Source organism: Cimex lectularius, unplaced genomic scaffold, assembly GCF_000648675.2.
Source record: "Cimex lectularius strain Harlan isolate CLEC.00 unplaced genomic scaffold, Clec_2.1 scaffold172, whole genome shotgun sequence".
In the NCBI taxonomy this organism is placed as follows: Eukaryota; Metazoa; Arthropoda; class Insecta; order Hemiptera; family Cimicidae; genus Cimex; species Cimex lectularius.
Window position 1 is genome coordinate 693546 of NW_019392796.1, and position 265505 is coordinate 959050.

Here is a 265505-nt window from a genome sequence, read left to right on the forward strand (position 1 = left end):
GCCAAGCTTTCAACCTTTATTACAGTCATCTTTAGGGCTACGCTACATTATCATAAATAAATTTGATTACATTATAATATTTTTAAACCTCTAACAAAACTTTAAAAACAATCGTTGATAATGATTAAAATTTATTTAGAAAATTAAAAAGCTTGATTAATCGTTTTTAAAAATATCATTATAAATTATTGTATTGTAGCTTTATATATATTATTCTAATCAAATTTATTTATGACAATGTAACGTAGCCCTAAACACCATTGAAATAAAGGTTGCAACTTGGCATAGCAGTTACAATACTCACTTCTTTTTGACCGCATCCCTGATCATAAACAAATTGCAATGTTTATTAATATTTTATTTACGTAATTTATAGTTGTTCATGCACACATACCTGTAGAGCAAAATCGATTTTTATAGTCTTTATCTTTGTATACTAAATAAACGTTCACTTGGAGCTTTTCTCACTTCTCACTTCTGATGGTTTGGTGGTTAGGCCACACTGCCACGTGCCGGTATTTCGTTTTTCTACCATTTTTTGTCTATATTTGGCCTTTCACAGGGCTAAGAAAAATGTTATAAATTCCAACCGAGTTAATCATTAGTCAATAAATAAAGAGTGTGTGTACAAGAGAGTGAGTCTTCGTTGTGAGACTACCTCTTTGGTTGAGCAAACGTATACTTATTATTTTGTTGGTTTCATATTTCAGTTCAATAAGAATCCAGCGTCTTTAGATTTTATCCAATATTTGTTTTTCAAATATGTATTATGCATAATGGGAATTGGTAGGATTGAATAAAAACTCTAAGAACATTTAGATACATTTATTTTGTTAGATTTTTTGTACCAATAACATACAATAACAATATACTTACCCCCCCGACTTATACCATCTTGGAGTAGTATTGTATGGCTTTGGTGTTTTTACATATTTTTCACTTTTTTCTTAAATAATTTCTGTTGGAAGTAAGTTTTCACATTAAAATGAACGATATTAAAATATATTGACCATCAGTTTTCCTTTTAGGGCTCACATTATAAGTTAAGATTTCAGTTTATAATAAATAACAACCATTTTAAAATGTTAACAACATACAGGGAAAAACAAATAGTATACTCTAGCCAGACTACAGATCCTAAAATTTTTCTTGTTGTTATTTCTATTTTCTAAAAAAGCAAACAAAAAATAAACAAAAAAAAGAAAAATTGTAAATTAAAGTTATACAATACTACATAAAAAATGATTCAATAATTTGGGGTTTTTACCGAATTTATCATTTAAGATAAAAAATAAGAATAAATTAAATAAATTACAATAAGAATCTAGCGTAGTGAGATTAACAATACAATTATAAATAGTTTAAAACATGCTACTATTAAATTTCTCATTTGATGATTGTTTAAAATATCCATGATTTCTTGTAAAACTGATTTAGGCAAAAACAAATATTTTAAAAATAGTTGAATTTGTGTACAGAGTTGTTGTATTGAAATCCTTTGCATTTCCTAATGTTAGTTTCAATGTTTGCATTCGGTATTAGTTTTTTTAAAGTTTTTTTTTAAATTTCATTAAATGAACTGAACAGAATATAAAGATAGTTTAGTTAGTAAGTCACTTATCAATAATAATTTTGATCTACATGCAATATAATAAATACCATGCAGTTTTGAACACTGTTCAATATAATATACATTTCTAATTTCTAATTATCAGTAAACTAATAGCTATCACCAGGCTATTTAATCACATTATAGAAAAATATTTTTTAATGAACTTTCTTCAGTTATGACTTGTCAAATCATTCAGACTATTTGTGGAAGGATTTTTCCTCTCGGCTCCCGGGGCTGCACTCCCTCTGAATGGGCTTCTTTGTCTTTTGTTCAGCTCTGAAATAAATAAAATAAAACTGAATATGAACCAAACAACCAAAAATAAACAGGGCTCACCTGCTATGCAGAGCATCAATTTACGCCGTGCTCCCAAAGCACTAACTCCTATTTCCTTTAAGTCCAGATCTGTAAGCGTCTTAAATGTCATCAGGTCTATTTCTTGAGATTCAAACAATCCTGGAAAAAATTAAGTTTTTCAATAAAACTTAAACTTTTATCTAGACCGGACTTACTTATGTACTGTTCCAGTCCAATATTCACAAGGAGGGTTGAGAGGTCAGACATCGGCAAGCTTGTTATTGTAGATAGTGTGTTCTTAGTAATGGAGTCATATATATTGCTCGATGCAAGAGGATTACATTCAGTTGAAACGCTACTTGTAAAAGTGTCACTCTGTGTTGGGGAAAACTCTCCAGACCCACTCATCCATTTATCTTTGTCAAACTTAATAAGAGTTGAATATTTTAAAAAATTATAAAAGGTGAACTGACAATTTACATCACAAAAATATTAGATATACCAATTATAAAACTAACCTAAGCCTCCAAATTTAAATTTTTTAACTAGGTTAAAAGATAATTTTAAATATGTTTTTTTACTTTTTATTATTATCCAATAATTCCAAATTCAGAATTTAAACACATTTTGAGGGAGATACAGGAATAAGTAAGTACCTTAACTGTTTTTTCTTTGTTTGTTTTCAGTTCAAGTAAAGATGAGGTTGGTGAAGAATGACTGAAACCATAGCCAGACCAAGTTGATGTTGGAACTCTGAAGTTAGTCGCATTTGGTGATTTACGCATTGCTGTAGCAATTAGAGTAAGTAATTAAATATGTACATCCATCACTTTCTTTTTTAAATTACCTTGCATAGCTTGAATTTTAAATTTTTGAAAGTCGCTGTGAGTGAGCATTGGACGTTTAAAGCCAGGGGGGATTTTCGATTGGTCTGGTTCTTCACAGGAGGTGGCCAATTCTAAAGAAACAAAATGAGAGTCAAATATATCATTTTAAAGCAGGAGCAACATGAATTACCTGGTTTCGGTTTTTCTGGCACTGGATAAGGTATGGGGGATGTCGTTCTTGAACTCGAAAGGCTACTCGCATTACTGCTCATAGACGAATAGACTAAAAACAAACTTTTAAAATGTGATATCTTAAACATTGCATGTTGTTTAATACCTGGGAATTCTGGAAGAGACAATGTACTGTAAGAATAGTGGTTAAGGTCCGAATGGTATGGGAGAGGTGATAAAGATGGAGGCAATGTTAAATGTTGGGCTAGCATATAATGTGGGATGTGGGACCATAATGGCTCAGAGCGTCCAATCATTGGGCTTAGCAAGACTGGGGTTGTTAAATTTTGGTACGTCGGATGTGCTGGATCATTGCAGTTCCCTATATAAGTCAAATATAAAATCAATATATCAAATCTGAATTTTAATAATTTCATTAAATTTTTATACATACAAATAGGCTTATAAATTGGACTCGAATTGGGAATAAAATAGCTCTGCGGTATTTCCACTTGAACTGAAGGTTCATTTGATCCAATTAGTCTTTTGTGGGCTTCATAAATGTCACCTGAAGCGATAAAAACCAGTTTTAAAGATCTTAAGCAGCTATGATTAACGCAACTATAGATTATCACCAAATAAAACATTGTTATTATAATTTTATCATAAGCAAAGATTAATATGAGTTTTCATAAGCTCGTAAAAGAAAACATTTAGATCATTTTGATCCTGAAATTAATGAATGTTAATTGATGATTCTGTTAACATTGTACTGTAAACAATTTATACCGATTCCATATTATTTTTAACCTAAGTGATTGATGAGTATTGCAGCCAATAAAAAACTTTGAGGCTCAAAAATGTAATGAGGTCAAATGTTTCAGCAATGAGACCACTACCTGGATCAACCCCTGAGTTTTATATAATCACAGGCATTAACCATAAATATGTTTCATTATAATCCTAAGAGATTGTAAAAAATACTGTTTAAAGTTAACTTACTGAGTTTTAAACATTAACTTAATGAGAATCCATTAAATAGAGAAGCAATTAGGTTGAAAGGTTAACTGAAATGATTTACAAATAAAAATATAACCTAAAGTATTCAGCATTGCATGTATTGTGTTGTAACCTAAAATACTAAAACATATGTATTTGTAGATTAAAACTATAGTAAATGGGAACTAATTAAGGTTAAGGTAGATTGATTTATTTCTTTGTAACCTGTTGTATTTTAAATTAATATGAGGTTACAGTGTAATGTAAATTGACTCCTAAATGAGGTTAACATAAACTGTAAAGTGTATCTGTCTGAGGTTAGCAGTGGTTGGGTTGATTTGTAACCTAATGAAAAAATGATTTTTTAATGAATCCTTTAATGATGGTCCACATCAGCTTACATATTAGCTCTCAATTTTAACTGAAGACACACTTTGTATTGAGTTTAGAGTACTCCAAGTTGCACTGAATAAATTTTAGAATAGTAGCTGCATTTCACAGGCTGACTGCTGATTGATTATATTGATCATGTGCACGCTGTCCTTGATATATCAATCATTTCTACACACATTATCATGATAGAAAAAATTTGTAAAGTCTTGTGAGAACATCCTCATAAGTATATAATGAAATTGTAAATTATGCTAGCCTTTCATTATAAAAAGTACAAGTATGAAGCATAATCCACTTTAGAATTAAAATAATAATAAGTGGGAAGTTTATGGGCCAACAAACAGCTGAGGTCATCGCCGGCCCTCTACGTGTTTTCCATCTTTTTTTTTTTTTTTTTTTTTTTTTTTAAGAATTAAATTAAGTTAATTACGTCAGTTAAGGTTTTTTAAAATTTTATTTATTTATTTTTGATATTTTTTTAAACCTCTTTTTTTACATATAAATATATCTGTAAATAAACTTATTATTCGCCTTTCACACTGCAACTAATAAACCATTAAAAGTGGATGGGAACCTGAATGAGGTTAATAAAAATTGAAATGATTCATGGCCCTTATAATATGTACATACATATATAAAACAGATTGTAATACTTAAAATTTTAATTGGTCTAAGATAGATAAGTGTAAACTTGGTTTTTCTTGATTTTTCCTAAAAATCTGGAAATGTGTTTAATATAATAACTTACATTATAATTTAAAGTAAAATTAATCAGTTGATTAAATTTATAAAATCAATGAAAGGCTAAAATTTTAAACTTTTGTCTTATTATTTTTTGAAGTTTAAACTATAAAGGAATAAGAACCTAAATTAGGTTAGCAATTGCAAAAGAACCTGAATTAAGTCTTCATCAACATAAATTAGGTTAGCAATGATAAATGAATTCCCATTAAAACTACAAGGGTAAACTGTAAAGTGATTGGAAACTGTACTTGAAAGGCTGAACTGAAGTACAAAAGAATATAGAACCTAAAGTATACAGAATTGTAACCTAAAAGGCTTAAAAAAATTAAGGTACAGCCAAACTATAAAGCTAATGTAACTTAAATGAGGTTAACCATGTTTCAAATTATTTCATGTTTGTAATAATGTTTTTATTATGGTTAAGTATTACACTTAAGTAAAATAAAATAATATTAAATAATAATGTTTTTTTAAATGTATTATTGCGCATATAAAGTAATTACAATAATAAAAAGTGGTAAGTACAAACATGTGAGGAGTATTCATCCATTCAGCCTCCTAAAGAACAAAGATAAAAGCAAAGAAACATCGCATGGCTATTGGCAATTCAGTGACGGGGATTGTAGTAGTACTGAACTGATGGACCAATGCATTAGAAAGTGCGAAAAGAGATTGATGGATTTTTTTTAGAATTAGCTGTTCCTATGACTAGAACTATGGGAATATTAAATACTCAAAGTAGGTCAAGAGGTCAAGGTTTGATTTAAAAAAAAGAGGATTAACACCTTTTCTTGAGACTTGAATGGAATCTTTGATGTGTTTGGAGTTGGAATGGTTGATTAACCCCTAAAGTTTGATATCAACTTTTAGTAGTTTAGTGAAACCTTTGAACAACTGTCAAGCAGTAGTGATAATACTTTGTAACTCTTTTTAGTTCATTACATTTTAGTCTTGTGTGCAGATTCCAAGTAAGTTGTTTGTCTAGGTAAAGTCCCAAGATTTCTTTCAAGTAAATAATTGGTAGTGCAGTTGGTCTAAGTGTGAAGTTAGTCTAAGTTAGTCTGAAGTTTTAAATTTTAACTTTGTTATATTTATTTTAATTTTTCACTTTTTGGATCATCCATCGAGGCACTACAAATGGTTTTGAAAGTTTTTGGATACTTTATCATCAGGAAAAGTAGAAAGGCTCCTATTCTGGGGGGTTAGAAATGTCAACAGTATATATCAAGTAAACAAGTCCTTGAATTTTCTCTTGTGGGATGCCAGATTGGATATTGCTGAGCTCTATCTAACTCTCGAGTAAATCTTAGTATTATTTAAATGATCGAATGACTTACCAATGTTCCTTTCGATCCCCTTGATAATAAATGTTATTATATTCTGCTTTACTTTATGCCTGGTGGTTATAAGGACATTCTGTTTGTTCATAATGTCACTTATTCTTGTTGTCTCGACTGCAGGTGAGGTCTCAGGAACATCAAACATAAATAAAACAGGAAGAGAGCCCTTGAATGTTGAAACAATTAAATCACAATTGGAATTTGAGAATTAAATTTAAAATATGAAATTGAATTTGTATAAGCAATTCAAACAAATGTGATGCAATAAAAAACTAATTAATTTAATGTCACAAAAATATATAAAATTTTGCTATCTTTAATAAATCAAACCATATTCTTGATATTAAGAACCTTCAGTTCTTTTATATATGTATTTTTTGAAATACATTGCAATTTATAACTGAAATAAAATCAAATTTTTAAATTTTCAATCAATTATGGGTCACTATGAGAAGCAAACAAGTCGCAATACCTTCATGGACACATAATTTCTGTTGCACATTAGTGTAACATTGTGTAATAACCCCATGTTTCCTTTGATTTTACTTCATCTGGTGACAGCATTCATCTACTTTTTTCCCTATAACTTCCTTGTGAGGATGTATGCATTCTCGATGGTTAGCAAAAGATCCATGTCAGGATGCTTCAGTTTATATTTTTCAACTATTTCTCTAGTTTTTAAGCTTTATTGGAATTTCTCCTTGCCCGGATGCATGCTGCTTCATATATTATTGTTTGTATCGTTTAATTACTCTCAGTAGTATTAATCTCTGTGCACAATTATTAACGTTTGCAAAATATATCTTGAAGCACATCGGAATGAGTTTTATAGATAGTATTTAAGCTTTTGCTTGGTAATCCCCAGTATTTTCTAACAGCCCTAGATAAAATGATTGCTAATTGATTAGCTTTTGGAACATGTGTGTGCTTTCCATTTTAAACATTTGTCAAAGATTATTCCAAGGTGTTTTAACTGAACCATTTTCAGGCTAATACATTCCTAATCCTATTCTCTTTTAGCCTACATCTTCTGGAGATGCATATGGTCTTACATGTTTCTAGATTGATATGTTAATCTGCAAAGCCTTTTTTTTCAATTGTAATATTGCTGTTAGCTGAAGTACAGATATTAGAGTTATCCTTTTTCTGGAACCATCAGCATGTTTTCAGCAAACGTGAAGGCTTGCATCTTCTCTGCATGGTCTATTTGAATGATGTGCCATACATCATTAAATTCCAGAACCCTGGACCTACACAGGAGCACCGATGACTTGTTCTTGGGTCACACTTAGTTATTAGTGTTTATTGTTAAATGAGTTTTTCTAAATAAGTTTTTCAACTCGTTCAATCAATCATTTGCATTTTTAAAAAAATTTCCATCTAAGAGTTTTTCATCAAAATTGAGGTAATTTTTAAAATCCATGCTAAATTGTATAAAGAAAAGTCATCTACTGAACAATTTTGGTCCAATATCTGATTGCCATTTCCCTCAGACAACCCTATAAAACTGAATCAATGGAATATCTTTGAAGAATTTCATATATGCACTATGTGCAACAAAATTTACTAGTGAATTTCACAAAAACTTAGTTGTTCAATAAAATTTCAAATCCTTGGTAGCATGGTTGGAATATTCTTTTTTCAAGAAGTATGGTAGAACAAACCTCCAAAATTGCGATTATCGTGGGAAAATTGAGGTTTTAAGCGAATGGGGGATATTTAATTTGTATTTCTGCCAGAAACTGAATACTACAGATTAAAATGTACAAAAAATTGACTTTATCGGGAAACGAGTAGATTTTTCTGTCTTTTGACTGTCATTCCTACTACAACAAAAGTTTCGGCGAGAATTTTTAACTTTTGATTTGGCAGTTAAATTACTTTTATTAGATGTAAATTGTCGCTGCAATGCTTCTGTGATAGAAAGAAATGAAGGAACTTGAGAACTTTCTGCAGTGGTTAGCTGTATTATTTATTTTATTATAAATAATAAAATATTTATTAGTAAAATTTATGAAAACAAGCCAATTCTTTTTTTAATTTTCATCTTTAGTATTTAGTTTTATTTTTTATTATTTTTTTTTTAAATCTCGGAAATTTTTTCACTAAGAGTGAATTTTTTAAATTCTTCTAAGATCTTCCAATGTTTAAAATTTATAGGTTTGTGCCAGCGAAATGGCCATCACTTGGATTGAAAGGGTTCAGTAGATGGTTGACTCATTCATTAAACAATTTAACGTAGATTTTTACAAGCGACATTAATTTTGATGAAAAATGCATAGATAACGGGAAAATATATTTTTTTTTGTGACAAGTCTATTTTTCCGGAAAAATCGTATCTTTTAGGTAGAAACCCCATTTTCGCGGCATTCAAGTCCATTTACAGACTGCGATCGCCCAATTTTTTTAAAAATATTTTATTTATTTAAATGACCTTATGACTCACATATTAGCCGGTGATGTTTCACCATATATGATATGAATGGAAGGGTAGCATAAAAAAAGGCCAGGGACCATATTTTAGGAAATAAAGAAAATAATCGAACCCCGTTTAAAAATTAAAAATGAATAAAATAAATTCAACATAAAAATTAAAAAACTGTAATTGTGGGCAGTTTTTTTAAAAGGTAACGATATATGGCTACAAACATTTTTGAAAATATTTTAATTTTTAGCCCACAATTTAACAGTTTAAAAAATTATTACAATTTTATTTTATTTTTAAATTTTGTTACATCAAAAAATTAACTTTACTATCTCAAAATACCTTGCTTAAATTTTTTACATAATAAATTTAAATGATTTTGTGGTTTAAATCGATTACTCAAAAGTGCCTGCGAGTTCAAACGAATTTTTTTATTTCATTTTATAGGCAGATCTTTACCAATCCTTACAAGATCTGTCCCGTATAAAAAGAATTTTCCATTATTTATGAGAGGCCAAGAGTTGTGCAGCTCCACTCTGAGCGACAAGAATTAAGGTGTATGTTGTTCAATATAATAAACGACTCAGAACATTTCACATAGAGTTTCATTTAAATCGTGTTTGTAATTTTCGAGAAAAAGGGTAACCTGCATAGCTTTTCCTTTGGGTATAAGCGAGCTATTGGGTTTGGGTCCCCTCATTGATTTCAGTTTAAATCGATCACTGAAAATTACCATCGAGTTCAACGAGCTTTTCATCCCATTTTGTAGGTGACAACTACGTTGAAAAAGCTCAACCAGATGACCAGATCTGTCTCGCATATAACGTTTTTTGAGAATCATTGTCAAATTTAGTTTATAACTCTAATTAGACGAAGCTGCAATATGTTTTTAATAAAAACGTTTGATACGGGATAGGTCTGGTTGAGATTTTTTACGTAATTAGTACAGGAAGTTACCTACAAAATGGGTTAAAAAGCTCGGTGGAACTCGATGGTACTTCTGAGTAATCGATTTAAACTACAATCAATAATGGGGATATCCTAAAGCTCGCTTGTACTAGAGGAAAAGCTATGTTGTTACCAATTTTCTCGAAAACTACGTTTTACGATTTAAATGAAACCTTTTGTAAAATGTTCAGAGTCGTTTATTAAACGACGTATACTTGACTTGACTTAATTCTCGTCGTTCACAGTGGAGCATAGGGCGAATACAAAGTTCTTCCATCCCTTTCTGTCAGCTGCAAACGTTTGGCCTATCTATACAACTTCCTGACTGTCCTATGTTCCTTTCCCAGTGATCGTATACTCATTTGCTTAGTCCAATCTTGTGATGCTCTTGCGTGTTCTCTCTCTCTCTCTCTCTCTCTCTCTCTCTCTCTCTCTCTCTTTCTCTTTCTCTTTCTCTTTCTCTTTCTCTCTTTCTCTTTCCTCGACGGCGCATCCCATTTTCTCAGTTTATATTCTACCCACTTTGATTTTCTTTTGCATACTTCAGCATGTGGCTGCTAGCTTAAGCTTTCTTTTGCGGAGCTCTACATTGCTCATTTGTTTTTGGCAACCATATTCCGGCAATCCGCCGTAGGCAGCAGTTCACAAAAATTTGGAAAGCACTCATCCTGGTTTCTGGTGATAGGACGGACATGACATTCTTGTGTTGTTCCGAAGTTTGGTTCGTCTGTAGATGGTTTTTTTTTTTTTTTTTGCATTGACCTTTTGTCTTCAGCCATGTTTGTTATTATTATTATTATGTTTTAATTTGTTCGTTATAAATTATTTATAAGCTGCAACGAGTTCGTTTGACAAAATCGACCAGAGCCCGATAAACATCGAAGTCTTCTGTACATATTAAGAATTTATAATTATAAGGTTTTGCTATTTCGCACTGGTCTATCTCACCGAACATAGTCTTCCTTTCTTCATCATATTTTTTGCAATGCCACACTATATGTTCCGCATTATCTATTAGGTTGCATACGGTACACAGATCACTGTCTTTCTTTCCTATCATGTGTAAGTATGCATTACAGATGCAGTGGTTTGACCGTAGTCTGCCTATTGTAACAATGGCTTGCCTTTCAAACGTTTCTTTGGTGAACGAAGGAACGCATCCGACTTTCGGAAAGATGGATTTATACCATTGTCCAGTGCTTGATGATCTATATCTATTCTGTCACTGTGCAATCGGTCTACTTTTGATAACATTGATGGCATCGTAATGGGATATTTTCAACACTTTTTCTATCTCTGATTTTCTGGTAGCTGACTTGGCCAAATCGTCGGCTTTCTCATTTCCTTTCAATGAACAGTGGCCTCTTATCCATAAGAATAAAATTTGCTTTCCTTTATACCGGAGATCATTTATTTTATTTATAATTTTAACGGTCAATGTTTTGGTTGATTGAAGATGGTTTGTTTCTCCATATCTGATATTATTGTATGAATATCCTTCCGCACTACCTCCAAATTTTAACAACACGCTTCCTAGGTAGGTAAAGGAATCAACTGCTTCAAATATTTCAAACATTCATGTCTTCCAGCGTTAGCCGGGCAGCACAAAGAAAAGCCGAACTGATACGACATATACATCAGATAAATGTACGACAGATACTCTAAACTAAAAAATATAAACGATAATAATAAGCGGTTGTAAACCAAAACCGAAAAATTCTTTTCATTACAACTGTTGATACAGGACATATCAGGTTGAGAGTTTTTAAAGGTAGTTCATCCAAGATGTCACCTACAAAATATGATGCTCGGTGGAACTCGGTGATACTTTTGAGTATCGACAAAAATAGCATCTTTAAGGGAACAAACAACGCGCGTATCCATATGGGGAAATTGCTAACATTAATTATATCTGAAATTGTGCACGATAATTGTTTGTATTCAACCGTAACTTGGCCTAATAGATCCATTTTTAAATAATCAAATCTGTTAGAGTAATTATTTATTAATTATTTCACTCCACGTAAATGGTTAGACGGAGCATAAATAATCAACTTTCATCAAACTCAAAGTCATATTGTCAATTGCCATAATCGGGAATCCCAGCTTCCAACAGAATTTTATGTTTTTGTGTATCATTACCGATCCTTTAAAAACACATTTTTAAATAAAATATTATTAATTATAAACGTACAATGAGTTGTTGACGTGCCAGATAAACATCGTTTATAGATCCTGTTATTGTTACGTTACTCTTTTTCAAAGACGGTATATTTGGATCGATAGGGTCGATGAAAGTTATCTGAGTCTTTGTGTTCATCATGATGGCCTTGAGATTTTCGTTGTTTTTACCCAAAACCACGCTATGGTGGTGTGGTGATATTTCCAACATCACTTGAACAGTCACGTGGTCCTTAAAACAGAAACAGAGACTATAGAGGCAGCGTATTTTACATAAAACTGCAAATGAGAAGAAATGACTTACGGCAAGGGACTTGCACATGTGAGCAATGAGCAACTTCGTCGCTTCCTTAACTCTTGAAACTTCCCACTCACAGCCTTTGACGACAACGAGAGTGGAGTAGAGCTTTTGCCTTGTCCTGTACATCACCTGAACATTGTACGTGTCCTGAATGTCTTTGATATAAGGAGATACTTGGTCCGGACTCAGCATCGGGGCTTCAAGTATGGGAAGTTCGAAGCAGAAAATTAGCGGTGTGAGTTCCTAGAGGTAATCACGCTTAATGCAAAGTTCGACAAATAGGACTTTAAGACTTACTCGGACTTTCGCTCTTGCTTTTTCCACACCAGCGACATCTCCAGCTATTGAAACTTGGTTGCTTTTCTCAACAGGGTTGCTCCTGTTTGAGTCCGGGAAATGGATGTGACATGCCGTCTCTTCCATCACTCTCTTGATTGTCAAACCACCTTTTCCTATAATGTGCGAGTGCTCGGTGTAACTTACGTCTATTTTCATGTTGACTCTGTTCCCCTGGAAAAACATTTCAATTTTTTTGTTCTTAGGTTTCTGTTGTAAATTTAGAAATACCTTGGGTCCTAGAGTCGCCAAGACCCTGTCGTGTGCTAATTTAACGTCGTCAGTTCTGCCCAATATTCTGATGTGTGGGTCTAGAAGATTTTAAAAATCTATAGCAACAGTAATGAAACAACAGTAGATGACATACCTTTCTTCGATTTAGCGTTTAACTTAAGCCTGGAAGGCCATGCAATGTGTGTTCTTGTTTCGCGCATAATCTAAAATATGAAATGTCTGTAAAAAATTGTTCATTCCAGACTTGGTTTGATTAGGAATTCACCAACTTACACTGAGGAACAAGTCAGAAGCCGCATTTTTGTCACCACCTAAATAAAAATATGAAATATAATACGTAAAAAAATTGCTGGATTATATTGTTGCTGCAACAAAAATGGAGATTGTTGATATGACTGATCAGTCTTACATTGCGTTAAGTTATAAAACCATACTTAAAAAAATCAATTTCATTAATATAATAAATAATATTTGACCAGCAATTATGGCATAATGTAAAATAATTGTTTAACAACAGCAATCTCTGAATTATTTCTCAAAGGAGTTCTTATCTTGTGAGTTCGATTGTTATTAAAGTATTAGCGATTAAGTATACTAAATTTGACTGAAACCTGAACAAGCGAGACTAGGGCAAACATCTGGCCTAATGCTCAAGAAAAACAAGATACTCAAAAATCATGCAGTAAACAAAGATTGAAAAATCTATGTATCACAGGGGCAATGACTACAACCTTCATCAGCTTAGAAACACTATTAAACCTACCTCTTCTTCTATAGGAAGCAATGTACGAGGAGAAGCTCAGTCTCCAAAAACAAATAAGTTGATTCTTAGCCATTGGTATTGATTATATGATCCCGAAAAAAATGTGCGACATCCTTTAAAGTTTTAACAGGTCATTAAGGATAAGAAGAAATCAGGAGATCAAATACAATTATGTAATATACAGATGGCACCACTGAAAGGACCAGGTCACGTTTATTATCTGCTAGCTCAAAATATAAACACTTAAACTCATCAAAACTCAAGAGCATTTGCTCTTTCAAGCTGAAATACAAGCATACAATGCAATGAATTCAAATGCTCGCTGAACAATGAAAATCTTAAAAGAGGTTATACTGACAAAATCTTTATACCATCAGAAAGACAAGCAGGCCTAAAAGCATTAAAACGCAAAAAGGTCTCATCCAAAATAGCCAGTGAGTTCATCAGAAATCTTCAAAACCTGGGAAAATAACAACCTGACAATATGTTGGGTGCCAGGGCACAAAGGAATCCACAAGTAGGCAAACTAGCCAGAGAAAGATCTGCAGGATTATATATTGGCCCAGGATTTATAACTGGGATAGCAAGACCAAATGCAGACTCGTAGGTCTTACGGTGCACGAAAACAAAAGAACAAGTGGACGAACTCCAGAGGTGCCAGGCATTGTAAAATAATGATTTAAGAACCCCTACCAAAATTGATAAACATAAAGCTACAGTTAGACAGGATAAAACTTACCGGCCACTAGCATCTGAGAAAACACGTGCATTGCCATTAATGATAAGTCCATTTGTAAATTATGCAATGAGTAGGAAGAAGCACTGACTATTTGATGATCTCGTTCAAGTTGTCCAGCAATTTTTGGGGCTTTAACTTGAGATTGATTTTATTTATTTAATACACTCCAAAAACCCGGACACTGGACGTATTTTGTTGTTTATTTCAAACTATATATACTTTAATCGTTATATTAATCACAACATAGTTATGTTAATGTAAGCCAAATGAAACAGATCAGAAATTTATGAATTCTATTAAAAAAATCTAATTATGATGGTTTGAATTCACCAAAACACCGGAAATCATTTACTTCGTAGATTAAAATTTAACTAGCAATTTTTTAAAATCCAGTTTTGCTCATAAAGCGTTATTGTGAACAAAACCAAGCAATGAATAGATAGTTAAATTCATTCCATTACTAAACGATTTTGTGTTCCACAGTGTCGTGGAAAATTAAAATTTTTTTATTAAAACTCATGAGGTTGCAATTAAACTAATATAATGATAAAAATTCATATAGTTAAAAATAAACAACAAAATATGAGTGTCCGGTTTTTTTTGCCTTTGAGTATGTTTTATAAAATTATGTACTGTATACAGGGAAATTTTAACTTCTGTTCCCCGTCTCAATTTTTTTGTTGGAGCGTTTTGGGGAAATTTATGCTTTAATTTTTTTGGTGACACGAACAATTAAAACGGTAAATAAATAAATTGGTTCTTGGTTGAAGAAGTTAGAGAAGATTTCGTTTTTCCAAAAAACAATGATCGGGAATAAGTTCTTGCAAGTTACTTGAGAACGGTTGCTCGACATTAAAAATCGTTTACACCGTTGAATTTACCTTCCAAAAATCTTTCAAAAAATTTCCATGGATGAGTGCTTCGCAATTTGAAATAGCACACATTTTTTGCCCATGTGAAACTAGACAAAAATAAAAGTTTACGTGCCTCGGGGATTTTCCCCAAAACACCCCAATAAAAGAATAATAGAAACAGAAGGCAAACTCACCCTGTTGGTAACTAATATTTTTTAAAGTTATGCCGGTTTCCTGGAGAAAAATATATCATAAACGAGTTTATGGCCAATTTTTTCCTGTTTCAAAATTAAATAGACTCTACCGACTTAAAAATCATTAAGAATAGAGGTTGACATCGATGTATGTCATATTTATATGATAAGAGATCAGATAATCTCGAGGATGGTAGAAACTCAGGGGCTTTACAAGAAACTTTGTCGAAAAGTGCTTTTTGTTACTAAACACCCCTGTCCTCTACAGTCAAAAAATAACACCGGATTCATAATTGTAAGACCAAAACGAAAACTACGTAACAACCTTTGTTTTAACGATTTTTGATTTATTGCTGAAAGATTATATAATAATAATATTTTAATTTTTTCTTTTCACTTTTTCTTATGTAAGATAGTTCCTCGAACTATACTTAAAAACTTGAAGTACAAAGGGAAAACACGAGGAATCTGTAAAAACAAATATGTGGTGATTAGTGACCATTAATCGATAATTATTCAGAAATCGTGAGAGGCGGTCTGGTGTGATGTAGGTTTCATAAAAACATTTTCTTTATCGTGCCAATGTTTCGATCTTTATTGAGATCATTTTCAGGGCTCAAAGTGTTTGTTTTATGTGTAGATGTGTCATTATTGAGTGTCGTTTTGAGTTTATTTAAATTGAGTGGGCACTCTCAACACGACACGCAAGAATGGCTCAATTACGCAGAAAACAAACACTTTGAGCCCTGAAGATGATCTCAATAAAGATCGAAACGTTGGCACGATAAAGAAAATGTTTTTCTGAAATCTACGTCACACCAGACCGCAACTCACGATTTCTGAGTAATTATTGTAAAAACAAAATTTACGAATAATGAAGGAACTATGAGTATGTATTTTCAAATTGGAACTCATCCCCATTCGATTTACTTGCAATTTTTCAAATGCTAACCAGCGGACAGTAGTTTGTGAATCCTTGTTCTACAGCCTGGGTCTGACTGAACTTTGACCAGATGAACAGAAAGACTTTAGTATTACATTGTGAATCGGCTTATATTTTATAAGAAATTAAGTGTTTTAAATGGTTTTTTAAAGTTATGAAATAAAAAGGAGAAAGAAAAAAAAATTCGAATTTGTTTTGAATTAATCATCTATACCCACGTTTTCATCGCGATGTAGCAAGATAGGCTAGAATAATATACCGCAAAATAATATATAGAATAGTAAACCGCAAAATAATATTTAAATGTTTAATAGTAATAACAACAATAATAATAGAAGCTCTAGGGATCTGTAATTATTATCAGAATTGAATGAAAAATTTGAAAAAATATTATTTGAGTGGGTATGAAACGGCCGATTTGTGTCCAGCTAGATTCGCCATTTTTATCCTCCGCGAGGCTAGATTTATCTAGCCTTATTAGACATCCTGAATCTAGCAACAAATTTCCTGATCGATGGAGCTTTCAAGATCAATAATAAAGAAATGATTCGATCGGGATTTGAAGTTAGTTTAGATTTGTTTCCTCATTGGAGGAGCACGAATTGAAACTCTTACCAAATAGGAGATTTTCCAAGAGTTTCCTGTCCACTCTGAACCTGTCCTGGGCGAGTAGGTCGACGGAAGATATCCCCAGATTGGTCATTATTTCCTGTAAGTCTTCCCGGCTGCCGATCGAGCTTTCCCGGCCTGCCGTGCAGTCGGAATTCGTCTCGGACATGGCCTCGCCCCGAATGCTCATAGTTTTGGCTTCGGTCGAAACTGGAGAAATACAGACGAAAGACAATACCCAAAGTCCAACCCCCTTTACCTTAAGACTTCCCCGGCGAAAGGCGTTTCGTCGTCGTGCTTTTCGTACGGACCCCTCGGGCGATCCAAAGTGTTTACCCGTTCGAGAGATAATGCGGGATAATCCCATTTTTGCCATTCTCCGATGTTCAGATTGGCCAGTTTAAAAATGAAAAAAAAAACAAACACAACAAACAACAAATATCGAATCCTTGGAGATTTAATTTTTGAACATCGAACCAGGAGGTTTGATTTAGTCAGTTTTAATAATTTTATATGACCTACACAATTATGGAATTTTCACTTACCCCTACAAAATGAACTAACAATTTAAAACTAAATTAAATTTTAAATTTCACTTGCACAAAACTGTATTTCCTATCATTCAATTTTGTTCTTTCCCCGTTATTTTTATATGATGAGAAAATTCGTCTGCGTTTATCTTTATTTAAAGAATTTGACTTTACGCCTGATGTTTGCTACAAAATGATAATATTGAAGGCTGGTAGTAATTACAACAAATATAATATCTTTATTTGTACAAAAATAAAATTTATTGTAAAAAATTAAATACAGCTTTGATATCTTGAAATTGGTCGTTGGTAAAGGATTTGCATTTTTCTCCTCTGCCTCTTATAACCATCAGATAATTTTATACTGTATCAGTTCTATGCGAATTCACAATTTATTATTAACAAATAATATTCATGGGTTTTTATTTGTAGGATATATAAACAATAATAATGATTAAAAGGATCGTAAGAGAAGCTTTCCCGTATCAAGAGCACGGTCAATAGGGTGGCCCCCTCGGAGGATCTGAATCAAAGATCTTACTCACTCCGACTAATAATAGTCCATACTAGAAATGTGTGGTGGTTAGTGACTGTTAGTCTATGATTATTCGGAAATCGTCAGATGCGGTCTGGTGTGACGTAGGTTTCAGAAAAACATTTTCTTTATCGTGCCAACGTTCCGATCTTTATTGAGATCATCTTCAGGGCACTCTCAACACGACACGCAAGAATGGCACAATTACACAGAAAACAAACACTTTGAGCCCTGAAGATGATTTCAATAAAGACCGAAATGTTGGCACGATAAAGAAAATGTTCACCAGATTGCATCTCACGATTTCCGTATAATCAGCCCATACTAGGTTGACACTTATTTTTTTTGCCAAAGTCCGCGTAAGAGTCCGGCATATAGAAAAGGAGTTCTCGATGTGTCCCAGTTAAGGCTTGGCTCCGTATAGAGATCGGGTAGGAATACCATCTGATTTGTGAATTGTGCTTGAACACAGAAGCGATTATTTGGATCCTCTGTTCCAATTTTTGAAGAAAACAGGACTGTCTTATTATATCCTGGTACTAGTAGATAGATATCTCGGTTTATGTTACCTTTTGTATTTATTAGAGTGAATGTGCAGTGGGAGAGGGTCGATGGTGGAAATTGAGTATGCCATTGCCCTCAATTAAATTAATTATACAGTCTGTGTAAAGGTTGATGGAGGAATATCAAGTACTTCAACTATCATATTGATTTCAGGGTACGTAAAGGTTTAAAAACTGCTGAAGCCTACAATGACTTAGATGTTGACAACCCCTTAACTTCGGCGGCGGTAATAAGTTAATAATAATTAAATATTTTTGTACTTTCTCTATATTTGTTTGTTTAAACACACCCAAACGTACGTGCCATAACTCACTAACTGATCTTGACCTATTTGCATAGTGCAAAATTATCAATGATATACATTTAATGTTAGTTCATTTAGCGAATTCTCTTACTTCGCGTAACTGTAACTTTCAATAGAATTTAAATAATTAAATAAATTAAATAATCTGTTATTTATTTCATACTGCCACAAAAAAGGGCAAGATTCATCCTAGGACATGAGGCTGGAAAGAAGACTTTCAGCCAAGAAAGTTTCACCTCAAATTATTAGAGATTATCGGTCGCAATTAGTATAACCTTTATTTTTTTTTCTTCATGATGAAATACAAAGAGAATTATAGAATGTTGGCGTCCGGGTCATCACGCAACACGAACATTAATAATCAATGTTTCTAAATAATCATTAATTAACAACTCACTAAATACTACACATTTAGCATAAGATGGACTAGTTTATACTTGCGCTGGTTTTGTTTCCCAGTCTTTTGCGGTTTAGGCGTCTGACTGAGGATGATATGTAGGAGAGGATTGGGTGGATGGTCATGAGGCGTTTTAGCCTGTTTTAAGCAATAGCTAAGAAATCAGCTAGCGTTGGTCTAGGTTGGCATGCAATGTGTTACCAAGGGGCTCGTGAGGTCAGTCAAGACTCGCGATTTTGCACTTGACTTTCGATTTCCTCGAAGAAGTCGAAATCTCATATCCACATGGCCAAATCGGTATAATAATTATCAAGTAGATTTGGCGTTTTATGAACAGAGGCAGTTTAGACTTACATTCAAAAGTGCAACTTTCTATTTCGGCACGTTTTGTCAGGCCATTATGTTTGTCCCAAGCCAGTTTTGCAACTAAGTTCATTCCAAAATACTTGGCTGTACCTTGTTGTAGCATTTCGAGATTTAGGGATGTTGGTTGGATACTAGGCATACGAACTAAAGGTTCATGTTTTCGGTATTATAAGCAAAAGTAAATTTATTTTATATTTATTCTGTAAATAAAACATTTTTACACTGATGGACAAATTTAACGCATCACTCAATGTATTTAGTTTAAAATTAAATGCATTACCTTTCTACATTAGTTCCAGGTAATTAGAGCTATCCTAGTCAAAATAAACAGTAAATAATGCTTTGTTTACTTCCTTTATTTACTTTTGTACTGATTAATCCCATTTGCACAAAAAATAGCATTATGCCCTTCCATTCTTCTACGCCTAAAGATAGCTTTCAGTTAATATTTTTCGTTGATTTCATTTGATATTATTCTTATTCGTAAACCTTTTTCAACGGCTTCAGTCAGGCATTTGAGTATGATGTCATGGTCATAACATTATTAGAGGTAGGATACAGCCTGCTCGAAGTCGCCAGGAGACTGAGTGTAAAACCGTCTACAATAGGAAGGGTTCTTCGGCGCTTCAGAGAAACAGGGCTTCACACTAGAAGGCCAGGACGAGGTCGACCTAAGGACAAGATAGACGATAGATTCATCCGTCATCAGGCTCTACGAAACCGCAGCATTATGGGAAATGAGATAAAAAATCCGATAAGACAAGTCCGAAATGTTTCGATTTCCTCCAGGACTGTAATTTTTGGTTCAATGAAAATAACCTCTTTTTACCACAGATCAAACCATGGCCATGCTTCAATTCGCACGGGAACATGTGAATTGTACAGTGGAAGATTGAGGTCTTTACAGATGAGGTGAGAATTGGCCTCAAATTTTCAGATGGGCGTAATTTGATATAGAGACGTCCAAAGGAAAGTACGCCCCATGCTGTATGTTTCCCCAGCTGTCATACCATGGTGGGTCATTGACGTTCTGGGATGGCATTTCCTTGGACACCCGCACCGAATTGTATTTTGTGCGAGGAAGATCTCTAACTTCCCAGGTACTTACAAGATAGAATCGAAGAACATGTAGTACCATTTGACCCCACATCGGTGAGAGATTCTTGCAAGATAATGCAGGCCCCATAGAGCACGTATTTTGGATGACTACCTGAATGAGTTGAAATTGAGTGCTTGCTCCGAAATGGAGCTCGAAGTCCAGATTTGAACCCATTCGAACACATTTGGGACCAACTTAAGCGACGAGAACGAAGACTAAACCCAGGTCCTAACTCGCTAAAAGAATTGGAAATGGCTGTTCCTGGTCGTAAAAGTAAGACTTTAAAAAAAGTTTATTAACCAATTTTTGGAAAGATTTCCTCGGAACTTTACCAGAAATCTTTTCTAAGGAAAGGAATGCCAAGACATTTAGAGGCTAGTATACTGGTAGACCGGGTCTCGCAATAGAGATTGTATCTAGACCAATTAGGTCGATTTTAGATGGTCTCGAGACCATTCTGAGGCAAATTTCGCGGAACATTGGTCTCCCGTCGGAAATGGGAGTCCTGAACACGTTAGCCAAGGTTCGCAATTTTGCATAGTAAGGATGCTTTATTTTACCGTAGATCAGTTCAGTTAGTACACAACCAAACTATACACAATTCACGTGCTCTATAGTTTTGTGCACTTTTTCGGCAGGCAAAAATCTTTCCAGGAGATGAGCAGCAATGGAAGAACTCACTAACAAACATGATGCATCTGTGGGTGATCTCGGAAAAAAAATTAGAAATCTCTTTTAATCGGGAGAACAATAAAGTTTTGATTAAAAAAAAAAGCTGGCAATTTTAAATCCATACAAGTGGAAATCCCACTTGTTGCCATTATCTCACGGCCATGTTGTCACAGGAAATGTTGCACCAATACTAACTCGAGACTGATGCTTGGTTTAGTATACTAGCCTTAACAGACATAATTCTTGGCCAGAGGTGAAGTCGGTATTAAAGGAGACAACATTTTTTTTCTTTACTCAATTTTTTTTCTTTTTTTAAAATTAGGTAATAAACTTTTTTTAAATGTCTTACTTTTACAACCAAACCTATTATGAATAAACCTAATACATTAAAATTTAAAGGCGGTGCGTTAATTTTTTTATTTATTAACCGTGTCCAGGAGAGATTTGGTTTAAGAATAAATGGGTCCCTGCCGAAGGAAGGTTATCCAAATCGTCTCGGCATGAAACGTCACAGGTTTTTCAACTTAAGGTTACCTGGCGTCTCGCGACCGCGCCAACACCGTTGCAACCTCCCTGTTTTCCGACACCGAGGGCGAGACGCCGTCGCGACAGCCGCCCGACAAAATGAGCAGCACGCTCAAGGAGCTGAAAGAGCGGTCGCAACGGAGGAAGCTGCTCCTCGCCCAGACCGTAAGCTGGCATTAAATATAATCAAGTTAAATCGTGAAGTTTTAATTTTCTATGAGCTTTTACAAATACCTAGCGATTTGCAGCCCTGATACAAAGGAGCTTCACCAGGAGCCAATTGTATTATCAAGCTTTGTTTTAAAACTGGAAGATGTTTATGTTATTCCATAAAATTTTATACGAAGGGAGAATAATCTTTTGAAACATCTGCTACAACATATTTGATTTGTACTGATCATATTTTGCCTTCATTATCTCGTTTTCTGCCTTATCGTAAACACTTTGTTTGACTATGCTGTTGTCAATATTCAACAGTAGTCATTCCTCACATAGTTGAAATGGTACATGTTGTTTTTGTTAAAAGTAGTAGACAGTAGTAAGAAAAAATCCACAGTGAAGCACTTTATAAATATGCACAAATATCTCAATGATTTGACTATTTGAAAGGTTGGTATTAAATGTGCTTTTTAGAAAGAAAAAAATATGGCTTGCCTTGTGGGTGATCGCATTGTCTGACTCATATGCCTAGCGGTTCTGGGTTTGAATCCCAGCATATCCCACGACTTTTTAATTTAAAAAAAATGTATCGTAAACCGATTTTACCCCTCAACCACAACAACTAATGGGTAATTAAACATTGTATGACAAGAATCACTTTACTTTTTACTTTACATTGGTATTTAGAAAGTGAAGAGATAGATGTGGTGAATGAGTACTTGTATTCATTAATGAACTGGGGAATCTGACAGCTGGCACTCACAATGAATATGTTACGGATGCAGTGGACACAGCAAGGATGGGACTAAATTCTATTGGAGGCCTCATATAGCGATATTGAGTACTCGACTAAGCTAAAAATATTTAACATAGTCAGCAGGTCTGTTTTATGCTATGGCACTCAGGTTTGGGGAGGAGAGATGTTTGGACAGGTAGAGGGGCTTCTACAGTTTTTCATCAGGAGGCCCCAGTACACCCCACAGCCTTCCTTTATGCAGAGACAGGTCTCCTGCTGATTTTCTCTACACTATAAAACCACTTCAATTACATAATCAGAATTTTATCCCTACCCGAGAATAAACTCCTGAAGTTTCTTGCCAGTTTGCAGATAGTAGATAAAGAAAAGGAAATAAAAAGGCATATCATGCAGTTTAACTTGGATTGTCCTTAGACCAGAACAACATCGGCAAATGGAGCTGTACCTTAGATGATGTATCCCCAGCACTGTGGAGGGGTGGTTTGAGGCTAGCAAGACGGTCCATTTGTGACAATAAAAACAGAAAAGATTGCAAATCTGTGGCCAATTCATATATCATCCTACTCTATAGAGAGCTTCTATTCAAATCCCTAAATTATTTAATAGATCTTTCTTTACCCTTTGATAATATGCAGTGGATAATTAAGTGTCGAGGGGATCTGTTTTAATTATTTAACTTAAATTAAACACTTCAAACAGCTTGATATTAACTGTATATTTTGTATAGAGTCTATTTGTTCCATTTCTTGACCACTTGCCCAGCACTGCCTCCTGTAAGGAAACAATATTTTGGTAGAGCAGCTTTGTCACAGCCTGGTGTAGTTAGGTTTTGTTAGAATATATTCATGGCAAGGATTGGTTTGTGTGGGTCAATTGCTGTAAGGAGACTTATTCTTTTAGAACCAGAATCTGAGGCACTTGGTGAGGGTGGAAGCTGTTACTCTGCAGATTCCCCTGAGTAGATATAAAGCTTATCCTCTACTTAGGTATTTTGTATGCGTTGTAAAGAACCATTGGCAGGGACGGCTGAGTTGAATCTTAACGTAGTAATGTATCTGTTCTTACTGGCCTTACCTTTGTTTCAATAATATCACTGACTTTTGTTTTTTTGTCCTAACATCCCTTAATTTATTGTATTCTATTGTAAATATTTATTATTTGTTAATCCATATATGTATTTAGTAGTCACACTTGATTGTATTAATTATTTCAATTAATTATACTTTTTAGCTTACGTTTTGGTTGAGATGAAAAAGCTAGTGACTGTTCCTTAGTGTCTGAGTGGATCAAAGTCACAATAGCTCAAGCGGTTAGAGCAGCAACATATTGAGCTGAAGGTCGTGGGCTCGAATCCCATTCATGACACTAGCTTTTTCATCTCGACCAAGGCCTTAGATAAAAAGTATAATTAATTTAACGTTTTTACTATTGTCTCTTTTACTATATAATGTACTTTATTATTATTTACTCCCAACCAATACCTTACATAAAGATTAATTAATTATTATTTAATTTTATTTTTATTATTCCCATTTACTTCATTTTGTTTTATTTTATTGATTAAGTTATGTGCATTATAAGTAATCTTAAATAAGTGTTGTATATATTATCATTCAGTTATGTTTTATTATCACATTATAGAAATTTTTGAAGAAAGTGAATATTCATTTTGTAGATACTAATTATAAATACTTGGAAGAGAGATTCAATTATTTAAGTTTATGTGCTAGACTCCCTCAGATGGTTTTAAACTATGAGGAATGTCTTTCTTGTTTTGTAATACATATTTCCGATTTGTAAACTTTTTATATATATTAAAGAATAAAGACATGTGGTCGTAGAACTTTATGTGGATTGCCCTGTGAGACTGATTCTTTCATTTTGAAATTTGGACTCAAAAAAACTTCTGAACAAAAAGTCCATAATGCTTTGATTTGGGATTTGGATTTTTAAATGCTCAAAGCCACATATGTACGTACTTACATAAAAACCGCCGAGGTGAGCCAATTCACCAATTCCAGCTTTTGCTATTTACTGTAAATTGCTAGCAGACTTGAGAATCATCCTCCCCGGGTGTTAGCAGTCTGGGGCAGACCTCAGTCTTATCTGTCCAGCCACCGAGGTCGGGCTTTAGGTGCTATCAACAGCTAGGTCAATTCAGCACCCAACGCATGCAGTTTCTAGACCCAAACCCATTCACAATCTCACTCATTCTTAAATACATTCTCTCCTATTTACATGCAATTTATTCAATTAGGTTGGTGGAGTGAGTACTCCATATTACTGATATTCCTCCATCACCCTTTACACTCGTTGTACAACTACTCTAATTGAGGGCCGATGGAGTACTCAATATTCTGCCTTTTACTTATACTTCTTTGTTTTTATGCCACAATTTAATTAAAGTGGTGGTTATTGTTGACTAAGTATAATTATGTAGCTTGTGTCCAGTTCCTTAAATTACAGTTAAAATAAGTACATTAACATATCCATTAAAAAAAACCTCTATCTATGAGACTGTCCATGGCAAGGGCTGTGGAATTGGAATAGGGTGTTGGTGGACCATCAGGTTGACCTAAGAAGGCTTAGGTGGCTACAAAAGCCAAGTGGCTCTGGGTAAGTCAAAGGTATGTGGTTGGCAGCAGATAAGCATTTCCCTCCCAAAGACCCTCATATTAATCATTAAAATATTTTTTAACCAGTTTGTACTTTTCAGAATATTCTAATATCACTATAGATTTAACGAAGCAATTTCTTTTATTTGATTTTTTAAGTTCGGGGTTTCAAACGCTGCCGAGTTAAGGCAGGCTCTCGGGACGTCTGTGGAAGAACCGCCAAAGAAGAAAGTCAAAGCAGCGCCTACGCCAATTGACCAAGCTAAGGAGAAGGAAGAAGAGAGCGATGGTGTTGTTTACAAAGACTCTTCAACCTTCCTCAAAGTAATATTGCATTTTCAATTAATGCATTGCTTTGATGCTGATCAATACGATTTTAGGGAACACAATCGTCAAACCCTCATAATGACTATTGCCAACACTTCGTCGACACTGGGCAACGCCCTCAAAACTTCATCAGGGATGTCGGCCTCGCTGATAGGTTCGAGGAATATCCCAAGCTAAGGGAATTAATAAAATTAAAGGTAATATCATTAATGATTAAACTGGCATAGATTGGTCTGAGTGGTTTTTTAGGATGATCTCATCGCTCAAACTGCAACGCCTCCAATGTTTTTAAAATGCGACCTTGAAACGTTTAGCATGAAAGACTTGAATGTGAAATTTGACGTGATACTCGTAGAACCTCCTTTGGAAGAATACCAGAGGACGATGGGCGTCACAAATACAAAACTCTGGAGCTGGGAACAGGTAATATAGTATGGTCGTCTTTGATCAACTTGGTCTGCCTTTCCTTGCTGGTTTCGATCTGTAAGATGCATTTCAGCATGTTGCCATTTTTGGCAAACCCAGCACGAAACATCTTTCATATAAACCATCAAGGATAGGAAGTCCTTATGAAACTATATTGGTAGATTTCAAATAAATATGTCACAGAATAAGGACTGTTTTTTGTTTTATTTTAAGGTTATGGAATTGGATATAGGAGAAGTAGCGGCATCTAGGTCATTTGTTTTTCTTTGGTGTGGTTCATCAGAAGGTTTAGACATGGGCAGGGCCTGTCTCCGAAAGTGGGGTTTCCGACGATGTGAGGATATCTCATGGATTCGGACAAACATCAACAACCCAGGTCATAGTAAAAACCTGGAGCCCAAGGCTATCTTCCAAAGAACCAAGGTAACACCATTAATTAATTGTTTACATCAATCGTTACGATTTTACTTGTAGGAACACTGCTTGATGGGTATTAAAGGGACTGTGCGACGTTCAACAGATGGTGACTACATCCATGCAAATGTTGATATCGATTTGATCATAAGTGAAGAACCTGAGTATGGCTCTTTAGAAAAGCCTGTAGAAATCTTTCATATCATCGAACACTTCTGTCTCGGCAGGAGGAGGTAAATTTTATCAATGTTTGTACCACTTATTAGGTTTATTGTTTCTTTGTTTGTTTATTAAATTACAGGCTGCACATTTTTGGAAGAGACAGCACTATCCGACCGGGTTGGCTCACATTAGGCCCAGATTTGACGAACAGCAATTTCAACTGGGAGGTTTACTCGAGCTACTTTACCCTTTCAACACTCACGACGGGCTGTACCGAGAGGATCGAAGCCCTTAGGCCTAAGTCCCCACCTCCGAAGCTCGGAAAACAGAGAGCCAATTATCCAAGAACGAGGCCAAGGCAAAGATAGCGATCATCGAGGAAATACCTGTCAGTACAAATTTATTGAATTGAACTACTGTATATTAACGGTGTATATAATATTTTCAAATGTATTTAAAAAATGTAAAGTCATTGTCATGAGTTTTTCTTTGTTTTTAAATAAAGATTTTAATAAATATTTCTCTAATTCTCTACTTTCTACACACTACCTCATTTGGAATCTCAAATTCTTAAAAAAAATAATAATAATAAAAAAAACTGTTAATGGCACCATTGTTCTCAAATTATGAAATTTTAAACAATAATCATTTTGATCTGTTATCTTCTTCACTGCTAGGTCTGGTGATATGTAGAAGCGTGTTGGACTGATCAAAACCGCAATATAGCCAGACAAAATGATCATAAATGACCAAATTACAAAGTTCATCACCCCAGACCTCATGAAAAAATCTTACAAAAATAATGTCTCATGACACAAAACGTAGTTCAAATGCCCTGAAAGTAATAGGAAAAATTAACAATTTATTCTCCATTAGTCTTTTCAGGACTTGTGACAAAATATCTCATACTGGCTTGGTTGCTCCCTAGGGCCTAGTTAACTCGTTCTCATGCTTTTGGCCTTTAAGGATCCCTAGCTAAAAATTCATAGTATCTATTGGGCCGAGGTGTAATCACTCACCTTTCATTTCCCTTCATTATCAATGAACCACTTTTCTCAATCTTCTATTTAGTAAATTCACTAATTTTCGTGGTCCGCTTGACCAATTAATAACATTCAATTAATTAAGGTTTTAAGTTGAGATAAAAAAGTCAGTGTCACAAGCGGGATTCGAACCTACGACCTTCGGCTTGATACGCCGCTACTGTACCACTTGAGCTATCGTGACTTCGATCCACTCGGACATCAACTTTCCATCTCAACCTCATCTTTTGAATTTTCCATTTTTCAAATGTGTAATCTATTTGATTCTCGGCGACAAATGAAATGGCCACGGAGAGCTTGAAAGATATTAATTGGCCAAGTGGACCATGAAAATTAGTGAATTTAATAAGTTAAAATGAAGTATATCTTCACTAAAGGTCTCAAGTGGCCATTTCATTTGTGTGTGTCTGAGTGGATCGAAGTCACGATAACTCAAGTGGTAGTCGCGGTGTATCTAGCCGAAGGTCGTGGGTTCGAATCCCACTTGTGACACTGACTTTTTTATCTCAACTAAAATCTATTTAGTGTTCATCTGACCTTTCTGTCAACTTTTGTGACATTACTTTTTCTGGAAAACCATTTGTCCATATCCACATCTCATTAGGGATGCCCTACTGTCTTATACCCCTCGCCCCTTTCCTTCTTCCAAACCCTCAACCCTATTGTTTCTGATTTTTCTTGTCTGCCTGGTGTTCTGAGTTTTAGTTTTGCATTGTTTACATTCACAGGACTTTTAGGAATAACTGTTTTTTTTCTCCTTTTACTTTTGTTGAAAGATAAAATATCAGTAATTCACTATTTTTCGTGGTCCGCTTGGCCAATTAATAACATTCAATTAATTAAGGTTTTAAGTTGAGATAAAAAAGTTAGTGTCTCAAGCAGGATTCGAACTCACGACCTTACGAATACGCCGCCGCTGCTCTAACCACTTGACAGTCACGATAGCGCAAATGGTTAAAACTAAAGTATTGAGGCGAAGGTTGTGGATTCAAATCCCGCTCATGACACTTTTTCATTTCAACCAAGACCTTAGATAAAAAGAATAATTAATTGAAATAATTAATATGGTCAATTCTGACTGCTAAAGATGTATGGATTAATGTAGGATAATGTAAAAGGATTTTAAAAAAGATATTAAAAAAAGAGCAAAAACTGTTTTGAGATCAAATAAAAATGTCATACAATTTATAATTACAATATAAAAAAATAACAAGATTTTTAATTTTATTAAATTATACCACCTAATCTTGGCAAGTGGAAAATTAGCATTTGTACGATTAACATTAGGATTGTACATCAATTAAATTATTAATTTTTTTATTAATACATAAATTTCCATGTTTTTCTGCTTTTTTTTTCATTTTCACGTCTCTTAAAAAAACATTACATCCGTTGTTCGCCTTAGGACATTTTGAACAGAGTTAACTCTTAGATATCAATTTCAACAAAGTACAGCAAAGCAAAATGGATCTTCCATTGCACTTAATACTTACTTAAAAAATATAGAAATTTTAAAAGTACTAATATTATAATCTTTTTTGTTGTTTTAACATGCTAAACTTATAAATACAGTTATAGTAAAAATTAAACTGGTTTTTGTACTAAGGATTGCAAACATTAACCTACCTTAAATTTAAAACACAATTATTATAGTTTACTTGTAAAAAGGTAGTTCAGAAGTAGCTCTGAAAGGAAAATCCTTTTAATCACAGATCTAAAAAGAAAAAAGTATTAACCCTACAGTAGAACCTCTGCACGATTTTTTTCTTATAATTTATTTTATAATAAAATTCATTTCATTTTACAATAAATAAGGTTAAATCTATAAATAGAAAAATACTAGACAATTTTAAAATTCAAATTTTTGTTTTAAATACATAGAGACATCTCACAGGAGGCAGCGAACAAAGTATTTAACTTTTTATTACTTAAAACCTATGATTTCCGAAACCTTAGTGCTTTTGTAAGTTTTGAGAAGTGAAGTGCACGTTAAAACCATGTGTAACTTATACGTCCTGGATTTTTTTCTTCTCCGCTGAGTCGGCTGCATGGCTCGGTCGCGTACAAAAGCAAGGTTCTACTGCTTTTTTTTTTTTTTTTCAATTTAAACAGCACTGCCATTGAACACCGTCTTCCTTACAAGTCACAGGTATGTTGATTCTCCTGAAACAACGATTCATCAATTTGGACTTTCACTTTCAGAAAATTTTACTTGTTAATCGTATGCTGTAAATTTCTAAATTATTAGTGTTTGTTAGGTGGGACGCAAGTTCAAAGTATTAAACTTGTCTAAAAAAACGACATGCGTGTGTGTGTGTGTGTGTTATAAAGTACACAAAAACTGTTAACTACAAAAAATAAAAAATAAAACAAGCTCATAGTAAACATACTTATTGAACAAAAACACGAAGATTGTATTTATGAAATCTGAAAATAAGTTTAAACTAAATTGAAATAGTATTTTGGTGAATAAATTTTGGTTCATGCTAATAGTTATTGATATTTGTTCTTGCTCAGAAGTCTTTTGCTTTTACAAAAAAANAAAAAAATAAATACATTATAGAATACATTATTAAAATAAAGCTGCAGTTTTTTGAAGTGAACTACAATAGCTTTCAGATGGCAGGCTGGTGTGCCTTCCTTGTTGTCTATTTAATAATTTTAGGGTTGTTACAATAAAAAAATCAACATTTTTCAACCTTCCTTGATAGTTTGATTACTGTGCATTTCAGGCCAATCCAACTACTCTTCAATGCTCCTGGAAATTTATAAGAAACATTAAAGGTATGTTTATTTTATTTATTTTATTATTATTTTTTTTTTTAGAGAGAGAGAGAGAAAAGAAGAGTATCATAATTCCCACGACACTTGAAGAGGAGAACTCGATTAGCCCAGAAATGCATAGGTAGTAATAATATTAATGAGGAAGGCTGAAAACGTTTGGAGATTTATTTATTATAACAACCCTGAAATTCAGAAATCATCAACCGAGAAAGGAATTGTTAATTTTATTTTATTTGTAAATGATAACCACAGTTCCAACAGAAACAAGAAAATAAAAAAACAAAAATTGAATGTATCATTGTCTTGAGCGCAGAAAACTGATGTTTTATTAACAAAAAAGTTACATAACAAAATCCATAAACTTACAAAATTTTTACCGATAAATTGTTCACTTCCATTTCCACAAATAATTCACAATTTAATTAATGCATGGTTCATGCACGACCACAGACTAAAATAAGATGCATAATTAATTATAAATTTTAAATATTAATCTAAATTAATTTACGAATATTGAATGCCCATTAAAAGAGCAGGTTTAACAGTTAAAAATGAACCATTATAAAAAAAATGTACCCACAGAAAAATCTGAAACATGCCTGAAATAAAAGCGTTGCAGGCAAACCAGATGAACAAAGACCCATTATAAAAATAATTCAATTTTCATTATGATAAATTTGGATACTCTGTTTTTCTTTTGAAAATTATGGCATGACCTTTTCTTGCTAATATTTTTGATAATAAAAGACATTTAACAATGACATTCGCTCCAATAGTTTTTCTGTTGTCATCCTGAAAAACGAGACGTAAGGCAAGTGGCTGCCATTTCCGTCCGGTTGGTCTGCAAAGGACATTGAAAGTAATACGGAAATTTGGGTACAGGGTTGAAATTCAAACTACACATGGAAAACAAGGTATCTGTACTGCATTAGTCACAATGAAGTTACAATTATGAAAATTTATCTTGTTACAATCAAATGTTTTAAAACTTTTAAATAGGATCAGTTTATTTTTTATTTATTAACCATTTCTTTAAATGTAAACCTGGCATAAATTTGTTTTTAGAAACAGTTTCAGACCATCATATATTTAAAAAAAAGGTAATAGAAAAAAAGTTTATATAGATTTTGCTTTCTTTTCTTATAAATTTCGTAGTGACAAAAATAAACTACACATATTAAAGTTATTTGTATTTTAATTAATTATATATATAATATATGTACATGTACAAATTTCATACATATATAGGGTGCATTGCAAGTAGATGACAATACTCAAGGCGGTGAAACTAGATCAAAAATGTAGTTAAATGCTGCCGACCACAAATTTCTATCTCAACGGCGTCCGAGACATATGCTGTTTTAAAGCCCCCCTGAGTAACATTTTTTAAAAATAAAATCCCCATTTTCTCTACTTTTGCACTTTTTTTTCTAGTTTTCACCACATTTTTGGTACTTTTCCAAGGCTAACGCACTTAAAATATTGGTTCATTCAAAATTATCCAGGAATGTGGAGAGGGGGGAATCTGGACCTGTGTGGGTGCGTTGGCCGAGATTTGACGCCGCTGGATTTTCTTGTGTGGGATAGGCTTAAGCCGGAAGAGTATGCATGGAAGACAGAAACCATCTGATTGCAAGAATTTGGGAATCATGTGAAGAGATGAGAGCCAACAATAAAGAGATTCAAAGGGCTATATGAACGGTGCTGACCAGATGTCGACAGTTGGTTTTGCAAGGCCAGTTCCTGCAACTTTTATATATAAATATATTTTTAAAAAAATCTAATTTCAACTTTATTGTAATTTGTTTTGTTCTTGAACTGTTATTACGGTGAGTAAGATACTTCTCAACACTGAAAGTGCATTAGCCATAGAAAATTTAATGCTGTTAGCAAAAATGCGGTCAAACTTGAATTTTTTTTTTGTAAAAGTAGAGAAAACTGGGCTTTGAATAAGCGTGGTTTTCTTGAGGGAAAAAACTTAAAACGGCATACGTCTCGAATGCGTTCAGATAGAAATGCATGTGGTTGGCGGGATTTAACTACATTTTTGGCACCTACTTGCAATACAGGGTGTACCCTGTATATATAATTTTTTTTTATATAAAACAGTTATAACTACGGACTATAATACAAAATACCACATCTGTAATATTATAATCTAGTTTGTACACGTGACCACCCATTCAGCCCAAAGTATTAACATTACAAATACACACTTTCTTTTCAAATCTCACTCCAAAATTTGAGCTTTCCATCCCTTTTTTTCATATTGCTAGCTTTGTTTTCAATTATAAACTGCAAACTGGCGATCATAAGCGATAATTGACTTGTTGCTATATTAAGTCTAAGACCTAAAAACAAATAAAATGAAGAAAGAAGGGTATAGGTGTGAGAATTGTAAAAATATTTGCAAAAAAAAAATCAATCATAATTAAAGAGAAAAAAGAATCCCTAATTGAAATTTTAAAAAATACTATTTATTATTTCTTTCAGTTTCTTTGAACACAACACTGACGAAATAATGAAAATATATACATATTTATATTAAAAATCTTTTTTCTTTTAGTATAAATAATAGACATCAGTTTGGCTTTTCCAAAATGGACATGTACAAAAGAAGAAGAAAAAAATACAATGTTAGTAAAATACAAAGAGATCAAAAATTTCATAAAAACAATTGTAGTATACACATCAACAATTTGAATTCTTTCAATTCAATTAGTTCATTTCACATATTTTTACTTTCGTAGAGAGTTGAGGAGAAAAAGTTTTGCTGAAAGCCTAAAGTGATTTATTATTATTGATTTAAGCATTGCTGTCAGGTCTACGAGGTGGTATGAACTTCAGTTCGATCGTCACCGACCTTCCTGGTCTGCCTGCTATTGCTGGATGTCAGTCAGATGTGTTTCAACAATTTACTATCTTCACGTCGTTGGTCTGTTATTTTAACAATAAATTCACAGACAAACTGCTGAATATGGTGTATAAACTAAAATGGCAAAACATGCTAGGTAGACAAAAACAGTGATAACAAGCAGACAAGGAAAAATAAAGACGATAAATTTATCAAAGGTCAATATTCATAGATAAACGATTTTTTTTTATTGTTTACTAAACAATATACAACTGAATTTTTATGTGCATACCACCATTAAAATTAGAGGAATTTTTTAAATTAATCGCTTGTTGCATATTATGTCATTGAACTTAAGTGTCAAAACAATAGGTCCAAGCTAAACTTTTTTTCTTTTCAAATTATATTCGTTAAAAAAGAAGAAAATTGCCAAAACAAAACAGTTTCTTTCCTTCACTCATCTATTGTTAATAATTAGATCACAAATTTTTAAAAAGTTACAGTCTAGAAGCTTAAATGTAGCACTTTTCTTTCTTTTTTTAAAAGAGAAACTATACTGGACAATATAAATAATAAATTATAACAGGGGACATCACAGGTGTGAAACATCGATTGGCAAGTAGTGAAAATGTGTAGCAGAACAGTTAAATAATTCACAAAAACAGTCCTAATTTTCATATTTAAACAACTTGTACGATGATTGCTTAAACCAAAGGTGAAATTCACAAAAGTTTAAATTACCCAACTGTATGCGATACAAAATGTGAAAGAACTATATTCTTTTTAAATTAACAGAGAAAAAAATTTCACACACCACTGACAAAAATTTTTTGCAAAATTTCTCACTTGGCTGGTTTTGCTTTTTCAAAGCCTTTTGGTTACCACATAAAACAAAAAGGAAAATATTAAGCATTTAAAAAAAACTTTTTTTAAATATATAAATTGGAAAATTAAAAGGAAATGCTTTAAAGGGTTAGAACTACATCTAAGGAGCTCCAAATTAAATAATAATATTCCTTTTTGTTTTTTTAAAAAATTTCGCACTACCATCATTTGCTCTCTTGTACACTAAATCACAAATTCTACAAGATAGAAAATAAGAATATCGATTAAGTCACTAAAGAATCATCTATGAACATAACTTATTACAAGAAGACAAAAAATTAGTAATAAATTGAGGAGTCATCGTAAATGACTGTTATTATATAAACTAACAAAACAAATTTTGTTTACAGCTACTCAAATGTGTACACTGGTAAAAATCACATTTAATTTATTATATACACTTACTAAGTTACATTATTTGTTGTTTAGAGAAGTGAACTATAAATTTTTAAATAAATATAAACAAATAAGCGGATAAATAGTAAAAGTTTTATGCAAAAAAAGATGTGATCACCAATTTTTGTCATTTTTTCTCCAACTAATATGAATATGCTAAGAAGATTGTGCCATGTTAATTTTTTTTTTTAATTTTAAATAGACGACAAAATATTTGAAGTAATTAAATTCAAAAGGTTTTGAACAATTTATATAAACAACAAATTTGTGTGCAACCAGTGTATAAAAAAATATACAAAGAAAAAGAAATCATGCACTTTATCAGGTACTAGAAGTTCTAAATATTCAGACATTTAGAGCAATATTTTTGTGGCTTAAGTAAAAAAAATTGTGATTCTTCCAAACTACACTTTTTATAAACTATTAAACATTAATCATGAAGCTTTTTGTAAATGATGGTCTTACTCACAGATTTGTTGTTTACAAGGATCCAGATTTGGAGCATTAAACGCTCATCAGGTTGAACGAATTACAAATACATCTGTCGACATGAATTGTCAAATTTGCATCCAATTAATGACGAGTGGCATGTTTGTAACTCCTCCCTAAATGATGAGCATTTAATGCTCAAAATCCAGATCGTTGTAAAGAACAAATCTGCGAGTAGAACCACAATTTACAAAAAGTGAATCTACATATACTCACCCCACCTTCATGCTTCATCATTTCTATTAATCATGAAGTGGAAATTTAGTCCTCTTAGTTGTAAATTCTTATTGAAATAGAGTCAGGAGGAAATGGTTTATTGGTCATTTGGAGGATGTTTGTTTATTTCTTATTTTTCATTTAGAGTCACCCATTCCCATTTTTATCACTTTCACACCACAATCCTCGATCAATAATGGACAACATGGCTTAACGAAGAAACAAATTAATAATATAGTACATATTTTCATCAAATCGCATAGCAGCTCTTCTTTGTCTCCAAGCCCGGTCAACCTGAAACCCCAACAACGAAACTTTCATTTCTCTCCAATTATTTATTTCAAAATCACACTTAATGGTTTTATATTAGTCGCTTTTGACAATTGTTAACAGATAAGCTGATTCATTTTTGTTATATGTATTTTTATGTACGTACAAAATGTACAAAGACATTTAAAACAGGGGGGAAAACATGAAAAGCCATGCAATGGAGATCATCCGGACTTATTGATCAACGACCACCAATGTATAAAAATTTTGATGTAACTTAAAAAGCCTTCTACATTAAAGTGAGAATTAAATATTATCTACAGTTAAAACAGAAATCTACACAATTAAAGAAAAAAGCAGGGATTTAAAAATTAAAATAAAACTTTTAAACCTACTGCTGCAAATATTTGTCTATTTAACACATTGACTACGGCGTATGCTTAGTCATTTCGGTTGGCCACAGCGGAACTCAAGTTATCACATAAAATGGCTCTCTGGTACTTAAAAATAATATGATAAAAATAAATGATTTTTTTAAAATTATTTTTATCTAAATGATATAAATTATGTGGCACAACATTTGTGTCTCCCGCAACACTAAGTAATTGAAGTAGGAAACACAAAGAACATTTGTTCAATTTTGGTGTATAGTTGAACTGAAGTTGTTTCAACTTTCTAGAATAATGTATGGTGATGATTAGTGACCGTTAGTCGATGATTATTCAGAAATCATGAGATGTGGTCTGGTGTGATGTAGGTTTTCAAAAAACACTTTCTTTATCGTGCCAACGTTTCGATCTTTATTGAGATCATCTTTAGAAAATGAAGAAAATGTTTTTCTAAAATCTACGTCAAAAGCCGGACCCCGCATCTCACGATTTCTGAATAATCATTTTCTAGAATAATTTTTCCTTTATTTTATGCAATCATACAAAATATGTAAATAATTAAAACATGCAAGCACACATAAAGAAAAGCAAATCGTGTCGTTTTCATGGAATAAGTAAAAAATTCACTTCCAGTTGAAAAAAATTTTTAATGACTGAAGTCAGTGACACTTTTGCCCTTTATGAGGCAGCTCTAGGAATTTCGAATGGAATTGTGTAGTGAGTTAAGTTGAATGTGAGTTTAAAAAGTAAAAATGGGAGCCCGCAGACTGTGTCAACCGCAACAACGACAAATGGCATGACACATGTCGCCATTTCGGTTCTTCCGCAGTCAACGTATTAAAAACAATTTTACAATTTCTAATGAATTTGTCAAACCTGGGACAAGCTGAATGTGAAAAACTATTAAATCATATCTAAGTACAGGTTACTTATTATAAAATAAGTACTGCAGGGTGGTAAACACGTAATTTGATCATTACAGATAGATCATCCTGATCTGCCTATCCTCGTGGGTTGGTCTGTCAGACGCCTTTCAACATTTTGCCAACTTCAATGTGCTGTGTCATTTGACAGATATACTGAATATGCCGAAAGTTGTCTAACAGATCAATTTGGTATGAATCAAAGTAAAAATAAAACTATAAATATAAAATGGGGAAATTTGATATTTGTCATCATAATCATGAGCAGCTGAACTACTAACAGATATTTTATTTATCAAAAATGGTTCAAATCCTACAATTTTATATGATGTTCACATTCTTATAATTTTGATTTGATACATTAAAAAAGAACATTTTGCACTTAATTGTTCCAATTTGGCTACTTTTAATTATTTTTGATTTCAATATTAAAAATCACACCTCAACTTTAAACGATATTCACATTGTTTATGGTAAATGCATAAACAAATTTAAATAAAACCACACCACCAAATATTTGTACTATGTGATTTAGTTCAATTTTTTCTACTTGATGTTAACGTCAAATCTTCTTTAATTCAAGTGCCATATTTGTAAAAAAAAATTGTGACATTTTTGTTATTCTTAGGGGGCTCTAGTACCAGAATAAAGTATTTTCTCTCTCTAAATAATTTTTAATTGGGGACTAAAAAGTTCAAGATCAAATACATTAAACGTTAACGAAAAAGTTCTAATAAAATCAGAAAATCATAGACTGTGCTAATGAGTTTTCTCTTTGGAGACATCATTTAGTCTAATTTAATTCAAATATTACATTTATAAGATTTATTAAAGCCATTAAGCGAAGACGTTGTTGTTTAATTCAATACCAAATAACAGAAACAATAAAACGTAAAATAGTTGAAATCCAGTTTTATACAACAATAATTTTTTAATATTACTAACTAAAAAGATGTTAGCAAAAATTGTCTGAGCATTAAAACTAAAATATTATTAATCAACTAAACAAATAACTACAGAGCAAGTTAAATAAACAATAAAATTCTTTGGAGATGAAATAGAAAGCAATTGATAAAGACAATTTACAATTTTTTTAAAAAAGATTTTTATCCTAGATAATGTAAGAGGTAAAGGTTTATTTTAATAATAATATTAGATAAAAAAAATGGTTTTTAAGTGTTCACAAGCTTAAAATGAAATTAAGCAAAAAAAATTATGTATATATACAAAAACATGCTTAAAACAACTTGTGTTATCTTGGTATGACAATACAAAAAAACACACAAAATAAAAGGCAGTGCGAAGGACAAAGGCGCAGGGGTAATACGATTGTTTTTCCTAAATGGAAATCTTACCAAAACATCACCACGGTCGAATCAGGAAGGAAAGAGCCGCTCTGTTAGCAGAGTCTCCGAATCGGTTAAAAGGCTGTACCTCCCCACCTCACCTTCAACTAAACATTACCACTACTAATTTACACACACTGCCAAAAGCTAGCTAACTATGACTTAAATCAAAACTAAATCAATAATTAAATATGAAAGGATATGATAACAATGATAACAAATGGGCTGAGCCAGGGCAAGCACATTTCTTAACAATTTGGTGAATAACTTAATTTTCACGTTTAGATTTCCTTGTAGATTAAATTTTGCAAGTTATTTGGGATTTAAAAAAAATATATTTCTTGAAAAATAAATTAATTGTTTGCACTTAGTATAAACTAGGCGTTAACTTATTGTTTACAATTTACTATATGTATTGTACATAATATACTGCAATGTATCTTATTGTTTTAACTGCTGTTATTTTTCAACTACGAATAAGCTAAGTATAAAATGAAATATTTTATTTAAACATTCTGTTTATTATTAAGATATACAATGGTATATTTTTCTTTGCTGTTTGCTCAAACATGCATACACATGAGGGCACACAATGCTTTTTTACATTAAATTTAAAATAATGGTCTGCATGCTCTTTATGCCAAAATATATAAATACTGTTACAAGTAAAAAAAAGGTAATTTAAAATTAAATGATCACAGAAAACATGTCAAGTATGTATAAAACATATTTTTCCTAGCAGATGTCTTAAAACTGAAACGGGTTGTCTTTTTGTTACATCAAATGTATTCAATAAGAGTACTAGATTGTACTTATTGTTTTATTTATGCAATATTTATTAAATAAATATCATGAAAGAAGAAAAAGTGGAATTGTAAAGCCACTGGAATTGTCAAAGGTCAAACAAGACCGCATGGTTTTCTCAAGATGTGGTTTCACGTCGGCAATATTTAATTATTTCAAGTTTATGAAATTAAAAAAAAAAAAAAAAAAAAAAAAAAAAAAAAAAAAAAAAAAAAAAAAAAAAAAACCAAGTGCCACGAAATTGTTGAAATTTTTGTTTTAATTATTTTTTTATACACTAAAACTTCATTATAATGCTCTTCCAGCCAGGATAAGATTAAATGGCTAAAAATGGAAAATATTTATTTCAAAATGTAGTATGTAGTGCGAAAATATATAGACAAATGTGTAATAAAAAATACATATCAAGAAATGCACACAAAGAATTTTTTAAATTGAAGTACAAACAAATTAAATATGCATGTACATAATTCATTCACCTGAATAAATAAAGACCATGCAAGGTTGACACGTGGACACTTTTATCATTATTTATCTTGCATGAAAAAAAAAAAAAAAAAAAAAAATTGCTCAATATGCCCCTTGTAGTTGAAGAGTGCCATTACTAGGTTCCATATAGAGAGCGTGTAGGAAATAAACATATAAAAATCGTGCTTGAACATGGCAGCAAGTATTTAGGTCCTCCTAGGTGTGTTGAGAGTGAATGTATTTATTTCCATGAATGTATAGTGTGAGAAGGCCAATGGCGGAATATTGAGTACCCCATCAACCCTCAATTAAACTAGTTATATAAGTAAGTGTAAAGGGTAATGGAGAAATATCTAGAACTCCAGTACCCTAGATCAGATTAGATTATATAGCACCCGGCCTCTTTACGACCAGCAAATTGCGATCCGAGTTAGTCTAGTTTTTATCTAGAGCTCCTTGTTAAGCGTAAGGCTTTTGAACAGACCCCAAAGCTTTTTCAGGGGTTCCTATATGTATTCTTCAACCCTGGCTTTTCCTCTACCAGGATTAGGAATCTCAGCCTACATAGTTCTTAGCACAGTGTTCAATAGCCACAGTTTCCACTTGAAAGACGGTAGAATAACGTCCAAGGCTTATATGAATTCTAGTCCTTGGTTTATTTCCATAAATGCCAGCTCCTGACCCGTATTCGTTTTGAAGTCGCTTGTAAACCAGATACCGTCTGCATAAACTGGTTAACAAATCAACAATATTAATTTAAAAAATCCCTTCTCCCCGTCAGCTCTACAAGGTATTTTGATTATAAACTGTTTGTCAAAACTGAATTTAGGAGTCATGGCATCAACACGCATCTTCAGGGTTCTAGCTAGCTGCGTCCCTACAAGTTTTAGCTGCCCCGGACTGCCAACAATGAGGCAGTCCTCTGTTCCTGTCAGGTCAGTCGTCATGTCCTGCCAGTAATTTATTATAAATTGTAAAAGCTGGAATTGCTGGTGGACTGCGAGAAGTGATAGGCTCAACTGTTTACAAGCATGCGCATATTTGAGCATATAAAAATCAGAAATCAGTATGTACATAATTAAAATTACTTGCCCCGGCTTATAATTTTTTTTCTTTTTAACAGCATTTTCTAATTGGTTGATATCTCGACAGTTCCGAATTGCACACGAAAAATGTGGGAATCGTCTTCCATGCTTCCACGGCATTGATTATTTTCAGCTGTTATTATAGATGATTCTGTTTTATTTTTTCTTAATTTCCCCTCTCTTTTGATGCTGTTTTATGCTCATTGAGCTTGGGTTCAAGGCTTAAAAGTTCGATTAATGCACAAGTTATTGAATTTGTCGAAACATTTTTTAAGATTAAGAGAAGATTCATTGAAATTATTTTCGCAAATGTCATTAGAAAAATGGGTTTAAAGCCTTTCGTCAGAATAAATTAGAGAATAATAAATGAGAAATTGGAGCACATATTGAATAAACTTTCTAAATTCTATATTTGAATATATTTGAAAAGTACTGTAAAATGGTATGTGTTACAGCACAATAATTATTGTTATAACTGCTGTTAAAAAAATTACAATTTTAAGACATTAATTTTAACCAAATACAATTAAATCAAAACCAGTAAAATGGGTACCATAAAATTTAAACAAATCATTTAAGTGTGTATGTAATTAAAAAAAAGATATATTGTAACAGTAGTGGTTACAACAAACTTGATAAAACAAAAGACTCCCTATGAGGAAAAACTAACACAATAACATGTCTATGGATTTTCACCATATTTTCCATGAAACAAGCATATTAAGTTTATAATAAACTTGTAACAATGTGATCAACTCAATTCAAAATAAATGCTGAAACAGGCAAAAATGAAAAATCACAGTAACCGTCACATTCTGCAATTCCACGGTTATGGCTGAAAGCGCCAAAATAATGGACTTAATAGGCATTAAAGCAAAGTAACTATATTATGATCACGTGCAAAGCTCCATATGAAAGAGAGAATTTTAATGATTGAATGATTTGTTACAATGGGAGGCTACATGGGGGTCACCGATTTCAATGAAACATTTTTTTTCCGGTGAACAAGGTCGAAAAACGACATTTTTCAAGCGTTCCATCCCAAGGGAAAAACGTATTTCATGTGCAAAAGCCCAAAAATTGCACTTACAAAACTGCTCACAGTTTCTCAATCAATTTGAATGAAATTTTAAGGAATGTTAGTACATCAAAAAATATTAGACACGTGCATTGGTGATTGGTGAAATTTAGCCCCAAAAAGCTTGTAATAAAATGTGAAATAGTGTGATGTATTGTCTCTGCAAAAGGCTAAAAGTTCATTTCAAAATTTGTTAATTAATAAAAAGGATTACAAATTTAGATTTCTTACTTCATTGCTACTTTAGGCTTTTTTATTATTTATTTATTTTATTTTTTTTACGATAGTTCACAACAGCAGAGGGCATATATCAACCTCGGGGTACCGGCGATTTAAAAAAAAAGCACATTTTTTAATTTGTCGGGTTGGAATGCAGGGTTGCTGGATTGGAACCAGGAACATTACCTACAGTGCTAAGCACTGTGTCAATGCCTATACTGTTGCGGCTACCTACGCTCCAAAAATTAATACCGCTTTAGATTTCTTTCTTACTCGCATTCTTGTATCACCTTCATACTCACTAGATGGAAATTAAGAACAATTTCAAATTACAAATGTACTTCATACTGAGGGGGTGGTCTTATGCACTGCCAAACTTTGGAAATGCATATTTTCTCAGCCTTTTAAGTCACAGGTCTGTGCGTTTTTATAAAGTTTTATGCTGAACAAGATGGATTTTTTAAATGTTTTCCTAACTTCAGTCATTCATCTGTTAACTCAAAATTTCAGGAACATTTTTTTTTTTAACAAAAACTTCAAATAGAGCTGTGTGGCCAGGAAATCATCCTGGAGCAGCACCCTATAGCAATCCATAGGAAATTTTTTTAACAAGCTTTTAATTGGTCACCTGATTTCTCAGCTGTTTTCAAGTTATTCATGATTTTTGGGAAAAAATCATGTTTTTTTTTTAAGTGTTCATGGAAAAAATCAATCATCCTCTCTCCTGATAAGGCGGAGAAAATATGCATTTACAAAGCGTGCAAAAACCAAATGGTCGGTTTTTTTGATGGGCAGTGTAATTTGTTAATGTATTTACACTGCAGTAATGAAGAAATCTAAATATTCTTAGAATAAACCGAAGTAAACCACAATACTTAACATTTTATTATGGGCTTCCTGGGGCTAATTTTGCCAAACCCTAATACACATATGTAATTTTTTTTGATGTACTAACAGATCCCTTAAAATTTCATTAAAATTGATTGAGAAAGCTGCGATCAGTGCTAGCTTTGAGAACATAATAATTTTTAAAATTTTTTTTGGCTCCTGGTGTCCATTGTACAGAGCCCTTAGAAACATGTCTAATATTTTTCGACCTAGTAACACTAAAAAAAGTTTCATTGAAATCAGTGTCCAACATAGCCTCTTCTCCTTGTTAAATATTATACTTAATAATTTTCATTATTTTTAAAATGATATACTTAGAAATAGTGAAATTTGCCAATTTTTTGTTTTGTTAAACAGTGTTTTGTTTAGGTTAAAAAATAATAAAAGTTGAAAAATTTACAAGTGTACAACTGAAATAGAGTGAGTCAAAAAATAAAAATAAATTATATATATATTTAAACATCTTCTTTCTTGACATGTGGTAGTTTCTTCTTTGATGATCGATGTTCTCAAGTTGTTATAATTCAGGTCAAAAATTCACACAATTTATTATGAATTGCCTTGAGGTGATATTGAACAAGAACGTTTCCGTTTCTAGGGGAAAGAGGGGGGGAAAGCGAATCCCCGAAATGAGGTGTTCAAATGATGTAATCGTCTTTGAAATGTCATTTTATACATGCAGGACAATGAACATGCAAATTTGTACCTTCGGTATGTCCGTATTCAACTGATAAAAACACAGACCCGTCTCCAAAAGGTTTTTAAATATACTTATCAAAAATTTTACAATGAAACATGCTTTTAACGCCAATGAAACAGGATCCTACCTGATTCCCATCCATCCTCATCCGTCGATGACTCCGTTGACGCCTCGGAAGATTCAGAAGGTGTGCTCTTTACCACTTTAGGGACATCTCTTTTCCACAACGAGCTGTCCCTATTACCTTGACCAATCTTGGACATGACCACTACAACCTAAAAATTTAAGAGAAATGTAAAAAAAAAAAGCTCAGGAATTTTATCCACTTGGTCAACTTACTCTGAAGTCTGCAGGATATAATTTATTAGCTTTGTCCTTATGAGCATCGTCCAGGTCCCACTTATCTATCCTAAGTGCCACCAGTTTAGATTCCGTCTCTAAGTCTAATAGAGAGCTTGCCCTGAAATATAAAAATTGTTTAATTTTGATTTGTGATTGTCAGGTTTAATGTCAGCTTGATTGTTATTAGTGAAATACACACCTTGTGTTGTGATGCTGATGAGAATTTGTTGTCGGCCCCTCACAGCTTAGAGATCTTTCAGGCAACATTTCCAACTGATGGTTCTGATGATGGTTCGTGTTACCGTTCTCGCCTTCACAACTTACTCTTGAACCGCATTTACTATCGACTTCGTCCCGTACAAAAAATGTATTAAACCAAAAATGAAACATTTTCTCCTTAAAGATAAAAAAAAAATTATAATTTTAAATTTTTTTGTTTCCGATTCAAACACTAGATTCAATTCACTCACTTTTCTCATTTTCTGTTTACTAAAGAATTCTATTTTAATGTCACCTTTCACATAACGATACTGTTCAAGGGGAATACATATACTTGAGCAGCCTTTTTTAACTTCATAGGGAACCGATACAAACACTTTGTCTGTACCTTGTGAGATCACAAATTGGAGACCTTGAAAAAAATGTTAATTTAAAGAATCGAACTAGAAATTGAAAAATACAATTCATTACTTACTTCCTTGAGTCCCATTAAAAAGAGTAGGTACTGGTTCCAACCTTATCTCTCTTATAATGACATCGACCGCTGAGTAGTTTAAACCTTCTTGGACAAGAGTGGCATAGTAATTTACGTACCTTCTTTGAGACGGAATTGTTACACCCTGTAAATAATAGAGAGTAAATTACTACAAATACTGATGTTTTTCTTTGTTATTTATTAATAATAATGTTAATAATAATAGTAATAATAATAATAATAATATAATAATAATAATAATGCTTTATTAGTACAAAAATGTTTACAAAACAAAACATATGCCTTAACATAAAATAATGGCATGGATAAAAACCGTCTGCCGGAGGTTGAAGCCACAACCATAAAAAAATATATATATATAAATAAAAATAAGATAATAATACAATGATACTAAATTAAAAAGGAAAAGGATCATAATTGAATTCTCAAATTAGATCATGACGATACGACCAAGCTTGTTATGCGAATCTGATCAGCTGCAGACTGTTCCTGCCATTAAGGAATTCAATTATCTGGGCTCTGCTGAGCCTGCTGTGACATGTATGGGGATATCTAAATTCCGAGAGGATGGGACATACACCCAAGAAATGGATCATATCCTCCTTTTCTCTGAGGTTACAAAGAGCACAGAACACTCTCTTTCTTACCACGTAGTGTAGTTAAGATAAAGCAACTCGCCTCTTAATTTAAAAAACCAGCTCAGCTCCGTTGGGAGAAAGATCTGTATTTCCTGAATTAAGGGACAGCAGGGTAGGGGGTACTGCAGACCTTTTTATAAAAGAAAACGGTTGGACTGTCGAGCCGACCGCACACACACTTCCCGGTAACATTCATCCATCCTTTGACTGGGCACACCATTTATCCAGATCCTGGAAGTTGGAGTCAAAAGGGCATGAGTACTTTTCCGCCAAATTAACCCAGTGCTTGAACCAGAATGTTTTTTTCTTCATAACCTCTAAGGCTAGAGAACAAGAAAGGCGGTGAGTAGGCAGATTCAAAGTCTTGATGCAGTATCTAACATGGAGACAGATGGTGAAAACAAGAACCAGAGAGGTCCAATGGAAACCATGTAATTTGGTGTTATGAGGGGGAGCCCAAACAACTTCTTAATAAAGAAACGTTGAAATTTTTCCACCAACTCCTGTCGTTGAAATCCCCAACACTGGGCACACAATTGAGCGGCAGACCGCTTTGAATAAGCTATCTTTGTAGCTTTAAAAAAAGGAATCTCGGAGGAAAGTTATCTGATTAATTTTCTTTCAAGAAAGGTCATATTTATGGGCCTAAGAAGAAAAATTGTATATATTCCATTTGTAACATAGATTAAATAGATTCCTGAAGATGAAATATCTTTATCGAGTTTAAAAAATAGACTAATTGTAAGATCGATTTTTAATTAATTTTAAAAAAATATATATTTGTTTAATTGTTTAATAGCGATTCAAAAGATCTTTGTAAACCCAAGAAGGAATTTAATTAAAGGTATATCAAAAGGGGACTATGGTATATATAAATAGGTAAAATGAAATAATTGAAGTTCAGCCCGAAAATAACCCAAGAAGAACTCAATACGAAGACGCAACTTTGGGCTTGAGTATGCCGTAGTCTCCAGCTAACAGTTTTGGCCAATTTTCTCGGAATTGATATTTCTTGGGTAAATAAATAAGGGAAAGCACTTGCATAACTTAATATTAAAATTAATAAATTTCAAATTGAAAAAAAGAGAAGTAACTTGAAAGAGGTGTTTCGTAAGAAAATGGAATGGAAAGAGTGAGGAAGCAAGTTTTTTTTTCACTGATAGGGATTATTGCTACTAGTGGATTAAGCATATGAAACTATTTACAAAAACTAAAATTTACAGGCGTAAACATATGTACAATTTATTTTTTAAGATTCATAGAAATTTATCAAATATTATGAATTATGTACTTATGTATTTTTCTTGATTTAAAAAAAATACAGTACAGTATTATTTATATATTAAAAAAACCACGAGGAGGAAAACTGGGAATTTTTTTTAGAATTAGGAAAATAGATTTTACCCGTTTAAATCTTGAACTTTTTAGGTAGAATTAGTTTTTATGTAGAATCTTCCTATGCACCTCTGACACATAGCAAAGGAATTTCCAAGTTTAAACAAAGAAATTATTCATTGTACTCTGCACATTTTATAATCTGACACCAACTACAAATAGATTCTTATATACATCAAGGAGAAAGAAGATTATTGTGAAAAAGACAAAGAAGAAATAATTTTATCAGTGTTATGCTGGCTGGACACTTCCAAATGTCCAACTTTGTTCAAACAATTGTCAAATCTAGGAGGATGAAGTTTGAAATTATATTTTGTAAGATCACTCTGCACTTATTGAATGGAATGAATATTTGGGTTTAAATGATGTCCAAAAAAATTAGATCAGACTAAAGTTCACATATTTTTAACTAATTTTGTCTTGAAATTTTGTTAATTAATTCTAGTTTTAAAAACTAACTTTAAACCGTAAATATATTCTCACCTTCCTATCGGTAGTGCGCATCTGCCCGTAAAAATTGAGGGCTTCATTAGCGGTCAGGAATTGCCTTGCGTGTATCATGTAACAGCAGACCATGACCCCGGTCCGGCCCTTGCCCGCTTTGCAGTGCACCGCTGCAACATTGTACGAGTCTTCCGACAGCCACTTGTCTACATCGTCGCAGAAAGGCTTTATCGCCTCGATATTGGGAGGATTGTGGTCATCGAATGGGTAATTGGCAACCCGCTGCTGGAACTTGCTCACATCGTAGGACCGCTCAGAACACCTAAAAAAAATCCCGTTTCATTCCTCAACTCCACCCATTTCAACAGACTACTCACAGATTGTAGATTTTGTAGTGGTCCTTGTGTTTTGCTTCTAGGAACTTAACAACATCATCAATATGATTCCTATACACCCCTTCCAGCCTATCTGCTGGAAATCCCATAGCAATAAGATTGTTTCGTATATCTGGAAAATAAATTCACATTTATAATTTAGGAAATGCAAGATGGAGGCAAGACAGATTAATCCAACTGCCATTTTCATATTCATTGATCAACAATTTAATGTCGTGCATTGAATTGAAATTAATTAAGGTCATATCACTGTGCTGGTTCATGGTTAATACAAAGCCATTTTCACCTCTTAACTCTTTAAGCAAAACATTAAAAGTTTTTATACTTTTTACATGAAAAATTAAAGTGTATCAGTTTTGAATGATTTCAATTTTTTTTTTTTTAATCTGTGAGGAAAGTTTATCCATAACTTAAGAATGAATAATTATTTTTCTCAGATCATTGTTTAACCAACTGATGAGTAAACCTAGACCTTTGTTTTCTTAACATACACCTTTCTGAATTGTAATAAAATATATATAATAAAATTCTCAAATCTAAACTTTAAAAATTAATGAAATCAGAGAAAAAGCAGTTGATCAAATTTTTGTCAATTTGTCTGCCAAACTCAACTGTCGAACTCACATGTCAGGTCCAGATTGAATCCGTCCTTTGTGTATCGTTTCCTTCTTTTGCTCACCAGCCCCTTGATCGGATTCGTCACTTTCATGTTTGTTATTGTACTGGCCATTGCAGTCTTGAATCCCACCAGATGAGCAAACCCGAATATATTCCTCGCTCCTTTCCCACATGGAGTACAACTTTCTTTATCACCAGAGACTGGTGGGTTATCCCCTGAAACAGGCAGAAAAAAAATTACGAACAATTTTTTTTCCCTTCCCGAAATATAAAACCTTTTAAAATTATTTTATACATTTCCATTGGACTGAACAAAACGATAGTTTTTACAAGAATAAAAGCATTACAAATGGAGAGGCTCAGAGACAAATGTTGATGCAATAAGTCACACTTGTGATGATGCAATATTGAGAATCACAATATTACATGTAAAACATGTTAAACTAAGTCCAATATTCCCCCGAATAAAAATTATTTTAAAAAAATGAAAATTTAGGTTTTCAACATTTTTTTATGGATATATCTATTTTATAATGACCAAATTTACCAGGTTCTCATTTTTACATCCTAAATTTGCTAACTACTTATTAAAATTTTCAAAGCACATTTTAAAAAAATGCAATCAAGTTGTAATTTTACAAAAAAACAATCCAGCTGCAAGCAGTATGTGCCACATTTTTTCCTTGCTCATTTCATTTTGGGAAAGCTAAAACTAACTTTCAATTAACAATTTTCACTTTGATCAAGTCTTTCCATGTAAATTTTAAATTTGTTAAAATTCTGCTGGTTAAAATTTTTACTTAGACTCAAAACTAACTTCAATCAAAAATTTTCACCATTGTAAATGTTTCTTTTGAATAAATAATTTCATAAAGGCGTATTAAATTTCTAACAGAGGAACAAGCTTTAATTCTAGTTTTATTAGTACAAATATCAGTCTATAGTGACATTTCTAGCATGTAGAGTTGAACTATGGGAAATAATACTTTTCCTATGAATATTTTCTTTATATTCCTGTCATACGTCTATGTCCAACTCATTGGGTGTTATGGATGAGGGCTTAACCCACTTTACGGTACTTTTTACTTAATTAACCGATTAAAATTCCATGAGCTATGCAGAGATTCCAATCCAGAACAGTTAGCATATGCGAGATGCCTTAACCACTCAGCCACCGTAGTCCCTGTTGTGTATATACATGTATATGAATTACGTATAAAACTTCATTGTAACAATTAAACTATTGAAAAGTTCACGTTGCCCCCCTTTTTTTTGTAAATATGCAATTCAGGCGCTATGTGAATCAAACAAAAGAAGTTGAATGCACTTGAGATTTTATTAATCACACCTTTGATTCCTCTTAATTATCCCAATACAGATAAAGAGTTATCACAGCTTTGGAGCTGGCTATTCTTACATTTGTTAATTTAGTGACCAAAAATCAACTGATAATTGCCTTGCAAACTTTCCACCAGCCGTAAACTTATGTATATGCCTCTGCCTTAAATAAATAAAAATAAATAAAATATAATAATATTTGACAAGACACTCTCTTAGTAATATTTATACTACACAAATATTGCTCTCATATTGATTATTATTATAGCAAACTAAGAGCAATTAAATTATTTAACAGTGATTTTTTTGCCAATTGTGCTATATTTATCGCAGATTAAATGGAATTACTTTGACTATAAAATGGGGAAATCAAATTTTATAAATTTGAAGTGATGAAACGAACCAGCAAAAATTAAAATTCTACGACTGTTCAAAATGGTTTATCTAACAAATGTGGAATGTGACTCAGCGCTTTACATCTCTTTAAATTCAGAACTTGAGATAAATTTATCATGAGCTCTATAGCTTTTGGACAAAAAAAATATTCTCTCTTTTGTAGGGAACATTAAAAATACAAAATTGCTAAAAAAAATTTTTTTACTTAATTTATTTCCAAGAAATGTATAATCAACAACAATGGAGCAAGAGAAAAAACAAAATAAAGTAAATTAATAATTTTGCAGCAAATAGTATGACATTTCCATTTCCAGGCTAAAATTACATTAATTAAACTAAATTTAGTTGATTATTGATTAATTTGACAAATGGATCAAATTATGATAATTTCTAAAAAAATATTGCATTTATTTAAAATGGACTATGCCTAAATTTGCATTACTTCTGTCTTTAATTACTTAATCAAACATACCTTTTTTAATAATCAAATAATCGGCTTTGTTCATCGTAACATTTTGGACCAAATGGCCAAAACGATTATTTTGCACCATTTTGGTTATGGTCGGGTGATTGTTAAATAATCATTCAAAAGCACAGTAAGAGAAGCGCTCAAACCTTATGAAAACATAAATATTTGTCCAACCTTTCATGCTATAAAAGTGGACTTTCACTATTTAATATGATTGTAAGTAAACAAAAATTATTATGGTTCATTGAAGATATGGCATCTGGTAAATATTTTGACAACAACTGACTGTTTGAAAACTTATGCTTATTTAGATTTCAATTCATTTTCACTCAATCTCAAATCTAATTGTTCTAAAATTGAATTATAACCTACATAAAAAAAGTTCTGTGTTTTTTTCAATTGAGGGAAATCTCGTAAGGCTCTGTCATTGCAAAAATACAATCTTAAAAAATGGGCAAAGCCAAATGCAAATCTGCTGACTCTGCAAGGAAGCATAGACACCAGGCCATGTCTTACACGACTGTGAAGCCATAGCGCAATACGGCCTTTAGAAATTAGCTAAATAGCTAGAAAAGTGGTCAAATTCCTAAATGAACAAAACATTTCCACACATTTTACATTAAGTTTAAACAATTTTATCATTAAATTTAAAAAATCTGAACATTAATTGATTATTCCTTTGTTATATTAGAATTGTTTGAATAATACAAGATGACATTGAGTAAATGTTAATACTGCAACAGTCAAGAGACTTTTATAGAATGAGATCGGCTATTTTTAACCGAGTAACTTGGAAAATATTGACAACAAAAACATAACATTCCTGGTTTAATTTAATCAGTTTTTCTTCTTCTAAATATACTAGTATCAAAATTTGACTACTCTGGTACAACAGGCCTGTACGAATTAGTTACAATTTTATTTACAGTAGATTCCCCCCCCTCAAATGCAGTGCTGTAATGCCAGCGCCAAACCATGACCCGCGCCTTCGCCTGCTGCCCTGGCATATTATACACAGGCCAAAAGCAGCCGCTCGGTAAGGTCAACCATGATCTAACAAACTGGTAATCACCTGTCGCAAATCTGTACGCACATGTTTACTCGCTAAACTGAGGAGTGCTAATAAACTATGTTTGCCAAATGGGGAGTTTATCACCTTTCAGGAATGTCGATCAGAATACAGACTATTCAAACATTACATCAGGAAACATTTACAGAATCAAAATATTTTAAAAAAATCAAATCAAATCTTAGTAGAAATAGTTAAAACGAAGTGAGTATAATTGTTTTAATTATTAAATTAATTCTTTAGTTTTTTCATACTTTTAACATCTACTGTTTCTTTCATGTCTTTCCATACTTGACAATTAATTAATCCTGTGCAATTTTTAAAATGTAGGAATAACATTTAAAAAAATCTAAATTGCATAACTGGTTAATTTATGTGCAGGATGTACTGAATTTGAAATACCGTGATTAACAATAAAAAAACTGATCATATGAATAATACATGTCGTGGAAAATTATTTACAAATTCCAAGGAAATGTTGAACATTAAAACTATGAAGCATCATATTTTATAAGCTAATCTATTAAATGGAAGGATGTAGCAAAATTCAAAAGGGGAAAAGTTACATTAGTTTTATATCAAGTTAACTTTGATGAATGCAATCCACGATTGCACACATTATTATTTATTTAACGTTTATTTGTAGTTTCAGAAGTCAAATTTAAAATCAAGATGTTTCTGTTAAAGGCTTGACTGTCCGACAGAAACCACAAGATTGTTACTTGTTTCACCATTCTGATTCTTCTTCTCTTGGAACTCATAATAAACTTTATGTAGAAATTAAAAGAAAATTAATTAAATGAAAGTTAAGGTCAGACCATGCTTAAAAATATGACAGATTAGTTGACAAAATGCAGAGAAAAGTCTTTTCCATTGAAGTTCAACACAAGGAAATCGTTAAATCGTATACTGGCAACAAAATGAATGTGTCTGAACCAAAATCCAATTTATATTTTATCACAACAGCCTTATATACATCCAGAACCACTGGTGGTAATAATTATGAAAATTGTAAACTTATTTAATGAATGTTTACACTTTGGCAAACTTATTTATTTTTACTCAAAGTCAAAAACAAAAGAGAAAACTGCAAAGATTTTTTTTTTTTTAAAGCAGTCTGCTACAGATTCTTTTATCAGGTGATCATTGAGCAAGATTGTGCACCAGCCCTATCTACAATAATAATAATAGTTTTAAATATCGTAATTTCCTTAATGAACTACTTAATTTTCTAGCATGTGAATATTGGAGCTAATACTGTTGTTGATCAAAAATGTTTTATTTATTTCTAAAACTATTTCTTCAAATATGAAATTAAAATATGCCTTAATGAAATTATGAAGCAATTTGTAGCCATACACAATTTTTTCCAGATAACGTAAAGCTTAACTACCCATTGGATGTAGTGAACAAATGGTCATAACACTTTACAATATTTTTGTTATATTATTTTAAATTAAAATTGTTTAGGCTATGCTGGAATTTGAACCTAGGACCACTAGGTAATTACAAATTGGATCTCTTAACCACTCAATCCCCGGGTCCCCAAGTTTCACTAAGACTATTACATACGTATTATATTTCAAAATAGAATGTTGCAAAAAAAAAAAAAAAAAAAAAAAAGTTAAAAAATGACAACTAATCCTAATTCCAAGTGACCCAAATAAAGAACCCATTTTATTACTACCTATTTGTATAGGCTTTGACTGAACAAATAATCCATCTAATTCTAACTCTAACTAAACATCAAACTAATATAAAACGAAGACAAATTAAATTAAAATTGCAAAATCAGAAATCCTTGTCAATTTTTGGAATGTTAGCTATGCTGTCTAAAATTTCTGTGAATAGAACTATCTTTCAAAAAAGTGAATTGCCATATTCATCCCACCTCAAATCATTTCTGTCCTAATTATGTTGTAATAATGTACACTGATGATGATGATAATAAGGGCATACTGGGAGGCAGAGCAGCATTCCACATGAAATGCAGACGTATTGTACATTTCTTAGTTCCTTAGTTCAAGTGGCTCGATTCTTTTACGAAATAGTAGGTCATTGACTGTTATTGCTGCAATTTCTCGGGTCTGTTTCGTACCCTAGGCTAGGACTTGATTGAGCGGTTGCTTCACATTTGAACAAAATAGGGTGGCAGATTCTTCCTCATTCATAACCTACAAATGGGGGTCATTATTAAGTATACCCATATGTTGTGTGAGTGTGCTCAGCTCAGATGCCAGTGACTGGTAGCCAGATAGCCCTATCCATCCGTTGAATTTTCTGTCTAACTGTAACAAGATGTTTGCCAGTTTTTGTGGTCTTTTGGTGTATAGAAGAGACAAGTTTTTTTTTTTTTTAAATTTGGGCTTTCATTGATTGGTCTTAATTTTGCCTGAGATGAAGAAAATGTAAAAAGTATACTGTTTTCTGCCTTCGAAGGACAAAACTCCGCAAATAAATAAAAAATTTATCAAAGAGGATCACTTCATGTAATGGGAAAACTGTAAACCCTTCTGAAAGATCGGAGCATCAACAATGAAACCAAAAGGAAACGTAATAGAGTAAAAGTTGATATAAACGAATAAAACCAATAGATTGAGAGTGTTCCTTTTTTGTCAATATTATAGCCTTCAAAATAACACGCTTCCAGCGTAAACATTAACATTTAAAGTCAGCCACTAACACAGTTAACACACATAAATTTCAAATTGTTGAGTTTCCATTTATACCAAACTATTGTGATAAATAGAAACTGAAGATAAACCCTTCAAAGCGTGAAGCAAAAATCTTTACCCTGCAACTGTGATGCAACCCACCAGCCTTACAAATTGAAGGAAAACACTGTGGAATCCTCATGACAGCTCTGTGAAATACCTAGCAGTTCATCTGGACAGAAGGCTATCTTAGAAGTACCACATAAATATACCAAATAAAAAGGTGACCAAAGGATATTCTTATCTGGGTATGCTGAATTCTATTATAAACCTCTGAGATAAGGCCCAAACTCGCTATGCCAATTTATAAATCTATCATAAGGCCCCTGGTTCTTTATAGGTGTGAAATTTTAAGTATTACAAAATAAAATAATATGAATGAAGGAGGAAAAAGGAAATACGTCTGAAGTCACACTACAAGACCTTATAAACAATATCTTACAATTAATTAAGGTTTTTAGTTGAGATAAAAAAGTTAATGGCACAAGCAGGATTCGAACCTAGATAGATACGCCGCTGCTCTACCACTTGAGCTATCGTGACCTTGATCCACTCGGACACCACCTTCCCATCTCAACCACACCTTTTGAATTTTCCCTCCATTTTTATCTCAACTAAAAACCTTAATTAATTGTAAGATATTACTTGGTCAAGCAGACCACGAAACTAGTGAACTTGTAAATAATGTAAAAACAACTGTGTTAATAATTTATTTTAAATTATAATGATAATTAATTATTTATTAAGTTACAATTTCTCCTATAGTGAATTCTGTGATAAAACCAAGAGGTCAATCTGACGTCTCTGATACTAATGAAAACTCTCTATGTAGTTGGGTTAGTGATTTTATTTTTAAAAAAAAGTAATTTCCCCTAGTCAAATTGATATTAGAATAAAATAAATTGTAAAAAGTACCAAAGGGCCCCATTTCCATGACCGACCATTGAAGTATTGAAAAATCTTTAGCTTTAAAAGCAACAACTGATAACATTTGTTATACATAGCACAATTCAAAACATTTTGGGGAGATTATAAACATGCCATGGCACCAATTATACCCAACGTGCAATTTTAAGAACAATTATTCTGAAATTAAGGTCAGCAAAACTGATTAAACTACTTACACTGCCACTTTAACTGTATTAATTTATTTGTGTTTCAAACCGGCAGAAATTTACCAAATAGGGTCTTGCATCAAAATGGTATCAAATGGAAAAAATGTTTTATTAGCAACAGAATATTTTAAAGACTTTTTCCAATGAAAATGGCCTTCAATTTGTAACATAAATTGAATAAAGTTATATTAAAGCAATATTAGTTCAGAAACACTTTTTACTATAACAAAGGGGCTATTTTTTCCCTTAGATATAGTAGTAGCATTTAAAAGATTAAAATTCCAAGACAAAAAGTTCTCCTGGGATAAGGATTTAACTTATTCAATTTAAATATTGACTGATTTGTTATGCTTTCCAAATAGCACTGTTTACCTTTCTTTGTCAAAAAATTTATAACAATGTTGTCCTACACTTTTCTAGGTTCTACCTACTTTTCTAGGTTCAAGTATGCTGAGGAAAAGTGGATAATTATGAAAGCCAATATTCTTACTAATTAATTAAGGTTTTAGTTGAGATAAAAAAAGTCAGTGTCACTAGCGGGATTCGAACTTATCTCAACCAAAACCTTAAATAATTGAAAAGAATTTATTTGGTCAAGCGGAACACGAAACCTAATAAAATTCTTACTAATAAATTACTAATAATTCTCTCAGGGCAATATTAAGAGCAATCATGTATAAATTTAACTTGCCCGAGATAATAAGTAACATACTAAATTTTTTTTAAATGACATTGGCAAAAAAATAATAAATGAGACTTGTCAAAATGAATTTAAATAGTGTTTTCTACCTTCGACTAGCCGGAAGTACTCAAAGAAGAGAAATGTTCTCACAGGGTAAAATACAGGGACTTGTTTTGTACACAGAATTTAATTATGGAAATTATAAAAGTACATCTGTGTAACAAGAAGTATTTAAAAAAAAGGTAAATACTGGGATTTGTTTTATATAAAGAATTCATTTATAAAAATTATAAAAGTATACCTGTGTATCTAGAAGAATTAAAATGAGAGAAAACCTTATGTAATGTTCTCTCTCAGGGGAAATTACCTTTCAAAGGCAAATACTGGTTAATTTGTAGCATTTATGGATGTTATAAACATGTTGCAAAATTTATACTTGTTTTTTTAGTTCAAACTCAACGGAAACTATGAAATTAATTTCAATAAGTTAAAATATACTGTTTTCTATGTTTGGCTAGCTGGAAGTATCCACAAGTGGGAGATCTAAGAGTATGTTCACTCAGCGTAAATTACCTTTCAAATGTAAATACTTGTTAATTTGTCACATTTATGTAAATTATAAACATGTTACCAAGCTGAAAAACTAATTATTCTGAAGCAAATATCAACAAAGAGGTTAAATTATACATTAATAGTTAAAATTAAACAGCATCTTGAGGTTTTTAAGTCCAAACCCGCAAGATACTTTATCAAAATGAAAATATACTGTTTTCTTAGTTCAACAACTAGCAAAAAATTCCAGATTGAATCATTTGCGTATTGATCTATCAGGATAATTACCTTTCAAATAAATTCGTTAAACACTGGTTAATTCATAACATTTGTGGAAATTATGTATGTACTTTTTTAATCCATACTGGCGAAACAAATGAGACCTTGTCAAAAATTAATTAAAAGGAATAAATTGGGGAAAATATCATAGGGTAGTATTCAAAAGAGAGAATTGTCCTCTCAGGGTAAATTACCTTTTGAAGGAAAATACTGGTTAATTTGTGTCATTTATGGAAATTATAAACATGTTTATAGCTTCCAAGCTGAAAAACTAATTATGCTGAAGTAAATGTCAGTGAAATTGCTAAATTATACATTAAACTATGTATATTAATTTTTCAGACCAACACACAAGATACTTTATCAAAATGAAAATTTACTGTCCTCTATGATCAACTAGCAAAAGAGGTAATCATGAGAGCATGTTTTCTCAGGCTAATTTACCTTTAAAGTTACAAGTAAGGTATTGGTATTTATTTTATGAAGAGATCCGTTATGCTAAAATTAATGTCAAAAAATTGGCAATGAACTATTAAACAGCATGTATTGTATTTTTTTCCCAGCATGTAGTTTTTTAGTCCAAACTTGAACGATACTAAAAAGCAAAAAAATGTTTGTTAAGTTTGACTATATGGAAGTGTTAAGGGTTCATAAGAGTTAAGTTCTCTCAGAGTAAATCACCTTTCCAAGGTAAATCGCTGATTAATTTATAACATGTGTAAAAATCATTAACATGTATCCATCTGTGTTGAAAAAGTGCAATTATTCTGAATTGATTGTTAATACAATGGTTAAACTATACATAAATCCTGTGTGTAATGTTCTCTCGGAGTGAATTACTGGCTTTTGTTTTATGAAGATAATATATAACATTTTTGGAAATTATAAAAATTTTATGTTAACAAGTTAAATCCATTAGGCAGACATTAATGTCATGATACATTAAACAACATATATTGTTTTGTTAGTAATGTTTTTTAGCCCAAACTCAACGGACACTACAAAAATAAATTTCAACATAGGTTAGATTAAAATATGGTTTTTTATGTTTGCCCAGTTGGAAAGTATTCAAAAGAGAGAGAGAGAGAGAGAGATCATAAGAGTAATGTTCTCCCATTATGTAATGACTAATGTGTCAGATTCGCTGAAATCATGTTTCAAGTCAATTTAGCATTAATGCTACTGATATAGTTTTCATTATTTGTCAAACTATATGTATATAACTAAGCCAATAAAGTTAATTTAATTTCATAATTAACTTCAGAGTTAATTATGATTTAATTTTAAAAAATGTAACCAGTTGAAGAAAAAAAAAACTACTATTGCGCTTATACATTAAACGGTACATAGTGTTTTTCTAAACAAATCTCGCAAGACACTTTATCAAAATGAAAATATACTGTTTTCTATGTTTGACTAGCTGGAAGTAGTCCAAAGAGGGAATTCTGAGAATAATGATCTCTCAGGGTAATTTACCTTTCAAAGTGAAATACTGATTAATTTTAAACATTTGTGGGTAATTTTGAACATGTTATCGTGTCAAAAGTCTACAACAAAATTATACACAATTTAATGTCAAAGATATGGTTAAGTAATACATTAAACAGCCTATAGTGGTTTTTTTACGTCCAAACTTGCAAGACATTTTATCACATGAAAATGAAGATGTAAGTATGCAAAAAGGGGAATCCTAAGAGTTATGTTTTCTCAGTGTAAATTATCTTTCAAAGTTAATACATAAAAAAATAATCATTATACATACACAGCATGTATTAGTTGTCTTTTTAGGAACGTTTCTTTAGACCAAATGCACTAAACACTATAAAATGAATTTCAATATGTTAAACAGAGAAAAATCTACTGCTTTTTATGTTCAACAAACTTATTAAAAAGAGGGAATTTTTGAAAGTTTTTCTCTCAGTTTAAATTAATTTTTCAAGTTAATGCCAATAAAATAAGTTAATTACACATTCAACAGCATGTATTGTTTGTTCTTTAGTCCAAACTTACTACACACTGTAACAATTAAAATAAGTAAGTAATAAAGATAAATACAGAAAAATCTATTGTTTTCTGTGTTCAACCGGCTGGAAGTAATCACCAAGAGGAATGTCCTCTCAGAGTAATTTGTCTTTTACATGTGAAATACTCGTTAATTTTAAACTATTCTGGAAATTATGACAATATTATTAAGTTGAAAAACTACAATAAAATTATGCTCAATTTAATGTCAATGAAATGGTAAAATAATACATAAAACACTCAGTGGTTTTCAAAACCAAACTCACACGACAGTTTTATAAAAAATGAAAATATTGTGCTTGACTAGATGGAAGTAGTCAAACGATGCAACCATGAGAGTAATGATCTCTCAGGGTAATTTGCCTTTTGGAGGTGAAATACTCATTAATTTTAAACAATTTTGGAAATTATGACCATGTTATTAAGTTGAAAAACTACAATAAAATTATGCTCAACTTAATGTCAATGAAATGGTTATACACTAAACAGTCTACAGTGTTTTCGTCGTTTTAAAGTCCAAACTTTAAAGACACTTTATCACACGAAAACTACTGTTTGTTAAGTTTGACAATATGGAAGTAGACAAAAATGATAATCCTGAGAGTGATATTCTCTCATTATAAATTAACTTTTATAGTTAATCACTATAAAAATGCATTTCAATAGGTTAAATAGGGAAAATCTACTGCTTTCAGTGTTCAACTAGCTGGAAATATTCAAAATATTCCTCTCAGGGTAAATTACCCTTTGGAGATAAAAGACTCGTTAATTTAAAACACTTGTGGAAATATTAAGTTGAGAAACTACAATAAAATTATGCTCAATTTAATGTCAACGGAATGGTAAAATAATACATAAAACACCCAGTGGCTTCCAAAACCAAACTCACGAGAGTTTTATCAAAATGAAAATATTGTGTTTGACTAGATGGAAATAGTCAAACGACACAATCATGAGAGTAATGATCTCTCAGGGTGATTTGCCTTTTGGAGGTGAAATACTCATTAATTTTAAACAATTCTGGAAATTATTACGATATTATCAAGTTAAAAAATTACAATAAAATTATGCTCAACTTGTCTTTTGAGGAATGTTTTTAGTCCAAACCCACAAGCCACTATTAAATGAATTTCAATATGTTAAATAGAGAAAAATCTACTGCTTTTTATGTTCAACAAGCTGGAAGTATTCAAAAGAGGGAAGAAAGTTATGTTCTCTCAGTTTAAATTACCTTTCCAAGTTAATGCCAATAAAATAAGTTAATTACACATTAAACAGTATGTATTGTTTGTTCTTTAGTCCAAACTTACTACACACTATAACAATTAAAATAAGTAAGTAATAAAGTTAAATACAGAAAAATTTATTGTTTTCTGTGTTCAACCGGCTGGAAGTATTCAACGGAGAGGAATGTCCTCTGAGGGTAATTTACCTTTTTGAGGTGAAATACTCGTTAATTTTAAACAATCGTGGAAATTATGACCATGTTATTAAGTTGAAAAACTGCAATAAAATTATGCTCAACTTAATGTCAAAGAAAGACCTAGTGGTTTTCAAAACCAAACTCGCAAGAAAGTTTTATCAAAATGAAAAAATTGTGTTTGACTAGATGGAAGTAGTCAATCATGAGAGTAATGATCTCTCAGGGTAATTTGCCTTTTGGAGGTGAAATACTCATTAATTTTAAACAATTCTGGAAATTATTACCATGTTATCAAGTTGAAAAATTACAATGAAATTATGCTCAACTTAATGTCAAAGAAATGGTAAAATAATTCATTAAACACCTAGTGGTTTTCAAAACCAAACTCGCAGGACAATTTTATCAAAATGAAAAAATTGTGTTTGACTAGGTGGAAGTAATCAAAAGAAGTAATCATGAGTGTAACGATCTCTCAGGGTAATTTGCCCTTTGGATGTGAAATACTCGTTAATTTTAAACAATTCTGGAAATTATGACCATGTTATCAAGTTGAAAAACTACTATAACATTATGCTCAACTCCATGTCAAAGAAATAGTTAAAACAATACATTAAACAGCTTGTAATGTTTTTTAAGTCCAAATTTGCAAGACTTTTTCAAATAAAAATATACTGTTTGTTCTGTTTGACTAATAGACCTAGTCAAAAAGTGGTAATCCTTAAGAGAATGATATTCTCTCAGTATAAATTACCTTTCTCAGTTAATCACTAGAAAAATGAATTTCAATAGGTTAAATAAAGAAAAATCTACTGTTTTCTGTGTTCAACCAGCTGGAAGTATTCAAAAGAGAGGGTAAATGTCCTCTCAGGGTAAATTACTTTTGTTGATAAAATACTCTTTAATTTTAAATACTTATGGGAAAATAGTTAAATAATAGATTAAACAATTTCTTATGTTGGTCAAGACCAAGCTTACAAGATAATTTTATCAAAATGTGGTGTTTTATGGTTGACTAGGTGGAAGTAGTCAAAAGAGGTATGAGAGTAACGTTCTGTCAGGATAAATTATTACTTTTACGTTAAAAAGTATGTATTGTTTTCTATTTGAAAATGAGTGGAGGTATGATCATAATATGAGGTCAAAAACGAAAAAAAGTTTTGAGCTAGTTTTATCAAAACGGAAAATTCTTTTCCGTTAGTTTTGTATTACTTTGTGACAGGATTTAAAAAGGATAAATAATAAAAATACCAAAGGGCCTGCAGTTTTCTGGGGTGGAGACGACAGAAGATTTCAAAAGAGGAAACCCCGAGAGGAAGTTCACTCAGGGTAAACCTTCACGGATAGGCGACTGTTGTCAGTTTCCCCGGATCTGACAACACCACGGCGTCCGGGCGATTCTCCCAGGACGAGCCGCCGAATTGACTGGAAGCGGCCGGGGCGGTCGGTCCGGATAGAAAACAAATTAAACGGATGAGCGTCGAAGGCGAAAAGGCCGAGGGTCTCCGTGTCTTTTTTCCAGCGGGCGACGCGCCGGGACGAATCGCCGCTTCTCTCGGATAAATCAATCGTCCGGCGCGTCGCGAGCGGGCAAAGACGGGGCCGAGAGAACTTTTGAAAAACTCCAAAATCCAGCCGGGGTGGAAAAAGTCAAAAAAACGCACATGAAAATACGCCGACGTCGCGGGCCGAAGGCGGTGCTCTCGACGACGACGACGGCTCTCGACAAGGCCAAAACGTGAAAATCACTTACTTTCTTATTTCGTACGACGACATTTCCGTTTCGTGTTTTATTAGAAAAAACCCTTTGCCCGCATCTCTCCTTCAACTCGAGTCCCGATCGTCCATATTGAGCTGTTTTATCCCAATCCTGCTCTCTTGATTTCCCGACTGAAAACGGCCTCCGGGCCCTTTATCGGCCCTCTGAGTTCGACTCGAGTTCCGCCCTTCGCCGGTGGCGTAGCCCTTCCCGGAAAACACCCTCGGATCAAAAAAGGGCCCGGGAAATTGACCTTTTTTCGAGAAAATACTCGAGAAAAATCATCACGTGATGCTGTCCCGCCTTTTCCCGCGCTAATTCAAAAACCCAACGTTCACTTTCCATGTGACCAATTTTTCTCCCAAAAATTAACAAGTAAAATATTCATTGGAAAACCGGAACTCAGTAATTAATTGATAAAACGGCTTTAAAATCCACCAAATAATGAATCGACAATCAATTAACTAGGCTAGATGAAAAACTATCCAGATAGATGAATAATTACTCTTGAATATGAAGTCTGATCTTCGGTTTAACCATTATTATAAAATTGTAAGGATAATAAATAATATCTACCAAATTATAACTTTTTTCTCTTTTTTTCTTTTTTAAATGTATTTTTGTTTTTATTTTATTTTATTTCAATTGATTATTCTTTTTATATAAGTTTTGATTGAGATGAAAAAGTTGTATATGAGAGAAATTTGAACAGACTTTCGGCTTACATCTCAGCCAAGGCCTTAGATAAAATAATAATTAATATGGTCAAATCAATTATTAATATGGTCGGCTAAACATACATGGATTTTATTTTATATTTCTCTCTCTCACTCTCTTTCTTCTATAATCAAAGCTAAATATTTTTTGTAGACCTGCAATTCAGCGATTAAGAATTTAAGTTTATGTTAGGTCGTTAAACTGTTACTAATATTTACTGATACTGATATTATTAAAAAGAAAATTAATTGAAATAATTAATATGGTCATTTATGATCGCTTAACATATATGGATTTTATTTTCTCTCTCTCTCTCGCTCTCACTCACTCTCTTTCTTTAAAATTATACATATAATCAAAGCTAAATATTTTTTGTACACCTGCAATTCAGCGATCAAGAATTTAAAGTTTATATTATGTTGCTAAACTATTACGAATACTGCTATTATTAAAAAGGTTAGGTTATGTGTTATTTTATTATTGTATTTTTAAGTTTTAGCTTTACTGGCAATTTTAAAATGTTTGATGTAAAACTGTACACTTGAACCGACCCTTGACGTATAAACTATTACTTTCGGTAAATTAAAAAAACAAACAAAAAAGTTACTCTTTTAAACGTGTAAAACAGTATTGTACCATCAAATATATATATATATATATATATATACACACACACACACACACACACACACCTACAACAATTATTTTTATTTACTACCCAAATCCCAAATATTATTTTTGTATTCAAATATTGGTATCTAAATTATACTGTATGGCATTATTTTTACTATTGTCAATGTTTAATATTTCAATATTTTTCATGTTTTAAATGTTCTTTGTCTTTCTTGTAATTATTGTAATAAAAATGGGCTTTTGCTCGTAAATAAATTAGCATTAATGGAACTAACTAATAAGGCTCAGTAAACAAGAATTGGATCTTGCTGTAGTACATTGTTATCAATTAAATGTGGAGTACCACAGGGTACAATTTTAAGTCCTTTCTTAATCCTTGTTTACATCGATTTATTATAATTGAACATTTCTGGGAAAACTGTTAGTTTTAGTTTCTGGGTGTAGTTATGCTGATGACACTACTATTATTTATCCAGTAAAAAATTTAAATGAAATTACTAACTCTATTCATAAAGAATTTTTGTGTATAAAAGAAAAACTAATGTTATATCCTTTTTATTAAAAAAAAAAAAACATACTGATTTAAACAAAAATAAAATCATTTTATATTTGTGCAGAAACATTTTAAATTGTGTTATTTAGTGACCGGCTGTTCAATATTTGTTGAAGTAGTTAGATGGTCAAGAATGAAGTATTTTAGAAAAACACTTTTTTTTATTTTTTTGTGGAAATTTTGACCAAGTTCATTAAACACATATAATTATCCATTTAACTCATTTTAACATTTTTACCTTAATCTTAATTCCTTATATTGTTCAATATCCCTTTGTAAACTTCAAAATGCAAAACCACAAAATGACAATTGTTGCCAGGCTAAGAACTAGAAATCCATTTTTTAAATTAACATTCATGTTTTAAATATTTTATTGCATATCTTTTTGTACCTTTCAGAGCAAAAATGGAAATTACAAGTTCTCTAGGTGTAAATATCCCTTAAAGCACCTTTTGTCAGGCTTACCAGTGTTGACAGCGCCAAGTTTTTCGTCTAGCCCTCATTATATAAGAATATTTTTTGCAACAAATATTTTTATATTCTGAATTTATGCTTGGTACTTTACTTTATTGCCAGATCTCTTTGGAACCTTTAAATGAGAACGTTTTTGTGAGGGAAAACCTTCACAAAAGTCAACTGTTGTCAGGTTCCCTGCAACAAGTCACTATATATCAAACTTCATTTAGCCGTTAATCAATAATTATGATTAAAAAAAAAAAATACAATTTTATGTATCTTTCTTANTACAGAAAAAAATAAAAGAAATATACCATTTTAAATGATAAATTGAACTCAGCTGCAAATGTAAATAACTTTATAATTATCAGTGATACAAATTTCTATTAAATTAAGTGCTTCTTAATATCTGTCTGAACATTTTTTAAATCCTCAATAATTAGTGTTGTAAAATATTAAATTTGGACTTGCGAGGATGTGAAAACCTGTTTTAACACAATGTAAGTAATAACAGAACTAGCCAAGAGGGTAGACAGAAACAGGACACATTTAAATAAAAATCCAAACTATTATTAATAAAATTTTTACAAGTAATAACAACAATATTCTGTGCAATGTCTAACATAACTTATAAATAACCAACCGTATATTATTGTCTAGGATATTTTTCTCAGGTGAGAAAATAATTTGATCTAATTTAATGATTAACACTATTAATCACAAAAAAAGAAAATAAATAAATAAAACAAAAAGAGCAAACACAGTGATGTGAGAATGTTTAATTTAGCTCTTTTATGTATGACCTAACAACAGCACAATTACAGGAGGAACATTCCTTAGAACGTTGACAGCTTTTTACAAATGAACAGATTTTCAAGTTCAGACTTTCTCAGTCCATGGACAGCGTTGAACATACCACTTTGGTCTCTTTCATCTTACTCAACGAGTTAACCATATCCTCCATGGTTATGGGCCGTAGTGTGTCTCTGAACTCTTCCTGATCTTCTTCTAATTTTTGATTGAGATATCCTCCACGTGTACTAAGGCTGAAAAATCACAATAATTAATTATAATCGGGATTACATAATTTGTCTTATGTGTTACTAAAAATTACTATTTCGAAATTTACTTTTTGGGTGAGTTTGTAATTTGGCAGTTTTTCATATAGTCCCTGATCCTGTACATAGATGCGTTCCGGCAAAGTTCTTTGAGGTCTGACCCTGAGAAGCTCTCCGAAAGCTTTGCAATTTTATCCAAGTCCACGTTGTCTGCCAATGGTTCTCCATTCATGATCAATTGCAAGATGTCTTTTCTCTGTTCTAGAGACTGGAGGAAAAAAAAAATACGGGTAATTTCTATTTTAATATTTGACAAAACGTCTAAACATACCGGAAGCGTAATATGGAACGTAGCCGGCATCCTACGCCTAATGGCCAAGTCGAGGTCATGGGGTCTGTTCGTAGCGCCCATCACTATGACTGTGCAGGTTGGGTCCGTGTTTAAGCCATCCCAAAGAGTCATAAACTGAGCTTTCATCATAGCCGTCGCTTCATGATCTTGAACATTCCTACTGCGGAGAAATGAATCTGAAAAAGTAAGAAGTTAAAACATTCGGCCATTTTCTTTTTTTTCCACTTTGATGTACTGACCTATCTCGTCGATAAATATGATGCAGGGCTGAATCTTAACAGCTAAAGAGAAAACAGCTGCAGCCAGTTTTTGGCTCTCACCGTACCACTTATCAGTAAGGATTGATAAATCAAGGTTTATAAACCTAGTCCCCGCCTCACGGGCAGTAGCTTTTGCGATCATTGTCTTTCCACATCCAGGTGGTCCATGAAGTAACACTCCTTTAAAAAAAAAAAAATAAAAAATGAAAAATATAATTGCATAAAAAATAAATAAATATTAACATCTTGACTGAAATGATTACGATGTGTTTTTTTGTATTTGTATTTTATTTGTATTTATTTTTTTTAAATTAAGCTTAAATATGAAGACCATTTTTTGCAATGCTTTGGTAGCATGTGGTATTTTGCATTGTTTTTAATTTTATTTCTCTATTATTTTATGATTTAGGTATAATGGGTTGTAAAATAAGTCAGAAGCATTTTTTGTAATGGTAAATTAAGGTTGTTGTAAACAAATTTAATCATCAATATATCTACATTTTGTTCCCTAACACACCCACATAATTTTGCACATAATTCTCCCAGAGCTTCTCAGTTTTTTTAGTTTTGCACTTTCTGCAATTCTCAAGTGAAGTAGTGTTATTAATGGTTTTGCAGAGCCTGGAATATGCGAAAAACTGACAGGACAATATCAGAATATGGTGGGTGGGGTAGCATACCCCAGCTAAACTCTTAACAATTTCTGGTGCGTCTGCAAAGTCACGGGTTTTATACTGGTGGAAAATGATTCCCTTGCATAGTTTTTGGTCACTTTGGTGACTCTAATAGCTCCAATTGTGTGAAGTGCAAACTAAAATCAACCAGTTGGCTGGGCAGAAGAAGCTCATAATAAAACATCTCCTCCAATGGGTCGCTGTGTTTTCCCCAGGATTTTCCTCTCACACTTTTCATCCCTGGTTATCAGTTTTTTTCTCCGCAGATGGAATGCAGTACAACAAATTCTTTTAAGTCAAATTGTGAGGAACCCCCCCCTCTTCTGCAGCTGCTCTCAGATGTGTTGAAATGCTTGTATAAGATCTGTTAAATGTCTCTCCCTCATGGAGAGTGAAAAATGCTTAAATTTGGTCATCATCAAAGGTTCTGAACCAAATGAAACTGCCAAATAAAAATACTTTACCTAATCCCTTTTTAGTCTGTCTAAATTTTGTCAAAAAAAAAAAAAAATAAATTGTCTAAATAAAAATTGCTTCAAACACAAGAAGGATAAAATTCAATTGTTAAAAATAAAAAAAATAACTACAGACTTATTTTACAAATGACCATAATATTTAAGTAAGTTGCAACATGGGGTTGGCGACTAACTCTCAAAAGCAAAAAAATAAAAAAAGCAGAACCTTCTCATTTTTGACTTGAGGAAAAAATGAAAAACTCAACTAATAAAAGTGAAATGATTATTTAAAAATCAAATTGTACCTTTTGGGGGCTGTGTCAATTGTGACCCGTGGAATAAATCTTTTCTTACGATTGGCAAGATGACAATTTCTTTTATCTCTTGAATTATGTTATTGAGCCCTCCTATGCTGCTCCAAGTGACCTTAATGTCATTTGGGTCAACGAGATGGCTGGCGATCATCATTTCGTACTCGTTCAGCTGAAAGTAATAAAAAAATTAAAATTAAAACTAGGAAAAACTATCTTAAAGAGAATGTTAACTTACGTCCTTTAAATTCGACAATCCCAATTTTGCAAGCATCTCTTGCGCCTGAAACATATTGAAAATTGAATTTATGTGAAATAGAGAAGCAAGTATAAATTAAACTTAGGGTTCTTTCAAATGAAGCATCAGCTAGTTGAAAAAACAGGTGTCAAGGAGTGTAGACCTGAAGAAAATGATAAGGCACAAGTGCCGCTCAAGTTCTCATCCCAACTGGTTAAGAGGTACAATTTGTCATTCATCCTTCACACCAATTACCTAGTTGAGTCAACTGAGTTCACCATAAAAAGTGTTGCAATTTATCCTATGCGGAACAGTTTATTGAAAAAATTCATAGTAGTCCAGTGATATGGGACATGAAGTGTGAGAAGTATAGTGGTAAAATAAAAATGAGTGCAACTTGGAGGGAAGTACAGTTTTTCAATTTTGTTGCAGAAGAGAAAACATAAGAAGTGCTCCTGCCTCCTCAGTTAAATCAATCGAACTGCCTTGCCTGAAAGGCCTTATTGATCATCTTAGCCTGATCATCCTTACTAGATTGGCCTGACAGACGTGTTCCAGCATTTCGCTAACTTCAATGTATGTCTAAACTGTTCAAACCCTGAAGACAATGTCAGACAATGAAGACAAGAAAATGTCCTAATGCCCGGATAGGTAGTCCAAGATGATCAGTAAGGATAACTAATTCGATCCTTACCGTTCATCTTGTTTTGTTTATCCTTGCTAAGATGGCAAAATGGCGAAACATGTCTGACTGACTGAGCAAAGATAGGCAGACCAAGATTATCAGTACGCATGACGTATCTGACAGACCAAATCAGCAAGGATAAGCAGACCAAGAAAATTGGCAAGGATGACCAATTTGATCATGACCAATCATCTTGTTTTGCCCAGCCCCACTAAGATGGCAAAAAGGCAAAACATGTCTGACAGCAAATCAGCAAGTATACGCTAACCAAGATGGCCGTTAAGGATGACTAATTTTATCCTTATCAATCATCCTGATTTGCCTATCCTTGCAAAGGTGGGAAACTGGCAAAACATGTCTGACAGACCAAATCAGCTAAGATTAGCAGACGAAGAATATCGGCAAGGATGACCAATTTGATCTTGACCAATCATCTTGTTTTGCCCAACCTCTCTAAGATGGCAAAAAGGCAAAACATTGACAGACCAAATCAGCAAGGATAAGCTGATCGGCAAGGATGACTCATGTTATCCTTACCAATCATCTTGATTTGCCTATCCTTGCTAAGGTGGGAAATTGGCAAAACATGTCTGACATAGCAAATCAGCAAGTATAAGCTGACCAAGATGGCTGTTAAGGGATGGTTAATATGGCACTCACTAATATGGCAAAATGGTGAAATCCATCTGACAGACCAAATCAGCTAAGATAAGCAGACCAAGATGATTGGTAAGGTTATTGTTTTACCCAGGCCAGCTAAGATAGTAAAATGGCGAAACATGCCTGACTAATTCAGTGAGAATGAGCAGACCAATTGATAAGGCCTTGCTCACACGGAGGAGATTGGTATGAGACAGGTATCAATAGGCGATGGTAACATAGGGCAGATTCCATCATTCATTCAGGAGACTGGAAGCTGACCGATTTTTAGTTGATTAGGATGTTTTTATATTCTTTCTATATGAAGGCAGCTGATGGGACATTGTGCAACATGGTGCCATTCACACAGTTTATCCTGTATTGAGCAGATTACCCCTTCCAATTCTTGTCATTTACATTTACTGTCGTTACTCTTCCAAAATGGATGGCATTGACATTTTTGATAATGATCAACTAATTTCTCTCTTAAGCTGTTTTGAAAGGTGATGAATGACATGTAGTAATAATTGAAGAACTTGTTAGAATCTTCCCATAGTTCTTTATAAAGAAAGGCGTGGCTGCCTCTTGTGTCATGTTCCTTATTAATTGTGCAAACCCACATTATTCTTACTTGTTTTTCACCTAGTTAAATACCAAGAGCTACAGCTTCTAACTTGTACATTATAAAAATATGATCTGGGTCTGTAAACCACTTAGGAAAGGGTCGAGAAGAGATGGAGGGCAGATGACTGGATCTAGTCGTATGGATACTCTTTGTATCTCATGCCAGTATCGCAGAGAGTCTCTCATACCGTAACCCTATCAGGGTCTATGGATCAAATTACAAGTTCATTGCTCTGAAGCCCATGAGAGAAAAATCTCACGATGAAAAAGACTGTTTTAAACAGCTAGAGTTTATTGAAACATTAGACTAATAAAATAGGTTAATGTTAGAGTAAAATGGCAGATGTAAAGATTAAGATTTGAGTGAAGCATGGTTGCTGCTTCTCCCAAAATCGTCCGCGCTCACCTTTTTGACTGCTGTTTTTTTCTGCTTGTTGGTCGGGTCCATCTGCTTCAGGAACCATTTGACCGAGAGGTAAGTAGCCAGGGAGAAAACCGAAACCCTGATGAAGTACTGCACCTCCGGCCTTGCCAGGAAAGTAACGATGGGTGTGTTTTTGGCCGACTCCATCGGCATGTACGGCATCATCGACAGGGAATTTGAACCGGATACCGCTTGGATGTGTGTCTGGCGTCGTGAATTTATACTTTTTGTGGGGTAATTTGCCTAAACGGAGTGGATGGTATAACCCCAAAATTGCATGCTCGCAGCCGTGATTGTGTCGCCGGCTGATAACGCCAGACGGCGGATCCGCTCCGTACGACAAACGAGACGACAGATTAGTGTTGGGCGGGGCCACAAAAGCGCTAGATTTGCGGGGAAAAAATCAAATTTTCAACTATCCCCCAGTTTGTGTTTATTGTCGGCGGCCTAATTCAAACAGGAAAGGTCTCAATGGCCACGAAAAAATCATTCTTTTTGCATCAAATGTCATTTACTAAAGCATTTAACTACAAAATAATTGAACATTGAACGATTGTCAAGTACAAATCTTGATGGCACGACACTCGACAAAAAAATTGCAACCGGAACAACGCTCAAGGAACCGCTAAATTTTAAAAATTTTCACTTTTTTTCATATACACTGGCGTTCAAAAGTATTTGCACAACCAATATTTCACTTATAGAAGAAACAGCTAAAAAAATAAAATTATTATAAAAAAAACTATATTTTTATCATTCCTGATTATATTCTTGTCTTTCGATGTTTCTTATAAATTTTGACCAAAGTTGAAAAATGACTTAAGTTGCTTTGATATTTAAATTTGAAATTATTGATAGAAAATTTTAAGCAAAACAAACCCTATGCTGTTTCTTTGTAGGAGAACGTTTAAATATTTTTATTTTTTGGTAGATTCAGTCGACATCTTTTTCTATGCTTTTTATGACACTGACAAAAAAATCCTCATAAGATCAGATAGCCAAGCATCCATTAAAGCATTAGCATGGAAAAGAATCACATCAAAATTAGCCAGTGAAAGCATCCAAAATCTCCAAAACCTGGGGAAACACAACCTGATTATAGCTTGGGTGCCAGGGCACAGAGGAATTTTGGGTAATGAGAAAGCAGATAGTCTGGCCAGAGGAGGATCTGGAAGACCATACATAGGCCCCGAACCTATACTTAGGATAACAAAACAAATATAGAATCCTCCTTCGCAGAATGAATCTAAACAAAAGGAGAAGTGGATAAACTCTAGCGGCGCTAGACATAGTAAACTTATGATGGAACAATCCTCACCAAGACTAGCAAAAGCAATGCTGCCATTGGAGAGGGCCAAACTCAGAGGAGTAGTAGGACTACTAACCGGTCACTGGCATCTGAGAAAACATCTACACAACATGGGTATATACAATGATGATCCCATTTGCAGATTATATAATGAGGAGGAAGAAACAGCCACCCATATCATCTTCGAATGTGAAGCGACAGCTCAATGGAGATTTAACCTAACGTACGGAAAAAACTTAGGGAATCAAATCACAGCAGCGACAGTCAATGACCTGATACTTCTAAGAAGAAGGATTGAGTCTAATACACTGTACTAAGGAACTATGAAGGTACAATAAGCCAGAAGGCTGCAGTGCCTGGGGAGTGCAAACCCCGCTTCCTAGTATCCTTTTTCACCATACTATACCATACCATGCTTTTTACGAAGTAAATTGTGAGATTATCTCTTGTGGTTTGCAAGGTGATGAACTTTGACAAACAGTGCAGACACACTGAAAATGGCGAAATGGCAAAAAGTGTCTGAGAGACCAATGACTGAGGATAGGCAAACAAAGATGATAGGAAAGGATCAAATTGTCTTTCAAACGTAGTTAGTCAATTTTCTTTTTTTTTTTTAATGTAGATTTTTTTTCATTTTTATTTATGGGCCAATTTAGTTCATCATTCTTTATAGAAAAATTCCTCAAGTTTATTTATTCAAAGTTAAAACAATATTTGAACAATAACAATAATGATAATCCATATTTTCTTACTGGTCATCATTGATCATATTAATTATTCCAATTAATTATTCTTTTCATCTAAAGTCTTTGGTTGAGATGAAAAATTAGTGGCATGAGTGGGATTTGAACCCACGACCTTTGGTTTTCACAATAGCTCAAGTGGTCAGAGCAGTGGCATATTCAGCCAAAGGTCCTTGGGCTTGAATCCCGCTCGTGCCATTGACTTTTATCTCAACTGAAAACCTTAATTAATTGTAAGATACTTATAAATGTTTTTTTCAAAAACACTGGCATCCTGAGGATTCATATAGCCTTGTAGTTTAAAAAAAAAAGCTACAAAAGTTTTTAAAGTTTTACTGACAATGTATTAACAAATAAAAGCAATTTAACACTAAGAGGTATATGTATTAAAAACATAAAATAATGTAACTCGTACTCTTCTCATTGTGAAACGTAACAACACAGATTTTTTAAATTGAAAAAAAATATTTAAAAAAAAGTCTTTAAATGTAGTTGTATATTAAATGTATGTTTTAAATGTATTAAAATATAACTGTGACCTGAGGTGGCAAAGGAAAACAACAAATTAAATCAATATCTGTCTTATTTACTGATCATTGAAAATTTATTAAATTTTTTAATTTATTTATTACGAGGGTTCACAACAGCAGAGGTCATATAAACCCTCAAGGTGCCGATGTTTTTGAAAAAAAAGCCCATTTGTAAGTATGTCGGGTTCGAATGCAGGGCCGCTGGATTCGAACCCGGGACCTTTACCTTACAGTGATGAGTGCCGTGTCAAACCTAAACCGTTGTGGCCACCGACGCCCTATTAAAAAATTGAAGAGTATATTCACCAGTTTGTGGAAAAATGCTATTTGATGTGAGAATTATAATAACTATTATATGATTAATTATTTAAATTAAATTTGTCAATGGATATAACAAAAACTTCACCGTAATGCTAATTTTGTTAAAATAAAGTTGGATGAATTATGTAGTTTTTATTTTTGAACATATTTGTCTTGTATGTTCAACAATGTGAAATTTTCTTACATGTACCTTTTAATTTCTCTTGAAATGTTTAAATTTTATCTACTGCTTGAATAATACTGAGTCTGAACACAAAGAAGTCTATTTAAAAAAACAATCAAAACAATGGAAATAAACTATTGCAACTATGTAAAATTTTCTTAATGGCTCAACAAAAGGTTACTATTTCTCTATATTAAAACAAGTAGCAAGAAATGTAAAACTGGTGTATTTAGTAGTGTTTGCGTCTGGATACTTGATGCTTGATGATTGAACCATTTAATTGAAATTTCCAGTGAAAGAAATGCAGCTTTCTCCTTAATATTCAAATATAACCACCATGGGAAACATGTCTTGCTTTTCTTTTATCTTCGATTTGTTAAGTGTTTTATTCTTTTTGTATTATTTTCTTTTTTATTTAACTGATGATTCCATTTTTATAAGCTTACTTGTTTTTTTTGCTCACAAAACAAACTTCTTGGACCAAATAATGTTCAAAAAAGAACAAAGATAATTGCTTGGGTCTACAACAAAGACGGACTTGCTTGATGAATTATTATCTTCTAATTTCCCTAGAACAAGAAAAAAAAAAAAGTGTTCACTTGTCAGATCAAGAATAAATTATTGTCTTACCATTTGACTGAACTTGTTCTAAACAAAAAATTAACTAAAACATAATAAAGACCATTGACACTTCAGGATCCTTTCCGGTTATTTCACGACAAATCTGTTTTCACTTTCTAAAAATATAGACAATAAAGATAAAATTAAAAAAAAAAAATACTAGCAGTAAATTAAAAATTGTTCACAGATAAGTTAAATCAAAATGTTAAAACTGTAAAAATGTTAATGAAGGTGTTTGCACCTTGACACTAAGAATAAATGAAGACACGAACACCCTGGATCAAGGCATGGACTCGAAGAAAAAAGCAAATTCAGTTGTTACTACCAAGCTTTTGACCTATTTTCTAGTCATCATCAGGGCAAACAATCTTAAATATGCCTACAGATTGAAATATTTAAGTTTTATTAGTCCCAAGATTGCCAAGCAGCTTTGGCCTGTAAAAAACATAAATATGTCAATCTGTAGGCATTTTTAAGATTGTTTTGCCCTGATGATGACCTTGTGGATCGAAAGCTTTGCAGTAACAACTAAATTTGCTTTTTTCTTCATAACCATACCTTAATCGAGTATTTATAAGAGAAAAAGTGGCCGATACTTCTAACACTGAAAATAATTTAAAACAACTATATTTTTTATAACTTTATCTTTCTAAAATTGATGTTTAATGTGTGTGATATAAAAAAAGTATTTGGTTTCCATGTGTGATAATTATCATCTATTTTTTTCTGGGTTGGGCAGCTTCTATTTCTACCGAGAGCTATGTAGTCCAGTGTCCTCACAAAGAAACAACTTGAAGCAAAAGAAAATTTAAAAAAGTTTAGACTCAAACACCAGTACTCGAAAAGTTAATGAGATGGACATATTATAAAATATTGTCGAATAAGGGAAAGATCAATTAAGCACATTATAGTACATCGGATTGGGACCCAGGCAAAAGGGGATGCGCTTTGACCAAGTATTGGCTTCAAGTTTGATAAAATATTTTAAAATTTTGTTGGATGTGCTTAATGTACAAATTACTTTTATCAAGGCCAGTGGCGCCAATCATAATGTGAAATTTGCAATGTAGTGGTTTATTTGCCACAATATTAGGGTTCTGAAATGGTCAGAATGTTGTTCGGTTCTTAATTTTATGTGAAATCCTTAGGTTGGAGATTGTCATTGTCAGAAAGCTGTTTGGAATCAAGCAAAGAACAATGAAGCATCTATCTCACCAAATTGACAAGTATAAGTTAAATACCAATAAGAAAATAAGTTTATTTACATAGAATCCTAAAGGATTTTTTACATGATTCAATGTTGGGAAAACAGACTAATAAAATTTCTAAAAGAATAATTAAAAGTTTTTGCCGATTATAATTTTTGAATATTTGCGACATTTTTATCTTTTTGTCATAGACAGTATTTTTAAGTTTGTAAAAAATATGAAAAAATACTTACCGAAAGTGGTCATTTCTATTTGATTGAGGAGAAGTTTTTTTTCCATCTTGTGATTTTTTATTTCCATATTGCTGCGGATAGATTATCGTGGAGCCAAATGGTGTGTCCCAATCCCTCAAATTTGAGCTCACTTCTTTGGCTAGAGGCAAATTGCTATTTTTCCTCTTTTCATTCTGAGAGTTGTCATTGGGATAAGAGTAACTGAGAAACGAATTTTGCTGAGTGCGCATATTTTGTCTTGGGCTTATTGGGTTGGGCTGCTGGTGGTTTTCTCTTTGAGAATTTTGTCTTGAGAAGTGTTGCCATTCATTCACAGTGGGCCAATTTTCAGAGACTTTCATCGGTACATCTGTCTCTATCGGCTTTGTATTTCGTGGATTGACATTTTTCTTATACGCACCAGAAACATACCGCTCGTGTTCGTTTGGGATTCCATGCAGAGCTAAACTTATTTTCTCTAACATAGTTTTAGAAATTTCCTGCCATTGTTGAAATTCTTTTGCCAACGGTTCAAGAGAGCTGTCTAAAGGATTCGGCTGTTCTTTCGAAACAGGCAGAAGACTAGCGAGACTCACCCATGAACTAGATATATGGAGAAAAGCCAGTATTATTTCTCTTAGTACCGGTTCCATTTGAATCAATCCCGGGCTCGTATTGACCAAATTGGCCTTTACCGCTTTGCAAAATTCTTCCAGGTCTACTTTCGAGCTTTTAACATTGTATTTGGCTATCAATCTTTCTAGATCCCTGCATCCTGTGTGAGCCATTTTTTTAAATTCAGCCATTCCGGGCAGAGTAAAAGCAATTTTAGTAGATTCATCATCATTTCTGGAAGACGACGTAGAGCTTTGGGACGATTCATCACTGTATGTTTGGAGGCTTCTCGGAAGAGTTAACAATCCACCGATATGAACGGTCATGTTGTCTTTTGGGTCTTCAAATTTTTGATCAGCGCATTTCTGCCTCGGAGAAACGTTATTCGCCTCCTGTTCATTTACAACTGGCTTTTGTAAATTAGATTTGTAATCGTTAAATACCCTAACAGCATTGGGCTGTAGCAGGAGATTAAATTGCCTATTCATTCGATGGTATTCACTTTGCATCACCCTCGGCTCTGGAGGAATTCCATAAACGCTCCCTGGTTTCGACCTGTACATTTGTTGGTGGTTCCAATACACATTGTCAGCATTCCTGACAAGTGCTGGCATCCTATACCCGTACTGGTATGAGCATTGATTTTGGTAGTACATCGGATCTACCAGAGGGACCCGGACAAAAGGGGATGCGCTTTGGACAAATTGGCCAGTGCTGTATGGGGGATGAATTCTTGGTGGTGAATTCACATTCTGTCCCACTGATGGAGGGAGCAATGTCAAAACATAAGGACAAGAAGTCTCATTTGGTGGGATGGTATTCCCTCCCATCTGCACTCCCTGGTCGGATACGCTTACATTATTATGTGCATCTTTATTGTTTAAATTTAGTTTGCTGCACAATTCAACGCCTACAGTGTCATTGCATATCCCTTTAACATTCAGTGGTAATTTCAAATCACCTGAAATAAAATGTATGATAGTATGTATTTTCTTAAAAAACTTATCTGTGGGTTTTTTTTGTAGATAACTTTTTGGTAAAGTTCATAAATGTGCATTCTTTAATCTTTCAGTGTGTTTATTACCATTTTATGACATAACACTTATAAAATTAGATTCTACCAATCTCAGTGAAATTTGAATATAATTATATTCAGCAGATTGGACATTTTGAATTTGCCTTTTTCAATTCAATTAATAAACCACAAATAATAATAATAAATCAAGAAAAAAAAAATATTCATACGTCTTAACAAACAAAATTTTCAAGAATTGAAAAAAAATTCTTTAAACATTTGTTGTTGTTTTATAGGGTTTTTAGTTTTATTTTGCTTATCACAGTATTATTTAAAATGACAGCATAGTTAAAAGTTAACATAAATTCTATCATATTAAAGTTACAATTCTTACTAGGGAATCTTGGAATTACATCAGGAATAGGTCTTGTTTTTTTCCGAATTGCAATGTTGACCTTTCCATTGCTTTCTTTTTTAAGAATATCAAATGGATCATTCTGAAAAGAAAATGAAGTAAATTTTGTCATTATAACTAATCTTGTCTTTGTCCAGTTATTGCCTTAATTGATTCCTGTATTTACCCTTTCCTCGAGCTGCGTAGTATTTCTCTTCTCATTATTTATGTCACCCATCTATGCATCATCAATTTTTCAGGGATCCAACAGAATTTTTCCAGATGCCAAATCCGAATGACTGGATGATTTGCTCAATATGAAAAATCCAAACTGGGAAACATTTTTCATTAGACACTAAAAGGAGTGGGATACTTTCGAAAAATAAAAATCAATACATTAATTACTTTTGAAACAGTGTTAGTTTTAGAAAAAAAGAAGAAAAAACAAGCAAAAACAAAAGAGCAACAATTTTTTTTAAAATCTATACAACATTGGAAATGCTCACACCATAAGTAAACATACCACGTTATAAGTATACATAACCAGTAGAAACTAAAAGATTTACATTATTTTTTGTAATTAAGAAATTACTTCAGTATCATCAAAGGAGATTTTTATAAATTATACTTACTAAGCTGACATTTTGATTAGGGTCATCACATGTGCCTAACAAATGACAAAAAGTCAAATGCATTCTCTAGGTTTTCTTTAAATTGTACGAAAATAAATGACAATAACAGCACTTAATTTTCTTGACTCATTTTATACACTAGTACATTTATATTTATAATTTAAAAAAATTTTGTTGCTTATTTACAAAAGTGCTGGGAATGCTAATAATGAGGTAACAAAGAGCATTGCGACTCCTGCAGCTGTTGCACTATTGCACAGATTTGTTGTACATGAGCAGACCTCTTGTCGTCCGCCAAAACCGGATCGCTGGTAGCAGGCGTTAAGATAACTGGAGTCATCCCATCCACAGCTTCGAATTACCCTCGAATCCGGGGGCACTAAAGGCAGAATAATTCAATATACAATAACTTTAATTAACAGGTGTGCAAAATATCAAAAAGTTTTTAAATTTTTTTTTTATACTGTAATTCAATAGCATACTTACATCCGTTAACTTCATATTCTATGGTCTGTACAATTTTTCTGCACAATATGTACTTGTGCATCGAATTCTGGTGAGTACTGCACTCTTTTGAGAGCGCTTCAGGTGGAACTTCTAATGCACATCTTGAGTCATTGAAGCTGTTGCACTCAAAACATTTTAAGGCACTTCCTGTAAATAAATGTATGTGTATTTAAATAATTAGCTGAGAGCAAAACAACAATAACGCATACAATTCTACTATGTATCTGGAAAATCAAAAATTGTACATATTTGATTATACGTATGAATAATAACTTAAAAGTAACAAATTTTTTTAACTTATATAAAACCAGCTGTTCAATGTGATTTATTTACTATGTCCCTAGCAGGAAAAATACACGACATCACATGCCATTTTTAAAAGGATATTATTATTCGGAAATCGTGAGATGTGGTCTGGTGTGATGTAGGTTTCAGAAAAACATAAACATAAAAGAATATTGATCATCCTGCTCTCTAAATTGAGGCTCCAGAGGGTATTGATGAGCCATTTAAGTCCCTAGCACATGTCATTAGCTTAGCATGCATTGCTGTCCATTAATTTCTATGGCCATTCACTGAAGTTTATGTTTAGTTATTTTATAAAAAGGCCTAGTTTGGGTTGGCTGAAACCACGACAGCAGCCAGTTAGACTTTACGCGACCAAATTTCTGGTATTCATAGTGTCCACTTCACCTCTCTATAAAATCCGGAAGAGGTATTACTAAAAATTTGTTTTGTTTATAAGCCATCCATTTAGAATTTTTTAAAAGTATTTGTGTATTTTTTTAAATGAGTGTTCGCAATAGCAGAGGTCATATAAACCCTTGGGGTGTCCGTGTTTTTGAAAAAAACCCATTTGTAAGTATGTGCTGTTCAATGCCTGAACCACTGCGGCCTCCGACACCCCCTTTGCTATTGTACTAATAAGCTTGTGTAGGTGATGAGGTATACAAGTAAATAATTTCAACTAAAAAAATTTATGAAGAAGAATGTGTGTGAACAAGGATCTTTCAATTAAAAAGCGTAAGGTGATATGAGAAAAGAAATAGTGAGAATTCTTTTTTGCCCTGTGGGATGAAGGACCAAATTGAATGGAGAAGACCAAGAAAAGGAATAGTCAAACCTGACCTAAATTATGGGGTTCTACCATCAGCCACACACCATACATCAAAATTAATCAAACTCGTGTGTGTGCGTCAGTGAGAGAGAGAGAGAGGGAGAGGGAGGGAGAGAGAGAGAGAGAGAGAGAGAGAGAGAGTGAGTGAATGAGATGTAAGTGACGGATTGTGTAGTTTAAAGATAGAGTGAGTGATGAGACAGTTGGTGACTGAAACGTGTGTGTGTGCGAGAGAGAGAGAGAGNAGAGAGAGAGAGAGAGAGAGAGAGAGAGAGAGAGAGAGAGAGAGAGAGAGAGAGAGAGAGAGTGTCACTAGATAAAAACAATTGTTTGAACTAGTTCTATTTTTAAACACCCTCCATCATTTCAAACTAATATACTACATTAGTAAATATCCTATGTTGATTATAAAGAGATTTACGATTAGCCGTAGAAAAACCACATTTTTGTCCTTCCTACTAAAAAATCCTCATTGTTCGGCCTTTCTTAAAGAAAATTGTTAAGAAATACAGCAATGAAATTTAGATAATTATGATCCCCTCAATTAATTTTATGTAGAATAAACCTGATTTTGTGTTCATAAAAATAAATGATTGCTATTTATGAATATGGCGAGTATGAAATTAAATGCAAGTATTGGTCAGTACTCCTAAATAGGTCTACTTTTCCAGCTTGCCATTTGACAAAGTTGTTTCTTCTTCAGTATCATCGATTTGGTTCGAAAATAAATCGAAATATTAACGAATTATAATCACACTCAACTGTAATTAATAAAAAGTTTAATTACTAAAAAATACTAAGACAACTCCATTACTGAATTAAAGAATATTCCAACAAAGGATTTTTTTTATCTACAAGCAATATTGTGAAATAGGCGATAAATCACAATCAAAGTCAGAAAATTAAAGTTAATCAGAATATTACATGTATAAAGTAAAAAGCGATTAGCCATAAATCATATAAGATCATATAATCCATAAATTACCGTACTAGATCAACAAATTATTTTGCTGCTTGCTAATTATCAACTGACCAAGGTCTTTTAGCAAAGAAACGTATTTCTACCATACCTACCAATGAAGAACAAATATACGAAAATCAGCCATAATCAATGAGAAACGAATGGTATTATCGAATGTAAATAAATAAATAATAATTCAAGCCCCAGTAGACTATTTTCTTTCTTGTCCTTTCTCCATTGTTTTTCTCCTTCAATTTCAACAGACGACAGCTTCAATGTGAAATATTAAAGAATTCGATAGAAAATTAAATAAAAAACAAATCAAATAATCCGTGTAATTACACGTTAAAAAATTGCAGGCCGTTACACATTGACAAATATTCATATAGTTCACGTTTTGCAGAACTGCACCAAGCTCATGGACGATCTATCATTTGAGTGGAGAAGAGAAAATGTGCTGGCCATTGGAATATTCAAATCTGAAATAGACAGGACGGAATTCTAAATGGAAAAAAGCTTATTCTGACTTATTTATTATTTATCTATTATTATTTATCTAAGACGAAGCGGTTTCTAGCCGATATTTACCAACACAAACTGACAACTGTCTATCGGGCCGGAAGCACATTTAGTTTTTATCACCGTCATTCCTGATTACATAATTGGCTTTCAATGTTTCTTGTAAATTTTGGACCAACTTGAAAAATTATTTAATTTTGTTGTTTTGATATTTAAATTTGACATTATTGATTTAGAATTGTAAGAAAAACAAAACCCTGCATTGTTTGTTTGTAGGAGAACGTTTCAATATATATTTTTTTTAATTTTTGGGTAGATTGAGTTGTTATATTTTTCTAAGTCTTTTTCAACGTAAATCGTAAGAGAATCTCTTGTTGGTTGACGAACAGTTCAGACACACTGATGATGGCGAAATTGCGAAGACAACGACAGAGGATATGTAAAAAAGATAATCGGAATTTTTTTCCGAACATAATCAACATTTTTCAAAGTGGAATTTTTCTTTAATTTTTATTTATAGACCAATTTAGTTCATCATTCTTTATAGAAAAATTGCTCAAGTTTATTTATTCGAAGTTAAACCAAAATTCGACCGATAACTATAACGATAACATAATTCTTCGTTGGCAGTGCAATTTTCAACATACTCTTCGTCAGACCTGGGGAAAAAATAGGCAAAAATGGAAAATGTTTCAATCCAATACAAGTAATTTTGTACATTCTCAACCTTACTCCCACCCTTTTCGAGATAAATATAGACGTTTTATTTATAAAAACAGTCGCCTTGTCTAGCTGCTTAGCTCGCTCAATGGAATTGATAAATAGATAAACAATGAAAATTTGCTAAAACGAACAAAAGTAACATTTATTCAATATAATGTTATGAAAGACATATTGTTAATTCTATTTTCTTATAGTATATCTATAAACAGACTTTTTTTTTAAACAAATTTTTCTCTACACATGGATGATCGATCGTGTTAAAATAAAGAAACCGTTATATTTAATATATTTTATAACAAAGATTTATATGTCATAGTACATACAAATATTTTTTTTCAAAATTATGTAGGAGAATTTCACATTGAAATGGATAATAATTCTTAAATTTTATGTAAGATTATTTTATACGCTATATAACAATTATTTTTTTAAATAGAATTTTTCTTAATAAATTTTATAAATATAAAGTATATTAATATAATTTTTGACACATTTTTCCCATCGGTGTTGATGGCTTGTTGTGTTAAAATAAGTTTGGATATTCTATTTTTAACAAATGCGTGTTTATTAACAGATGAAAGAATAATTTATAACATGTGCCGTTTTAATCAGTTTAATTTATAACCCCAAAAAATTATTTTACAAGTATAATTTTTGTAACAATTTTCGCTATATTTTGTGCCATATTGTTCCTCTATTATTTATTTTCTTAAAAACACATATTTGTTCTCAAGAATATAAAGAAAAGAATATAGGAAGAACAAGATAGAAATGGTATAAAAGTTGTTGAAATACGTCAAATACGAATAAAAACCACCTATATTTTGGCTTAAGGAAAACCTACACAATAATTAATCCACAATGAAAAAAATAATATATATTGCAACATTAAATGCACATATGTATAGAAAATCCATAACGAAAAAAAAGAGACTGTAGTGAAGCATACTTTTTGAATTAAAAATAGACAGAAGATAATAAAGAAAGACAAATATGCACATGTGGTTACGTCTGAAAAAGTTGTGGACCTTTTACTAATCAGAATTTGATTTTTAAAATTAAATCTTAGGTTAATAACAGATGAGGTATTCGGTTTAAATTATTGGTAGGAATGGTCGTTGATAAAAAGAATAAATCAAATTAAGCGATCACGATAGCCGGTTTTATCTAACGTTTCACTGAGATATTTTATCAAATTCAAATTTTTATTTAACAGTATATTTTCCCAGATTAATGTTTTGTTTTGATGACGATTATTTAATTAATTTAAAAAGTTTATTGTTCAGATTTTGTATCGATTGGGTTAAAAAGAAGGGAATAAAATGCTTAACCCTTTGATTTTTTTTATGATGGTAATTTTTTTCTCCATTTGCATACACTAGATTATTATTAAATTTTATTTAATTAATTTTAAATTAATCATCCCAGCGGCTTATGTAATCTCTAGTAAATTGTAATAACCGATAAAAAAAATTACCTGTTTGGAATGTGAAGAAGAAGACGAGGGCGAACGTGGAGATGAGGGCGAGAGAGCGGTCCATGGCGATTTGTCGAGTGTGACCAGGAGGCGATCGGGCTCGAGAGGGGATGTTGCCAAGGGGGGGATCTAATGACCGACAAGGTTCTCCATAACAGATATGTGATTATAGCAGATCCGAGGTAGAGATCGTCTATCCTAGGCAGTCATTCAAGCTTTCGTTGGCGTCTCCAGGGCGAATTCTAACGATCCAACCCTTTTTGGCGCCATGGAAACCGTTTCACGTGGGCACAAGACTGCAAAAGTTGGAAAATATTTAGGAGATTTAGAAGAAGAAAGTAGATTCGATTTCACAAAACAAATTGAGATAATTTTAGTTTAGCTAAATTCCACCAATTCCTTTGCCCTTAGATAATGAGATTATTTTCAAATTCTAACACATGTCTTCAAATTATCCAAACAATTAAAACGCTTAAACATTTACCCTGACATAACACAATCTTTGGATAAAGTCACTAGATTCACCTTAAATACTAGAAACATTTTGAGTTATAAAAATTTGAAGAATTTTCCAGTTTTCGTTCTTCCTTTTTGTTGTCATGTACGCTTATTTTTGGAATATTGCGACCATTGCACAACATCCTCGCATAAAATTTTAAGACAAATAAACGTCCCTTTCTCATTATGTTTGTTTATTTCTGAACGCTTTCACCGGTATGTTAGTCTATTTCGACATAGTCTTAAAACTGCCCAATTAGGTCAAAAGAGTCTATTTTTGCACCATCAAAGAGTCGATAATTTTGGGGCAAGAACTCTTTTTCCAAAAATGCTTATGGTTAATTAAAAAAAATCTTAATAAACCTAAGAGCGGAATTACAAGAGGGAAGCTATGGACGTTGGATCACGATTTTAATTAAACTTTTTGACAATACTAGGCCGAAAAATATTATAAAAGTGTGCAAATTTTCTTTCTAATAAACTCTAGGAGTTGAGAAAACATTATTTTTACTAATTAAAAAAATGTTTTTGTTTTCCTTTGTTATGTATAAATTACAAATTAATCTTTTTTTGAAAGGTTTTGGTTGAAATGAAAAAGTTAGTGTAGCGAGCGGGATTCGAACCAACGACTTTCGGCTCAATACGCCGCTGCTCTAACCACTTGAGCTATGGCTGGAATGTAATATTGTGAAAGGGATGGGTACAAGAGGGAGGCTACGGACGTTGGATCACGGATTTTAATTAAACTTTTTGGACAATACTAGGTCGAAAAATATTAGAAAAGTGTGCAAATTTTCTTTCTAATAAGCTCTAGGAGTCGAGACAATTTTTGTTTTCCTTTGTTATGCATAAATTACAAATTATTCTTTTTATGTAAGGTTTTGGTTGAAATGAAAAAGTTAGCGTCGCGAGCGGGATTCGAACCCACGACCTTCGGCTCAAAACTGCTCTAACCACTTGAGCTATGGCTGGAATGTAATGTTGTGGAAGGGATGGGTACAAGACGGAGGCTATGGACGTTGGATCACGAATTTTAATTAAACTTTTTGGACAATACTAGGTCGAAAAATATTAGAAAAGTGTGCAAACTTTCTTTCTAATAAGCTCTAGGAGTCGAGAAAACATTATTTTTTCTAATTTACAAAAAATGTTTTTGTTTTCCTTTTGTTATGCATAAATTACAAATTAATCTTTTTATGTTTTATGTTTACAAAGAGTATTTTTAGGTAGTTGTGGAGGTTGGTATTGGAGACATATTTCTCTCTGATTCTGAGGATTTTGGTTTGGAAGGACTGAATTCGTTGGATATTAGTAGGTTTAGCGATGCCCTGTAGTTCTAGTCAAAATGTCCAAATTTGTAGTTTCTACAATTAGAGACCTTGGTCAAAAAATTGACAAGAGTATCCAACTTGATTTTTGAAAGCCAAATTTGCTTCCTATTTAAATTATTATTAGAAAAAAACATAATAACCTTTTTTAATTAGTTGATAGAAGATTTTAGAAAATATTGAAATTAGCTAGTAAATTAATTAAATTAGTTACCAAATAATCTGATTAGATTTATTTTTGTTTATATTTTTTCAATGTTGAGCATATTAATTATTTAAGGTTTATAAGCTGATCATGATGATCAGAGGTGGCAATTTGACAGACAAAAAACACATTTCTGATCATGAAGTAGAACAAAATGTTTTTAATTTTTAATCTTTCGAATTAAATGTGCTTGGCATAACTTTTAAAGGTGTTTAAGCTAGCCTAAAATTTGATTATTGTCAGGGGCTAAAGCACAACATATTTAAAAACGCGTGATATTTAGTGCCCGTTAATGTTTATTTGGAGATCGTGAGATACGGTCTGGTGTGAAGTAGATTTTAGAAAAACATTTTTTTTATCGTGCCAACGTTTCGATCTTTATTGAGATCATCTTCAGTGCCTGGGGTTTATAAACATTGGCTACATATACAAAATAAATGTAGGATGCGAAAAAATGAATTTATACAATGCTAGAAATTTTAGATTCAATCAAAATATTTGTACTCACTCAAAGTGTTTTTTTCTGTGAAGATGTGTCATTACTCTCAACACGACACACATTTGTGCCAAAGCCCGCGCAGGTGCCCCTTATACAGAGAAAGGTTGCTCGATGTGTCCCACATAATAGAGGCGTGTAGGCCTTGGCTTCATACAGAGAGCGTGTAGGCATGCCGCCGGATCAAAGAAGAGTTCTCGAACACGGTAGCGAATTTCAAGGTCCCCTGTTCCGCTTTTTAGGGGAATTGGGAACTTTTTATTGTATATAGCCTTCAAAATATGTATTTTGTGTTTCTGTGACTTGTATGAGTGAATGTATTTATTAGTGTGAATGGGAAGGGGCTGATGGTGAAGTAGCCTCTCCATCGCCTCTCAGGTTGTGTGTAAAAGGTGGGCAGGTGGCGGAAATTTTATAAAACTACCCCATCGACCCCAATTTACATTAGTTTATTTTAGGAAACAGGTAGATGGAGGAATATCGAGTACTCTATCTGCCAAACAGAATTAGTGCGATCAATGTATATAGGTATGAATGTATTAAAGTGTGTAGCGGTATTTCGCTAGTGCTTCGGGGCTGAAATGACCAAGATGTCGGATGCCCCTGTCAAAAAAAACACCACTNAAAAAAAATAAAAAAAAAATAAAAAAAAAAAAAATTGATTGAATCTAAAATTTCTAGCATTGTATAAATTCATTTTTTTTCACATCCTACATGTATTTGTATAATTTAAACAATGTTTATAAATCCCAGACACTGAAGATGATCTCAATAAAGATCGAAATGTTGGCACGATAAAGAAAATGTTTTTCTAAAGCCTATGCCACACCAGACCGCATCTCACGATCTCTAAATAATCATATTTAAAAATATATTGAATTATTTAAGATGATTTTTCCATTTACAACCCGATACACTTAAACGAAATAAAAAACAGGACGGGATCGTCAATTCAATCTCACATTCCGACGAGATGAAGAATTGAAATTTGTACGAAAATATCATCTGAATCCTCTTGGGATTTGGCGTGAAACGACCACGTCCTATTGAGACTAACTGGATGTAACAGACCTCATCCTGTTAGAGTTAACACGACTATAGGCCACCACTGGTCCTAATTATTGTACTCGTTCGTGAATACTCGATGACAGACTAACGCGAAATAGACTAAATTTATCGTTGAACAGTTGGAATTAATTTTAACACTTATAAAAAACTGTTGACCTAGTTGTATAACAAAAATTCTTTTGTTATCTATTACTGCCTGGAAAACATTGCTCTATATTATTTCTTCAATTTAAAACTTGCAAATTAAAAAAAATGATTCGTGCTACTCGATCTGATTGTAGTGAAAATACAAGTTCAATAAGCGCTAAATATTTATAAGTTATTATCTGAAGGGCATCATTGACTAAACATAAGCGTTTGTAATCGGGAAATAAATTTTTTTCGGGATTATTATTAAGTTACAACATCTCTAGAGCGCTAGAAGAACTTTGCTGACTTTATGAGATCAATATAATAAGAGTGGAGAAGTAATCGATCCAGAAGTAACACTCCTAACCAACATTATTGACATTCCTCACTAGGGAGGGTATCGCTAGGCCATTGGTGCTTTAGGCGTCTTAGAGGATTGTCAGGATCGGATAGTGGACGATATTGATTACTGAGAGAGGAACAGAATTGTAGTTGGAATTAATATGATAGGACAAAAGGTTAAAGTTATTTGGTAGAATTTGGTTTCGTTGAATCTGATCCACCATTTCTTAAATTATCCTTCCAAACAGGAGGAGATTGTTCTGGAGGTTACTGAAGGCCACAGGTTCTGGGTTTGCTGAAAGGATGGCGGTATCGTCTGAATATGATGAATACTGCATCGGGATCGACAGGAATATCTGAAGTGTATACTGAATAAAGAATGGAACCAAGGATGCTCCCTTGCGGAACACCCGCTTCGGTACAATAGTTGAAAGCACCTAACAGACAGATGTGATTTTAGGATGAGGTAAAAAGTGAATGGAATTTCACAGCAAACCAGGGTGCCACATTCGATCAAAAGCTTCCCTCAGAACTAGGAAAGCATTTGAGCAGCATTCCTTCCATTCAAAGGAGGATGCGATGATGCCTACCACCCTTTGGTACTGTCGAATGGTAGAGTGATGACGCCTGAATTGATGGCATGGAATGATATTGAATATTTTAACAATGGGACGTGGTTGTTTCAGTAGTTTTTCAAACGTTGTGGCAAATAATGGCAAAAAGTGATAGATGGACATTACGTAGGGTGATGCTGAGTTTTTTGAGGTTTGGAAAGGGGTTTTATGATTGACAATTTCCATTGGATTGGGAAATAGGTATATATTTCTAAGTGCCGAGTTCTAAATAATAGTAAGGAGAATTGTTGCGTTTTTAGAAGGATTTCGGTGTATGTTTCTGGTGATAAGGTCGAAACCGGGGCATTTTTTACTGGGAGGTGACTGATGGGTAATTTGTCTACGGCAATTTTATTTAAGATAAACGTTCGCCATTAAAATCATTGATAGTCCGACAAGGGTATTCAGATTTAGAATCGCTTGTGGTCAAAGGACAAAATTAAATTTGAGAGAACATAATTGAGTGATCAATTTAATACTTCGAATTTTTTATATACGAATTTAAAAAATAATCTTATAAAATACACTGTTATTTCCACATTTGAAAACAACTACAAGCTTGAAAATATGCGTTGAAAATTTAAAATAAATAATAAAAACCACTTTTACGATAATTGTTTAAACAAATGAAATCTCCGCAGTCTGGTAATCTTTGATCAACATGGGACTATTCTCGGTGACTAATCATAAATAAACATTCCCAGGCTGGCCGATAAATCTTTACAGTATGACTGAATTCAATTTCATTTTTGAATTCAAATGAATTCAATTTTACCGATAAAGCAAAATAGGAAAGTAATTCCTGTCACACAGGAGGGTTTAACTGGGGGTTTCATACCACAATACCTTTTACGTACTAATACTCATTAAATTTCTTATATTTTGATCCTTAGCGATCATTCTGTTCTGCCATCATCGCTGGTCAGTCTATCGAACTAAGAGGTAAGGATCAATTTATATATTAAAATTCCATTGAATTTGCCGGGATTCGAACTCAGAACCGCTAACGTGGCAAATAGAACGAATTGCATAACCTAATCACTCGGCCAATAATAAATAATGCAATTAAAATAAATAGACGCCATTGGTCATTCCAAACATATTAAATTTATATCTTGTTAATAAAATAAAATTTCATGATGGAGATGAAAATCAAACCTTAAAATTAAGCAGCCATTGGAAAAGTTTACAAAGGCGAAGATTTCGACCATACCTGAAGGATACAATCGGTGGAACATTTTTGTTCAAAATAAGCGTTCGCAGGGTTGAGAAAGTAATTTGGTTTTTAAAATTATCATTTGCTTTTAATTATACAACACGGGCAGTCAGTTTTCCATAAAATATGCGTTTTAAAGACGGTCGGAAGATATTAGTAGAGAGGGGAGGAAAGAAGGTCAATAGTTTCGAGTTTCATGACCAATTAGAAATGAGATACAGCATAAAACCAAGTGGAATCACACGATTAACCCCCCCCCACCCAAGGATTTAGTGAATTTTTATATCAATAGCGGAAAACGTTTTCTAATAATTAAATCTATGAGTTGTAATTGGATCTTATAAAAATAAACGAACAATCCGAAAAAGTCAAATAACCAGTTTTAATTTAAAAGACAGTATATGTTTCGACTACCTTTCCCCTCCTCAGAGTCACCTTTCCGTGGTCTGGAAGAACGCGAACACACGTCGTTCCTACAAATGCCACTGGTTTCATACAAAGTACAGCTGTTCTTGTATCCATTTATTCCGCGCTATTCCCAACGCTTCAGCATACTGCCCACCCAATAAAACCATAATAGTCGGCTTTCCTCGTCTGCTTTCCTCGCGTGCTTGGATCGATTTATCGCCAGAAGAGGAATCCCAAGCAAAATTATGTCTGACAACGCGACAAACTTTGTAGGAGCCAAGCATCAACTGGCCGAACTCTACCGAATGGTGGAACGCAGAGAAAACGCACCAAGAAATTAAGGAAGAACTGGTAAAGCGAGGCATAGTGTGGACCTTCATCCCGCCGTCCGCCCCTCACTTTGGCAGTCTATGGGAAGCTGCCGTGAAATCGATGAAGTACCACCTCACACGAGTTCTTCAGTACCAACCGTTGACGTTCGAGGAGTTATCTACCGTCACGAGCCGGGTCGAAGCGATCCTCAATTCCCGACCGCTGTATCCGATGTCCTCATCCCCTGACGATTACGACGTATTGACACCCGGACATTTTACAATAGGTGACGCCTTGGTGTCACTACCCCAACCGGACTGGTCTGATCACGCTCATCATCTAATGACTCGCTGGCAATTTTTACAGAAATGCACAGCGGATTTCTGGAAGAAGTGGCGATTGGAGTATCTCACCACTCTCCAACAACGGCCGAAGTGGCAACAGCGAACCGACAACCTGGAGTTGGGAACCCTTGTAGTCTTAAGGGACGTCCAGGCGCATTCATTATCCTGGCAGATCGGCCGCATCATCGAGAAGTACCCAGGCAAGGATGGAACAGTGAGAGTGGTACGCGTCAAGACGCCTATTGGAGAGTACACGCGACCAGTGGTCCGTCTATCTCCTCTGATGCCTGAGCCCTGATTGCTCCAGTGACACATTCTTTTCCCACGCCCCTTTGTTTTCTTCTGTTTTTTTTTCATCTTTCTGTTGTGCTTTTCTGGGACCTTCGAGTTGAAATTTCGCCTGAAATTTGGTGGGCGGTGTGTTACGGCCGTACGCTTTCGGGCCGAGCCGCGGTGATCGGCATGTTGACAACAACGGAATTAACTCGCCGATAACAGGATTGTTGACATGACTCGGAGTTTTACTTTTACTTACACTCGAGCCTTGGTCGGACCTACTGCTTGACCTGTTGCTGCCCGCATCTGCTTTTGCTGCTGAACGCTGGCTTACATTTTGCCGGCTAAATAGGGGTACTCCAGAACACGCAAGTCGTTTTTTTTTTTTTTTGTAAATTTTTCTTTAAATTTTTATTTCATTTTATTTTGTACTTGACAAGTCTACCTTTTTTTGTTGTAATTTGTGCGAGTAAGCCATTTAAATTTGTCATTTACTTCTACAAGTATTTTGTAAAATAAAAGCAGAAACTTATCCAGCATTCTCTTTTGTTTTCCCTTTGTTCGAACCGCGGGGTAAAGATATACCTCGACCCTAACTTGAGGTCGCCGAAGCCCCATCACCAACCAATTTCAACAGTTCTTCGGATTTCTTGGGCCAAGATTGCTTCCGGCGGCGACTACAATGCTGAATACTTGGTGTGGCTCCAGAGAAACCATTCCCTGCATTGTTTGACAGCTTTTAATTCTCACCAACTTTCCATATATTCCTACTTATTAACTACCCTAACCATTACTTATTAGTCCACTAATGTGAACCGTATCCCTAATCTTACCAACTTCTTCATCCTAAAAACTGTGGACTTCTTCACTGTTCAATATTAACCCTCCATGAACAATCACGTGCATACTCCCATACTCCTAACCAAATCCTTAATTCCAATTCCTAAACCAAATTCCGTATTTCTATAGATTTACTATAGATTCGAACGGCTTCCGCACCCAAAGAGAAAATTCCACAGACCTCAGCATTTCCTTAAAAACCCCGCAAGAGCTGGGCGAGGCTGTGACTCTCTTCACCACTGCTATCCAGCAGGCTTATTACCTTATCCAGCCTTACAACTTCTAATAAATCACTCTGGACATATAGGAACATCATCCTCTTACTGAAGCTTAGCAAATAAGTTCAAAAAGCCTCATCATATCGTTCAATTAGTTTACTTACCATCGTGCCCAAAGTATTTTTAAAAAATTCCCCTTAAAATTTAACTGTTCTAACTTTCTCCCAGATTAACAGTTTGGCTTTCGCTTCCACCATTCCGCAGCTAGTAAATATTTCGCGTTGTAGAACGAAATAGATCGTATATCCTCCTCCCCTGACCGCAAAGAATATTGTATGGGAGCCTTTTTTAATTAGGGATGGTTAGGTTGGTTTTCTGTGTGAGTATCCTGATTTCCTTCAAAATATCCTCTACATTAATCGATTATCTAACAGATCAGTTCTTTTGGGTCCGACAAGGATCAGATTACACCGAATACCGCAGAGCAGTATGCTCGGACCAATCCTCTATCTCATTTATACTGCAGATGTTTCTACTGCACCTACCCCTTCCTTGAATCTTTTGCCGATGACTCAGCTGTAATATCCTCTAAGATGATCGTAAGGTTGCTGCAGAAGATCTGGAGCGACATTTCACATGTATTCATATGGTATCTGCAGGCTATGGTCTACTGTACATACTCATAGGACCACAATCCAAGCTATCGAAGGAAAACAAACTGACAATCTACAAAAGGTCACTACAACCGGGGGAATCGGGGACGCTACAGTGAGCAACAGGGATCAAACTTCCTATATTCAACGTCTCAAATCCTTTCAATTTATAGTCTTTAAATCAATTAATTATAAATGCTCTGTATTATGCCTTAAATACTACCTTCCGCAATGACCTTAAAATTTCATTTATTCAGAAGTTAATTTCAAAAAATGTATCAAGAAGCAGTCGAACTTAATTGAAGACCCGTTAATCGTCTAAAAATCCCAGACTCGTTGAAAATGAGATAGTCCTAACAGTAAAATACATCCAGAAGCACGCAAAATTTCTACAGAGCAGATTAAGAATACACGTTGCGACAACGGATTTCAGAGTAATCAAGACCGTTTGGAAGGTCCGTGTGGAATAGGCCAGTTGGTTTCGAATTGAGTCCATTTGGCCAATCATCTGCGAACAGCACAGTGTTATCTTGCATTGTTGCGCAATTGAAACTTTTCCCGAGGGACAAAACTGTTTAACACCGTGGTCTTCGTGTATTGTTTTTATTATTTGTTTATAAGGAGGCTAAAATAATACAATCGAGAAAAAAATATTTATTTGTACACCATAATTAGCACAAAACAATTCCAAATGACTTCTGACCAAAGCTCGATACAATATTTTGTTGGTAAAGGCATTAATGAAATCTACAGCGAACCGTTTAACAAACCCCTGATTTATGTACACTTTTTCTGTGATAAAATCAATATTATCTCGGAAATTGCATTTATTTTTACAAATTTATATTATTATTAAAATTACCCCAAGGTAGGTTATCTTAACTACTTCCTGAACTACGATTATCTCTGATTTTATATGAAATGCGGGTGTCTTCGTTTCGAGAATTTACATTTCTCAGAGTTCATCTTCAATCTATTCAAGTGGCACCAATTTTCTAATGAATTTCTAGTAGAAGGTGGCATTCACTAACACATTGAACCCCATTAAAACCTTCAAAATATCAGCTAGAAGAAACAATTCTCTATTTTTATTAGATTTGTATTAGAGGGCACTCTCAACACGGCACGCACATTTACACAGAAGACAAACACTTTGAGCCCTGAGGACGAGCTCAATAAAGATCGAAACGTTGGCACGATAAAGAAAATGTTTTTCTGAAACCTACGTCACACCAGACCGCATCTCACGGTTTCTGCATAATTATCGACTAAGGCTGCTCGTCCATTGGACCTGGCCGTTCAACAGCCGAACTATTTGACCACCGGACGACCGGCAATACAGCCGAACGCCGTCGTCCACTGTAACCGATTTTCGTCAGTTCACGACACAGCCCAAATGGATGTAGAAGATTTGTTGCTGCTCGAAAATTCTTAGTTTACATACAAATGGAATGAAAGAAATAAACAAAAATATTATAAGTTCCATTTCTAAAGCTATCCTTGACCACAGCTTGCGCTGGACATCTCTCCGATGATAGAGTGGATCAAGTATGTCCCAAGAGCCTGCTCCTCAACCGCACATCAATTTTTCGCAATCCATCGAAATGCAAACGAAACGAAAAGGTAAGCAAAAAACAAAGAACGGCATTAAACAATGGTGAGCGTTTGATGTCACGTGGTTGACAGTTGAAGTCGAAGTAACCATTCGGCCGAATAGGACTGGAAAATCCAACTTTATTTGGATCGGAAAGTGCTTCGGCCGTACACGGCCCAACACGACCGAACGAATTGGTTCTAATGGACGCGTGCTCATTCGTTTCTTCGCTTTTGGATCATCCGGCCCTATTCGGCCGTGCAACTACTCACCACTCATTTGTATTAGAGACGATATGATCCCTGAGGTACAACAGACTCAATGTCCTCTGAAATTGCATTTCTTTACAATTATACCTCATTCATTGATCATATATCAAAAGCACTGTTCATAGGTGGGCCTCAGAGGGTCATCCTCATCGATGAGAGGCGAGGTTGACACACAGACAGTTATTTTCTGGCCAAAGCCTGGTATATGGCTGGCACGTAGAAAAAGGTCGAAGTGCCCCATAATTAAGGATGGCATTCCTTGGCTCTATATAAGCATGCAGGAAAGTCACCCAATATGATAAATGTTTTTTTTTAAATTCACTAGTTTCGTGGTTCGCTTGACCAATTAATATCTTACAATTAATTAAGGTTCTCAGTTGAGATAAAAAAGTCAATGGCACGAGCGGGATTCGAACCCAAGATCTTCGGCTTGATACGCCGCTGCTCTACCACTTGAGCTATCGTGACCTCGATCCACTCGGACACCAATTTCCCATCTCAACCACATCTTTTGAATTTTCCCTCCTTTTTACCATTTTTCAAATGTCGTGTAATCCATTTGATTCTCGGCGACAAATGAAATGGCCACGGAGAGCTTTAGTGAAGGTATACTTCATTTTAAACTTATTAAATTCTATGTGTTTATTATTTTTTAGTCAAGTTTCACATTTTTACCTTTTTTTGTAGAAAAATTATACAGGTACCTCAGGCCCAGTGCAACTTCAAAATTTCAAATATGACCCTATACTTCCTGACACATCATTTTAAAGGTTTTTTATGTTGAACCAAAAAATGACAAAGTTATGGCAAAAAAACAGTAATTTGGTTTCCTATTTATTAATCACAATTCGTGTTCGAACTGTCTGCCTTCTATAAAGAGCAAAGATTTGCTCTTTTTAACCACTCTTCGCCGGAGCTCAGACCGATTGAGTCACAGGAGGTGGATTGACAAGCATTTTTTATCTTTTGCCGCAAATTCTTCGATTGAGGTTACTGGGTTATTATTGGCGTACACACTGCCCCACAGAAAATAGACAAGTGAAGATAAATCGGGTGAACAAGGAGGCCAACAGATCGGGCCATGAGGTACTATCCATCTATCCCGGAAGTGACAATTCACATAACGTCTCACCTGAAAAGAATTGTGTGCGGGGCATCTATGAAGCTGGAGAATTGTCGTTGTTGCTGAAGAACATCATCTAATAGTATTGACAAAACCTCCCTCAAAAAATTGAGTATCTGACCACCATTTAAATTATTGTCATAGAAATAAGGCCTGATTAATTTATTTCCGAGAAGTCCATAGCAAATGTTGATACCGTGAACCACCTGATGATGACAAGAGTACTAAATTCTCGCAATTTCCTCCGCCCAAGTTACAACGGTTTAGTATGCCATTATAGGCGAACTTGGATTCATTATTCCATAGGATGTATCAACACAACGTTTTCAACACTTGTGCAAGGAACTTTAGTCTCCTATCAGAATCAGAATCCCGAAGTGCCTGGACAAGATGAGAGCGATAAATTATAAGTCCGGAGTACATCTCTAATTTTATTTTTTGAAAAATCTAAAACCCTTCCAACATTTCGGAGAGAGGAATTCTGATTTTCGTGAGCATGCTGTAAAAATTTTTTTATGTAAGGTTTTGGTTGAAATGAAAACTTCAGTGTCACGAGCGGGATTCGAACCCACGACCTTCGGCTCAATACGCCGCTGCTTTAACCACCGTCACGATAGCTAGTGGTCAGAGCAGGGGGCGTCTTTGAAATTTTTAAGTTGAACTGGGCCTGAGTTACCCTGTATAAGTTTTCTCCAAAGAAAGGTAAAAATGTGAAACTGGACTAAAAAAATATTAAATATGTATTTTTTTATAGCGTCATTGTTTAAGAGCAATTCTGCCGGCCATCTAAAAAGCACATCCTGTATATATCCTATACTTTATAAATATCTCATCTGGTATTTCTTTATGTTAAGACTGAATGTATTTATAAGCGTGAATGTAGTGTGACAGATATTAAGTACCCCATTGATTAGTTATATGATATGTGTGGAGAGTGATGGAGGAATATCATGTATTCTATCATCCTAACTAAGTGAATGATTTATGATTCATTCCTATTTGTATAGGAAAGAATGTATTTGATAGGGAGTGAGAGTAGGTTTGGATTCGTAGACTGATTGAAATGACCTAGCTGTTGATAGCCCCTGGACCCCCAACCTCGGTGGCTTGACGGATAAGATTGAGTACTGCAAAACTGAGGTGAATGATTTTCGAGGCCTGCCGTTAATTTATAGACAATTACCCAAAAGCCGAAATTTCTGGCGAGCTGCGAGAGACGAATGTTGATTGGAATAACTAACCTAATCTATTAAATGAATTATTTAATCTACACAGACCAACAAATGTTGAGTAACATCGTCCTCGATATGAAGATTTGCTTCAATATTCTGACAAACTATAATCAATTGGAGAGAATTTTTTTTTGTTTCCGTCCCTGGCCTTTCGGATCGATAGTATTTGTTGTATATTTGACCTGGGATTTGAGATTTTCGACCATTCGAACGGCCTCGATATTTTTTTTCATCTTTCAAAAGATGCTGTTCTAATAATAAGTTAATGTTTAAACAAGCATCGGGGTTTTTCGATGGAGATGAATTGCGCCTGGAAAGATTTCCAAAGTTAGAATGGGCTTGGAACGTTTACGAAAATAAAATCACCTGCCTTTATGTCGGCGGCTTTTGTTGTTTTCTCTTTCCATTTTAAACATGACAAGAAAAAGCTTTCTTTGCTTTTATAACTTGCAGAATAAAGAGTTTATTCATTACGAACAAGTTATCTGTGATTTTAATAATGAGTGTCATATGACCATATAATTCTAAATAATATCCATTGGATTTTCAATATTAGTTTCCCAATTTTTCAATAAGTGTATATAGACAGAGATCAAAATTTTGCCAGGAGAGATGAGCTGACAGTGTTCTACAATTCTGCGTAAGAATTGATCGCTTTAATTATCACCTTTTATTTTAAATTAACGTGTATTTTTTATCACAAATTTCCTTGTAATTAGGTCGGATTACGTTTATTCGCTAGCAAACTAAGGTCAAGGAGAGCGCTTTGTGATGTGAGATTTCTCTGACAGACTCACTGAAGATGGTGAAATGTAGAAACCTTTATGAAATTCGCAGGTAACGACCAAATTACAGCTTAATAATGCGTTAACTTTATAGGACACTGTCTATAGGCTTATAAAAGACAAATTCCCAAGCTACATTGTTAGAGTAATAGTATACTATACTACTAATACTACAAAAAAGGCCATGTAAAATTCCCGCTGGAGTCCCACAAAGTTCAGTTCTAGGGCCAACCTTGTTCAATATATTTATGAATGCACTCCCTAGGCCACACTGTGAAAGAGCTATGTATGCTGATAACATAGCAATATACTGTTCATCGTGGAGGGTAAGTACTAGTACTAACAAATTGAACCGAAACCTCCATAGGATCGTTAGGTTTTGCCACAGATGGAAACGTAGGTTAAACACAACAAAAACTGAGGCAATTCTATTCACAAAACGACATCCTATACATAGGGAATTTATAAGAATCGGTGATTCAAATGTTCCTTGGGGCAATAGTGTTTAATACCTTGTTTACACCTCGATAGCAAGCTTAACTTTGGTATCAACACTTGTAAAAAGGGAAATGTGCTATCAAGACTCTGTTCCCTTTAATGTGTAGAGAATCTGGGATGAGCCCCCAAAATAAACTCATTATATATAAAACCATAGTTAGACCAATATAAAGTGCCTACAAACAATGCAAAATAAATTTTTAAGGTTAATTACATCCTCTAAATGAAGTGTTCGTATAAGCTATATGCACGAAATTTTAAACATCCCATACATTAAGGATGATATCAAAGGGATAACTTTTACGAACGTAGCGCTGAGTGTACAAGTACGACAGTACAGAATGTAAGAAATTATAACCTCAACAAAAATTGGAAACAGAGGAAGATCAAACACATTTTAGTATGACTGCTTTGTATATTTATTCCCTGTGATATTATTTATTAAATTGTTAATTAACTTGTTCACTGACTATGTATTGACCAAGTCTATTCAATGATTTTAATTTATAATAATTAGTAATTATTTATTAACTTGCTTATTTATTACTTTATTTATCAAATTAGCTATTATTAAAGTAAAAGTGTTGTTTATCAGACATATCTATTGTACATATGTAGTCAGTGACTTATGATTTATAATTTATAATATATGTAATTATTTGTAACTTCCCTATTTATTAATGTATTCTTTCTGCAAGTGGTTTTTATTATAATTTTCACTACTGTTCTTATTTCTCTAGGCCAAATCAGCAAATGTTGTAAATATACTTAAGCCCCCTGCCACAAGGATGTATAATGTCCTAGACATTTCCCCTTGTAGTCACTTTGTACAAAATGTATGTAAAAGTATCTAATAAATAAACTCGAAATCAAACTCAAACTTATAGGACCCGAAGGGGTGCCAGATGTGCTGACCCCAGGGTAATATCTCAGGGGAGATCACCTATCCCTTTACGCGGCCGGGTCGCTTGTTAGCTCCCTTAAACCAGCTGTTCAGTAGATCGTCGTTTCCCAACCAATGGGGTTAGGCTCTAACGGGGGTGACAACTAGGTCATTTCAGCCCCCAATGTATGCAAAATATAATATACCCTGAAACAAACTAATATATGTAATAATTTGCGAAAATAAATACATTCACAGCTTTGGACATTCCACTCGGTGGAGTACTCGATATTCCTCCATCGACTAGCAAACAATAGTAATAAGTTAATCGGGGCGTCGGTGGCCGCAACGGTTTAGGCGTTGACACAGCGCTCATCACTGAAAGGTGAAGGTCCCGGGTTCGAATCCAGGTCATTCGAACCCGACCTCTTACAAATGGACTTTTTTTCAAAAACACCGGCACCCCGAGAGTTGATATGACCTCTGCTGTTGCCAACCCTCGTTAAACAAAAGAAAAAAAATCCACACCAATTCAAGGATCCACTCTTTAACTTTAACATCCCATCCTCAATCCACCACGCCTCAGAAGACAGTGTCCTCCTGACGGCCCCTCTTTACTATGACCCAACACAGTATAGAGGGGGAGGAAAAAAAAGCTAATTAAAATTAGGGTCGATGGAGTAATGTATAAATATTCCGCCATCGACCCGATCGATCGGGTTTCGACGACCGAACCCGATCGTTTAGACACACACTGCTAGAGGGGCGATGGTGACGATATATTTCCACCACTCACACTAATAAATAGACGCAATCACACAAAAAACTTAACCTTGATAATAACAATACCGTGCCCGAGAGAAATTCCCAAATTCGGCGATATGCTGACACGCTCTTTATAAGGAGTCAAGGCATCACAAGCTTCTATTATGAAGGCAACATCGAGCAACCTTTCTCTGCATACTCGTGGGAGGGCATCTGATCGGTGTTAATTTTACTGTTTTATTATTAATACCCTTAGCATATTAACGTACTTTTTGCCTGAAAAAGCATATTTTGTCAGGTTGTAACAATAATCAACCGTTTAGTGTAACAATTATTTCCTAATAGCAATGAAAGCCACTTTTAACCCCTGTTATAAATCGTATGTTATAAATCGTATTACGTGATAACATTTTAGGAAAGAGGATAGTATAATTCTCAATTTGCAGTTTGATAAATAGACAGTGCACATAGAAAAGGGCCTATAAAGAAACGTACTCTTGGGAAATCAACAGACCAGTACGGTTCCTCGGCATTTGGTTCGTAAGAAAATAACAACGCTTAGCTATTTGTTTTCACTGACTTTCCGACAGTGAAGCCAGGAAAAAACAGCTTAATATTCAGAAATATATTACACTTTAACGTTGTTTGCACGATCTAATATATAGGCGGTCCTGAAGGGTTTCCGTTTTCCTGGGTATGTTGATTGTCGGTATCAAATCAGTCACACGTTTCAACCGCAGCTTGGTGTTTATCGACGATATTTTGACTTTGTCTAATGAAATCGTCCTATTTTTACGAGCCAATTCTTATCGAAAAGGGGCACCGGAGTTTATCGTCTGATAGGGTCATATGGCGTATATAAATGCGTAGTCAGCAGTTCGCAGCCGGCTTTTATGTGAACCGGTCCCCGCGAAGTGAAATTGAGCTTTCTCGATTCTAAATACTTTTACTGTGGAAATGGCGGGGAAATTGTGTTACTACTGTGCAGCTGTCGTGTTACTTGCTTTCCTCTTTATACCTTATGGTGAGTCCGACAGATGGCATATTGCCCTTTTATTATCCAAATAAAACCATGAATCTTAAATTTTGCCCAAACTTACAGGCATAATTCTACACAAGCACGATTAAGAAACAAAATAAATAAGCGTGCCAACCCACAATTACACGCTAATGTAAATAAACGTAAAACTACTAAGATTAGAGAAAATAAATATTAAATTTGATGGAGCACAAACTTTATTATTATTAAATGGAGACTGAACGAAGAAAAATGCGCTCAGTGTACTTTTACGCTGAAAAAGCAGTCTTGCCCTCCACTGTACATAGAGATATCAGTTTCCACTCATGTCAAATACCTGGGATTATATCTCGATAGCAGACTGACGTGGAATCCCCACACAAGACTTAAAAAACAGCAACTTAATACAAGACTTGGACTACTAGGAACACTTCTAAGACCGAAATCGATTTGGACAATTAAGACAAAGCTAACACTGTACCAAGACTTTACTAAGACCAATGTGGACCAAGTGGAACTGTGGGGTACTGCTAAGCCTTCCAATAGCCAGCACATCCAGTCCTTAGACAAATTGTCAAAACACCTTATTTATGTCACTAACCTCACTATCCACAAAGACCTCAACATTCCTTTTGTCAACGAACTAATCCAGTTCAGATTCCAAACCTTCCACACCAACCTTTCGAACCATACTGCTCCAGCCCTATCCACTCATTCCCATCCTGACAACCCACCACGTCGCCTCAACCGACGATGGCCTCGGGACCTCCTTGACCCAAAATCATACACACTGAGTGCCAGCAATGGCTGGTTCATTAAAGTGTTCTACCGGTGCAGTGCTGGCATTAGTTCTAGTGTTGTGCTGTGTGGTATAATAATCATGTGTACATATTTGTATAGGTAACAAATAAATTTAAAAAAAATAAATAAATGTCAGGGTAGGGGAAATTTGTATGAAAAAAAAATTGAAAAAAATAATTTTTTCTCGTCAAATTAACATTAGATTTAACATATGATCGAAGTCGCGATCCTCATGACCCAACCTTCTCATTCCACACTCCTTTTTTACAATTCTCCTTAATTGTTCCGTAGTTCGATGATAGATTATAGTTCATATCCAAATACCGTGGGTTCGAATCCTACCCATGACACAAATCTTTAATTAATTAATTAAAAAAAATTAGATTGTCGTTTGTACAGCCACAGACAAAAACTGGACACTCGTATTTTATTGTTTATGTCGATTTATATGATTTATTACAATATACTTATTTTAATGTAAACCAAATTACCCGAGATCAAAAATTCATGAGTTATAATCAAAATGATTTAATGGTTTAAAAAATTCACCAAAATACCGAAAAATCATTTAGTGATAGATTAAAATTTAAGTAAGAATGTATTCCTAGTTTTGCTCTTAATAACGCGTATTACCTCCTCTGACGTCGCGGAGGACCTTAAGTCTCCTAGGCATGTGTCTCATAAGTGTTCTGTGAAATTCATGTCAGGAGAACGTGCTGGCCAATTCATTGTAGTAAATCCTACATCCACCAAATATTGGGTGAAAAATCTAGTTACATGTGGTATAGCATTATGCATCAACACGAAGTTGACCCCAATGAACGGAGCGAATGGGATCAAAGCTTCCAGAAGAACTCCCTCAACGTACGAGTACTCGAGATCCATTATGTATGATAATCAGTTGGGTACGGGCGTGGGCATTGATTCCATCCGCCATGGCACATGAATCAAAGGTTCTCCACGTCTCTTCCACATACGGTTCCGGTCATGTGATTGCTATAAACTGGCACTCATCTGTGAAGAGAATATCCCCCATTGTTGAAGGGTCCAAGCGAGGTGCTGATTTGCGCATAGTCGCCTATCTATATTGCTATTTTCAAGTTTAAAATTGTCAATTTAAATGAACACGGCGTTTGCCAATAGGCTAAACCCGGCTTACTTAGCTGAATGGATGGTTTAGTCTATACGAAATAAGGAAGTCGCCTCTAAGACGTGACCGGCATTTTGTTCCACTGGCAGGTTTGAAAATACTTTATTTGGAAATTTAATGGCTTTGTTCACACTCACCCGGCGTGCGACCGTGACCGTGCCAACAGTGCTGCCGTCGTCACCGGACCGCGATCGTCGGATTTCTTGGTGACGTTATTTTTCCGTTTTCACGGTCGTACAATATGATTACGAAAAACTTATTGAGTTGGTGCGAAATAATCCTATCTGTTTTGAACAGGCAAATTCAATCAGATTTCACGAATATTCTCTGGAGGAAAATAGGAGAAGAAATGAAAACCGATGGTGAGTAAAGGACGTGTATATTTCAGTAGTGTTTAAATTATGAATTGCAACAGGGTATAGTAAATTATGAACCACGATTGTTGTAAGGTTGCTGGGTTTTTGATAACCACGGGAGATATCCCGCATCAGAATTGAAATAATCAGTGTATATTTCTCATACATGAAATGCATCTTTCGTTGCGTTCTCTCTCTGTAAATGAAAATTTTGTTGTTCGACCTTCACTCCTCGAATCCACTTGGGAAGTATCGCAACTATACGTACGTATATCGTATTTCTAATGTATTTAGAAGCTTAAGTCTTAAGGAATGCAGCAAGCTAACTACTAATTCATTCTAAAGTGAAGCAAATCCCTCCTCTGTCCTCTCTTGTTCAATGCTCGATGGACCAACTTCCGTTTTCTCGCTTGTGGTTCCTCTTCTTCATCTAAAATCAGTGCGATATTAAAACGGTCATCATCTGAAAACATTTCCAATTTGGTCACTAAAATCCACTGCAAGGTACGGATGAAACACTGAACAGTGTGAGCCCTCTAATGACACAGTGGTTGGGAATAAGGGCCGTCACGGCACTGTCACGTCACTGATGTGAATCGACTTTTATACATTCAGAAAAAACCCACTTATTTGATGATGATGGTAAGAAAATGCACCAAAACACCTGAAAATCATTTAGTGATATACTAAAATTTAAGTAACAGTTTATTATCTAATTTTGCTCTTAATAACGCGTATTACCTCCCATGGCCTCGCGGAAGGCCTTAAGTCTTCTAGGCATCGAATAAATAAGGGATCCGTTTTCAGCATGTGGTACTGAATCCCATTCTTCAACAAGAATGGCTTGAAGCTGTTCAACGCTTATTGGAGGCGGCGAACTAAGTCTAAGATTCATTTTTATGATGTCCCATAAGTGTTCTATAGGATTCATGTCAGGAAAACGTGCTGGCCAATTCATTGTGGTAATCTCTAAATCCTACAAGTAATGGCTGATAGCTCGAGCCACCTGCGGTCGAGTATCATCATGCATTAAGACGAAGTTGTCTCCGATAAATGGAGCGAATGGGACCACGGCTCCCAGAAAAATTTCCTCAATGTACGATAGTACAGCGAAAGATCCATCATGTATGATAATCAGTTGGGTACGGCCATGGAAGTTGATTCCACCCCATAACTGACTGCCTTTGAAAAAGCAGTGACTCACGCTTGGCACATGAAGCAAAGCGTTCTCCATGTCTCCTCCATAAACGGTCCCGGTAATCTGATTGCCACAAACCAAATCGGCACGCATTTAGGAAGAGAACACCCCCTCCCCAAGTGTCAACGCGAATTTCTGATTTATGAATATGCCTTTCTACTGGATGCTTCTAGTTGCAGAGAACCTGATGTGGGGCGACTAGAGACTAAATTATTCTTACAGAGTCTTCTTACATACGGATTGTTGACTATCAAGGAAGCACGGTTAAATAACGGTTCCGTACTGCGGTAAGAACAATACAACGTTTCAAGCCGTCGTACATCGCGGTCGATCGACCGACAAGGTTAACATCTTCGAGATGGTTAGGGTTGGTCGTGTGCGGGCAAAGTTTCGATATGATCCATCATCCTTCTGAATCTTTACTAAGCCTAACTAAGCACTTTGAATTTTTAACTATTTCATCCACTTATGAGGTTTCCGGTAGCGACGTTGGCCGGTTGGGACTAACATCATGAGTTAGCCCCAGATTAATCGAGAGTTTCGTCCTTTTTCATAAGATTGTAAACGGTTTTCATCCAATAACAAATTTCGAGTTAGTTACAGTCTTCTGGTGCCTTCAGGTCGGTGGCGTCGAACTTATTTGGTCTCTCTAACTGTTTAATTAATGTACCTAATATTTATTTTTTATATGATCATTTCTGGTACATAACATGGTTTGAATAGTTACTTCAGTTTTACCGAATATTTTTGAACCCTGATAGTTTATGTCGCAATTTTTATCTTTTAGTGAACTATTAATAATGGGAAAAACAAATAGGAATTTGGAATTTACATGACAAAGTTACACCGCGAGATTAGGCGGACCAAATATTATCAGTCCTAAACGAAACAGTTCACTATTAGCGTACAGCATTTCATTTAATGTTTTAAACTATATTATTTTTAATATCTTGGGAGGTTTTTTACTAAGAAGTAATATTTCTCGCTTAAGAGCCAAGGACAAAACTAAGTAGCAGCGGATCGATAATCGTATGACATTTGATGTGTTTATCCTTCTCGTAACTATATTTCTAGAACCTAAATATAATGAATATCGTTCCACCTTGGCTATAGGGAAATAATATTAATCGCGTTTTATTAATTTTCCTATAAAATATTTACAAAAAAATGGATCACTTGGGCATCGAGTCCGTAAGCCAAGAATGGATGGAACTAAAGTTGTAAATATACTTCAGCTAGCCTTATGGGTTTTGATGTTCAGAACGTTTTTATAGTAGGCCCAAGAGCCAAGTCCCCGAAAATAAATGACTCTCTGTTTTCGTGCATTTCCTCCGATATATGACCTGCACACGCGATAATTAATCACGCACACCTGGCCAGCGAGTACCGTGTTTATCGGACGCACAACCCCCCGTGACCTCATCATGTTTGCAAGCACTCTTACTCTCACCTTTATTTTCAAGTTGGTTTTCTTGGCGATCTATTCGAAAGGTGAGCGCTTTTATTGTACCGTAACGACCGAAACTGCTGGAAGTTCTCTGACTGTCTCAGACCTTTAACTTCATGTAAATATCTGTTTCACTAAAATATCAAAGCTTTTATGATATGGTAAATAGTTATAGAAAAAGTAAAATAATGCACATATTTAAGCAACGCTGAATCGTCGCTCAAAATTTCTCGAGGATAGGTTTTCTGCGCCTTATCTTTGCCCTTGACCATATCTTTCTCACAATTTCCAGAGACCTAAGAGTCTACAAGTGTTGAAAAGACAAGATACGAACTTATAAATAAGTAGGACATAAAGCAAAAAGATAAATACATCTATAAATATAGTAAACACGCGATAACACCTTTTTGATACAGTTCTTTAAGACGTACTACAGTTTACAAAAAAACAACCAAGCGACGTTAAACTCAACTCACAAAGTTCAATATAATATTTCATGATAACGATTAGTTAAACATAATGCCATACTTTATGAAAGCGGATTTACATTTCACTTTTCCTTTATAATGACACAGTGCCTAGATTCCATGGGAAATATAGATCTTATTCCGCATTTGGATAGTCCCTGATTTCCCTTGTTCTAGTTCTACCTTCCAATCTTATAATATTTGTGGTACAGCGAGGACCAGGCTGACCAGAGACAATTGTTGACAACTTTCCATAAATGAAGATCTCGAACCAAGCAAACGATTGTGATTTTTTAAAATTATTTTATTTAACTCTTGTGCACATACACATTATGTTTTGCTAATACATACTGATATACAGCATACTCGAAAAGTGTGATTAACATAGCATTTGAGGGTGGGTCTTGCCCTATGTAATTTGATAATTAATAAATAAATTAACCTACTTTTTTGTTTTTATCTGTAATAATGTAACATCAGCCGCACGTTTACACTAGCACTTATTTACATTAACACATATTTACAATCTGTAGTCCGTATGATGCTTTCTTTTTAGCCGTCTTTGTTGGCGGGGTGGAGGCATATTGGCTGGAATTTGTGCAATTGCCGGATTCGGGTGGGAGTCGGCTTTGGAATTGTGTTTTGTGAAGTGGGATTTGGATATTAATCAATTTCTCTGTGGTTTGAGGTGAGAAAACCATCTGGTTACAGAAATGGTAACGAATTTCCATCCACATGATCCACAAGCTTCCTAATACCGTCTTATTGACTTACTTGATCACTTAATCCTATCCCACAACCGGGACATTCTTGACCACTTTTGGCTTCCGTAATTATCATTCTACAATCCAAAAAATGCGCCCCTATTATATGAGTAATCCTTAGTTTATGATCTTCCAGGCGATCCAGGGTATACAGCCGAATCAAATCCCTAATTTCTAGCTCATTTTCTAACCCTTAAATGGGTTGCGACCGTTTTTCGGACGGACAGGCTGTAATTTTCCTTGGAACTGCCAATTGTTTTTAAAACTCCACATCTACTAAAAGGATTTTAATTTTGATACGGATTTATTTTGTAGAAGAGCCTGTACCTTCTGTTTAAGCATTAAGTTCTAAAATTTTACCGCAGGTCATCAGTTGTTCTAAGAGAGGCAAAAAAATAGTCATTTTTCGTAACCATTGTCTCAAAATGTATTTAGTCTATAACAACCAACCTTTTTTGGTTTTATTTTTCTTAGTATCATACGACGTTTTAGATCGGATTATTAAATTTTTCGGCAAGACCTAGTTTTGACAAAATTTTACACCTTTTTGTGTAAACAAAAACTTCTTTTTACGTTTCTGGGTGTTTATGAATAAACATTGCTCGTTACGATTGTTTACTTATTGTTGTTGTATATTGTAACAATTGTATAATGTAAAAAATAATTATTTCAAACTGATGAAGAGTTGTGGTGGAAAGTGTACCGAAAGTTGCAAAAAATGCAACTTTGTAGGACAAGCGATATTTTTGCTGGAGTTTAAAATTTGTATCGTTGCCGGCCAATTAGATTATTATTAATTAAGTTATTAAATACACACATTAGATGGATTTTATTTTGATACGCATTTCAATTTTTCGAGGTTATTTAACTGTTCGAAGAGAGGCTAAATTTTTGGTACCATTTTCTCAAAAACAATACAACAACCGATTTTTTCTGAGTATACTACGAATTGGTAGTCAAAGGAAAATTAGTTTTTGAAAATAGATGATCGTTAATTTTTGGCGTTAATTTTTAAATCCTGATATAAATTTACACCTTTTAATGTAGAGTTCAAATCTTCGTTAAGGTCTTTACTAGGTGAAAGAAAGACAAAAGTGTTGGGATCACCAAGCTTTCGGCAACATTATGTTGCCATCATCAGGGCCTATTTATTAAGAAAAATATACATAATTAATATAAATTCAACAATAAATTAAAGCAATAATGCATACTTTCCCAAGAGAGAAGAGAGAAAAATTCTCATCGGAAAAAAAATAATGTAAAAGTGCTTTGGTTTAGGTTATGAAGCACATGGCCAGCATTCAGTTATACATGGTGAACAAGACATCTATGTAAAGTAGTGAGTAATTATTCGCATATAACATTAACAATTGACAACAATAATAATTTATATATATAATAACATTAAAAAAAAATTACCTCACTAATAATTCATATAATTACAGACCCAACTGTTTTTTTTCTTACTAGCTATTTTTGACACTAAAAACATATGTTATCACATAGTATTACATTAATGACTAGAATTATAGCTTTTTAAATTATATGTACAAAGGATTACAAATTATGATGAAAACACGACACAACGTCGCCTCACCTAATTATATGAATTATTAGTGAGGTATTTTTTTAAAATGTTATTATATATATAAACTATTATTGTTGTCAATTGTTAATGTTATATGCAAATAATTACTCACTACTTTACATAGATGTCTTGTTCACCATGTACAACTGAATGCTGGCCATGTGCTTTATAACCTAAACCAAAGCACTTTTACATTAGTTTTTTTCCGATGAGAATTTTTCACTCTTCTCTCTTGGGAAAGTATGCATTATTGCTTTAATCTATTGTTGAATTTATAATAATTATGAATATTTTTCTTAATAAATAGGCCCTGATGATGGCAACATAATGTTGCCGAAAGCTTGGTGATCCCAACACTTTTGTCTTTCCTTCTCCTAGTAAAGACCTTAAAGAAGACTTCAACTCTACATTGATTTTCTGCAGGTCGATCTACAAAACATTCACACCTTTTATTTTAAACATAAAAACTATACGATACTGGGTATTTTTTTAAAATGAAATTTGTTCGCTACGATCGTTCGTCTTTTAACCCTTTACAAAATTAAAAGGGGTTTTCAGGAGAAGTGATTTCCTGGTAGAGCTGAATTTTTCCGGTTAGTGTAAAACAAATACACCTATTCCTTTTGCAGTAGGGGATGATAGACATTGTTTGCGTTTATAGGGTAGTTTTTGACATAGAATATATATAAAAGACGATAGGCTTCAAAGAGCAAAAAAGTATGACGAGTTACAAGTTCATCAAGGCAAAATACACTAAAATCCTTCTTTAACAACTTTCAAAAATGGATAATGGAATCACTTATTCCGTATATGAAAAAGTGGTAGTTTAATTTTCAAAAATTATTCAAAATTGCAATTTTTGGTCAGAAAGACGGTTTCTACTCCATTAAATCCTACCTATAAGAAGGTTTCTTCCGTATTACTTATCACTTCAAATTCTTCGATCCATTTTTGTATAAGGGTACAGAGGACCACTAAGAGGTCATATCAATCCTCGGAGTGATGGTTTAAAAAAAATGCCCGTTTGTAAGTGTAAAAGTTGTAAAAAGGGACTCTTACAGTGATGAGCTCTAACCGTTGCGGCCACCGACACCCCTATACTCAGGTCTTAGGTCCGTTGCTTTTATGCATATACACAACATCGTTTGCTGATGAGACATCAAACCTCTCGGCAAATCTCGACTCAATTGAACCAAAGACCATATAAAAAAAACCACTGTTTTCTCGATTCGACACAAAACGATCGATGTAAAGAGAGATTGTTTTTATTTATTTGGGTTTTTCGCTTTTTGCAGATGTATCAGCGATTTGGTGTTTCCAGTGCAACTCGCTCCGCCAGCCGGATTGCGCCTCCATAGCTCCTAACGACACCAACAGCCTCTACTACAAAGAATGTCGTCCGCCGATCATGCCGAAGTCGCAGAATCTGTCAGTAAGCGCTCCACCTGCGCCCAACGCCACCGCGATGTTCTGCAGGAAGATTTATCAAAAGAGTAAACATTGAAAATGTCTTATGCAGCTCAAAGGATAGACGTGACTTGTTTTTTTTAAATTTCAGTCCACGACCGGGACGGCTTGGAAGTCGTGATCAGGACATGCGGATGGATCAAGCACACCAAGCTAGACTGTTACAAAACTAGTTCCGTCGGCCACAAAGAAACTGTCTGCCAGTGTTTTACAGAGGGGTGCAACTCATCTGGAAGAAACGCCATCTCTCTGGCAGCCATATCCATTTCAACCTTCTTGATCGCGATGCAATACCACTAAAGGAATTTAACAATAATGTATTTTCTTGTCGTCAAACAAATAGCTACATCATTTTTATTTATTATATTTTTAGCTTTTAAATAATCAATTCTTTACGTAAATATTGTTTATACATAGTTTAAATTTTGTTGATATACCGTCTAGGCGGAAAGAACAAATTACGCCTTTTCTTTACATTCAATCTCTATGATATTTTTCTATTATACGGTAAGAAATGGTTATCCCTTTTGGGTTTTCATTCTTTCTTTCAACTGAAGACAATGTAGTAAAATTAAGGTTCAGATTCTTGCTTCCTGAGACCTTACCGAACTATTTTTCTCTTATTACAATTAAAATCAAAGCAATTAAACAACAAAAACGTCAATAAATATTTTTTTTACAAGAATGCAATAATTAAACTTAAAATAATGTTATGACAATGGGATTATTGTGAAACTGATATTAACGTCACAAATTAGAGCAATAAATTTACGAATTTGCATAGTTTAATATTTGGTAGATTCTTGTCTTTCAGTTTTATTATTTTTTCATATTATTTTGATGAAAGGAATTGTGACAAACCTGGACTATATTAAAATCATGCAAGGGTGGTTGAGACAGGTCATGACAAACACCATTATTTTTTGCCGGTTTGAAAAGTCCTTGCTGTCAATTTTTACCTTAAAACAATTTAAGTCTTGTGCAGGCTAGGCTAGACAGTGTATATAAATATCTAATTTAACTGCGGGTTTAGAAGCTTTTTTTGTTTTCTTTGTCCAGCTACTGTAATCCTAGCAAATAAGTTATTATTATAGAATTAAACTAATATCCCATTTATGAACTTGACTTGCTTTAAAAATAATATAAATGTTAACTTTAAGGACTAAAAGAAACATCAATTCACATGTACGAAAATGTATAATATGAAATCCCAATGACAACATACCTGATCCACAAGTAATGGAAATTTGCTGGTCGATACCTTTTATTTAAAATGAAATAAAAATGATACTTCTTACAAAATAAAAATACCATTAAAGTACAATATTTATACTGTTAATAAACAACTTTTTATAAGGAATTATGAGCACTTTTATTTGGGTAGATAACCTAACGAGTTACTGCAATCTTTTATATACACCTACAAAGAAGCAAACGAAAATTAAATAGTATTATTCCACGATTGATATTTGTGGAGTAGGCCACAAAAATCTGTTAATTTCAAAAATTCATCAGTATATCAAAGTTTTTTTCGACTCCTTTAGGGATCTCTTTGGATTGTTGTTCGCAATTTTCTAAGACTGTATACTAATGACTTGCTGTACGCGTCAGTAGGTTAGTTTACTTTTTTAAACCGACAGCTACCTCTTTAAGTGACCCGTGGTTGAATATTTCTACAAAATTTCAGAATTACAGAATTATATATTTTTTTAAACTTAATGCCAATAGTCAAATATTTGCTTTGCAATACTCATCTAAAGAAATGAACGCTTTACGGACTGATGATTTGAAACGATTTAGATCATTTACAAGGGGAAGCTTCTTTCTGGGTGATACTAGGTCGAAAAATATTAGAAATTTGAGCGTTTTTGCCAATAAGCCATAGGAACACTCGGAACACATATTTAAAGTAATTTACACAATTTTTTAAAATAAGATTTCCTGAATATGTTGTACATTGTGAGACATACTTTATGTTTTCCTCTTTAAAAGGAAAAAGACAAGTATGTTCCTGTGCGGTTGCCTAACAAGTAAAATATTACTTGCCCCAGATGATAAATTAATTTAAGGTACTAAATTTAAATCGGTATGTAGTTATTTACTATAATTAAATTTTTTAAAAATGTAATTTGAGTAGCTATTATATTAATATAATTGTTATAATTAATGCCTCTTAAAATAACAACATGTAGTAGGAATAACGTAAAAGCTTAGAGTTTTTAAATTTAATTTTTTAAATTGTATAATTGTAGAAAAAGGAGAATCAATAATTCTTTATAACGTAAATATTTTTATTGGGATTTGTTGGAAAAAACGTTATTTAAAGATTAATTAATCTTTATGTAAGGTATTGGTTGAGATAAAAAAGTCAGTGTCACGAGCGGGATTCGAACTCACGACCCTCGGCTAAATACGCCGCTGCCCTACCACTTGAGCTATCGTGACTTCGATCCACTCGGACACCAATTTCCCATCTTAACCCCACCTTTCGAATTTTCCCTCTTTTTTGCCATTTTTAAAATGACGTATAATCTATTTGATTCTCGGCGACAAATGAGATGGGAAGTTGGTGTCCGAGTGGATCGAAATCACGATAGCTCAAGTGGTAGAGCAGCGGCGTATTTGGCCGAAGGTCGTGGGTTCGAATCCCGCTCGTGACACTGACTTTTTTATCTCAACCTTACATAAAGATTAATTAATTGAAATAGTTATTCGGTCAATCGGACCGCGAACTCTAATGAATTTAATAAGTAAAATGAAGTATATCTTCACGAAAGCTCGCTGTGGCCATTTCATTTGTCGCCAAGAATCAAATAGATTATACGACATTTGAAAAATTGCAAAAAGAGGGAAAATTCGAAAGGTGGGGTTAAGATGGGAAGTTGGTGTCCGAGTGGATCGAGGTCACGATAGCTCAAGTGTAGAGTAGTGTCGTATCAAGCCGAAGGTCGTGGGTTCGAATCCCGCTCGTGACACTGACTTTTCTATCTTAACCCATACCTTATATAAAGATTAATTAATTGAAAAAAGTTTTTCGGTCAACCGGACCACGAACTCTTTACATTTTAAAATCCTAAAACCCTGAAATATTAATTTTTATAGCAATAATAGACATTTTTGGGCAGGATTAGTCGGTTGCAATTTGTTTTTCTCTTTTTAATGTGTGCTTAAAAATTCATAACATCTCTGGATTTTATTCAAATTAAACTATTAAAAACTGAACTTTTTCTTCTAACAAATTTTATGTCATTTTAAGAGAAAAAAAAAGTTGAAATCAACCTATCTCATAAAATGTTTTATTTGATATCTCTTGCTGTAATTGAGGAAAAATCCGAAAAGATATAGGAAAAAAAGAAACCTCTTGCAAAAAGACAAACTCACGATTACCTCACCATATCCCTTACTATTCACTATTTGTACATTAGGCAAACTAGAAGAGTCACTGTACAAACACACTGAAAAATTAAGATAGAAAATATCAATTGTACCTACTTAAAATTCAATAGCTTTCAAGGCTGACTACAAAGCTTCAAAACGGGCTTTTTTACATTTTTTAATTTTATTTCACGAGAAATGTATTTGGCTTAATTTTATTGGCAAGCAGTACAAAGAACATTGTTTATATTGAGATTTTTAAGTATGAAAACATCCAAACTGGTTTTTCCGATGCTCCTTGGTGTTGCATGGAGAGTATCAGCAAGGTTTCGTCGAATACGTTTTAAAGATACTTATAAAAGAGTGACCTGAGGTCTACTTATACAAAGTGTTAAAATTCTGAGTGCGAAATTAATAAAATCAAACGTGAGAGTAGAAATGCACGAATTTTAGAAATGGTTATATCTAATTTTGAAATCATTAGGCTATAACGTAAATTGGTATAATTTGAGGCATAAGCTCGATTCAGCATTATAAATATTATTCCATGTATGTTTAGTGTTTTAATGGACCATATTAATTATTTCAATTAATTATTCTTTTTATGTAGTCTTGGTTGAGATGAAAAAGTTAGTGTCACGAGCGGGATTCGAACCTTACATAAAAAAGAATAATTAATTGAAATAATTAAAAATATTGTATAATTTCACGGAAATCCATTCGTAATTGGTAAATTACTTCCTTTCTATTAAAAAAAATATGGGCAGTGTTATCTCACACGTTTTACACAAGTGCAGGAATATATGATCTTTGTGAGTTAAAATTTTTGACCGGCAGATGTCACTAACGTTTATGAATTTTGGCGTCATTTTCATAAATATAGTACAATGCCAATACAAAGAAAAAAAATATGAGGACATGTTTTATGTACTAACTATTAGAAATATGATAGATGAATAGACGTTGCCAAAAATTTGTTTAATAAAATAGGTTTTTTTAGGAAGTGTTCTCGATTTAATAATAGACTATATGGTTTATCAATTAAAGATCTGTTTACCGTTATTACTGCTATCACTTATCTCATTGGCGTCGGGGTCTGCATGCAGATGCATAATGTGACTGACTGCAATATTTCCTGGGTGAAATCTTTCTTTTTTCTTTCTCTCTACAAATCAACGAATCGAAAAGTGCTGAGATTTTAATTGAAAGGGCAAAAGAGTTATCTTACCAGAGATATGAAACATGGACCTCTACTGCGTCAAAGGCAGATACGTTTGGCAGTTGCAAGACAGCATCCGTGAATTAAATTGTAAAAAAGTGAATCGAAAGGAAAAGTATGGTTGCCAAATCAATTTGGCACCTTGTGGCGATATTTTGCGGCATAGTTCTTTTATTGTCTGATGGTGAGTAATAATAACAAACAATTTGATTTTAAAATCAATATATCATAAAAGTAACAAAATTTAAAAGTGAACTTTATCCATTAGTTCTTAGAGTGTGATGAAGGAGGCATAACGATACAGTTACAGTTTTATTGTACATATAAAATAATTTTTTTAAATATTTATTTTACAAAAGGATTTTTATTTTTATATAAACTTAAATATTGTTATAATATTTGCTTTCAATTAAATCTTTAAAACATCTCACAAAGAAACAGCGGAAGTTCGGATTTCTTCGTAGATTTATTTCCAATATTCCCAAATTCCAAGTTTGTCGCACGAAACCCACCAAGAAAACAAAATTATTCCCAATTTGAACTGCCAAAAAAACCTAAGTTTATTTGTGCTGTGCCGTCACAAACCATGTTCGCCTGTTTATACATATACAGATTTTATTACTTTAATAAATATTTTAATAAAGTATACCAATTTAAGGATATTATCATACATATTTACAATATATTATGGCTTGAGGGGAGTTAGCAACCTTTGTTGCTCTCCCAACTTTACTTAAGGGCCTTGGCGAGGAGGCCCCGGGGCCATTTCCGCTTTAGCTCGCGGGTTAAGTCATACCTAGGACTAATGGATTGGGGTGAGTGAGTTTAGCATGGAATCTAAAAAAATTTAGTTGTTTTTAATTGATTTGCAAAGGGTATTTTGAGATAGTTGGTATGAGAGGCATAGTAGGAAGCGTTGACTATGGTTCTTAGGAATTTGGATTGGAAGGTAAGAATTTTTTGGGTTAAAACCCAACTCACAAAAGTGGTGCTTCGTAGTTCAAGTCAACATGTCCAAATCGGTTTCAACGGTGTTTTGTAATGCAGCTTTTTGTCGACATGTTAGATTTGCGTCCAACGAGCTTATAGATTAACCAGAAGTGTCAGTTTAGTTCCTACCTTTTTAATTGTTTGCGTTCGGTTATTCGTTGGATGTGTGCGGGAACTCCTCTGAGAAAATAGCAGGATCGGGATGGTAGAGGGTAACTGGTATGTCTATGATAAATCGGACCCAGCTAACTACCGAGGAAATCTGGTCGACAAAGAACTGCAGCGCAGAGACATCCTAGGCCCTCTATGAACACCCGTCGTCTATAAAAAAAAACTCAGCAACCTGACCAACCTCCTTCTAACCAGCCAGCATCTCAGTCATCCCATCAGCATTTCAATTACGCGCATTTAGTGAATTGTACATTGGCGCCTTCTCCAAGCCTCACCACCTTCATCGCCAGATATCCTTGCAGTTATTGGGATCTATCTTAGTGGCTTAAAAACATAATAACTCCTTCAATAAACCTCTTAACCACCATCATAACTAAACTCCTACCCAAAATGCTACTTAATCCGGTCAATCTTCATTCCTCTTCAACCCATCTCTGGACCAATGGCTGCACTTACATAGGCTGGAACTAGACGCACCACTCCACTAAAATCAGATAGACATCGCTCTAATAATGGAAACTTACTTCACTTCTAGAACATTCTTCAACATTGTAAGCTACACTGTTTAGAGAACTGGCCTCCCTGATGATACTGCAATAAAGAACACCCTTACCCACTATTTCATACTGACCATACCTACCAACTCCTAACAATCCACTGTTATTTCTATCCCCGTATAACCATTCAAACTCTCCGTAGCTGCAGTATATTGTGCCCCCCCCCAATCATACCCTCACACTAAACTACTTTATAACTTCTTCCAATCCTTAAGTCCTAACTTCCTGGCGGACGGTGGCTATAATGCAAAACATCTCTGGGGGTGTAGAGTGTCTGACACTCTCATTCCAGATACTTCTTTTTATTCCAATCCCAACCAACATACTGGCCTACTTTCCAATATAAACTCCCTGACCTTCTTGACATCTTCATTCGTTCACCTCTATCTTATCTTCACCAGATATCATAATTCTGGAAGATTTTTCTTCCGTCCGAAGTCCTATGCTTCTTACTCTTGACACCCGGGCTAACCTAAAACCAACTCCTACAAAATTAATAAACGGACCTGTTGACAACTTTCGTTATTTACTTTAACAGAGACTTAACTTAAACATTACACTAAAAACAGCTCAACCGATTGTCTCAGCTGCCGAACCTTTCACCTCTGCTATACAAGAGTGTATATGGAACGCAACGGAGATTAGACGACACAACCCTAGACTAAACGACCATTTCTTTCCGACTGAAATACGCGTCCATATTATTGAAAAGATAATGGCAAGGTTGTGTTGGCAAAATTTAGCAACTCCCAGCGCTTAAACGGGCACTCAACCTGCTCCGAAGAAGTATAAGGACGAAACTTACAATGTACAGACAAACACCACAACAGACACCCCAATCATTGAACGCTACTCTAGGAACACTGAAATACAAAAATACAAAGACGAGACGACGGATCATGGATAAAAACAGACGATGAGAAAGTATCTCTAAACTCAGTCACCTATATGGAGCGTCATTTCTGGGAGTGACTTCTCCGCTCAGGACAAGACATTCACTATCAACATTATATTTGTTCGTTGTAGTTAATTCTATTATGTAAATTTCAAATTAAAAAAGATTATTACACTCATTTAAAGAGTATTAAAAACCTGAGATTTTTTAAAATTATAATCTTAAGCGAACAAATGCAAAATCACTTAAAAGATAAACTTTTACGAGTTTCCAAACTTCTAAATAGAAGTTTAAGCAATGTTTTCTTGGGTCTGTAATTGCCGAATTAATTGCATACTGTAATTTTGGACTCTTATTAGGATGTTCCTAAACCTACTTAAGCAATAATATATTTTCTGTTAAAATTAAATCGTGTCATTTCACTACATCTGCTCACATCACATTTTGGTCCTATTCTCTTTATAAGAAGAGGATATAAGCAGGCTTTTACAAAGGTAATCAATACCAACTATTTTCAGATGGTATATATAAAACTAACTCATGCATTGAGGATACTCCATGCTTACAAATGATTTGGAAAATCTTTATTCCTGGACCAAATTGCATATGTCTGTTACATTTGTCATTTTTAACAGGACCGCCTCACTGTTAATAGCACAGTGTAGTATTAGGAACCAATTGTTAACTCGATTAATGATTATCTCCGACTACTAATTAAAATTCTCATCGCATCTCAATATGAGATATTCCAACGCTCTTAGAAATCTTGTCTTCTTTAAAATGAATCCCTTTTCAAAGTGAATAATCGATAATGACTACATCAACATTGTTTCAAAAACCAAGAGTTATAAAATAGAATGATTAAAAAAACGGTATGGTCTTATTTTACCCAATTTATTAGTTTGTAGTTTACAGTTTTCTTTGTTTGTATATTTTTCTTTTCTATCTATTTATAATTACTATAGATATTTTTACATTTCTTTGTAGAACAATATTCCATTTGTGTGTAAAAAATAAACAAATAATTACATTTAATATAATGACTGAAAAACTTTTAGCCTGATTTCCAATAAAAATCAGATTACACAAACATTAAAAATTGATTATCGAGCAATTTTCTAATTGCGGTTTTCTGTCCTTGTTTATTTTGAAACGCTGACAGTTTCAAACAGACAATATTTAAAAAAGTCGATACATTCTTTTCTGTTATTATTATTATCACTTAAGGCCCGCTTATCATTGTCATTTTCAAAGTTTGTGTAATGACTAAAGCGATCAAACATGTCAGTCAGTTAATCTTCAGAGGGACACGTGCGTCTATACAGAAAAAGTATCGATATTGGGATTTCACCATTCGATACTTGGACTCGATATTTCCACACTTTCGATATTTTTCTTGACGAATTAAAAAACTGTGGAATTTAATAATACTTGTGAATGTTAAGCAACCTATTTTCCTAAGTAGCTCGGTCACAAAATAATTATTTATTGCATTTCAATAGATACGAATGTACTCGTCAAAGATTGATTATTTTCTTGTTTCCGCGTAGTAGGTTAACTTTTTTTTTAAAGCAAAAACACAACGCTGGTAGTTGCTTTTTTACCTCAGTCAACCCCTGATTACAAATTTTTGGGAAAATATTTTTTATAAAATTAAATAAACAATAAAGTTATGATTATTCAGAAATCGTGAGATGCGGTCTGGTGTGACGTAGGTTTCAGAAAAACATTTTCTTTATCGTGCCAACGTTTCGATCTTTATTGAGATCATCTTCAGGGCCTGGGATTTACAAACATTGTTTAATTAATTAATTATAGATTAACGGTCACTAATCACCACGCAAATAAATTTATGAATTCAACCAAGAAATATTTTTTTATAGCTATGAAAAATTGTATTTTAGGTGTATTTAAGGGTTTAAAAGGTTGCTTAAAACGAATAGAATTGTTTTTTCCCGCAAAATGCTGTGTGTCGTCGTGTCACATAAGCCCATTTCATCCACTAATCCCCGCACTCTTCCACTTAATCCACCCCGACGACTGAAGCGTGCGATTAATATACATAGGAGTGTAATATATATATATATTTATATGGTTAGGTTCATGTGTCACATGTGTCATAGCTGGGGAACTCCCTATATATTTAAAGCTTAGGGAAATGGCAATGATCAGCAACGACATACGCAAAGGGAGATATGAGGTTCTCGGTGAAGAATATCACATCGAATCTGAAATCCCAACGTGCAAAAGACTACACCAAGCAGAAGACAGAAATCGTTTTTCATTTGAAGAAGACACCAGTATTGTACAATCTGGAGAGGTAGCTTTCTACAATATGTACACCGATGGTAGTAAAACAGAAGGAGGTGTAGGATGTGAAGTAGTGGTGTTCGGCAATCTAAACTTGCTGACTGGTGCAGCAATAATCAGGCCGAACTGCTTGCATTATATAAGACATGTGGAATGGAGGAAGAACTATCTAGGAAACCGCGAATAAAAAACGCTGCGAATTTATTCAGAAAGCAAAGTGGCAATAGCACAATTCCGCGATCGTCGAAACCACCTATCAGATGTTGAGATAATCAAAGCCTTGAGCAGAAACCTAGAAGAAAAAGGATAGCAATTAAAATTACATTGGGTAAAAGCTCACGCTGGTCAAAAAGGTAATGAAGAAGCAGATCGATAGGCGAAAGAAGCGGCAGCAGATAAATCCCTACCTGTGGAATTCGGGAACGTAGCTAGATCCTTAATATATCGGAAGCGAAAAAGGTAGAGCCACGAATTATGGGATCTCCTATGGTCGGACAACAGGAAGCCATACTAAAATTTTTTTTGAGAACATCAAAACTCGCCAGGATTTAGTCTTCACCTACTCCTACAATCTTACCCGGGTTTTAAGTGGGCACGGTAACAATGCTCTTACCTGAAACGCTTCAACCTTAAGGACATTGGCAGTGTTTCTGTAATGCTGCGGTGCTTGACTTCGATCTACAGGAGCAAATGAGGGCAAAGCTAATACGAAAGGTAGTTTTAGCAGGAAAATAGTGGCCAGTTTCATTAAAAACACTATTACAAGAATTTCTTCAATATATGATAATCTTTATTAATTCAATAAATCTCTCAATTAATTATGGTTTTTAGTCGAGATAAAAAAGTCAGTGTCACGAGCGAGATTCGAAGGTGAGGTTGAGAGGTCACGATAGCTCAAGTAGTAGAGCAGCGGCTTATCTAGCCGAAGGTCGTGGGTTCGAATCTCGCTATTAGGTAGTAGTAGCGCTCCTTAATAGGTAGTAATAGTTAATATATGCGTTAATGAGTTGATTGGTTAATGTATTAATTAATGTATTAGTAATGATTAATTGAATAATAATTATTAATTAATAAAATTATTATTAACTGTTATTAAAATAGTAATACAATAATCATGATCACTAACGTCAAATGTAAATGTTTATAAATTTGAATCTGAACATGTTTAAAACTGAATGGTCGATGTAATATTTAAAATGTAAAAGATGTAAGCTTTAAACACCTGTAATCTTAATTGGGGGCAGGTGGAAATATATTCCCTCTCGCAAGAGTTACTTGTGACTGGAAAATAATTATATATTAAAAAAAATACATATATATATACAGGGTGTCATTTTTTGACGCACCATTCGTTACAAATTAGTTTTAGTAGGTTGGAAGGAAAATAAACAAAACCAATATTATTAAAACATTACTCCAACACAATGTAAAAATTTAAAAAAATCTTCACAAATTAATTTGATTAAGGTTTAAGAGTATAAATAATACAAACTAATTTGTAACGAATGGTGCGTCGTAAAGTGACTCGCCTATTTTTTGGTACGAGACTAACAAATTAAAATCTGCCGAGTCATAATTAGACGCACCAACGTTGATTTTCCTATGGTGCACCGAAAATTGACTCACTTCCTTTTATCACCGTATTAATCAAAGGAAATAAGCCTCGAGTCAGATTTAAATGCACCCACGTTGATTTTCCAAAGGTGCGTCAAAAAATGACTAAATTCACAAAATTGATTTTTTAATTCTCTCGATAAACGAAAATTTTTCCCTTAATAGTCTCATTGTTTTTACCAATAAATATTTGTTTATGCTAGGTTTCAAATTGGGAATCGATTAGAGGTAAATACACTTAATCTATAATCCCGAATCCAGAACAAGCATAAAAGATTTTTCAATGTTTATTTTTTACGGAATTTAAACTGTCTATTCAGTCTCATTTGAATTCTGAAGAAATAAACTGTTTAGTTTTGGTTTTTACTTTCAAATTGTAAACTTAGATATACCATTTAGTGCTGAGGATGTTGCGGGTGGTGTGGCTCTTATTGATGATGGAGACGTTCCATTCAATTCCGAACGCTGGCTATGGCCATAGGAGTTCTAGGGGGGAGTTAAACTGTATACGATATGTTCATTCATACGCGTATATTTAAGGCACTACGGTACTTCGTAGACGACCTTAGGAGGCACACATCCATTATTATTGGGAAGGATTTTTAAGGAGAGAATATGAATTAACGAATCATTGATGGAATATGGGTAATCTGGAGCGGAATTTCCTAAACCTGGATCGGGCTAGGTCTTTGAAAAAAGGAATATAAAAATCGGAGTCGATTGTGAGGTTGGAAAGATATTTGGGAACGGCTTTCCCCATTTGGAGTCCTAGGGATTTCTCACTTTAACGCTTAATCTTTTTTCTATTGAGCGATCTCTGCTAATGCATTTCCTGGAAGATTTTCGTTTCTTTTATGAAGGAGAGAATGCTCGGATTTGTTGTGTTACGAACTGTATGGCGCAAGAAAGGCTTTCCATGTACTTTTTCTAGCTGTTGGATATGTTTTGTCATTGGCATTGGTCATTTGTTGATAGTTTCATTTTTTTAAAGGTGGTATGGAGTATGTCGGAGAATTAACGATACGTTCACCAAATGACCAAAAACCCGTTTTTTCAAACTGTTTACCCTGAGGTTTTTAAAACTACTGTTAGTTCGTGACTAAGTTTGAAATTTTTGAGCACCTATACTTTTCTTATGACTCGAATGCCTCTACTGTGTGTCCCAGCTAAAGATGACCCCCTCTTAAATTTATCATTTTTAGACATATCAATCAAACATTTAATCCTTTAAAAATTAACCAACATCTACAATAGTCTTTCCCATCTCCCCTGCAGTCTCGCCCGGTCTTGTCGAACAGAACCCATCCCTACCATCTCATAAGGCGTCTTAAGAAAAAATGGCCCCGCCACCTCCTTTCTGAAGAGTAGGCAGTGAAGTTTATTTAGTGAGGTGAAGTGGGAGAATAATATTATTATTTCCATCCCTCTATGTAAATATGTAAATAGCTGTAAACATGCAAAGCGCAAAAATATAATTTTTGAATACTACTGAAATATTTAACGGGAGTTGACTGTTGCAACTTTTTGATTTTTTTTCTCAATATTTTATTACAATCTACAATTTTTGATTACAATATGTAATTTGAAGAACGCACACACGCACGCACGCTCGCGCACACACACACACACACACACACACGCGCGCGCGCGCACGGTGGCCTCAATAAATTCAACCACACTTCCAGATCTTATAGGAAATTGAACGCTGAGTAAAAAAGGTTCTATGAACCTGTGTCCGCAAACCCTTCAGTTCCGAGCTACAGGCAAAAACCATGAAAAACCACGTTTTGAGACCTTATTCGTGAAATTGTTAGTAAACCGTTACGCTGACCGTAAAACAGCTCGAAAAACCATCTGCTGAGGATTAATTTCTGCGTCGAATGAGATTAAAACCACTTTGATCGGCCGAAAATTTCATTTTTGGCGATTTGTCGAAGTTAGGAGGTGAAGGGGTACACAAAATTCACCATTTCTGACATTTTTAACGAAAATTCACAAGAACACCTTATCAAAAAATTCTCCGACCCTGTATATGTTCTTCAAATTACATATTGTAATCAAAAGTTGGAGATTGTAATAAAATATTGAAAAAAAGATCTAAAAGTTGCAACAGTGAACTCCCGTTAATTTTTCAGTAATATCCAAAAATTATATTTTTGCGCTTTGCATGTGCGTAAATATGTGTCATTGACACCAACATTGTCATTTTAAATAGAAACCCTTAGTTTTTTATTAGATATTTGAATCCTACGAAAAAGTTTCATGAAAAATTGACTCCTCGATCGTGTTACGGCGGCATATTCTAACATTAAAGGGATTATATGTTTTTTTAATATTGTTTATTTATTAATTATTGCCTCTTCTTTCCACAGACCATCGATTACAACTTTTTTAACATAATTGGTTTTTTCTCAGATGTCAACGGGCTACGTTGTTTCCAGTGCAACTCCCAATATGACAAAGGCTGTTTCAGTCTAAAAGCCAACGATACCACCAGTCCCTATTACTTGGAATGCACAGTTCCCGAGGCAGAAATGAAACTGGAAGGCACGCCCTTTTACAAGCTTCCTCTTGAACGCTTCTGCAGGAAAACCTACCAGAAAAGTAAATGAAAACACAATGGTTTTCATAAAGATTTGATGTTTTATCTTTTGTCTAGTTTTCGATAGGGGCGGATTGGAAGTAGTTGTAAGAAGGTGCGGATGGGCTTTGCACGATAAAGAGGATTGCTACTACACCAGCAACGTCGGCCGCAAGGAAGCCGTCTGTCAGTGTTTTTCCGATGGTTGTAACTCTTCTGGCAGAAACGGCATCTCCATTGCAGCAATTTTAACAATTCCAGTCCTAATGTTATACCTCTAAAGAATTATAAGAACGTATTTTTTTCATCACAGATAATTTTACCTTTTCGTAAGTAATTTTCAATATATAAATTTCGAATTTTGTTCGAATTAAACTGCCTTATCCTCTTGGAAGGAGCGATTGTTACCATCACAAATGTTATTTCCATTGAATTTTTTTCCGTTAATGAAATTTATATTATGACTACAAATTTTTTTATATATGTAAATGAATCTAATAAATCTTTATGACTTGGTGGTTTTATTATACAGAATTTAACCCAATAAAATGAAGTTTATGTGCCACGAGGAAAAACAACCATTTAAAACACTTAAATCTGAGAATAATAATAATACACCCTTCCAATCTTTCATAGTTTTTAAGGACACTATTATTACACTACTGTTATTAACTTAATTTTATTTTGGTTTTAAAATTAGATCATGTTTCGATACGAGCAATGAAAAACAAAGCATATACATTAATTTGATCAAAGCCGAAGTAAAGCTCTTCCGTAAAGTCTAGCTTCACTTCAAAATTGTAATTTAAGATTTTTCCATGTTTGCAGTTCACAAATAAAATTGATCGCTTATGATGCAAAAATGTTCCCTGTGGGCAATAATGATTTCATTACATACATATTAATGGTATTATCTCTTACATCTAAAAGCAACGATTGCCATCTTTTTTCTTTCTTATCATTAATCAGTAAATATACATAGTATTTACTTATGCCATCGTCAATTAATTCGGTTTAAAAAGAAATTTCAAGACAGTGTCGGAAATCTCAGTATTTATGAATGGTAACTTGTTGATTTAGGGTTATGTTATGGCCCCTCTACACTATGGGCTAACACAGACCAACGCATCGTCACCAAGCACTGGGCCAGTACATAAGCCAACCCTTGGCCCAAGATAGGGTCGACATGGTCTCAATGGCGTATGTTGCTTTCTATTCCTGAAGTGATTGAGGTCGAGGAAATCACTGCTGCATGTTTATATTTGGCTAATGGAACAAATATAAACAAATATATAACAAATAATGGTCGACCAATGCCCACTGTATGGCATGAGACTGAGCACATTGTCCTCCTGTGATGTGTGTAGTAAGACAGCTCCCAAAGCCAATGTTCCCCAACACCGTTTCCAACCTTGACCAATATGGGCAACTACACGCCATCCCTCTCTATACGATGTCTTAACTGTGTTGGGTCATAGTAAAGAGGGGCCATCAGGAGGTCACGAGGGCACTGTCTTCTGAGGATCCTTGAATTGGTGTGGCTTTTATTTTATTTTTTTTTTATGAGGGTTCGCAACAGCAGAGGTCATATCAACTCTCGGGGTCCCGGTGTTTTTGAAAAAAGCCCATTTGTAAGTATGTCGGGTTCGAATGCAGGCCCGCTGGATTCGAACCCGGGACTTTTATCTTACAGTGATGTGCGCCGTGTCAACGCCACGCCTAAACCGTTGTGGCTACCGACGTTTATATATATATATANCTTTACCTTACAGTTATGAGCGTCGTGTCAACGCCTAAACCGTTGCGGCTACCGACGGATATTGTTCATTTATTGTATATACTTGGTAAGTAACGGATAAACGTTCCCTACGCTTTAGTCCTCCATAGTGTCGAATATTCACATTCGCTTTTTTTGACACGAACGTGGACAAACGTGCTTTTTTTTACAGCAATTTACCATCGCAATAAAGCAATTTAATATCGAATATAGTGTAGCGTTAGTCGATGTAGAAACACAGAGATTCTAAAATCCCTGTATGCCATATAGTATCGTAGTGGTACGTCATAGAATCTAGTAGTAATATGCATATTCGTTAGTTAGGTTTTGTAAATATCATTAAGGCAATACAATTAATACATTGCATAATGCCGGACATGGCACATTCGCTCTTTTGAAATGGAGAACCTAGAACAATCTCAAATTAGAAGTATGTTGCCCAGTGACGGATATGAATTTTTGGTGAGCGAAAAAGAAACAGGTAAATCTTAATAACATCGTTAAAAGTATTAAAAACTGCATAGGAAAAAAAAAAATCGTTTTGGAAATGAACTGATTTTGGAATGGATGGAAAATTAAAGGATTTTTTATGGCCTCCTGGAAAGTAACAATTTTCAAATTCGATAGTTGGACATTGTCGGGACGATACATGTGGTAAAATTTTTTTTATCAATTAAAAAGATAATTCAAACGATTTGAAAAAGGTAAATAGGGAAGTTGGTTCTAAGAATAATTTCTCAAGTTGTCTTGAACGTAAGGACGATTACACATAATAAATAAACAATTTATAAATGTTTTTGTATGATTTGCTTGAAAATTTATTTTGACACAGTTCTGATATAAAACCTAGATAATAAAGAATAATGTCGCACCTTTTGTAATTTATATAACCAGATGTACATAATGTAAATAGCGAATTTTAATTATTACACATTTAGCCCGCTAAAACGCGCCCACGGAACGAAACAAGAGGAATTTGGAATTTTTTCTATTAATTGGAATGTTTTTTCAAAATTTGAATTTTTTATTTTTTTAATTCTTTTCGTTTCGAAACTATCGAAGATAGGTAAGCCTTGTATTCAAGCGGGACGTCGACAATATTTTTGTCTTCCAAAATCCAGTTCCATTCGCATTTTGAGTTTCACACCGATTTGCGTTTCGTTTCTGTGGTCAATCCCTTGTAACCGGTAAAATTCTAAAACCATCAGATCAATTTTTACGAAATTTTTAAGCGTTGTGCGGTTTGAGTACATGGTCTCATGTAAATTTCATCCAAATCAGATCAACGGTATCGCCTGCGCAAACGTAAAATCCTGTACTCGGCTATGTCTTTGAAGCCAGTTTTGGATTTTTATGCAATGTTAAAGGATTATGTGGGTTGCTTTCTAAATGATCCCCTATGAATTTTATTTCAAACTTTAATTATTATGGTTAACATATCAACATGTACAAAATGTGAGGAATGTACTGCCCACCCACTTGGCGAACGTTTTCTTTTTCGTTGTTGTCCTTCTTTTTATTTTTATAAATGAACAATTTCCTTTTTTTAGGCCTGTTAAAGTGATTTTTAATGAAAATACAGTATTTGACGTTTCGGCAACTTATGCCATTTTCAATAAATATTTTAATTCTGTTAAAAAATTATTTATAAAATTTATTTTACATTATTTATTTTTTAAGTAACTAGGAGGCCCTCGGGTTGGCTTTGCTGACCCCCTTGAAAAAAAGCTAGCAGGGCGAGACCTAATCATTCCTCCAGTTAGGTCAATTTAATGGTACCGAAAACTTGACTGATCCGCGTTCATTTTTGTATAAATTTGTTGTGGAACTCTGTAGATCTTCGTCGACCGCAATTTCAAGATTTTCCAGACATCAGTCGTTCCAGAAAGGCCATATTGTTTCATTGTCATTCCTTCGTTTTCAATGAGACCTCGAATGTAGGACAGTGCAATAGCTGTTCGCTTAATTGGACTTTAAATTGATCCCTAAGCATCGGTGAATCCACTTCTCCACTCATCATTAAATAAACAAAGAAATGCCTCAATCTATTTAGCATAATTACTGTAGCATAGCTCATCATTTCGAACTTATAATTTTCCGGTTCGCACAATCCCGTTGTTCTCGCTGCCTCCTAACAAGTACTACATTGAACTCCTTTTATCGTCAGCAATTCATCTAAACTTGAAATGGTATTTGCGTTTCTAAGCAATAGTTTCAAATGAAAATGTTGAGATATCTCGGTGAAACTATGTTCAGTAGTTCCACAACTTTATAATTGTTTTTATTACCTGCCATTTATTTTGCCCTGTTTTCCACGATGTGCATTTGTGAATATGTTTATTGTGGAGCATTCTTATTGCTTTTTTCAAAATAAACTAATAGTTTTTTTGTTGCTTCATTCGACGTCAATGCTCCATGTTCTTTTCCCTCTGTGATTGTAATATGATGTTACCCGGGCAAATGAATGGGCATTTCATTTTATGAAAGTTCAATTCAACGTTGTGTGGCTGTGCATGCATTGGTAATTTCCAAGCACTTTCCACGGAACTTATTCGCGCAGATCATCTTTACTAATGGAGAAATCTTCACCATCTATTTACGAATTTCTAATTGGTATCGGTAATATTGAACAGGACAAAGATTTTTGTCGCTGTTCTGGGATTGCTTCATGATCGAAGTCTGTTAGTTCGACGTTTCTCCTGAAGAAAATAGCAAAGAATAAGTAATGGAACCACATGCGGGAATAGGCCGGCAAGAGATTTTTTGGATGAACATGCTCATTTTTTGGATGAACACGCACGTCAACCTTTATTAGTTTTTTATATCTTCATGTCTGGAGACAATGGTTGCTGTAATCTCATTGCGTATTGGCTTATTATAAATTCGCGGATGATCCATTGGTTTCAAGTAGAAATGTAAAATATTCCAGATTCGAATGTGCATTGGTAAGAGATTTTTGTATTGCTCAGCATGGGGATTGCGTTTCATAATAGGTTGAAGCTAAAACATCTTGCCATTTGTCTTTCTGAGCTCGGTGCATCGTTGCTTCTCTATCGTCAAATATGTATATTTGACCAAAGCTCGGGGTGTTTTTAAGACTTTTAGTATCTTTGGTATTAACGGCACCTTGGATCAATCATCATTTTGAGCAGTGAATGACGAAAATCAAAAAGATTATTATAAAGTCGAACATTTTCTCTAAAATGTTGTTAATTTCTAGAACCATATAGAACGCTTTTTAATCCATCGGGATAGGATACGATTGATAGATATCGAGATCAGGTAAAACAATTTAATGGCAACAAACAACCCGATCGACAAACTTCTCTAACAACTAATTAAGGTTTTTAGTTGAGATAAATAAGTCAATGGCACGAGCGGGATTCGAACCCACGATCTTCGGCTTGATACGCCGCTACTGTACCACTTGAGCAATCGTGACCTCGATCCACTCGGACACCAACCTCCCATCTCAACCACACCTTTTGAATTTTCCCTCCTTTTTGCCATTTTCAAATGTCGTGTAATCGGATTGGATTCTCGGCGACAAATGAAATGGCCACGGAGAGCTTTAGTGAAGTATACTTCATTTTAAACTTATTGAATTCACTAGTTTCGTGGTCCGCTTGACCAATTAATATCTTACAATTAATTAAGGTTTTCAGTTGAGATGAAAAAGTCAGTGTCAGGAGCGGGATTCGAACCCACGATCTACGGCTTGATACGCCGCTACTCTACCACTTGAGCTATCGTGACTTCGATCCACTCGGACACCGACTTCCCATCTCAACCTCACCTTTTGAATTTTCCCTCCTTTTTGCCTTTTTTTTTTTTTTTTGAGATGGGAAGTTGGTGTCCGAGTGGATCGAGGTTACGATAGCTCAAGTGGTAGAGCAGCGTCGTATCTAGCCGAAGATCGTGGGTTCGAATCCCGCTCGTGTCATTGACTTTTTTTATCTCAACTAAAACCTTAATTAATTGTAATATATTAATTGGTCAAGCGGACCATGAAATTAGTGGTTATATTTAATATATTTTATAACAAAGAAAGATTTATATGTCATACCCCACCTTTTGAATTTTCCCTCCCTTTTGCCATTTTTTTTTTTTTTTGGGATGGGAAGTTGCTGTCCGAGTGGATCGAGGTCACGATAGCTCAAGTGGTAGAGCAGCGTCGTATCTAGCCGAAGATCGTGGGTTCGAATCCCGCTCGTGCCATTGACTTTTTTATCTCAACTAAAACCTTAATTAATTATAATATATTTATTGGTCAAGCGGACCACGAAATTAGTGGTTATATTTAATATATTTTATAACAAACAAAGCTTTATATGTCATACCCCACCTTTTGAATTTTCCCTCCTTTTTGTCATTTTTCAAATATCGTGTAATCCCGATTGGATTCTCGACGACAAATGACTTTTTGACTTTTTTATCTCAACTAAAACCTTAATTAATTGTAATATATTAATTGATCAAGCGGACCACGAAATTAGTGAATTCTCTAACAACGATGCAGTACGACACTAAGAGTATATATGGAATACTGCCGGATAATAGGAGAATGCTCGAGCATGGCAGCGAGTTTAAAGAAAAAGTTTTTAGGTTTTTAAGAGACATTGTGATGATGGGTTGCATATAGTGGGGTATTTATTTCATAGGTTAAAGTTTATATTTAGTTTATGTTAAGACAGTAGTATGCTGGGCGGCGGTGCAGCATATTATTTCAAGGCTCCACCGCTGTTCCGCCAAGCCGGATCGAATACCTTCCGACCTGGATTTTGGACAGAGGATATGCATGTGTGATTGGGTTTGTATATAGGATATGTATTTATTGTGTGAGTGAGTATGAGAATGACTAGTTTTAGGGAACGTAAGGGCACCGAAATGACCAAAGAAGTCGATGGCGCCCGACTAGAGTCCAACCTCGGAGTCGCTCAGGCACCAAGGTGGGTGACTCCCCCTGATCCATCACGGAGAGGCCAAAGGCCTCCTCGGAGGGGTCTCGTAATTCTATTTTTTATTTTCCTACATCCTATTCGACATCACTCGTAATATTGCCTTTAATCTCTCCCAACAGTGGATCTTGCTTTGTTTTTTTTTTTTTGTTTTTTTTTTTTTGTATTCTGAATTATGAAAATTTTTCTTTTTTGCGTTTGTTCGACGATTCTCTTAGACCTTGATTGTCTAAGTGAAATAGTGGTTTACATTACTATCCCGACAAATACGTTGTAGCCACCGTGGTTACTGTTAACTTTCATTAACTTAAACTATTCCGACTCACATTTAATGGTCTAATCATAATGATCAGAGCCTGCAATGAAACTGCAATAATGTTTCCAATCTGAAACAACATGGTCGACAATTTGTAGCCTTAGGCCCTAACGCTTTCCATAAAATCTTCCGTAACTTCGCAATTGTAATCCCTTTTTAGCTATTAAAAAATAATTAGATTGGTCTTAAATAACTTTTTAATACTATGTGGGGGGCGTCGGTGGCCGCAAGATTTAGTCTTTGACATGGCGCTCATCACTGTAAGGTAAAGGTCCCGGGTTCGAATCCGGCGGCCCTGCATTCGAATCCGACTTACTTACAAATGGGCTTTTTTTCAAAAACACCGGCACCCTGAGAGTTTATATAACCTCTGCTGTTGCGAACCCTCGTAAAAAAAAATTCTATGTGAAAAAAAGACACAGTCCTGACCAAAAAACATAAAGCAGGTAATTTCTTCTTAAGTGCCAAGTGAGTGCAATTGTTGTAGAAATAACGTACCTATTTCCAACGATCAATAATATGACAGGGTTTATTAAAGTTTAAACTGAGAAAACAGGTGAAAAGTGAAAAATTCTTGTTTTGCTTACTTTGCTTTATCTCTTTCTAGTCTATTAAAACCGTATAGGTCTTTCTCAATTTCACACTTTAACACAAAACATTTTTAATATTATAAAGAGGCACCGGATGTTTGTATGGAAACAAATGTCAACAAAAGAGAGGGTGGGACTGGGGTGAATTAGTAGTTGGTGGGGGCAGCCGAAAGAAGGGTGTCGGGATCGGCACAGTAATAGCAATCGTGCACGGCTCGAGCTTGGGTTCGAAACGCACTTTTTCCCTGGAACGATCACGTCGCAAACATAATAATGATCACCACTTGCTAGGCCTCATTGTGACCGGTTTACAGACATCATGACACGGAACGTATGTCCTTTATTTGTAATCTGCGTTATATCATCCCTCGTTCAATTAGGTAAAAGTAGGCATCTGCGTTTTTTAATTTTATAATTCAAGTCTAACAGAATATTAATTGCAGGTTGGGGGCTTGACTGTTACAAATGTAGCACCATTTATTACGAAGACTGCAACGATCTGCAAGATATTTCCAAAGCAGAAGTTGAACTATGTCCTCAAAACGGCGGACAGCGTAATTTCTGCGCCAAATATACATTTTCGTACGGTGAGTATCGAATATGTTAGGTTGTAAAAAAAATTATTATTCGTCGACTTATAAAAATCATGGAAAATTAAATCTCCTCTGAATAGGTATTTTTCTGGGATTGTATTCAATTACTGTATTGCTTCTTGTATTTAAAAAATTACTTACCACTAACAATTGGAACAGGTTCTAATTATCAATCATAACTTACAACTTTAATTTTGGGTTTAAAATTTTAAGAGAAAGATAAATATTCAAGGACGCATTTGAGATTTAAAAAAAAAATCTCATCCTAACTGTGTGTTCTGTTTGAGTTTGTTTTTACCAGTATAACAGAAGTATAATTGATATGTTTTTTGATGTTTCAGACAATAAAAAAATGACACAGAGAAGCTGTGCGACCGTTGACGATTGCAATTTGGGGTTAGAGATGTTAAAATCTATGTATTCCATCGACGTCTTGAAATCCTGCGACTTCTGTACTGGAAAACTGTGCAATTCAGCCACAAATGTAGATGTGACTGTCACTTATGTCGTCGCCTTGTTAACAACTGTTTGCATGCTTTTGTAGTTTACTTACAATAAAGATTTTCTTTTGTTGTCGTACATTTTATTTTATCCGTGAGGACTTCGAGGTGTACATTCTGGACAATGCAAATGACGTTGCCATGAACGCAAGGAGTACATTAAGTTATGAAATTTATAGAATATTTTAACAACAATTTAATTTTTTAACGACGGTGTTTTTTTTATTAGGGTATTGAAACGATCTCCAATTTGCCTTTCCACTACGGTTTAAAATAAACGTTAAACAAATTTCAATTAATTAAACTTTATGTAAGGTTTGGTTGAGATAAAAAAAAGTCAGTATCATGAGCGGGATTCGAACCCACGACCTTCGTATAAATACGACGCTGCTCTACCACTTGAGCTTCGGGACTTAGATCCTTTCGGACACCAACTTCCGATTCTGGTTTTGATTAAATGGTATAGATTATTACATCTCAACCCGCCTTTCCTATTTTCCCTCCTTTTTCCATTTTTCAAATGGCGTGCAATCTACAAGATTCTCGGCGACAAATGAAATGGCCACGGAGAGCTTTTTAGTGAAGATATACTTCATTTTACTTATTAAATCCATTAGACCAACTTCTTTCAATTAATTAAACTTTTTGTAAGGTATTGATTGGGATATAAAAAGTCAGTGTTACGAGCGGGATTCGAACCCACGACCTTCGGCTAAATACGCCTCTAGTGAAGAAAGAGGCGACCTCAAGGCCTTCCCCTCCCTGACCGGAATAGGTCCATTGGATTCCTCTAGTTTTTACAACTCGCGGGCCAGCTTCAAGTGGCTTTGGCCTGCAGAGTCTTGGTCCATCACACCTCCGACCCATATATCAGCACTCATCTTAAAACGCAGGTGTAAAGTCATAAGGTAATTTGAGGGTTTAATTCCCAGCGTTTAGTACAGAGCCTTCTCCGCCTTCCCGGGCAATTTTGGCTCTTTGGGTGTTTTTAATTGTATTGATTCCAGGTGAGCCGGCGGTCTAGTGTGATCCCTAGATATTTGGCATCCTTGGAAAATGTGATCGAAGTCCCGATTAGGCTTGGAGGTTTTAGGCTTCTTATTGCCCTCTTTCTTGTCAATGGAATCAATATGGTTTTATGGGGGTTAATAGACACCTCCTCCCTTTTGCACAACCTGTCACTTTGGGATTGTCTTTTTCTTTTTTTTAATGGTATAGTGTTTAAATGGTAAAAAAGTTCTATGTAGACCCTTGTTAATTTGTGAGTTTTTCTAAGGTTAAATTAGTTATGCTTGAATATTTCTAAGTTTACGAGCATGTGCGATTTTTGTTCTTTTGGTTCAAAAATGGTGTAGAAGTTTCATGCTTGTTAATGTTGGTTTTCTGTAAGGTGAGTTTATTTTCCGTAACTGTCCCTAAACCATCTCATGTTCTTTGTATCTCTCGTTTATTTTTCGTTCGAAAAATTTATATCTGTCTCCTCATTCGCATCTTATAGCGTATATGCGATACTTGTCAAGTGGATTTATCATTTTTTTATCTCAGTAGTTTTCCAATTACATTCGCGGCTTTCAGTACTGTTTTTATTCATAATTTATTAAATGGATATAGCTTGTAAGTTTCTTTCTTTATGTGTGTGAATGAGGTATGTTTGATAATGTTGTTGTGATGTCGGTTTTGTTTTTGTGTATGCGTTTTTAAATTTATTTTGAATACATATTTTATATAATGTTATTTTTGACTTTTTCCAATAGTAAATTGTAATTTTATTTTGAAATAAATTGTAATAAAAAGATTCTTAAATGTTTATTCTTTGTTCATAATAACGAATAAATTAAATTAGAAGGAAAAGTTAAGTTTACATTTAAATAGGTTTCGGTATAAAAGATTTCCAATTTTCACATTATTTCTTTGGTTTTATAAATAAAATTTTAGTGAATAAAGAATTTTATTTTATTTCTATTTTGGTCTAATTGGTGTGAACACAAATCAAGTGAGTCAATTTGATATTTTGACGTCAAAACAAAAAAATAAAAATTGTACTTTAGTTTAAAAGAGATTGAAACTAAAGACATATCTTTTTATAACGAAAAATAAAATAAATAACATTTGATATTAACAGTTGTGTTAAAAGTTTAATTTTATTTTAACATAGGTAGTAAAAAAATTACGTTCACTTTTCTTTATAAAACGAATTAAATTTGATTTTAAAATTGATAAATTTTGTAGATATTTAAAATAGGGTTTATTACAAAATATAAAAAGATTCTTTAAATTAAAAAAATAATTTTAAAAGTAAATAGTAATTTTATTTTGAAATAAATTGTAATAAAAAGATTCTTAAATATTTATCCTTTGTTCATTATAACGAATAAATTAAATTAGAAGGAAAATTTAAGTATACATTTAAATAGGTTTCGGTATAAAAGTTTTCAAATTTCCAAATTAGTTCTTTGGTTTTATAAATAAAATTTTAATAAGTAATTAAGGTTTTTAGTTGAGATAAAAACCTTAATTAATCGTAATATATTAATTGGTCAAGCGGACCACGAAATTAGTGAATTTTAATGAGGAAAGAATTGTCTTTTGTTTCTATTTTTGTTTAACTTATTTTCAATATATTTCTTGATCTTGGTCTTGTATCTATTTTGGTTTTGTATTGAATATTTGGAATTCATTTATCATAAAAAAAGGTACTTGATAGATTATATTAAGTTGTCAGGTCCGGTCACAAAAATCCTCTGGGATCTTGTTTTCCGGTCCCCTGATTCAGGGTTGGGCCCAAAAAAGAAAAGTTACACGCCATATCTACAATCCAAAACGAACTTTACTACTGATGAAGTAGTTGCCTTGGTAATACCCAGCCGGTTTGGCCCAGGCTTTTTGACGTAACAACCACGCCCAGCATAAAACCAAAAAAATTTCATAATAAAAATAAATAAATAAAAGTCTTCTGGTAGTAGGTCTTGTTATATTAGCCGTTGAGTAGACAATGCATAACATAACTCGGTGTACGATAAACAACAATGTTCAATGCATTGTTCAATGCATTCAATGAATTCCAATGCATCAAAGTGAGTTGAACCAGTTAAAATGATCAAAAATCGAAGTCTACACAGGTAAAATAAAATTTATAACAACACGTACATAAATTTATTTAAAAAATTACAAAAACATGTAGACGGTAGATAACACAGCGAAAATAATCGGGCCAGTCACTTGAAGGTTTGTCGCTGAATTGCACAAATCTCCAGTACAGAATTTACAAGCCGTTAAGGAGTTGATGTGATACGTCTGACTTAACGACGATAACAGTATGTTGCAATCATTATAAGGCCCACCACAATCTCTATGTGTAGCTAGTTTATTATCTGAAACAACAAAAAGGTCATCACCTATAAGACTGTTTCATCTTATTGTTCTGGGTAAACAATCAAACATGGGGCGTCGGTGGCCGCAACGGTTTAGGCGTTGGCACAGCGCTCATCACTGTAATGTAAAGGTCCCGGGTTCGAATGCAGGGCTGCTGGATACTTAAATACCGACATACTTACAAATGGGCTTTTTTTTTTTAAACACCGGCACCCTGAGGGTTTATATGACCTATGCTGTGGCGAACCCTCGTAAAAAAAGTCAAACTGCGTAAATTAGATTTTTTAAATTTAAAAGCGGTTAACCCAAAGGCCGTCCAGGATCCATGATTGAATGTAGCCGAATGTTAACGTTATCCAAGGACTTTGTGTATTTTTTTCTTAAGTTGGCATTCAAGAAATAAATGATATTTGTTAAGATGTGCCCTGAAGCAATGATAAGTAATATTGTATACGTACTAATTATAGTAATAATCAAGTGAAATGTAAGTTTTTATTAATTTATTTACTACAACACATTCTGTATCACAAAAGTTCAAAAAGAAATACAGTAATTGAAGATTTTGCGAAAAAATTACCCATTCAAAGGAAATGATTTTATAAAACTACTTACATATGTTTTTTCAATCTCAGTGTCTGACCGAATCAGTGACTTAACATTCAGAAAATCACAAAATGTTTTTGCTAAAGATGTTTATCAATAAATAAAAGTTATCTATTACGATAATTATGCGCGTAAATGAAAAAAGTACTGCAGATACTTGTAACTACCAAGTCATGTAATATAATTGTAGTACCAAAACATTTGCTGCGATTATAGAATTTGCCAGTTAAATTATCAGGGTAAATAAAATTTGATTTTAAATAATACAATTTATTATATTCTAACGTTGTAATATAACTATAATTACTATATATTGTTAATTATTCTTTAAGGCTTAAACTATTTGCCATACTCACTGTGCTCGAATTCTACGTAGCCGCAGGTTTCATGCGCATTTCTGGTCGGGCAATTTTCAACTGTTGCTTTTTTAGCGTCGAATTTATCGCCGCAGAAATCAGAATTATCGCTGGTGCATTTGTAACATTTAATACCCAAACCTACGATTTAATTTCGTTATTGTTAGGATTGTACTGAAGAAAGAAAAGCGATTATTCAACTTGCCTAATGGAACGAAGCACGCAGTTGCACAAAATAGAAGTAAGAAGCGCATGTTTCATCTGTGATTGTGTATCTCTATGAGTGACATTAAAAACTAGGTAGAGTCACTTTATAAAATATCGCTATCTAATCATTTTATCTCTGTTTTTAGATACTCAACTCCAATCACAGGTTTGAGAAATTAACAGCGATCCCAAACATTAAAAAATTTTCATTTTGTGCTATTTTACCTGGATCCGAAGCGTTAAAATACGCAGAAGTTAATCCGTATGACATTGCCAAGAGTTTGTAAACCCAGGAGAGAAAAAGGATGATATTCAATCCACTCTATTTTCTCTAAGTTCTCATGTCTCAAAAGCCCTGTCGGTAGGTTGCCCTCGAAGGATCTGACTCGTAGAATACGGATCATCCTAACACAAGGATACTAACTTTTGGGCTGAAGACTGCTAATGTGCCCGGCATGTACAGAAAGGTTACTTAATGTGTCTCACTTATAACTGAAGGGTGTCCTTCCTTGGCTCCATACAGAGAGCGTGAGGGAATGACACACGGTACATGTACAAATAAATACACACACATATGCATAAAACACATACACAGAATTTGACCTGCTCGGACGATGATCATTGACCTTTCTCTACAAACGGGTTTTGACTCAAAACCAGGTGACAGACGGGTGTGGCCGATCCTTTCGTTTCGTTTCAGATTCTCGGAGAGCCATCGTTAAGCTCTCAACTCGCAAGAACCTCTCGGACGACCCGGCCGACTGACGCTGCCAACGCTCTCTCACAGTTTGCTTCTTGCACAGCGTCACCGGGCAGGTCGCTGTAGTTTGGTCTTGAGGGCGAGACGTCCCAGTAAGTTCGCTCCCCTCCAGCCCGACGTGTCCGGGTACCCAGACAACTAACACAGGTTTTCTGAGGCCATCCGGCTCAGTATATCACTAAAAAGAGCAGACGAGAGGGTCCACCGAGAATCTGCACTGATTTGAGAATTCCGCAGTCCCTTTTTTATTTATTAACATTTATATTTGTTGTTGTAACATTTTTCTATAATGAATGAAGAAAATAAAGTTCCATGATGAAATGAAGTGTATTCTGAGAATGATAATTCTTAAAGAAAATTAAGATAATTATTATAATGTGTTATACATCCTCAACGGTATAAAAAATTGTATATTCCTTTAACCAGAATAAAACGCTTTGCAAATCCCTTCCATGGAGATTCTTCCGAATTTTATCGAATATAAAAACAAAACAAACAAAGCTAAAACGTTTTAATGAGAAAGTATGCTGAAAGAATTGACGGGGCTATGGATCCAAAAGGACAAGTTATACATAAAACGGAATATGCCCTTGCAAATGAGGAGCATCGTTGAGCATGTACCTCATTGGAAAGAATTGTTGTAATAAGTTTCTCTGCTGGTTGTAAAAATCAAATGCATATCGTCAAAAAATCTACGTTTATTATGATCTAAGATAAAAGGTAATTAAAAGTATGTTTTATGAAATTTCTCTTGCCTCGTTTTATTTTTGTTCTAATTTTTAATTAATTTATTTTTTCAAATCTCTACCACTTAATTATTACAATTTGTTAAATGTATATCTTATATTGCACAATTATTTGATGTTTCAAACCACATTGTAAATATTTAACTATGTCAGTACTTCAAATCTCCATTTAAGTCTATTGCATGATTTAACTTCACCATGATGACTTTACCAAATAATCCACCAATACGGATAAATTGAAGCAAAGATACTTTTAAATCGTGGATAAAAATTGTAACTTCTTATTGATGGATCGAAACTAGCTGACATGTCCCGTTCCCGAGAACTCATCGTCAACAAGACAAAAGGATCTTTAGCGTCCGCACTTGGCCTATTCGGCCTTATCGGACGTTTTGATTCTCAAGATGAGAGCTGACGCACCTCCGCATACGACGGAATAGTGGTACCGCCGCAGCATTGGTGTAGAGGTTTTTTTGTAGCCCTAAGGGCTGAGACAGCCTCGCTCTCCGCTTGTCCACTCCGAATGGTCGGGCCCGCATTGTGCATCGGTGTGTCTCCCGCGTACTCCCTAGATAGAGAAGCCCACTCTCCCTGAGTATAGGGGCTCCCCTAGCGTAGAAACTTCCGGGAACGCCCCGCAGCGGTTTAGTTTAAAGTGGAATTGCTAACCACACCCTAGATGAGCACCGAGTACGGTAAAGTCTCTTATCGAGCTCAGCCTACACCTGCCATGCGCATTCGAGGGACGCCATAGGCTCAGCCGAGGTGGTCCATCATTCGTTTCCCCAAGGGTACCACGCCGGTCATACGCACAACAAGCAAGTCATACTCGCAAAGCATACTCGAGTCAGAGACACCGATTCACTACCCGTTTCCGTTCGCTTACTCACACATTCGAGGGACTATTCAGCATGATCATCGCGTCCTCAACGCTTACACGCTGTCGTCCGGTCGCAACGTCTCCCGTGAGGCCGGGGGGTAATTACGCTGGCCATACGTAAGCTTCACGAAGGTCACAGATAGAAGACAGCCTCTGTCTAAGTTCCCGTCAGGGGCGTCACCACGCGCCACCACGAAACCTTTCCCAATGTAACTTTGCTGATTTTGAAACATTTAAGTGACCCCTTGATCAGACGGCCATACACCCTCCCCCGTCTATGCAGACAGGATCTAGTGCACTGGCCCTCGTGTGACTCTGCTAAGGCACCCGGCGCCCATGCAGACCCTAGGCCGACACGAGTACAGCTTGTGCTTCAGAGAGGTTGCCACGCCCTCTGGGCTGCACCATTATTTTGCGCCCGGACACCCCCCTTGCAACCAAGGGTTGGGAGGAGTCACAGGATAGAATGAAAGAACTCGGATTGAGAAAAAGGGCCGTGGAAGAGAACACGAGGTGAGCCGTATCGGGGTCTCGAGTCTCAAACCACACTATACCACCCGTCGTCGCCGTAGTTCCACACATAGTGGGCCACGACTCCCAGGGTAGGTGAAAAATTAGTGACACGAGCGGGATTCGAACCCATGACCTTCGGCTCAATACGCCGCTGCTCTACCACTTGAGCTATCGTGACTTCAAAAAGCCAATGGCACGAGCGGGATGTGCGACATGTTACGACGTATACAAAACAGTATACGTACTGGCAAGCCTTTTCTTCAGGTTGTATGAGAAACATCTATTATTCCCATGCACCACCCCGCCGTATCTGAGGAAGACCCCATACCCGCGGACCACGCCAAACTGAAAAAGGGGGTGTGAAACAGAAAAGGGGGAAATTTTTGACCTTATCGTCTTCCTCGGGTCTTGCCTTATGAAAATAAGGCTCGAGGAAGGTGTGAGGATTTATTTACTTTGTGTTTAATTTATTCCAATCTAATGGATCTCCTTTTGAGAAACGACAAGAAACGATCTATAAATCGTACATGAAAGGAATTTCTGTTTTCTTTTGCAGGATTCCTAGCGGCATAGGGATTGGGGACAACAGCTGCTACATTAGACTGAGGTGCCAGTTAATACAGAGGAAGAAATGTCTGCCTTTAAACGAGAAATGCTTTAAAATCAGGAACCCGATGGAAAAGTACAAACAAATAATATACATCAAATAGTCATATGTGAAATAAAACCATGGAAAATCTATTTTTAAGCTAGTAGAAGCAAAAATAACACAATCAACAGGCAAGACGAGAAAAATCCTTGATCTTTCCCAACCGAGGAAAAGATATTTTGAGCTACTTCACTAAGATTTTTGATAAGTTTTAAAACAGAAATATATAATTGTATCAAATCTATTCGTTTTTTTATAAACCTTCTCGTATTCCTCAGTGGGTCCGGGTCTATTGTTAAATTTTGTAGTTCTTATTTTTTTTATGTTTCTTATGGGAATATATCTTGCATATATATGCTTATTTCACTTTCAGATAATCCAGATTCAAATATCACCATGGGAAAGCTGTTTTCCGAACGCTGTCTACCGTCTTTGCATAAAAAATTGGAAATTTTTTTAACTTGAAAATATTTTCATTTTGTATCGATTGTATTTTTCTCAATTAATGTCAAACAATATTTCTTAATTTACAACTATTTTCATTTACAAAATTACTGCTACTAAATTATTATCTGTCCATAAAACTAGCATATTTGCTACATACATCGTTATAATAATTTATAAATTTTTATTTAATTGTCTATGTTTTTAATTTATTTTAAATTGCTGTTTTAAATTTTTGCTGACAACAATCGCCCGATAAAAAACTGCCTGCCTCAGCAACACAACTGAGTCATTTCCATTCGATAGAACTGGAATAAATAAAAGGCATTTTGAGTATGATAATTCTAAATAAAAATGAGTAAAATATACATTCATGTGTGAGTGTGTTATACATATACAATATATATATATATATATATATATATATATATATATATATATACACACACACATATTAGAAATGTAGTATTGCCGTAAAGCTTTAAAATTTCAAAAAAACAAAAACAAACAGGGGATAGACCCAATAATTCAACTGATGGTTATTAGGTTACTTTCATTTTATTAGTGTGTTTTTGTATACATATATATTAGAAATGTTGCATTGCGGTAAAGCTTTAAAATTCGAAAAAACATAAGGGGATAGACNTACACATATACATTTTATCTTGCAGAGTAAATTAGAAGGTAATTCAGAGTATATTTTGTGAAATTGCTCTTGTCTTGTTTTATTTTATTTGTTTATTTTTCGTGTTTCAATTATTTATATGTCTTTTTAAAATCTTAGGCTAATAATATATTAACGTATTTTTCCCGGTGTTATAACCTTACCACAAGAAAAGTTTCTGTTTGTATAGGTTTTAATGTCGAGCGCCTGTTTGAACAATTCTATAAATACACAAAAACAGGTTGTTCTCGGCACAATTTGAACAACCTAACTGTCCGTATTCAAAGTTTTGGAAGGAAACAGTTCCGTTAAATTCCATAATTTACTTTTAATTGAATATGAGTTTTAATTTTATTTTATAATGAATCGATGTTTTGTATGGCTCTAGTCTCCCTCCCACCGATAAAAGCCGATAAGATATTTTCAGAATACGTTCGCCGAGGCACCGCACTCGTTGTCGGAATTCCGCGCAATATATCGCAACATGCGTTCGCTAATTAGATTTTCCACCTTCGTTGCTGTGCTCACGACATGTAAGTTTTTCTTTTCGACTGCTTTTTAGTTCGTATCAGATAATGTTCTCTGTATTTCAAACGTCAGGTTTGGCACTCAACTGTTACCAATGTAATGACGATAATAACTGCGGGGATTCGATGTCACCTAACGTGAAAGTCAGAGAATGTCCGACATCCCTATCAGAATACAGTGCTACGCGATTCTTAGGAGAGCCGGTTAAGGCTAAGGACGGGAAGGATGAGATTTTCTGCTTCAAACTTACAGCATCAGTTAGTAAGTAAACCTTTCATCTAACTCTACATAAAACTGTAATGTCATTTACCAAAATGTAAATTGAACACTTCATTAATGTATAATTTGACATGTCCATGTATATGTCTATTTCTTCCATTCATATATTTCTATTCATACAGGTTGTTTCTTTATGAGTATATATGTACATTAATATTAATATCCAGAAGTTACACTGCGCAAGCTTTTTAATTATGTACATAATGTGGGCAGTTTAATGGCCCACAAACGGCTGAGGTCATCGCCGGCCCTTTGCGTGTTTTTACTTATTTTTCTGGTCTTTCATCTTTATTTTGCAGTATGCACCCATTTGAGCGCTCTTCGACTGACTCTACGTTTATATAAGAACTAAGTTAATATTTAATAATAGTATATTCAATATCGGTATTCACGATATTTGAAGAAGAAGAAGAAGAAGAAAAATAACTTTATCTGGGACTGGTGTCCCCTAAGAATAATATCCATGGAATAAATAAAGGAAGTTCCTTCTATGAAATTAAAAGTAAAATGAGATAGAAATTTTGGCACAATGTATACCAGTAAGGCAGGCCAGAAGAGAAAATTACGAGAATATTAATCAAAAGTAACAAATGTTAACGTTAGGTCTCTGCTTGGAGGGAGAGAAGGTGTTTATACAGGTGGGATTTAAAGGAGGAAAAGGAGGCAGCATGAATAGAAAGGGGAAGGGAGTTCCAGGGGTTTAGTGGCTCGAGTTAGAAAGGATCTTTCGAAGATATGGGTTGTATGTTGTGGAAGGATAAGGTCGAAGGGGATGAGCGGGTGTTACGAGTGTGATGTGTGGAGTTGAATTGGAGGGATTGGGTGATGTAAGGAGGACGACGAGTGTGGGTGGACTGGAAAAGAAAGGAACCTAGGAAATACTGTGCACGGAAGTGGAAGAGCCAGGAAAATTGGGAATACAACCCCGACACCCTGGACCCCGTGGGGTGCCGAACACGAACCTTACGCAACAATTCATAATACGCTTCAATCGCGCGTTCTCCCCTCCGAGAGACCACCGTTTGCCACACAGACTCGAAGAAGGTAAGTATAAGGGAAGATACAAGGAGTTTCGGGGTGGAGAAAGGTAAGAGAAGCCAGGACCGACGAAACAGGCTGAGGGAGGCAATACAATGGCGGGAAATTTGGGAAATGTGAGGATGCCAGGAAAGGTTTTGGTCAAAGACTACTCCTAGGTTTTTAACCAAGGGGCAGAAGGGAATGGGATGGTTATTTAGCATGAGAGGTGGGATGCTGGGGAGGGAATTGAGGAGTTGCCTGGACCCGATAATTATGGCGGTGGATTTGGACGGATTGAGGACTAAGGAATTTTTATGTGCCCGTTCGTTGATGGAGTTTAAGTCTTTTTGGGTCTTGAGAATGGCTGAGTATATTTGGAAGTCATCAGCACATTGGTTACAGTACTGGATGGAGTCGGGCAGGTCGTTGATATAAATGAAAAATAGGATAGGAGAGATGCCTTGGGGCACCCCAGATTTTAGTGGGAGGAATGAGGAGGTAAGGCCATTGGGAAGGGAGACTGCTTGTGGCGATTGGTAAGGTAGGAGTGGAACCATCGGATGGTGCTGGCGAGAAGGAAAAAGATTCGAGTTTAGAGAGGAGGGAAAAGGGAGGGACAGAATCGAAGGCTTTGGAAAAATCAAAAAGGACAAGTATAGTAACTTTCCGTTGGTCCATTGCTAAGTGGAGGTCACTGGTAATTTTTATTAGTGCTGAATGGGTGGAATAGCCTTGGCGGAAGCCAGATTGGAGGGGATTGGGAAGATGGGGCTGTTCAAGATGCCTGGAGACTTGTGCTTGGACTAATCTTTCTAGGGGCTTGGACAGGTTTGAGAACAACCATAGGAGCCGTGTGGAACTACGACGACGACGGGTGGTATAGTGTGGTTTGAGACTCGATACCCCGAAACGGCTCACCTCGTGTTCTCATTCACGGCCCTTATTCTCAATCCGACTTCCTTCATTCTATCCTGTGACCCCTCCTAACCATTGGTTGCAAGAGGGGTATCCGGGCACAAAATAAAGGTGCAGCCCAGAGGGCGTGGCAACCTCTCTAAAGCACAAGCTGTACTCTTGTCGGCCTAGGGTCGGCATGGGCGGCGGGTGCCTTAGCAGAGTCACACGAGGGCCAGTGCACTAGATCCTGTCTGCATAGACGGGGGAGGGTGTATGGCCGTCAGTACCACGGGGTAACTAAACAGTCCAAATTCAGCCCTAGTTACACTGGGAATGGATGCGTGGCGGGAACTTAGACAGAGACTGTCTTCCATCTGTGACCTTCGTGAAGCTTGCGTATGGCCAGCTTAATTACTCCCCGGCCTCACGGGAGACGTTGCGACCGGACGACAGCGAGAAAGCGTTGAGGAAGCGATGTTCATGCTGAATAGTCACTCGAATACGTCAGTAAGCGAACGGAAACGGGTAGTGAATCGGTGTCTCGGACTGTGCATTGTTGTGCGTATGACCGGCGTGGTACCCTTGGAGAAGCGAAGGATCGGACCACCTAGGCTGTCATAAAATGGTAGCCTTTATATATACTTCACCACAAACGTAGGGGGTCTGGTCTAGTCCTCGGAGCGGGGTCGAACCCCTCCACTCGCACTAATAACTACTTTTACTCTACAGATATTACCCACTCCCCCAAGAGTACTTGACTTTCCTCTGAGCGGGGTTAAAATCCTTTCACGCTAATAAATTACATTCATTCTAGTAAATTAACATTAACATGACACAACACAAACAATATACATTTAAAAATCCCTGTAGCCCTTAGGCACCTGAACAGTGATCTATGCCCGCTGCCTTTCTCCTAGACGACGCACAGGTCCGACAATGCATTAAGTAGTGCCTATAAAATCTTTATTATTAAATTTATTTTCTTTGTATTACTGTTTTTAAAGTTCTATTTATCACTATCACTTCTTTACTAGCATCATCACTAGCTTTATTATAACTTTATCTTTAAATCATAAATAATATTAAATTAGAAACCCATTGTTTTACCCTATTATATGCTTTCACCACGTAATTAGAAATTTTTTCCATTATTTCTGAATAATAGCTCATCCAACTTAGCAGGAAATATACAACTGAACCTATCGAAACGATCGAACTTAAAGTTATTGGGTTAGAAATACATGTTTATTAACTATATTCACTGCGTTATAAATGAGCAATAATGTGTCTCCATTAAGCGAGATTAGTTAGAAAATGATATTAAAACGATGATTCGATAAAACCAATTGATTTTTTTTAATTGACTAGGAATGAGTACATTGTTGTCACTGAATTGTCTGAGTCATTGTTGACACAATTGGACTGATGTAAGGTGGTTTCTAAACGTTTCTTCTAAGACAATAAAGACAATATAGCGCAATTGTTTTTGTATCAGTAGCACTCAAATCGCAAGAATTAAATTAAATTGATATTAATAAGAATATTTAAAGATAAGAATGTGTATCGAATTAAAAAGTAAAAGGAAATTCATTCTTTATCTTTGGCTGTGACATTTCTCCGAATTTGGATTTATATGAGGCCAATGGTCGTAATTGACAATATAAGCCTGGAGGTATTAGTTGAATTTGGTAAGTGTGGTCAATATAAATTTTTATCGATTGTTGATTGGAATTTTTTAATTTGCTACATCTTAACTGACGTTTTTAAATGTTTCTTAAGTGTAGAAGAGGGTTCTTAGTTTAGTGAACTATAACTCAGAGCTAAACTTTTGTTTGTCTTTATTTATTTAAATTTATTGCAATAACGTTCGCGTTTTACACGACTTCAATTGGTAGAATTTGGAATTTTTTCCGATTCCTACTATTATAATTAGCTGGGGGGCTGCGGTAGCCGAGTGGTTAAGGCGTCAGACTCTCGGCTAGTAGATCCCGCTGTCGTGGGTTCGATCCCCTCCGTCCCCTCTGGACTTTTTCTGACGACTAAGGTGGCCGCAATTGAAAGAAATTGACAGGCACTCGTCAATGGAAGGTGCGGGATCAGATCTCAGCGACTCTGAATTTGTTCTCAATCCCCTTCAAAAATGAGTTTTTTTCGATGGTAGAACACCGGCACACCGGGGGCTCATTCACACTTGTGTTGCGAGCCCCCCCCCCCCCCAAAAAAAAAAATGGAGCCAGGGATAAAGTACAATAAGCTGTACAGCTGCAGTGCTCAGGAGGGAACTACTCCAGTTCCTGGTATCCATTGAAAAAAAAAATTATAATTATCTTGTTTCCGTCCATTTTGGTGTGCATATCCTCGCTGTTTTGGTCTGTCAGACAGGTATCGGTTTCTCTCCATCTTCAGCGCTAGGTCTGTGCCTATTGATAATTTTGTCCTTTTTTCATGTTTCTAAATACACATAAAAAACATAAAATTTTAAAACCATTATACCTATGATTATATATTTTCTCATTTCAGATAACGTACCATCCAATATCACCGTTAGAGACTGCTTTCCGAACATTAACTGTTCGACGATCTTCAGTAACCTGCAGAAAAATTACAAAGGGTACTCTGCAACATGCCGTACGTGCAATTATAACTTGTGCAACGGTTCCTCGAGCATCTTGGCGACCAGCTTTTCCATTTTTTCAACATTTCTAATATCGTCTTACTATTTCTCGTAATTTTTTTTTAAACCGTAACATAAGCATTCGACGGCCGGATGGACAACCGTTTAATTTCGATATAAGTGCTATTTATAATTATTAATATGTAATTTATTTTTGTACTGTTGTTCTTTTATTTAATTGTGCTAATACAAATTTTTTTAAGTATCACTGTTCATTATTTCTTTGACGCATCTTTTAAAGAAATGTTCCTGTAAAAATTTAAGCTTAGTTATAAAAATTTAAGAGTAAGTTGTATATTGAAAATAAGAAATCTTATAAACCCCTTAAAAAAATTGCCTTTTGATTGTTTTTCGATAATAATAAAAATGATAATAGCTATGAAACAACTCAACTGAAACTTCACTAGGGTTTAAAAGCCAAAAGTCTACAAGTAACTCCAAAATCCGGCTATCCGTAAATAAGACTCTTTTTTCATTTCTATGAAATATTGTTCATGACATTAAATCTTTTTTAAAAAAGATATGTTTTTGGCCTACACTATTAGAACCGTTTTTTTCATATTTGTTCTCCTTTAAAACGATCCAGTATCAACTGATCCGAAAATCCTAGATAATAAACCAAATCGAATGATACATAATAATCTTGGAATATATGCGCAACAAAGGCAGAAAACTACACATAAAAATCATTATGTAACTTTACTTAATGTTTTATATTGCTTCCTAGGGCACATTGTGAAGAAAAAATGAACATTAATTGATAATCTAATGATATTTAACCTTAAATTGCATGCATAACCAAGGCAGAAAACCAAATTAAAAAATAACTATATCCGGCCTACTAGGGAAAAATTGGATCCATTGATAAAAACTCTCGATCCCATATGTATTGTAATATGTTTTGATCATCACCCAAAAAAGTATCATTGAAATGGATGATACGGATGTGGCCTCCCCTTATAAGATTAGAATATGAAGTGTTCTGACTAACGCTGATTCCCATTGAGATACAATCATTATCAAGGATTTCTTTTTACAAAAAATCTAACATTGACACATATACCCGCGAATAAACAACTGAAATATTATTTTCACTTATCAATCAAATGCTCAATTCAAAATGTTAGATCGTTTACGTAACTGCAACAATTAATAAATAATTTGTTTGATTTAAGGTAACGTTATTACTTAATATGAAAATGGAAATTGTATTGTATAAATGCCTGACAGGAATAAGACTAATAATAATTATAAATAATTAATTAATAATTGTGTCTCCTGGAGCAGAAAAGAACCACAGTATCTTTCGCTTGTCGTAAGAGGCGACTAAAAGAGTTACTGCCGTTGCGCCTTAACTTATCCTTCCTGTATCCAAAAATCCTTTTGCTTTTCTACCAGATCAAAAGCATAAATGGCTTGTTACCCTAATTGGTGTGTACGAGACGAAATAATTATTCAATGCGATCGCCCGAGGAGGTCTTTGCCTGCAGAGCTGGTCCTAGTGGTAGCGCGGTGACAGAGGACACATTTGAGCAACTAATGGCGGGTGAATCAGCGCGATCCTGGACCCTCTAACGTAAAGCGCTATACCACCGGAAACGAGCACGCAACATCGTATCCGGCCCTAAGAAATTGGTATAAAATTACCGGCCTTGCTAGGATGGGAAAATTTCCCGCGTGAAATAGGAACCGGAGACCAAATGATAAGCCAAAAGGATGAAATGGTCAAGAGCTATGAACTTAACTGCAATCAATTATCAGGCAACCAAAATGAAAACAGACCTAACCTCAAAGATAGGTCATAATATTATGACATAATATCATGCCTAACATCTCAGTGTCAGCGCAGACTTTCGGGCCAAATAGGAGTTATTTTATCAATAGCCTAAATAGATCAAGTAAGAAAGAGAGAAGTGGTATTAACTATTGCTGATTCGGTCTGAAATGGTTAATGACCAACGAACTGATGAACAGGAAGTATAATTCAAACAAGTGCTCCCGCCACACATATATAGTTTACTCCAGGATGAAAGGAAAACAGACTATTTGGTGAAATAGTTGACATTGCTCTAAAGTATGAAGGCATTGACTTAACCAAACGGCCAAGACTTAAAAAGTCCCTTACAATAAAGAAGCCCTCAATGCTGTTAAGATTGCAAAGAAATTATTGTACCAAGAGAGTAGAAAAAATACCTATTTTTGCTTAACATTGGGTATATTATCGTGCTTATGCCGTACTGAGATAAATGATTGAGTGAAGATTGCGGATAACAGGGTCAGCGTGCCTGAAATAGAAGCTAGTATAACCGTTCCAAAATGGAAACGTAAAGTTTACCTTACGGATAAATCACCAACAGAAGAAGTTCGGGATGGTACCTGTCTAAAAAACGAATAATAGTCCTCGTTAAAGCTTAACTTGACTGATACAGTAACATATATTCTTCCTAGTGGTAAAAAAAGTTGTAATCCACCCCTACCAAAGAATTTTTTCTAAATAGACTAGAATATTGACAATCTTGTGTAAGGTATTGGTTGAAATGAAAAAGTGTCACGAGCGGGATTCGAACCCACGACCTTCGGCTCAATACGCCGCTGCTCTACCACTTGAGCTTTCGTGACTTCGATTCAGTCGGACACCAACCCCCCTATCACCACCTACCTTTCGAATTTTCCCTCCTTTTTGCCATTTTTCAACTTTCCTTTTTGCTTCTTCATTTCAACCAATGCCTTACATAAGGTCAAGATTAATAAAATGAAAGAAGTTATTTGATCAATCGGACCACGAAATATAATGGATTTAATAGTGATACTATAATATTTTATTGAAGAAGCATTTTACATTTTCGGTACATTACAAGTAAACAAACACCGAAACATCCATAGTCCTTGGACCCTCTACCAGAGCCGGTATACAAACATACAGAAATAAATCCATATATAAAAATTTTTAGTTAATAATATATAGTAAATAATCCATTATACGAAACTAATTAAGATATACTTGAAGAGTTTATTTTGAGCCTTCTGTGAGGAGATCGATGATCGCTAAATTAATGCCACAAAAACATACACATATTTATCACCGTTCATTTATTTATATTAAGAATTCAATTATGTTTTATGCATATTTGTGTTTTACACGAAAAAAGAACAGATTATTTGATTTTTAAATGTGCTGACAGATTTTTATAAACATTTTATTAATTTTACAATTTATTCGCACATTTTTATAAAAATAATGACTGAAATTTAGGAAAATGATAAATTTATTAAATTATGGAGTATTTTGTGATAAACATGAACAAAATTAAAAACGCTTTAAGTGTAAACAATTTTCTTGCAATTTGTACACTTCCTCGTCTTATTAAATTTTTATCTTAATAGCTAGTAGTATTTGTGATAAGAGCCCCCTATGTCTCCTCTTTGTGATAATTCAATTCCCAATTAACAAATCAATTTTTTTATTTCTTTGTCAACAAAATCAAGTTCCATTATTGCATTGTAAAAAAAATTATTTCAGCGATTCCGTGTAGAGTTGAAAAATGAGGTCACCGATTAAACAAGACTCCAAGTTAGTCAACTGTCTCGACAACGACAACATATTGACCCGGTTCTAAGGAAGATGAGTAGTTACACCGATTTTTTTCACATCCCATTTATTGAGATGGAATTTCATACTTGAGGAAACAGACTCTTGACTTTCTATTTACTAGGGTGCGGTGGACAAACAAATTCCGCTTCAGACCATAGCGTTGGAAAAAACCACTTTTATTTATAGAAATGTAAAAACATTTACAGACATTCAATGACAACGAAGGAAATGCCAGAAAGTACTGAGTTAAACAAACTGCAATAGACAATATGACATTATTTCTGTAATGAACTATGAAACGTGTGGTGGTTAGTGACCATTAATCAATTTATTCAGAAATCGTGAGATGGGTCTGGTGTGATGTAGGTTTCAGAAAAACATTTTCTTTATCGAGCCAACGTTTCGATCTTTATTGAGATCATCTTCAGGGCTCAAAGTGTTTGTCTTCTGTGTAATTGTGCCATTCTTGCGTGTCGTGTTGGGAGTGCCCGCACTTCGGCACTATCACAAGGATTTGATATTACACCATTTAATTTAGGGATGCCTTTTAAAGAAAAAAATAGTTGTGCTAAATCGGCAGTTAATAGCAACTGGAAAAGGGTAATAGTGAACAAGATAAAATATATCTCTTGATAAAAAATAAGCATTTTTAACAGTACAATACCATTGTTTGTTATGGGGCGCAGATCTGGGGCTTCTTAAATATAAAGGAAGTAGAGACGATTCAAAAATATTTTATGAAAAAGTTGTTTTACCTTCCCACTAACACTCCAGACTGCATGATTTATATTGAGACTTCAATCACTCCGCTTTATATTCATACAATGACCCTGCATTTACAGAACATTAGCAAGATCTTAGATAACCCCCAAGTAGATTAACACATTTCCTAGCCAATAACAAATAACAAAAGAAATATCATGGTTTAAACATCTGTCGGAAATAGGAAGGCATTATAGTATTGAAATAAATAGAAGCACTCTAATGACGCTAGAGGCGCAACTAAGGAATGATATAGTGACTAGGGCTAGGGATAATGTTTACCATAGATCATATGCAAGTTTATACTTAGACCAAGGTGACCATTATATAAATTTTTTAAAAATATTTATGGCAATTCATTACTGCTTAGTGCGAGGGGAGAACTCCTGCAACTGAACTGCCAGCGTTGGAGGAGCGATTTAAATTTTACTTGCTCAATGTGCAATCTCAATGTTCCAAAGGACACTGTGCACTTTTTGGGTAAATGTCCAGTGCTAGGTGAGTTCAGGAAAATATATTTAGGGAAACCACAATTAGATACAACCGAGGTAGTAAATATCCTTAATGGCGGAATTTATTTGGTTCATACAATAAAATTTCTCGCACGATGATATATAATTCCAAATTTCAATTATTAAAAAAGTTTAAAAAAATTTAAAAAAAATTAAAAATAAAAATAAAATAAAATAAAAAATTATTAAAGATATAATTGATTTAGTAATTTAGCAGCAACTCGACAGACGGTCTCTGCCATTGTCATTCATGCTTTGAAATATATATCATGTTAAAAAAATATTTATTGTACCATAAAGCATATTATAATTAATTATGGTTTTTAGTTGAGATAAAACGTACCGTAACATTACCACTTGAGCTATCGTGACGGAAAATTCAAAAGGTGGGGTTGAGATGGGAAGTTTAGTGTCTGAGTGGATCGAGGTCACAATAGCTCAAGTGGTAGAGTAGCGGCGTATCAAGCCGAAGGTCGTGGGTTCAAATCCCGCTCATGCCATTGACTTTTTTATCTCAACTAAAAACCATAATTAATTATAATATATTAATTGGTCAAGCGGACCACGAAATTAGTGAATATAAAGCATATTATTCATTCATTCAATGATCGATGGAAATAAAAACTGAATACGGGTCTATAATGAAAGGTGATGAAAATGATTCTGAAAGAATAAACGACCCCTACTTCATATTTTATAGTTTATCTATAGTTTAGATAATCACTACATGAACGAATGAAATAACAAGTATGTTTATGCTTTATAACTGGGATGAAATAGGAAATCTGAAATCGATGTGATCACTGGTCTAAATGTTACTTTTTTGGTTTTGTTTAATTTTGTTGCAATAAGCTTATTTTATTTTACATTACCAATGATTTACAAATGAACCCTACTGCTTAGCATCCTAACAGAAAAGAGGATACATCATCTTGGAAATGGATCCTCAATGAGTCCAAAACATTCATACCACAGGAATGAAGCACGTGAAGAAATTCATAGAAGCACCATATGCAAAACATAGAAAGGAATTACTGGAAGGCAACCGCGACCCATCCAGGATTCTGGTTGGTCATTGCCACTTAAGAAAGCACATGCACCGTATAGGAGTACAAACAGAAGAAACATTGTGCAGATACTGCCAGGAAGAGGAGACGGCAGAACATATTTTACGATTTTGTGAAGGTCTATGTAGGTGTAAGTTCCAATTAGGACAAGAAAAGCCGCATGCAAGGTCCTACACTAAGGAGCCTGATTAACAACCTGAAGCTGGCCAGCGAGTTTTTTATAACCCGTTATAGAAAAGCAAGGGAGCACAGTAGATCTATTTAGGTCGAGGTGCAGAAGCCCTTCTGGCCGCCTCTTTTATTCCTAGCTCTATCCCTATGCTTTATTTAAATCACTGGGATGAAATAGGAAATCTGAAATCGATGGGATCACTGATCTAAATGTTACTTTTTTGGGGTTTTGTTTAAATTTGTTGTAATAAGATGTATTTATTTTACATTACTCCACGCACAAGAACCAACTCTGTGCGACTCTCCTTTAAAATTTCCGCCCTCACCATCACTGAACTACGTTGAAAAGGTGGCTTTGGGAAAAATTACAGGCTTTTTACCTTTCATTTCGCCTTCTCCACACTCTTTCACGCCCATCTGGAGATCGTAGAGCAAATCTACATTCGTCTTTAAAAAATACAGCAGACCAATCGTTCAAAGATCAATGGCTGTGTTCTCGAGCAAATGCAACCCATGCAACTCTATGTTCTGGTCAATTCTGGTCCTCTTATGTGGCTAAAAGCCATCAGTCCATTCTGATTTAATCTTCTTCGAGCAGTGCGTTCAGAAATTTGGTACCTCAAACTTTCCTGGAGCTGATGAATCGCTTGAACAACAAAGAGTGATGCCGGTTTCGCAAAATAGTCAAAGTCAAAAAACGGTCATCCTGTGATTCTTTTACTCTAGGGCGTCCAGAACCGGGCTTTCTATGGTAGGACCCAAAAACATCTAATGTGGTCTCGCAGAGTTTCGTAGGGAACTCCGATGGCAATAGTCGTCTACCTGATGGAACGTCCATCATCAAAATGTGCCACACCACGCACAACATCCTCAGCACTAAGCGGCATTTTTAAGTTTAAAAATTGAAATTAAGTAAACAAAGATGAAACCTAAACAGTTTTTGTTTCGGAATTCAAATGGGATTGAACAAACATATTAAAATCCGTAAAAAGTAATCATTGAAAAATCCTTTATCCTTGTTTTAGATTAATGATTATGTGTGTTTACCTCTAATTGATATTCCCAATTTGAAACAGCATAAAAAATATTTATTGGCAAAAACAATGGGACAAATTAAGGGCAGAATTTCCTTTTATCGAGAAAATGAAGAAAAATCAATTGGGTGGAATTTTTCGCCAGCCAGTGTATAAAGACATTTTTTAGTAAAAAGCAAAGTAAGAAATACATGCGGAATACATTTTTATGCAAGTAAAACGTTTCTTTTATATCTTAAAAGATCTTTATATCTGCTCCTGGTGCCCTTTGCTTTACATGAAAACGTCAACAATTATAAAATATAACATATTATTACATAAAATGTAACATTTTAATAAACATTGTTTTTCAAAACCAAATTAGACTATAGACTACCTCTACATAGAGGATAATTATTCAAATTTTTGGGTAAATAAAAAAAAAATCATCTTGAAATACAGACAGAAGAAAAGGCGGAAAGACATTTTTTAAAAGTTACTAAAATATTTTATCTTGGCTCATACGGGTCTGTTTGGGAATGTTTCAGTAGTGCACATAAGTTACCATTGGTACATTGTTTTGGAATTTTATAATTTCCAATAAAAGTTTATCTATTTTTTTGTGTTAAATACTACGTTTGTTTGGGATGTCAACGTAAGTACTGAATGAGTGGGGACTTGGGCGACCTTGTAGTTGGTGGGGGACTAGTCGGGTGTTGGGATCGGCAGGGCAATAACGATCGCGCACGACTAGAGATTCGGTTTAAAACGCACTTTTTTTCCTGGACAGATCACCTTGCAAACATAATAATGGTCACCATTTGACACGCTTCATCTGATCGTGAGTGGTTTACAGACAGTTATCATGGCAGTACAAATCATACGCCCTATATTTCTACTCTGCGCACTCTCATGCCTCGTTCAATTAGGTAAAAAGAGCCATCGCCATTTTTTTAAAAATTTGTATTTCAAGTCTAATAGATCATAATTGCAGGTTGGGGGCTTGACTGTTACAAATGCAGCACCATTTATTACGAAGACTGCCACGACCTACAAAACATTTCAAAAGCAGAAGTTGAAACATGTCCGAACAGCGGAGAGCCTACTTACTGTACCAAAGTGACATTTCAGTACCGTGAGTATTTTAGGATATAAAAATTATCATTACACGACTTATAATAAAAATATTGTACAACTAAATTTCCTCTAAATAGGTACTTTTTCTAGCATGGTCTTCAATTAATGTATTGCCGATGTATTAAAAATTAAAAAATTGGTTGTCACAATTTGTAATACATATTAACCATTCAGGGCACATCTTACAACTTTCATTTCTTGTTTAAAATGTTAAGCATAACGTAAACATTTGAGCTTAAAAATCGACCAAATCATTGTTATTTGTTATTTGAGTTTTTTATAAGTAGTAAGAGGGTTAAATAAAATAATTGCTTATCATTTAGGTTTGATATGTTGTTTGTTGTTTCAGAACATAAACAAGTCACACATAGAGGTTGTGCGATCGATGATTGCAATAAGGAGTTACAGAAGTTACAACGTGTGTATAGCTTCAACGCCTTCAACTCCTGCGACTTCTGTACTGGAAATTTGTGCAATTCAGCCGCAAATATAGACTTGACTGTCACTTTTGTTATCGCCTTGTTAATATCTGCTTCCAAGCTTTTGTAGTTTACTTACAATAAAAAATTTTATGTGTTGTCTTACATTTTATTTTATGCGTGCGGACTTCGAGGTTCGATTATTTTAAGTGATTCAACACAATTTTAATTGCGTGACGTTCAATGTTCTTGAAATCTTGAGAGTTCTATGATCAATGCCTTAAACACGGATCTACATAAATAATGAAATGTATAGAATATACTTTTCCGATGATATTTCAACTACGAAGTAGTGTAGAGTATTTTTTTATTGTATTTAAGCATTATTTATATGCATATACAAGGGATGTATATTTTATTATGATTTACAACATTATATTATGTCAATGCATTTATTTATTATATAACTTGTCAAACATTCTATTATGGACGAATAAAATAAAACCTCTGGCAGACTGCATCATTCATCCAACACGAAATCTATCAATTTCAATGCACCCAATGCAAAGTTTAACCAATTTTGTAAATATTTTTTCCTTAATGACGAATATATAGGTTCCGCTCCCGTATTATGTGTGCCAAAGTTTCATTATCCTTCAAACTGCATATCATGCATAATTGTGTGCAGTCAATGGAATAAGCAATGCCGTTATAAAAGAATCTGATTGCTGCAGTTTCCGATAGTTTCAATCGCATTATGGTTCTTCGCTTGGCAATGGAAACAGTTTGAAGAAAATGTTCACATAAAGAGATCCTTTTTAAAAATACAATTCTTACTAACAGTAATTTGTTTTGCAATGATCCGAATTTCGAGCTTTTAGCTCATCATCAGGCTGAAGGAGTTCTACAACCACGTTTCTCGACACGAATTGCAAAAGTGAACCCGCTGATACCCTCGCCAACGCGACGTTCCAATGAGAAGCTGGTTTTTAATGCCGCTCAATTTTGAACGTGCGAAAAGCGGGATTTAAACAAGTAAATATTATAATAGTAAATACTGTAAGAAATTAATTATAAATTAGTGATTAAAAATAAAAGATAAAAAATTAGAATAATACCTTAATAATAGATGATTAAATTATGATAAAATTAATAACAATTAAAATAATTAATTTAATTATTTGGACTTGAATATTATTTATGTACATATTTAAAATGGGAGGTAGATCAAAATCTATTACATTATTAATGCATTTATCTCCATGTTCAATTTTACATTTTTTAATTTCAAATTTCTCTGATGACCGAATGAAGAGAGAAGCAGGCCGGGTTCAAGTATCTTACGACAGATGTCGCAATCGTACATGTGTGTACAATCGTACGTGTGTTTTGTCGTTACTTCCCGTTTTTTCTAGGCCTGAACGTTGTGTATCTTACAATTATCGATTATCGCTTATGACCTAAAGAAGTGTACCTTATCGAAACCAATCTAGTTCTCTCCCTTTGTTGAAACTATGTAGCACTGTTGTATTTAAATTTGAATTGAAATGATGTTTTGTTTCTTTTAGATGGTCCTTAAATTCCGAAAATTGGTTCGATTTAGGCAAGTGTTATTTTACTCTCGTTTTTATTTCTCTACCGCTTTGACCTATATATTTAATGTCGCAATCATTACAATTAAGTTGGTAAACCCCGCTTTTTGCTAAGTTGTCTACCTTGTTGGATGGTTCCTTCTCAAGTTGATGTTAACTGAATAGAGATTACTCTCCCCACGTTCAATTATGTCTCTTTTGTGCTTTACCACCACACTTACGTCACGAAAAAATGGGGAGGTTCGAAACCCAAACGAGCCAATATATCATGTAAATGGACATCCCTAACCATCCCTAAAGAGAGCAGTCTCACCATCCGTGACTCCATATGGAGCATGGGATAAGTCAAGAATGCTTGCTGTTCTTACGTCAAGCCGGTTTCTTCACATTTGTTATACGATTTCAAAGAATAATTCATAAGTGAGTCTGCATCCCGGATAAAAGAAATCACAAAGCCAATGTCCTCACTTTGAATTTGCCATCTTCACTACCGAATGAAGAGAGAAGCAGGCCGGGTTCAAGTATCTTACGACAGATGTCGCAATCGTACATGTGTGTACAATCGTACGTGTGTTTTGTCGTTACTTCCCGTTTTTTCTAGGCCTGAACGTTGTGTATCTTACAATTATCGATTATCGCTTATGACCTAAAGAAGTGTACCTTATCGCTCTGGTGTGAACCCCCCGATCCACCGCCAACGCGACTTTCCAATGAAAAGCTGCTTTTTATTGCCGCTCAATTTTGAACCTGCGAAAATTGTGAATTACAACACAACTAAATATTATCCTAATAATAGTAATTAGCTCTTAATATTCTGGGTTTTGTTATAAGAAATACTCGTAACTTTCATTATCCATTTTTTTTTTTAATATAGTAAAAGCTATCGAAGTTTATCAATAACGAAAAAATTCCTAAAACCCAAATATTTTTCAAGTAAACGGTCATAAAATTTTTTCTCGTGAAACTAATATGAATTTCGTTTTAACACCTCCAGATATCCATAACTATATTTTTTTGTTTTTATTTATGTTTATCGAATTTTTGGCCACTAAATTTTTTCCGATTTTTGGAATATCAATTGGAACGGCTATAATTCAAAAAGAGCTAAATGGATTTAAATGTCAAACAGAAAAAAAATAAGGTTATATTTTTATTGTAATCTACATAAAAAATACTGTAAAATAATATATTCACATAGATGACTCGAGCAAGTAAAACGGCGAAATATTCAAAACATTCAAAAGCCGGAAAATATCAACTTTCAAAAATTTTCCAAAAGGAAAGTATGTAATGCAGAATGTACTGTAATAGATACGTGAGGAAGATCATGCTTTTTTTAGGGAATTTTTTGGAAGAAGATTCGGGACGTGATGAGAACAAAGCCAATGGGTCGCGATTCGGCAACCGGGTTAGATATATTTAACTTGAGAAGGAGTGTCTGTTTTGGGTGGGAATGTCAGCGGAACTTGAGGTTATAACAATTTGTACTTCGGGCGCCACATCACAGAGCGGAAAGTGAGGAGACGACGTGCGGAGAAACGTAGGGTAATAAATTTTTGCATTATGGCAGAACACATTGAACATAAGTCTTAGCATTGAACTTGAAATTTTACGAATAAATAATGTGACTCCCAATCCCGAGAAACTCAAACTTTTCCAACCAACAGTATGAATTTAGGCCAGCAAATTCCGTATGACTCAATATCGACCGACCACATAAGAATAGAAGCCATCAAAAATTAGAAGCACCCAAAATGTTCAAATGAGTTGTCATTTCTGGGTACGTGTTCTTTAGGAAATATCCGCAACTCTAAGTGCACTTACGAACGAGAGCTTTTTTTCTCAAGTTGCTATCTAAGCATGAGATTCTATCTCACAAGAAGAAATTATTTGCACAAATCTTTATCCAAGTTATGGTACCGTCTTCCAGAATCCACAGCGTCTGAGTCAGCAAACTTCACTTCCATATAAATAGGGCTCAGGCGCTAGGGCCGACAGTCTTCCGTTAGTCTTCTATTAAGTCTTACTCTTAGTCTTATCCTAGACGCAGGGTTATGCTAGTTGTTAGCCGGTATACTTGTTGTATAAAATTGTATTCGTTATTATAAATAAAGTTTTTTTTTTGACTTTTATTTTAACGGATTACATAACTTCCATTAATTTCAAAAAATTTTATCATTACACAGACTTAAGTGCATACTTTTAGGAGGTGTCAAAACTAGAATTTTAAGTAATCCTGCACTTCAATAGGCCGCAGAACAATACAGTTTTAAGTCTGACACAAAACACGAAAACGAACAAATAATACAGTCGCTGATTATTTGTCAAGATTCAGCATTCCTGAAGAAACTGACGGTAAAGATCAAGGTCATCTTCAAAACTAGGTCATGCAGAATCCCCTCAAACATTTTTTCACATCTTTACAAATTCTTCCTTCCTTTTTTAATAACTTTCTTGGGAAGAAAAAGACAAAAAATCCCTACACCCAAGAAAATTTTTAATCCACACGGTTTACCAAAATACATAATATCAGATCAAAAATCTTGTTTCAGGTAAAAAAAAAATTATTTTTGTCAACTTAGGAATCACATTTATTCCGAACATAGCTCGTTTTCCAGATGCAAACTTTTCCGAGTAATCCATTCAAGGTATCTCTCACACCGCTTTCCCGCCAGCGGAAATAGAAGTACAAATGATCGAGGAAAAATCAAATATAATGACCAATCCTTGATTTCAAATAATTATAATTAAAATTTAAATATAAATAATCCCTTCACCAATTAAAACAACATTAGCTAAAATAGAATTATTTCCTTTGCCTGCCTTAAATCGTTTCCCTAAATCTCATTGTTTGGATGTACGGACAATATCACGGCTCGAGCACACAAGTCCTTCCAGTTGGAAGAAGAGGTTTTGAATTCCTCCTTGCATCGCGGTTACCCAGGATCGTGACAAACTTCACAGATTGTAATTAATTAAAACAGGTTCGGGAAGATTCACCATTTTAGGAGTTGGACAATTTGTGGTGCGATATTTTACTGGCTCAACTCCACGATAAAATAAAATCGTTCGCCAGTAAACCGAGTTCGTAAATTTATTATTCCTTATTTTAGTATTACATAAATATATTGAACTTATATTATTATAAATGTTTTTCATGATTTTGAAGTATTTGCAACGTCGGTAAACCTAAAAACATTTTAGGATTTTATTCTAAAAGAACAACCGTGCTAAAATCCCTTAACATTAAAATTTATAAGAAGATCCAGATTTTATGGTGAAGCTTGCGAGTATTTAAGCTAGGGCAAATGTCTTGTGACATGGCCCACATCGTCAAGTCCCGTCGCAACTTGTTTTTACTTTTTTTTAAGGTAATATGTTAAAAAAATGTATTAATCAATTCCTACTTATTAAATCTACTCTATCGACTTTCGAAATAATTCTTTCCCGGAAAATCTTCCATTGCCAAAAACGCCCTAGGACGTGTCTAATATTTTCGACCTAATTCCACCAAAAATTTTTTTACTTAATTGTTCAGAAATCGTGAGATGCGGTCTGGTGTGATGTAGGTTTCAGAAAAACATTTTCTTTATCGTGCCAACGTTTCGATCTTTATTGAGATCATCTTCAGGGCCTGGGATTTACAAACATTGTTTAAATTTAAAAAATACATGTAGGATGTGGAAAAAAGTGAATTTATACAATGCAAAATATATTTTTTATATTCAATCAAAGTTTTTCTACTCACTCAACGTGTTGTTTTCTGCGTAAGTGTGCCATTCTTGCGTGTTTTATGTTTATATACGTTGGATTTTGAAGGGGTGGGGAAGGAAGTCGGTATAGAAAGACATTTTTTATAAGAGGTGAAAAGAACCGACCAAAGGAAAAAATGTCGGTAATAGTTCGGCCAAATTATCCTTTCAGGATTATAATATATAGACGGGGATAAATAGGAAAAGGAAAGCTAAATTGTTGAAAAATTAGACTATGTAAAAATCTTTGATGTGTGGAATGTGATGAATGTTTTATATGTTACATTATGTGTTTTGTGTGATGTGATGATATATGTATGTTATCGATATTGAATTTGATTAATGATATTTGCGTAGCTGCGACTGAGTTTACATGTGTCTGTACTGTAATTGATGATGTGTTTATCTCGGTTGATGTAAACCATTTCTAAAAAATTGTAACTCCCAGGCCCTGAAGATGATCTCAATAAAGATCGAAACGTTGGCACGATTAAGAAAATGTTTTTCTGAAACCTACATCACACCAGACCGCATCTCACGATTTCTGAATAATTATGGACTAACGGTCACTAATCACCACACATTTTTCCTTAAGATCAACGGCCCCACCTCCTTAGCAGCGCCTTGTTATTATTTACTTGGAACCTCGTGCAAACAGCGCTTAGTAACGTTTTTCACGGCTTTTAGCATGTCTTAAATTAAAGTTAGAGCTTAAATCGTTTGACATGTCTTCAAAAGATGCGTCATAAAGAAATAAGAAAAAATGATAAACAATTAAACTAACTGTATTAACATAATTAAACCACAGAACAGTACAAACGTAATTCGCGTATTAATAATTACAAATGACAGATATATCGAAATTAACCGGTCTGCCCGTTGAAAGGTTATGTTGAAGATGAAAAAACTGCAAAAAATAGTAAGCCATAGAGTCCATTTGTTACGCCGTTTTACAAGTCATCATTGCATGTATGTATCCGGTCCGTGCGTGCGTTTGTGTGTTAAAAAATTAAATAATACTCCGGCGACCATTTTCCCTAAAAACGTTCATAAATTGACCAATTCTTCAACAGCAGTTATCAGTCGGCTCGAAGTAAAACTTGAGTGTAACAAAAGGGTTAAAAATTGAAAGAAAAGTCACATTAGAAGACGAGAAACGTGATACGGATTGGCCGGCCTTGGGGCCTTCATCTGAATAGTTTATACAGTGACAAGACGACGCTTCAAGTTCGTGCTTAACAGAAAGGTCAGCGCTTCCTTCAAATGGGTCCTGCATTAAATATGATCCCTCGGGGCCGGGTTTTCTTCAGTCCTAAATCAGATATCACCATGGAATTAAGAGTCCTGATTCGCTTGGTTTTCATATTGACACTGCTGGAACTGGGTAAACAAGTTTACTAACTTTAAAAGACACTAAACGAATAAAAATCTTAAAATAAAACATCTTTCTTTTTAATTTATATATAATTTAATATATATATAAGAAAGGTTAACATAATTTGCCATTTCACTGCTTTTTGAAACTTACATCTTATCAATTTGATTTTTTTTTTTTTTGAGATTTGAGATTTTTTTCAATATTATAACATTGGAAATTATTATAATTAAAAACATCACAAATAACGATGACAAATGCACAAAAAGATTCCAAAGTTTAAAAAATTGTTTTAAATTTTAGATAAATGTTCTTTCTTTTTAAATTTTTCTAAATGCTAAAAATTTCGCGTTATTGAATATAAGAATCTTATGATAATATAAAAATAATTACCTACTAATAAAATTACGTAATTTTATTTTTTATTGTAATTTACATACGATGAATCTTTTTTACTTTTGAACATAAAGATCTTTTGGGTTTTACAAACGAATTTAAAATGTAGTTATGTAGAGTAGACATAATTGAGCATACTGTGGAGTACAAAGAAGAAAAGGAAGTGAGTCACGGCAGTAACTATTATAATCGATGTTAGACTAAAATCAAGATTAAAATCGGTATCTTTTAGATATTTCGAACTTTTAATTAATATATATTTCGTATACGTGATACAATAGTCTTCTAACAAAAAAGTCTCAGATAACATAGATTTCTACGAAGAATATCTCTTCTTCTTAAGAAGAGATAATCATCGGTATTCTTAAGAAGGAAAGATAATCATCGGGCATATTGATAACATACCAAATTTTAAAAAAAATTGTTACAAAACATTATACATGAAGTTAAAACTCTTCCATTTGCTATTAATTACTTTTATTAAACTTATTAATAGTTTTAAATTAGTTCAATATTGTTATTTTCATGCTTAAAATCGCCATAGACTGAAAAGGCGTTTGCCAATAGGCTAAACCCGGCTTACCTGGCTGAAAGGATGGTTTAGTCTACACGATACAAGGGAAGTCTTATACACACAATCAGTCAAAAAACGTACTTTTTTTTACTCAAATTTATTGTTTCCTCAAAGAAAACAATTTAAAAAAGCAATTAACTCACATGACAAGTTTACTCTGGAAAGTATGACATAGAACTGATTTTCTCTTTTTTTCTATATAAAGAGAGTAAAAGGTAGACAGTAAGAGGTAAAAGGTCTTTCAGGTAAAAAGAGTAAAATACCCTATAAAAGTAAACAAGTTATTAATGTTGTGTTTACATTTTAAGTCAACTATTAATCTTTATATTTAGTTATTATGGGAAATAAACAAATATATACAAGTGTCCGGCTTTGTTGGTCTTTAGCGTATAAAAATGTGTGGTGATTAGTAACCGTTAGTCGATAATTATTCAATATCGTGAGATGCAGTCTGGTGAGATGTAGGTTTCAGAAAAACATTTTCTTAATCGTGCCAACGTTTAGACCTTTATTCGGGTCATCTTCAGGACCTGGGATTTACAAACATTGTTTAAATTTAACAAATACATGTAGAATGTGGAAAGAAGTGAATTTATACAATGCAAAAAAATAATTTTTTAAAATTATATTAAATCAAATTACGCAAAAAACAAACACTTTGAGTGAGTAGAAATACTTTAATTGAGTATAATAATTTTTTTTGCATTGTATAAATTCACTTTTTTCCATATCCTACATGCATTTGTTAAATTTAAACAATGTTTGTAAATCCCAGGCCCTGAAGATGATCTCAATAAAGACGAAACGATAAAGAAATGTTTTTCTCAAACTTACATCACACCAGACCGCATCTCACGATTTCTGAATAATTCTCTTAGCGTATTTTCATATTTTTGATGTACTTTTTTTATTACATTCTAACTTTTCTTTTCATCACTATGTTTGAACGATGTCCCATTAGAGGCAACATTACTACACGGCCAATAGACCGTATGACGGTAAAATTAGAAAATATTTACCAGCCGGTAGGAGGCGTAACGACAGAGAAAAGGCAGACGAAAAAGAAGAGAAGCGGCAGATCAGATCGACCTTTCAAAGAGAGAAATTTGACGAAAGCCGAAGATTAAAAAAAGGAAAAAAGAAGAAACCGAAAAAGCAAAAAAGAAGAGGCTTCAATATTCCCCCCCCCCCCCAAAAAAAAAGGATTTTTGTTATTTTGTATTTGCGTTTATGTAAAGACTGTAGTAAGTTTATTTTATTATTTTTATTGTAATATTACAATAGATACAATAGAGCTAGCTCGATTTCATTTGAAAGGATCATTTTATTTTTGTTAAGTTTTTCCAATTTGTGTTATTGGCAAGGTTTTCATTTTATTTTCTAATTGAATAAATTGTTACCTTTTTCTTAACGGCCGTTAATATCATTTCGCCACCCGTTCTTTTTTATTTTAAATTCCCCTTTAATTGAAAATTAAATTAGATTTTTAAACCTATTTCTACATTGAGAGATCCACGAGAGATAATTAACGCTATAACCGGAATAAAATTTGGAACAATACTGTAACAGACAATTTTCCTCCTACCGTCTTAAAACACGCCACGAAATAGACACAGCAATAGTAAAAATTTCGTAAATAAAAACTGAATCCATCGATGCTTCAACATGCACACAAAACACTCCATTCCCAGCCATTATCGTACCGCTTAATATCCGCTACCTCATAAGACCAAAATGACCGCAAGGATTGGCAAAGAACTCGCTGTCTTTCAGCAAAAAATGAATAAACTGAATAATTCAAAAAAATGAAAAAAATTATTTTTTGTAGGTTTATTTTCAGGTGTTTAGAAAAAGTAAATATTATGATTTTTCGCAGTTACGGCGATACTATGCCATTTTCAATAACAATAATAGAAGAATTTTTTCTGTCAAAAATTTTTACATTCTTCTTAAGCATTTAATATTTTTTATTATATATTATATTAATTTATTAATAATATTTACTTTAGCCTTGTAACATTTTAAAATACAAAAATTATTTCAACCATGGTTCTCAAACCTATATGGACTTATGGTATCGAACCCTGGGGGGTCAACCAAGCATTCCATCTCACAATGCATCCAAAGATTCCAATCAAAAGTCCTAAGAAAAAATGTTAACCCTCCTTATTATGTATCAAACCTCACCCCACATCGAGACCTTAATACCTTCTCTTTGTTCCAGAAGTAGCGAAACCCAATTATAAAACATTTCATCAATCCCTTCCACACATCCCATTGCCCTGGTCTGTCAGCTCAGTTCCACTAACATCCCAACATCCCCGATATGCCTCCCCATCCATCAGCGCTGATGGCCACGTGATGCCTGCCATGAGGCATGTCAATCTTGTCCTTACAGCATTTTTACCGTTCTAATTGTTTTCCAGATGTAAAAATCAATAAAAAACAACGGAATAATTATTTACGCTTCAAAAGGTGAACAAATCACCAACAAATTTTTACTTTACTCTTGTTACTAATATTGATTGATATTGATTTGTGCATTATTCCAGAAGTGCATAGATGTTTTGTTTTGTTATTTTTCTACGAGATATTTCAAGAAAACATTTATTTTATGTTTAACACAATCGTTGTACTTTAGTTCCCGATCATCTTGGTTTACTTTGGCCGTATTCACTAGCTCGTTTGCTTTCGCACAAATATCTTTACAATAACAAAATCGGCGTTTCAACAGAAACCGTAACTGTTCTTCATGTTCCATAATGTACTTTCGCACGATGTATAAAACGCTTATTTCTATTTTAGCGATTCAAGAACAACGAAAAAAAATCACCTGGTCATGATTTGATAACACCTGAAGTTCTTCAAGAACTTCCCAAAAAAGCAGTCGTCTTTCTGATTTCTATATTTAACGCAATTTTGAGGACTAAACACTTCCCCATACAATGGAAACTTTCTTAGATTAAAATGCTCCCAAAGCCCCATAAAAGTTTAAGCTCCCCATCATCTTATCCTCCTATAAGTTTGTTACCCGTTCCTTCTAAATTATTCGAACAATTAATTTACAAAAGAATTATCTCTATTGCTACTTCGAACGACATGATACTTCGAACGACATCTTCATCAATTTGGCTTTCGAACACATCATTCCACCACTCATCAACTTCACAGAGTGACAGATTTCATTACTTCGTCTCTCGAGCAGAAACTGTACGCGACTGGGGTGTTTCTAGATGTTTCTCAGGCCTTCGACAAAGTATGGCATGAGGGATTATTATACAAATTAAAATTATTTTTACCCCAGGCCTATTATCTGATTATTCAATCATACCTTAAAGAGAGATATTTCGTAGTAAACCAGGGTACGGAGACTTCTGGGATGGGAGAAGTGCCACAAGATGATCTGTAATCGTTCGCATTTGACACAAGTGAAGTATATAAATGAATTTAATCGGTCCCCTCACCATTCTCATATCCTTAACCAATCATTAAACATAGCTAAATGTTGAAGGCGTCTTACATGCCAATCTAGTGAAGATAGGTCGACGAATAGTGTGACAACTTAAAAATTGAAAAAAACCTTGAAATATACTATTTGCATTTTGTTTCAGGAGAATCTCTCGAGTGTTATGTTTGTCACAGCAGACAGAATTCGGAATGCGGTGATCCCTTCCCGCAGGGAAACACCTCCGGAACGATCGTGACATACGACTGTATGCATGTGAGAAACGTCGGGGTAGGAGCAGTGGCCACTTCTCTGGCACTTGGAGGACTGCAACCGCAGTATTCACCGCTGCAGCCACCGCCGCATTATTGTTTCAAAATGTCAGGTAAAATGTTCAATTGTCATGCTCACGGGTTTGCCAGCAAATGAAAAAAAGTCCAATGATTTTTTTGAAACGGTCGTTCTGGGATCAGGGTTGAGGTCCAAAAAATTAATTAACGCTTTGCAATGCTTCCAAGCTTTTGGCATACTTTGTTCGAGGTACTTTTTTAACAAAAGGAAAATAATTAGATTTAAAATATTTCAATTTGTTTATATTTACATATTTAGGTGCTTGGTCAGTTGTTATTCATGTAAGTCGCATTGTTGTTTTTCGTTTTTATTTTTTTTTTCCAAATTTGCAGTGACGGTTTGTAAGTAAATACTACAAATTAATATAAAAATAAAATAAAATTTGTCGGGTTAAATGTGAGAATGTACTGAGATGTAAGTTGAGAAGAATCCAATTGTAACCAATTCCAAATTATTTGTTAAAAAAAATTGAATCAAATAGAAGTCTACTTTCTTTCAAGCTAAAATAATATTTTAATCTACTTTACAAATTGGTCGGGAGTATTATTAACCTTTGTTCTACAACGTACGGGTCAAAATTATACTGGGCAGCATGGAGCATGGGTATCACACTTGGGAAATGTTTGTGAAAATGAAAAAAAAATAATGAAATAAATATGAACGTTCATATTTAAGGGTGTTAATAAAGCGAAACCGTATTGCTACAACAGAAAGCCAAATTTTTTAAGTTAATTTACTAGGAATGTCTTTTGGATTTTGTACGATGACGATGGAAATCGTGGAAATTTACCGTGTTATGTAGATGTTTTCTCAGATGCCAGTGACCAGTATACAGTCCTATCACTCCTCTGAATTTAGCTTTCTATATCTGTCGTACTGAATTTGAGGTTTTGGTGGGTGTTCTTTTAACATAAACTTATTATGTCTGGCACCTCTTAGAATTCCTATTCTCCTTTTATCATGAATCCATTCTGAGATTTAATAAATTCTATGTTTGTTTTTGTCATCCCAACTATAGGTTCAGGACCTATATATGGTCTGCAAATTATCCTCTTGCCAATTTATAACATTTTTTCTTGTAACCCCAAAATTTCTTTGTTTCCTGGTATCCAATATATCATGAGGTTGTCGCGTTTTCCCAGAATATGTTGATTTTGCATCCTCTGTCCAATGTAATTTTTGACATGTTAATGTTAATAGCCGCTTGGCTATCTGATCTAAGTTTTATCAGTGTAACCCCTTTTAACCTTTGTTCTACAACGTACAGGTCAAAATGACCCAAAAATTTCAAAAACGCGCGTGTGTCAGAGGGTAGTGATCGGAAGAGGTTGAGGTTTTGAGTAGCTTTCCTTCTAGTCTTCCTGTAGACGTGGACGCCACTGGAACCCTTTTCACAGGTAAGTGACCTCGTAATATTGGAATAAGGTAAGAAAAATCATGGTATGGGTCAATATGACCCCACGTTGTACGACATGTTCTTTTAGTTTTAGTTCAAATTTAATTTCTTTTCTATAAATTTAATTAGTTTTCTCGATGCTTTTCTTTATAATCTTTCTGGAGTGTTTCAGCCACGGTAAATAGTTCACATTTTGTAACTGACGAAGAAATACGACGTGAAATGGGAAGATCAGTTGGGCAAAGATGGCGAAACTCTCTGGACTGACACCGATCTTTTACCGTCCAGAAACGTCAGACTAGCTTCAAAGAATATGATTAACCATTTGCCTTGTGCCAAAGGATATGCTCGGAACCTTGTAGATAAAGAATCATTGTATTCCTTATTCATCAACCAAACCATGATTGATGTCATTGTAAAATATACCAATAAAGAGATTGATAAATAAAAACTCAATACAGTCCTGACCAGCGCTATATTGGCTCCACAGATGGTCTTGAAGTGAAAGCTTTGCTGGGCTTTTCATTTTTCAGCGGCGTTATGGTGGATTTTAGCCTGAATGTCTCAGACATAGACTTGGATTCTTGGATTCTATGTTTGTTTTTTTCATTCTAAGTGTTGATTCAGGGCCATTGCAGATCCTCTCATTTTGTCAGTTTGTCTGCCTTTTCGCAACCCGAAATTCCTTTGTGCCCAGGCACCCAACATATTTTGTCGTCTATTTAGACCATTGATTTTTCGAGCAGTGATGTCCAAAAACAGATTTGTCTTCCTTCTTTGCTTCCCGTTTTTCGGAGTATGTATGTCATTGTTGTTCCATTGTGATACTGTGTTCTATTTTTGTGAAGTTCCCTTTTTCATCTTCATTTTATAAGAATTTAATGTGCACTTTATGAAGACGTTTGACTGTAGTTTTGTAGATAATATCAAAAACTCGAAGTTAAATTTTTACAAAGAAAGATTTCCCAAAATCTTCGAGTTTTTCCTTGCTTGACTGTACTTTATTGTGATTACAATATATTTTAAACCCTTTATTTTGAAAAAAATGTGGTTTTGTATCCTACAAGGTTAATAAAAGTAAAAACTTTTAAAAAAAGTTCTTAATATTTCCCAAAAATGTTGAAAAATATGACTCATTGCACTTAAAAACAGAGTTGAGTCAAAATGACCAGACGTTGTAGTACATATCCGGGCATTTCACGTGGTTGACCGAAGATCAAGATTTTCTAGGGCACAAACGTTGAAGGTATGTATTTCAGCTGGAAAGCGGAGGTGTGTTCCCCTAATGAGTTTGATTTCTAGGTTTTGTACGTTCTGGGCTTCTACCAAATATACCTCAACGAGTTCCTTAAGTTGTTTTGGGTCCATCTACATAATTGTACTCGATTTCATCCTGATTACTTCTTCTACTTCGTTGTCAGTTCAAACGTTATAGGATGTTGGAAAGTTTGAATGTTTCCAAATTCGTATAATCAGTCGCCAAATGGGTGTCTGATTGAGTTGATTTGGTTATTGTTGTAGTATACCCGTAATGCTTAGTGCCCATCCAATTTATTTATTTATTTATTTTATATTTTAGCAGTCTATACGAGATTTTCTTAATCTCTACTTGTATACAGTTGTGTTTGTAATGGAGGTAAGTTTAAAAGTATTTGTAAGGATGGGGGTTGTTGGTTGTAGTCATTGTTGAATTCTATGTTTGTTTTTTTCATTCTAAGTGTTGATTCAGGGCCATTGTAGATCCTCTCATTTTGACAGTTTGTCTGACTTTTCGCAACACGAAATTCCTTTGTGCCCAGGCACCCAATATATTTCCACGTTGTTGTGTTTTCCAGGTTTTGAAGATTTTAGATGGATATGAAATTTTAGGGCATCTCGGCAATCTGATGTTATGAGGATTTTTGTCAGTATTACCTCTTTTAAGATTTTTTAAGGCTCAAGCGTTGATGGCATGTTTTCAGCTTGAAATACCAAGGTGTACTGGCCCTAATGAGTTCAAATCCTCATATTTTGGGCTTGTACTGAAAATATCTGACCCGTTTCCTTCATTTCTTTTGGAACCATCTGTATAGCCATATCTGATTTCCTCCTGAATTTTTCTTCTGCCTTTTGTTCTATTGAGACTCCTGCTTATTTTCTTATAGTATGTCAAAAACAAATCTACTGATATATAATTACATTCAAATATATGCACAACAATGTCGCACGGACTAGTTTTTAATATTTTTTGTCGGAGTATTTTAAAGAAATGATTTAATTAAATTCGCTGAGCCTTCTAAATAATGTTATAAGCAGTTCAAATCCATAAATAACGTTTATTTGAAACACGTATATTCATTTTTAGTTGTTATTGATAATAAAACGTTGAATGATATACTTTTAAACGTTTAAAATCAAATGTATCACTTTTGTATTAACAAACAAACATACCGATTGATTGTGAGATATTTTGCTAAAAAACATTACAAAAAGAAAAAACAAACTGTTTCAAAACGGATTATCTGGTTGTTTAAGATATAGATTATGTACAATAGTAATTGCACAAAGCAGCGAAAACGTTTCAAAAAATTAATGCGTATTATATATTGTGATAGTTTGTCCATGTTTCAACAAGCTAATTTATTTGTTTATTAATTTTGCTGTTTTATTATGTTTCAATTGATTACTCTGGTGAAACTAACGATTGGCAAAACTAAAAGAATCGTTGACTAAGCCATTATGCTTGGACCTAGTGAGTCACTCAACCCCCCACTGAGAAAGAAGAAAAAAAATAAGAAGAGAAAGAAAGTCCCTTTTTAAGTTGTAACTCGTGGTGATGTCTTGCCCTATAGTTCCACCCTGCCATAAATTATGCCTTTGATTGCCACGGAATGGGGAGGGGTTGTGGCGTGTAGTCGACGTGATGGTGTGATCACCGCTTTTACCAAATTGAAGAACGACCACGCCCTAAGTTTCAATCGGTTCGATAAAGTCACTGTGCTGTATGCGGAAAGGAAAGTTTGAAAAAAATGAAATAATTTTAATTCAATATTTAATACCAAGCAAGGAATACTAATTTTAACGCCCAACATATATTTGATTAAAGCTATGTTGGCTGTTGTTACAAGTTAAAACTAAAATGATACGAAATGAACGATTACTTCGAAAAAAATGGGCAAGCAGAACAATTTGAATTAAACATGATGACTGGAAACGACTAAATTTCATGAACCATTTGAGCTGCAAAATATACAAAATAGAACAATACAACAAAAATAAAAATATAAAAACATGAATATCGCACTAACTTCTAATGATCAAGATCAAGTGTATCTTAACAACACCTGCTTATGCCAAAGAAAATGCATATCAGAAGATTTAAAAAAAATCCCACTCGACAAAATGAGAAAAAATTGCAATACGACAAACTAGTAAACAAGACTATTAAAGATTTGTAATTAAATTTATTTCATAGTAAGAAAAACTTGTTTTTATTGGAAATTTAGATCCTGGTACTCCATGGTTATTGACATTTACAGCCACTTAATTCATGGCGGTACCATCTCTTGGATATGGATTTTTTTAAATCTTACACGTCATTGACCGTTGCCTGTAAGAGATGATAGCCAGATGAAGAAAGGCTAGGACAATTGGGTACGGTAGATTCTCCTTCAGTTTGGAAAAATTCTATCTTTAAGAAACAATATTAGGGCTACAAATAATTTTCAAAATATTTTAATTTAGAGCCCACAATGTAACATTTTTTTTACAGGAGCTCGCAACAGGGAAAAACATCAGCCGAGAATTTTTGAATAAAAGCTCAGTTGTAAAAATCCCCCCGAAAAACCTAATTCAATGTCTCATGATTCGAACCCACTTTACATTATGGTGATGAAAATGATCAACGTTTTATTTATCGACTGGACCTGTATTTTGGAAGGACCACTATCCTTGAAAAAAATGAAAAAACGTCTTAATTTCAACTTAACCAACCTCATGTACTTCGAGACCTCGTAGTCGACGTCGTCGTGTTTTGTCGTCATTCTGTAACTTTAATATGAGAAATAGGATGCTTCTCTGATGATGGTCTTATAAAGGCCGAAAGCTTGGCAAGTGATCAACTTCTTTTTCTACCTGACCAGAAACCAGATCCCAAACACATTGTAGTGATGAATGCTGCACAATGGTTCATAAACTCTCTATTGAAAAATTGAAATTTTAGAAAAAAAAATTTCTTTGGAAAACAATATTAGAGCTACAAATAATTTTCAAAATATTTTAATTTAGAGCCCACAATGAAACATTTTAGAAGGACGCATTATTATATATATATTTTGTTTTTACTTTTAAATTTTGTTACTGCAAAAAATTAAATTTTCTAACTCAAAATACTTTGTATTTAGTATATACTATTTTTTTAATATTTTATTAAATTTCTTTCATCACAAATTTTAATGGTTGTAGTTTAAACCGATTACTCAAAAGTAACCCCGAGTTCTATGTGACATGGATGAGTCAAGATTTTGTTTGTGGTGTTCTGACGGCCGAGAGAAGGACAGGAGACGTAATCGATATACTGATATATCTTCGCAACATTTTGGTTATGGTCGGGGCAGGCGTTTCAATGGAAGATCGCACAAACTTCATCGACCGTTCCTTAATATCTGCGCCAAACATTGAGATGTGTTGTTCAGAAGAAATTGTTCCTTATATGCCTAATTGGTGACAATTTTATTTTTATGCATGATTATGCAAGGCCCCACACAGATAGGATCGTTGGTGACGACTTGGAATGAGCTATTCAATTTGGAGTGGCCAGCTTTTAATCTAGATTTAAACTCTATCGAACACCCTCGAGACGAGTTGCCAAAGAGGGTAAAATTCAAACCTGAGAATTCGCAGAAGAATGGCGCTGTAGGAGGGTGAAAATATTCCACGGCTGTATATTCAAAACCTCATGCCATGTCGAATGCAATCGGTGATCAACGCAAGAGGAGGAAATACTCCGTAACGAATTGATTTTGTTCATCATTTCCATAGCCACATTTTTGGTGAAATTGTTTTACTTTACTTTTATTTTATTAAATCCATTATATTTAGTGGTGTATTGATCAAATTACTTCTATCAGTTATTTAATCTTTGTATGTAAGGTTTTCGTTGAAATGAAAAAGTTGTGTCATGAGCGGGATTCGAACCCACGGCGTTCGGTCAAATACCGCTGCTCTACCACTTGAGCTATCGTGAGTTCGATTTGATCGACTTTGAAAAATGGCAAAAAGAGGGAAAATTCGAAAGGTTGTAGGTCGAGATGGGGAGTTGCTGTCCGAGTGAATCGAAGTCACGATAGCTCAAGTGGTAGAGAAGAACAGAAATAGAAAAGTAGAAGAAAAGACGCACGAAATGATATCATTCATCTTAAAAATATGAATAATGTGAGTGTAAGCATGGATCTATAACATTTTTTGAACAAAAAGAAAATAAATTAAATATCATTTGATTACTCAAAAAAGGGAGCAAACTGTAGAAGAACACCAATAAGCATAACTGCTACGCCTTGAAGAGCTTTTATGGAATAAATGGCAATGACGAAACACCAGCCTTCAGTACAAAACCTTGTTCACTCTGTAGTTACTTAATATGACCACAAATAAGAAATATATTAAAAAAATACACACACATACGTTACAGTTACAAGAAAAATGAGATGATATCGTACAGTTTGTGTGTAAAGGTCTGGGTGGTCGCGAGAATTACGTAAAATAGACAAAAAAGGAAACTGGTTAAACAAACGTTCCCTCGAAACTCTGACTTGACTAACATTGTTCTATAATATTGTAAAAATGGCCATTCTTTTATTATTTATATTTTTACGTTTTCGAGGTATCTTATTATCTCCTTGCTACCGTTTCGTCTTTATTTTTTACCAGCTGTCATTTTCTGTTCCTTTCACGCCATCTTTCTACCGTCCTCAATATATTTACATCTTGGTTTTTCCTATTTATGCTTTTTATAAATGCTATTCGTATTTTTCACTACTGCCATTCCTTTTTCTGCAACTCGTTTTTTGTCTTTATCTGTCTGTTCGTTGGTCTTTCTGTCTGTCTGTCTCTCTGTCTGTCTACTCACACTCTCTCTCCATTTTTTCTCTCTCTCTCTCTCATTCACATTCTCTCTTTTCTCTGTGTGACTCTTTCTCTCTCTCTCTCTCACTCTCTCTCTCTCTCTCTCTTCCTATCTTTGCCTCTCTGTCATTCGGGTCTCTTTTGCTCCCTAACCTCCAAGTAAAAACTCAACTCGAGACTGAATAGACCAATTTTCTCTATTACATTTGACTCAAACATGTTAATTCCATTATCAAGTGTTCTCTAAAGATATGGGATATCTCTTACAGGCATATCATTTTATTACCCACACATCCAAGACAGTCACTGTTTCCATCAAAGCAAAATATTTTAATGATAAACAAGAAAAAATCTAACAAAAATGAGGAAGCAAGCATTATTATCAGACTTCCCATAGTGGAAAGACAACCACGATGATGATTCAAAGCCTTACTTGATCAAATACGCCTACAATAAAAGACTGAAATCCTAGTTTAGTCAAAATACTACTTCTTTCGAATTCACAAACCTTAAACGCAAAACCACAGGAAACGCCCCGGCTTATCTAAAGCTGTTTAACACCCTTAGCCTTCTCTCTCTCTCTCTCTCTCTCTCTCTCTCACTCTCTTCTCGCTGGCTTTATCAATTTAATCTATTCATCTGTCTAGCTAGTTGTACCCTATCTCCCTTTCTATTTCTCTCTCTCCCTCTCTCTCACTCTCTTTCTCTTTTTTTTCTCTCTCTCCTCTCGCTCTTTCCTGTTGGACGAATTATTTTAATTACTTTCTTTACATGATTATTTACAAATTGGCAAACTTCAGGAGTATTTCTACACCTAAACTAACAAAAGAACATTTTTGATTTTCAGTAAATAATTTAAGGCTTTTCTGTGTGTTTTTGCTTCTTTTTTTCTCGTAAAACTTGAGTTTCTAGTTTCACAAATGGGCTTCGGAACCCTTGGTCTGTTATATCGCATGGATTCTTTTATAAAGATTAAGTATTAAACTGTGAAACAGAACGGAAGTTTTCAAAATTTATAAACAGTTTTTATGTAAGAACATATGAACTATTGATCTGCACTGAAACTTGTGTATAACAGCAGTTTTATATGTTACAAAAAATTTCATTTGTTTAACAAATTAAGTTGTACAAATTTCAATGCAAAATAATGATTACGTTCTAATTTGTACGGCCAAAACTAATTTACTACCCGTCCAAATGCGATTCTTGTATTGACTTATTTTAGACTGAAATCAACATTCCCATTGATGAGACAATTTCAGTGACATTAAATTGTTTGGTTCTTGACTATTTGTTCTCTCATTGATCGAAGTTTTGCTTGGGGGCCAATAAACTCAGGCAGTTTATAGACCCCGAAACCAATTTATCCACTATAAAATACTGAAGCCTACTACCCGTTATTTCAACCAAAAACAGACAAGATGAAGACAAGTTTAATTTTGTGAAACTTAATTAAAGCTAGTTATCCTGTCTCGTTTTATTAGTAATTTGCATCGTTGTTTCAGTGGGAGATTTGGCGATTCGCGGATGTGGTAAAGCTGATATTTGCCAGAACATCACCGATTTCTGCGAGACGTGCGACAGCGACGGATGCAACAGCGCGGTGAATCTGCACAACGCTGTGTTCCGCTTTGGGTGTCTGACGCTGGCAATTCACATTCTCCTGGATCTTTTGAAGAACGTCCAGTGATCCAGGGCACGATTTTTATGCACTCGCCAATTTTGAAATAGTCATGAATTTTTATGATGAGTCCGTTGTGAAAACAATACCATAATTATTTACTACTCATCAATTAAAGTTATTAAACATAATTTAATGTTCAGGAAGTCCTTAGTGATAAGATGTCCATTCGGATTATTTGTCCGTTCCGCTGGTTTATATCAAAGCACTATCATCGTTTTGGAGGGTTCACAACAAATGTTTCTGTAGTTTGGTCGTTTTTTGATCAATTCTCCAGCCTATTTCAGGCATGTTTCAGATTCTCGGCACTTCTAGTGCTGGATAGACATGTCTCACCCTGCTTATAACCTTGATTGCAGATGGCGAAAAGCCGAAAACTGTCTGCCAGTCCAAAACATCGAGGATACGCAGACAAAAATGATCCGAAACCAAACTACAGGAGTATTCATCTCACAAACCCAAAAAAGTAATCTCACAATTTAAATTATTTTCGTCAATCCTTTCTAAGTTCTTTACCAAATGAATTCAATTTCGCAAATTTCATATATTTGAAAAGTTTACAACATTTGTTTAGAATATATTTACTCATTTTACTAATTTATAAAGAAAACAAATAGAATTTTCCAGTTATTTTTCAATAAGCACAAAAAAATATTATCAAAGAAAGTAGCAGTCATATATGTATATTCTATCTGCAATGTAATAAAAATAGTTTTGCAAATGTATAGAACGTAGATGAACACTTGTACACATAATATGCACTTTCACATTAAATAAATATGTTTATTATTTGGTTTATAACGTTATTGAATGTTGTTATAAACATTCTTATTCATCAGAATAATTGTTCCCTTTATGGCCAAATTATATAGCTTCTCTGTACGTTTTACACTTGTATGTACATGGTCATATTGATTAATTATATATGGAATCATGAACGGACTTTTTGTTACTTGTTTTAGTTTAAAACCAATGGATAAAATTCCGAACAAGTTTGAGAAAAAAAAATTTTTCAACAGGGCAAAATATGCGTAATTAATAGTATAATTGTTTACAACTGTTTGGAGGATAGTTCTCATTTCTGAATTTTTTTTTCAAATTTTATTCTAATCAAAAAAACACTTACTGCCTATCTCCTATAGTAACTTAATGTTATAATTGTTAAAAACTACAATAACATTAACCCAAATATTAGATCTTTGATATTTTAGCACAAGAGGAAATTTTCAGAAAATTATTACGCAGTGTGTTGAAATGAAGCCCTTTATTGTCTTATAAACAGATAAATTTGCATTTCAACGAAGAAGTAATTGAATCAACATGAAAAAATCGGTATTTTTAAATTAGTTAAGCTGTCGTAAACATAAAAGATCGTCTCGTTAACATTCCATAATTCATATTTGTGTTTATTTGTATGGATTACTCAGAAGAAAGTAAACACGATGCCTAGAAGTATTAGTCATCTCTCAAAAAGATAATTTTTTGCGCTATGATTGTAATAAAGATTCAGATATTTTTTACGCGACTGGCGAGATTATTTGTGGATGTTTGGAACAGATGGCATTACGATTTTCGAGATATACGCCATTTTATTTTTCCTGAAAAAAAGAAATTCGACACTGGTCTTGTTGGCTGTGGAATTAAATATAAAATAAATAAAAAAGTCAAAGAAATAAATGTTGGTGGGAAAGGAGAACGAATGAGATAGAGTAAGTAAGGGTGGAAAACCGGAATACCAAAACTGGAAAAAACTCGGCGAGCGCGAGAGTGTGTGTGTGTGTGTGTGAGAGAGAGAGAGAGAAAGAGAGAGAGAGAGAGGGATAAAGAGTGAGAGAGAATAGGTGGGAGAGGGAGAGAGAATAAAATGAAAAATTAAGGAAATAAAGGTTGGTAGGAAGGAGAAAGAGGAAGATAAAGTGAGTGAGGGTGGAAAACAGGAACAAATACAAAGAGGAAAAACTCTGTGTCTGTGAGAGAGGGAGAGAGAAAGAGAAGATAAAGAGTGAGAAAGAGTAAGAGAGAGAGGAGAGAAAGAATAAAATGAAAAATTAAGGAAATAAAGGTTGGTAGGAAGGGAGAAAGAAGAAGATAAAGTAAGTGAGGATGCAAAACAGCAACCTAAACTAAGTAGAAAAACTCTGCGTTTGTGTGTGTGCGTGGTGTTTGTGTTTGTGTTTGTGTGTGTGTGTGTGTGTGTGTGTGTGTGTGTGTGTGTGTGTGAGAGAGAGAGAGAGAGAGAGAGAGAGAGAGAGAGAGAGAGAGAGAGAGAGAGAATGAAATGTAAAATTAAGGAAATGAAGGTTGGTAGGAAAGGAGAAAGAAGAAGATAGAGTGTGTGAGGGTGGAAAACAGGAATCAAAATAAAGATGAAGAAACTCTGTGAGTGTGTGTGTGTGTGTGTGTGTGTGTGTGTGTGTGTGTGAGNGGTGGGTGAGAGAGAGAGGAAGAGTACGATAGCGTTTTTCAATTTTTTTCTCGTTTATTGCCAAAAGAATTTCAGTTGTCCACTGTACACTGCGCATTTTGGAATTTTCATGGGCAAGAGAATGACATGGAACCCGCACAGACTTAAATGACTGTAATTAAATGTGTCGCTATCAACTCCTCCACAACAAACAAAAATTTTGAAACAGTGAAGCAAGTTAAGAAAATCCCCGTTAAAAATCATAGTAACTTCCAGCCGACTTGTTCGTCCTAATGTTTTATTACAGTTGTAAATATGTCTATATGTACATATGCATTTTATAAAAATGTTCAGATGATCAGGGCTTTATTTTTAAAACTCGTTGAATCTCTTGTCCTAATTAATAATTAATTTATCCAACCGACATAATATGTAAAATTAGGGTGGACACGGTAAATTCTAATTGGAGAGGTCATAAAATCGTAATCTCGGGCTAGGTCGAGCGCTGGTGTCGCACTCCTTCCCTTCCCGACGGACCCCCGGGATCAGACCAGCCATTCGCCCCTGCTAACTCGAACCACAAACATGCAAGCAACAACAGCAATCCTTTTCGTCTGCTTGGTAGCAACAATCCAGTCAAGTAAGTGCAACACGTTTAAATATCGATTCTCACCGATGGACTAATAACTGTTTTATTTTATTTTTATTCATTAATTTGTTTTGTTTTTTTCGGAGGGGGAGCTTTTTTTACTGAATGTGACAATTTTTGGTGAATTTTTAGAATCATTGAACTATTTTTAATTTTTCCTACGTCAATAATTAATAAAAATCTTTATAACTATGAACTATTGTTTTATTGTGTGTTTTTTTTTTATAAAGATGAAAAGAAAAAAAAGGAAAGAATTTTATCTATGCTATCAATTAATACTTTCATATTATTATTTTTTATATTATGTGATGTCAAAGTAATTATTGTACACTGATACATCTTTTTATTTTAGTTATACAGATTAGCCAATTCAATTGTTGAATCTATGAATTATTAAATGTTGATCAATACAGGTAAAAGATTAAAGAATTTTCTAGGAATAAAGTTTATCAAAGGGAGGTGATTGACACTTATATATTGTATGTCTAATTATAGAATCAAAACTAATTATTTGTACTGAAGGTTGTATATTGTAATATAGTGCAAGGAATTTTCTTTGTTGACACAAGTTAACACACATCATGACAAAACTAGTTATCAAAGAATGGAAGAGAAAATATTTCAAAAAAGTATTCCATTGTGTATTAATTTTATTGCTATCCCCACGATGATTTTGAACTATTTTTAAAATGTCCTATCACATCGTTATTAAACAAGTGTTTTTGTGAGAGAAAATTGTGGTTGTTTAAACAGTTGGTAAACAATGATTTCATATTCATGGCTGTTTTGCAGCTTTTTCATTGATAGAACTGATATTTCTTTTCTTTCACAATTCGACCGATTTCTAAGTCGTAAAACTTTTTGTTTCAATTTCGTTGTAACTTGTAAGAAGTGTTCTTGACCCATCGCACAGCTTTTGTCTGAAATAATATAGGAAAAAATACTACCTACAGCCTGCTGCAAATCTTTAAGAGCTCTTTTAATATATATAATAATACATGCAGTAATTATATATATTATCAGTAAAAAAAGATTTATCAGTAAAAATAAATCCTAGGCTGGAGAATAACGAGATTTAAAAAACGAGATTTAATAACAAATAGAATTTTGAGTCGAAATGTTAGGAACAACTAGAATGTGATTTTGATGCAAAACCTGATCAAAATTTATTTCCGCTGGTTAGCACGAAGTGTGAATATGTGTTATTAAAAATTAAAAAGACATTACTTACAATTAACAACTATTTTTAAAACTACTGCAGAACACAAAAGATTGTGCTTAATAATTATTAATATTAAAATTTTTTATTAGCTTTAATGTATAATTTGAAAAACCCACCGTCTCTAAGGTACTGCGCTACTGTATTTATTTACTCTATAATAAAATTACAATGTTTAGTAATTAGAATATGTAAATAAACGTGGTTTTTTCTGGTTTGGCGTATATTCCAGCCCAATGAGTCACCCTCAACCCTCTAAAAAATGTAAAAGGTTGCCAAGATAATTAATTCCCCAAAACGCGTTCTTCCGTAATTAGTTTATAATGCTAAAAAGTAAATTTATAGAATTTAATATTTTTTATTTTTGCCACAAAATTCGAATTATGTTAACAAATCAGAAGGATACAATTTAGAATATTCTTGAATAGTATATTACTTTTTTTATATGAAATTTATAAATTATCTAGTAGTAAATTCTATCATTTCATTTGGTAAGTTATAATCTATTCCTATATATTCAAGTTTGGAAGTTTTCTGTTTTCAAAGGTACGGCAAGATTAGCATAAGTTCATGTTTTCATATTGTATATTGTTTATATTGTTTGTGAATTCTAAAATTTCTTTATATATTTTAAATTTGAAAAAGACTTGTAGAGCCGGACCTTTCAATGGTATAGAAAGAAATTGGCAATGTTATTGTCTTCTCTTATTATATCAATATCCTAATAACTATTTTTTAAATTTTACAACTTTTATGGCATAATTATGAATATGAATATACAAAAAACTCAATGTCCTATATAACAGATCTTTGATATAGTACCATCTACAGTTTGAGTTATTATAAAATTCACGGCCTTTTATTTTTACGCTGCCTATTTTGATTTATAACTGGTTTTAAAAGTAATTTTTCGGGGCGTCGGTGGCCGCGACGGTTTAGGCGTTGACACGGCGCTCATCACTGTAAGGTAAAGGTGCCGGGTTCGATAAGGCCCAACGTCCTCTTTTTCACATATTTTGAAAGTACTTTCCTTTCTAAAAATATCAGACGATAAACTTAAAAATTCATTTATTTGATCCGGAAATATTGAGGTTTTCCTTTAGAAATCGATCATATCGATTTATGGTTGCTTTTTAACGTTATTTTTAAAAAAATCAACCCAAATTTAGTTTTCACATTTTATTCAATACATTTTTCATTTTCTCTGCATTTTCAACCAGTTGCACAACAAATTGAAATAATCGAGTTTTGAAGGGAAACTGCAATATCTTCAGCACCAATGACTTTTGGAAGATGATTTTTTTCCCAAACATTTTTAAAATCCTTTCCATTCTAAAAAAATGATACCAGAAACTCAAAAATTGTTTGATTCCTTCTGGAGATATTGGAGTTTTCCTCTAGAACTCGATAATTTTAATTAATTTTTTGAATGAAAACAACAATATCTCCAGAATGAATCAAAGAATTTTTCAGTTTCTGGCATCATATTTTTTACAATAGAAAAGACATACATCGTGTATGAAAAAAGGATATTACATTTGAAAAAAATTGACCATATCATCTTGTTTGCAAAAAAAATTTTTTTTAAATTAATGAAGATTTTATTAAAGTTTTTAAATAAGAAATTGCCCTCTGAATGTTATTTTTTATTTAGTTTCCTTGAAAATCGATATCATGGTTGTTAATTTTACCAATATTCTGCCTCTCAATATTTTACTTACATATCGCGGCTAATGTCATTAGAATTCATCAGAAGAACATATGAAAATAATAAAGTAAACAAACAAGTTGCAATTTTATGTACAATTTTAAGAAATCGTTGTTATAAGTCGGGTGAGAACTTCAGTACATTAGTCATTCTTTTTACTAATGCGTAATCAAGTTTCTATCAGAATGTAATAGAAAAAAATTGAGCGTGATTCAATGCGATTACAAAGAGCGAGAGAAAAAAAGAGTACATTGAGTATATAACTGCGTACAATAACAGTGAATTGGGGCGTCTGTGGCCGCAACGGTTTAGGCGTTGACACAGCGCTTATCACTGTAAGGTAAAGGTCCGGGGTTCGAATCCAGCGGCCCTGCATTCAAACCCGACATACTTGCAAATGGGCTTTTTTCACACCGGCACCGCACCCCGAGGGTTGATATAACCTCTGCAGTTGCGAACCCTCGTAATTTAAAATTTTTTTCCTTCTAAAGTTCGACTTTTATATATTTATGTATTATATGTATATTTCCAGTTGGCTTTATGCCTGATGGTTTGTCAATATAATTCTTAAGCCTGGAGAATTCGCACAGTCACTTGTGTGATTGGAATTTATATTATTCAAACTGTAAGATTAGCCATTTACATTACAATTACAGTCAAATATTTACTCTTGATTATGCAAGACCATGGAAAAACCTCGAAATTATAAAAATACTTAACTCGTTTTTCACTATGCAAACCCATAGACAATATTATAGATAATATTATTTGATCTGAGGACTGTTATATCACGATTTCCAAAGCAAATCATTCATATTTTATTTTTAAAAATAATTGTACCGCCCTTGGCACTATAAATGTAATTTTATCTTGGTCAACTATTGTGAGAAAAAAAATTTTAATCAGATTTTCTATTTAAGCCGAAAGGGGAGATTAGTCAGAAAAGTACTTCGGCTCACAAATTTCAAGGTCTTGACCAAAGATTTGTCAAGGTTGCTATTACACCTCCACAATTGGTCTCACTTTACGTTAATCATTTTATGCCATCACTAATAGCATTAATTACAATTAAAAGTGTTTTTTTCCTCCAAAAAGCTTCATTTTGTCCCAACCTTGGGTGTATTTTTACGAAATGGATTTCTTCCAAAGCGTTTCGTTGTGAATGAATCATTCACGATTTGGTAACATTCGAGATCGGTATCTCACATAGACGAACGTGCAAGAATAACAAATTCTAAAAGTAACAATTTCGTTTAAAGCAACAGTAATAAAAAAATGTATTACTGCAATCGATAACCTCTTAGTCGTGCAAGAAACTAGTTTCATCAAATGAAAACTCGTACTTGTTGTTTTCTGAACATACAAGGTCAGAGAAGTTTTGAAAACACACTTTTACGAACCTGGCATCTAAAATAATTATCTCATACGATCCATGAGAGTATGAGTTGTATTGCAACTACATCAAACATGGTTGCTTTACGACTGACTTTGTATCATTTTGTACTGACATATTTACCAAATTTTGTGAATTACTATAATCACTAAATTATTTTTAATTTAATTATTATTAATTATGTTTGGTGTTTAGTGACCGTTAGTAAATGATTATTCGGAGATCGTGAGATGCGGTCTGATGTGACGTAGATTTTAGAAAAACATTTTTTTATAGTTCCAACGTTTCGATCTTTATTGAGATCTTCTTCAGGGCTCAAAGTGTTTGTTTTCCGTCTGTCGTGTTGAGAGGCACTCACTGAAGATGATCTCAATAAAGATCGAAACGTTGGCACGATAAAGAAAATGTTTTTCTAAAACCTACGTCACACCAGACCGGATCTCACAATTTCCGAATAATTATTAATTATATTATTATTTTTAATAAATTAATTATTATTATTTTTACTGTTTTAGTTTTCACTTTGTCTAAGTTTGTCTTTTGTGTTATTTTTTTTAATATAACGACGATGGTTATATTAGATAGATTTATAATAAATAATAAGTAAAAATGGGTAGGAAACTATGGCTGTTATTCACAATTATAAATATTGTAATTTTCAACTCTCTGGAAAGTAATAACATAATAACCATCTATAACCAGGTGTTCATCCCCCAGATCGATGTTGTCCGCCAAGACGTGCACGAAAATGAGTTAAAACCTCCCCGTAATTAATTTAAAAATTAAAATAATAATTTAAAACAGCGTACAATTTCATTATAACTGTGTTTACCGACGTAGAAATTAGGTTAATTACTGGAACTTTAACATGTCATGACCGACACAAAATATTCAACACACATCCAGAATTTAGTGAGAGGTTTGAAGCTCTCGTCTATAAGCCTAAGACAGGTTTTAAGTTAGCGAGAAAAGAAGGATTATTTGAGAATTGAAAAGAATATCTTTGAGAAGAAACCCTTAAGCAAAAAATTGAAATAGATGTGTTTCAGCCTTTTATGTTTATACTATTTATATTGAAGCAAACTGAAAGTGTAGTTCACAATATCATTATATGTTAATGAGGGTCATTCTCACAAGACATTCGAAACTTTTCAGTCAGCATGTAAACGTATATAGAGATATTAGACACATTAAGGATAGAATATTATCAATAGGGTTTCTTCTATGAAACGAACTCAAACTTTTTTGGGTGTCTTGGAATTTATCGTAGTTTTGTTTTACATGTATTTGACCGTATAGGTCATAAGTTAGAAACGGTTTAATGTAAAGGAAGTTTTTGTAATTTTTAATGTAAATTTTTTGTTTGTAGTATTTAAGTCAGACTTTTTGTTAAATAAGTTAGAAGGTCATAAGTTAGAAACGGTTTAATGTAAAGGATGTTTTTTTTGTTGTAATTTTTAATTAAATTTTTTTGTTTGTAATATTTAAGTCAGACTTTTTGTTAAATAAGTTAGAAGGTCATATTTTAGAAACGGTTTAATTTAAAGGAGGTTTTTTTTTGTAATTTTTAATTAAATTTTTTGTTTGTAATATTTAAGTCAGACTTTTTGTTAAATAAGTTAGTTGGTCATAAGTTCGGTTTAATGTAAAGGAAGTTTTTGTAATTTTTAATGTAAATTTTTTGTTTGTAATATTTAAGTCAGATTTATCCTATCAAGAACAATTGTTTTATCAGAGGCAAAGTGGACGTGTTGAGTGTAATTTTTGTAGTCTAAATAATGTTAAATTCCTAATGATACATTCCTTTAATGAATAAAATTACTTAGATTTAGTTAAATTTTCCACTTATTAAAATATTTTAAGCCCTTTTTTAGGCTATCGACAATTATATATCAATAGTGACAATTCTGAAGGACGACAAAACATGAGAGAACTGTTTCATAAGCATACGTAGCTCTAACTTTAAAATAAAAAGTAAAATAATTCCTGTCATAGGAGGGCATAATGTACTACTACGCGTTGAGTGTCGCGGACATCAGGGGTCAAGCCACATTACAATATTTCTTCCATCCCATTCTTAATTAAAAAACCATTGGCTATTCCGGGTTTCGAATCCAGGACCCTCTCAACTATTTTAGATAGTGAAGGTAAAAATGACAATGACTTAAGTGGTTTTCCAGATATTTAGAAAGTGTCCGTGCCTAAGCATTCACAATTTTGGAAAAGTGTATAAAGTATTTCGCAGATTTACTTTTAAACGGTTAATGCAAGTATATTTGATAAAAACCCATCGAAAGAGATGTGTAAAGAATATAAAGATAATAGAAAAGTTTCTTCGTAGTTTAACGTCAGGCTTACTTAGCCCAATGAAGCATTATAATTACACTCGATGTAGACTAATGGCACTTAAATTGTAATGAATACACCTCGAATTTGACAGGTCGTTGACCTTTTGAAGGAAAACAAAAGTGATCCTCAAACGCGGGAGAAGAGCCACCCATTGTTTGTTTACAGAGGAATTTCCGAGTGGGCGGAGGAAAAGAGTGTTTCATTTAATTATCCGTTTCCTTTGAGAACGGACCGCCGCTTGCAATTTCCGGCTTAATGACAGATTTTAAGTGGGTTTCGATTTCGAAAGGTATTTTTAACCATGAGATCCCTTGGCAGTTGATAGCCCCCGTCACCAGGGGAGTGTTTGCCTTCACTGATACTTCCGAAATTAGATCTGCCTGTAATGTTTTATCGAGTGAGAGATCGTTTGTAAAAAAAAAATAGCGCCACCTCAAAGAAACGCGAGCCACTGTCACAATACAAATCTTTAAAAAAAATATATATATGAATTTCACTATATAATTTAGACAATAATATTGAAAGTAAACATTGACAAGTACATTCTTACGATGAATGACTAATATCATTAATTCACATATCAAAAGATATGTACTAAAATATTTAACATTGTCATATGTTTATATTCAATATACCTACATCTAGAAATTGTTTGATATTTGGTTTTTAAGAGAGAACTTATTTTCCACCCATTAATGAAAATTTTCATTTGGCTGTTGATAAAAATGAAATTATACGTAATTAGGAATTTAATTTACAATTATAAAAATCAAGTTTTGTAAAAGCAAATTAAAACATATTGCCTTTACTACGATCTATTTTTTACTATAGATGATGAAGATGGATATGTTAATAAGGGGCTTTGTTTCATCTATTGTCCTTTATACAAGCTATCAAAAAGAATGATCAAACTTGGTCGTGCAAATATTTTAAATTGTGAAATATTTTGTTGAGATCTCCAAAATGATGAACCTATCTGTTAGGTCTGAATATTTTCCCTGATTCGACATTTCGTATTCGTCAGGGTTAACAGTAGAGTCATCAGGGGTACGTAGGGTGATATGAGACACTGACTCCTTCCATTTATGCCAAACGCAACATAATTAATTATTAAATTCATTATATTTCGTGCTCCAATTGACCAAATAGTTTCTTTCAATTAATTAATCTTTATATAAGGTGTTGGTTGAAATCAAAAGGCTAGTGTCACAAGCGGGATTCGAACCCACGACCTTGGGCTAAATCGTCGCTGCTCTACCACTTGAGCTATCGTGACTTAGATCAACCCGGTCATCAACCTCCCACTTAACCTATCTTTCGAATTTTTTTTTTTTGAAAAATGGCAAAAAGGAGGTAAAATAAGAAAAGTAGGTTGAAGTGGGAGGTTGGTGTCCGGGTGGATCGAAGTCACTATAGCTCAAGTGGTACAGCAGCGGCGTATTTAGCCGAAAGTCGTGGATACGAATCCCGCTCGTGACACTAGCTTTTTCATTTCAACCAATACCTTACATAAAGATTAAATAATTAATTATCTTCTACGTCTTTATATAACAGAACAGTAAGTAAAGGAATGCCAGGCTGATTTAAAACAACCCAACAAAAAGGAATATTAAAAATATTTGAGTTATCAGCAGAAAAGTCTCATTTCTACTCTATTAGCAACATATAAATAGTTCCAAAAAACTCACATACTTTTCCTTCGTTTAGCAGAATATTTAGGTTTGGTTACAATTGACAGGAAGATCTTCATTTCAAGCCTTTCTTAACGACTAAATGATTACCGGGCCACTACTAATTCTAGAATGCGTCATTCTGAAACGTTTTCTTTTCAGACCATAAATATTCAACAGGTTGAATAGTCAAAGAGAACATTATTAGTGCCAGGTTTAAAATAAACAAAAAATGGCGAGTAGTCTTGTGAGACGATTCAGGGAGAAGGAAACCTCGAAATGGCCGAAGGTTGGCTCCAGGTGACTCACCGTCCCCGATCCGAAACGGTCTTTGCATTCAAACCATGGAAGGCCGAAAGACAAAAGGACCCACAATATACAGACCTGTAATATACGATCAAGCTAATTTGAATCACATGTCATCCGACAGGCTCTGCAAAAAATATCGCGTAAAATGATAAATATCTTAAGCTTTGGATAAACTAATCATTTCAGAATAATAAATTGGCAAGTACAGAAACGTAGCCTAGCAGTGACAATATTGTTTATGTGTACCATCTAAAACACACAACAAATATAACAAAACTAGAAAGGAAGTTTATATTTTTTCAAATAATTAATCAGTGAGTACTTTAAAAGAAGTGTATGTCTTGAGATAAAGTGCAATCGAAACACAATGACACATGTTACCAGTAGACTTATCTTGTTTTCAAGTCATGTCTTTTGGTTCTTCTAATCGTCTTCTCTTACACATTAATTATGTGTAGTACATAATTTCTACGTTCCGCAAATATTTTAAGTTTATTAGTTTACTCAATTTTTACTCAATACACAATTTTTTCGAAATGAAAAATTTGTGTCACAGGCGGGATTCGAACCCCCGACTTTCGGCTAAATACGTCGCTGCTCTACAATTGAAATATGACAAATTGACATGGGCGATCGAAGTCACGGTAGCTCAAGTGGTAGAGCAGCGGCGCATTTAGCCGAAAGTCGTGGGTTCGAATCCCGCTCGTGACACAAATTTTTCATTTCGAAAAAATTGTGTATAATTAATTGAGCAATTTTTAATTAAACATAAGCTAATAAAAATAATTAGTATTTATAATTAGTATTAAAATTAGTATTTATTATTTTAGTGGAATATATGTTGTTTCGTGCATTGGCTTCTTGAAATAGGAAGTGTTAAAATCGATTCGAAAGATATGGCCAATAATTTTGACACGAAGTGGATTCCACAAGGCCAAGGCTCAAGTAATTTTGAACCAATTTGTGGTGAACAAGGAAGCAGGTGTGGTCAGCAACGTTCGTCTATTATAAGGATGAAACCCTCCAAAAATATTATAATAACATAAGTCAATGTAGTTTGGTCGTTTACAACCATCACAACGAAAAACGTTCAAGCTAATCTATTTTACAAATTAGACATGGAAACGGCACTGAAAACAATTGGAAACCCCTGAGATAAAACAATAACTAGACCGACCCACTAGAAAAACTGGTATAAAAACAATAAGACGCGAATGCAGAGGCAATACATTGGAAAGAGAGGCCGAAAAATAAAAGAGAGATTCGAAAAGCAAAGAAGGTTATGTATAAACATTTCGGCAAAACAATCAACGCGACTTACCTTATACAAAGCCATAACGGACTTTCAACAACCTTGAAACTACTCTACTAACAACTTGAATAATGAAAAATATGCAAACTAGAAAAGCCTCAATAACACAACAATTAACAACAGCTTGTAAGGACATCATTCCCTCCCAGATGTCTGGGATATAATTTACTAAATAACTATCAATCTATGATATTAAATTTATTTATATTTTCATTCTTCTTGTTTATTTTGTATATGTGGAATTTTCTTTTAATTTTGTTACGGATTGATTTTATTATTTGCACCAGACAACCACTAATTTGTCAACGACCCACATCATCATTCTTATTTAACATTGAAGTCAACAAATTTAAAAAGACCGACCATCACAAAGCACAATGATTGACCGGAACAATCAAAAACCCAGAATAATCGTAAACAAATTTTATACTAGGAGGTTATTAGTCTGAAATACACAAATATTTCTACGTTGTTCCTTATTAAATTCACTAGTTTTCGTGGTCCACATGACCAAATATCTTTCAATTAATTAATTGAAAATTGGCAAAAAGTAGGGAAAATTCAAAAAGTGAGATTGAGATGGGAAGTTAGTGTCCGAGTGGATCGAAGTCACGATAGATCAAGTGGTTAGAGCAGCGGCGTATTGAGCCGAAGGTCGTGGGTTCGAATCCCACTTGTGAATTGACTTTTTTATCTCAACCAATACGTTAAATACAGATTAATTAATTGTTGTTCCTTATCAAAGATTTTCCTACCACTCTAAAAGACTCAACTCCTCTTCTGTTTGCTCAGGAGTGAATGTTTTTCTTATATAATACATTTATAAATTTAGTGCTTCATTCTAACTTGAAAGCTCGATACAACTGGTCTTAAGAGAAACACGTTTCTTGATTATTAATTATTATTATTTTTAATTAATTCCATACTGTAAATGTTAGATACTGAACTTCACCTAATTTTAAATAATCTCGTCATGCAGTTTCTTGTTTTCAACATATATTTCAATACCCATCGGGTTAAAGTAAGAAAAATAATTGTTTTTGTAATTTTGTTTTTTTAAATGATATAATAGTTTCTAACTGCGATATTTTCCTAAAATAAATAGGCCCTGATGATGTCTATATAATCGTCTAAAGCTCGGCAATAACTTAAAGAATATCGTTCTGTTGTGACCTCACCAAGTTGTTCAACAGCAGGTCGATACATAATCTCGTCTTTAATACTTATGAATTTAGAAGAAGTATCTTTATATTGATACATGCTATTCTATGAGTTTTTACTAGACTAAAATTTTTCATTCCTTCAATTCTTCTATGAATAATATTGCTCTTTCTCTTCTACTTTGCCAAAAAAAGGTTGATATAATTTTCGACGACAAATTAAACTGTTCTACCCGTATTGATCACATTAAAAATGTTTTTTTTTTTTCTTATTTCGCTACTCTACTGTTCTCAACCCTAACGCCTTGACTATTCTTTCCACATCGCTTGTATTTCCAACACTCATAAATTTATTTACGATCGCAAAGATTGATTGGAGCTATAAAACAAAAACTCAGAGTTAAAGGTAAACAATTTGTACAAGTTCAGTCTCAATTAATAGACGTTTCCTGTTGAGTTCCGCAAGGTGCTCACCTCTCTCCACCCTTATTTAATATTTTCATCAAAGACAGTCCTTCCATTCTAAAATAATCAACTATTCTTCTGTTGAGTTAACATTTTTCATGCCTATTTCACCTATAGATGACTCTTACTGCGTCAATTTTACTTGAATGTTCTATACTACTGGTAATAAGAGAACCACTGTTTCTTAATATTGATATTAAGACTACTTTTAAGACTTTTTTATGAGTGTTTTACACCTTTTACCTTTACGAACTTATAAAACGAAAATCTCACTGAAGATGCGAAAAGTCGAAAAGCGAATGAAATTCCAGAACAGCAAATATAAGCAGACCATATGATCGGATAGGTCCGAAAGGTTCATCACCTGGCAGAGCGCAAACAGAAAATTTAACAATACGACAAAATGTGGTTTGTTTTTCTTTCATCAGTTTAATTATTGTTTATTCAACACTGAAGGTATTGAAATCTCAATGTAAATTCAATGAGGGTAAGGCCTTGCGAGATGTTTCACACTCGGGTTGCATCAGAGTTTCGTTGCGGCCGAGGACAGATGTTTCGACACAGGTACAGAAGGCCTGGAGCGACGAAAATATCCAGTGCGGACAATAGTAGAATTGGATTTGTGATTATATCATTAAGTAGGAAATGAGAGCAGAACGGGAAATACCGCGTACGCGCTCTGATAAATCCCCCTTCCGACATTGAACATCCAGACGAATTAATTTTGTCAATGAGCGAGTTTATGCTTTCCGCCAGTCAACCGCGGACAACGTTATGCTACGCTCGAGTGATATCACGTTTCGCACCAAGTTGGAAAGTTCTCAGCGCGAAGGGGGTTCGAAATAAACCAAAACCGTTCGATTTCTAACAAAATGGGCCCGTCGTTCCCATGCCAACCTTTCTAACGGGCAATGGAAAATATAACTACGAGGCTTTTTGTTGCGGTTTGAAAGCTCATTTGTATTCTCAAAAGCTGATTACAAGGGGCAAGGAGTATAAAAGGCGATTGGATAATTCTATAATAAAACTGTTAATCCAATCGAAGACCACAAAGCTAAACATCACGACAAAACTGTTTTCTCTAGAGTATTCATTCTTCTCTCTTTCCCTAAAGCCTATAACATACTACATGCTCAGTTTGCGCCTAACAAAAAATCATATCAGCGTTGTTTACTTAAAACATTATCCATCTATTTTCAGAAAAAGTCATTATATCCATGATATATTGCCAGTTTTGATTCTAAAATTTCAGCCATTTTTCAAAGTCCTATCATTGTAGACAGTGCAATTATTCTTTTTCAACCAAGAGTTTCTCTGATTAAATAATCGATATTTACAATTATTTTCAGAAAATTGAGTTGAAACAAATAGTTCATATATCTAAGCGTTTCTTTGTCTAAAGAAAAAACATGACAACAAAGTAACAGACAAATTTTTTAAATATACGGAACCGAAAGGCTTTAATTAGGGTGATTTTTTGGAATAATTCCATGTGTTTTTTTTTGTTTTTTTAAAAATAAAATCAATCAGATTCTGTATTTTTCAAAAACATAAGTGCACTGAGAAAGTTATTCAATTCAGTACGGAGTGCCTAATGTCGATCATCGCTCGCATTGGACGACTTAGCATCGATTTTATGTTTTGAATGTAATTCTGTGTAATATTCTCAAACTCCACCGGACTTAATAACTGCAAATTCTCTGGCATCACTGGCAAACTTTTTTACCCACTTAGACAACTTGTCCTAAAGGTGTTCGATAGGGTTTAAGTCGGGACTGCATGTTGGCGATTCCAAACATTGAACCATGTAGTCACCATCCAACTGTGTGGGGCCTTGCATTGACATGCATAAAAATAAAATCGTCACCAATTAGTGCCATATAAGGAACAACTTCTTCTGAACAAACATCTCAATGTATTACGCAGCTGTTAAAGATCCCCCGCGATGAAGATCAAGTTTGTGCGACATGCCGTACAAATGCCTGTCCAAACCATAACACCACCACCTGTCGATCTACCGGTCATGTTCTTCTCTCGGCCGTCAGAAGACCACAGACAAAATCTTGACTGATCAGGAAACTAGATTTTAGTTCAATATTTATTTAGAAATCGTTAGATGCGGTCTTTTCAGTTCAATCTTGCTCAGACCAATTGATGTGATTTGTAACGAACCTTAACAGAGCTGTTCTGTGCCTTATCAGAGCTTTTTGGACCAGTGGCACGCCTTTTCGCACGTAATCCAGCTTCTGACAGTCTTCGCCTTACAGTACGTAAACTGATATTAATTTCGAATTGTTTGAAGTCGAAGAAAACGCCTATAAGAAAAAATTAATCTAAATTTAGGATGATTTTTTTCAATAATCCAGGAAACAGATTATAAGCGACATAATATTAAAAGAAAGTTAGCATATTTTTTAATCAAAAACACGTTAAGATACTGATAAAAAGAAACCACACCGTCTTGAGTTGTATGTGGTCAGTGGAATTTTCTGATCACGTTTATCTTTACAATTTTAGCACGGTCAACAAAATATGATGCCCACAATAAAAACAAACATATTAGAGGTTATCAACAACCACATTTTTTGAAATTTTTGTTGATTTCTTCGTCTTTCTCAGAATATTGCTCGATATGCTGAGTTCATCAAATCTACAAATTACTACTAATTTTTTAGTTTGTTTTTTAAAGGGAAATCGTTTTATCAGATCCAAATGTTTTAACGAACTTAAGTAACGCACAAATGATTTAAAATATACAGAATAAAGAGCGATAAAGTTGATTGGTTCCAAGGCATTTCTTTCTAACCAGATGATTGTGGTTGTTTTCGATCATTTTGGTCTTCCTATCCTTGCTTTTCTCGACATCTTCAGTGCTGCGTCAGTGGATAGTGGGGAAGTATTACCCACTAAGAAGGAGCAATTTTCTTTTTTTTTCTAGAATGTTGCTTATTGCATTTCATATTGCTCAAATCAAAATATTTACTGTATGCACTATTTTTCGTGGTCCGCTTGACCAATTAATATCATTCAATTAATTAAGGCTTTAAGTTGAGATAAAAAAATCAGTGTCACGAGCGGGATTCGAACCCACGACCTTCGGCTTGATACGCCGCTAATCTACCAATTGAGCTACCCTCTCTTTTGCTTGAAAAATGGCAAAAAAGAGCGAAAATTCGAAAGGTGGGGTTGAGATGGGAAGTTAGTGTCCGAGAGGATCGAACTTCTAAGTCACGATAGCTCAAGTGGTAGAGTAGCGGCGTATCTAGCCGAAGGTCGTGGGTTCGAATCCCGCTCGTGACATTGACTTTTTTATCTCAACTTAAAACCTAAATTAATTGAATGAGTTTACTACATGGTTTCACCGTCTACTGGAGGTCTAGTTGTTAACTGTACAAAGGAAGTGTTTCGATAAAAAAAAGACAAAAAGATTTTCTTTGAAATATTTTCTAGCCAAGTTAGGAGAAAGTAAGATATTCAGCAATAAAAATACCTTTCGTCTTGCTTTCAATCGGTGTATCTATTGACATTGTTATATGTAAATCATCGGTCGATAAAAATTTCATAGTTTTTCTTTGGTTAGACTAACTTTTTTTCAAATATAATTTCACCTAATATTTTTGATAATTGGCTCGAAAACACGTGGGCTGTGGTAGACTGCACACCGAGGTCGTACTGACTTAAACAGTGTGTTTTCTTTCTTGCATAACAATTTCGTCAGAGGAAAACATAATTACACGCTAACTTTCCCTGACAAAAAAATAATCTTGTGTTTGTTATAGATGACAATGTTGTCTATCTCATTTAATATTATCTTACATAGGCTTTGTTACAAAAATATCAAAACTAAAGTTTATCTGAGTGATTTCATGTTAGAGGGGTGATTAAAGAGTTTTTGTTTGTAATGAAAGAGGCTTTTCGTTCTTGATGTTTTATTATTCTCTAGGGTCTCACAATGGGCAGATCGTGCTTGTTATTTCGGAGGCCAAGGCCATCGGATGAAATGTTCAAAAAAGGACTTAGAACTGACTCAACCACACTTGCTTTTTTGTTGCAAAGTGACATCATCGTACGTCAAAAACCCTGCCATTAAGTTCAGACCGCCCCCGATCATCTGAGGCCCGGGCCCATTCTCGTCCCAAGGCGAGGCTTGAGGCAATTTTCGAATTGGCCGGCGAACATCATCTCTAAAACTGAGACCTCTGACAACAATTACAAAAATTTTAATTTGGCGAAGAATTCAACCTTCAAACCTAGAAGGTAAGAATTAATTCTTCAATTGTACTGACAGATAGGCAGATATGTATCAAGCTAAATAAAGATTCAAAATCGTTGACCTAATAAGAAAATAACAAAAAGGAAGCAATTACATACTCTTTCAAATGACCATTATAATTCTGAACTAAGTTATTTCAAAGAGAGAGAAAGTTTTGAATAGCATTTCTAAATAATTACATTGAGAAAAGACCTCGGGTTAATTCACCGTTTAATTCTCTAACTATTAACGATCAGCATTGACCTGAATTAAAAAAAAAAAGAAAAACGTTAAAAACAATAAGAATGGCACAATTACACAGAAGACAAACACTTTGAGTGAGTAGAAATACTTTGATTGAATATAAACAATATATTTTGCACTGTATAAATTCACTTTTTTCCACATCCTACATGTATTTGTTAAATGTAAACAATATTTGTAAAATATAAATCCCAGGCCCTGCAGATGATCTCAATAAAGATCGAAACGTCGCACGATCAAGAAAACGTTTTTCTGAAACCTACATCACACCAGACCGCATCTCACGATTTCTGAATAGTTAAAAACAATATGCATGCAATATGCATTAATATTCCAAAGAGATGACAAACTACACTGATTTATGATTTTAACTCTTGCCATTTGACCAAATATTGCTCAGTTGGGGTTTAAGTTTGTACGTTATTTTACGATTATAGTGCTAATCAAAAATTAAAGGCTGTAATTTATTGATTTTAGTACAAATTCCGTTCATTTGTCCCCATGTTGATGTTGACGGTTGGTAAAATTATAATTGTTCTTACTCACGTTACTTAAATAAATTATATACATATCCTTATAAAAAATAAATACGGATTAAATATAATAATAATAAACTAAATATATTACAAAACTTGTTCGATGCGTGTAACTCAGAAGTGTGTCATAAAAGCTAGTCCCTGTGAGGAGAAAGCGGCATAAAGCTTAGTTGCAGCATGTTGACATTTTACCAGTACCAATTTGTGAATATGCATTACATTCAATTACCGACGTTCCGACCAAAAACTTACATTGGTAAAGTTCTGTCTTGGGCCCGATTTATTAAACATTGAGCCCGCGTAGTCTCGCCGTTTGTGGATCCACCTAGATCTCCCTTATTGTATTTTGCCACAATGGGGTCTGTTTAATTGGCCTAATAATTAATTCTAATAAGAATGTTTGATTGGGACTCCTCGTATTTTCAGATGAAAGAGTTTGCCACAGATTAAACCTAGCGCAGATAAGTCTAAAAATAAGTAAAACGACGAATCGGTATTTATAAACTTGTCTAAAGTCCACCATTATTAAAAGTTAAATTTGGAAGAATATTAAGCCAACTAATATAACGTTTAATGCAATATTATCTTGTATTTTTGAGAGAATTTAGAGAACCAGTAGATAGACCTTGAATAATTATATTTATTGATTTCTTAAAATAGTCGCACCGTCAGTGGATCTCCATTTCACATTAACGAAATTAGAAATTTAAATTTTTTTCAGTACAGAAAAAGAAATGTTTATCGCAAATGATGACACTGTGAACCGATGGATTGTCACGCCGGTCCGTCTAGTTTCGCTGTGTTCATTAAATTGTCACGCCATTGACTCGGCCGTACAATCAACCAAACGATTCGAGTATGACGGTTATAAAAATATTAACAAAAATGAGAGTTGAGCTTTCTCTTGGCTCTATTTTCTCGATGGAAAGTAATTTCCCTTAAAAGCCAATCGTCTATGGCTCACTGATGGAAAAACCAATAAAATTATTTGTAAATAAATGTTGACACTCAATAATTCAATTATGATGTAACTAACTAGCAAATTTAATATAACTCGATGTATAAATCATTAGTAGTAATTCTTGACCCTCTTGGAAAGAAAGAATGAATGTTTCTTCTTACTAAAAAAATTATAATTTATTACGGCGATAAATTCTTAACACTATAACAGCAAAAACAAATGTACTATGCTTTGACCTATTATTATTTTGATGATTGTTTTAATTGTCGTGAATTCTTTATATATAAAAAACAAGACAGATTTTGAAAAAGGTCATTCGATAATAAAACTAGATGTAAGATAATCTAAAACTTTTTTCTTCCACGCTAACGTTTTATATCACTTTTTGCTGACTTATTAGTTATGATAGTATTAAATTGCAGAGATAATTTTTTTTCTTGAAATCTTTCGAGCCATCACACGGCCCCTACTCGCTCTTCTGTCCTTTACATTAAAATAACCCATTTTAAATACATAGAGACGACAAGATTTCAAAACGAGTAATGTTAAATAAACTTCGTTCTTAATTGTTAATATGAGTATTAATTATTAGTTTAATGGTTTATTGCTACTGTTGTACTTATATGATATGCACCTATTATCCGTTGAATTAATAAAAATGAAGGTCTGAAAACTGAGGTGGAGCCGTGTGCTTTGGCCCGAAAGCTTTCAAGAATATCGGAACAGTTAAGAAAAATAAAGGAGAAATTTTTATGAAAAACACCACTATACCTTCATGCTTAACATTACAGTGATAATATTTCAATACAACTTTAATAGACATAGTTTATGTAATGTCCGGACGGAAATCAGTGGCGAAAAGTTATCACCTTCTACAATATTTTTCTAGAGGATTTAAATTATATAAAAATTAAAACTAATTAATTGATATTGGTTTTTGTTATTTAGGGTGATGTTTTTCAATCATTCCGTGATAATGAGGTAATCAGATTATATGCTATAATTTTAAAAGAAGGTTGGATTTTTTTCGGAAAATACTAAACTAATGTTACTGGTCGAACCACTATGGTCCTGAGCTGTACGTGATCAGTGAGTTTTCTATACGCGTTTATCTAAACGATTTTAGAATGGTTAATAAAATGTTATAGGTACTTCGTCAGTTTTTTTCTTAATTTTAGTTTAATTCTGTGCTTTTTTCGTAATATTGATCTGATAGTTTCAGTTCAATTATGAGATCTGTCATCAGATCTCAGGAGATATGCAAATTATTTATTTCGTTTCGAGAAAACATTTTGTCAAATGCAAATACGGGCTATTTCAAGAGGTTTCAACAATACAATAGGAATTAATCTATTTTTAATTTATTTCTGTTTTACCAACAGTTTTGAAAGTAAGAAAAAAATCTGAGGATGATTAAATAATCATGTACCAAGGTCGAACGATGTCTTATGTTCCCTCGGAGGATAATTGAAAAGTTATCTAATTAGAACTATTTTTTAAAAGCCCGAACGGACAGGAAATATTCCAGGGTAAATAAAAATTGCCGTCGTTGCCTTTTTTTTGGGAATTCACGAATGGCCGATTTGTCAACGGTCATGAGGAATGCTAGCAATCATCTCGAGCCCACGTAGCCTTTTGACAACTCGAAACGTAGGAATGTAAAAGGCAAAATTACAAATTCGCATGATGGTTAATGAACGAAGCTTAATGGAACTACGCAATATCTTGAGAATTTGAATGACAAAAACTTGTATATTTCTTCGTATAATATTGTCTAATTAAAAGAACAAAAGGCTTGGTTTTAAAGTTTTTATGAAAATTAATAGAAAATAAGTTTACCAGCGTTTGTAAATTTGGCCAATTCAATGTTTTTTGTTTGATTATAATATGTAAAACATTCATGAAGATCATTAATCAAAGATCAGATTGTGATTTTTATGCTTTGCTTCCAAAAAAAGTTTGAAAATAACAGTACGTATTGTGTTATTAAAATAAATAAAAGAAAATCTGCTGGGATTAGAAGCTTTCTGAATTTACCTAAAGAATCCATGATGAGGTTCCACCGAAGGTTCCAAAGAAGTTTGTAAGTTAAAAGAAATACTTAAGGAAACATTCCTTCATTAATATTAACGCGTATTCTATGAGTACAAATCGATTGAAGGTTTATAGTGATAATTTTAAATTTATTAATCTTAATTATGAAAATAGGCCGATTTTTAAAGCATTATTTTAAAAGATGGTATGCGTGAGATACGAGAAATAGAGAAGCATTTTCGGCCCGCGCTGCCAGTTCTTTGCTGGAAAAAAAAAACAGGGAGGAGTTGAACCTTGAATCCTTGGCCGCGATGGTACCGATTAGAAGTTTCCCACACTTGTAAACACCCGCTCACTGGAATGGTTCCCATCGGCATGTGAAGCGTCATCTCGAATGGTACTCGGGAAGCATCATTGCGTCGGGTTGAAATGTTCAAAACTCTACTGACAAACCACAGTTCAATATTCACTAGCAAAGAAAAGTGAACAACCCGAAGACAGGAAGCAATGGATTCTGTCTTGGCGACAAGCACGCAGTGAGCCAAGTCTAGATAGGTGTGCCAAAAAGTTCACGTGTGTTTGGTTGATTTTCAAAGTGTCTTTCACTTCTTAAAAGTCAAACAATAAATTCAGACACGAACAATCTGGATCGAGGTATGGTCTTGAATTTTCAGATGTTACTGCCAAGCTTTTGACCTATTTTAAGGTCATCATCAGGGCAAAACAATCTTAAATATGTCTACAGGTTAACATATTTAAGCGTTTTACAGAAGATCTCAATTTTCCTCGAAGACCTAATCAGTGTTAACATTACCAAGGACTATAACTGTATTGCCTGTTTTTGCCTTAGTACTGCAGTCCTTGGCAATGTTAGGACTGCCAGGACTGCCTCGGGCTTCAAGGATATCCCTCTCTCACACTATCTATCTATCTCTCTCTCTCTCTATTTATATATATATATATGTGTGTGTGTGTGTGTGTGTGTGTGTGTGTGTGTGTGTGTGTGTGTGTGTGTGTGTGTGTGTGTGTGTGTGTGTGTGTGTGTGTGTGTGTGTACGTACACAAGGTGACTGGCAATAAGTGTCCAAAATTTCAGCAGATGTTTCTATTCACCATATGCAACAAAAAACTTCCTAAAAACCTCTGTACAAATCTCAACGGTAAAGAAGTAATTTCAGGTTTTGGGTATTTTTAATTTTAATTTTTTAACAACCAGTTTCCCTCAGCCCCTGATGAAGTTGTTGGAAGGAACTATCTGTTGGAACGTCTCAATGTGGAAAACGAGCTTGGTATTCTCTCCTTGCAGCAGTAGCATTACCGTTGCTTAACTAAATGAAATGCATATCAGAAAGATGTGCATTAGGAAACAAGGACATAATTTAAATCACCTATCTGAGGAAGTTGTCAGCTGATAACAAAGCAAACTGATTGAATTGAACATAAAAAAACTGACACGAAACTGGAAAAATTGAACTTCATCGACACCAGTTTTTTCAACAAAATGCAAAATTTTTGGGCCTTCCAGAAGCGCAATCCAAAAACGTGAGTATACCGCTGGAAGCTAATTGAATGGGCAACTTTTGGGAGAATTTGCAAAGCTCCAGGAGTTTGTAGTTATTAACAATTACCAATCCGACATTTTAAAAAAATTCCAAATTTCAACATTTCTGTTTTTTTCTGAATTTTTCGTGTAGAATTTTTTCATCAGTTCCGCTATGTAAATAGGTTTGATTACAGAAAATTTAACGTTCTTTCAGGTGCACACACCAGATTTTTCTACAGTCTATAAATCTGAACTTTATAAGCAATTTAGAGGACCTAAGTCGAAAAATCAAAAAACACCCAAAACCTGAAAATACTCTTTTACCGTTGAGATTTGGACAGGGGTTTATAGGAAGTTTTTTGTTGCATATAATGAATAGAAACACCTCCTGAAATATTCGACACTTATCGGAAATGTTTTGTATCGTAATGTCATTAATTCAGCGGATATGATAAACCATGTATAAAATTGTTGATATTCAGCTATTCTCCCTTTCATTACCAATGAAATGTGTGAATCAATGAAAACACTGCAAATTACTGTAGCGTAACGAGTCATACCCAAATATCAAGACGTCAAGTTTCTATAAATTACAAAAACACGTTCGCTTCTGAAAAGGTCTGTCTCTTTGTAAAAGTATATGTATAAAATTGTTGGGTTGTGGGTGTATATATTCGGTCATATCTGTTTAAACAACAATTTGCTCCTTTTTTCGCCTATTCATGACTAACTATAAGGCAAACAGTTATTTAAACACCTATGGACGAATAAACTATTACGGCTATTCTTTATAGCTTATCATACATTGTCTGTTTGGGCGTTTTTCGATAGACATCAAAATTACATTTCTCACATCCGTTCATTAACATACAATCACTTATGTTTTTCGTTCTTGAATAGCAAACTAGAAGCTGTTGCGTTCTGCCAAAACTAAGCCATGAGTAGCTAACAACAAAAAATACGTAAGTAAGCAAGTCATGTGTATAGGACCGAAGTATTCGATAACTTCTCATTTTACAAAAAGGCCCAACGTCACAATGTATTCATTCTTTATTTGATTGGATGTTTTTCAAAAGGAAAAACATCGCATACGATCACAACACGTATGTATTAATTTTCTACAACTGAACTGGGTCGAACTTTTTCAAAAAGGATTTTAAAACCATCCATACCGTAATGGTAATGCCGGCTTTACTAAAAATCCGGGGACGTATCTCGAAAACGATAAGTGGTGGCTTTTCCCCTGCTCCAGTCACGTCAACATGCATGCAAGAAGCTATCAAGGACGGAAATCCCACGACCATCGCGAAAAATGAGCCGGGCCAAGGCTAATCTCGGTTCTACTTTAACAAATTCCTAATCGAATTCGATAATTTCTGGCGTTGCCTTCTGTCTTATTCATAAAATCCAACGGAAGTGGTATTTTCGACAAGAAATATTTTCAATACTCGCTAAGTTTTAATCGGCACCTACCTTATAAATTTTAGCGGAATTTACCTGATAAAACATTTTTTTCTATGGGTATGCTTCAATAAAATTTAAAAAAATTCGTTTTATCATTGTTTGCATATTCTTGGATCGAATTTTCCGTCGCCGTTGTCAGAATTTTATAACGCTTAAAAAATGCACCTTAACAAGCGATTGTACAGTAGTTTGGACGGGATCATGTAAGTCTGTCTGGCGCGTTTTGGCTTCTCGCCATCTTCAGTGTTGGGTCGGTGAGAGTCAACTTGCACCAGGGGGAAAATAATAATCACTAAAAATAGAACATTTTCCTTTTTTCCCTTGAATTTTCTTTTTCGTTTTATCAATTAAACAGACAAATAGAGGATTTTCTCGAATTCACAGAAAAATATAATACTGAATAGCAACCGCCTAGCGAAAATTAGCTGACCAGGATGATCAAAGATTATATAACTCATAGAAACCAAAAAAATTGTTAATGTATTAATAACAAACGTTCAAAAAGGGCCCAAATCAAGGAGAAAACGGAATCAAGATCGGATCCTAGCAGTCCTGAATTTGGTCCCGACCCCTTGAAAATGAGTTTCTTCCATGGAAGAACACCAACACACCGGGGGCTCCAGGAAGGAGTACAATAAATTCTGTAGAGGTTCAGATCTCAGGGAAACTCAACCAGTTCCTGGTATCCACCACAATAAAAAAATGAAATAAATAATCAAGAATAAAGAATAATTGACCCCTCTTGGTTATCCCAGATGTAATGTCTAAGTTACAAAAGTTTTACCTAAATTACTCTCGGTAAACTGAGAAAGTTGATGAAGTTTGTATCGTCATACGAAAATTAATCAACTTTAGATCCACTGGCCTCGATGTTTCTCGAGTCTATCGACGAAACGATGTGCCAAAGGTGGATCAATTTGGGTGTAACCATTGTATAAACATTAATTTATAAATATAGGAGAAATAATAAGTATTATTCAATTATAATTATTATTCAAGTTCAATTTGAACCCTTGAGAGTCTTACCGATCATGGGATTAGTAAAAGTGTCAAAACAGGTAAAGTAATTTCTGTCAGACAGGGGGATTTAACGGCTTCGTTCCTTATTTATTCTTTAAGAAGAGTTTCTTATATAATTCGAAGGACGATGTTTTAGGAACGGATAAAACCAAACTACGCCCTAAAGGACGAAGCTGTTAGGCTCCAGTGATATCGATCCGGTCCTGAGCCTCCCAGTCCGACTGTAAACAAATATTCCTTGGCCATAATTTGATTCATCCACCCAGAAAAAAAGTCATATCTAAATTACCGTATTTTTTCGTGCGTAATGGTAAGCCTCTTGTCATTGCGTCAGTATAATCGATGAAGTAATCATATCGCAACCAAGAGCCATGTATTAAGGTGTTTATCGTCCCGCTGGAAAATTAGCAGAACGACCATCGATCCAAACTTTGGCCTGGTAATTCAACTTTCCTCCGAAAGGTAGTATGGAATATCATTGAAAAATACGTGAATTTTTAAAAAGCAATCTTTCACACGATGGTACAGCCAAATAAGTGATGACAAAAAAGACTATTGCTGATATCAACACATTTAAAAAAAAATGAAAGTATGAAGTTCCAGATTGAACAATAAAAAAGTTCTCATTTATTTGTCACTTTATTCCATTTTGATTAATTTAAAAATTATTTTAATACTGATCCTTTTTAATTTACTGTCGAAAGCATGAACATTTTTCTACTTGATTAAACTTTCTCAATCACTCAATATCTCTCTCTCTCTCTCTCTCTCTCTCTCTCTCTCTCTCTCTCTCTCTCTCCTCTCCCTTCCCTCTTCCTTTTCTCACTATCCTTTCATTTTCATTAACTCCCTCTTTCTTTCTTCTCTCTCTCTCTCTTTCTTTTTTCTTTCTCTTTCTCAATCTATTTTATTCTTCTTCTCATCCATCTCCCCCTTTCTTTCTTTCTTCCTTTCTTTCTTTTTCTTTCTCCCTCATTCCCCCTCTCTTTCTCTCTGACTCAAACTCTTTTTTTTTATTTATCTCCGTTTCTCTTTCTCAATCTATTTTATTCTTCTTCTTATCTATCTCCCCCTTTCTTTCTTTCTTCCTTTCTTTCTTTTTCTTTCTCCCTCATTCCCCTCTCTTTCTCTCTGACTCAAACTCTTTTTTTTTTTATTTATCTCCGTTTCTCTTTCTCCGTTCTATGTACGAGTATTATAAATAAAATCCCTCCCTCTCCCTCTCCCTCTCTCTCACTCTCTCCCTCTCCCTCTCTCTCTCTCTCTCTTTCGCTTTTTGATCTTGTGAGATTTTGCAAATTAGGAGATTAATCCATTATAAACTACTAATATTTATTCTGAACGAGACACGTTTTAACGTTTTATGTAAATATGTAATACATTGTATAATTATAACATGTGATGTGACAGTTTTAAACTATGTGATTTAATAATTAAGCTTACAAACTTCAAATAATCATAACTTTTTTTTAAGATGTATTTATACTTGTTTCTTACAAATCTTCTATCCTGCTACATTAATGCTAGTCTACAGTTTTAGAAACGTTACAACAAATATTTAATTTTACGCACTTTATAATTACGCTAATAAACGTTTTGCAAGGGCCTGTATTTTTAATCTTCTTTAAACAACAAAACAGATTTTATTTTTGTTACTAATTAACGTCCAATTCTTGAAGATCTTGCAATAGGAAAATTGTTTTATTGCTTGATTATAGCAACACTATTATAACCTTTAATACAATAAATAAATCGTTTAGTTAAGAGGTAAAAAATTAATATGATTGGTGGTAATGATAAATAATATATGAAAGTAAGCAAATAATTTCATATTGCATCATGTTTGAGCGAAGGGTTATCCATTTTTTTCTCCATCGGAAATGGCGAAGAAATTTGATTTCTATTGTTATCTTTTTATCCCAAAATAATTTTTTTTTAATCTTAAAATATTGACATTTGACTCTGATATCTTTCAGGTTTTGCACTGAAATGCTACATGTGCGACTCATTGGTCAACAAAAAATGCCATGAAGCTGAGTCCCTATCAGACAAAGAAGCTACTGAGTGCAACAATGAAATCATAAATAAAGTCGCAGATTTCGCAGGCTCGTTGTTCGGTGGGGGAGAAAAGAACACTAAATTGGATTTCTCATGCGCCAAAGTGGTCAAAACGAACGGTGAGACGATTTTTTTGCCATAGGCACAAGTATAATGAAATAATTCGAACAAATTTTCCAGGAGATGTTACCAGATCCTGTGTCATCGGAAAGGAGAGCGATTGGTGCAGTAAAATGAAGGATGCCAATGCGGTCAAAAGCTGTCAATTCTGCACAGGCGACCTCTGCAACGCAGGGACCACTTTCCACGCTACTGCCGGCATCATCCTCGCGTCCGCCGCAGTATTAATCGGCCGTTATATGTAATTATTCCCTCACAAAATATAATTATAATTTCTTCCATTCTGCAAAAATTGCGCTTTAATTCAGAAGAAAAAATAAACATATAATTAAAGAGCATTCAACATTTTAATGCTGCTTTATTTTTCGCTGGTAAAATTGTTTTTGTATATTTATTTTTAAAAATCTGATTTTGTAAGTTTTTTTGGATTCATTGTACAAAGGAGTTAATCGTTGACATAAAATTACCATTGTAAGAATTATTGTTTGTTAATACAAAATTATATTCCTGAATATTGTGTATTTTAGCCTGTTTATTCATATATTTTAACAAAAAAATATATAGTGTTAAAAAAAACACTTTGGCTTATTAAAAATATAAAATTGAATGTGCAAAACTAGTCTGTCCCCTGGACGAATGTTGATTAAATCTTCAATACACCAATAAAAACAAAGCATAATTACAAAACTGCAATGATGCATTTAATACTAATTATAAAATAACGTCATTAAATACTAATAACAAAATCTGAAATAAGAAATGACTAACTATTTAAAAAATTTCCACTATGAAATCAACTCAGGGAGACAAGTACAAGAAACTTTTTAATATATAATAGTAAACAGCAAGTACAATAGTCATGGAGAGATGCATATAGAGATAGAGTATAAAGATTGTTACTACGCAAGATTAAATGTTATGCTAAAATAAGTAGATTTGTGCATTTAATAGGATCAGTATTGATGTTTTAAAATAGCAATATATAATTTTTTTAGTATGCGTACAACATGAATATTTTGCTACATCAATCTATCACCATTGAAATGCCTTAATCAAATGCATTTATAAACGACACCAAGACGAACGAATTTCTTTGTGACAGCTTTTCTCAGGGAAACAACGTATTGGAATTGTAAATTTCTACAGCTGTATATTGTGTGTTGTAATCGAACGCTCAATCTTTTCACAATTGTATTTGTCATATGCAGTTAGTGCATACTGGAAAATTGACAGAATATTAGCAATAAAATTATTTTTGTTTGTTTTGTACGCGTGCGAACTTTACTTCCATCAGCCACCAATCAAATGCCTTAAAAGTTAACCACATTTATGAAATCACACGGTCTTATAAAACAGTTTCTTTACCAACAAGTACCATTATAATAATCAGCTATATGAATTGATGTTATCAAAGATTCAATGTTTCATGTTATAAAATAAGTAGATGTATTTGAAATAAACATTCATTTACACAATAAAATTTGTCTTTTTTTCTGTATCTCCTCAAACATGTTGATGTATTGATAAGAGTAGAATTAAAACATTTAAAACTACATTCTTACTAAGAAAGAGATTGCAACACTGTACTTTTTAACTGTGCAATTCGCATAGTTTAAGCTATTAATCAATTTGTTAGTTGGAAAGGTTGGCACGATCTTTCTTATTCAAAAATTAATAAAATCTTGAAAATTTTTGTAACTCATACATTGAATTATTTGAGTTGTTTGAGGACATATTTTTAAGCCTGTTGGTTTTCCAGAAAAGTGTCAAAATTTATTAGGTCAATAATTGTATGATTTGTGTAAGAAATTAAACAAGAGCATAAAAAATAAATGTGTTAAAAGCAATTACCATTAGGCAAAAGCAGTTTGTTGTTTACAAGATAATAAGTACAATTTAAGTCAGCGGTCTGAGCCAAATTTGTATCTGACTTTAGCAGATGAATTTTCAGCTTCAAGAATCATTGAGTGAATCACATGAGCCAGTTTACAAATTGATAAGTAAACGTTCTGAAGATTCTTTGTTGTAAATTTTTTTTTAAAATTCTGTTTTACAGATTACAAGTCTTGTAGTGTGGTTAAAGCAGAACAAGGCTACCCACTTTAACACTGCTTATTTCACCTTTCAGATTACAGTACTTCCAACATTAAAAGATTTCTTTAGTTAAAAAATGTTGAATTAGCACTGGGTCCACCTACAATCACATTTTTGAGGTTCCTGCTGAAGATGGTGCAAAAGCCTAGCTTAAATTAATTTTCATGACAAATCAATTAATTACAATTTTTATATAAGGTCTTGGTTGAGATGAAAAAGTTGGTGTCATGAGCCCTACTAACCACAGGAGCTATTGTGACAGTTGAAGCGGTTAGAGCAGCGGTGTATTGATCCAAGGTCGTGGGTTCGAATCCCACTCGTGACACGAACTTTTCATCTCAACCAAGACCTTACGTAAAAAGTATAATTAATTGAAACAATTAATATGGTCAATAATACCACTAAACATAAACGGATTCATTATATTATTTCAGTATCTCAGATAAGTTCTATTTGGTTGGTTTGTTTTTAAGACAATAATCAAGAATTGGTAGAATTGAGGTGAGTATTAAAAAAAAATTGATCTCATGATCCCACATAGTAAATGTTAATATTTTTGTGAAAATAATAAAATTTATTCCATATATGTATTGAGAGCAGTGGACATACCTATATTTTTTAACATAATTTTTTTTATGTTACCTAAGCCAAAAAATTAACCTGCAACTGTACAAATACTTTATCTCCAGTAAAAAAAGAAAAGCTAGAGAATTCTATTATACTGATCAGAGGAAATTCACAGCTCAACCAAATAGCAGTTGACATGGAAGAGCAATGTCATTAACAACATATCCTCAAAGCAAACACATTAAAAACCACACCATTTGCATTTATCAAAATAAGAAACATAGAAATAGAAGGTTCATGAATTGTTACCATTCAAAAATTAGACTAACTTCCTAGGAATAATCTTTGAGACTCACACCAGCTCCCTTATGACCTCTGGCCACAAGAAGAACCCTATGCAAATCTTCATGCTAACACCTAAAATAAGAGTCGATAGTTGGCTACATACAGTCCTGAGATATTCTATGTTTTATTAAAGTGGTGTTCAAAATCAAAACCCAAAAATTAGGCAGTATGACTACAACCCCATCAGCTGCCTTACAAACATTTTTAAACCTACCTCCATTGGAAGCGCAATTACAAACAAGAAGGAGTGAGGAAAAGCTCATCAGACTCCAAAAAATTAAAAATAAACAAATAAGATGGGAACCAAACATTACAGGCATAAAACAATAACAAATCAAATCAGATACCGATTTTTAGATATGTCGACTGATTATACAAATTTGTAAATGGCCTTTGCAACATCCTATAAAGCTTGCACAGGCACAAAGAAGAAGAAGAAATCATGATAAAATCAATACCATTAAGTGTGTGTGAAAGAGATGGGGACCGCGGTAGCCGAGTGCTTAAGGCGTCTCTCGGCTAGTAGATCCTTCAGCCGTGGGTTCGATCCCCACCGTCGCCTCAGGACTTTTTCAGACGCCTAAGGGGACCGGTGGCCGCAATTAAAAGAAATTGACACTGCACTCATCAATGGAAGGGGCGGGATCGGATCCCAGTGACCCTGAATTTGGTCCCAACCCCCTTCAAAAATGAGTTTCTTCGATGGAAGAACACCGGTACAATGGGGGCTCAAGTTCACATTTGTGTTGCGAGCCCTCCCCCAAAATATGGAGCCAGGGATAAAGTACAATAAGCTGTACAGCTCAGCTGCAGTGCACAGGAGGGAACTCCTCCAGTCCCTGGTAACCATTGTAAAAAAAAAAAAAGTTAAAGAGATGGCTCCAAAGCAAGTGAAGCAATTCAGTGATGTATCTACTGTAGAAGCCCAATAAACAATCAAACTCTTTAGGAGAGAGTACCTCTGTCTTTCAAGCTGAAATTCATACTACCAAGCTTGTACCATAGTACAAACTTAAAAATAGCTATACTGACAAAAAAAATCCTCATAAGATCAGATAGCCAAGCTGTCCTAAAAATATTAGTACGTAAAGAGGTCACATCAAAATTAGTCTATGAATGCATCCATAATCTTCAAAATAAGGAAAAACACAACAACCTGGCAATATCTTGGGTAATGAACATGCTGGCAACTGGCTAGAAGAGGATCATCAGGCAAGAACGTATACTTGAGAAAACAAGATCAAACATAGACTCATCCATCTTAGAATGGGTGCACAAAAAGAGGAGTGGACAAAATCCAAAGTGTTAGACACATCAAATTCACAATTAAAGAGCCCTCATCAAAACACATTGCTACAATTAAACAGGGTAAAAGTGAGAATGATAGGGCCATATCACTGGCATCTGAGAAAACATCTATATGGTATATTTAGTGATGACCCCATTTGTAGGTTATGTAATGGGGAGGAAGAAAATGCCACTCATATAATTTTCGAATGCGAAGATTAGATTTTTTTAACAAGGTTTGCAACAGGTGCTGCTTGCAGGAGAGGTCATATCAACCCTTGCGCTGCCAGTGTTTAAAAAAATTGTATGTTGGGTTTAAATGCACAGACGCTGGATTTGAACCTAGGGCCTTTTCCTTACAGTGATGAGTGACGTGTCAATGTCTAAACCATTGCAGCTACCTATGTATTGTATTTTCTGCAATGGATTCTGATTAAAATATTTGCTATGTTGTTTTCAAGAGGATAAAGCGAGGGTAAGCAGACTAAAAGTCTACTCAAAAGTAACAATTTTAATACCAAAAATAAATAAATAAAAAGGGTGGACTACACACTATGTAGAGAACGTTGGTTTTTCTCCGGTAATTATCATAGTTTAAAGTCAAATAAATAAACTTGATGATGGGTTTTGGCCTGTGAGTAGATGAATTCATGTTGAACCGGCACAGGGTCTGTTGGTACCTTGTGCAGGTTCAGCACAAATAAATAAAGGTGAATATACAATTTACTTTTAGATTCAAGTAAAAGAAAACATACAACAGACGAAAGCCATCTTGTATAATTAAAATTCTGACTCTTTTAATATCAATGCCTATTTTTTTCTATATTGGCAATATTTCAAATGGCTAGATCTTAAGGCCATGTACTTCATTTATATATTTATATTGGTTAGTTAAAGTAATTGTAATGCAACAAAAAGCTTATTTTTCTATAGTCATAGACAGAGGTTCACCCTGTAAACATATAGCATCTTGCTGATGCAGCATCTACCAGTGGTGGAATCTAACACTATTCTGATATTTTTAAACTTGCTTTTCAATATTTGTCTAAGTTCCTAAGTCATTGAAAATTACTTGATATTACAGTTATTATTTTAATTACAGTTAATAAGTCGTATAATTTGCATTCTTTGTACAGAAGATCATGAGTCTTGTAGCAATGCTGCGATACGGTGTGCCATTTTGAACAGCCATCGTTTTTAATATATGACAGATTCGACACATTTATCAAACAGTTATGTAGTTCATAGTTTAAGGTGAGATATTTTTTATAGCAAATAATCTGTTAAACATTGGAAAAAAAAGAATAAACCATATGCTTACATCATTCTTTTTTTATAAATAAATAATAATAGATATGAAAATTATTTTTAGCATTATGTTCTCTGTATTAGAAGAGAAGAATGAATGGAACATTTATAGACATTAAAGATTTACTCCAGCATAAATTAAAAGATAAAAACTATTAAATTCATTAGATTTCATGGTCTGATTGACCAAATAACATCTTTCAATTAATTAATCTTTATGTAAGGTATTGGTTGAGATAAAAAAGTCAGTGTCACGAGCGGGATTTGAACCCACAACCTTTGGCTAAATACGCCACTGCTCTACCACTTGAGCTATCGTGACTTCGATCCACTCGGACACTAACTTCCCATCTCAACCCAAGTGACACTGACTTTTTTATCTTAACCAATACAAAAAGATTAATACAAACTATTGTTAATCCAAAAATTAAAGCATAGATGTCAGTTTGAAAACGCAACTACTTTTGCTAACTGACTTTTTTTTTAAATTTTGACTACATTTGAAAAAGAAAAAACCAGCTAAAGGCTACAATTCCTTGGCTCCATATATAGAGCGCATAGGAGTGCCACCCGATATTCTCAAATCACTTTCATAGAATTTGAGCACAACTGCGAGCATCTGAGAGTATTCCTCTTTCGATTCTTGGAGCAAACAGGAGTGTTTTAATGCAAATATTAACGATAGTTTTACGTCCCTAGTGGTGTGAAAGAGAATGTATTTATTGGTGTGAATGTGTAGTATGAAAGGCCCAGTGGTGTAATATTGAGCACACCATCAACTCTCAATTAGCTAAGTTATACATCAGGTGTAAAGGGTGATGAAGAAATATCTAATTGAGTATGTAAATAAGTAAGGAAAAATGAAGACGATGTAGAAGTAAGAAAGAAACCCTGAACACGTGTATTATACATGCATGTGAAGATTTGATCTTATATAAATCAGTAATCATTAAATAAAAGCTATATTTTTCAAATTGCATTACAAGAAACAAGTTAATTTCAATACTGTTTTTTTCTGCTAAATTTTAATTTCTTGCTTTTTGCATTTCTGCAGTTCTGTGATGTTTTTGTATGATATTCTGCTAGGGTGTGATTTTTTTAAACTTATTGATGATGTATCTGGTAAACTAGCGTTTAATGCATTTTATTATTAATAATTTCAGTCTCTTTCGTTTTTCAAAAATTAATGTACTTAATATTCAATTCTGTAGGCCCCCCCATTAAATAAGGCGCGTGCTGGTGTGGTCGCGAAAAAAATAATTGAAATGATTAAATAAGCTAAAATTAAATAAAACTCAATACCTGAGGTGAACGGGTATGTAGTCCTCCTCGCTAATTTTCTTTTCGGGCCAAGCTATGCAGCACATAAACCCTCAACATAACCAAGGCCAAGGATAATATGATGGCTTAGATTACCACGATACCTGCTAGGTTCAGTCCGAACCTTTTCTGTTGGCAGCTGGCGGATTTCACTCCCGTGATTTTAAATTAAAAGAAAATTAAACTGAAAATAACTTCTAAGTCTTGATGTAAGGATTTAAAGAATGCTAACACTTCTGATTTTAAGCACGGAAGCAAGAAGCAAAGACGTACGTTCCTCTTGGCAGCATGACAGCAAGTTACGCGGGAGCGAGTTAGGAGGGAAGCAGTCCAGGAATTAGGGCGCAAGGGATTGTGGGCAGCATTTCAACGGAAACAATTACTTATTTCAATTAGCTATTCTTTTTATGGTAGGTCCTGGCTGAGATGAAAAAGTTGATGTCACGAGCGGGATGTTGGTGTCCGAGTGGATCGAATTCACGATAGCTTAAGTGGTTAGAGGTCGTGGGTTCGAAGCCCGCTCGTGACACTAACTTTTCATCTCAACCAAGACCTTACATAACAAGAATAATTGATTGAAATAAGTAATTTGGTCAATTAGACCAGTAAACATAAGTGTACTAATAGGAAACATTACTTTTTTAAAAATCTCTATTTGTCTGCACTTTTAAAAGGTCTGCCGTTTGTTTGATAGTACATCCGTCGACCTAAAATTCGTTCCTAAAATATTATTGATATTTTTATTTATGATTATAAGCTTTTTTTAATTTTTCGAAATTTGTGTATTTTGAACTTTTGAGAAGTCCTTTGTAGTCGAAGAATGCTTAGTTAGTTAGTACGCGCTTTTTTTAAAAAATTTTATGGCGTCCTCCCTTTGTTGGTTATTCTGTCAGACGTGTTTCGGTATTTCACCATCTTCAGTTTGACCTCCTGACACACTTGGTTCATCGCTCTACAAACCACAAAGAAAATCTCACGAGACTGATGTATCAATGAATTCAACATCTGTTCAACCACTAGCAGGTCAACAAACATGACCAACCATTTATCATCATAAATAATAATTAGAATTAGGTGGAAATAGAACGACAAAAATGAATAGCTGGTATTTTCATCGTTAACGATCACCTTGTTCTCTCTGGTTTGGTCTGTCAGATGGCATTTCGCCCTCTTCAGTGAAGGGTCTGTGTGGTACTACGTATGTATGAATTAAGGGAACGTATGAACCACTGAGTATAGGCAATGCTTGTATTGCTATAAAGATGGAGAGAGGCTGAAACGCAGTAGACGTTCCTTCATGGAGTTTTCAAATATTATCGTATTCATTTATTCCACTCGCATGTTCTTGATGTTAGATGTAGATGTACTAGTCGGGATGTATATTAAACTGTGCCCTTTAGGAATTGTTGAACCACCAGTGCTTATAGCACACCAGTGAGTCCTAGTTCATCAAGGAAACTTGATTAGTACGCCAGGTTTCAGTGGGTGAATTACGTTTACATTGTATGGCCCGAAAAGCTTCCTTCTGCGGACAAATGATGCACCACATTTTGTAAGTCGTTGTGTTGGTATTTTCTCTGCTTCTTCGCAGAATCTGCACTTGTCACGTTGGGTCCATCTAGTTTGCAGTCCTGTAAGAAACCTGTCTGGATTCGCAATTTTCCCTGATTTCTTTAATGTATTGACCATCCCTAACCATACCAAAGTTTGTTGGGATGTTCTTGGATTGTTTGTATCCAATAAGTGAAATCCATTGTTCCCTAATTTCTTTTTATCCTTCTGTCTGAGGTGTTTATCGAAATTGTGGATTTCTATGTTACAGAAGGGCATCCTATCAGTGGTTCAACAGCTTTTGTTCTTACAAGGGCGTCCCCTTTCTTGTTGCCTTTTCTTGATATTACTCAACGTGGTTCGGCTTTGGCCATCTTCAGTGAGGAACCCACCAGTATTTATATTTATAAATATTGATTTAAATGGTGAATAAATATGAAGCATCTATTTTTAACTTTGAAACCTACGATTTTAATAAGTATAAGAATACAACAATTCGTAACTCTGATGGCATTATTGTCTCTTTTTCGATGGTTAACTGTAATAAGTAATAGAATTTCAAAAGAAAATGTCAGGATAAAGGAATTTATGGGAATTTGGTAACCCTGGTCACCGGTGGCAGCTTCATTTAAAAGAAATCTGAACTTCTTGGATTAGAACATGCCAAGGATTAGTTTTTAAATCCTGGCGGGACTGGGTCGAGTACAGTCATTTGTTTCTCGACCTTGTCACCCGGCATGACCAAACAGGGAAACCCAGTTGCGTATGGAAGAAAAATCACGGTACGGACGTCACTCGGTGACAAATTCCACCTCATGAGAAACTCGAAATCTACATTCCCGTCTTACTTGCCAAGTTGGAAGGTGGGTTGGCTGTCTGCAGCGCATTCTGCCAAGTCGGCTTACAACCATCCCTCCCGATCGGAAACCGGGTGAACAGTGTCGTGTACTCCCAGTGCCGATTTGTTTGTGATTCCAGGGCCGAGGTCTGACACCTCCTATGATAATTCCTCGACTCCTCTGCAGCAGATTTCACTCCGTTTGAGACGTGGCAGCCTCCTCGTTACCGTAAGTTGTCTTTTTTCCAAACCTTCCTCTTCCACGTGACCTCCGAAGCGCAACTCACGTCAGTTGGGTTATAACATTTACATACATCAAAATATATAATTAACGTTTAAATTCATCGTTTTAATTAGATCTACCAAGTGGAAGCTTTATAGTAATACAATTGCAATTTTGATTGATCCGATGATATTTGTATTTTCCTTCCCTTTGGTTTTTACATGTTTACCAAATTCAAAAAATAACAGGGAGTTGTTAACCAGTGAAAGTAGGAAATAAGTGAAATTTGGAAATCCATCAATTTTGGTGGAAGCTGATCACCACATTTTACTCGGTCCATCGGGGCAAATCCATCTCCGTAACAGAAAAAACTGAATATCTCCAGGACTTAAAACTTACACGAATAAAACCAAAACTTTTATTTTGGCAGGTCATATCGAGATAGGGTGAAAAATGACGTTTATATTCAAATAAGTAATATGAGAAAAGTCAAGTCTGCAATTTTGATCTATTAAATTTTTCTTATTCTTTCATCATTTCTCAATTTATCTAGTTTTTATTTATTTATTTTTTTTACGAGGATTCGCAACAGCAGAGGTTATAACAACCCTCGGGGTGCCGGTGTTTTTGAAAAAAAAAAGCCCATTTTAAATATGTCGGGTTCGAATTCAGGGCAGCTGGATTCGAACCCAAGGACCTTTACCTTACAGTGATGAGCAACGTGTCAACGCCTAAACCGTTGCGGCCACCCACGCCCCCCTTTAGTTTTTATTACATTAATATTTGTTTCACTAGATTAGAATAATATAATAAACACTCAATACGAAGACTTCTAATAATCATTGTCATTTATTTATTTTCTATTTATTTTATCGACCAATGTCTACATTCTTCATCATGGGGTTTTTTATCTAGTCGAAATAGATCCCTCAACATAGATCAAAATAATATTATAGATCAAATATTAAAATCATAAAGCTTATTTATTAAAATAGCAATGAATCATTCCTTCACCACTGAAGTAAGAAATAAATCAAATTTGGAAATCCATCAATTTTGGTGGAAGCTGATCACCACATTTTACTCGGTACATCGGGGCAAATCCATCTCCGTAGCAGACAAAACTGAATTTCTCCAAGACTTAAAATTTACACTGATAAAAACAAAACTTTTATTTTGGCAGGGCATATCGAGATAGGGAGAAAAATGACAATTTTACATTCACATAAGAAATATGAGAAAAGTCAGGTCTTGGCAATTTTGATCTATTAAATTTGTCTTATTCCTTTTCATTTCTCAATTTATTTATTTTTTATTATATTTATGTTTGTTTGACTAAATAAACACTCAAACCGAAGACTTCCTATAATCGTTGTCATTTATTTATTTTCACTTTATTTTATCGACCATTAATGTCTATATTCTTCATCATGTGGTTTTTTTATCTATCGAAATAGATTCCTCAAAATAGATCAATATAATAACAATGTAGATCAAATATTAAAATAATTTTCATAAATCTTATTTAATTTAAAAAAAAACAGCGAATCATTCCTTCACCACTGAAATAAGAAATAAGTCAAATTTGTAAATCCATCAATTTTGGGGAAGCTGTTCACCACACACACGCACGCACGCACGCACACGCACATATGTATATATACCTGTTCCGTGACTGACTGGCAGACAACGCACAGACCAAACCCCTGAATCTAAAGGGCCGAAATTTCGGCATTCCTATAATGATAACCGCCAAGAAAGGAATTTTTGAAATTCCATCCCTATCTATATACACTGACAGGCAAAAAATTCCACCCACTTGTAATATAATTTGATTTGTTTGTATATATTTTTATATAGTAATCAAAGTTTCACGTCTTTTAACGTTTAATTATTGAGTCTGTATAAAAACGTAAAAGACATGTAAATTTCTAAGGCAAATGAAAAAAAAAAAGAAAAAAAAGACGTACAGATAAAATTTGTTTTAATTTTATTTTAGATTTTTATTTAACATTTCAATATCGCGTATTTTCTCTCTTACCTTAATTACATCTCGAAGACGCCTCGGCATACTTTCTACCAGTCTGCAAATGTCTCTTTGCTGGATTTTAGCCCATTCTTCACGAAAAGACCTTTCAAGGTCGTGAAGTGTACAGGAAGTGATGGACATGCTCTTATTCGCCTTTTGAGGTAAATAAACCGCCGTAAATGTTCGGTGGGGTTCAAGTTTGGAGAACGGGCTGGCCAGGCTAAGACCCTGATGTTATATGCTGTTAAAGGTACGTTTGTACTATGCGAGCAACATGTGGACGGTCATTAAGGATAGGCAACGCATGATGTTGCACAATTTCATCCACATTGGGACCGTCAAAGACCCTCCACGAACGACAACCAACACTGTATGACTCTCCATTGAAATTCCCGCCCACACCATCACTGAGCTACGTTGAAAAGGTTGGCTCTAGGATGAATTACAGGCTTCTTACCTTTCATTTCGCCTTCTCCATACTCCTTCACCCCCATCTGGAGTCGTAGAACAAATCTACACTCATCTGTAAAAAGTACAGCAGTCCAATTGCCTTAAGACAAATGACTGCACTCGAACAAATGGGAGACGTGCAGCTCTATGTTCTGGTCAATTCTGGTCCTCTTACGGGGCGAAAAGCCATCAGTCCACACTGATTTATTCTTCTTCGAGGAGTGCGTTCAGAAATTTGGACACCTCGAACTTCCTGGAGTTGATGAATAGCTTGAACACAGTAAGGTGCCGGTTTCGCAAAATTCTGAAAGTCAAAAAACTGTCTTCCTATGGAGATCTGTGTCATCCATCCTAGGGCGTCCAGAACCGGGCCTTCTATGGTAGGACCCACTTTCTCGGACGGAAGTCTAACGGCGTCTCGCAGAGTTTCGTAGGGAACTCCGATGGCAATAGCCGCATACCTGATGGAGCGCCCATCGTCAATAAGTGCCACACCACGCGCAACATTTTCACACTATGTGGCATTTTTAAGTTTGAAAATTGAAATTACATCACAGAACAACAAAGAAAACTAAACAGTTCATTTCTTCAGAATTTAAATGAAGCTGAATAAACGTTTTAAATTCCGTAAAAAAGTAATACATTGAAAAATCCTTTATCCTTGGTTTGGATTATGGATTAAGTGTTAAGTAATTTGAAACAGCATAAACAAATATTTACTGGTAAAAACAATGAGATAAATCAAGGGCAGAATTTTCTTTTATCGAGAAAAAAATCAATTGGGTGGAATTTTTTGCCTGTCAAAGAGTATAAAACAGTTCTTGACTGACAGACAACGCACAGACCCAACCGATGGATACAAACGGTTGAAATTTCGACAGTGCATTCCTACAATGACAAGGATAGCCGCTGAGAAAGGATTCTTTGAAATTTCATCCCTAAGGGACAATGGTATATGGACAATTGTGTACCATGGAGCATCATGCAGTTGAAGGTCACAGAGGACGCCCCAATAGCTAACGAAGGTCAAGAATTTGGGAAAGGGCCATTATATTAGAAAGTCACACTACCACTCCTCATCGCATTAGAAAGGTACATTGAAACAGAGTCTCGCATGATTGAAGTCGCGAGTAAAACCTAGTACATACTACAAATAAATAATGTATAACTATCATTAAAATAATTGTCATAAAATTATGCTTTACAATTTATTTGTTTTTTTAAATAAAAAAGCTAATTATTCTTTCACCACTAACCGTAGTAAATAGGTAAAATTTGGCAATCCATCACTTTTGGTTGAAGCAGATAATAATATAAATAAAAGATTAAAATAATTTTCATAACTCTTAACATAATATTACGGACTTAAGCACTTCGATACGGTTCTCTAACGCTAAAAATGTTACAAAAACACGATTAAAAGAAAGTAACAGCGTTTGTGGGCCGGATCAATAAACAAACCTCACGTATCAAGTTCTTGGTCGATGGGTGGCCCTCGGTAGACCTGATGCGTAGAAAAAGGGCCATCCTCAGACGATTAAGAATAGGGCATGCGAGATGCCAGACGGACAATTACATTTGGGCCAAATCCTGGAATGCAGAGAAAGCTTGCTCGACGTGTCCCACCTAATTAAAGGGTTCTTGTTTCCATTCTTAGAGAAGGGTTCTTTTATTGTATATAATAATGATAGTTTTGTGTCTCTAGCGTGTGTGGAGAGTGAGTATTTATTGGCTTGAGAGTGAAAGGGGGTGATGAAGAATATCGAGTTTTTCACCGCCCTAACTGAATGAATGATAATAGGAAATCTTATATTTTTGATTTCGTTGGGTGCTGAAATGACCTAGCTGTTGATAGTACCCGGAGCCCAACCTCAATGGCTGGACGGATAAGACCAGGGTCTGATCCCGGACTACCATCTCCCGAGGTTGTCAAGGCCTGCCGGTAACGTATTGTAAAAAACAAAAGCTGCAATTGCCATTGGACTCTGAAAACTGGTAGGTTCAACTCTGTACACTGTACACGTATGTACATGCATGTGCAGATTTGGGCTTGAATAAATCAGTAATCAGTAATATTGTATTAGCATAGTTCTATGCCTCATTCCCTTATTTTTCAATGTTCTGTTTTGACAATAAAATTATTCATTTGTTGAAACTTAATAATAATATGAAAATGTAAGACTATACTGTAAAAAGTATCATCAAAATCATAATTATATTTTGAGACCTATTCAAACCTATTTTTTGAAACCCTGATAATTGTACTTAAATAGTTCCAGAAGTTAAGTGGCTTAAAATGAATCTAATTAAATGTAAAAACAAATTTTTCATACATGTTGAAAAGATAAATGTCCTAGCGTCTCCTCCCTAGAATGGGCCCGAGGAGCCGAGAAAAAATATTGTAATTTTTTAAGACATTTTTCTGCCTTTGTTATGCATGTATGTAATTGTGTTGAATGAGGTTAGACGCATAACAAGTTGCAAAAACCAATAGTCGCTTTGAGTAAAGTATGAATAAGATATATCTTGAAAGATTGACGAAGTAACTCATTGCTTGCTTTTAAATTACCTCCTTCCTGATCGTTTTTATAATAATAATAATAATAATTGAAAACTGATCACTAATTACGTCGGAGAGAACCCCTTAAGAAAACCCCTTTCCTGTCGGTTATGTTTGAAATCACACCAAGCTTTATGATTTGCATAGATTTTTGAAATAAAATCATGTTTAAAAATTAATTTAATCTATAACTAGTTCGTCTGTTTTATTCGAATCTGGCCAAAGTATAATTATAAAAGGGCAAGGTGTAATTATAAATTGTAAATATCATTAATTATGTAAGCTTTAAATAAACAAATATGGTTGTATATATTAATTATACCAATGGAATGTAGTGTCTTGGACTAGATCGGTCGGGGAAGTTTTTTCTTCCGATGTCCAGCGTTACATTTAAAAATGCATAACACATTCGGATATGATACGAATTGAACGGTATTGTAACCATTAGAGACCTGATTATCATTACTTTCAGGCAGTCTGAAGAAACTTGTGGTTTCATGTCATTGAAATCAATTGAAAATCATAATTTAATTCATCACATTTGATGAAATCAACAAAACTCCCGGAACGTTTCATTTTATATCTCGCATTCTAATTTAGTTATGGAGGCCAAAGTGGGCCTGTTAAGGACCGAATAAAAAATGTTGTTTTGTTTTTTATAAAACTACATTTAGGGTTAACGTTTTGTTGTACTTCGTGTGGCCTCCCCCACTTGCTTCCGGCCCGGAGGACCAAAATGTTGGGGGGGGAGGGGCTATACAGATAGCAAAATAGCACTAGCGAACCTCCTTATATTTTAACATAACAAACCATTATGTGCATTTATAAGGTTCTAATCCCTGTAGTTTCCTGTGGATTGGTGTAGTACTTTCAAAGTTATCCCATTTTTGTGAATTTCGAAATAAAATTCGGAAGGCGAAAAATTTGAGAATTTTTTTTTATTGCTGTAAACATTGTATCCAGGGTTTTTCTCGGACAACCGGGGCCGTTGACCTGGTTAGCAATAAGCTTTTTTGCGGACTATGTTTTTGCATGTGATGTGATCCAATTTTCGTCACATGTTATTAATTTTGAAGAAATGGGTTATAAGAGTGACGACAGCGGGGTGAAGAGAAAATTGCTATGCAATACATTTTCATTTCGCTGAGTTCGTGTTGGATCCATGTAGCGTACTTTTGAACAATGTTCCAATGTTGAACGGGAAACGTTTAACATCTGTCCTAGTTTCGGGTCGTCAAAAAGGGATTCTCTTCTAGGCTCTGCCTCAATATTTCGTCGTCAACATCAGAGCGACATCCACTGCGCGCATTATCTTCAAGAACACAATTTACTTCTTTAAATCGAGCAAATTACCAATTACCTATTAAATTATTCGAAATAACTAAAGAAGTTGAAAACAGAAACTGATGAGAAATAAAGCCTTTTAATTTAGGGATTAAACAAGCGTATTTATAAACGAAAATAATATTGACAAAAATGTAAATATTGAACTAATTAATCCTATAATTGAAAAAAAGGTATTGCTTTCTTGCCAAATCAATATTACGGTTTGTTTTGCTAGTTTAGTGCGTATATCGTTCTGAATCCGGTATGGTTCGTTTTATTGTACTAGGGTGAAAAAGAGCTTACAGGAGGGTGGGGTTCTAATTGTTTAAACATCTGGCGTACAACAACGGTTGGAGGGTTGAACTAAGGAACTTGATTTCGTAAGATATTTTGAAATTGTCTAAGTCCGATGATGATGACAGCTGATTAGGAAATGCGGGTTAAGTCCAAAGTACTGCCGCCCTCTGGCTTATTGTACTTTCCTATTTCCTTAGTGCTTCAACCTTATTTTTTCATCCTTATTTGACTCTCGTTGTTACAATTCATTTCCCTGGCTTTTCTTTGTATTCTAAGGTTTTGACTTCATTGACCGATTGCTTCACATTCGAATATATGAGTGCCTGTTTCTTCCTCCTCATTGCATAATCTACAAATGGGATCTTCATTGAAAATGCCCAAGTTGTGTAATTGTCTAAGGCCTAGTATTAATATTGTCACAGCTACACTGGACCGAATCCCATGTCGTCTGTAAATTCTCAGTTTAGTTTTTAGTGGTTTGTTTTCGTTCAAGTTTGAAGGTTTTGAAGGAAAGAAGATTATAACCCGATTAAAATTTAGAAAGTCAAACTATTTCCTAACAAGTCCTATTTGTATTTAATAATCCGCAAGAAACGCCAAAGTAGTAGCAAAACAAAATTTTCGTAATAATTCCATTTTTAAATGATTTTGGAAAGTCTTATTTCAAGTGTGTTAAATATATTATGTTCTGCTCAACCGATAGCGTTTAGTTATTTTAGAAAAATAACTTCGTTAACTATTAAAAAAAAAACTTCCTAATATTTTAAAGTGTGCAGTATTAATGTAAATCAAATTAGTGATGTATGTAAGAAAAGATAGGGTAAAAAATAATATACACAATAAATTTTGCAACATTATAGTTATTATCACAGTAGATACACACATAATATTATACAAAAAAAAAGAAGTGTGGTGAGGTAAGACACCCAGCGGCGTTCCTCACATAGTATTTAAAAATAGGAAGCAACGATTTGTACTATAACGGCTTATAAATTAATAAATAAGGATTAAGTAACAATAAATTATTTTTTTTTTTCACATTTGTCTATTCAAGTTTCATTAGCCAGATCGGAGTGCCTTTTACGTTTTAACCGTCTTAGATGTCTCGGGGGTGGCTGATTGTTGGCGATATCCTGCATTAGTGGGTTAGGGTGTGACAGTATTTTTTCATTGTGCCGATCGTATGAGTCCTTTATTACTGTCCGGACATCTGGTATATCCAAACCCCGGTGGATTGCGACGTTGCGTACGTACCATGGGGCCGCAGTTGTCAGACGAACGATGCGATTCTGAACGGTTTGGATTTTCTTTACTTGTGTTTCTGAAGCCGAGGACCATATTGAACAGCTGTGCTGCCAAATCGGTCTTACTATTGTTAGATAAATCAAGCGTTTGATATGCAGGGGTATTTTTTGGCTGGTCAGGAGATGTTTTAAGGAGTACATCTGGTGTCGTGTTGAAATAAACCTGTGACCAATCAAAAATAAGATATAGTTTTTAACAAAGATTAAGTGTACTGTCTAATCCTGTAAATAGAGACATTAGGACGAGGAATATTATATACATATTGCAATTTGTAAATTTGTAAAAATAATATAAGAAAAGCATTGTACATTTAGCCTGTTTAAGAAGGATTTATAATAAAAAGTCTATCCTTGAAAGATTGACGGTAGTAATGTCGGGAAACTCGTTACAATTTTTGCATTTATGTTTTTAAAATGTTAATTTATCGTTGTGCTGGGTGTGTTTATTCTATTAGCGAAAGTTATGCAATGGGAAATGAACTTAACAGTGTCCTCGAGCTTGACTATAGAGCCAAGACTTATTTCCGTAACTCGCATGCTGACCGCATTTTAATCGATTACCCGACAACCTTGCTTTCTGGATATCTCATGATCACCTTATGTGATCGCCTTTCTTATGATTTCTTCGAGATCTCGCCAACTACTGACTTCCTTTGGCTTTGTCACAGTGGCTGTTTACAACAGTATTGTGTTGCCTGATCATCAGGTCCTCTTGTTTTCGCTGTACATTCTCTTATGATGGAACGCGATTCGCGTGTGCTATAGAATCAAGCTGATCGAACTACTGGCCAATGACCAAAAAAATATGGAAAAACAGAACATGTTTTTCAAATCAACTTCTACTTTTAAAACTGGACTATATTTTATTATATATCTGTCTGTCTCTTTGTCACTCGTACTCTGTCAGTCTCTATCACTTTCTCTTTCACTTCCTTTTCTTTTTCTTTCTCTCCTGTGCTATCTGTATTTTTTCTCACTCCTCCGTCTCTCTCCTATCTCTCTTTCTCTCCCTTTCTTTCTCTTTCTGTCTATCTCGTTTTTTCTGTTTGTTTCTTTCCATCTCTCTCGCTTTCTTTCTCTCCTCTGCTATCTAAATTTCTCTCACTCCTCTGTCTTTCTCTCACGCTCTTTCACTCTCTCTCTCTCTCTCTCTCTCTCTCTTTCTATTAGTCTCTCTTATCTATCTGTCTATCCATCTATCTATCCATCCATCTATCTATCCATCCATCTATCTATAACTACTATGTATCAAATCTATCTACTATATATCACAATATAATAACTTTTAAGTCTTTTTAAAACCAATTGTTTACGTTTTTGAGGTCTTGTGATGATTTATTGATGCAACTTTGCCTGTTAATAATGTTAAACTTAAGTAAAGTACATCGTTTAAACAAAACTACCTTATTAACCAACTGAACTGAACACCCAAAGGTTAATGACTTGAATCGACGTTTTTAACGTACGAATTTCGTCCAGGGAAAGGGTTTCGTGCCATATCTAATATTGAAACACCTCCAAGAATGTCTGGGCTCAAGTTCATTGCTATATACATTCTCAAACGTATACTTTTTGTTTTAAAAGGAATCTTTCGATATCCAATCTTCTCTTGTTTTTTTTTCTCATAGTATGCGTTTTATAATCGCGGAAATAAAAAATGTGCATGGAAAAATATGGTAATGAGTTATTATTATTGTAATTTAGTCATCATCCCAATAAATTATAGTGGTTATTATGTATATTATGTACATGAACACACCAACGGTATTTTTAATTCATTCTTAGACGTTAACTAGGCTGAACAGAATTTTCGGCGATTAGTGTAGCGGAATTATCCAAAAATAGAAATATGTTGGCGGTATGAGTGTACATGCTGTAATTGAGCCGGATGTTCTTCAAGATCTCTAAGAACTCTTTGAAAGGACTCCGACGGTCGAGAATAAGTTTTCACTAAAGATTCTTTGTTGTGAAATTAAAAGATTATCACAGGCATGATAAAAGGTGTTACCAATTTTCATAAGCCGAAAGTAAGACGCAGCTATTCTGTTTTATGATTTGTTTACAGGAATGCAAGCGAAGTGATCATAAAGAAATGAATCACTATTGACGGCCATTTAAAATTATTTAATTGGCTGGAAATACAGATAGAATTTTGAACTGTCATTTATATTTATATCTGTGGCCAAATCAGTCAAGAAAAGAACGACTTAGGCGTCGTTACATTTTGACATTTTTCTCCGTGTTAATTTAAAGCAAGGCGTCAAGATTCATCAGTGAGTGAACTGGCAAAATTGGTCGCATTTGGACTGAAACGTGCTGCCTCGCCCACTAATCTTTGATTAAACATCTATTTATCATTATTAAAATATTTTTGTTTTAGTAAACCACAATAAGAAAACAAATTGAGTCTTTGGAATACGTAAAACAATTTTTTTAAAAAGACCAATTAACAAAATGTTTCCTCCTTTTCCTGAAAAATTACAACAATTTAAGACTGTCCAACTATCATGAATAATTATTGACTCTGTTATGAAAATGATTTATTTAATAATATGCATCCTATTGTTTTCTTATCAGTTTATTTTTTTTTCTTGATTGGTAAAACAAATTTTATTGGAAAAAAATGAATAAAATCAAATAAAATGTAAAAATACTGTCCAGACTGGAATTTGTTTTCTTTCTTTCAAACCAGTAGACATTCTTCGGTACGAGTGAAAGCCGTTCACTTTCACCATCCTAGTCTTTACATATGAAGAGCTAAAACTTTGGAACAATTTATAATTTCTCTTTGTAGAAAGCAAGTGCCTGTGGTATTAAAATTTCGTTATGTGTTTGTCTTTGTGAGATATTCATAGCAAATCAAGAAGAACCAAGCCAGATATAGTTTTTCTTTATGCAGGAATGATCACGATAATTGTGTTTTCATGCTTACAGAGCCTTGTCCTGTGTTTATCCTGCATGGGATTCAGGCTTTGACCCCTTTTGAGCTCAAGGATTGATTTATTTTCGTGATATATATACTTATAAACATCATTTAAATCCTAACGTTAATATAATTTTTAGATAAATTACTTATCCAATTAATGAAGTATTTTTAAACTACAATTATAATTAAGGCCACAAAAGCGATTACTGTTTAAACAAAAATGCTTCTAAAAATACGAAATAAAATTCACATGGCTTCCTAAATCAATCTTGATTTTTAAAAGTACGATCGTGAAATTGACATTAACTTAGCCAATAAAAAAGTAATAAAAGTAATATTTTAAATGTTTAACAAATATATAATAAATTAGTATAAAAGATAAACTTATTCCTCCTGTCTAATTTATAAACTATACAATTACAAAAACTAGAAATGATATTGTGCGTAAGCTTTCCAATTTTTTTTCTTTTAAAATCAAATTTTTTTATTACTGATTTGAATCGACTACGTACGACTGCGAGTGTGAAAAACTTAGTAGTACGACTTGAACTCGGACATTTGGTTTACCTTGTTAATATTAATTAGTTGATTAAGCAAAGACATCTAAAAAGAAGAGAATTGGTTATACTTTTACGAATACCTTTTGATACCCTACTTGTGATCAAATATATAATAAAAACTGTAACTCTCTGAAATTCGTAGATCTTAATTGTATTATAAAATTAATAAATGAGGGTGGTAATTGATCCAATGCTTGGATTTTACATTCGTATAACATATTGGCAAAACGGTAAGAAAATTGACCAGTAGACTCGAGGCATTAGGTGTCGTACGCAAAAAATCCCAGCTTGCTGGGAGCGAGTATCAAGTCTTGGACGCATGTAGTCGCACGAAGTGGATTCCAGTATTAGAGGGCTGATTATATTTCCTAATTTGGGAAAGTTTCGGAGTTTTTTTTTCAGGAGAGCCTTAGTCCTTACAAGTTTCTTCATTCCCTATTCTGTCTTACGAGGGTTTTAATATTTGATGTTACTAATGAGTAGGGTTCTTTTTGCGATCAGTTAAGCTGTAGTTTTTTTTTTTAGCTAATGCCGGCATCTCTCGTGTTTTTTACCGGCAAAATTTGGCTCTCCAGTAGGAGGGCCTGGTGATTTTCAATTTTTGATGGAACTGGGACTCTATTAGCTTGGCCCTTCTCACGAGGTGAAAAGGCTTTGAACTTTATGCACACACGTACATGCATATATTATGGTCTAACCTAGTTTGCCGGGTCTCAGGTTTACTGGTTAATTCCGCCGAATACCTGCCGTCATTTACGCTAATAAACATTCACACTAGAAACTTTCAAATCATATGTACAATTACAAGTTCAAGAGGTAGTGGAGGAACCATTACGCACAAACATTCAATCTAATAAATACGTTTATAAAGTATAAATGTGCAGATAAAATTTGGGGTAGTTGATATTACGTGCAGTTCCTATCTCCTGTCACTCTAAACAGAATGGCCAAAAAGAAAAAACCTAATTTGATGGGTCTATGCGGTACTCTACACTCGACTACAAACACGCAAACACACACACACACACACAACTCTCACACTCTCACACACTCACTCTCACTCACTCCCTCAACCGATCACGTATATAAGTTCATTCATTTAGGTAAAAGAACTAACCTAGTTTGGTAGGTCTCTGTATTACGCCACGAGCCCACCAATTCTTTCAAGCACTCACGCTTATAAATACATTCATCCTAGTTGGAAAAACCACTCATGGAAAAAATTAAATGCGTGCATATGCATTTATCCGCTTCAGATATCGTGTCTTTAGCATGTATATGAGATAAATAGAATTTTCCTTTTTGAAGTAATGTTTTTTAGCGATTTTTATCAGCGGCTCTTTGAGGGAAAAGGTCTAATTCCAGGTCAATGAAAACATGCTATGACAGTGGCTATAATTTTTTAATTTTTAATAATTTTATATTCATTTTTTCTGTACAAAAAATTTACACGTGGCTATAATTAAGGTAAACAAATAAAATCGATCAAAATATGGCTTAAACGATTTTATATTAAAAAAATTAAATATATTGGTTTGTACCACTTGTAGCCAGTCGTCGGTGCAGCTGGATATCACGTACTGAACACGTCAACCGGGGTCCTTTTTTTAAAGGCAAAAAAATGATAAAAAAATTAAGTTGTTTTTTCGCACGAACAGATAGAACATGGGTCAATCGCGGAGAGATTGTGAGAGTGGCATTGGAAACCTTTACCGTTATCTCGACGGCTCCCTTAGCCCGAAACCGTTTGGCTTCAGTTAGTGACCGTCCGCCTGGTCTGCAGCACACCTACTTCAGGGAAATACCCTGTAAGTAAAAGCTTACATTTTAATCCGACATTAGCTGTAAAAGTAAGGTTTTTTTAGTGTTTCCTTTTTTGAGTGTTCGGTCACATTTGACAAAACGACTTTACTGTTTATCTTGTTGTTCGGTTTTTAAAAGAAGTTATCAATCCCGGTTCAAAGATAGACTTGAAATTGGGCTAAAATTAAGGTTTTTTGGGGGAATATGCGTATGTAATTAACATCCTAAAAAAAGATAAGCCTTTGTGATAACGCGCTCCATTTCGTTTTAATACTGGATAAAAGTGAAACTCTAATCAGGAAATAGCTTTGTCCATTCATGTGATCTTTTACACAATAACTGGAATTTTTTTGGCTAATTAATGTTAATTAGTCAAGTTACGTTGTAGACGTGCGAAAATAATTGACCTATTTGATTATAATAAAATCTTATAATGCTGCAATAAAAGAAGATTTTTATGTCTTTTATATATTGTAGAAAGTACATCCACGATTTATCTTTTGAATTGTTCTAAAATAAAACAACAAGCTTGAAAAGCATGCATGTGTCATTTCGGAATCATTTCCCTCGCTCTCTCCTAAATTGGTTGAATCTAAAATCAATTCGTCCACAATTTGTCTCTTTTCTCGATGTTCCGGCCAGATGTGTTTATGCAATAGTTTTAGCCTGTGAATTAAATATTTTTTCTTGTAATCTGTAGTATCTCATCTGACTGTGATTTGGCGGAACAGGATGATCATTGTTGATAAAGTTCAGCGGACAAATGTTCAATTCGGGTTCGTCAAACACGGATGTCTAAAAATAGGCGGGAAGATTCAAGCTTATTTCATCGAATCGAGCTGAAAATCTTAGTCAAAAATTATTTAACGCAATAATTTTTAATAATTAAATGCATGTGTAAGAGAATTATATTTTTTCTGAGCTTGAAAATGTATAAGCAAGTGCTGCTTAAATTAAAACTTACATTAACCATTTCTGTAAAAAAATGTATCTTCATTTTTGCGAAATTTTAAGGTGGGAAAATTTTGTGTGCCATATGAACAGCAATGACCTTGAGGCGATCTTGATTTGCCAGTTTTTTACTTCTTTATCTCCAGGATACAGCATATCTATTTTTTCAATTTAATCTTATAGTTTCATCGGTTATAAAATATTTTTAGATAATTCTTATTCACGTGAAATTAAGATTTTAAATATAAAATGTTCAAACAAAAAATTTATATAGTTAAAATAACATTAACTCGATTAACCTTATTGCAGTATTTTCACATCGTCAACTTTGCTTTAATTGATCTGGATATCGATCAACAAATAACCACCAAGGTTATATCGTTTAAAAATCTCCAATTGATGCAATGAAACTATAAAAAAGAATAGGGGGACGTTGGTGGTTTTGATGCCCGACTTGAATTTACCACCTTAGCCGTCCTGGGTTCGAATCCCGGCACAACCCATGGAATTTTAATTGCGAATAATATTTATAAAGTATTTTAAAGTGGTTTGACCCCTCGTCCACGACACACAACGTGTAGTCGGACGTTAAGCTATTGTAAAAAATAAAAATTATTTTTCATGATATAATTTATTCGTAGTATGGTCGTTTCCGATCATCTCGGTCCGCATATCTTCGCTTTTTTCGTCTTTCACATTGTTTTCTTCATGCTTTAATTAGTTAATCTTGCGATGTAAAGTCAATTAAGCCAATAAAGAAGGGGCGTCGGTGGCCGCAATGGTTTAGGCGTTGACACGGCGCTCATCACTGTAAGGTAAGGGTCCCGGGTTCGAATCCAGCGGCCCTGCATTCGAACCCATTCGAACCCGACATACTTTCAAATGGGCTTGTTTTCAAAAACACCGGCACCCTGAGGGTTTATATGACTTCTGCTGCTGCGAACACTCGTTAAAAAAATAAAGAACATAAGTGTAATAATCAACATATTACTTATTACGACTGACCAAAACCAGCGAGGGTCGGCGGACCAAGTTCATCACCCCGTAGGCCTAACAAAAAAATCACAATATACAGGGTGAATTGCTACTCGTGCTACAAACTTCTCCAGTAGATTCTTCACCCTAAAATGAACAAAAAAGTTCATATTGTCCATGGTCCGATTCTCAACNAATCGGACCATGGACAATATGAACTTTTTTGTTCATTTTAGGGTGAAGAATCTACTGGAGAAGTTTGTAGCACGAGTAGCAATTCACCCTGTATAACTATTTAAATTTTTATCCTTCAATTTATTAAATAGTTCAAATACGTTTTGTTAATAATTTGGGTCCGTTTGCTTTTGTTTCCTATTATTGACTCATCAACCAATTTTAATTTTAAATCCATAACTCACCAAAATAATTATAGGTGATAATCATATGCGACCTACTTACAATATATAACCTAAAAAAGATAGTAATAACAGCTAACACGGATAACGTAGTTTAATTGCCCAGTTTTAACGCGGAAATTCTGATAAAGAGGAAAACAGCGAAAATATATCGAGAAAAGACGATAAAAACACTTACAAAGGTCAATCAAACGTAGAAACCACTTTGCTCTACTAAAATGCTATTTATTCATCATCATCGACTGTAAAGCTATTACGTTAGTCGATAAGAGTTAATTGTGTAGAAGAAACTATCAAGTTTATCTTCAACGGTGCGGTATTACTAATTTTTCTACTTTCTCCCTCCGTCCTTGGCTGCTATCGATTCTGTCTGTCAAACCTTGTCCTTTTTCTCTACATATGGTTCATCCAAATTTAAACAAAAGTTACACGCCAAGTCCTAGCATCGTAAGTTCAACCATTGTAAAATTCGAAGCTTTATATAATTTTCTAATGAAAATTTTCAAATCAAAAGTCGATTGGAAAAGTAACGCTTGTCGTTCAATTCCGAATATAATAAATCCGCTGAAAAAGCACTATTTAAACTGTGAAGAAACTTGATTTACGACGTGCGTTAACCTCAAAAGTTTTTATCTCGGGCCGTTTGTCAGTAAGATAAGTGCGAGTACTTGTTTTCCTCTGGTCACAAGAAAATGAATGTGGTAATCCACAGTCTTGACAAATTGAAGTTTGTAAAATAAAATAAAATGTGTGGGTACCTTTTAGAATGTACCTTTGATCTGCACGTTTTACATAAAATTAAACGTAATTTTCTTGGAAAGAGAGAGAAGTCATTTATGATGAAAATCTATTTGTGACTTTAAAATTTGAATGAATCGGAATTTGATATCTATCCAGTATTTCATCCATCATCCAAAAGTGGTTCGAGTGTGTTTAAACTCAAATTCACGTTTTCGTTCAACTACTTAATGACATTTCTTTATCAGCAGTTTAATTAGAACCTGCCCTCTCTGGCTCTTTGCTCTTACTTGGGTTTTGTTCTTTTGTCACAAGTTACGGTTTGAAATATGAGACTTATTAACATTTCCTTTAAAGAACAATTGAAGGCATCCATCATACAATATTGAAATCGAGAATGCGCGAATCCAGTTTATACTTGGGCCAAGTCCAAAAGTTACGACAACTTTTCCAAATGCTTGAAACAACTCTATTTTGTATGTACTAGTTTTATGAAAAATATAACGTAAGTTTGACTTTTTTAATTACTTGGAAAAGTGGTTTTTGGTCTTTGCCTTTTACATTAAATTTATTACAGTAAACAAGTAATTTATTAAAGTAAAGGAAGCGAATACAAAAAAACCTTTGTTCAAACTCACATATTTTACCGTTGCGTTTTGTTCCAGAAATTATAAAAATGTATACATTTTTGTTGGTTTATGTAACTAACATTTTTCATTCCAATGCGTTATGATTCTAAGGAATAGTTACACTTAAAATATATAATATTGTAAACCTATATAATATTATAAATGGTTATATAATGCATATAAATCTATAATTGTGTAAAATCACATTCAATACAACAAATAATGATTAACTAGAAAGCAAATCGCAATGCGAAATACAATTGGATTATTTTATTAATCAGTTGTTTTAAAAATGGTACTAAATAGTTGTAAAAAGGTTTATAATTTATAATAAGAGTTAAGAACTGATAGATTAGGATCGGCCTACAATTTATAATTCATTTTTCTAAGGATCAACGTGCTAAGTGAGACTTTCACCTGTTACGCAACTGTTGGTTAGTATTTGATCTTGCATCGTAGTGCATATATATGTCCTTCAGTTGAATCAAACAGCGATAAGGTGATACACGTGGGTCAGGACGTAAATGTAATAATATAAGTAATAATGTAGGTAATTAATAGGAAGTAGTCTCCCTCAGAAGCTGCAATATTGGGCGTTAGGTGATACTCTTGGGTCAAGACGTCAAACGCTTTATTCAGATGTACCATTTTAAGGTAGAAGTCTTTCCCCCTTCATCCCTTTGAGTTGGAAAGACTACCAATATTACAAACTAGCTGTTAACACAGTTAATAATTAATCTTTTTCTAATAATTGCCATAGGCAATAAACATAATGTTGGGTTTTTGTTCTTAAATCACACTTTCACCATATCACTGCACTAGTAATAAATTATGTGGCTTGATTCGTTGGAGTCGTATGGCATCCTCTACTGTTTTCATTTTGAATCACGGTAGAGATCTTTATTTCTGGTTTACCAGGGTTCATTGAATATTCTTCTCAGTACTTTTTTTGAAATATTTCTAAGATTTGCCGGTTGATCTTGCTCTTATAGTTCCAGAGCTGGATGCCGTACGTCACATAAGCTTGAGCACCTTATGATGTGTAAAAGCTTACTTTTAATGAGAAAAGGAGAGCTTCTGCCCAATAACAAGTACATTTTCCGAAATTTGATGGTGAGCTCTTCACTCCTTTTTGACGTGTGTTTTCCATCGTACAAGCGTACTAATATCATACCAAGGTACTTGTCTCGTGCGCGTATGGAATTTTAAGGCTGGCATGTATGTACGGAATGTTCCAATTTATTCTAAGTTTTTTTACATTTTTTCGTCCATTTATAAATTCTGGACGTGGAGCAGCTCTTTCATAACGGCTTGTACCATTGAGGTCAATTGGACTTACCAAACACATCGCGCATTTGTCACAGGAAGAGGAACTAGACACAACCCGTTGCTAAGATACCAGACGCCTCTGTATTGCTGGGGATCATTCGTTTGGAATGCTACTGCTTGAACTCAAACTGCTCTCAAAACATTTCTCCTCTTTTATCTTTACTTTCAAGGCTTGTGAATCTCGTGAAATTTTTTAAACTAGCCTTGGCCAGGGTGGGCTGCGTTCACTCCTGTGACTTTATTGACTTAACCCTAGATTTCGTGATTTAGATAATATTTAAAATAAACAAATAATTATGCATTGCTACTTAAATAGCAACACGGTAATAATATGTTAAAAATACTTAAAAATGAAGAATAATCAAACTTTCTGATAAATAAACAGTAAATAAGGGGCGTCGGTGGCCGTTCATCACTGTATGCGGCCCTGTATACTTTTTATGGTTAATTTTTTTAAACATGGTACATAATTTTGATTTTGTATTTTGTATTTAAAACAATGTAACAATGTGTGAGTTGGTACTGCAGGGTGATGATTCTGTACTTTGGCAATTTCGATCATTCTGGTCTAACTTCGCTGTTTCGGTCTGGGTGGCGTTGTGTCTTTCGCCATCTTCACTGGTTGGTTTGTTATTAAGTCAGTCGTGTCCGTTTATAACTACAAACCGTCTATTGAAAATGGTGAAATGCTTACGAAAGACTTAAACAGTAAGGATAGACCATAAATGATCGAAGACAACCAAAGTATTGCTTTTTAGCTGATTTGTACAAAGGAAAAATACACTGAATGAAGAATATTCCAATGTTACTATACTAAGCTAATATTAAGTTTTTATTAACGTTTAAATAACTTTAACCACATTTCTATATTTTCAAATTAAAAAAAAAATGATCGAAACGTCCAGCTATGTTAGTTAATTGCACTCAAATTTTCGCAATGTTTGACATGTCAATGATTAAGATTTACAACGTTTAGCGATTGAAACTCTCAATATTTGTGAATCGAAAATAATTTTATGTTGAAAATGTTTAACCTTGAAAATAGAACACGAAATATAAATTAACTTGAGTGACAGTCGTAAATATTTGTCTTACCACAGTGTACCAACACTCTCACTTTCGAAAGTAAATCGACATTCTCTGAAGTTCCATTTATTGTTAATAAAAGATCAATATTTTCGTCGAGTGCAATCTGTATTACAATCCACGCCATTAACAATTTCAATTTAATAATGACGTCTTTTGTGCCAAAACCCGCGCAGGTACTCCTTTTGCAGAGAAAAATTTCTCGATGTGTTCCACATAATAGAGGCGTGTAGACACGCCGCAGAATTTAGGAATGGTTATCGAGCACAGCAGTCGGTTTCTGGGTCCCCAGTTGCGTTTTTTGGTAGACTTTTATATTTTACTGTATATAGTTATATTCTATGTGTTTTGTAATTGCGTTTTGTCTGAATGCGTGTATTTATTAGTGTGAATGGCGAGGGCGAAATATATCGCCCCTACAGCGTGTGTGTGCTTAAGGTCGATGGTGGAATATTTATAAAAATACTACATCGACCGTAATTTAGGTTGAACTATTATACCGTGTATAGGTTGATGGAGGAATATCCAGTACTCCATCGTCTAATCAGAATGAGTGCAATGCACGAATGTATTATTTGTGCGACTGATTATGCAATTTAAGTAGTATTAGGCTAGATTATATTTAGCATGCGTTTGAGGCTGAAATGACCTATATGTCGAAAGGACGGAGCCAAACCCCGTTGGTAAGGAAGCTATGATCTCCTGGGTATAGGTAGGTATACACTGGCTAAGGCCATACCGGAGGTGACAAGCTAAGTGACTAGTGACAAGGCGAGTCGCTTGGTATGCTACCCAAGAAAACGAATAGTGCAGAAAATACGAGAACGGGCACACTAGCACGTAGTTAGATAGCAATTCATCTGGCGAGTCACTTAGAAAACTGTTTTTTTAACCTGGTGGAAAATGATTTCTGATCCTTTCATGATTGACGAAGTTATTATTTCCGCAGGTTTTAAAAGACCTGCTCTATGGAATCCAAATGAGGATCCCACAAAAATCGTAACTGCGTAATGTCCATACAGCATTTTGAATTCTCCTTTCAACATTCTTCGCTTGTCCAACCTTATATGTCGTGAACCCAACTCTTTGTTTTATACCCTAATAAATCATATTTCAATTTAGTATTTTCGGAAAGAAATAGTTTCCTAGTTAATTTAGAGAGAGACATTTCGGGCACTTCCTAATACAAAGCATTTCTAACGTCATCCTGGTGTGGCCACTTATAACCTGCCAAGTAAGATCATCGCATCGGGAAGAGACAACCCAATCTCATTGTTTTCTCGTTTTTACGAAGATATCTTAAAATTACATCCATTCAGCTATCAGTGGCGAATCTCAGAATTGACGAATATCACATATAACAACGGATATGTTTACTTCCTTTTTTTGCCCCAAAGTTTGGAAAGTATTTTATCTCGAGGGTGCAGTCCATTTGGTAGGCTGAAGGACAATCCCAGATTACATTGCTTGATATTCACTTACGAAAGGGCATTGTTTTCGGGTTTACTTTCAGATTTCTCTTGATTTAGTCCCATGGAAAGTTGAAGTACTCTGTTTAGGCATAGATATGTTTCATTAAGGTTGCAATGATGATCATAGCTGGAGATATTTCTTGAAAAAATTCATTGTATGAGTTTTTCAATAATGTTACATCAACTACCTCTAAGGATATGTGTTTTATTGTGAAAATGGAAAATAAATTCGTTGTAGTTTACTAACACTTGCTGCCATGAAAGTTGGATGAAAAAGCGCAGTACTACCATATATGAATTTGTAACTAACGCAATAGAAGAAAGCTTGTCTATCTTCAAAACAGTCGTAATACAACTTTTGACATCCTGACCCACCACATCGCCCAACATATCAGTCTCCTGAAGGACTTATATACCTAAAAATCCTGTTGTTACTTATCACCTCGAAAATTGAACTTAAAGCACATTACACCCATAAATGAACATCTTAACTAATACAATATATTACGAGTATAACTAAGACCTATGACTTATGGCACATTGAAAATTATACGCCTGAATACACTTTTTGACGTCCAGACCCAGGTGCATCACCTAACGCCCGATATATCAGTCTTATGAACGGCATACATACAGTAAATTGTTAATTTGTGTTGCATCATTCACTAAGGTGCAAGGTCAATAACCAACGTTGCATATCAGGCGATATTCTGACGTAGTATATCGCCATCCCTGGAATTCTGAGTCCTATTTTGTGCTCTCGTTCCGATTTGGAGATTATAATGCGTTTTGAAGAATTGAATTTTTTTATTAAAAATAAAACGTTGATATGACCCTTTAGGGGTCGATTCACAATACGTATTCTTCGATGGCCTATTATGAAAGTGCATCGCGTTGAAGATCTTCAGTAATTAAGCTGATGAATATTTAAGATTATGTTTTGACAGTTGACAGCATTATTCCAGGCTTAACCGTTTCAATAGAGTATATTTTACCCTTAAACTATATTTACCTTGATATTGCCCAACTGGGAGCAGGTTGCTAAAATAGGAAATAAATCTTTATTTCACGTTTCATTCGGGCAGATTACACGGAGTCCAATTCTTCATTTCCTTGTGATATATGATACATTGCTATCGCACGAGGTATTATTTATGCAATCCACCGACTACCATCGAGTCGAATTAAACCAAAACCAACACGTTTCTGTTTATTACCAACTGGTAAACCAATAATTAAAAAAATATTAAAATAATCCTTTAATTTAATTTTAAGGTTCAAATAATTATACATATAATATTTTTAATGGAAATTGGAATTCTACCAAGGGGATCCCCGATTTCAATGAAACTATTTTTGGTTACAGTTGGCTGATAAAAAACAATTAATTGACGTTTTATTAAATATGGCTTTCTGCCTTTTATTTTTTTTTTACGAGGTTTCGCAAAAGCAGGTCATATCAGCCCTCGGGGTGTCGGTGTTTTTGAAAAAAATATGGGTTGGAATGCAGGGTCGCTGGATCCTGCATTCGAACCCGTGACCTTTGTATTACATTGATGAGCAGCCCTCACCGTTGCGGCCCCCGACGCCCCTTTTTCTGTCGTTGTTTTGTATGTGTTGAAAGTTGATAAATATTAATCTATGTACATTTTAGTGGTCGATTGACCAAGTTAATTCTTTCAATTAATTATTCTTTCTATGTAAGTTCTTGTCTGAGATAAAACTTGTGTTGTTATATATGTCGGAAGTGATATATGCTCCAATCGGCAGCTGGGAAGAAGTACTTAGTTAAGAATAAGTAATAAAAGTAATATGGATAATAAGTAATAAAAGGGACGTTAATACTTGTGTTGTGTGTCAAAATCATATTTTATTTTGTTTCTTTAATATTATTTTGTTTTGTTCAGTAAATTTGTAAGCTCATTTCGAGTTTTTTCATTTTTTTAGCAAGAAGAAAGTATGCATCTTTGGGCTGGATTTTGGGTGCAATTTTTTACCAATGTGTGTTACACATAACTCATCCGGATTTTATACAAATTCAACGTTTATTACAAGTTTTGGAAAGCGGCATATTTATTTTTTAGTCTATGTTAACAACATTTAGATTTTAAGCCATTGTGAGAATTTTGTTTTTTTGTACATATTACAAATGTGATTACAAAGCTGTTTTTCACATGGTCACTGCACTAACAATAGAGTCAGAATTGGTTAGTGACTAATGAAGATTTTTCTGAGAACTTGATTGGAAAGATTGAATGTGCTGGGTGGTGGATGGCTTGGCAAAACCCCACATTTCTATTCCGTATATCCAAAGTGGTCACAGCCAATTGTTGTATTAGGTTAGTTTATTTTAACGGTCAAGACGGATTTCGGTCCTAAAAAAGTTGTGCAAGTCTTATTTTGTTTCTTAACTCTTCTGTGGGATTGTCAGTCTGCTGTCTAGGTATAATCATATGTATTTGATTTGAATGGAAGTCGATACCTCGTTGTTGATGTACAGTGGAAGCCATTTTTTAGTGAAAAATTAGGGTGCAAATAATATAAATTTCCCAAACGTTTTATTTTATTTGTCCAATTCTAATTTACGTAAAGAGGCTAATGGATGCAATTACGTGTAGTTTATACATTTCTAAACCGCTGTAAAATTTCCTGTGGATCGTGTGTGGCTTCAAAGTTATGACCATTTTTGTGATTTTCGAGAGAAAAAAGACAATTGGGAAGGCAACTATTTTTCACAAAAAAAAACGTTTAACAAATTTTAATATTTGTAAAACGTATTCATTCAAAAAATNTATATATATAAAATATATATATAAAATATATATATAAAATATATATATAAAATATATATATAAAATATATGTAGTTCCTTTATAAAATATTTAGAAGAAATAACTGTACTTACATACATTTTAGGCAGTGCATTGTGCAAACATACTGCTACAAGTATGGTAAGGAAACAATTAGGAAACCAATAATAACAAACGTGCCCAAAACTAAGAAAAATATTATAAAAGAAACCCCAATTGTTCAATCTGAAAGAAATGCCCATATAAATTAAAATGCAGCCAAAATCGGGGTAATCATTGTCACAAAAGTACAAGTTTTTTCTGTTCTCAATGCAAGGCTGTACTACACACACACGCGCGCACGAACGAATGAACGAACGAACGCACGCAAACACACACACACACACACACACACACACACACACTCACAAAATGAATGAAAATATTTTTAAAAAAATCAAATATCAATTTAATTTATGCATACAAAATATATTCAGTCACAAACATTTTGTCGTATGCTACTGGCGTAGTACATGTAACATATATTAGCACATAACATATTTGTTACTTACAAATCACTGAACATGGACAAAAAATACTTAGAAAGGTGCCAAATAAATATTACCATAAAATTAAACATGAACAGTAAAATTACTAAAATAGTAATTAGTAGTTTAGTTTACTTTTGGGGCAATACACAAGTGTAACCTAGAGGTAAATATTAAATGGGCCTAAAATGCAAGTTTTTTAAATTCTCTACATTCTTTGTAGCATACTTAAAAGTAGGTTTGCTAATAAATGTTTAAGTATTTTTTTTATAATTCATAAAGCAGGTTCATGGGGGTTGTAGATTATAACATTTGTGTAGGATAAGAGGGCAAAATTAATCTTTCTTTGTTAATTCCTTATCAGACAATGGGGAAACGTTTGTTGTTGGGTATAAAAAAATGCATTTAATTTCAAAACGTTTTATACCGTTGCTTTTCTGCGGGCTGAATGTTCATGTTCATGTTTAGTGACTGTTTGGCAGTTGGCTCGCTCCCAAAATTTCATCGTCTGATTAAACGTTTCCGAGACCTTCTCACCGAAGAAATCTAAATCCGTCCTCTTTAGGTTTGTACGATGACGCTTTGAACTTGAATATGAACATAGGAGAATTCAGCGACTCTAAAAACTTGAAAATTCTTATTTGCCATCCTTGTGAGCCATTAGTGGTGAAGTGTTCCGTCGTGAATATCAATCCGTGGACTGACGAACGGCCAGAGAAAAATAACTTTTTTTTTCTAGGCACTATATAAATAGTTAATTTATATAATTTAACTATATGAGTATTGGTTTCGCAAGAAAATAATGTCGTTTTTCAATTATAGGATTATTAGTTGAATATTTACATTTTGGTATATACTATTTTCGTTATGCTACGCTTGTTCAATCCCTAAATTAAAAAGCTTTATTTCTCTTCAGTTTCCGTTTTCAAATTCTTTAGTTGTGTGGAATAATTTAATAGGGAATCATTCGACTTGAAACGCATTTAAGGCGTTTATAATTTCCAAAAAGGAAACAATGAAACTGTTGCAATTGAAAATTTGTGTGCACTGTTTGGTACTAATGCTGTAAATGTTCTTCCAACGGTTGTTTGCTCGATCTAGAAAAAGTAAATTTTGTTCGTGAAGACGCGCAGTGGACGTCGCTCTGAGGTTACGACGATATATTGAGGCATAGGCTAGAAGATCTCTTTTGGTCGACCCGAGAACTAGTAGAGATGTTAAATGTTTCCCATAAAACCATTGGAAACCGCATCCAAAGAGTTGGGTTAGTTCAAAAGTACGCTACATGGATCCTACGCAAACTCAGCGAAAGAAATTTGGCGTATCGCATCAGTTTGCTCTCCACCCTGCTATCGTCACTCTTATGACCAATGAATTCTTTCATAGATTGGTACTAAGTGATGAAAAACTATCACATACAAAAACGTATTCCGCAAAAAAGCTTATTCCCAATCCGGTCAACGGCTCCCAGTCGTTCCAAAACAACAAATGCACGAAAAAAGTATGCTGTGCATTTGGACCCCTTGCATTTTGATCTTTTACCACAAGGGCAAACGGTTAATAGTGAACTGTACTCTGAACCCCGTTTAGACCTACAAATAAAGAAAAAACGGCCTGCACTAGCAAACAAAATGTTAGTCTTTCTCAACAACTCCCGACCCTACTAACTTTGAGGGGCAAACAATGTGTGGTGTTCAGTGACCGTTAGTAAATGATTATTTGTAGATCGCGAGATGCGGTCTGATGTGACGTAGTAGGTTATAGAAAGAGAGTGTGTGTGTGGGTGTGTGTGTGTGAGAGAGAGAGAGAGAGAGAGGGGAGGGGGTGAAAGAGAGTGTGTGTGAGTGAGGGGTGAGAGAGGGAAAGAAAGAGTGAGAGAGAGAGTGAGTGAGTGATAGAAATGTTTTAGGCTTTTCGCTTACTTTTCTTTTGTACTACTTTACGTATTAGCGATTATTCGGAGATCGTGAGATGCGGTCTGGTGTGACGTAGGTTTTAAAAAAACATTTTCTTTATCGTGCCAACGTTTCGATCTTTATTGAGAACATCTTTAGGGCCTTGTGTAGTCTCTATTTCAACAAAAAAGTTCTCTTGCAGAAATGCAAATAATCATTATTAACTTATATGAATTGGGAAATTTTCTCACACCCGCCACACTCTCCAGACATTTCATTTTGTGACTACTGTTCATGTCGATCATTGCAACATTTTTTAAATAAAGATCTTGGGTCAAATTGTGACTAAGCAACTATTATAATATAGGATTTGAGTTATTTCTCTGCAAATTCTTGACCTTCTGAACTGAAAATTTTGATCGTTTCTTCTTCCACGATTATTCAAAAGATTATTGCATCCTTGGAGCAAATTTGATTGGTTAATCCACAGTCTTATTTTCCTTTGTTTATTTTTTCCGTTTTTGCTAATTTAAACCATCACGATGTCTGGTGAAGTATACGATTGTAAACTTATTGTTTATTGTTTTATTAGTATATTTTGGATCAAACCTTAATGATCAACAAAATGAATAAAAGAACAATAAATAAATACATGCCACAACAAGAAATTAACATAAATTACAGCAAGTTTACAAAAATTAAATCAAATTGAAAGTCTGTATAAAAACGATTAAAGATAATAATAACTGAACGTAAGATTGAACTATATTAATGCCTATGAAAAAAAAAAAAAGAAGAGAAGAAAGCGCAACATCTTGTAAGATCTGGTTAAAATGTAAACTGAATAAATAATTATACAATTTAGACTTAATCTAAATGTTTTTTCATACTAATTTGAAACGATTTTTGAAATGTCTTGGCACTAGGTAAAAATTGGTGAATGGTACGGTAGGAAATAGATGAAATCGTAAATTTACAGAAAAGGTAGGATGGAGGTTGAGTTTTAATAAGATTAAACAAGGTAGGTATGTAGAGTTTTAAGCCAGTTTAAAGCTTTATGGTGGGGTGTAATATGTTCTCTTTTCTCGAATCATAAATAGATCATACACAGCAGTTCATGGAATGCTGTATCTTACCTGAAGGCTGAAACCTTATCAGAAAGATCGTTAAACAGAAGGGAATTTGAAAAAACACAACAAAGTTGTAGGTTAGTCGGATAGATATAAAATTAAGTTTTTTTTCTTTTTTCTTTGTTTATTTTTATTTTTTATTTTTTTTTTGTAAAACTGTTATGGAGTGAGTGACCAATCGAATTTTTCATTAAGGAAAAGCCAAAATTTTTAACCTCTGAACTGCAATCTTTAGCCTTGCCACGAATTTTATTTTTATTAACTGTAGAATGATTTAATTTATTTTTGCTATGCTTTGATCCAAAAATTATAATTTTTCGTTTCGAAAGGTCGTTAGTATCAGCCCAATTATACGCTCAAAGACAAACAAAAACCGGACATTCGTGTTTTGTTGTTTATTTCAAACTATATGTATTTTTTATCGTTATGTTAATTACAACGTACTTAATCATCAGTTATTAGAAATGGTTTAAGGTGGAGTGAGTATGGCAATTCACTTTTTGGAAAATATAGTTCTTTTACTTCTGTGAGTAGAACTATCTTTTCCAAAACGTTCTTACTTATTTTAATTTAATTTTACAATTAATTGTCATTCTTCACTAAATAGACACAAACTCATTTGGGTAACTTCTATAAAAATTGAGATATCGTATCCGGATCTACGCGAAAAATTCTTATAAATGATCTAGTTTTGAAATTCGAAATAAAAATTGGGATCTTATTAAAAAAAGTTATGTAGGATATATTTTATGTAAAAAAAAAGAACCAAAAAGTTATTTCTGGAACCGGTGAACTCAAAAAACTAGACTTCATAACGAACAAAAAGCAAAATCTGACTAAAATTTTAGTGTGGTGGTAATCTTTCGTAGGACAGTCTGTGTATATATACATTTTTTTACGAGAGTTGGCAACAGCAGAAATTGTATCAACCCTCGGAGTGCTGATGTTTTTGAAAAAAAGCCCAATTTGTAAGTATGTCGGGCTCGAAGAATGCTGGGCCGCTGGATTCGAACCCGGGACCTTTACCTTACAGTGATGAGCGCCGTTTCAACGCCTAAACCGTTGCGGCCACCGTCGCCCTACATATTTTCCTTAAAATGCATTAAAGCTGTTAATTTGTTATTAATTTTTATACATAAAGGGAAAAACGAGCTTAAAATGCAACCTGTTGTTCATGGCTTTAGTATTAATTGACACTTAACATGTTTTTTCCTATGGTAGCCAGTTAAGTTTTACATTCATTGCGGAGTGGCATTTAAAACAGGTAATTTACACTAAAAAAGTGTGAGGTTTTATCCGAATTTTAAGTTGAATGCAAAATTCCCGCAACGTTCCCACAAAGACACCGCTAAGAATACATTATACATACCTACAAAGAATAAAGACGAACAAATGCATAATTTTGATCCTTCTAACATAGAGTAAAAAAATGGTGGAAAAATTACTTAAATTTGTCAAAATATGAGAAATCGCGTATTATCGTTCCCGTAAATTTGGGCCAAACGCGAAGTTATTTGCTATACTGTTGCTTATAGCGTTTAGTCGTGTTGAAATCGTTTTTAAAAGTTTTTAAATTTATTTTTTAAAGTCTAATTTAAGTGCTTAGTGGGTGTTGGTTTGCGAGTCGGGGAATACAAGTTAAACTGGGTCCGTCTACACTCGCGGGTTTTTGATGTTTTTAATTACGTTGAGAGTAGTTCCTCCCTGGAGATGGCGAAAATCCGAAATCGGTTTGAGCAACATCAAAACCCGCGTAAGTAGACGGTTCCAGTGCCAGTTAAACATTTTTAAGAATTTGTAGGTTTTTCAGTAAATCAGGAAACATCTCTATGCCACAATAAACTAAAAATAATAACTTCAATCATAAATATAAATTTTGATTATAAAAACAAGCCCATAAGCTTGTCCAACTTTTTTTGTTTTACCTAAAATGCCTAAAAAAATACGTAATACTTAAGAAAAGAAAAAAAAAGAAAAGTTGCCAGTTTCTACTACAATCCAGATGAAAAATTCTTTACAAAAAGAAAATCAAGAAATATAACCTTTATTTTAAATTCTAAACTTGATGTATAGTGTTAAATTTAAAAATCTTTTAATTTCTTTTCATCTAAATTTCTTCCAAATACACATTTTTGTTTAATTTTATCACATATAATATCAGATTATCATTAGCTCTAGTAGTGCGTATTGTAGTAATCTTTTTTTTATTAAAAAAATAGAAATACAATTAAGAAATATAAAGATAACCAAAGCTGTGTTTTTCATTAACAAAAAAGTAATAAAAAAGCTATTTCTATGTGATAATTAAACATTGATATAAATTAATGTGTTTTAAAATAAAATATCTCCATTTGAATGTACAATGTAGCAGTTGAAACCACTATTAACAGATTTATGACTTTATTTTAATAATAACTGTCAACATTAATAAATTTTTATAATATAATGATAAAATATTTATATTATGAGATTATAATTATACAGATGTATCGGTAATTTGGTGTAATGAGAAAGTTAAAATTTTTGTTTTACTAAAAGTTTTGTGTTATTATTAGCATACACGTGTCTGATAAGATCTTATGTGTGCCATTGAACACTATCAAGTAGGTTAAGTCTATTTCATTATTCAGTATAATTTTAACTTATGAATCAAGAAAATAGTCTAAAACATTGTTAAGTTTTAGTGCAAAGAAATCTTTACAAAAAATAAGTTAGTATGTAAATGACAGAGTTCGATACATAAGTGCATTACATCACCGAATTTCTGGAGATTATCTCACGTGATTCATTTTTTTTAAATTACTGATTATAGTTATCATTCCTTGTCTAAATAATCAGTGTTGGTCAATTAAATATTGCAAAAAAAACACAATGAAGACGGGAAAAAATTAGTGACATGAGATCTTGTGAGCTTTGATTACGATTGTTAAAAAAATCCCTATAAAAAATAAGTTCTATTATTTTAATTTGTTGGTGTTCAATTGATGCAAAATCAATTTTTAAAATTATTGCATTTCTAGAATGCTTGTACAACCCAGAATGTCCACTCTGGACATTACAACAAGAATATCTTGGTTGTTACATAATAAGTCAGAATTATGCCTAAGCCTAAACAAAGTTACAGGACTTACTTTCTCTTGGTGGGAGGGGTGAAGTCTAGGTGTTGGAATGCAGTTCATTCAGGAACTAAATTACTTCTTACATTTCGACAGTTGAGCCGACACATTTTCCCCTTGTAATTGTGGAAGTTTAAGTAATTTAAACAAGATTTAATTAATTATTTACAATTTACCACTTAAGTTTAAGTGTTTTGATTTAATTTATTAATGTTAAGAATTGTTTAAAAAAATACTTCAAACATAGCTGTTTTTATTGAAAGAAAGGCTGATGTATAGATTTCACAAATATTTATTATTATTAATATTTTATGTGTATTTATATTAATATTTATAAACTTTTTTTTGAGAAAAACTAAACATAAATAAATAAATAAAATGAAAATAAAAATTACAATTAAACAACGCTTTGATTTTGTCTTTGACATTGTAGGAAAGTTGTTCTTTTTTTTTACAAATTATTTTTTCCAATAAGTTTAGAGCAGTTGTGATTTTTTGTTTGTTTGTTTACTTATTAGGAATTTTTTGTTGTTTTCAGATTGAAAAATGTCCGCAAAAGCTATAAGAGAGGCAACTGGGAAAGATCTCCTAAACCGGCACTTGTCCTCGTCTTCACTTGCAAAATGCAGGTTTGCGACTGTCACAGAAAGCACCAATTGGTCAGATCTTCTGAATGAACATCCTTGGCTGAAAACTCAGGTATGCGAAAATTGCCTTTTTTAACATGTTGAGTGATGATAAAAATTAATTTTTCTGTTTGTTCGCTGTTTTTTTAGCCCCTGGTTGTAAAACCTGATCAATTGATTAAACGAAGGGGGAAGCTTGGCCTAATCAAGGTCAAAACAGATTTTGCTGGTGTACAAGAATGGGTAACTGCTCGAATGGGAAAGGATCAAGAGGTACTAAAAATAATAATTGCTATTGTTAATAAAAATTACTCTTATGGTTAAAAAACATTAAAATTCCAACATAACATAGCTTTTGTTTCTATCTATTGATCTTACGACCTCTAATAAATCACTCTAGACAGACAGAAGAATCCAGAAATACCTCCTCCGTCAAACAGAGGATCATGGGTCAAGTCTGACCGAGAAAAATATATTTGCTCGACATCTAGAAACCTTCACCCATCGTCATGAGCTTGAAAATGTTTCAGTCAAAACAGATGATGAGTACCATATCTCCCCTCCCTATGATTCTCTCTGAAAGCTGTCATTCTCGCTGAGGTCAAATATATCCTGTCTCGGCTATCGAACAGCAAAGCTCCTGGCTTAAACCTAATTACATCCAAAATTCTCCAACAACTCCCTCAAAAAGCTCTTGTATTCCTGACATACCTCTACAATTGTATATTTTGCACCATTCGTTTTTCCCTACTCTGGAAATATTCGAACATCATCCTCTTACAGAAACCTGGGAAACCAGTTAAAAAAGCCTGATCATATCATCCGATTAGTTCACATCCCGTCATGTCCAAAGTATTTGAATGTTTTTTTTTAAATCAGCCGAAGGTCGTGGGTTCGAATCCCGTTGGGGACACTGACTTTTTTATCTCAACTAAAAAACCTTAATTAATTGAAAGATATTAATTGGTCAAGCGGACCACGAAAACTACTGAATTTTTTTTAAAAGACTTTGCTAAAATTAAAGTCCTCTAATTTTATCACATTGTCAGTTTAGCTTTTGCTCCCATCATATTCCTCAGCCCAGCAAGTGTTTCACATTACAGATTCCTCCCTTGAGTGCGATATTGTATGGGAGCCTTTCTTGTTGAAGCATAAGTGTTTGACCACATATGGCCAGGGATCTCCTCTACAAACTAAAGCATGTTCTTCCAAATTGGAACATCCTCTACTTAATCTTCCGCTCTTATCTAACAGAATTGTTCTTTCCGATCTGACAAGTGTCAGATTACTCTGAATACTGCTTTCTGGTCGCAGGAGTACTGCAGGACTCATGCTTAATTAGAAATTGGCATGGAATTGGCACATTTGACTGAAACAACAAGACCTAAATAGAGGCTAAATTAATTCCTCAAAAATTGACCACAATAATCTCTTCCATCACCCCAATAGTCTTGCCCAAAACTTATCCAACAGAACCCATCCCTACAATCCCATAAGTCATCTCAAGAGGAGCCAGGAAAATAGAACAGAGTAGAATACATCCCCTCTATATATAATCACTGTAAAAATACAGAATTTTTTTATTCTATTCTATATTTTATAAATTACATTTACAACAAGAAATTGCAGGTTATAATAAAATACTGAAAAAAAATAAAAAATTTTAATCAACCTATCTTTCAGGTTGGAAAGGCAAAAGGAAAACTAAGGAATTTTATTATTGAACCATTCATTCCACATGAAGCGGTAAAATATATATTTTTTATATTTTCTTACATTATTGGTTAACTTATTGCACGATTTTAGAAAGAAGAGGCTTATGTCTGTATATATTCACACAGACATGCAGATACAATTTTATTCCATCATGAGGGAGGAGTTGATATCGGAGACGTTGATGCTAAGGCTTTGAAATTGGATGTGCCTGTTGACAAGACTCTTTCCTTGGATGACATAGTCAAAAACCTTCTAACTAACATGCCTGAGAGCAAACGACCGTAAGTATATTTGTCTTTTTTTCTTTTGTTTTAATGTTTGAAGAGAATTTACAATGGTTGGGGGGGGGTTTCTTTAGCAATTATTAATAATAGATTAATTTCAGGATGTTAGCAAACTTCATATCATCTTTATACAAAACATATGTCGACCTGTATTTTACCTATCTAGAGGTCAATCCTTTGGTTGTGACAAATGATTCGATTTATATTTTGGACTTAGCTGCGAAACTCGATGTGACGGCAGACTTTGTGTGTCGGCAGTTGTGGGGTGAAATCGAGTATCCACCTCCTTTTGGAAGGGATGCTTTCCCAGAAGAGGCTTATATCGCAGACCTTGATGCCAAAAGTGGTGCCTCCTTAAAGGTAAGCCAGTTTGTACATCGGCAAACTATTGACTATTAATTTTTTTTTTCATCTCATAGTTGACAATTTTAAACAAATCAGGACGGATATGGACAATGGTTGCTGGGGGTGGTGCGTCTGTGATTTACAGCGATACGATCTGTGATTATGGGGGTGCTTCTGAGCTTGCTAACTACGGAGAGTATTCTGGAGCACCTTCGGAACAGCAAACTTATGAATATGCCAAAACTATTTTATCATTAATGACTGCTGAAAAACACCCACAGGGAAAGGTAAGTTCCTTCAATTTTCCAAGCAGAAAAATAACATTACAATATGAGTGTATTTCAGGTACTTATTACTGGAGGAGGTATTGCTAACTTCACTAACGTCGCAGCTACCTTCAAGGGTATCGTGACAGCACTCACGGAATTCCAAGGCAAGCTTCTTGAGCACAATATCTCAATTTACGTTAGGAGAGCTGGTCCCAATTACCAAGAAGGGCTAAGGTAATAAAGACTATTAAAACAATAAAATACAAATAAAAATGAATTTTTGCAATTTGAAAATCAGTAAATGAAGCTCGTGTTTATAACATATTAAATAGGCCAACTTTTATTATTTTTTTAAGGATAATTCGTGATGTTGGAAAATCACTTCGTATTCCTATTTATGTGTTTGGACCTGAGACGCACATGACTGCAATTGTAGGCATGGCATTAGGCAAGAAACCGATTCAGAAAGAGGCTGAGATGGAGTTTTCTACTGCAAATTTTCTTCTTCCTGGTGGCCAGAACCAGAGAGCTCCTTCACCGCATAAACATCTTGAAAAGTCCGAATATACAGATATGGTTGATGGGAGTGAGACGTTGAAGACTTACAAGCCACTTTTTTCATCAGAAAGTAAGGCCATCATCTGGGGCATGCAGACGAGAGCAGTTCAGGTAATTATTTAATGATATTTTCATCATAATTGAAAATATATATGAACAAATTGATTTTCTTTTTTCAGAGTATGTTAGATTTTGATTTTGTATGTCGAAGAGAGGAGCCTTCTGTTTCATGTTTAGTATACCCTTTTACTGGAGATCATAAACTAAAATTTTACTGGGGCCACAAAGAAGTCCTCATCCCTGGTAATTAAAAAACAAAATTGTTTTAATATTGAAAATGTAAAATTTTCTTTCTTACTCTAGTCTATAAAAGAATGGACGATGCTATGGCAAAACACCCAAAAGCTGATGTACTTATTAATTTCGCTTCACTGAGATCTGCTTATGAAAGCACTCTTGAAACGCTTAATTTCCCACAAGTAAGTAATTTTATTTAACAGTAATTTCGTTTTGCTGAACAACGCTGAATTTCTGTATAATTTTGCAGATTAAAGTAATTGCGATAATAGCCGAAGGAATTCCGGAGAACATGACGCGTAAACTGATTCTGAAAGCGAACCAAAAAGGCGTTTCGATTATTGGCCCTGCGACAGTAGGTGGTATCAAGCCAGGCTGTCTTAAAATCGGTAACACCGGAGGAATGATGGACAACATTCTCCACTCAAAATTATACCGACCAGGAAGCGTAGCATATGTCTCTCGTTCTGGAGGAATGTCAAACGAATTGAACAATATTATTTCCAAAGCGACAAATGGTGTCTATGAAGGTGTAGCTATTGGAGGGGACAGGTACCCGGGCACAACATTTATGGATCACATCATGAGATACCAAGCAGATCCAGCTGTAAGTAGTACAATTTTTTTATGAATGCAGATTTATTTTGTTATTATTTGGTTTTAGGTTAAAATGATTGTTTTACTTGGTGAAGTTGGTGGTGTTGAGGAATACGATGTTTGTGAAGCGATAAGAAATAGAAAACTGACAAAACCTTTAGTTGCGTGGTGCATTGGCACATGTGCTTGTAAGTTATATTTATTATTTTGTTTTTACTTTTGTTAAAACAGAACATAAATGTTTTCTTATATTCCAGCCATGTTTACATCAGAAGTGCAGTTTGGACATGCAGGATCTTGTGCCAACTCTGAACGGGAAACCGCACTCGCTAAAAATTCTGCTCTAAGAGCCGCCGGGGCAAAAGTACCCGAATCATTTGACTATTTAGGAGAAACAATTCAAGAAGTTTATTCTACCCTCGTCAAGAATGGAACAATCGTTCCGACACCAGAACTCCCTCCACCGACCGTCCCGATGGATTACTCATGGGCGAGGGTAAGGAAGTATTAATAATACATAAATAATGTAAAAACATAATACTTACAATAATTTCACTAATTTCGTGGTCCGCTTGACCAATTAATATATTACAATTAATTAAGGTTTTTAGTTAAGATAAAAAAGTCAGTGTCACGAGCGGGATTCGAACCCACAATCTTTGGCTAGATACGCCGCTGCTCTACCACTTGAGCCATCGTGACCTCGATCCGTTCGGACATTAATTTCCCATCTCAACCCCACCTTTTTGAATTTTCCCTCGGCCACGGAGAGCTTTAGTGAAGTATACTTCATTTTAATTAATTAAATTCACTAATTTCGTGGTCCGCTTAATCAATTAATATATTACAATTAATTAAGGTTTTTATCTCAACTAAAAATCTTAATTAATTGTAATATTTTAATTGGTCAAGCGGACCACGAAATTAGTGAATTTAATGAATTAAAATGAAGTATACTTCACTAAAGCTCTCTTTAGCCATTTCATTTGTCGCCGAGAATCCAATCCGATTACACGACATTTGAAAAATGGCAAAAAGGAGGGAAAATTCGAAAGGTGGGGTTAAGATGGGAAGTTGGTGTCAAAGTGGATCAAAGTCACGATAGCTAAAGTGGTAGGGCAGCGGCGTATCAAGCCGAAGGTCGTGGGTTCGAATCCCGCTCATGCCATTGACTTTTTTATCTCAACTAAAAACCTTAATTAATTGTAACTTACAATAATAATCATTAATTAATTTTAATTTTTATAGGAATTGGGCCTTATTCGCAAACCAGCTTCGTTCATGACTAGTATTTGTGATGAAAGAGGACAGGAGCTTTTATACGCAGGAATGCCTATTAGCGATGTGCGTCTTACACATTTACAAATCAAAATAGAAATACATTCAACCATTTATTAATTTATTATAGGTTCTGAAACAAAACATGGGAATTGGTGGTGTAGTCTCGCTCCTTTGGTTTCAACGGTCTTTGCCGCAGTATGTGTGCAAGTTTTTTGAAATGTGTCTGATGGTTACTGCAGACCATGGCCCGGCTGTTTCTGGAGCGCACAACACAATCGTCTGTGCAAGAGCAGGAAAGGACTTGGTGTCTTCTGTCGTCTCTGGTCTCCTCACAATTGTAATATTTTATTCAATTATGATATTATATGTGATAAAATAACAAAAATAACAATCGGGGTTTTCAGGGTGAACGATTCGGAGGTGCGTTGGATGGTGCTGCTAAGCAATTCTCAGAGGCATATGACAGCGGACTCATCCCTATGGAATTTGTTAATTCGATGAGGAAGAAGGGCCAACTGATCATGGGTATTGGACATAGAGTGAAATCGGTAAGTCAAAAAATATAAATAAATTTAAAACAAAAAGAAAATGTGAAACCCTTCTTAACATGCAAAAAAAAAGAAAAAAAGTTGGGGGCCGTGGTAGCTGAGTGGTGAGAGAGTCTCGATCTCGGGTTCGATTCCCCGTCACCTCTTCTGCCCTTTTTTTTCACGATACCTTCCCCCCAAAACGAATACGCATGACATATTGCCTTGTATTGGCTAATATGCATGGTACATAAGGCCATAAGTTCTATGCATTTTTAAACCCTTCTGTAACAGAACCTCTCCATACCGTTGCATTTACTGCCGTCAGTCCTCATTAAAGGATTCGCTCTTGAATGGATGTAAACATTAAATAAATATATGAAAAATTATTTGTAGGATAATTTAAAATTTTTTACTCATTTTAGGAAAGTAGACTAGGTATAGTATGTAATCCTTACCTAGATATCTTGTTCTGCATTCACTTTATTTCATGTTTTAGTAATCCTTTTTTGGAAAAAAAATTTAGGGAGGAAGAAATTGTTCATGTATTTGATGGGTTATTATCATTTTTTTGTTTCTTATTTTTTCTGGAAAATATTTTGTTTTTATACATTCTGTTTCTTGTTCAAAAGCTTCCCATTCAAGGAGAAACCAGAATTTCTTGCCTCTATGCTCTAACATGGTTGACTCTGTGACCCTATTTGTTTGATCTGTTATTGGCCAAATGGTCACATCTTGGATCTCAAGTCTCAACCCCGCTTTATGTGGCTTGTGTATAACCAAAAGAGCTATTTTGTATGCTTTAAGCTGGGAACACACTTACCCGATGTAATACTACATGACGCTACCCAGTGCTGCTTGACGCCTTGTCGCTTTTGGTAGTGTGCACATCTATGTGACGTCAAGCGTATGCCACGTAGTCACACAGCGTTTATCACAATAATCAGTATCACAATTACAATGGCTCTTTTGATCTTAATGCACTATTTTGAGCAAAACCTTGTAATACATTTTTAGTTAAATTGAATTATTTTAAATAAAGTTATTCCAGTGTTTCTATAAATTGTCTGCCTAACCATCATAATTAAATAATTCTGATAAAAACTAATGAATTTTTGACCTCCTTTAATTTGGTTTATATTAAAATAAGCATGTTGTAATTAATATAACGTGTGGTGATTAGTGACAGTTAGTTGATGATTATTCAGAAATCGTGAGATGCGGTCTGGTGTGACATAGGTTTCAGAAAAACATTTTCTTTATCGTGCCAATGTTTAGACCTTTATTCGGATCATCTTCAGAGCCTGGGTGAATTACAAAACTTATGTTCGTTGGAAAAAAAATAATGTGTGGTCTTTAGTGACCGTGAATTAATGATTATTTGGAGATCATGAGATGCGGTCTGGTGTGATGTAAATTTTAGAAAAATATATTCTTTATCGTGCCACGTTTCAAGCTTTATTGAGATCATCTTCAGAGCCTGGAATTAACAAACATTGTTTAAATTTAACAAATACATGTAGGATGTGGAAAATTGAATTTATACAATGCAAAAAATATATTTTTTATATTCAGTCAAGTATTTCTACTCACTCAAAGTGTTTGTCTTCTGTGTAATTGTGCCATGTGCCAACGTTGTTGAGATTAGTGGTAAAAATGGACTATTTTTAAAATTTTTGTAGAATAACTGATTTATTTTTTAATTTTGGAGGAAAGAGTTAGTTTTTAATAATATAGAATTAAAAATTTCACAATGACCTAAACTTCACGAGTATTCTATATCTTTTCTTGGAAAATCACGATATATTTAGTAATTTAAACTTTTTTTTTGTATAAAATTCATAATATAAAAAAGTGTACATTAATTTAATGCTTTCAGTTATCGGGTTTATGGTCAAGTTAAAATTAGTAATTAGTAAGGTCATGGTTGAGATAGGAAAGTCGATGTTAGGAGCGGGATTCGAACCCACGACCTTCAGCTAAATAAGCCGCTGCTCTACCACTTGAGCTATCGTGACTTCGATCCTCTCGGACACCAACTCTCCATCACAACTTACAACCGTTCGAATTTTCCCGCTCTTTGCCATTTTCAAAGTCAAAGGTTCACCTCATAAGTCTCTGAGAATTCAATCTTGATTACACGACATTTGAAAATGGCAAAACCTTCCAACAGAGTGAAATTTTGCGTTGGATATTAAGTAAGAACGTCACCTAACTGGCCTGTTATCTTTTTGGAGTGAAATTCTATTGTGATAAAAAAAGGCATGTTTTTATATTGTTACTTGTAACTCATTATTTGGAGATCGTGAGATGCGGTCTGGTGTGATGTAGGTTTCAAAAAAACATTTTCTTTATCGTGCCAACGTTTCGATCTTTATTGAGATCATCTTCAGGCCCTGGGATTTATAAACATTGTTTAAATTTTACAAATACATGTAGGATGTAAAAACCAATTTATACAAAGCTAGAAATTTTAGATTCAATCAAAGTCTTGGTAATCACTCAAAGTGTTTTTTTTTTCTGTGTAGATATGTCATTATTGTGTGTCGTGTTGAGAGTGCCAGTGAGATATTGTTGTTTTATGTTTATATCCGTTGGATTTTGAAGGAGTGGGGAAGGATGTCGGTATAGAAAAGACATTTTTGTATAAGGCGTCGGCTTCTTTGAGGTGAAAAGAGCCGTCGAACCGAAAAAACGTTGGTAATAGTTCGGCCAGATTATCCTTTCATGATTATATAGATGGGGATAAATAGGAAAAGGAAAGCTAAATTGTTGAAATTGATTGTTACGGAGGATATTACTACCCTAAACGCATAATAAACAGAATAATCAACAACTACAACTCAACACTAACGCCATCTACTATTACTAATAATACTACATCAAATCTATCAAATACAAACAAACCAACATACATTTCCATGCCATTCGTTCACCGCCTATCACATAAATTAAACACATTTCTCTCGTCCGATAACTTTAAAATAGCTTTCAAAAATTATAAAACAATTCAAACAATTTTTTCCAAAATTAAGATCCCACACCTATAACAAATAAATATGACGTAATGTACAAAATCAATTGTTTAAATTGTCCGGCAACTTGCATCGGTCTTACATCCTAATATCTGGACAAGAGAGTAAAGCAACATATCTATGATTGCAAAAAACCCAAGCAAAATCCTACAGCACTCGCTACCCACCATTTTGAACACAAACATAATTTCAACTTCAACAATCCAAAAATATTACACACAGAACAAAACAAACGTAAACGTAACTTTTTAGAAATAGTTTACATCAACAAGGATAAACACAGCATCAATTACAGAACATACATGTAAACTCAGTCGCAGCTACGCCAATATCATTAATCAAATTCAATATCAATAACGTACATATATCATCATCACATCACACAAAACGTATAAAATAACATAAAACATTCATCACATTCCATACATCAAACATTTTTACATAGTACAATTTTTCAACAATTTAGCTTTCCTTTTCCTATTTATCCCCGTCTATATAATCCTGAAAGGATAATCTGGCCGAACTATTACCGAAGTTTTTCCCCATCGTCGACTCTTTTCACCTCAAAGAAGCCGACTCCTTATACAAAAATGTCTTTCTATCCCAACTTCCCTCCCCACCCATTCAAAATCCAACATATATAAACATAAAACAGCAATATCTCACTGGCACTCTCAACACGACACACAATAATGACAAATCTACACGGAAAACAAACATTTTGAGTGAGTAGAAATACTTTGATTGAACATAAAAAATATATTTTTTGCATTGTATAAATTCACTTTTTTCTACATCCTACATGTATTTGTTAAATTTAAGCAGCGTTTGTAAATCCCGGGCCCTGAAGATGATCTCAATAAAGATCGAAACGTCGTTGGCACGATAAAGAAAATGTTTTTCTGAAACCTACATCACACCAGACCGCATCTCACGATTTCTGAATAATCAATTAATATAACGACAAAATTACATATACATAGTTCGATATAAACTAAAAAAATATGAGTGTCCTTTGTTAGTTAAATTTTATGACAAAACCATATAATAAATTGTTAGTTACATTTTATGAGCAAAACCATGAAATAAATTGTTAGTTAAATTTTATGAGCAAAATCATTTAATAAATTTTAATTAATTTTTATGAGCAAATCCATGTAATAAATTGTTAATTTCATTCTCTCAGTAAATGGTATTCTGGTGATTTGACCAATTTTCTATCAAACCATTAAAATTAATTTTTAAAAATAAAAACTAATGAAATTATGATTGCGCTTAATTTGGTTTATATTAAAATAAGTATGTTGTATTGGGTTGTCCGGAAAATAATGCAGGATTTTGGTATTAAAAAAAAAAAAGAAACTAGTTACTTTAAAGCAATGTTCTTTAATCAAAATAATTTCCCATACTCTCAATACATTTCTCCCAACGTGTTGGTAACTTATTAATTCCGTCTGAGTAGAATTCAGAATTTTTAGAATTGATAAAGTCAATAAATGCATTTTCCAGTTCCGTTTGATTTTTGAATATTATGTGTTGTAAGTAGTGGTCCAGGTGTCTAAAAAAATGGTAGTCAGTAGGCGAGAGGTCCGGAGAGTAGGGTGGGTGAGGCAAAGTTTCATAGCCAAGCTCCAATAATTTTTGTGACGTTACACGTGACACATGTGGTCGAGCGTTGTCATGCAACAAAATGGGCCCTTTCCGATTGACCAAAGAGGGCTTCATTACTGCCAATTTCTGATGCATGGTATTAATTTGGTTACAGTATGATTCAGCATTGATGGTTTCGCCAGGATTTAAGAAGCTGTAGTGTATTAAACCAAATGAAGCCCACCATACCGTAACCATTACCTTTTTTTGATGAGTTGGGGGCTTTGGAAAATGTATTGGAGCTTCTCCTTTGTCGAGCCACTGTCCAGAACGTCTAGTGTTATCGTAGAGAATCCACTTTTCGTCACATGTAACAATTCTGGCCAGAAATGGGTCATTTTTGTTTCGACAAAGAAGTGATGCACAAACATCAAAGCGCTGATTTTTTTGGCGATCGTTTAATGAGTGTGGAACCCAATTTTCGAGTTTTTTCACTTTTCCAATCGCCTTGAGGTGGTCAGCGACGGTCGTTTTACTGACTTTGAGTTGCTCTGCAAGTTCTCGAACAGTTGTTTTGGGGTTTTCTTCCACCACTGATCGCAGAACATCATCATTAAGAGAGGAAGGCCTTCCACGACCTTCTTCATCTTCAAGGCTGAAATCTCCCTCCCGAAATTTTTTAAACCACCTTTGCACAGTGCACTCATTAACACAACCCTCGCCCCAGACTTGGTTAATGTTTCTAGCCGTTTGGGCTCCGCTTCGGCCGAGTTTAAACTCGTAAAAGAAAATCGTACGAAATTCTCGCTTTGACATTATAAGGATGACTGAATTATTTCCAAGTAGCGGAATGCTACAGAGGTAAACAAACAATATCATTTGGAAGAGGATTAATAAGTGTTGACATTCATACAAATGAGTAATCCTGTAAACGTAAACAGAATATTTTATATAGATTTTTTTTAATGAAAACTTAAAATCCTGCATTATTTTCCGGACAACCCAATAGTATATTATTTTGTTGACTCTTATTTGGTCATTCCCGCTTTTGGACCATTTGTTAAGCCAGTTGTTGACACACGGCCGAGCCCGATTGTTGTCCAGTCATTATAGAAATATGTATAAACCATTAAGTGAAACACGATTCAATTAAAATCCACTTGAATTTCCATTGTCCTCGTTCGAAAGAACAACATCAACGGTCAACTCGATGCATCGAGGGAATAAAGGAATTTCCTTTCCAATATTCAGATTCCATTTCTAGTTCGGTATCAAAACACTACATTTCAAAAATTGACAAACAAAAGCGAAATTGTTGAAAGTATTTAATCAGTCAGTAAATGGTTGTGGACAGATAGTGTTCCATGATGAACAATGTGTCCCAGTTCCTTCTGACGAAACTCAGGGAATCGATTCTACTCTTCATTTGGAGCAAAAAATTCCCAGGAGAAAATTTTCAGAAAGTTCTTTATTTTGAAGATATTCGTCAATTTAGGTTTTCTCAACTTTTCACTACCTTACCACATAAAAACGCTTACAACTTCCAAAATGTTGAGACTACAACAAATCCAATTACACCATTTGAAAGAACGCTAAGTTTGCTGTAAGATACTTCTATTTGAAATAATCTGGATGATATAAAATGTTAGCCAGTATCAGTTGGAACATGTCAAAATTACAAAATTTAAAATTTTGGTCNAAACAATATCATTTGGAAGAGGATTAATAAGTGTTGACATTCATACAAATGAGTAATCCTGTAAACGTAAACAGAATATTTTATATAGATTTTTTTTAAGGAAAACTTAAAATCCTGCATTATTTTCCGGACAACCCAATAATTAATATAACGACAATGACACATATAGTTTGAAATAAAATATGAGTGTCCAGTGCTTGATGCTACTTGGCGAAAATCTGGACAGTGGGGATAGCATAGCGTAGACTAGTGTAGTGTTATGGTCATCGGGCAGATATACATTGGGGTAATTCAATCTTACAGAAAATTGGACTTTGGATTTGCATTGGGTAGCGTTGCATCGGGTGTGTTCCCCGCTTGAGTTTTATAAAGGTAAGGAGGACGGAAACTATTAAAGTAATACAGGAGGGCTTAAACGAAAAGGACGTTTTGAAATGAAAAGATTTATATTTATTCCATCATGGCAGCAGGTATGATCCAAAGCGAGGACCATGAGTGGCATCTAAGAATGTCGCAGCAGTCGTAGAACTCCTTCACGCCAATTGTAGCCTCCTACGCCTCATCAATGTCATGCAGTGACATAATGATTTTATAGAACACAACTGCCTGTTTTGTGTCACATGCTAGGACTCAAACTTCTTTGTAATACTTTCTCCATATCACAATTAAAAATCCCATGGCTGGATTCTCAAACCCAGGACTGCCAGTGGCAAATATAAAGTGGACGCTCTAACCATTCAGCCACTGCAGATCCCAAAATATATAAAATATTATGTATAATGTACAGCGTAATATTTATCTTGATTTAAAAATCTCAAACCCTTCCTGAACAGGCATCTCACAAAAATGATCAAAAATATTTTTTTCTTGTGTTTGTTATATGGGGTTTCACAGTAGTCTTCTTTTATATGTATATATTTTAATTCTGATGTTTCATTTGTAGATTAATAATCCAGATATGAGAGTGAAGATCATTAAAGAATTTGTTTTGGAAACTTTCCCATCTACACCTCTACTTAACTATGCTCTTGAGGTGGAGAAGATCACAACTTCGAAAAAGCCCAATCTCATTCTCAATGTCGACGGTGTTATTGCTGTATCGTTTGTAGACCTTTTGAGGCATAGTGGTAGTTTCACAAGGTAATTGTTTAATTTAAAAAAAGATCTTTAATATATAATATAATTATTGTTTTAATTTGTAGGGAGGAAGCGCAAGAGTATATTGAAATGGGAGCAATAAATAGTTTATTTGTTCTGGGAAGAAGTATTGGTTTTATTGGTGAGTAAATTAATTATAATTTTTTGATTAGAGTTATAAAACTCCCCAAGAAAGCAATCGTCAACATCACCTACCTCTTTAATTCACTTTTTCACACCACTTACTTCTCTGTTTCCTGGAAAGACTACCCAAACAACTGACACATTTCCCTACTTCCGAAAGGCCCATTAGAGTAGTCTCAAAATTTGGGAAAACGTAGAGTGATGGAAATTGAGAGAGGTGATTATGTTGATTCACTTTTTGCAGGATGGTTCTTGCTCACAGATTTTGAGTAAGAACTCAGAACCTGTAAGAACCATCTAAAAAAAAAACAATCTCATTCCTGACCAGATTGCATTCTGTAGCTTCCATTGTACCACATAGAAGTTTCATCGCATTGAAGACATCATCTCTTCCTCCCTTTGGAGCATTCCTCGCTTTGATTGGGTTTTGCCATTCAGACATGCTGACCATTACTCTTAAGGCCATTCACGATCGCTCCAAATGGAACTGCGCCAAGCCGTATAGCGGACATTTGGAGTGTCTGAAATTTGAGGGGGCATTCATGACCGCTCCACAGCCAGTCGCTCCGAACGTCATCTAGTGAATTACCTTCTCAAAATGGATGACGATCTCTTGTGCTACGCTGCTGTTTGTTTATATATTAAAAGCAAAAAACCGAATAGGAAATGGTGTAAGAAGTGGCTCCTGAACAGAAGCCGTAATACCCACATCAATTTATGAAAGAACTTTCCCTTGAACCCGCTGATTGGAGGAACTATTTAAAGATGGATGAAACGTCTTATATTTAGTGTTCTATTGACAAAATTACTTCTTTCAATTAATCTTTTTTTGTAAGGTTTTGGTTGAAATGAAAAGCTAGTGCCACGAGCGGGATTTGAATCCATAACCTTTGGATAAATACGCCGCTGCTCTACCACTTGAGCTATTGTGACTTCGATCTCTCGGACACCAAAAAATGGCGAAAAGAGGGAAAATTGGAAAGATAGATTGAGATGAGAAGTTGGTGTTCGAGTGGATCGAACTATCGAAGTCACGATAGCTCAAGTGGTAGAGCAGCGGCGTATTTAGCCGAATGTCGTGGATTCGAATCCCCTCGTGACACTAGCTTTTCATTTCAACCAAAACCTTACAAAAGAAAGGTTAACGTCTTATTTATATTTACGCCAGCTTGTTACTCTCTTGATTAGAAAACATAAGACAGTCATGAGAGAAATCATCACTCTACATGAAAGGTTGGCAGCCACATTACGTTCTCTAAGTTCACTTAAGTTCTCTACTACGATTTCTGCTCAGCGCTCAGGGGTTATCAATACTGCATCTCTCGTTGCATTTGTATCCTTGATTTTGAAAAGGTCGACCAACGGGTTGAGAACCAAATTTCTTTTATTTCTATCGTGGTAATCATTGCCCACCACTTTCCATAATATGGTAAACTTTCATACAATTCAATCACCTCAACAATAAAATCTCGATTGGATGTCATTGCCAATAAAGAATAAACGTTTTCGACTTTTTGAGAATGTACGACGGAGATGTTTGCTACTACGATTACCTGATCCTAGCTACCTTGACCAGTATTTTCGAGTTAGCGAGGGAGCTGCTTTTCCATATACCATCTTATCGAAACTGGTATCCTAGTCCCTGTCTTTTATCAGATATCCTTATTACCATACCATATCAGACCTACGGGTAGCTTCTCTCTATTTTTTTTTCTCTTTCACTCATATATATAATGTGGCAAGTTTATAGGCTGACCAACAGGAGAGGTCATTGCCAATGCTCTGCACGTTGTACTTCTTTTTGTAGTCTTATACGTATATTTTTTAAACTTCAGCCAATTGAGTGTCTTGATCTTACTGACTCTCCGCTTTTGTATGAAAATAAGTCAATATCCTAAAATGCTAGCCTCCCATTTGCACCTTAGGTTGTCAACTACAGAACAAACACAAAACATACAATAAATATATGTACATCACCACCTTATACAAACATCTGGTCACATTCACTACCACAGAGTACTCAATAATTATTCAGAAATCGTGAGATGCAGTCTGGTGTGATAGGTTTCAGAAAAACATTTTCTTTATCGTGCCAACGTATTGATCTTTATTGAGATCATCTTCAGGGCCTGGGATTTACAAACATTGTTTGCATTTAACAAATACATTTAGGATGTGGAAAAGTTTATACAATGCAAAATATATTTTTTATATTCAATCAAAGTATTTCTACTCATTCAAAGTGTTTGTCTTCTGTATAATTGTGCCATTCTTGTGTGTTGTGTTGAGAGTACCAGTGAGATTTTGCTGTTTTATGCTTATACGAACACAACAACACGACATGCAAGAATGGCACAATTACACAGAAGACAAACACTTTAAGTAGAAATACTTTGATTGAATATAAACAGTATATTTTGCTAAATTCACTAATTTCGTGGTCCGCTTGACCAATTGATACATTACAATTAATTAAGGTTTTTAGTTGAGATAAAAAAGTCAATGGCACGAGCGGGATTCGAACCCACGATCTTCAGCTAGATACGCCGCTGCTCAACCAACCACTTGAGCTATCGTGACCTTGATCGACTCGGACATCAACTTCGTATCTCAGTCCCACCTTTTGAGTTTTCCCTCCTTTTTGCCATTTTTCAAATGTTGTGTAATCGCCATTTGTCGCCGAGAATCCAATCCTATTACACGAAATTTGAAAAATGGCAAAAAGGAGGGAAAATTCAAAAGGTGGGGTTGAGATAGGAAGTTGATGTCCGAGTGGATCAAGGTCACGATAGCTCAAGTGGTTGAGCAGCGGCGTATCTAGCTGAAGATCGTGGGTTCGAATCCCGCTCGTGCCATTGACTTTTTTTATCTCAACTAAAAACCTTAATTAATTGTAATATATTTTGCATTGTATAAATTCACTTTTCCACATCCTAAACGTATTTGTTAAATGTAAACAATGTTTGTAAATCCCAGGCCCTGGAGATGATCTCAATAAAGATCGAAACGTTGGCACGATAAAGAAAATGTTTTTCTGAAACCTACATCACACCAGACCGCATCTCACGATTTCTGAATAATTATCGATTAACGACCACTAATCACCACACACAGAGTACTCAATATTCCTCTGGGGTGGTGTTAAAAATATTTTTCTTTCACACTAATAAATTACATTCATTCAAAAAATTAACATAAATGGAACATCTGATACTAGCATAGATATCAGGACATGTTCTAAAAATAAAGTAGCTTAAACACAAACAGATGCAACAGAAACACAAAACAAACTCTATATACAATTAAAAATCCGTACCTTTGAGTAACTGCCATACTCTAAGACTATGCACAATATATCAAAATATTAATCTACCGTTGAAAATGGAACCTAATTGGTCGTTTTCTGGCCAGAAATTGCCCATAAGTTATTCTTGTATGACCTATGCATAGTCTTTCAATCTTGTTCACTATTGCTTCTTACCAAAATTGTGGATAGTAGTAATATTCAATAAAACTAAAAAACAAAATATTGAAAGTTAATGTGTTTTTTTTATTATTACGTAGGTCATTACATGGATCAGAAGAGGCTGAAGCAGGGTCTGTATCGTCATCCTTGGGACGACATCTCTTATGTTCTACCAGAGCAGTACAACTAAATGGACGAAAGAAAACAATCTAGTGTACATAGTATATCTTTTGTTTTATATATTACATCTTTTGAGGTCTAGATGACTAAAATTGCTTCCAACGGCAGTTAGAAAAAAACCACACACACACAAAAACATACACAAAGGAAAAGTATTTATATGAATATGATGTGAATTTCTCTGGCAAGCGATAGTACGATCATTCCATTGTAATCCGGCTTTATGGTGGTCTGGTTGCATTTTATATTTTCAGAAATGATTTGTATATTTAAGACTAAGATCTGAATGAATGTTAATTATACACATACATGTTGCATACCCTTTCAGAATTTTTTTGTTTGTATAAAATATTTTAAAATCCTTTTTTTTAAATCTAGACTGTTGTGATTGCTGTGTTTATAGTATAAAATAAAATTTATTTTCTATCGTGCAAACAAAATTTCTTTAACTGTGATGGCATGATTAACACTTTTATAAAGGTTAAGTGTATAAGAATTTTAACACTGTGTTTTTTGACTGAAAAACAAAAAATAAATGCAAACAATGTCTTTATTAATGAACTTTCCTTCTTTAAGAAAAAAAGAGCTGGACGTGTCTACTTGCTTAAGAGACAAAAACATCTTATTTTTGTTATCTTTCTTATGCTTAAACACAGTTGAAATAAACAAAAAGGTTCTTGAGTATGTTTTGATTAAATGGAAATTTGAGTGTTTGATTGAATCCTATTACCGACCCATATAAACAAATATTCAGTGTCGACTTCCTTAAGGCACAACGCAGTAAGCTGTGGAATGATTTACAATGGAGAAACAATCTACAGTAGGTTAAAAAAATAAAGACAGGTTATTGAATATTCATGCATCCATCAGAGCACTGAATTGATACTTTGCTCTAAACTTTATGGATATCCCAGTGGATTTTTGTAAAATCTTGTCAATTTTCAGTAGTGGAACTTTGAAGTCCAAATGATTTGGGGAATTATGCTGTGGTTCTTAATGGGATTATTTATCGAGCCTGAAATTATTTATTAGCTTTGTTTAGTATATAGAAGTTTAAAGACAAAATCCTTTCTTTGACCAGCTGGAATAAAACAGCAACATCCATCGTATTGACCCATAGAAAGTCGGGATAAGGAAGTAATAGTCTTAACATATGAAAGCGTCCTTCAAAGCCCTGAATGTATACTTCAAATGGTTTTTCTTAAAGGGGAAAAAATATCTGACTTATTTAGGGGTGTAGGCCTAAAGATTTTTTAATATTTTTTGAGAGGATAAAGTAGTCACCCTGATACACGTCATTTGAAAATTTAGGGCAGGGATTGGCAAAGTATGGCCCAGCCTGCAGCCTTGTTTTAGTTTGGCCTGCGAGTTAATATTGTATTGACAGTAAAAAAATTGAAATTAAATAAATTTTTATTGAATTGTTTGAAAGTTATTTAAAAATGAGGCACACTGACGATGGCGAAATGAGAAACCTAACCAGCAAGGTAGGGAGACAACAACCTAAATGTTCCTAACTACCCGGAAAAAAAAATTATGATTAATTTAGCGAGACACTATGAAAATATATTTTCAAACGTGTACTAAAAATATACCTATTTATTTTTCAACCTGGCCCACCGAACTTAAATACTTAGCTAATAAATAAATTTATTGATCCTTTTTCAAATATTATACTCTTAGCTGTACTTTTACTTTCCTGTTATACTATTTTTGTAAAAAAACTAGTTAATTACCAACTTAAATCTTTTACTGATTATATTTTTAGATATCTTCAGAATATTTATATCATTAGAGATGTTTTCGCTCATTTATGGGTGCAGGTATAGGGATAAAAGAGGTGGCCACAAGGACTTCTTCACCTCGACCTGAGTGGTGGATCACTATTGTGCTCCTGGTTTTCTCCCCCCCCCTTAATTTGTTAATCAACCTCCACAGCCTTGCAAATTGGCTCCTTAGTGTAGGATCTTGCTTGCCGCTTTTATTCTCCTTTTTGTAGTAATCTGCACCTGCATAGACCTTCACAAAACGTGTTCTGCAGTCTCCTCTTCTTCCTGGCAGTATCTGCACAGTAATTCTTCTGTCTATATCCCTATCCAGTGCCTGCTTAGGTAGCAGTGTCCTGTCAAGAGTCCAACCAGAGTCCTGGTTCTGATGCGGGTGCCCTCCAGTAATTCCTTTGTAAGTCTTGCGGATGGCCTTTCTTTGAATCTGCATGCCTCATGCTTGCGGTATTGTTCTACCAGGTTTTCCACTCATTGAGGACCCGTTTATGGATATGTCATTTTTTTGTGACAAGATGCAACACCACAGCAGGGTTCTGGGCCTAGAGAATCCATACTGGCTGGTTTTTTGGCCAATACTTCCACCTACTCATTGCCTCTATGTGCCAAATGCCCAGGGACCCATGCCCTAGTCATTGATGTCACTGATTTCTGCCAGGATTTCAATATAATTTTTTGCCTTCACCTCGCACTGTCAGAGAAAAGGCCTTCTCCAGGGAATGTGTTCCTAGCCTTTTTATTTCTCAGGTGCAGTGTTCAATTGCTATGATTTCAGACTGAAAAATGTATCCTGTTTATCTAAGTTTAAAGTCAGTTCGGTCTTTGGATTCATCCCTAAGACTTAAGCCCTCGTGTCTTTATCAGTTTTTGAGCCGCTACTATACCAGTAGGAATTGACCTTTAGCGCTGTTCCTTTGGCCCACTCTTCCTATTCTGGTATAAAGTACCTTGTACTTGTCAGTGAGTTGTATTTTGGAATCTACACTATAAAGCCAAATTTAACAATTCTGATAATGTATCCATGTGCTTTATTTTATTTATTGTTTTACTTGTTTCTTATGTGTATTATTAAATGAGAAAAATTAGGATAAATTTGAACAGAAATCATAAATATATAAGAGATAATTTTAATTTGTTGCTTTTTCAAAGTGTAATCGCACAATGTGTAGAAAGGTCGTTTGTATTGGGTTGTCCGGAAAATAATGCAGGATTTTGGTATTAAAAAAAAAAAAGAAACTAGTTACTTTAAAGCAATGTTCTTTAATCAAAATAATTTCCCATACTCTCAATACATTTCTCCCAACGTGTTGGTAACTTATTAATTCCGTCTGAGTAGAATTCAGAATTTTTAGAATTGATAAAGTCAATAAATGCATTTTCCAGT

General features: G+C 34.1%; 16 protein-coding genes across 28 annotated transcripts; 10 read left to right on the top strand and 6 right to left on the bottom strand.

The window, feature by feature from the left end:
* Positions 1-940: 940 nt before the first annotated feature.
* Positions 941-17264, bottom strand: LOC106665105 (protein bicaudal C homolog 1-B). 2 transcript variants are annotated; one of them, XM_014391309.2, is made up of 16 exons: positions 16917-17263; positions 13082-13119; positions 12942-13011; positions 12806-12885; positions 12536-12748; positions 12242-12481; positions 11951-12169; positions 6381-6549; positions 3362-3475; positions 3074-3289; positions 2927-3019; positions 2757-2867; positions 2566-2696; positions 2125-2335; positions 1949-2068; positions 941-1888 (listed from the first exon to the last, which is right to left on the bottom strand). In XM_014391309.2, the coding sequence occupies exons 1-16, from the start codon at positions 17098-17100 to the stop codon at positions 1782-1784; spliced, it is 2316 nt and encodes a 771-aa protein (XP_014246795.1). In that variant the 5' UTR covers positions 17101-17263; the 3' UTR covers positions 941-1781. The 2 variants fall into 2 exon arrangements, with proteins under 2 accessions (XP_014246795.1, XP_024083769.1); XM_024228001.1 differs by having other exon boundaries at positions 12536-12885; positions 16917-17264.
* A 4684-nt stretch (positions 17265-21948) lies between these two features.
* Positions 21949-27232, top strand: LOC106665130 (methyltransferase-like protein 14 homolog). Its single transcript, XM_014391346.2, has 7 exons — positions 21949-22067; positions 25593-25757; positions 25814-25957; positions 26010-26183; positions 26400-26609; positions 26661-26833; positions 26902-27232. Exons 1-7 carry the CDS (start codon positions 22002-22004, stop codon positions 27128-27130), a joined length of 1161 nt encoding a protein of 386 aa, XP_014246832.1. The 5' UTR covers positions 21949-22001; the 3' UTR covers positions 27131-27232.
* A 2420-nt stretch (positions 27233-29652) lies between these two features.
* LOC106665060 (phosphatidylinositol 3,4,5-trisphosphate 3-phosphatase and dual-specificity protein phosphatase PTEN) lies at positions 29653-62223 on the bottom strand. Of its 5 annotated transcripts, none has more exons than XM_014391229.2 (11): positions 61956-62223; positions 48153-48362; positions 47511-47640; positions 47173-47455; positions 44636-44780; positions 44412-44572; positions 44141-44337; positions 43939-44059; positions 43727-43874; positions 38367-38464; positions 35443-35723 (listed from the first exon to the last, which is right to left on the bottom strand). In XM_014391229.2, exons 2-10 carry the CDS (start codon positions 48256-48258, stop codon positions 38388-38390), a joined length of 1368 nt encoding a protein of 455 aa, XP_014246715.1. In that variant the 5' UTR covers positions 48259-48362; positions 61956-62223; the 3' UTR covers positions 35443-35723; positions 38367-38387. The 5 variants fall into 5 exon arrangements, with proteins under 5 accessions (XP_014246713.1, XP_014246715.1, XP_014246716.1 ...); XM_014391230.2 differs by lacking the exon at positions 61956-62223 and adding an exon at positions 61454-61924; XM_014391226.2 differs by lacking the exon at positions 61956-62223 and adding an exon at positions 50353-50538.
* A 2645-nt stretch (positions 62224-64868) lies between these two features.
* Positions 64869-70412, bottom strand: LOC106665109 (ATPase family AAA domain-containing protein 1). Its single transcript, XM_014391315.2, has 7 exons — positions 70023-70412; positions 67669-67713; positions 67425-67602; positions 65970-66170; positions 65710-65906; positions 65450-65646; positions 64869-65366 (listed from the first exon to the last, which is right to left on the bottom strand). Exons 1-7 carry the CDS (start codon positions 70203-70205, stop codon positions 65210-65212), a joined length of 1158 nt encoding a protein of 385 aa, XP_014246801.1. The 5' UTR covers positions 70206-70412; the 3' UTR covers positions 64869-65209.
* A 2900-nt stretch (positions 70413-73312) lies between these two features.
* On the bottom strand, positions 73313-78161 carry LOC106665000. Of its 4 annotated transcripts, none has more exons than XM_024227997.1 (6): positions 77804-78161; positions 77359-77502; positions 77172-77274; positions 75169-76723; positions 73737-73843; positions 73313-73675 (listed from the first exon to the last, which is right to left on the bottom strand). In XM_024227997.1, the coding sequence occupies exons 2-5, from the start codon at positions 77407-77409 to the stop codon at positions 73837-73839; spliced, it is 1716 nt and encodes a 571-aa protein (XP_024083765.1). In that variant the 5' UTR covers positions 77410-77502; positions 77804-78161; the 3' UTR covers positions 73313-73675; positions 73737-73836. The 4 variants fall into 4 exon arrangements, with proteins under 4 accessions (XP_024083765.1, XP_024083764.1, XP_014246601.1 ...); XM_024227996.1 differs by lacking the exon at positions 77804-78161 and adding an exon at positions 77695-77787; XM_014391115.2 differs by lacking the exon at positions 77804-78161 and adding an exon at positions 77577-77622.
* LOC106665008 lies at positions 77625-113971 on the bottom strand. Its single transcript, XM_024227999.1, has 4 exons — positions 113892-113971; positions 83108-83403; positions 78290-78457; positions 77625-78182 (listed from the first exon to the last, which is right to left on the bottom strand). The coding sequence occupies exons 2-4, from the start codon at positions 83169-83171 to the stop codon at positions 77986-77988; spliced, it is 429 nt and encodes a 142-aa protein (XP_024083767.1). The 5' UTR covers positions 83172-83403; positions 113892-113971; the 3' UTR covers positions 77625-77985.
* LOC106665002 lies at positions 89392-90671 on the top strand. The gene has a single exon (XM_014391117.2). The coding sequence runs from the start codon at positions 89844-89846 to the stop codon at positions 90363-90365; it is 522 nt and encodes a 173-aa protein (XP_014246603.1). The 5' UTR covers positions 89392-89843; the 3' UTR covers positions 90366-90671.
* On the top strand, positions 100072-110812 carry LOC106665003. 3 transcript variants are annotated; one of them, XM_014391118.2, is made up of 3 exons: positions 100072-100227; positions 109288-109485; positions 109551-110812. In XM_014391118.2, exons 1-3 carry the CDS (start codon positions 100161-100163, stop codon positions 109757-109759), a joined length of 474 nt encoding a protein of 157 aa, XP_014246604.1. In that variant the 5' UTR covers positions 100072-100160; the 3' UTR covers positions 109760-110812. The 3 variants fall into 3 exon arrangements, with proteins under 3 accessions (XP_014246604.1, XP_024083766.1, XP_014246607.1); XM_024227998.1 differs by lacking the exon at positions 100072-100227 and adding an exon at positions 102507-102534; XM_014391121.2 differs by lacking the exon at positions 100072-100227 and adding an exon at positions 105136-105217.
* A 122-nt stretch (positions 113972-114093) lies between the features above and the next one.
* LOC106665004 lies at positions 114094-123698 on the top strand. The gene is made up of 3 exons (XM_014391122.2): positions 114094-114237; positions 123006-123194; positions 123250-123698. The coding sequence occupies exons 1-3, from the start codon at positions 114171-114173 to the stop codon at positions 123450-123452; spliced, it is 459 nt and encodes a 152-aa protein (XP_014246608.1). The 5' UTR covers positions 114094-114170; the 3' UTR covers positions 123453-123698.
* A 6887-nt stretch (positions 123699-130585) lies between these two features.
* LOC106665009 lies at positions 130586-131977 on the top strand. The gene is made up of 3 exons (XM_014391128.2): positions 130586-131192; positions 131256-131399; positions 131747-131977. Exons 1-3 carry the CDS (start codon positions 131132-131134, stop codon positions 131947-131949), a joined length of 408 nt encoding a protein of 135 aa, XP_014246614.1. The 5' UTR covers positions 130586-131131; the 3' UTR covers positions 131950-131977.
* Positions 131978-135035: 3058 nt separating this feature from the next.
* Positions 135036-136545, bottom strand: LOC106665012. Its single transcript, XM_014391130.2, has 3 exons — positions 136442-136545; positions 136237-136377; positions 135036-135276 (listed from the first exon to the last, which is right to left on the bottom strand). The coding sequence occupies exons 1-3, from the start codon at positions 136488-136490 to the stop codon at positions 135071-135073; spliced, it is 396 nt and encodes a 131-aa protein (XP_014246616.1). The 5' UTR covers positions 136491-136545; the 3' UTR covers positions 135036-135070.
* Positions 136546-141519: 4974 nt separating this feature from the next.
* Positions 141520-146704, top strand: LOC106665006. Its single transcript, XM_014391124.2, has 3 exons — positions 141520-141632; positions 141700-141888; positions 146344-146704. The coding sequence occupies exons 1-3, from the start codon at positions 141584-141586 to the stop codon at positions 146550-146552; spliced, it is 447 nt and encodes a 148-aa protein (XP_014246610.1). The 5' UTR covers positions 141520-141583; the 3' UTR covers positions 146553-146704.
* A 7605-nt stretch (positions 146705-154309) lies between these two features.
* On the top strand, positions 154310-155342 carry LOC106665011. The gene is made up of 3 exons (XM_014391129.2): positions 154310-154543; positions 154609-154749; positions 155101-155342. The coding sequence occupies exons 1-3, from the start codon at positions 154480-154482 to the stop codon at positions 155298-155300; spliced, it is 405 nt and encodes a 134-aa protein (XP_014246615.1). The 5' UTR covers positions 154310-154479; the 3' UTR covers positions 155301-155342.
* A 5981-nt stretch (positions 155343-161323) lies between these two features.
* On the top strand, positions 161324-176767 carry LOC106665005. Its single transcript, XM_014391123.2, has 3 exons — positions 161324-161898; positions 166471-166689; positions 175659-176767. The coding sequence occupies exons 1-3, from the start codon at positions 161778-161780 to the stop codon at positions 175841-175843; spliced, it is 525 nt and encodes a 174-aa protein (XP_014246609.2). The 5' UTR covers positions 161324-161777; the 3' UTR covers positions 175844-176767.
* A 2012-nt stretch (positions 176768-178779) lies between these two features.
* Positions 178780-206079, top strand: LOC106665007. The gene is made up of 3 exons (XM_014391125.2): positions 178780-178878; positions 204523-204723; positions 204785-206079. The coding sequence occupies exons 1-3, from the start codon at positions 178824-178826 to the stop codon at positions 204967-204969; spliced, it is 441 nt and encodes a 146-aa protein (XP_014246611.1). The 5' UTR covers positions 178780-178823; the 3' UTR covers positions 204970-206079.
* A 7858-nt stretch (positions 206080-213937) lies between these two features.
* Positions 213938-263034, top strand: LOC106665077 (ATP-citrate synthase). Of its 3 annotated transcripts, none has more exons than XM_014391261.2 (20): positions 213938-214263; positions 245125-245285; positions 245363-245485; positions 246896-246958; positions 247019-247209; positions 247314-247572; positions 247632-247844; positions 247903-248060; positions 248183-248495; positions 248564-248687; positions 248748-248863; positions 248932-249288; positions 249346-249466; positions 249536-249774; positions 250527-250622; positions 250687-250896; positions 250964-251107; positions 258354-258550; positions 258613-258689; positions 262256-262347. In XM_014391261.2, the coding sequence occupies exons 2-20, from the start codon at positions 245133-245135 to the stop codon at positions 262345-262347; spliced, it is 3246 nt and encodes a 1081-aa protein (XP_014246747.1). In that variant the 5' UTR covers positions 213938-214263; positions 245125-245132. The 3 variants fall into 3 exon arrangements, with proteins under 3 accessions (XP_014246747.1, XP_014246748.1, XP_014246746.1); XM_014391262.2 differs by lacking the exon at positions 213938-214263 and adding an exon at positions 227410-227517; XM_014391260.2 differs by lacking the exon at positions 213938-214263 and having other exon boundaries at positions 245133-245285; positions 262256-263034.
* The last annotated feature ends 2471 nt before the right edge of the window (positions 263035-265505 follow it).

What these genes read in the sequence shown, in the direction of transcription:
- LOC106665011 (XM_014391129.2), top strand. Translation starts at nt 154,480, where the DNA reads ATGGCAGTACAAATCATACGCCCTATATTTCTACTCTGCGCACTCTCA. An exon ending in CTCATGCCTCGTTCAATTAG is followed by an intron (nt 154,544 to 154,608) that starts GTAAAAAGAGCC and finishes TCATAATTGCAG; the next exon opens with GTTGGGGGCTTGACTGTTAC. An exon ending in CAAAGTGACATTTCAGTACC is followed by an intron (nt 154,750 to 155,100) that starts GTGAGTATTTTA and finishes TTGTTGTTTCAG; the next exon opens with AACATAAACAAGTCACACAT.
- LOC106665130 (XM_014391346.2), top strand. Translation starts at nt 22,002, where the DNA reads ATGAGCAGCACGCTCAAGGAGCTGAAAGAGCGGTCGCAACGGAGGAAG. An exon ending in AACTCTGGAGCTGGGAACAG is followed by an intron (nt 26,184 to 26,399) that starts GTAATATAGTAT and finishes TTTTATTTTAAG; the next exon opens with GTTATGGAATTGGATATAGG. An exon ending in TTCTGTCTCGGCAGGAGGAG is followed by an intron (nt 26,834 to 26,901) that starts GTAAATTTTATC and finishes ATTAAATTACAG; the next exon opens with GCTGCACATTTTTGGAAGAG.
- LOC106665077 (XM_014391261.2), top strand. Translation starts at nt 245,133, where the DNA reads ATGTCCGCAAAAGCTATAAGAGAGGCAACTGGGAAAGATCTCCTAAAC. An exon ending in CAAAGAAGTCCTCATCCCTG is followed by an intron (nt 248,688 to 248,747) that starts GTAATTAAAAAA and finishes TTCTTACTCTAG; the next exon opens with TCTATAAAAGAATGGACGAT. An exon ending in GATACCAAGCAGATCCAGCT is followed by an intron (nt 249,289 to 249,345) that starts GTAAGTAGTACA and finishes ATTTGGTTTTAG; the next exon opens with GTTAAAATGATTGTTTTACT.
- LOC106665012 (XM_014391130.2), bottom strand. Translation starts at nt 136,490, where the DNA reads ATGCGCTTCTTACTTCTATTTTGTGCAACTGCGTGCTTCGTTCCATTA. An exon ending in TGCGTGCTTCGTTCCATTAG is followed by an intron (nt 136,378 to 136,441) that starts GCAAGTTGAATA and finishes ATTAAATCGTAG; the next exon opens with GTTTGGGTATTAAATGTTAC. An exon ending in CTACGTAGAATTCGAGCACA is followed by an intron (nt 135,277 to 136,236) that starts GTGAGTATGGCA and finishes TTGTTGTTTCAG; the next exon opens with ATAATAAACTAGCTACACAT.
- LOC106665009 (XM_014391128.2), top strand. Translation starts at nt 131,132, where the DNA reads ATGACACGGAACGTATGTCCTTTATTTGTAATCTGCGTTATATCATCC. An exon ending in ATCATCCCTCGTTCAATTAG is followed by an intron (nt 131,193 to 131,255) that starts GTAAAAGTAGGC and finishes TATTAATTGCAG; the next exon opens with GTTGGGGGCTTGACTGTTAC. An exon ending in CAAATATACATTTTCGTACG is followed by an intron (nt 131,400 to 131,746) that starts GTGAGTATCGAA and finishes TTGATGTTTCAG; the next exon opens with ACAATAAAAAAATGACACAG.
- LOC106665003 (XM_014391118.2), top strand. Translation starts at nt 100,161, where the DNA reads ATGGCGGGGAAATTGTGTTACTACTGTGCAGCTGTCGTGTTACTTGCT. An exon ending in TTTCCTCTTTATACCTTATG is followed by an intron (nt 100,228 to 109,287) that starts GTGAGTCCGACA and finishes CGCTTTTTGCAG; the next exon opens with ATGTATCAGCGATTTGGTGT. An exon ending in CAGGAAGATTTATCAAAAGA is followed by an intron (nt 109,486 to 109,550) that starts GTAAACATTGAA and finishes TTTAAATTTCAG; the next exon opens with TCCACGACCGGGACGGCTTG.
- LOC106665006 (XM_014391124.2), top strand. Translation starts at nt 141,584, where the DNA reads ATGCGTTCGCTAATTAGATTTTCCACCTTCGTTGCTGTGCTCACGACA. An exon ending in CGTTGCTGTGCTCACGACAT is followed by an intron (nt 141,633 to 141,699) that starts GTAAGTTTTTCT and finishes TTCAAACGTCAG; the next exon opens with GTTTGGCACTCAACTGTTAC. An exon ending in CAAACTTACAGCATCAGTTA is followed by an intron (nt 141,889 to 146,343) that starts GTAAGTAAACCT and finishes TTCTCATTTCAG; the next exon opens with ATAACGTACCATCCAATATC.
- LOC106665008 (XM_024227999.1), bottom strand. Translation starts at nt 83,171, where the DNA reads ATGGACCGCTCTCTCGCCCTCATCTCCACGTTCGCCCTCGTCTTCTTC. An exon ending in CTTCTTCACATTCCAAACAG is followed by an intron (nt 78,458 to 83,107) that starts GTAATTTTTTTT and finishes ATTTATTTACAG; the next exon opens with GAAGTGCCTTAAAATGTTTT. An exon ending in AGAATATGAAGTTAACGGAT is followed by an intron (nt 78,183 to 78,289) that starts GTAAGTATGCTA and finishes TTCTGCCTTTAG; the next exon opens with TGCCCCCGGATTCGAGGGTA.
- LOC106665105 (XM_024228001.1), bottom strand. Translation starts at nt 17,100, where the DNA reads ATGAGCATTCGGGGCGAGGCCATGTCCGAGACGAATTCCGACTGCACG. An exon ending in AAACGCTAAATCGAAGAAAG is followed by an intron (nt 12,886 to 12,941) that starts GTATGTCATCTA and finishes AAAATCTTCTAG; the next exon opens with ACCCACACATCAGAATATTG. An exon ending in ATTGATGCTCTGCATAGCAG is followed by an intron (nt 1,889 to 1,948) that starts GTGAGCCCTGTT and finishes TATTTATTTCAG; the next exon opens with AGCTGAACAAAAGACAAAGA.
- LOC106665007 (XM_014391125.2), top strand. Translation starts at nt 178,824, where the DNA reads ATGCAAGCAACAACAGCAATCCTTTTCGTCTGCTTGGTAGCAACAATC. An exon ending in GGTAGCAACAATCCAGTCAA is followed by an intron (nt 178,879 to 204,522) that starts GTAAGTGCAACA and finishes GATATCTTTCAG; the next exon opens with GTTTTGCACTGAAATGCTAC. An exon ending in CAAAGTGGTCAAAACGAACG is followed by an intron (nt 204,724 to 204,784) that starts GTGAGACGATTT and finishes CAAATTTTCCAG; the next exon opens with GAGATGTTACCAGATCCTGT.
- LOC106665109 (XM_014391315.2), bottom strand. Translation starts at nt 70,205, where the DNA reads ATGATGCCGTACATGCCGATGGAGTCGGCCAAAAACACACCCATCGTT. An exon ending in GATTGTCGAATTTAAAGGAC is followed by an intron (nt 67,603 to 67,668) that starts GTAAGTTAACAT and finishes TATTACTTTCAG; the next exon opens with CTGAACGAGTACGAAATGAT. An exon ending in ATTACAAACTCACCCAAAAA is followed by an intron (nt 65,367 to 65,449) that starts GTAAATTTCGAA and finishes GTGATTTTTCAG; the next exon opens with CCTTAGTACACGTGGAGGAT.
- LOC106665002 (XM_014391117.2), top strand. Translation starts at nt 89,844, where the DNA reads ATGAAGTACCACCTCACACGAGTTCTTCAGTACCAACCGTTGACGTTC.
- LOC106665060 (XM_014391226.2), bottom strand. Translation starts at nt 50,431, where the DNA reads ATGGTGCAAAATAATCGTTTTGGCCATTTGGTCCAAAATGTTACGATG. An exon ending in TTTTAATGGGACTCAAGGAA is followed by an intron (nt 44,573 to 44,635) that starts GTAAGTAATGAA and finishes ATTTTTTTCAAG; the next exon opens with GTCTCCAATTTGTGATCTCA. An exon ending in GTAAACAGAAAATGAGAAAA is followed by an intron (nt 44,338 to 44,411) that starts GTGAGTGAATTG and finishes TTTATCTTTAAG; the next exon opens with GAGAAAATGTTTCATTTTTG.
- LOC106665005 (XM_014391123.2), top strand. Translation starts at nt 161,778, where the DNA reads ATGGGTCCTGCATTAAATATGATCCCTCGGGGCCGGGTTTTCTTCAGT. An exon ending in ATTGACACTGCTGGAACTGG is followed by an intron (nt 161,899 to 166,470) that starts GTAAACAAGTTT and finishes ATTTTGTTTCAG; the next exon opens with GAGAATCTCTCGAGTGTTAT. An exon ending in TTATTGTTTCAAAATGTCAG is followed by an intron (nt 166,690 to 175,658) that starts GTAAAATGTTCA and finishes TCGTTGTTTCAG; the next exon opens with TGGGAGATTTGGCGATTCGC.
- LOC106665004 (XM_014391122.2), top strand. Translation starts at nt 114,171, where the DNA reads ATGGTTGCCAAATCAATTTGGCACCTTGTGGCGATATTTTGCGGCATA. An exon ending in AGTTCTTTTATTGTCTGATG is followed by an intron (nt 114,238 to 123,005) that starts GTGAGTAATAAT and finishes GTTTTTTCTCAG; the next exon opens with ATGTCAACGGGCTACGTTGT. An exon ending in CAGGAAAACCTACCAGAAAA is followed by an intron (nt 123,195 to 123,249) that starts GTAAATGAAAAC and finishes TCTTTTGTCTAG; the next exon opens with TTTTCGATAGGGGCGGATTG.
- LOC106665000 (XM_024227997.1), bottom strand. Translation starts at nt 77,409, where the DNA reads ATGGGTGACATAAATAATGAGAAGAGAAATACTACGCAGCTCGAGGAA. An exon ending in CTACGCAGCTCGAGGAAAGG is followed by an intron (nt 77,275 to 77,358) that starts GTAAATACAGGA and finishes TTTTCTTTTCAG; the next exon opens with AATGATCCATTTGATATTCT. An exon ending in TGTAATTCCAAGATTCCCTA is followed by an intron (nt 76,724 to 77,171) that starts GTAAGAATTGTA and finishes ATTTTATTTCAG; the next exon opens with GTGATTTGAAATTACCACTG.